Raw genomic sequence first — 288,358 nt, forward strand, 5'->3', positions numbered from 1 at the left:
GGCCTCTAGGTTACGCTCATTAGGACAGGATGGTCTGACTTTACTTAAACAAAAGTCTTGTCATTTAACAGAAATAATGTCCAGCATAGAATATAAAGTCATGCTGCAGTGGAGAAAGAATGAATATCGTGTATAACTCCTATGAGCTTTGAGGACTGCATCCATACATCTCTGAATTTACTCAAATCACCTAATAAAGTCATCTGGAATATCAAATAAAGTGTCTTGCAGGACTCAAAATTCTTTGGATTCATCTTCAATGCCTCCTCCATCTTATCCCAGACATGCTCAATAATGTTCATGTCTGGTGACTGGGCTGGCCAATCCTGGAGCACCTTGATTTTCTTTGCTTTCTTGAACTTTGATGTGGAGGCTGAAGTAAGAGAAGGAGCGCTATCCTGTGGTTGGTAATGTAATGGGCAGCACAAATGTCTTGATACCTCAGGATGTTGATGTTGCCATCCACTCTGCAGATCTCTCACTGAATGTAAACCCCAAACCATGATTTTTCCTTCAGCAAACTTGACTGATTTCTCTGAGAATCTTGGCTCCATGCAGGTTCCAGTAGGTCTTCTTCTATTTGTGATGATTGGGATGCAGATCAACAGATGATTCATCAGGAAAATTGACCTTCTCCCGCTTCTCCAACTAGAAGTCAAGTTATTTTTTGTTGTTCTTAAAACTAGGAGACAACAAGACTTTTGTCAGGTAGTGTATGTGTTTATAATTCGCAACGGTGAGGTAAAAAGTAAAATAAAACTACTACATAACACAGATACTGTCAAGCTCCAAACAAGGCAATGAAAAGGCAAAATAATTTCAGCTGTTTCTTTTCTTTTGTACTTCTTGGAGCTTGACAACCACCATTTACTTCTATGTAAGAGCACTTACGATTGTGTCACAAAACATAATGGATTCGAAACAGCATAAGGGTGACTAAATAGACGTAATATGTATTTTAGGACAAATTTTAAACTTGAGTATGGAGATGTCGTGAAATTAAAACCCTTACAGTATTACAAAATAACCTCAGAAATGTCCAATTTTGTTTTGCGAATGCGAAGCATCACATGAATTTCTGGACAAAATTCACAGAATAAACTGCAGGAAATGCGGCACAACATTGCATACAGTACGCTACAATTGGATCATTAAACATTTAGACACCCCCATTTTCATTTACGGTAACAATTTCTGCTTCCATTCTATTATTAGTGGAGTTTTAATCAAAAACCCAGCAATTTCGATCCAGTCTAAGAGTCGTGATCGAGCCCTGTCTTATGATTGGACGACAGCAGGCCTTGCTTCTTACTGATTGGTCGTAATCAGTCCTGTGCGGTCTCTGATTGGCTACGAGTGGGCCCTGCTGCTCACTGATTGGCTGAGAGCAGGCCCTGTCTCTGAGCGTGCTCGAGGATGGCGGCGTGGCAGAAGTAGTACTGCTCGGGTGTTTGTATGCTGAAGGCACGCTGTGATCTCATTCGCCGGACCGTCTGGCAAATGTTAAGCGTCCCGACGTCCTGCAGCTGCGACAGGCAGATGTCCAGCGCACAGAATGTACCTGAAAATACGGACAGATATTGAAATTGCGTTACTGTTTACTTCAGTTGGAACATTAGATATTTTGAAGAAATGGTTCACATTGACCTCCATTATATATTGTTATTTTTCAATACAATAGAAGGGAATGTTATCAGCAATATTCACATTTCATTTTATGTCTCAAATGAACTAAGAATTTACTGTATTTCTAAAATGATTGCATATAGATATTCTGGTAAATGTTGGTAACATTTTGGTTCCAGTTGACATGTTTTTTATTTTAAAATATTTTATGTAAAAAGAGATACTTTGAAGAATGTTAAATTCAAACAGTTTTGGTTTTATCTATTTTTTTCAATGATATTTTTTATTTATATAGTGCAATTCAATGGGAACCAAAACAAATATTTTGAAGAATGCTGATTACCAGAGTTTTAGTTCTCATTGAAAGAAAAAGATGTAATATTTCTTTTGATATAAAAAGGTTTTAGTTCCTATTGAGCTCCATTTTATTGCAAAATATCTTGATGCAAATATTTCGAAGAATATCAATAACAAAGCAGTTCTGGTTCACAACAAATTTCAAAAGATCTTAATATAAATAATAAAAAATGTTGGTAATCAAACAATTTTAGTTCCTACTAAATTTTAAATTATTACGTATTTTCAGTTATTATTATGTGTGTTTTCATACACGCATTGCAATTTATTGGGAACTAAACATTTTGGTCCTTATTTTTCTAGAAATTATTTTAAAGAGTTCTAAACAATGTAACCAAACAATTTTAGTTTCTACTGAATTTAAAATTTTTAATGTATAAATATATATATTTTTAATTTTTTATGGGTTTTCACCTTCATTGTGATAGGACAGTGGAGATTTACAGACAGGAAAGTGAGGGGAGCAGAGATAGGGGAAGGATTGGCAAAAGACGTCAAACCCTGAATCCAACTTGGGTCGCCGTGATCACCTCCGTGCTGTGTCGATGCACTAACCACTTGGCTTTTGGCGCCAAAAAGTTGAAATATTTTTGAGAATGTTGGTAATCAAATGTTTTGGTTTCAATTGACTTTTTTTGTAAAAAAAAAAAAAAATTTAATTAAATTAAAAATCAAAACGGAAATATTTTATTTAAAAAAAATGTGTTGTATTTTTATATCCAAAAATTGACATTTATTGGGAAACCAACAGTTTTGTTCTCATTTTTCTTGTAAATATTTTAAAGAATGCTCATTACCATTGTTTTGGTTCTAAACAAAGTAAACCAAACAATTTTAAATTACGTATATATTTTTGGAATATATTATATTTTTTTAGTTCCCATTGAGTTCCACTTTATTGCAAAATATTTTAATGCAAATATTTAAAATAATATCAATAACAAAGTAGATCTGGTTTACAACAAATTTCAAACAATCCTATTTAATAGAATTTATCATTTAAAAATGTCGGCAATCAAACAATTTTAGTTCCTACTGAGTTTTAAATGATTTTTTATAAATATTTTTAAATATGTTTGTAATTCAAACATTTTGGTTCCAATTGACTTTTTGTATTTCAAAATAATTTATTGTTACAAAAATTATTTTTCCATCCACACATTTCAAGTCTGGGAATTAAACTGTTTGGTTCTTATTTTTCTTGTAAATATTTCGAAAAATGCTAATGCTAACCAGAGTTTTGGTTCTCATTCAAAGAATGTTGGTAACCAAACTATTTTAGTTCCTACTGAGTAAATTTTTATTAACAAATATTTTGATAATCATGGTTAATCAAACATTTTGGTTTCATGTGACTTGCATTTAAAAAATAATTTGTTTAAAAAAAGTTTCATAGTATTTTTTATTTACACATTGCAATTAATAGGGAACAGTTAGTTTAAACAGTTTAGTTCTTAATTTTCTTGTAAATGTTTTGAAGAATGCGCATTACCAGAGTTTTACTTCCAATGTGTTGCCAAATATCTTAATGCAAATATTTAGAAGAATATCTATAACAAAGCATTTCTGATTCACAACAAAAATTTGAAAAAGATCTTATTTAATATAGACAATTTTAAACTGTTGGTAACCAAACAATTTTTTGCACCTGCTAAATTTCAAATCATGTATACATATTTGGGAAAATGTTGGTATTGAAACATGTTGGTTCCATTTGACTTTGTTTTGTATTTCACAATAATTAATGTATCTTCCCTATTCGCACATTGCAATTTATTGAGAACCAAACTGTTTGGCTCTGATTTTTCTTGTAAATAATGCTGATTAGCAGAGTTTAAACAAGGTAAACTAAAAATTTTAGTTCCTACTGAATTTCAAGTTTTGTAGAAATATTTGGAAGAATGTTGGAATCCAACGGTTTTAGTTTATACTGAGTTTCACTGTATTGAAAAATACGTTACTGCAGTGTTTTGTAAAAATATCAGTAACAAGACAGTTCTGGTTTACAACAAATTTCTAAATATCCGATTTAATATAAATAATTGAACGTTTATAACCTCAAACTAATTTAATTCTTAAGACTTTTTCATACATACAATGGAAATCAATGGCAGTGAAAACTGTTTGGTTACCAAAAGCCTTAAAAATGCCTTATTTAATATAAATCAAACAAGACATTTTGCTGAATTTAAAAAGCAAACAGTTTTGATTTACAACATTCTTTGAAACATCACCAGTCATACAGCTTAAGTAAATGATGGCAGCTTTCATGTCCAGCGAGACTGTTCTTTTAAAATGCCTCTTTAATATGGAGTTTTACTACTGACCGGTCCTGCCGATGCCAGCGCTGCAGTGGACCACCATTGGTGGGCCGAGTGGATGCCCTCTCCACTGTGTGCCAAATGCCTGGACGGCCCACTGCTGCTGGTGCTTCACGGCCCCCAGGAAGTCGATCAGAGACACTGCGGAGGACGGGACCCCATAATCAGGCCAGCTGAGGAACTGGAAATGAGTCACCTGTCTCTGCTCAAACGTCTGAGAGATAAAAAACAACAAGAGAATCAGCTCTATATGTATGAACACTATAATCAGTTTAATGTTTTCAATGTTTGAAGCGTGCCCGCCATTATTTTATAAGTAATTATGGGCCACATAAAAAATAACCTGGTTCATATTAAATGATAATTTCTGACTGGCTGTTCAATAAACAGCTACATGCATAGAAATAATAATAAACGTGGTCCAAAACGATACTGAAATTAGAAATGTACCTCAGTGTTGTGCAGCTCCAGTGTGGTCTGGTTGTAATGTGCGTGGTTGTCCACTCTGTGATTGACCACAGCGATGTATCCGTACACCTCCTGACCGCCCTCCTCTTGAGGCCAGTACTGTCCACACTTCCTGCGGCCCCCTTCATCCGTCCTGCACACACACACAAACACTTCGATATTAAGACCCATTAATCTTCATCATGCATCACCATTTACATCCCTGTGGAGTTTGCATGTTCTCCCTGTGTTGGTGTGGGTTTCCTCCGGGTGGTCCGGTTTCCCCCACAGTCCAAAGACATGCGCTATAAATGAATTAGATGATGTGTCTGAATGCGGCTGGAAGGGCCTCCGCTGCGTACAACATATGCTGGAATAGTTGGCGGTTCATTCTGCGGTGGCGACCCCTGATAAAAAAGGGACCCTCCAAACTTGGTCCTGGAGGGCCGGTGTCCTGCATATTTTAGTTCCAATCCAATTAAAGGTTCAGGACACCCTGGAGAACTTTTTTTTTAATATATTAACAGATTTGTGTGTGTTGAGCATCAGTTAAGACAATGTTAGCACCTGTCAGCTTTAATTGTGGGGAAAACTGGATAATTTTGAGCTTTTGTCAGCTCATTTCAGCTTCCGGGTTTAAAATGATTTTTGGGGCGGATCAAAATCGGCGACGTAGCGAAGTACCGCAAGTGCAATGATGACGCGTCGATTTCTCAAATTATTCAAAGCGGAGTTTCCTTATCCTATGAGAAGAGCCGGCTGCTTAATTATTCATAAGAGCATGACAGCACACGCTTTCCGAAGGCTAGGCAGACGCTGACCTGCCAGACCAGTGCCAAACTCAAGCTGTGAGACACGGACCCACGGCACGCAGTAGCCGTTTATGAAGGCTCGTATGTGTTTGTTTCCATGATCCACGGGGTTTGTTGCATTTTTTCCCCCGTGATCCTGTCAGGGCCCATCGTACAGCAAAGCTGTGTGTGATGCAATTATTTTTGTCGGGAGAGCAGCACGAGAATTGGAAAATGGCGGATGTAGTCTTGTATCAGGAGTTCATTCACATTCAGACACATCGCCGTGCTGCTGTGTTTGCCGAAATCCTCCAGATTACCAGCAGGACTAATGGTTAAAATAGACAGGTCAGGAGACCTGCTGCACTGAGTCTGCATTTAGATCTATGATTCAGACCCGGGAATTGAGGGAGAAGTCCTCATTTATAGTGTTTATATGAACACGATTATCTTTATAATGATATAAATTGTGGTTGTCTGTATATGAAATTACGAATAACAAATGTAGCAGGTCATTAAATCACTGCTCATTTCTTTGCATTTTAACTTTGTAAACTATAAACTCATGCGTCTCCTCACGGTTTGTCTCAGTTTGTGAGCTAACTGACATCAACAGTTGTTCGCTCCCCTTCTCCCCTGCTGGCCACGCCCACTCCTGCCCTATGCTCGCGGAGCTCCACGCCCATTAATCATGCATCTTTTGAAAAAATTCTGAAGTACACTTTAACCGAAAGTGGGGGGTGCCATGGCCCTTTTAACACACCTGAACCAGCTAATTAAGCTCTTTCTAGGTATACAAAAACTTCCAGGCAGGTGTGCTGAAGGAAGTTAGAGCTAAACTATGCAGGACAACGGCCCTCCAGGACAGACTTTGGGCACCCCTTGACTAAGCTGAAGGCAAATGAATGAATGAATGAATAAAGGATCACAAGTGGACTACATTAATACAGGGGTAAATTGGGTTCAATATGTTTTGAGGTGGTCCACATTAACCTTTATTTATAAAAAATTGTAAAAAGTAAGGACAAAAGAAGCGGCGGCACGGTGGCGCAGTGGGTAGCACAATCGTCTCACAGCAAGAAGGTCGCTGGTTTAAGCTGGGTCAGTCGGCGTTTCTGTGTGAAGTTTGCATGTTCTCCCCATGTCCGTGCGGGTTTCCTCCGGGTGCTCCGGTTCCCCCCACAATCCAAACACATGTGCTATAGGTGAATTGAATAAGCTAAATTGGCAGTAGTGTATGTGTGTGAATGAGTGTGTATGGATGTTTCCCAGTGATGGGTTGCAGCTGGAAGGGCATCCACTGCAAAAAACATGTGCTGGATAAGCTGGCGGTTCATTCGGTTCTGTGGCGACCCCTGATTAATAAAGGGACTAAGCTGAAAAGAAAATGAACGAATGACAAAAGAAGCTTCTCAAATCGTCAGAGAGCAAACAAACAGCCACAAAAAAACAGCTGCTCTCCTCCTCCTGACCCAACAAGTGCTCATTATGGGATGTGTTGTGAGCAAGCGGAAGAGGTCAAACATGGATTCGCTCAAAATATTTTAGACAAAGTGTATTTTTCATAGTAAAAAACTCATTTTAATGACATTTTTGAACAGGATCCAGAAAAAAAAAACTCCCCACAAGGATACAAAGTTGCATTAAATGTTCCCAAAATGCTACAATGAGAACTTCTGATGAAGAATTTCTTGAGTCTGTGGCACTGAAACGTTTAGTATAAAGCAGATGTGTATTCGGGATTATAGTTGTGTGTTATATTTTGCATTCTGGCTGCATGGGATTCATGGGAACCATTGCATTAGACTACTGAATAGCGGTTGGCCAGTAAACCTCGTTCTGTATAAGTGGGCATTTTTTGGCCAGAATAAGTGGCAATTTGGACTAAACTTAGACGCGGTAATAAAAAGTCATGCAGGCTACAAATCATTTCCTCTATGATGTCGTACCTTGTTGTCATGACAATGACGAGCACATTTTGTTCCCAAACCATTCTCCAGAAATCTCCATAGGTTTTCTCCAAAGGACCTGTTGAGAAACGACATTAGCCTGTTAGTTTTTAGTGCAAGTAAACAATTTAAACTGTAAAACTGTGGATTATTTTTTACCCTGAGTCCCAATATATGCGTTTTTCTGCTTGTATCCATCCATGAAGCTGGCGTTTATGTAGTCTGATCTCTACAGGACAAAAAAAACATCAGTGTTCAATTGGGTTATGCATTACCACTGATAAGTCTGAGGACAGTGAGGGGTTTTATTTAAAAGAAATTAATATTTGCATTTAGTATGGATGCATTTATTTACTAATACTGTCAGTAAATCTACTTAATCTAAATCATTAAAACAAAACGTTTTTCACTACCGTTTTGAACACCAATAATGATAGGAAATCTTAATTGATTTCTAAAGGATCGCATGACACTGATATCAGGAGTAATGATGTTGACGGGAATAAATGACATTTCATAATTGAATATTGTTAATTTAATTGAAATATTGTTGTCCACAAAGTTTTCGTTTTTGCTGGATTCATTGATAAATACCTCTAAAAAAAACCTTACTGACCCAAACATTTGCACAGCAGTGTGAATGACAAGCACTAACCTCATTTCTCCTGGCTTTAAGTCGCACCCGAGTCTGATCCAGACACAGAACGTCACCATAGCGATTGCGCTCCTGGTTGTGAGCAGCCCTGTAAAATGTCAACAACAGCGTGAAATCAAAATCGACCATCTAGTGATAATAAAAAAGCGACATGGCTAAATAGATGAAGGTAGGGCTGGGGTAGATGATTACTACTAATTAATAAAGTTATAGCAAATAATAACCTTAATTATACCTATTTATGGCCTTTTGTAAAGCTGCTTTGAAACAATAATAATTGTGAAAAGCGCTATACAAATAAACTTGAAGTGAATACTTACAGTGCGCAGGTGAACGTTCCCGGCGGCTGCTCTCGCCGGAGCTCCTCGTACTCCAGGTAGATCCCGCTGCGCTGAGCCCGGTTCAGGTGTGCCATGAGTTCAGCCAGACTCATGGCTTCAGCTCCTGGAGTGTGTATGGACGTGTTCTCCAGCGGGATCCCAACAAGCTCATCCACAGGATCCACACGTCCGTTCTGCTCTGACAGCAGCTGCAGGTTCCAGTTGTGGACGTCAAGAGGCAAACAGCCGCCAAGGTGTTCGGGTAAACAATCTCTGGGCAGATGCTGTCGCAGATCGGCCATCTTCACCATTTGAACCTGAAAAGAAGATCATGAAGTAAAACTCACACAAATTGACACTAGAGTCAGAAAAGTGGGGCGAACAGGTGTAAAAGTAGGTCGTACCAGTCATCAATCCCCACCAGCTTAACAAGAGTGGTCTACCAGGCTAACCAAGATATAACAGGCAAACACCAGCTGGTTAAAGGGTTGTTACTATATTGTTTTTGCCTGATTTTGTTTTGGATGACACCTATTGACGTTAAGTAAGCTGCTTTTGGCGATTAGAACTACTGTTGAATATGGGGAAATGACTAGGAATAACAAACAGTAGTGAACGATCAAACTATGAGCTGTGATGATAATAGATATACAGTTGAAGACAAAACGATTAGCCCTCTAGTGATTTTTTCCCACAAATGATGTTTAACAGAGCAAGGAATGTTTCACAGTATTTCGTATAATATTTTTTCTTCTGGAGAAAGTCTCATTTGTTTTATTTCAGCTAAAATAAAAGCAGTTTCTAATTTTTAAAAATCATTTTAAGGTCAAGATTATTAGCATGTCATCATGGCAAAGATAAAATAAATTATGAGTTATTAAAACTATTATGTTTAATATGTGTTAAAAAAATCTTCTCTCTGTTGAGCAGAAATTGGGGAAAAAAATAATAAGGAGGGCTAATAATTCTGACTTCAACTTTATATGCAAATAATATAATAAGACAATACCATTTTGCAACATTTTCAAGCATAACAAGCAGTTTTTACAGCTAAAAATCAAACGAAAGGTAAACTGAATGGAAATATTGAGCCAATAATTTTCCAATGGTTGCACCCGCTCCTACAATAAAGAATAAGGTCAAAACACACTGCAAAACAATCCAATGAATCTAAACTTAAACCCTACAACTTGTTACATCTAAACACATAGGCTGTTTCTCAATATGCGATCTTCAGCTATCTTACATCCTTGTGTTCACGTGTGACGTCATCATCAGCTGCCAAAGTTCAGTTCCAATACTCAAGACCACATGAACAGAGGACGCGTGAAGGTTCCGGATGTGTTCTTGATGTAGAAGACGCACTGATGCAGACTTGAGCACCGAACTCGCTCTAGAAGCCCCAAAAGTCATTGCGACTGAAGGTGGGAAGCGCTGCGTTTTATGTAGGTTTATTATTAAAGTTCAGAGATATCACTTATTTATCTCAGGAGTTTCCCTAAATGAAACGGTGAAAGTAAACATTACCATGTACATCTTAATAAAGGTATATACACATTAAGTGTGTTTATTTTATTTGTATTGTGCAACGTATATTTATAAAGACTTTATGTATAGTATATATCGTGAAAAGGGGGAAAACAATAACTCATTGAATGAATGCTGTAATGTTTAAATCCTTTTCTATAAAAAAGCGTGTGAAGCCATCAGGAAGAACCAGGGAAGAATGCAGCATCTCATTTCTCACAGGATGCGTTCTCTGTCCTCGCAATCTCCCAAGTTCGTTCTTCTGAGGTCAGTCACGCAAGTCCATTCCGTTCTTGGAATTGAGAAACAGCCATAGTTTTTTTTATTTTTTTAACTTTATTTTTTTTTTGTTTATTACTGAAAATCTTTAAAAAATAATAAACAAATCGTTTGTGTAACAAATTCTCAATATTTTATAGTCGACATCTATCCAAGATCAAAAAAACTTAATTTTGTAAACACTTCAGAATCAGCCTTTTCTCCTCAGTGTTTGAATCAGTCGGTATAAAGATTCAGCCTTTCTTAACACCTGCTTTTCTGAAATCCTGCTCTGCTCTGATTGAGAAGATGTTCTTATTCTGCTCTGACTGGTCAGACGGTCCTACTTGGCTCTGATACTGTAGGTCAGATCATGCCTTGTAATTAACTGGTCAGCCACTTACAGTGCATTTCAGAATTTAAACAACCGTTACCATATCTAAATTAGTGATGAGAAGTTCGGATCATTTTACTGACCTTTGATTCTCGTTCAGTGAAATTAAGAAATCTCCCAAATTAACCATATTTTGGTAATACTAAGATGCATGTAGATTCTTCCATTTTAATCAATCTTCAATTTAATAAGTATAAACATGACCTGACACAATTCTTGTCGCCTATCTAAGTTTAGGAACAACAATGAAAAGAAAGGCCTCTAGATTGATTATGCCTATTTTACCAAAATAAAATATGATCATGCCTTGATTTTTAATGATTTAATTAGGACAGTAAGGTCTGACTTTGCTTAGACAAAAGTCACTTAACAGTAATAATGTCCAGTATAGAATATAAAGTCAAGAATAAATATTGTGTATGACTCCTTTGAGCTTAAAGGACTGCATCCATACAGCTCTGCAATGACTCAAATCACTGATTAATAAAGTCATCTGGAATGGCAAAGAAAGCGTTCTTGCAGGACTCCCAGAGTTCATCAAGATTCTTTGAATTCATCTTCAATGCCTCCTTTCTTCATCTTTCCCCAGACATGCTCAATAATGTTTATATCAGGTGACTGGGCTGGCCAATCATTGACCTTCTTTGCTTTCAGGAACTTTGATGTGGAGGCTGAAATATGATAAGGAACAATATCCTGCTGAAGAATTTGCCCTCTCCTGTGATTTGTAATTTAATGGGCAGCACAAATGTCTTGATACCTCAAGCTGTTGATGCTGCTGTCCACTCTCCAGATCTCTCACACAGCCCCATACTGAATGTAGCCCCATGATTTTTCCTTCACCAAACTTGACTGATTTCTGTGAGAATCTTGGGTCCATAGAGTTTACAATAGGTCTTCTGCAGTATTTGTGATGATCAGGATGCAGTTCAACAAATAATTCATCAGAAAAATCTACCCTTTGCCGCTTTTCCAAATGATCAACTAGAAGTCAAGTTATTATTTGTTGCTCTTACAATTGTGATAGACGATAAGGCTGAATTGGGAAATCCTTTAATCCATGATTAAAATCAGAGGACATGAATATTATCTATACCTTGGCACAGTAAATTATAAGTACAGATGTGTGTTTGTACAAACCCGTTCTCTGAGTTTCTCCTTCAGTAACAGACTCAGTAAGTTATACGGGACCCTGAACCACACAGGAGCTCCGACGATGAGCACTTTCTTCAGCCGCGCAGGAAACGCACCCTGAAACAAAAGCAGAAACTCCTCTGATTTATTCTGAAACACAACAAGATCACTGGAGCATCTTCAAGACACTTCGTAATAGGAGTGTGCAATACTTATCGTTTTGGAGTGCGTCACTCACTTAGCAAAAGCAAACAAACAAACAAAAACATGTCTTTAGAGCAATGACTGTACGATGAAGCCTATTAGCCTTTTAGACTATAATTCAAGAAAGCAAGAAAAAAAAAGCTTATATATTCACTAAATATGACAAGATGAGTGATATCACACTAACAAGAGTGTCGTTTTCCTGAATATTAGCATGCGATAATTTCAAGAAACAAGGCATTAGCCGGTTTTAAAATTAATCTTTAAAATAAAAAACGAATCTAAAATGCGAATTAAGAGGATATATATCTGGTTTTAGAGTGGCTGACTGTAGTATTGGTAACCTAGCAACCAGCAGTAAACAAGGCAAGCATAATGGATTCACATGGGTGTAAAGTTTAAAACATCAGTTTTTTCGTCAAATGTGTTTACATATCACATTAAACTCTCTGTTGCACAAGTCCAAGACCACCTCAAGCGGAGTCGTTGTTTGGTTGTTGTAAATTAAGGATTTTGTTTTTGAAACTTGCCGTTTCAATCACTCGTTTCTAATCCGTAGGTCCACACAGAATCTACGTGCATAAAAATATGCATATTTCCGCAGATTTTTCAGCCCATCGTTTAGCCTTGTTTATTTATTTAATGGGACTAAAGTTGTTCATTCAGTTTGTCTATGAATTTTAGTAATATTGACAAACATGCAAATGTTTATATTCTTTATTTTCACTACAGTTTGTAAAGTACTATTTTCTGTGTTTTAGTAAACATATTATGAGAATATTATATGTATCAGGGGTTCTCAACTGGCTTGGCCATGGGACCCACATTTTTACATGGTCATCAAGCCGTGACCCAAATTTTTAGGAACTATAATATAAATTTAGGATTTATAATTAATTTGCATTTATTTGTTGACATACACAAGTAGTGACAGATAAATCATAAGAAAATTACCAATACTTACAAATAAACAGTATTTTATTGCTGTCATAACAAAATGTATCAAATTATAGAAATGTTACAGAGTAAAAACGACAAATATTGTAAACAGTGGTTAGGGTAAGGAAAGGTTCAGTTACCATGAACTAAACTGAACTGTTAATTAAACATATTGTTGTCTGGTTTCTAAATGTCGTTTTAGTTTAGAAGGTTTCATGCTCTCTTGTGGGAGCACCTCACTACATATGGCACACTAAGGCTTAAAGTCTTTTTTTGTCAATATATGTAAATCCATACTTTACATTGTGCATATTTATTGCTATAATTAAATGAAATTTCACATGTCAAACGGTAGGGTTGTCGCGCTCGCATTTCAAAATAAAAGTCCGGTATAAGCAAAATAAATTAAAAATTAAACTTTTTTTTTTTTTTTGACCACACACAGTGGGTCGCGACCCACCAGTTGAGAAACACCGATATATATTATATGACAAACTTGCTTCGTTTGCCAAGTGGATCTAATTGGATTTGAATTATAAACCTTAAATAATAAATTTCTGTCTGACCCTGCTCATGCAATGGAAACCAGCTGTTTAGAAAGCATTTTAGACTAAATAAATGTAATAAATTCTAAAAACAGGACATTTGTGCAGTGTTTCGTTCCATATATAAATCTGTTATTATTAAAATCAAGAGAACTGATGATTCAATTATCTGTTCATAAGCCACTTGTTTTGTTTCAAAATGAATCAACCATTTAAAACAATTCTTTTGAATGAACGAGTCAACAAATCAATCCCTCAGACAAGACACGGTCGCCACCTACTGGTGGTTTCAGTGTTTGTTTTTGACCAACGACAGGCCTAAACCAGCACAAAAAAACACACCCAGTAAAATCTCCATTAATCAAATAATGCCCCAGAATTCTTCACATAGAAACTCACCTTGAGCAAATTAAGGATCTTTTTGCTGAGGTCCAGCTCAAAGTTAGTGTAGTTGGATCCAGCCATGTCATAGATGAAGACCAGTCCATTTCTCTGAGTCTCAAAGCTAAAGAAACAACATTTATTTTGACCAGAAATCTAATCACAAAACTCTAAACTTCTTAACAGTCACGTCTGATCAATTTTATGGGACATTTTCGAGGTATTTAACTGAATTGAACTGAAATTTAAATGCTTTACCTTTCCACAGCTCGGTCCAGCAGGTAAAAAAGGGCCTGAAGAACCACATGGTTTCCGGTTTTGCTGGGATGGTGCAGTTTAGCCGTATAGAGGGCGATGGAGGCTCCTGACGGGTCCCGGACACCCTGATATCAGAAAACATCGCAATATGTCAGTAACGAGGAGCCATTCATATTCGTAAAGTCACTCAGCTCTTTGGAATATTAGAATAATGCATATTCTTTACTGAATAAAGCTACATTTACATTCTAAATGCAACATTCTGCAAATTATAAATTAAAATTAAATTTAAAAATTTAAATATTCAATAAAATTCAAAAATATAATTACAAAAACATTATGATAAAATTGTTTATGCATGCATAAACAAATGAATAAAAATAAATGGTCTTTGAATGATCTCACAAATAAATGCAGTAGTTGTATATTTCTTAATCCAACAAATTCTGCAAATCTGAAATAAAATAAATGTAATAATAATTATAATAATGCAAGATATATTTTTATATATAAATAGTAAATACATTAAAATAAATTCTAAAACAATGTGAATATGCATACATAAATGGATATTATATATATATATATATATATATATATATATATATATATATATATATATATATATATATATATATATATATATATATATATATATATATATATATATATATATATATTATGAATAATATATTATAATTAATATTAAATAAAAACTTCACGGATAAGTTTGTTGATCAAGTACGAGTAAGGTGCAGTTCTAGAGGTGTCCACAGAGGGGCAGAAAAAGTCTTCACTGAACATCAATGAGTCACTGAACCATCAGCTCAGAAACATTATATTTACATCTGCCATCCAGGAAGACACTAAATCTGCTTTATTTGCTCTCAGCTGCCCCATTTCCGTATGTGTGAGCACACGCTTTACATCTATTAAATATTTACGCCAATAACGAACAGCAATACTCTGATGACTCATGAGATGTGCGTCTCTCTCTGGGTTATAAATACAGACGGATAGAAGAGGAGACGGGAAGATGAGGAGGATCGATGAACATATTGGATAAAACCACCGCCTTCACTTTAGCTGGCAGAACTCAAATATTTAATTTCATTTATATGAATTTAAATGAAGTAAATTGGCTAGTAAATGCATATCTATCCATCCATCCATCTATCTATCTATCTATCTATCTATCTATCTATCTATCTATCTATCTATCTATCTATCTATCTATCTATCTATCTATCTATCTATCTATCTATCTATCTATCTATCTATCTATCTATCTATCTATCTATCTATCTATCTATCTATCTATCTATCCGTCCGTCCGTCCGTCCGTCCGTCCATCCATCCATCCATCCATCCATCCATCCATCTATATGCATACCAAAAAATATTTCAATTCACCATCTAAAAAATAAGTGTCAAAACAAAGCAATTTGAAAGCAGTATTAGTCAAATGCAGCTGAAATATTCACTCTATGAATAATGCAGTGATAAGAGTTCTAATAACTGAACTGAAAGTTGAAGTGAAACCTGCATCATTGACTCCGCAGCTGAAATTAAAGTGAGCGCAACACTTTTTCCATGATTAGTGACGCTTACAATGAACTCGGCAATGTGCACAAACAGAAATGACAATCAATATTATTGGAAAACACACTCCTGTTTTTGTTTTTTTCATGCATTCTTTTGCTGTTCATGTGTTATACAGTAAACGCAACATGTGGTAAACATATGTTTTGGACTATTAATAAACAATAATAAACTCACCAACACAGTGAACTTTCCGCTCAGCAGCTCTGAGCGAAGTGGCTCTTTGTGTGGTTGCAGTTTGACGATGCCTTCCCTAAGACGAGTCTCCTGGAGAAACACACACACACACGCTGACATCAGGAGGTTTATTTTATGATCATGAGCAGCTGAACATTCATTAAGCTGCATTAAATCACTACTATTGTCTACTATTGTTATTAAATTGTTTGTTTTTCTGACCAGGGTTACTACCAAACCAATATAAAAAAAATAAATAAATAAAAAATAAAAAAATAAAAAATATATATATAAAGCTTTTAAAATAAATTAAACTATATAGATGCATTTAAATAAATAAACTAATCAATAAAAAATAAAGCTTTTAAAATAAATTAAACTATATAGATGCATTTAAATAAATAAATAAATAAGCTAATAAATAAATAGAAATACACAGCTTTTTAAATAAAGCTCAAGAAATTAGTTAAATAAATAAATGAATAATAAATAAACAAACTAATAAAAATATACAGCTTTTAAAATAAATTAAACTATATAGATTCATTTAAAATCAATTAAACTATATACATGTTTAATTAAATAAATAAACTAACTAATAAAAATATACAGCTTTTAAAATAAATTAAACCATATAGATGCACTTAAATAAATAAATAAACTAATAAACAAATAAATAAAATATACAGCTTTTAATATAAATTTAACTATATAGATGCATTTAAATAATAAATAAACTATTAAATAAATAAGCTAATAAATAAATAAAAATATACAGCTTTTCAAATAAAACTAAATGAATGAGTTAAATAAATAATTGAATAATAAATAAACTAATGAACTAATAAAAATATACATCTTTTAAAATAAATGTAACTATATAATGTATTAAATAAATAATTAAATAAAAATATACAGCTTTTAAAATAAATTTGAATGAGTTTAAATAAATAAATTAATTAATAAATGTCGGCGCCAATAGCCTAGTGATTAAGTGCACCAACATATAACACCGTGGTGCTCACAGTGACCAGAGTTCGATTCCCAGCTCGAGGTCCTTTGCCGACCCTACCCCTCTCTATGCTCCCAATACTTTCCTGTCTGCAACCTCTACTGTCCCTTCCAAATAAAGGTGAAAAAAACCATAAAAAATAATTATAAAAAAATTAATAAATGAATAAACAAAATAATAAACTAATAAAAATATACAGCTTTTAAAATAAATTAAACTATATAGATGTGTTTAAATAAATAAATAAAACCATGCAGCTGTTAAAATAAATAAACTTTACATACGTGTTTAAATAAACATACAAATAAATAAATAGTAATAACAAAACTCCAAAGCAAAATAATAAAAAAGAAAATAAATGATAAATAACAAAATAAGCATTTATTTAAAAAAAAAATTTAATTATAATAATAACTTGTAAAAATAATAATAACTTATCATGTCCTGGAAATGTATTAGCCGAAAAGATACATGCATTTAAAATAATACACTGTATTTTATTAAAATAAAATTGAAGTAAAATTAAATTAAAATAAAATAAACAAAGAAAAATTAAAGGAATAAAAACAAAAACAAAAATAAAGGAATAAAAAATAAACTTAAAAAAAATTTTATAAAATAATGAATTCAATAAAAATATTGTCTTTTCCTTTTGACCAGAACATCAATCCAGAATCTCACCCTGTAACTGTGGAAAAGCTCGATTGCTCGTAGGACATCAAACTTGCGTGCCATCAGAAACTTTACGGCCACGTCCCAGGACAGCGGAGACACACCATGCTGAGACGTCCATTTGTTGATCTCCTCCAAAAACTGCTTTGTGGCCTGAAAAACAAAAAAAAAATAACAGCTTTTAATTGAAATCTCAGATCTATTTAACTATTTAGGTCAGTCGTTTTTTTACCCTCGTCTAAACCAACAGCTGCTCCAAAAAAAAAAACCTGAAGCAGAGATGCGTGTACGTTTACATGAGATTTACAGTCAAAACTCAGTGTTCTCGGTCATTTCCTGACAAACATAAACATCACATACAAACAAAACCATAAGTGGCGAAGCAGGAGAAAACTGAAGGATGCTTGAATTTGAAAGAGAAGAAGAGTCGCTATGAGGTGTGTGATATTTATCCTCTACATAGGGCTTGGACAATGAAACTGAAACACCTGGTTTTAGGTAGGGCTTCCTTTTGCGGCCAATACAGCATCAGTTGGTCTTGAGAATGAAAGATAAGAGTCCTATACAGTGGCCAGAGGGACTTTGAGCCATTCTTCTTGCAGAACAGTGGAAAATGTCCTGACTCGCTCCTTCAACCAAAGTGGCTCACTAATATTTGGATCTGGTGACTGTGCAGGCCATGGGAGATGTTCAACTTCACTTTTTATGTGAATTGGTGCATTACCATCCTGATACAATTGGTTAGTCCTCCAGAATGGTTCGGTAGTCCTTGGCAGTGAGCCAGCACCCATCTAGCATAAGTAATGCACATTGGGAATGCCATGATATTGTGACCCAAACCAACACTGATCCACCCTCATTTTCTGTGGCCAAGCCACAGTCTGGGTGTTACACTTCATTAGGGCTTGCTGTCTTGATCACAGATATTATTCTGCTAATTCAACCTTCACACTCTGCTATTATTAGTGGAATGTACAATCAATGAATATTGGCACCAGGTTGAACAAATTTGTCCATTAAACCTATTGGCCAGTGTTTCAGTTTCATAGTCCAACCCCTGTAAATATGAAACAGTTCCGAAAAATGATGAAACTGGCAACTCAATGGCACGGGTTTATGATGCATTTTGAAAATTAATAAACTAAAATGATAAAATGAGAATTAAATAACATAAAGAAATTTTTTTTGCAATATATAAATTCGCAACAGTTCAGAAAAAATACGCAACTGCCAACTCATTTTCAAGTGTTTTTCCAAAGCATTCTGAAAAATAATGAACTAAAATACTAAATAGAAAATAAAAACAATATAAATAAATGTGCTTATATACAAATACGCAACAGTTCAGAAAAATGACGTAACTAGCCACTCAGTTACATGCGTTTACGAAGCATTTTGAAAAAAAAATTAAATAGTAAATGAAAATAAACTACAATATAAATAAATATACAATAAATAAATATGCAACAGTTTAGAAAAATGACACAACTGGCAACCCATTTTCATGTGTTTCCAAAGCATTCTGAAAAATAATGAACTGAAATAATAAAATGAGAATAAAATACCATATAAAGAAATATGCAATATATAAATTCGCAACAGTTCAGAAAAATACGCAACTGGCAACTCCATTGCATGCGTTTAAGAAGCATTTAAAAAAAAAAAAAAAAACACTAAAATAGTAAATGAAAATAAAATACAATATAAAAAAATATACAATAAATAAATATGCAACAGTTCAAAAAAATTACGCAACTGGCAACCCATTTTCAAGTGTTTTTCCAAAGCATTCTGAAAAATCAAGAACTAAAATAATAAATATAAAATAAAAACAATATAAATAAATGTGCTTATATACAAATGTGCAACAGTTCAGAAAAAATGATGCAACTGGCAACTCATTGGCATGCATTTTCGATGATTTTGAAAAATAACAAAACTAAAATAATAAAAGAAAGCAAAATACAACATAAATAAATATGCAATATTTAAATACGCAACAGCTCAGAAAAAATATGCAAATGGCAACTCATTTTTATGTTTTTCAAACCATTCTGAAAAATGAAAAATACTAAAATAATAAATCAAAATAAAAAACAATATTACAACTGTTCAGAAAAATAATGGAACTGGCAACCCATTTTCATGCGCTTTTTCAATGCATTTTGAAAATTAAATAACTAAAATATTAAATACAAATAATAAACTATATATGCAACTGAAAACTTCACTGCTATTGGTGAAACATTTCTCATCTTTTCTGAACAAGCGTTTGTCTGAAGAATGGATCGGAATATAGACTAATGCCATCAGCGATAGACTACTCTTCTTAAATGTTAACAAATGCAGCTACCACAAACATTTAACATGAAAGCCAAATACAATACAAATAAATAAGCTGTGTTTCTTTCCAGAGGCTCCAGTCCACCCACTTGCACAACACTGTATCCTTAAAAGGAGAGATAAGCAGCACATCCAGGAAGAAAACCCAGAATTCAGCTCACTTTACCCTGAGACCAACTGTAGAGTTTTATCTCCAGACTGCTCATCATAGAACTCAACATATGGAGGGTGTGGGATTCTCCTCATATTTGTGAATATGTTAATAAATAATAATCCAAATATAAACATATTATGATTTTGATACAAAACTGTGTTTATTTTGTTGGATTTTTATTCATCAAGTACTGTCTAGTACTGAATAATAATTAATATTACGATTATTATTAATATTATTACTACAACACACATTACAATTTCATGGTTAGTTTTAGTAGTTTTTTTACATAATAATTTTAAATTCAAAAATAGAATTAAAATAGAAATAAATTTAATATATTTTAAATAAGAATATTTTGTAAGCTTTATAGGAAAAAAAAATTTTTATTATGTTTTTTTAAAAGAATCTTTTAAAAAATTACACATAAAAACAAAGAAGAATTTACATCTGAACCGACAACAAACCAAACATATTACAATAAGACAATTTTAGGGCGGCACAAGATTAATATTTTTTAAAATATTTTTTTCAAATATGCCTTGCTTAAAAAATAAATAAGTAAATAAATAATAATTATAATAATAATTACAATAAATAAATACTATCATTAACTGTAATAACCTTACTGGTTTTAATGTTACTAAAATAACATTTTTCTTAAAAAAATATGTAAATAAATAACAATGATAATAATAATAATAATAAATATTATTATTATTAATTGTAATAACATAATAGTATTACTATTATTAAAACACCAATTTTTAATAAAATAAGTAAATAAATCATTATAATGATAATAATAAAACATAAATATTAATAATAAATGTAATAACATTTTGATTTTATTATTAAAATAATATTTTTTCTTAAGTAAATAAATAATACGATAATAATAAATATTAATAATAATAATAATAATTGTAATAAATTATTGTTATTTTATTATTTTAAAAAATATCTATAAAAATAAGTTAATAAATAATGACAATAATAATAATAACAATAATAAATAATTATTATTATATATTGTAAAAACATTATTTTTATTTTTTATTAAAATAACAATTTTCTATAAAAAAGTAAATAAATAATAATGACAATAATAATATTAATGATAATAACAAATATTATTATAACATCTAATCGTAACAACAATATTATTACTACTATTACATGTAATAACATTTATTATTATATTATTATTAATAAGGATGCTCTGATTGATCCGTGCTTGCCAATCTGGCACATCTCAGGTGTTTGTTTATGAGTTTACAAGCACAGGAAGATGCACATGTGCTCCCCTATACTTAGCCTACAGCAGTCACAACACATGAGGAGGTAAATGATGCATGGGTGTGCCAGCAACTGATGTGCTCCCTTCACAACAGCTAAAATATATACAGATGGAATAATAGGGTAAATGAAACTTAAAAAGTTAATATAACTTAATCTTATTGCAATAAACCAGGGGTGTCAAACTCAATTCCTGAAGGGCCGAAGCCCTGCACAGTTTAGTTCCAACCCTGCTCCAACACACTTACCTGTAGCTTTCAAACAAGCCTGAAGGACTCAATTAGTTTGATCAGGTGTGTTTAATTAGGGTTGGAACTAAACTCTGCAGAGCTGCGGCCCTTTTGGAACTGAGTTTGACAACTGTGCAATAAACGGTAGTTTATAGGCCTATCGCTTTTAGTAAAAACGTAATGGATTTACAGGTGTGCATTTGTACTTCTTATGGATCAAATCTGTACAACAAACTTTTTCTTGATTGAGACATGTTGAATTCTTTTTCTGTTTCCAAATTTCATTTTTTTTTCCTCCTCAATTTTTATATTTGTGTTATATTATTTTCTGTAAAGCTGCTTCTGAGCAAGACGTTTAAGACGTGTTTAAGGGATTACATGCAGCATCCTTCATGTACTGTCTTAGATAAGGCAAGATCTCCACTTAAGTATCATACTTTGAGGAAAAATGTGCTTAATATATTATAAATCTGTAAGCTTTAGAATCGGTACTCAATATCGGCCAATAGCCTTAAAGAAATAATACTTTGTATCGGCTGCAAAAATCCTAATTTGGAGCATTATTAACAACAACTATAATAATTTACATTAGGAGCAGCATTTTTAGAATTGATTTCTAACAAAAGTTGATAAAGAAATACATTTTCCCATTATATTGACTTTATTTATTTACTTTCAAAAATACATTCTCTCTGTTTCTACATTCCCAGTGCGTGTTTCTCCAGTGGAAATGCTTTTAGCAGCTCATCTCCCACAGGACCCACATCTATTTACTCTCTGACATTCATCCAGCAGCCCCGATAAACCCATCTGCGAGACCCCAGAGCCCCATTCACTCGCTCAGCCGTGATTCCTGTGCATTTACACAGCGATAAGACCCTCGCTGAACCAATGAATGAATGAATGAAGGAATGAACGGACGACTGGGGCTTTATTTAAATGAGTCTCCACGGCAGGATGAAGGACACAGAGAAGCCTTGTTAAAGAAACCAACAGACCAACACTTCACTACACAACAGCTTTCAGAGGCTTTACGACTCATTTGAGCACAAACAAAACTAGTCAAATGTTTGCAAAACATTGGTGCGCATCGCAGCACTTAAAGCCAAACACACATTCCTCATGCTATAAATAACATGCAAGACTTATATAACGCCATTTCCTGTGTAGTTTTTATAGCTTTATGTGTTTAGCACAAAACCGGATCTAAATATTACAGGCGTTTCGCAGCTCAAAGTGTTACGATTAAAGGTGTTTCTGAGCTTTTCATGTTCAGATTAAAGGAATATTTCAATATTTTTATTCACTCAGAAAATACTTTTGCTGCTTGTTCAAGCTACTTATTTAATATGAGTTGAACCGACATTTAATTATTAAGTTTTGTTTGGGGCAACTTAATTGTTTTATGCTCAATCCACTTAAATTTGTAAAAACAATTCAGCTAACTTAATCGATTTGTGTTGGGACATCATGAAGGAATTGTGTGGAACCAAGCATTTTTACAGCGTTGTTTACTTGGCCTCAAATGTAGACTGTAAAAAATTCTGGCTCCCACACAATTCCTTCACATTGCCTCAACACAAATCGACTAAGTTAGCGCAATCGTTTTTTAAATTTAAGTGGATTGAACATAAAACAATCATGTTGCCCCAAAAAACACTTTAAATTGTGTTGTCTCATTAATTAATTAATTTTCCTTCAGCTTAGTCCCTTTATTCGCGGCGGAATGAACCTCCAACTAAACAAGCATATGTTTTACATAGTGGATGCCCTTCCAGCTGAAACCCAGTACTGCGAAACACCTTTACACTTTCACATTCACACACACACACACACACACACACACACACACACACACACACACACACACACACACACACACACACACACACACACACACACACACACACACACACACACACACACATACACATACAGTATGGCCAATTTTGTTCATTTAATTCACCTATAGCGCATGTGTGAATTTTGTGTGTGTGTGTGTGTGTGTGTGTGTGTGTGTGTGTGTGTGTGTGTGTGTGTGTGTGTGTTTGAATCAAAAATAAAATAACATAATTTTACTTACTTACTGGCCTGTATTTATAAATACATATAAAACATTAAGCAATAAGTGGATATGATAAGTGTAAATACTACGTGCATTATATTTTAAATGACATCCAATAATTCTTAAGATGTTTTGGTATCTAAACTGCAGTTGCAGCGAATGCCATTTTGGTTTGTTGTTTTCTGCAATTCATGGTAAAAATGTGTGACAGTCTCTATTTATTGCTCAGAATTGTTGCTTTTTTTAACCAGCACTCGTTCTAATGTGAAAGGGAAACTTCCTGGAAGACGACATCATAACGAAACTGTTTTTTTCAGCAAAAGTGATCTTCTTAAAGTTTAAATAATTGGAAAGTGATGTCAAGACACTAAACGTCAATAGAATGAATACAAATTAATATGTGACAATTAAAAAAAAACATGTTTGTAAAAAAAAAAAAAAAAAAAAGTAGGTTTTTTTTCATGTTACATGCACCCATACACTGTAAAAATGCTGTTTCAACACAATAAATTTTTTGTGTTGGGAGAACTTGAAGAAATTAAATTAACTTATTCGTTTTGTATAGACTTGGAATGGTGGACTTGAACAGACTTTAGATTTGTCCTGGTCATTAATGCTGATGATTATTCTGATGTTGAATTATTGTGTTTGGGACATATGCTTGCAATCTGTAATTTCCTGCTTAAAATCTGTCACTGACGTGATTTTCGTGAATACAGAAGACTGGGTGGGTACTTATGCATTTTGGCGGGTTTTGGATACTTTTTAACCTGGAATCAGTCAGCTACATCTGGCAACTGTGCGTGCGCTTTCGGTTTCATTTTCACTGCCAAGAGCAGTTCACTTCCTGCGCGGCTTCCAAACGATCACTCTGTGCCATAAACTGAATGTTATTTACAACTTTATTAGCTGTTATTCACAGCCTATGCAGGTTCTGTTCACTAAAGTAGACTTCATTCAGAGGCGCGCGCGCCCACACTCCCTGTGGTAACAGCTGATGGTCAGCTCATGTCACGTGTATTTATGTAGCTAGGCAACGACTGAATCAGCGGAGTATTTTTCGAGAGTGCTGTTAATATTAATAAAACTTTAATATCTAATAATATTGCGATATTCAAGATTTGTGAGGTCATACAGCTACGGATAACTCAGAACAGCAACCACAAGTCTCTCCGCCATCTTCAAAAGTCTCTCTTGTTGTCTTGACAACATAACCCCTGTAAGCCCCTTAACGGAAACCCCGCCTCTGCTTTCATTTGATTGGAGAATCAAAGTTGAGTTGACTTTTTTCAACTTTGAGTGCACAGCCACAGGGGAGAAAATGTAAGGCGCAGCAGGCGGTTAAAACGCGAGGCGCGCAGGGCGCCTAAGTAGCATGTAAAACGCTTGTGGCCGTTAGCAAACCAAGTAAGCAAAACCCAGTAAATTTGAGGCCCACCACAACGTGACGTAGGAGTGTGGTTTTCCCCGCCAGCAAATTGATCAACAGACACCATGTTTCTATAATAACATGTACACACGTCCACAGAACATTTCTTTGCAAATAAACTGAAATTGAAATATCTGTTACAACTCTCTGTGAGTTTTAGAAGATCGAAACTTTTTTTAAAACAGAGCATGTTTGTAATAAATACAGTAAAATCAATATATAATTCTTAACCGCTATATTCACCACGGCAGCATGGTGTCAGTAAACACCAATATAAGTGTGTGTGTGTGTGTACTGCAAACAGCATTTGTGTGAGACTCATCATTTCACAAAGGCTTGAAGAAACAAGCTTCAATACATCAAATAAACTTGGTATTTTTGACTAATGAGCTATATTTCAGCTTCATCTGTGTCTGTCGGTATCACTGACTGATGTCTATCTCACAATGCTGTAGAAGCAGACACACACGTGGGAACGGTGGGCAGAGAGAAGCAGCTCGTTTGCATTTAAAGCCACTGAATACAGCTACAATGTATTCAGACACCAAAATGGGCAGAATCTGGAGGCTATAATAAGTTATCTGATGGGTGTTTTGAGCTGAAACTTTATAGACACATTCTGGAGACACTAAAGGATTATTTTACATCTTGTAAAAGGGGTAAAAGAGGTGCCCTTTAAATAAGTACTTTAAATAAACAGCAAAAGCCTTTTTTGAGTGTAGAAAAACGACAAAAATTAAAAGTACTATATAATACAAGTATTATATAAAAGATTACTGAAGGACAACAAAACAGAATTTTAGCCACTTAAAAAAAATATACGCATAATTATAATTGTCAATTCATAGCTGTACAGACCCTCCGCAGCATTCTACAAATGTTCTACTAAAACAAACTTTGCATACATACAGACAACATTCGCACAGATGCATTAAAAAGACTCATAATCTGAACGCAACTGCATTACTTAAATTTTATGTAAAAAAACAGGCATTCTCAGACCTCCATAACAGTGATGAGTAAATTAAAGACGATTAAGGTTGTCAGTCTTAAGTTAAAATATGTACATTGAGAGTTTATAGGCAGGGTACGAATTACAGTATTAATTAATGCTTAATGCAAGATCAGCCCTGAATGTCAACAGCCTTTCAATAGTGAGAAATTGTTTTCATATCTCTAAATATCTGTATCTTAAATAATTAAATTATTAATTAATATAATAGACAATATAAATATACATTTGACCACCCCTATAACGGTTCAAACCATTATGAATGCATAATCACACCAAATCATTTTAAGTGAGAACAAATTCGCTCAACAGTCTGAAAGTGGCAGATCTAAAGCCCTGATAGACACCATATGTGTTCACAAGACACTTTTCTTGTAAAATACGAGCTTTTATTTACATATAGCCTGAAAGTAAAGTCAAATTAGGCGCATAGTTTGACCTACAGTAACCTCTAAAATAGCTGATCAGAGGTTACTGTAGGTCAGAGTACACTAATTCCCTCAAAACACTAAAAACTTAAATATTCATTCATTCATTTTCTTTTCAGCTTAGTCCCTTTATTAATCCGGGGTCGCCACAACAAAATGAACCGCCTAAAACTTGAATAATTTATTAATAAATCTGATGTAATTTTAAAAATACAAAGATTTATTGCAATAAAATATGTATTACACAAGCTAACATTATCGAAAATGTTTCATAAAAAGTTGAAGTTAAGAATAGTTTCAATTCAGGATTGAAATAGCTATTGAAATGCAAGTTTTAGGCTCTTACTTTTGCTCTCAATGCTGACTTTATTAGTCCTGACTTAATTTATCACCATTCAGACTTTGTTTCTTGCAGTTCTGTGTGTATATGTGTCCCAATTCCAAGTTCATATCTTGCACTTCTGAGTTTGCATCTCACAACTCGAACTTGATTTCTCAGAAACCCTGGATTTATTTGTAACAATCCTGAGTCTGCATCTGGTAGACCGCAAATCAGACTTTTTATGTCGAACCTTCAAGATACACAGTTCTGAGAAAGTCACAAGCCACAGTTCTGAGAGAAATGCCAAAGTTGCAATAGATGTTTGCTCACAAATGCAAATCTACATTTATATCTTTGAATCATAAGGGCCAGACGGAATCTGCGGACATTTTTTGCTATCTCTGCGCAGAATTTTGGTAAAGATCTGCGGATTTATGATGAATGATTTTGAGAGTATAACTAAAACCTTAATATATGAATACATTTTTAACTTTTATTTAATGTTTACAATGCAGTTCCAATTAGATCCTCTTTATTTGGTGAACAAAACAATTCTTTCATATAATATCTCTACTAAAAGACAGAACATATTACTTTACACACTGTATTGTAAACAAATTATTTGAATATTTTCATTTTAGTCAATAAAATTACTGAAACTAATTTAAAAACTGAATAAATATAAGTTTACACACATTTACACAAGTGAATGAACAGAATCAATTATGGGATAAAAATCTGTGCGCGCAGATTTATTTTATTTTTCAAAGTATGCATATTTCAAAATGTATTTCAATATGCTTAAATTACTGACAACACTATTTACATTCAGGATTATTGAAATCTTTGTTGTTAAATATGTTATAATTATTAAAGAGATAGTCCACCCAAAAATGAAAATGTCCTCATCATTTACTCATACTCAAGTGATTCTGTCAAACACAAAAGAAGATATTCTGATGAATGTTGGAAGAAACTATGAAAAATTTTGGAACAAGTGGAGGATGAGTAAAGCATAACAGTTTTCCTTTTTTGGCGAACTGTCAACCAACTTTTATTTAATAGTGTAAAATAAAAAGGATAGTACACCTAAAAATTACAATTCTGTCATCATTTACTCAACCATTTTTGTTAAAATATAAAAGAAGATATTCTGAAGAAAGCTGGAAACCTGTAACCATTAACTTCCATTGTATTTGTTTTTCAGCCAAGACCGTTAATAATTAGAGGTTATCAACTTTCTTCAAAATATCTCCTTTTGAGTTCAACAGAATCAAGTATCTCAAAAAGACTTGACACCACTTGAGGGACAGTAAATAGCCACTACATTTACATTTTTAGGACAATTATATGGAATCAAATATGACCCACAGGCTAAAATTCTACCTTTTACTCTGTTTACCGTGGTAAAACCCAAACAGGGTGTCTCTAGTCAAATGGTCAGTCCCGGGTTGCTTAGCAACAGAACCGCTGGACCAGAGAATCAATGTGAACCGGATTGTGATGGTATTTGATACCTGCTCCTCCTCAGCGCTCAGGCGGTCGGCCATCATCCACTCTCCGGCGCTCTGCACCGCTGGAGGACCTTCCTGGAGCTCGGACAGCTGTTCAACCGGACTGCAGAGATCACACCGGGCTCTTTTAGGCCCGTTAGCAGTGTTCAGGCTAACAACAGAAGCAGGACTCGCGCCGTTTTTCAGCTCGACAGAGAGCGCGCGCGGCCGCCACTTCAGCACGGCACGAGCGGCGCGTTCATGATTCGCTCCGGGTTTTTACAGTCTATGATATATTGTATTTACACACATAAACACTAATGGCTTTCCAGCGGAGCTTCGGTCCGTCCGCCTGCGTGACGAAGGGAGAATTTCATCACGGTGCTCTGTTGAATCTCGTCGAAGGCTTGTTAGATTGTTTGGAGATGTGTAATAATCTTAAACGACCAGTTCCGCGTCATTCGGCCGCCGATTAAAGAAGTGATAACGTGAGAACGCGAATGAAGATCGGACGCTCCTGAAAAGAAGCAGTGAAAGATGAAAGATGACGCTCCCCCTGTTGGACAAAATGGAGAACTGCAGGCTGAACCACGCTCCTCCTCTCCATTCATAAAAACCTCTGGAGGCCGAGTCAATGCAGTGTATCGGTTCGTTTGAACGGCACTTTTAAGTAACTTGTTTACTAGTTAAAGGCGTTCCTAGTTCGCAGTTCCTATGCGGCAAGTTATGTCATTTTTATGATCACTTCTCATCCATATACTGTCGTATTAGCTGTAATGAGTGTATAAATCAAACGATTCCTTGTTATGATTCCAAGTGAGCCGAGTGATTTGTGAATCGCAGAAATATTACAGGAATGATTCATTCGAGACTCGAACGTCATTCACACAAATGAACACATTTACTTAGTTATGTAAATTACTTTAATATTTTCTAGGTTCATATCTAGTGTGTGTGATTACAGACAAACTAGCGCATAAGTTTACTTTACTATATTCAATTTAATTAATTGGAGTCTAATTACATTTCGTTCATACTTTAAATAAATAATATTGTGATTTACTTGTTTGATAATTGGTCAAAAATATCAAAAATCCTAATTTGTTGCGATTTAAAATAAAAGTACACTAGCCAAATACTGATTTATTTACTCATAAGATGTTAAACTTTGGTATTGTTTCGAGGGGTCTGGATGCAGTCCTGGTGCAGTGCAATCTGAGCTGCATCCAATGCTTTTTAATGGGCTTACCTAACCCCACCCCTAACCCTACCCATCACAGTGGAATCCCTCACTCCATTTGAGTGCATTGTGTCTGACATTGCATCGCTAAGTGATGCAATCTCAGCTTGCATCATAAAGGCTGCATCCAGATATAATTGATTGTTTCTCTAAAAATTAATCTAACATTGTCTAAAACTTTTTTATTTTATCTTATGCTAAACAAAATGTAATATTTATTTTATATTTGGAAGAAAATTAATTAGTAGTTTTACAGAACCTCTTAAGTATCTATATTTAATGTCAGTTCTGTTAAATGAAAGTTTCCATCTAGCATTTATGTTTAAGGCGAATTAAAGTCTCAGTGAGCTGACGCAAGAAAACATGCCAAGAAACCGAGCCGATAAAAACAAAGAGCTTCCTGTGGGCGTGTTTCCGGAATGACTGACAGGAGATCGTGATGACATCATGCTGGAAAAGCGCTCACAAGTGCTTTCGCTTTCACTCATAGCCTTAATCTACACATAAAAAGCATGTCGTGCGAATAGCCTCGGCTGCTGACGTTTTTTATTGGTTGACAGGCTTTACTCGGTGCTTTTAGAGCCGAGCTGCTCATGAGGGGATCCGGGAAGGCTGATCTGGGTTGACAGGTGCCGTGGGTTCCTGGAAAGCAGAGACTGACTAATAACCAAACTCTCCGATTACGCTTTGGTTTTTCTGTGAGGAAACGACCTTGTGGTTTCAGATCAACAATAGCTCCATCACTGTGACCTCTTGCACAGTTTGTCTTGCTAAAAAAAAACGTGGTGTTTTGACATTCAGGCTGAGGAGATTTTGATGAGGCCAGCATTTCATATGTAAAGCACAACTCGGTTCTAGAAACTAAACATCATTTAGATCAACACACAATCACACGTTGGGGTACATTGGTTTCATATTCGCATAATCGTTGAGTGAGAACTTCTGACACACTCTATATTGTTTACCATGGTACTTACGGTCTGAAATCTTTGAAAGCCCGTTTCCGCCACTGAATTAAAAAAAATAAATAAATACAATGTAAAAAAAAAAAATGAAATCAGAATTGCAAGTTATAAAGTCCGAATCACAAGTTATTTAGTCAGAATTCTCAGTTGTAAAAACGTAATTCTGAGTTTTAAAGTCGCAATTCTGAGTTATAAAATCACAATTCTGAGTTATAAATTCGCAATTCTGAGTTATAAAGTCACAATTCTGAGTTATAAATTCGCAATTCTGAGTTATAAATTCGCAATTCTGAGTTATAAATTCGCAATTCTGAGTTATAAATTCGCAATTCTGAGTTATAAAGTCACAATTCTAAGTGATAAAATCACAATTCTGAGTTGTAAAGTCGGAATTCTCAATTATGGTAAGATTTCTAAGTTATAAAAATCACAATTCTGAGTTATAAAGTCGCAATTCTGAGTTGTAAAGTCAGAAGTCTCAGTTATAAAGTCGCAATATTGATTTATAAAGTCGCAATATTGAGTTAAAGTCGCATTTACGAGTTAAGCCGCAACGCGAGTGATTAAGTCGCAATGCCGAGTTATACAGTCCCAATTCCGAATGATAAAGTTGCAATTCCGAGTTAAGGTGCAATTCCGAGTTTTAACGTCACAATTCCGGGTTTTAAAGTCACAATTCCGAGTTATAAAGTCGCAATTCTGAGTTATGAAGTCGCAATATTGAGTAATAAAGTCGCAATTCTGAGTTATTAAATCGTAATATTGAGTTATTAAGTCGCAATTCTAAGTTATTAAGTTGCAATATTGAGTTATAAAGTCGCAATTCTGAGTTATTAAGTTGCAATTCCAAGTTATAAAGTCGCAATTCTGAGTTATAAAGTCACAATTTTCGGTTAAAAAGCTGCAATTCCGAGATATAAAGTCACAATTTTCAGTTAAAGTCGCAAATATTGAGTTAAAGTCACATTTCCGAGTTATGAAGTCGCAATTCCAAGTTATACAGTCCCAATTCCGAGTTATAAAGTTGCAATTCCGAGTTTTAACGTTACAATTCCGAGTTTTAAAGTCACAATTCGGAGTTATGAAGTCGCAATTCCGAGTTATAAAATCGCAATTCTGAGTTATGAAGTCGCAATATTTAGTTATAAAGTCGCAATTCTGAGTTATTAAATCGTAATATTGAGTTATTAAGTCGCAATTCTGAGATATTAAGTTGCAATTCCGAGTTATAAAGTCTATAGATATAATCAAGGAAAAGCTACAATTGAAGTGTTTTATCATGTCCCGAGTCTAACAGTATTCAAGTACAGCAACTAAATGATACAAATAAACATGATTCAATAAAATTAATCATGTCAAATATCTAATACCTGAATGGGTTTTAAAATCATACAATCACAGGCATCAAAAACACATACACATGAATAATTGTGTTACAAACTCAACATTTCATATCCTGGGATGTGACTGTTGCAAATGATCACATTGAGATATCGATGCTGAAACCAAATATTGTGCAGACCTACTAGAAACATGCAAGCAGAATGCAAATTCATGCTAGAAACAACCTAATTATTGTAACTATATCAATTTATTGTAAGTATCAAAACTTTAAACATGTTTAGACATTCATTGTTTAAAAGTTTTGTATTCCTAAACTGCAAAATACTGGCTGCTCAAAGTAGTGTCACCCCTGTTCAGTTCATGGTTCACTCCAATCACCACCCACTCAACCTCTGGCCAATCAGGACTGCCTCAAAGGCTTGATTAACTGCACCTGTGCCCACAGTTCGCTCTTTCTGGCTGCACATGGCTGAACTGTGCAGAGAACTGAATCGGATTTCTTTTGTTGTTTGCCTGTGTGTGCATATTTGACCATAAACCACACACATACAAAAAAAAGACACACACACACACTCACACACCTTTCTATCCGAGTACAAACCCTTGTTGATGGCTAATAAACGCAACCAACAGCACCACTGTTCTTACCAACAGCACCACTGGCTTCAAGCTAGCTACCCAAGCTTGCCCTCCTAACTCCTTTTCATTCATAATCATATTAGACAAGGGGATAAACAAAACAGACAATAAAACTTTATTGAAGTTGACAACACAAATTAAAACAAACAATTCAAATGGTTGTTGTAATGACCTGATCGTCCAATGAGAATATCTAATTAAAAAGCTATTTATAAAATTGCAGAATGGGTTTCATTTCAGCCATTATGGGCACAGAAACCATAGAACTGAATTGCAAATAGAGCAATTAAAAACTCATCTCAACAGCTCGGGCTTGAGAAAAGTGCTTTCTAAAAACGTTCATGCAGTACTTTCAAGTCTCCATGTTTTCTTTCTGAGCGGGGTGTGAGTTCTGCGTTGGTGTCTCAGGAGTGGAGAGGTGTTCGAGTTCATATCGGCCATTTTGATCTGCCGGCCGAACTTCTGTGGATGTTTTCTTGTGCTCCAGGATCTGCTGAAGCTGATGGCTGGCATAATCGGGTTTGCTAGTGAGAGGACACTCTGGCACATCCATCCCTAATATATCGGCCACCATGTAAGGTCTGAGCCATCCGACCAATGGCGTGCTGCCCGGGGTGTAGTGCGTCTCCTTGTGGTAGAACAGAAGACCGTCCACCTATTAACACATTGAGTTCATCTGTTTGTGTCCTTCGTTTCGTAATATTACACCTTTAAAAAAACTCCTATGTGTGAAAGCATAACAGATTCCGAAGGACTGAGAGAATATTATGTTGGTTTGAGAAAGTCATTAACACATTTGGACCTTTTTGTGACTAACTTTTAAAACTACAACCACTAAACTCTGACTGTGGCTGTCATTTATTTTCTAATCAAAAGCAAAACTGGAAAATCCTAATATATATATATATATATATATATATATATATATATATATATATATATATATATATATATATATATATAAATAATGATTTATAATGTTATAATGAACCAAAACTGTTCAAGCTTTTCAACTGGCAAAAAAAATATTATAAAATAATAATTCATTTGGAATGTTAGCATTATGCTAAAATACACCTTATGCTACATTTCTATAAAATATTACTCGTCTATCACTAGAAAAGCTGAATAATTAGCCAAGGAATGTTAGCATTAAGCTAAAATATCTCAACATTATGTTAACTTCCAGTAGCAATGTATTAAAAATGTGCTAGAAAATGTTTTAAAATGATAACATATTCTAGCAAAATGTTGACTAAACATAAGAAACATGCTAAATGTGCCCAAACTCCAACTGACAAAAATCACTTAACTTATAACTTAAGCTAGAATTTTATGAAATATGTCTCGTCTATCTCTAGAAAAGTTTAATAATTAGCATAGGAATGTTAGCATTAAGCTAAAAGGTCTCTCATTTATGTTAAATCCCAGTAGCAATATATTAATATGTGGTAAATGTGCTAGCAAATGTTATAAAATGATAACACATGCTAGCAAAATGTTAGCTAAACATAAAAAAACATGCTAAATGTGCCCAAACTCCAACTGACAAAGTCAATTCCAAGACAAACTAATAACTTAAGCTACAATTCTACGAAATATTACTTGTCTATCACAAAAAAGCTGTATAATTAGCCTAGGAATGTTAGCATTAAGCTAAAAGGTCCCAAAATTTTGTTAAAACTTAGTAGCAATGTTTAAACATGCTTACAACATAACACAAGCTAGTTAAATGTTAATCAAATGTGGAAAACATGCAGTCAGTGTGGTACAACATGTTAGCAAAATGCTATTAACATGCTAGCCGTGTGTTAAAAGATAATAGCATGTTTTAAAAGCTGTAAAAAGTTACCAAAATGCTAAAACATGCTAGCAATACAACATCAGATATGATACTGTATGTTTATTTTGTAACATTTGCTCACTGTCTATAGGCAAATAGGGCTTTTGTTTTAAAATAATGAACGCATGCATTATTGGCCAGATAATTGTATTGTGTGGTAACAGTTTTATAATATCAGTTGCATGTATATGTGCTTGATTCTAATATAAACGAATAGTTCAATCATTTTGTGCATGCTAAGTAAAGGATGTTCTTACTTTATAGCTATATTCATGTGCGAGAGCCATCTGGATGGACTCTGTGGAACAGCTGATGCTACTCAAGGCCACAAATCTGAACTGCAAAGAGAAAACAGGCCATGAACAAAAGATCTGCAGCTCAAAGTTCAGCCTCGTTCACAAGTGCAGCGATTTGTTCACTTACAGGATTAATCTTGGAAATTTCAGAAAGACTTTCAACCTCGTCCACTTTAGACTGAAGCCAGTAGAAGCGGAACTCCGTCTGTAAAAAATAAAAATAATAATTATTGATTAAAATAAATACAAAATATTATAAAAAATAGTATATATTTTTTATTAAATAATATAGCATAATTATACTAATAATAAATAACATAATAAAAAAATATATATATATAATTTGGATTATGTTATTTATTTTATTATTGTATTTACATTTTCTCTAACTGAAACTAATAATTCAATTAAGCTACAATGCTATTAAATATATTGTATATCCCTTGAAAACCCTAAAAACTGGCCTAGGAATATTAGGATTAAGCTGAAATACACATTTAGCTACAATTCTATGAAATATTTCTTGTTCATAACTAAAAAAGCAGAATAATTAGCATGGAAATGTTAGCATTAAACTAAAAGGTCTCAACATTTGTGTTAAATCGGTAGCAATATATTAAAATGTGCTAGCAAATGATAACACAGGATAATACAATAATAAGCATAAATATTATTGAATAAAACAATTATTAGAATATATATACATATACACACACACACATCTATACACACACACACACACACACACACACACACACAGTTGAAGTCAGAATTATTAGCCCCCTTGAATTATTAGCGCCTTTGTTTATTTTTTTCCCCCCGTTTTCTGTTTAACAGAGATCAGACTTTTTCAACACATTTGTAAACATAATAGTTTTAATAATTTATCTCTAATAATCAGAATCAGCTTTATTGCCAAGTGTGCTTCACACACACACACAAGGAATTTGTTTTGGCTACAGGAGCTTCCAGTGTACATAAAGTGACATGTGACAACAGAAAATAAATATAAAAAGAGATGATAAACATTAAACAGAGATGCAGTTAGTCAAGAAATCTGGATTTTGAATTACAGATTTGTTATAATTATACAGGTTATACGATGCTGTGTACAAAGGCGAATGTAAAAAGTATTGCATTGTATATTGATATAAGGTGCTTTGTACACGTGCGTATAAGAAAGTATTGCAGATATTTATTGCACAGTAGGGGGAGATTTAGCTGTTCATGAGGTAGATGGCCTGAGGAAAGAAACTTTTCCTGGCTGTTTTTGTGCTTGGTGCTCTGAAGCGCTGACCAGACAGTAACATATATAATAACTGATTTATTTTATCTTTGCCATGCGCATGTCTTAACTCCATTTCTGTTTAGTTCAGTTATGACTTCAGTCGGATTAAGGTAATCAAAAATCACTGTTTCGAGCTTACTATATGTAGGCCTACAGTTTAAAATTCATGTTTAACTGAATAAACAGTTAGTAAACACAAGTACATCTTATTGAACAACATTTATTTTCATCATCAATTATCATAGTGGAACAGTTTCTCAAGCAGTTTGTGATGCATTTTGGAAACAGGAGATGAGCCCCTGGTCTAATGCACCACCTGGCTTGAGAAATTTAAAAATTTTGTTAATTTTTTTATCTGTCCCCACCTATAATATATATATATATATATATATATATATATATATATATATATATATATATATATATATATATATATATATATATATATATATATATATATATCTATATATCTATCCATCTATCTATCTATCCATCTATCCATCTATCCATCTATCTATCTATCTATCTATCCCCCTATTTTCATTATATGATCAAAAATACAACAAACAAAATTTACCAATTAAAAGAACTGTATTTTATTGTGATAAGATTTAAAATTCAATTTATTCCCATGATGCAAAGCTTAACTTTCTCTATTTCTACACTCTCCAGTTTCACATCATTGTTCAGAAACCAGTCCACATATACTGATTTGATGATCAATGTTTGAAAACATTTCTGAAATTTGTAAGAAATATTTTCAAGATTTTTTAATGAATAAAAAATTCAGTAACGATATGCACGTTTTACTGTCACTTTTAAATACAAATTAGTGACAAAATATATTAGCAACATTATATTAAGTATAAAAATATATTAGGAACAAACCATTCTGTTTATCTTATAAACTAATATCTAATAAATTATAATAAAAATGGTGATTATAAAACTAAATTATGATTGTTTTGGTGCAACAAAAATAATGATAGCACTTTAGAGAATGAATTAATTATAAAAAAAATTGTGTCCAAATGTGTAAAAGCAGTCCCTGACATGTCTGTAAATGTGATGACAGGAAGTGCTCACTCACGGAGCAGTCGTACACAGGATGTCCCCTCCAGCACATGACGTCCAGGATGTAATATGTTCTGTCCACGTCGCTGTAGATGCAGTCCAGGATGGTGTAATCTATATGAAACATATGTGTTATTATCAGTTGTGAGAAGCGCAGTACTTTAGCACACTCTAGTGGTGCTGCTGACCTTTGCCCAGAGCAGAGTTGTGTCTGTTCCCGCCGGGGATCAGAGAAGGGAAGCGATTCACACAGTAGCCGCTTTTGGTGTAAGATGTTGTAGATCCCTAAAGATGAGACAATGAGCATGAAAGTAATTAAATTCAAGATTTGTTTGATTGAGCATATTTATTTATGCTGAGCAATGTATTATATATTAAAATACAATTTGAAATGCAATGTTTGTGAAGCAAAATCTAAAAATTATCATCCTTATTCCAGTCAAAAATCATTCTAATGCTGTTTTGCTGCTCAAGACACACTTCTTATGTGTTTTAATGCTGAAAACAACAGCATATTATATATACATATAATAATATGCAGGGGTTTTCAGCATAATAATTAGGCCAGTTATTGTATAACAATGGTTTGTTCTGTAGGCTATCGAAAAAATATATAGCTTAAAGGGGCTAATAATTTTGACCTTCAAATGGGTTTTTAAAAAATAAAAAAATGCTTTTATTGTAACCAAAATATAACAAAGAAGACTTTCTCCAGAAGAAAAAAATATTATCAGACATACTGTGAAAATTTACTGAAATTGAAAAAATTCAAATGGGGGCTAATAATTCTGACTTCTGTAGCAGGGGCAGCAGTCTAAAGCTGGAATTATACTTGCGCCTGGCACCGCATTGCGCATCTCCGCTGACTGCGCGCACACCTCGCGAAACAGCCGAGGCTTTTACACTCGCGCGTTCGCCGTTGTGATATTCTTAAAAACGACAGGGGGCGGTCAAAAGAAACCCACCGTAAAGTCAGACGGATAAACAGAGAAGTAGAAAGTTTCCGGAACTACATCATACCATAATATAGTTCAATATTTTTAAACTATTGATTTTGTATTGTTTTTATACATTATTTTAATGACTATAAGTATTTTTATTATAATTTAAGATTTTTTTTTTAACAAAACACTTGCTTTTGTTCATATCTCGGCCAGTTTTACCATTTAAAGTTTATTATAATATTAATCACAAGAGAACATGAGTTGCTTTACAAATATATGTTTTATTATCACAAAAAAAGCACACTTACTAAAGTATGGATTTTTTTTTTAATTTAGCCTGCTCCACAATTCACACATTATTGTCTGGCTAGTTTCTGTCCTCTTCTTATGCTAAAAAGGCAATGATGGTCCAACATTACAGATCATTATTACCAATAAAGCCCAGAGAAACAGGCCATCAGTATATTGTAAACCGATAGATTAAATATTCCTTCCCAGTTATCAAAGAAATAGTTCTATGACTTCATTAGTTTTGTAACTATTAAACTGTTTTAAATTCAAAGTGAAACAAAATACATCAGTGTAAAACCTATAAATGGTGGAAAAACATATTCTGTGATTGTGTACCTGGTCTCCACTTTTGCCATGGCCTTTTTTGGTTTTAATAAATTTATTCTTCAGGTTTTTCCAAACCTTTTAACAAAAACTTTCTACTTTCCCACGGCTGTTGCTATTTCTAACCAAGAATTATTGATCATTAGGTTATCTCTCTGATCACGGGTCATTAGATGTGTGTACAGTCGTACTGTTTCAGATTAAATCTCTTTAAAGTTGTTCATATTCAACTCAAATCAGTTGCGGCGCTGTGCGCACTGTTCGCTCGAGTCTCAAAAAATGCCTGACGCACCGCCAGCCGAAATCATGCCGCGTGCACCCAAAGCGAACCTCCGCGATGACGTCACATTCACCACGCGCACTCAAGCGAACAAGCGGCCGCATCGAGTATAAACCAGGCTTAATGCTCCGTTCACACCAGATGCAAAAGAAGCGCCTAAAGTCAATGCAAAGACGCAAATAGACATCATTCATGCGAATTGCGCAGTTTTGCACGATTGACACGATTAGCAAACATTTCTTGCGAATCGCTAAAGTTCGAAAATCTGAACTTCAGCGTACATTCGCGCCACGTTAACCAATCAGGAGCTTACTCTCGTAGGGGCATGCTTATGATGTAGCACCTGTTGTTGGTGTCCCAGGGGAAAATCCTCCTGCCGACCCCGGACAACAGTTGATCAAACTGGGCTGGGCTCAGTCGAAAGCACCACTGAAAGCCTCCATCATCCAGGTGTAGTTTCTGGAGTTGATGAACTCACAGAGCTGGGTGCACCTCTAAAAGGATCTAGTGCACTTAGACACGGCTCCAAATGAATTGACGCTGTTTTTCAGCCTTCATAAAGCACATAAACACAGCTATTCTCTCAATAAAATCCATGTTAGCCATTTAGCAACAAAGCTACAGTCACTGGGCAGACAGAAACCCTGTCTATGATGCGAATCCGCATCCGTTGCTCAGTGAATCTGACGCCTGAATGAAGTGGATTTGACACGCGAATGAAGCGAGTAAACTCAAAATGTTCAGGACCATAGGTGAGAGTAGGAACGTAGATTGGCCGGTAAATCGAGAGCTTTGCCTTTCGGCTCAGCTCCTTCTTTACAACAATGGACCAATACATCAACCGCATCCACTGCACCAATCCACCTGTCAATCTCACGTTCCACCCTTCCCTCACTCATAAACAAAACCCCAAGAAATCTTTCATATCAATATAAATGCTTATTTTACTGTCATTCACAGTATTAATTTTCAATTTTTTTTAAAGTACTGGAGTATGGCAAAGTATAGTACTGTAGGGATGTAAAATGATCCAAACCTTGGATGCGACAACAAGTGACCGTTTCCCAACTGGACAAACCACCATCAGCCAATCAGAGCTCAGATCTGCAGGAACATCCACCAACCACTCTGACAACATCAGCTGGAGAACAGAGATGGCATTAACAAACAATTGTATAAACATGGAATTAAATAAAACATCTAAATATAATATTAAATGACATAATTATACAAATTTAATGAAATAAAAGGTATATTTGAAGTCATGGTTTCCACTACATTTATTCTTCCATGGCTGGGCGCCACGCCAAAACTGATCCCACCACGGCTGCATTACAGCTTTGCATTTAAAACATTCAGTCGTGTTTTTTATTTTTTTAAAGAGCGGGAGATAATCTCAATCAAACTTATTAAAGGGTAAGTGAATTATAACAGCGCAAACTTTTCTGTAACCGTAGTAGTGCTGTGCGTCATTTGTTTGACCCTTTTAGGTTACGTGCTGACTGACTGACAGGTGCGTGAGGCCAGCAATCACGACATAGTCATTTCACTTTACTTCAGGATGCATTAATCCCGCTCTCTAGGTCTATTGGAGACATTTATAAAATATTCCTAGCAAATCTAATAAACGTTGGGAGACATACTTGTTACATAAACGCACTAAATCGCACTTCTGCAGCTTTTATTTGAGAGCGCACTAGAAGATCTGCGCTTGAGCACATTTGAGGGCGTGCAAGAAGTTTTGTGCACGAGCAGAGGAAATCGGCGCACAAGCAAAGAGATTAGCATGCTCGTAGGCTATTACATAAATGCGATCTCGACTTGTAATACTGCACTCACGACATTTGTCATTGAAATAACGGCACAGGTAGTTGGTAGATCTGTGTAAAAAAAAAAAAAAAAGGTCTGCCGCCACAACTGGAAAAATTCCTAGAGGAAACACTGGAAGTGAATAAATCGACTAGACACCAGACAGGGACTTTTGATATAAATAATTTTACATTAATTTAACAAAGTATATAATAAATAAAAATATAAACTAAGAATATATACATAAACGCTTTATATATTCATGCAAGTACCCACTTTTAATTTAAAAAGAGAAAAATATATTATACTTATAATGGAGTCGGAAAACTATAGTATAAAACACGTATTTTTATTGCAATGTATTTGCTACAAAACGCAAGAATGATTTTTTAATGTAATGCAATCTAAAAGCTCTATTCACATTGGTAATCTTTTGTAATATCATACTATTATATATAAGGTTTTTAAAATATTATATATAATTAAAAATATGATAACCGTTTCAGACATAATCATCCACTTTTATAGCATTTGATGCATTTTAAAGTTAAAATATTTAGTATAAAATGTATATATAAAATTTGTAAATACTTATCCGAGTCTAATTTCTATTAAGCTATAGACGAATTAGCGGTTTGTAAACATTCAGGAATGCACGCGCAGCAAGGGTGCAGAAAAGTGCTAGCATTTACAGCGAAGGAATGACATCCGATGCGGTACAGAGTTTGTTGTTGTCTTAGAAATAAGTTATATTGATTATGTATTATATATATTATTTACATAATGCTTTCAGCGTATTATAACAGTTGGTCACCTAGTAATTAGCACAGTTATTCGGCAAAATTAACGTTAAAGTGAGCAGCGTTCGTCTGACAGGTCCATTTGCGATAGACGAAATGGCCAAGCATCCAGCCCGAAATATACACCTATCTCATTGAAGCTCCAAGTGGTTTTACAAGAGAGAAGTTAAAGGCCTACAAGTATTTAGATGCCAACAATGTTGTTGTGTGTGGTCATGTTCAAGAAGTAATGCTCCATGATTACCAGATTCAAAACTATGTAGTGTTAAAGACCGAGGTTCTGCCTAGCCAAAGACAAGGAAAGAAGACGGAGCAGTACAAGGCCTGGGTAATCATCAACAAGCAAAACCACTGCATTCTGACAGCGAACTGCACTTGTACAGCAGGGTATGTGAACGTACATGTTTACATTTCATTCTTAGCATTCAGTGTCCGCAGTTTAATGAACTATATTTAAAGAGCCCATATTATGGGTTTTTGAAAATTCCCCTCCATGTAGTGTGTAACACAGCTCTAAGTGAAGTGAAGTATCCAGCTAAGGCTTTAATCTGTTAGTGTACAGTGTTTAAAACTGTTGATTCATCTATAAAAGAGTGGACTCATAGTGCTTCAAACGAGTCGCCTTGATACCGATTCATTAGATGTTTCACCATAACGTACGAACGAAACCAAGTTATTCACGTGCACACGCAAACCCGGGAGATTTCAAACCTGAGGCCCCGCCCTCTGACGCAGAAACCCAGACACACAGACACACACACCCACCCACAAACACACACACACACAAACATGGCGGTCGATTGAAGTCACACTGCAGATGGATATATTGAGTCTCTACCCAAAGATGAAACCTCAGCATTATAGCCAAGCAGTTGGAAACTACTGGAAACTTCTGTAAACTACATGCTACAAAGAATACTTCATCAGCGTTTGTTAAAGGAAGGATCAGTAAAGAGTAACTTACTGATGGATGTCAGGATGGATTTTTCTTCCTCCATTTCTCAAGTGTAAGTACGTGCGATTAAAGTTGTTGCCTCGTTGACTCTAGCTTGCAAATGTGTTTAGTTGTGATTTGTTAATTGTAACCGCGTGTACTGTATCAGGTTAACTGGCTATATTCTCTTATCGCGTGCAAAGTCAGGTTAAAAACGCGGCGCGTGCTGCTTTGTTAACGGAGCTCCTTGGACGAGGAGTAGTGTGTGTGTCTGTGTGTGCGCGCGCTGTCGTCCGGAGGTGTGTGTGTTTGTGTGTGTGTGTGTGTGTGTGTGTGCGCGCACGCGCTGTCGTCCGGAGCAGGGTTAAATGCGTGTGCGTGTGCAATATGTGTGTGTGTGTCTGTTAAAAGAGCAGAGTGAGAAGCTAGGAGATCTCCTCAACTGTTTTTGGAGTTTTTGCTCAATAAAATAGTCGTCTGAATTTTCAAGTCCATAGTCTGCATTTACATTCACCCACAGGCAGCTAAAATCCACGCCTACACTATCGAGCGTGTATGAACTGTGATTACTTTTATATTGCTGATTAGCTGTTTGGCATTTCACTCTCTGACTGAAGGCAGTCGACCAATCGCAACAGACTGTCATTGGTCCAATCAGCGCAGATTAGCTTCACGCTAAGGAGGGGTTTGGGAACAAATGAATCACTGGACGATTCATACAGGAGTCGCTGGGATAATTAGGTAAAAATAAATGCAGATTATAAGACCATGAAAGTGTTTTTTGACCTTGCATGCATATTAGACTGTTGTTGGAGACCCTTACAACCAAGATATGACCCTATTTCATGTATAATATGGGCTCTTTAACAGTTTTTCCTGAAATCATACATTGCTGCAATCAAAACTAATGTGTTTGATTTAGCATAGCGTGAGCTTACCTGATATAAACTGAGAACTGCAGAGTCAAGCATGTTTAATTAAGTCCTCAATCCATTTATTTTGAATTTGGCATCCTACCGCACAACAGGACATGTTTGCTGTTGCAACTGGTCTTTTTTTGCAACTGGGAACCCGTGTGACCTCATGTGTCGTAGGTTAGTAATTCCTATATTACAAATATTTTATAGGAAACCTATTTGTTGGTTTGCTTTAGTATTGCCACATCAGAAACTTACGATTATTTAATGGCAAGATCATTATAAATAAAACCATATGACATAATAATAACTTCAATTACAACTTCATATTTCAAGAAGAGATGATACCAATTAAATAAACAAAAATAACAAATAAAGAAGAGTTGATACCTATTTAATATTTAAATATTAATAATTACAATTTTAAAAAATAAAAAAAATGTATTTAAAAAACTTTAGAATCCTTCCGTTTTGTTCTGTTTACGCATCAGTGATTTGTGAGCACCTGGTTGGCGTAATGTTTGGGCAGTTTTTTCCTCGGCTCGACCTCCATGCCCTCTTCATCTGCGCCGTTCTCCGTCTGCAGACTCTTCTTCTCTGCCTCCTCCTCATCCTCACTGTCGGCTGTGCTCCAGTCTCCATCCGCCAGACGACGAGCGTGATTCACGTAGTTCAGCCTCTTCCTAAAAACACAATCATCCAGATATTCATTAGATACCAGTACTTGTGCGAAACTATCCCATTCACTGTTCTCCAAGGCTCCAAGGAATATGGAAGAACAATATCTACTGAATAAGTACTGGTGTATTATAAAAAAATATGTTGTTAGAAAAGAAACAGCACTACAATAGTAATCACTAGTAGATGCTGAATAAGCACTGGTACTTAATGGAAAATATACTGTTATCTAAATACGCAAGTACTACTAGCAAGAAACTACACTCACTCTTTCTGCAGCTCCAGGAACCTCCTGCGCCGTTCTCCCTGCTCCAGCACGCTGTATTTGCTCTTGTATTGCGCCAGGCGGGGATGAGGAGCAGATGTGCTGTTTATTTCCCTGGACACCGAGAAACTGCCGGACAGAGCCTCGGTCAGAGCCTCCATGGCGGACCTGTGACAACATACAGACCACAGATTGTACAAAGATAAGAGACGAGCTTAGAACATCGCGACACACGCCAAAATGTGCGTCTGATGCGTGTTAACAGATACTTCAGAAACCCCTTACATTACATACATTTATAAATGCAAATGACTAACACTTCACATAAATAGATAAACACACATAAACTCTGGCAGGTCACGTAACTTACGGATAAACAGACTGCAGGCAGAGAGAGAAAGTAAACACGTGATCACAATCCCATGCGAGCTGCTCTAAAGTGATCTACTCATGATTTATGGGAGTAAAAATGAATCGGACGAATGAAATGCACAAACTCCTGTGCGGAAAGAAAAACACGTTTCAAACGCGATGGCGCACTGACGTCATCACGCCTCAACGCGGCCGACCGAAATTTGTCGCGGAGTTTGATACAGCGTCAGTTATACTCTTAGTTATAGAATCTGTTTGCCTGAGCTGCTAAAACAACTGAACTGCTGAAAAAAATAATATTATCATTATAATCATTACCTCTAAGCAGGTCCAGACGGAATCTGCGCGCGCGGAATTTCGCAGATTTTTAGTCAATCATTAATTCTGTTTATTTACTAGAGTAAATCTAAGTTTATTCAGTTTTTAAATTAATTACAGTAATATTATTGATTGATATAAAAATGTTCATCTGATTTATGTACAATGCAGTTTGTAAAGTAATATTTTCTGTCTTTTAGTAGATATATTATATGAGAGACTTGCTTTGTTTACCAAATCAAGTGAATCTAATTGGATTTGCATTTTAAACATTAAATAAAAGTTTAAAAGATATATTTTTTAATTTCACATATTAATGTTTTAGTTATTATACTCCCAAAACAATTCCACAGAAATCCACCGATTTTTTTTTAACCAAAATTCTCAGCAGAAATAGCAAAAAATGTCAGCAGATTTCATCTGGCCCTTCCTTTAAGTTATCGAATGCCTTTTTGGTACGCCTATGTGTCATTCCTAATAATCTAAGTATAGTTTGAGATATTTATGTTTTATTTCTTTGGATATATATTCATATTTTCTTCTTTTGTGTTTCTTTAAATGTTTTTCTTTTTTAATGTATTGTTTTTTTCCCTCATCCCTTGTATCATTTTAGTTACAAGATGTACAATAAATATGTATAATATGTATTTGTATTCAGGTCACACAATATTAGCACAAATTAATGTTTTATGTATTTCCTGTTACTTATGTCAATAAAAAAAATAAATAAATACAGCTTTGAGTTATAGTTACTGTTATAGTTTTCTCAGGCCTGACCAGAACTGACCAATGAATTATTTTATTTTATCTTTATCCCACTCCAATAATATTTTACTAAAATAAATTTTAAAGATCTAAATATATATACATTAGAACAATCAATATCATAATATAAAAATATGTTACTTTGCAAGTTCCAAAGCAAATAAAAAAATTATACATTAAAAGAATAAGCTATACAGTTGAAGTCAGAATTATTAGCCCCCCTTTGAATGTTTTTCTTTTTTAAATATTTCCCAAATTATGCTTAACAGAGCAAGGAATTTTCCACAGTATGTCTGATAATATTTTTTCTTCTGGAGAAAGTCTTATTTGTTTTATTTTGGCTAGAATAAAAGCAGTTTAAATTGTTTTCACACTAATTTTAAGGTCAAAATTATTAGCCCCTTCAAGATAATTTTTTTCGATAGTCTACAAAACAAACCATTGTTATCAATAACTTGCCCAATTACCCTAACCTGCCTAGTTAACCTAATTAACCAAGTTAAGCCTTTAAATGTCACTTTAAGGTGTATAGAAGTGTCATGAAAAATATCTAATCAAATATTATTTACTGTCATTATGGCAAAGATAAAATAAATCAGTTATTAGAAATTAATTATTAAAACTATTATGTTTAGAAATGTGTTGAAAAAATCTTTACTCCGATAAACAGAAATTGGGGAAAAAAATAAACAGAGGGGCGAATAATTCTGACTTCAACTGTGTATATATAGAGCCAGCCTGGTGAAAGGGATGGTTCTTTTTTCTCAAAAAGTAGACCTTTTTGCAGTTATTTGCGTCATTTTCTTTTTAATTATGAGGTTTAAATACTGCATTTTAATGACATTTTAAGCACTTTTTAGTGTCAAGCTTGTCAGCTGGTCATCAAAGCCAAACTTTTTGATTTCCTTAATGATTTTGAAAAAAAAACAAAAAACTTCAAAATGCTAATTTATTAGATGATTTATCATAACTAAATAAATAAATAAATAAATAAATAAATAAATAAATAAATATATATATATATATATATATATATATATATATATATATATATATATATATATATATATATATATATATATATATATATATATATATATATATGATTCGTTAATTCTTTTTTTTTTATAAAAACTGTAGCTTATTTTTATTTCAACAATAGCCTGAAAAGTATAAGAATGAAATTTAATAGGGCCCACTTATGGTGCTTCACACCTTTTTATTGATAATTTTTTTGTTTCATGAATAAAGTCAAAGATTTAAAATAAAGTTACTTGTAAAATGTTTTCTCCATTTAACAACAATACAGTAGTAAAAGATCACTTAACTTTCGTCAGATTGTATGTTTTTTTTGCACAGATGTTGGACTCATGAAAAATAAATGGGTTTTTTTCACAATTTATGATGGAATAGCAGTCAAAACAAGACAAATAAGCTCATGTATGGGACAAATATATATAGCTGTGCACTTAAGTGTAAACTTCATTTGAGAAATGAAAATGAAATTATTAAATTCCATGAATTATTAGCCCTCCTGTATATATTTTTTCCCCAATTTCTGTTTAACGGAAAGAAGATGTTTTCAACACTTTTCTAAACATAATAGTTTTAATAATTCATCTCTAATAACTGATTTATTTTATCTTTGCCATGATGACAGTAAATATTTTACTAAATATTTTTCAACACACTTCTATACAGCTTAAAGTGACAATTAAAGGCTTAACTGGGTTAATTAGGTTAACTAGGCAGGTTAGGGTAATTAGGCAAGTTATTGTATAACGATGGTTTGTTCTGTAGACTATCGATTAAAAAATAGCTTAAAGGGGCTAATAATTTTGTCCTTAAAAGGTTTTTTAAAAAATTTAAAACTGCTTTTATTATAGCCAAAATAAAACAAATAAGATTTTCTCCAGAAGAAAAAATATTATCAGACATACTGTGAAAATTTCCTTGCTCTGTTAAACATAATTTAAAAAATATTTTAAAAAGAAAAAAAATCAAAGGGGGGCTAATAATTCTGACTTCAACTGTATATTGTCAGATTTTTCATCAAAAAAGACACTTAACCAAAAAAAAGTGTAGGCATAAATGTTTTCCTCTCATCAAGGGAAAGAAATGTTTTAAATAAATGCACATAACTTGGTGACAAACTCTTTATAACACAATTGAAGGATTCTCAATTTTCTGGGGAAAATTGTGCACGTAAGCCCCAGCCCAAATTTGTACACTAGCTAGTGGAGTGTTTTGAGTTCACTAGCAACCGACAAGTGTTTAAATCCGCAGGTCAGTTGTGTTGTTGACCGCCGAGTGGCGCCACAAACGCGATTGTTTTTACCTCAGAGCCAAACTGCGCTGCTGCTCTCATTGTTCGATCGTCACGTCATGGAAAGAGTTACTGCGTTTCTGCTTAAAGTAAAGAAATACTTCACCAAAATCTCTCCACTGGCCTGTTGAATCACATCTCGAAGGAAATACTACGACTACACCGCGATCTGAAGCGGATCTGTGGATTATGAAGATGCTTTAGATGAACTTTTCTTCTTCTTTTGTTGGCGGAATGCACTGGACGCGTTTATTTCCCATCCGAAATGTTTTCATCTGGAATTTAGGTTAACCGGAATTGCAAAACAGCTGTTTGTGTTTGTTTTTACCATACTTTACACCATGCAAGATGGCTAAAACCATCAGATGGTTCTGAGGAAGCCCTGAACTGAATGCGTTTGCCGGTGTCTCACATCTGCTGGACGGGATTTGTGGATTTATGGGTTTATTTGTTTTTTTGCGGTTGAAGATTCTGGTTTTGCGGAATAATGAAACGGCATAAATTAAGGCAAGTTTGGAGAATAACAACAACCTGACAAGGGGAGTCCAACATGTAACACTTTACTTACAAATGTAGAATATTGGCTATTATATTTTCATAATATCTCATTTGTAAAAGCATCTCTAAAAACTCTACTATAAGATCACATGTTAACAAACTACTAATTTAGTTTAAAAGTGCTATGAATACATTATCAACCAGTGCTGTACTGTACCTCAAGTTTACTTTTAAGTCATTTTTTCTTTGCTTTGATCTAATATGAGGTAAAGGGGACTTATTTTTGTGCACATTTTTGCGGGCAAACGTTACAAAAATGTCCCTGAGAGCCAAAGCCCTCTACACTTTCCAAAGCGAGAACAAGGAGGAGATCAACATCCAGGAGAATGAGGAGCTGGTGATTTTTGATGAAAACTCAGTGGACGGCTGGCTGCAAGGTGAAAACAGCAGAGGAGAGCGAGGTCTGTTCCCGGCCTCATATGTCCACATTATCCGAAGCAGATCTGGGTCCAACCTGACAGATCAATCCTTTAGCTCACCTGGAAGTTCTCCTGGAAAAGATTTATCATATATCCACACACCCTCCACAACCCTGCCTAGCGACGATGATGATGATTGGGACGACTGGGATGAAACTTCAACAGTCGTTGAAGATGACGACCATCGAAGAGGCGCCAATGGACATTCCCAAAACCAATATTCCAACCCAAACGTCCACTATCGCAGCAAGCCTTACATGGACCGCCAGGACAGCATGTCCAGCAACAGAAAGGGTAGTATGGTCGGCAGGAACTTGAATCGATTCTCCAGCTTCGTGCGTTCAGGTGTGGAAGCCTTCATACTTGGCGACGTTCCCATGATGGCTAAAATCGCAGAGTCTTACTCTATTGAAATGGGCCCGAGGGGCCCACAATGGATGGATAACCCTCGTCCGTTCTCCTGTTCCATTGAAGACCCAACAAAACAAACCAAATTCAAAGGCATTAAGACGTACATCTCATACCGTGTGACCCCTAGTCACACCGGACGGCCTGTATACCGACGTTACAAGCACTTTGACTGGCTCTACAACAGACTACTACACAAATTCACAGTCATCTCCGTACCGCACCTTCCAGAAAAACAAGCCACAGGACGATTCGAAGAAGACTTCATCGAGAAGCGAAAGAGGAGGCTTATTTTATGGATGGACCACATGACTAGCCATCCCGTGCTGTCTCAGTATGAAGGTTTCGAACACTTTCTGATGTGCGGAGATGATAAACAGTGGAAGCTCGGGAAGAGGAGAGCAGAGAAGGATGAGATGGTCGGCGCTCATTTCATGCTAACCTTCCAGATCCCCAATGAGCATCAGGACCTTCAGGATGTTGAGGAGCGCATCGACTCCTTTAAATCGTTCGCTAAAAAGATGGATGACAGCGTGATGCAGCTTACAAATGTCGCATCGGAATTAGTTCGCAAACACCTTGGAGGATTCAGGAAGGAGTTTCAGAGGCTGGGAAATGGGTTTCAGTCCATTAGCCAATCGTTCCTGTTGGATCCCCCTTATAGTTCGGACGCTCTGAGCAATGCCATCTCACACACAGGACGCACCTACGAGAACATCGGGGAGATGTTTGCAGATCAACCCAAAAATGACCTGTTTCAGATGCTGGACAAACTGTCGCTGTACCAGGGCCTGCTGTCTAACTTTCCAGACATCATCCACCTGCAGAAAGGTAAAGTGAGCTTGGTTGAACTTAAGTTAAAGAGATAGTTCACCCAAAATTACAAGTTCTGTCATCATTTACTCACCCTTCACTTCACTGTTTGAGTTTTTTTCTTCTGTTTGACACAAAATAATATATTTTGAAGGAAGTTGAAAACCTGTAACCATTGACTTTCACTGTGTTTGTTTTGGAAGTTAGTGGTTACATGTTTACAGCTTTCTTCAAAATATCTCAATAAGAAACTCAAAAAGGTTTATAATTAATTAAGGTATAATTAATTAAGGGTGAGTGAATAGTGAGTAGATTTTCAGTTTTGGGTGAACTATCCAATTAGCTTGGATCGAAAGTTAATCAAAAATTGATGTTATTTTATCTGTGAAAAACAAGAACATATTTAGAAAAATGTCTTGACTTCTGAAAGTAATAACTTTTTTTTTGGGAATCTGATATAAAGTAAACCTCAAATAAAAATAAATAAATAAATCAGCTAAATAAATATTATACCTGCCAGTTAAAGTTAAAAAGTTAGTGGGTATAACTTATTTGGTTGAACCTGAAGCAAAGTATAAATCAAAATGAAACTAAAAGTAACAAACAGAATAAAAATCGAACAAAATAAAATGACATCTTTAACTAAAATTAACATCAAAACAGATATTAAAATTAATTGCAATTCAAATCATCAATAAAAATGAAAATATAACAATAATAAAACTGTAATAATAATATATATGTGATATTAAAAAATGCTATTCAGCTGACACGTTCTTTAAAATATCTTACAATGTAAGGGAGAGTAAATGATGGCTGGATTTTTTATGTTGGCTCTGGGAATAATTCTATCATTCGCGCATGTGCACATTTGTGCAGGTGGGGGAAAATATTTGCCACATCCTAATTCGCATACTTATACTACACCCTAAAAGTATGTACTTATTTTGTGAAAGAAAAATATATACTTTAAGTGTGTAACAGAAGAGTATGCAAGCTTTGGGACTTCCTCGTTAATACATTGTGTTGCTTAGTTATGAGTCGGGCCAGACAGAATCGGCATTTTTTGAGATTTCTGCGCAGAATATTGGTAAAACTGGGTGCATTTATGCTGAATGATTTTAGGAGTATCATAACTAAAACCTTAATATATGAAATAAAAAGTAATACTTTTTTAACTTTTATTTAATGTTTACAATGCAAATTCAATCATATCCACTTTATTTGGTAAACAAAGCAAGTCTCTCATATAATATATCTCCTAAAAGACAGAACATATTACTTTACAAACTATATTGTAAATAAATCATATAAATATTTTCATATGAGTCAATAATGTTACTGAAATTAATTAAAAAACTGAATGAATATGACTTTACACACATTTACAGAAGTAAATAACAGGATCAGTGATGGGCTGAAAATCTGCGGAATTCTGTGCGCGCAGATTCCGTGTGGGCCTCGTCATGAGCCCTGTCAATCATACAAACATCATCCACATTTCTGTTTTACATTCCACATTTCAATTTCCTACTTTATTGGAGAAGCAGCATCAGATTAATTTCCCATTCACGAGTCTTTCATGCAGAGAAATCTTCTCGGGTCTTTGAATAATTATGGATTCAGACGTTAATGTCCAAACAAGTCTTTAAATAAGTTCAGTATTGTTGTTGCAGATAAAATATAACACAGAAAATGCAATTAAATTTTGTTTCCAGTTAGCTAGAATTGATTAGCATACAAACATCTTTACCGAAGCCTCTCTACATGACGTTGGTAGTTTATTTACACTTTTCACCCGCATTTGTAGTTCTAATCGAATTCATGTCCAACGCGCAGTGTACTGAGTATAAACAGTTCTACACTTCGAATTTTTACTGGATCTGGGAACCTTTGGCATACTCTTTTTAACATACTACGATTTTGGACTCAGCGATTAGTTCCTTTTATGAATCTTCTATCGGGTTTGAGTTGTTTGTTCATCATGTGAAAGACACAAGCCAATCATATGACGTGAGAGCCAGAAAAATATTTGATCCGTTTATTTAATTATCCTCGGTTTTGAGCCGTCTCTTTACATGCTGTCATGTGAAGAATGAACAACTCAAAAACATGAAGACTCGAAAGGTGAACTAATCATGGGTCCTTCCAACGCACTCTCATGGCAATTCATAACTTTTTAATTTAGTGGCTAATTCGTATGGATTTGTACGATTTAATTTGTACAATTTAGTACGATTTGCTCATTACCCAATGACGGTTGGGGTTGGGTGCCACGCCTCCTTTTTAAAATCGTACACTTTTGTACGTCTGAACTCGTGCGAATTAGCCACTAAACTGGTAAAACGTAAAATACTTGCGTTTCTTCGTGAGATTAGGCTGGTCCTTCAGGTTCAGACTGTGTTCATTGGTTAAGCTTATATGGGACTGATTGTGTCACGTGAACGAACGACTCAAATTTGAAGACATGTCAGAAGACGTGAGCTGAGTTAATCATTGACAAAAGACCCAGGGGAAAACAATAAATGATAATTTTCTCTTATAGCATTCTAGATATGACTTGTTTGTAGTGTGATCAATATTTGAGCTAGTTGTAGATGTGTTTTGAAGCAACACATTTAAAAATATTTAAAAAATATTTTAGCAAATTTAAAGAAATGACTCGGAAAAAGGATTCGTTTATCACAAAGGTCAGTCAGTAAAATGATCCGAACTTCCTATTACTAATTTGAGCGCTGTTGAGCACCTTCTTAAACACTGCTGATTGGCCATTGATGACCTTCATTGATGACGACAGTCACTTCTGTTGAGCATGTGAACACAATGGCCAATCAGCTGTGTTTAAGAATTCGCTGAAAAGTTATCGGGAAATAGACTTTTTATTTTTTAAAATCAGTACTAATTGGTATTCGAGGGTGACAAGGGGGCTCAGTGGTTTGCACTGTCGACTTACAACAAGAAGGTTGTGGTTCGAGTCCCGGCTTGACCAATTGGCATTTCTGTCTGGAGTTTGCATGTTCTCCCCGTGTTGGCGTAGGTTTCTTTCCGGTGCTCCGGTTACCCCCACTGTCCAAAGACATGCGCTAAATTGAATAAACTAAATTGACTGTACTGTATGTGTTTGCATATGAGAGTATATGGGTGTTTCCCAGTACTGGGTTGCAGCTGGAAAGGCATCCGCTTTGTAAAACATATGCTGGATAAGTTGGCGGTTCATTCCGCTGTGGCGTCCTCTGAAAAATAAAGGAAAATGAATGAGTGAATTGGTACTCGATACTTTTGACAACCCTACCTCTTGTCTAGCCAGCTTGTTTCTAACCTACTGACTATCTGAAATGTGGGACACACAGCTGGACTGACCCAGTGACATCATGCCTGCGGGCAGCCAATCACACGTGTTGTTATTTACGAGCTGGGATTGGTGGGCCTCTTTTTTGGTGGACTCAATTTTGCTGTAGATGATGTCAGATAATTCCCAAAGCTTGCAGAGCCGTTTGAAAGCTGAAAAGCGACGCGTTTGACATTTACAGACGGTTCAGAAAGAGAAATTTCCTTGGCCCTCCTCCTGACAGGAAGCGGCTCTTCATTCTCAGTCTAAATCACAGGAAGTGAAGGAAATAGTGGGATTAATCAGTACCCTTAAGCTCACGCCAACTTCTACTTTCATTATGATGCTTTTGTGAAATGTCAGAAGGATGTTAGGAATGTGTTGCTCAGACTTTACATATGCTGACATCCTGTGGCAGAACAAATGCCAGTGTTTACACTACCAGATGAGTTCTGATATTTTTTATAGGCTTTTTAAATGTAAATATTTATTAATAATTATTAAAATACAAACATAATCATTATTAATTTATAAATGCAGGGTTTCTATGGGTCATGGCATTTCTGGAATATTCTGGAATTTTGTCTATTTCAGGTCTAATATATATATATATCAAGGTTCAACACTAAAGATTTATATTTTTACCTGCCCTAACAAAATTTTCACAAGCTCTACCAAAAAACAAAAGTTAATAGCTATTTCTTAATCACATTTTTTAAATCATGTGTCAAAGATAATGTCTGTGAATCTAGAATGTAAATATTACAAAAATGTTAATAAATGTATGATGAGCAAAATTCAAAGTGTTATGCAATTTAAAAGAGCAGTATGGAAAATGTGCAAGTATTTTATTGCAGTTCTAAATTATGTAACAAAATGTGTCTGACTTGCCAAATGACGGCAAACTGTGCAAAACATCACTTTATTTTTTTGTCATATTGTACCCATGGAAAGTCTTCTTTTCTAAAAGATGCTCGAAGCGTTTTCTTTTAGCCTCATAATTTGATGTTGCCACCATCCACCATATTGTTGTATCTTTACTGTACTGGTTGTTACCAGGTTACAAAAAAATTTTAAAAAGGTGCTCACAACATCCAATTTGATAAGAGGAACCGAAAAGCAATAGGGTGTTTATGACATCACAGAGAGGGTAGCTTTAATAGGCTTAAAAGCACAAACTCTTGATTCTAAGACCGAATTTGCACACAATTGACAAATAGTCGCAGGCACAGATCGGGCCAGTAATGATCCTGTCTACTCTCCCCAGAGTTTCTCATGCTGGCCCCGGGCCATCGGGCATTCCTTATTGTTGAGCCCTGTGTGTGTGTGTGTGTGTGTGTGTATATATTAGGATGCAACAATACAGTTAGCCCACGGTTCAATACATACCTTAGTTTTTTAACACGGTTTTCGGTTCGGTTCTCATGGCTTGACACGTGCTTTTTGTTGTTGTTGTTGTTATTCTATAGACAATAGGAACAGTATGAGGTTAAGGAAAAAAATAAAAATGATTTATTGCTATACTCATTTTGTTTTACTTAAAAGCCAAGAAAAGTCCACTAGTTCCTAGTGTATTGTACAAAAAAAAAATTATCACTGAAATCTCACAGCTGCTGGTAGCCCATGTACAAACTGGGGAACACATACATACCTACATTTTGAAAATAAACATACATGTGAAGTTATTAAGATAAATTGGCCATTTCAAATACACATATTTGTACTTAAGTAAACATAAACAAACCATCTTAATTATCTCGGTGTGAATGCCAGACTGTAGTCTGTAACTCGGATCGAGTGCTTTTATGAGATGACAAAAGCCCGCATCTCCAATCACCGAAAACGCAAGCAAATCTTTAGCAATGAACACCCCCACTGCCTTTGTTATTTTATGTGTCTCTCGGAACCAGTTGGGTAGTTTGCTGGAAGGATTAAGAGAGGGATTGTTTGCTATTTATTTGTTTATTACTTTCTCTGCTATCCTGCCTTCAGACAGTGATACTGCTGGGTGATGGCGCTGCAGATGTGCAGTCATGTTTATACGTGTAAAACACATTTATTTTTCACTGTTTTTTTTATTTTCATTATACTTACCGGCAAAACCGAAATGTCCTCACACCGCAGATTTGAAAGATGCCGGCGCTTCCTTGTACTGTTGCCTCAGCCTCACTTTACCGCCGCTCGCCATCTTAAAGTGTGGAGTGATGGTTAAGCACCCCCTAACTTTAGAGCATAGTGATTGGATATTTACTCGCAGGGAGGAGTTTCCTCATCTCAGCTCATAGACTTACAGGCGCACACAAACAGTCAATGCAGGGAGATATAAAACACACATACATTATTTAAACGTAAAACCGAGAAAACTACAATTCACAAGAGCGTATTGAACCGTGGATGTCGTACCGAACGGTTCAATATTAAATTGAGAATCGTGGCATCCCTAATATAGAAATATATTTCAGGGATTTTTGTTTCAGGAATTTTTGTTTGTCACTTTATTATTGTACTGTTTCTGCCTATTTTTATGCTTAATTTTTTTTCTTTTCTCACTCACCAACTGACAATCCTTTATGAACAGGCTAAGATAATGTCAATTTGAAGAGCTTTGGCTTAGCAATTATTACTTTTGCATATTAAAATGTAATTAGATAAATTTATAGTAGTAAATTCACAAAATTAAAAAAAAAAAGTTAACTTTTCTAGTCATCTCAACATACATCAAACTAATTCAAACATATTAAATCAAATGATAACACTTTGGTTTGAAGGTTTTAAGGGTGGATACGGAGGGACAAATAGATAGACATTAAAGCCTGCATGTTTATTTCTCTATCTTACATTGTTATTCTTAAGGTTAACAATTAATTCATGCAAGTTAATCCACTAGAAATATATATATATATATATATATATATATATCTTCAATCAAATTCTATATATATATATATATATATATATATATATAAAATGGTAACCATTTACAATAAGTTTGCATTTGTTAATGTATTTACTAACATTATTAGTTAATGAAAATTAAGTTGTTCATTCTAAGTTCATGTTATTGCTCAGGGCATTAACTAATGTTAACAAGCTTAAATTTAGATACTAATAATTCATTAGTAAATGTTGAAATATGAATAATAAATGCTGTAAAACTATTGTTCATACTTAGTCCGTGTTAGTAAATACATTATCGAATGAAACCTGATTGTAAAGTGTGACCAATCAAACTTGAAATGTCATATTATAGATCCATAATGAAATTTTATGTTGCTGTTTTGAACTTATTTCAACAAATAATAAGCTACAAAATCATAGAATGACAAAACAATACCACCTTATTGAATATTGAATCAATATCATAATGATTTAGCCAATTCAATATTGAACTGACAAGGGCTCTTCAATGATACTGATGCTAAATCTGCCTGCGGATAACATGAGAGCCACAATATAGTAAACCCTATAGAATGTCTACTGTAGGAGGCATGTGTTATGTGAATTAGTCGCTGTTAGCAACTCGATTATTCAAAAAGGCCATTATCCATTGTGTCTGAGCATGAACCGGTAATCATGTTACGACCGTTATAGGGTGTGGAGGTGAAACTGGAGCAATCCTTCAGGCCTCTTTTCATTGCACTCTCAGACGTCAGCTATTTGCTCAGGGTGGGTTTTTATCAATATGAACCAATTCTGCTGAATATCGTGAGGCAAACTAAAAATTTAAAGACGGTGAAATAACTTCCACTTTATGAGAATACATTTATATTGATGGCAAATCATTAATTCTACATCAGGGGTCTGGATTGTGAACAAATTTCTGTTCTCCTAAACAATCTACTGACCTCACCGGGGCGCTAACCTGTTTGGCAACATTAAATCGTCATGCTGATTACAGCTCTCAAATGTCAGGGTCTCATTAAAGGTGCTGGAAGCATTTTAAACATACCTCACATTACATGGATCCACATACTGAACCTGACAGGTCATACTGAAACAAGCGTTGTGAAAATTCACTCAACTATTACTCCTTTTTAGCTTCTCGTAAAGGCATAGGCAGAACTTACAAAAGTTAAATATGTTCATTCCTTATCATCTTTAAAGTCCGGGTGAACTCAAAATGTATGGTGTTTATCTTGCTAGCTCATAGTGACTACATTTACATGTGATAATTGACTGCAGGTGCTGTGTAGAGCTGTTTGACTATTTCTGGAGTACTTCCATTTGCAATGCTTTACCTGATGAAGACCATGTCGGTCGAAACGTTGTGATATTGACATTAAAAATTTTTTTTGAGAGCTAAAGTGGCAGTGTGCCGATTTACTTTGAATCTTTCGCTAAATTTACATGAACATCAGTAATCGAATTATTTGGCTGAATAAGACAATAATATGATGAAAGGTTGATTTATACTTTTGCCTGGCGCAGCATCGCTCGCGCACCTTCCAAAACGGACGAGCATTTATACTTGATGCATTCGCCGTTGAGATATTCTTTTAAACCAAAGTGGGCGGTCAAAAAAGACTGACCATAAAATCAGACGGGTAAACAGAGAAGTAGGAAGTTTACGGAACTATGTCACATCATTACTATCATTTAAGATTGTTTTAACTATTTTTTAAAATAAATTATTTTAATGATTATAAAGACTTTTATAACCATTCAAGATTTTTTTTAAAGAGCCCATATTATACATGAAATAGGGTCATATCTTGGTTGTAAAGGGTCTCCAACAACAGTCTAATATGCATGCAAAGTCAAAAAACACTTTCATGGTCTTATAATCTGCATTTATTTTTACCTAATTATCCCAGCGACTCCTGTATGAATCGTCCAGTGATTCATTTGTTCCCAAACCCCTCCTTAGCGCGAAGCTAATCTGCGCTGATTGGACCGATGACAGTCTGTCACGATTGGTCGACTGCCTTCAGTCAGAGAATGAAATGGCCAATAGCTAATCAGCAATATAAAAGTAATCACAGTTCATACGCGCTCCATAGTGTAGGCGTGGATTTTAGCTGCCACACACACACACACACACACACACACACACACAAACACCTCTGGACGACAACGCTCCCGCTTCCGCCCGCACCCGCCAGGTTTTAGCCTGAACCCGACCGCTCCCGCTTATTTTTAGAATTTCTTGTCCCGGTGCCCGAACCGCCCCGTTTTCTGCCCGCCGCGCCCGATCCCGCTAAAGAGCGGGGGAGAACATAACCTAAAATCACCCAGCAAAACAGTCGAGACAGCCAGACAGAGCTCTCTCTCTCTCTCTCTCTCTCTCTCTCTCTCATACGCGCGCACTAACACATACACACAAGCGCTAAGCAGACACACAGGCAGGCAAAGCTCTGTCTCATTCGCATAGCAATATCCACGATATTGCTAGACAGCCCGCTCCCGTCCCAAATTAAACCTGTTACTGACCGCTCCCGCGATTGATTTGGAAATTTATTCCCGCGCCGCAGAAATCTGGCGCGGGGACAGCCGCGGGAATGCAGACCTCTACCACGGAGCTCCGTAAACAAACAGCACGCATCGCGTTTTTAACGTGACTTTGCACGCGATAAGAGAATATAGCCAGTTAACCTGATACAGCACACGCGGTTACAAGTAACAAATCACAACTAAATACATTTGCAAGCAATAGTCAACGAGGCAACTTTAATCGCACGTACTTACACTTGAGAAATGGAGGAAGAAACTCATCCTGACGTCCATCAGTAAGTTACTCTTTACTGATCCTTACTTTAACAAACGCAGATGAAGTATTCTTTGTAGCCTGTAGTTTCCAGAAGTTTCCAACTGCTTGGTTATAATGCTGAGGTTTCATCTCTGGGTAGAGAATCGATAATGTCCATCTGCAGTGTGACTTCAATCGACCGGCATGTTTGTGTGTGTGTGTGTTTGTGGGTGGGTGTGTGTGTCTGTGTGTCTGGGTTTCTGCGTCAGAGGGCGGGGCCTCAGGTTTGAAATCTCCCGGGTTTGCGCGTGCACGTGAATAACTTGGTTTCGTTCGTACGTCATGGCGAAACACCTAATGAATCGGTATCAAGGCGACTTGTTTGAAGCACTATGAGTCGACTCTTTTATAGATGAATCAACCGTTTTAAACACTGTACTCTTACAGATTTAAGCCTTAGCTGGATACTTCACTTCACTTAGAGCTGTGTTACACACTACATGGAGGGGAATTTTCAAAAACCCATAATATGGGCTCTTTAAATCAAACTGTGATGCATCACATGCTTTTGTTCATATCACGGACAGTTTTACCTATTAAAGTTTATTAGAATATTAATGACAACAGAACATGGGTTGCTCTACAAATATATTTTTAATGGGGATAGAATAAAAAAAAAAGTTAAAAATACTGACATTTTTTTCTTAATAAAAAATATTTGTCTTTTTGTCATTACATTTTTCACAATGTGACCTTTTTATATTTCACCAGTAAGATTTGCTTCTTTAAGAATTCAAATAGTGTGTTTTCTGATAACATTTACATTTTTACTGACAAACATTTGCTGGAAGTTCTTTTAGTAAAAGTGCTAATGCTAAATTACCTGTTGAATGCTAAGCTGTGGCATTTAAAGGTCCTATGGAGTGCTTTGAAATGTACATTTTAGGTCGATGTTTGACGTAATCTCAACTGACTCATAAAGACAGGGCAGGACATAGAGTAGCTCCTCCCTATGAAAAAAATCCACAGCCAATAGCGTTTTGTTTTCCCAGTGAGAGTGCAGTTGAGTTCGGTTTGACGCATCTGTTGAAAAGCAAATGAGAAGGTCTTTGGGGCGGGGCATGTCAGATGCTAGTGATCATAGAAGATTTGATGAGAAGCTGAAGTATGGGGTGACGTGAAAAAAGCGTTGATTCATTTAGACGGAAGTGACAAACTGCTCTGGATGTTTATATCTGGTTTATATTTGCTAAACACAAATTCTGTCTGTATTTTGGAGCATACAATAGATAACTTTAAATCTGACATACTGATATTTTAATGTTTGGGATTTGCTGTCAAATGCATATTAAATGGTATTTTTATTTGCTTTTTTGTTGACAGATCAGTTTTTACACTTTACATTTACATTTAGTCATTTAGCAGATGCTTTTATCCAAAGGGGATGAGGACAAGGAAGCAATTTACACGACTATAAGAGCAAGAGTGAATAAATACTGAAGGCAAGTTTTAGGTATGTAAAGTGTAAGAAGCTAAAAATTTGTCTTTTTTTTTTTTTGTAGTACAGTTAGCGGTGGAACCAGAGAGGCAATTGCAGATTAGGAAGGAAAGTTGAGACTAAATAGTTGAGTTTTTAGTCGTTTCTTGAAGACAGCGAGTGACTCTGCCGTTCTGATGCAGTTAGGGAGTTCATTCCACCAACTCGGCAGATTGAATGCAAGAGTTCGGGAAAGTGATTTCTTCCCTCTTTGGGATGGAACCACGAAGCGATGTTTATTCACAGAATGCATGTTTCTGGAGGGCACATAGATCTGCAGAAGTGAGAGCAGATAAGAAGGAGCAAAGCCAGAGGTCGCTTTGTAGGCAAACATCAGAGCTTTGAATTTGATGCGAGCAGCAACTGGCAGCCAGTGCAAACGGATGAGCAGCGGAGTGACATGTGCTCTTTTAGGTTCATTAAAGACCACTCGTGCTGCTGCGTTCTGAAGCAGCTGAAGAGGCTTGATAGAGTTAGCTGGAAGCCCGGCTAGTAGAGAGTTGCAATAGTCCAGTCTGGAGAGAACAAGAGCTTGAACAAGGAGTTGAGCTGCATGTTCAGATAAGAAGGGTCGGACCTTTCTGATGTTGTAGAGTGTGAATCTGCAAGATCGAGCAGTTCTAGAAATGTGGTCAGAGAAGTTTAGTTGGTCATCAATCGTTACTCCAAGGCTTTTCACTGTTTTGGGTGCAGTAATGGTTGCCCCATCCATCTGTATTGAAAGTTTTTGATCAGGAAAACCTAATGAATTGATCAAGTTAATCTATGGAGGTTGTTCAGAATCTTTTTGGCACTTTTTACTTATTTCTGGCCCAACAATATGGTTAAGGAAGTAAGTTGTGGTACTATTTGAGTTTACCATTATTGATTTCATCCTTTGATTTACCTTCTATTGGTAAAAAAACAAAGGAGACAGATACTAAAACATCTGCATTGTCTTGTTTGTAAGTGTTATACATAATAATTTAGCATTATTTTGCATATTTCTGGCCCGACATTATGGTTGAGGAAGTAAATAATGTCTATTTTCATATTATTTAAATTGGATTTACCTTACATAGGTAACGGAAAAAAAAAATTATAAAAACTCGAAAAGAGAGACATTAACACATCTGCATTATCTTGTTTGTAAGTGTTATATGTGGAAAAATGAGCATGTTTTTGCATACTTCTGGCCCAGCATTATGGTTAAAGAAGTAAATAATGTCTATTGTGATACTATTTGGGCGACGCGGTGGTGCTGTAGGTAGTGCTGTCGCCTTACAGCAAGAAGGTCGCTGGTTTGAGCCTCAGCTGGGTCAATTGGCGTTTCTGTGTGGAGTTTGCATCTTCTCCCCACGTTCGTGCGGGTTTCCTCAGGGTGCTCCGGTTTCCCCCACAGTAAAAACACATGTAGTACAGCTGAATTGGGTAAGCTAAATTGTCCATAGTGTATGTGTGTGAATAAGTGTGTATGGATGTTTCCCGGAGATGGGTTGCAGCTGGAAGGTCATCCGCTGCGTAAAACATATGCTGGATAAGTTGGCGGTTCATTCCGCTGTGGAGACCCCAGATTAATAAAGGGACTAAGCCGACAAGAAAATGAATGAATGATACTGTTTCAGTTGAATATTACTGGTTTCACACTCTGATTTACTTTCCATAGGTAAAAACACTTACAAAGACTCTAAAAGAAAAAGCAAATCATCTGCATTGTCTTGATTTTAATTTACATCTGTTTCTCTTGTGATCCACACGACAGCACAGGGAGAGATCAAAGAGAACCAATGAACTGAGGAAAAACAACACATGACCCGGTGAAATAATAACAGCCCTTTCTGAGCGCGCTCCATACGCCGTTTACACGTCCCGGGCCAGAAAGCTGTAACCAGATCTGCTGCGGGATGCAGGAGACATGACCTGAAGTCCTGAAGGCAGTCGACTCCCCGAATTAAAGGCTACAGAAATATTAAGTCCTCCAAAAAGCAGTGGGATATGAATTTGGCTTTTAACGCGTAAGATCCTCGAAAATAGGGAGAGAATGAAAAATATGAGTAAAAACAACAGGCGTTCCAGGCCTCGGGCTCTGCGAGTACGGTAGTCATGAACTCATCGGCTCGTGTGGGTGTTGGTCTGATTTTATTGCCAGTAATACACACATACGCACACACACATATCAGAGTTGTGCATTTTTTGGAGCGGTTCTTGTTGCTTTTAGTTTTGAAATAAAGAGGAAGAACGTGTCAGGGCAAGAACTTGAATTCCTCTCCATATCTGAAATGCTTGTTGGTAGAGAGAAAGGAACTGAGGCGGTCTTGTACTTCACGCATGTGTCTTAAATAATCAGGAAAGCATGTGTGGATGAGCAGGGGACACTCACAGGAGGGCGGATGATTGTTTCACACCTGTCCTGTCATTGGAGAACAGCTGAGCAAAGGCCAGATTCTTAATCACAACGTTTACTTTTTGATGCTTTAATGCCATTGCATTAGATATGTGAACCTGGACAACAATACTAGTCAAGTGTTAGTTTTATTAATTGAGGAATAAGCTTTCCGATCATACAGGACAGGACAATGTTTTACCAAGATACAAATATTTATAAATCTGGAATCTGATGGTTGAAAAAATCCAAACACTGTGAAATCGCCCTTTCAGTTGTCTAAATGAAGTGCATACACCATCAAAGATAAAGCTACGGGTGCTCTCACTGGGGCAGTACCTTTTCAAAAGATACATATTTGTACCTGAAGTATCCATAATGCTACCTCATTTTTGTAGATTTGGGTACTAATTTGTACCTTTAAGATACCACTGTGAACTCTATTGGTAATACACTCACCGGCCACTTTATTATGTAAACCTTACTAGTACTGGGTTGGATCCCCTTTTGCTGTGAGAACTGCCTTATTCTTTAGATTTAACAAGGTACTGGAAATATTCCTCAGAGACTTAGGTCTATATTGACATGATAGCATCACGCAATTGCTGAAGATTTGTCGACCGCAGAAATCGAGACTCATGAGACCAGGCAACGTTTTTCCAATCTTCCTTCTTAGCTGACAGGAGTGGCACCCGGTATGGTCTTCTGCTGCTGTAGCCCATCCGCCTCAAGGTTTGACGTGTTGTGCGTTTAGAAATGCTCTTCTGTATACCTCGGTTGTAACGAGTGGTCATTTATGTTACTGTTGCCTTTCTATCATCTCGAACCAGTCTGGCCATTCTCCTCTAACCTCAACAAAGCATTTGAACCCCCAGAACTGCTGCTCACTGGATGTTTTCTCTTTTTCGGACAATTCCCTTTAGACCCTAGAGATGGTTGTACATGAAAATCCCAGTTAGATCAGCAATTTCTAAAATATTCAGACAAGCCCGTCTGGCACCAACAACCATGCCAAGTCACTTAAATCACCTTTCCTCCCCATTCTGATGCTCGGTTTGAACTGCAGCAGATCGTCTTGAGCATGTCTACATGCCTAAAAGCATTGAGTTGCGGCCATGTGATTGGCTGATTAGAAATTTGCTTTAATGAGCAGTTGGACTGGTGTACCTAATAAAGTGGCTGGTGAGTGTATTGCTGTTTTTCAATATGCGTTCTTCAGAGGTCTTGTGTCCTCGTGTAACGTCATTATCAGCTGCTAAAGTTCCAGTACTCAAGACCGCAAGAACAGAGGACGCGTGAAACTTCCCGGATGTGATCTTGATATCGGGATGCACTGATGCAGACTTGAACACCGAACTTGCTCTAGAAGTCATTGCAACTGGAGGTGGGAAGTGCTGCGTTTTATTTAGGTTTATTATTAAAGTTCAGAGATGTAACTTATTTACCACAGGAGTTTCCCTAAAAGAAACGGTGAATATAAACATGGACACCTTAATAAAGGAATAAACACATTAAGGGTGTTTGTTTGCTGAAATTCGTATGAAAATCTATTTTGTTTTGTGCAATGTATATTTATAATGTTTTGATGCACAGTATATATTTTGAAAGGGGAAAAACAGTAAATCGTCGTACGAATGCTTTAATGTTTAAATAATATTCCATTAAAAACATGTGAAGGTCATGTGACCATCAGAAAGAACGCAGCATCTAATTTCTCACAGGACGCGTTCTCTGTTCTCGTGGTCCCCTGAGTTCGTTCTTCCGGGGACACGGGGGAACCGTACATTTATTTCTGAGTGTAGCAATGCACAATACTGCTTAAACTTACTAACTAAAAATGTATCTTTTTTATATTTATAGCAGAAAATATACAGAATTTTTTTTTTTTTTTGATGGAAAAAATTTATAATTTTAACTCTATTTCCATAAATATACCCATGCAACATAATAGTTTTGTGGTTTTGTAGTCTATGGTCACATTACATAAAAGCACTGACTTTAGTACTAATCGGCAGTGGAATAATAAAAAAAAGGGTGATAACATTTCCTGTTTAAATTTGGAGTGCTGTTAAGTTTATTCTCGATTACTATTGGCCATGGTGTTCACACGCTCAATTGTTAGTGGGAAATAAAATGTTTAAATTTCTGTACCGTTTGGTACCGAAGTCGGTACTTTTGACAACCCTACGGTAATATCAAATTTGAAACTAAACCCAAAACAAATTTTGAAACTAAAGTAACTAAAGTACAAATTATGAGCTAAGTTCATAATTTAAACAAAGTTTAAATTAGTTAAAAGTTAAAGTTAAAAAGTAAAAATTGACAAACTAAGTCATAGAATCTGAGAAAAATTAGATTTATTTTTTAGGAAACTTTTTTCCTTTTCAAACACAAAAACATAGACGTTACCTCTTTTATTCAACGTTGCTGAGACCTTTTAGTGTCTATTAAAAGCAAAAATGTATGCAAACATGAATTTCTTAGTATTTTAAATTTATTTTACAGCAGTTTAATTTCTACACAGTCATTTGTCTTGATTTAAGAATATTTAGATTAGACAAAAATACATAGAAATTTAAGCCCTCACTTTTGTGCTAATGCTAACTCAGATATTGAATTCTCTTTTTGGCACTGAAAGTTTGTTTACAGTCAAATTTTAGATAACATTTTCATTTTAGATCAAATTTATACTTTTTTTTAAAATGATCAAATCAGTTTTTGACCAATAAAAATTAACCACTAACATTCCAATCCACCGAATTCGCTCTATCACTCTTTACAATCCACCTATTTCTGGTGTGTGGTGAGCGCACTGGCACTGTTGTCCTGTGGCTGCCGCCGGATCATCCAAGTGAATGCTGCACACTGGTGGTGATGTGTAGAGACACCCTGCATGATTGTGAAGCGCTTTGGGTGTATGGCCAGACACGATAAATGCGCTATATAAATATGCACATTACATTTAACCAGTAAAGAGCTCAAATGCACTAAATGTATGAAGCTCACTCAGGTGTCCTAGCAAAATGTGCAGTATTTAATGTGGAAAGAGTCTAAGAGTAAAGAGTAAAAACCACTAACCTGATTTTACCAAGTAGGACATGTTCCTGGATGGACATCTATGTTGATCCTGGAACAACATTCCAGTCAGCCAATCAGAATTAAGTAATACATTTAATGTTTCTGTTAGCTTCAGGCTTACGGTTAGGTTTATCAACTATTATTCCTCTCTAATTTTGGGAATCATTTACAGTTATGGTTGGGTTTAGGGGTAGTAGGGCTGTAACGATACACCAAACCCACGATTCGATTCGTATCACGATTTTTGACCCACGATTCGATTCGTATCACGATTTTTTTTTTTCGTGTGGGGTGGGGAAAAAAAGATTTTTAAAACTATTTTTTATTTAATAGAATTATATCATTTTTGTTTTCTTTGTAACAAAATACTTTTGAAAAACCAAACCAAACAATCCATTTTGTAGATGGTTCAAGCATGTTAAAAATTCTTTTTCAATCAAGTTCTCTTACATAGAAAAAGTAAATTAAATGGCTACTAGGGATGCTCATTTCGGTTAATTTTGCTAACAGACAACCGCCGCTCATTAATCGGTTATTATAATAACGGTTAACTGGTCAGATTACTATTAATTTTATATTAAACAAATTGACGTGTCTATTTTGTGTCTGACACATTAAATATTGCATTTTAAAATAGGCTACTGATTTATTTTTAAATGCTAGCATATTAATAACAGAACAGAACAACAGAGCATCTTCACGCATCTGCAGTGTTTAGCACAGAAGAGCAGAATAATTTAAATAAAATGAATAAAATAAATAGGACTGCCCTAAATTATTTTCATTTAAATAATTAATTTATATTACAAAACGAAAATACTGACTGATTCTTTTTAACAACCGGCATAGGCTGTTTTTTCCAATCATGTTTTTTCTTCCGTCAAATAAAAATCGCAGACTTCCTCAAATTGCCCGCTTCACGGAAAAAATACGCATTTATTTAATGCCCCACTGTTATTATTATTATAACAAAACCTTTTACATTTTAATAGAAATCATTATTTTAAAGAATAAGTCCTGATGGTTTCCTCTCTCTCCCTCGCGGTTCAAGTGCGCGTGCTGCATGATGAAAAGACAACAACAACGCGCGCATATGTAGACTTTTTGTAAACAGTTTTGTTGTTTAAATATGATATTGCATTAATGTGCATACATGCTTTATAAGCCGAAAACAAGGCACATCTCACTGCCTTTATGTTGACAAGGAAAAAAGAAGAGAAGAAGCGCGGTCCTCTTATGAAACAACTGAATCAGCTGGGTATCGATTGTGCATAAGTGTTGCTGTCTGTGTTGTTACAATTGTAATATTTAGTGCTATTGTTATATTCGAGATTTGTACATTCATACAGCTCTGGATAACTTAAAACAGCGATTAGACCTTCAGAGTGGCATGCGTCCTGAAGTAAAGCGAAACGGCTATAAACTCCAGCAAGATATAGAGTGATTATAACCAGAGTCATATACCTTTATCTATAAATAAAGTATAACTATATAAACTGTGTTCATCTTAACTGAAAGCTTCGTCCTGTTTCCTGGCCTCAAGCATCGCGCTGTCAGTCAGCACGTAACGTTAACTCTCAAAGGTTCAAACAGAAAGCGCACAGCACGGTTACAGAAAAGTTTCCTCTGCAGAGGAGTCGGGGCATCTGGTGAACGCCCATCCCTCTCTGCGCAGCCACATTAACAACAATGCTTTGACAGCACTGGCAATGTTTCTGCCGTTGTCTGTTGTCAAGAGGGGTTAAGTTGGTTTTGTTTTTGATATTCCTGACACAGTCCCTTACTAAGAGCTCCGTGCGAGCTCTCCCGGTTGAACGCTAATTGCGAGGGCTTAAACGAAGCAGTGCTCGTAATGTCGAGCGGAAAAAAGTGTTTCCTCACGTTCTTCTTCAACTAGCTCAACTTTTGCAGGCACGCGTGACGTTATTGGAAAGGTAGTCACGGGGTGTGTCGCGATTCTCCCTTATCACACCGCGACACAGGATCGTAGATCTGAGTGTCGCGATTTCGATTTTATATCGTGTATCGTTACAGCCCTAAGGGGTAGGGAATAGGAATGGATTACATTTTTCAACAAAAATATAGGTGTTAATCCAGGATTACATCGTATGATCATGACATGCTTGATAAACAAGCATCTTTTTATAGGTAACATACTTCTTTTAGCTTGAAGAGTATGCTTGTGCGGATATGTTGGCCTCCATTACAGTTTGTTTCTTCCCTTATGGTGTCTGAGAATTTGCTCTGGGATAAATTGAGCAGTGACTGTTTTTCCAGTCTGAAATTCCTCTGTGTTTCCATGCCAGTGCTGTTAGACACATTAAACACAGCTCTGCGGCTGCAGGTCAGTTATTCTTTGTGCTATTAACATTCACTTCACCTCAAAGACTGAGAGAAAGCTCTGATCCTGTTTCTGACTGCAGTTAGCATCATGCTACGCTACATTGCAGACTTATATTTCGTTTGTGTGTGGTATTAACTTGAAGTTTGTCATAATGTTTTTAATTTAAGAAAATATAACAAGTGTGTTGCTGTTTATCCAAGAGCTACAACAATTTGTTGCGTTAACATGGAGTATTTTGTTAGAAACGTTAGCTCTGAATGCTAATTGGTTAGCTTACTAACTGGAAACACTACAGAATGTTTACTGTTCACATTTCACTTCATTTTAAATAGCCTGAAATGTGATTTTGTAATTCAGAAGACACTATTTCACCACACAAATCTACAAGTGGTATGATTTTCTTCTCAGAAAGTCATTTAGCACACCAAGGGAGTTAGCTTTCCATTAGAAAGCCTCTAAACTTCCCCTCAGAGTAAACAGAAGCCATATTTACTTGTGCTTATTTAGGGAAACAAATAAACAGCCGGTCACTGACCACACAAATTATAAGAGGACAGTTTATGGATGTTCAGCTTCCTCTTCTTGTTTTGCATGTTTCAAAAATACAAAACAAGAGGAATTCATTTTCTTCCCGTCATTCATGGCGTGTGTTAATGTTTAGCATGTCTATGGTACATTAGAGATGACAAATCTAATTAAACTTCACTTATAAGGTTTTGCCCTCAGAGAACAAACTGAGGGAAACCAGATGAGCTGATATGCAAGCACATTTTCAGCTTATAAGGATGATTTCTGAAGGATAACGTGACTCTGAACAGAAGGAAAGTGTGATAGATGTGGGTGCTGGACTGTGCCTGGTACTGCTGGACACTTGGTTTGTCCCTCCATTGTGGAAAACTTGCCCACTGTTCCTCTCGTTGTTGATGAAGATCACTGTTTGTACATTGCCAGTTCAGTACTGAACAATAATGATGAACTACACTGTAAAAGTGATTATTTACAGTACGTTTTCTAAAGTTAGTAAACCCTTTGCGTTAAAAGCAACATGCTGACTTTCCTTAAAAAAGTGGGTAAACCCATTGTATCTTGGAACTATTAAGTTAATTTAACTTTATTTAAAACATTGGGCAAAAATTATGTCAACTAATCGCTTTAAAAGCATCAGGTTTACTCCATTACTTTTAGTCAACCAATCACTTTAAAATCAACAGGTTTACTCACTTATTTTGAGTCAAATAATGGTTTTAAAATCAACAAGCTTACTTATTCCAAGTCAACTAATGGCTTTATAAGTAACAGGCTTGCTCACTTATTTTAAGTAACGTCAAGTAATGGCTTTAAAAGCAACAGGTTTACTCACTTATTTTAAGTCAACTAATCGCTTTAAAATCAACAGGTTTACTCACTTATTTTAAGTCAACTAATCGCTTTAAAATCAACAGGTTTACTCACTTATTTTAAGTCAACTAATCGCTTTAAAATCAACAGGTTTACTCACTTATTTTAAGTCAACTAATCGCTTTAAAATCAACAGGTTTACTCACTTATTTTAAGTCAACTAATCGCTTTAAAAGCAATAGGTTTACTCACTTATTTTAAGTCAACTAATCTCTTTAAAATCAACAGGTTTACTCACTTATTTTAAGTCAACTAATCGCTAAAAAAGCAACAGGTTTACGCACTTATTTTAAGTCAACTAATCGCTTTAAAATCAACAGGTTTACTCACTTATTTTAAGTCAACTAATCGCTTTAAAAGCACCAGGGGTACTCACTTATTTTAAATCAACTAATTGCTTTAAAAGCAACAGGTTTACTCACTTATTTTAAGTCAACTAATCGCTTTAAAATCAACAGGTTTATTAACTTATTTTAAGTCAACTAATCGTTTTAAAAGCAACAGGTTTACTCACTTATTTTAAGTCAACTAATCGCTTTAAAAGCAACAGGTTTACTCACTTATTTTAAGTCAACTAATCGCTTTAAAAGCAACAGGTTTACTCACTTATTTTAAGTCAACTAATCGCTTTAAAAGCAATAGGTTTACTCACTTATTTTAAGTCAACTAATCGCTTTAAAAGCAATAGGTTTACTTACTTATTTTAAGTCAACTAATCGCTTTAAAAGCAACAGGTTTACTCACTTATTTTAAGTCAACTAATCTCTTTAAAATCAACAGGTTTACTCACTTATTTTAAGTCAACTAATCTCTTTAAAATCAACAGGTTTACTCACTTATTTTAAGTCAACTAATCGCTAAAAAAGCAACAGGTTTACGCACTTATTTTAAGTCAACTAATCGCTTTAAAATCAACAGGTTTACTCACTTATTTTAAGTCAACTAATCGCTTTAAAAGCACCAGGGGTACTCACTTATTTTAAATCAACTAATTGCTTTAAAAGCAACAGGTTTACTCACTTATTTTAAGTCAACTAATCGCTTTAAAATCAACAGGTTTATTAACTTATTTTAAGTCAACTAATCGTTTTAAAAGCAACAGGTTTACTCACTTATTTTAAGTCAACTAATCGCTTTAAAAGCAACAGGTTTACTCACTTATTTTAAGTCAACTAATCGCTTTAAAAGCAACAGGTTTACTCACTTATTTTAAGTCAACTAATCGCTTTAAAAGCAATAGGTTTACTCACTTATTTTAAGTCAACTAATCGCTTTAAAAGCAATAGGTTTACTTACTTATTTTAAGTCAACTAATCGCTTTAAAAGCAACAGGTTTACTCACTTATTTTAAGTCAACTAATCTCTTTAAAATCAACAGGTTTACTCACTTATTTTAAGTCAACTAATCTCTTTAAAATCAACAGGTTTACTCACTTATTTTAAGTCAACTAATCGCTAAAAAAGCAACAGGTTTACGCACTTATTTTAAGTCAACTAATCGCTTTAAAATCAACAGGTTTACTCACTTATTTTAAGTCAACTAATCGCTTTAAAAGCACCAGGGGTACTCACTTATTTTAAATCAACTAATTGCTTTAAAAGCAACAGGTTTACTCACTTATTTTAAGTCAACTAATCGCTTTAAAATCAACAGGTTTATTAACTTATTTTAAGTCAACTAATCGTTTTAAAAGCAACAGGTTTACTCACTTATTTTAAGTCAACTAATCGCTTTAAAAGCAACAGGTTTACTCACTTATTTTAAGTCAACTAATCGCTTTAAAAGCAACAGGTTTACTCACTTATTTTAAGTCAACTAATCGCTTTAAAAGCAATAGGTTTACTCACTTATTTTAAGTCAACTAATCGCTTTAAAAGCAATAGGTTTACTTACTTATTTTAAGTCAACTAATCGCTTTAAAAGCAACAGGTTTACTCACTTATTTTAAGTCAACTAATCTCTTTAAAATCAACAGGTTTACTCACTTATTTTAAGTCAACTAATCGCTAAAAAAAGCAACAGGTTTACTCACTTATTTTAAGTCAACTAATCGCTTTAAAATCAACAGGTTTACTCACTTATTTTAAGTCAACTAATCGCTTTAAAAGCAATAGGTTTACTCACTTATTTTAAGTCAACTAATCGCTTTAAAAGCAACAGGTTTACTCACTTATTTTAAGTCAACTAATCGCTTTAAAATCAACAGGTTTACTCACTTATTTTAAGTCAACTAATCGCTTTAAAAGCAACAGGTTTACTCACTTATTTTAAGTCAACTAATCGCTTTAAAATCAACAGGTTTACTCACTTATTTTAAGTCAACTAATCGCTTTAAAAGCAATAGGTTTACTCACTTATTTTAAGTCAACTAATCGCTTAAAAAGCAACAGGTTTACTCACTTATTTTAAGTCAACTAATCGCTTTAAAATCAACAGGTTTACTCACTTATTTTAAGTCAACTAATCGCTTTAAAAGCAATAGGTTTACTCACTTATTTTAAGTCAACTAATCGCTTAAAAAGCAACAGGTTTACTCACTTATTTTAAGTCAACTAATTGCTTTAAAAGCAACAAGCTTACTCACTTATTTTAAGTCAAGTAATCGCTTTAAAATCAACAGGTTTACTCACTTATTTTAAGTCAAGTCAACTAATCATTTTTACAGTATACATCTTTAGTTTAGCCAATCATAATGTCCATTTGCTTGTGTAATTTGCATAATTACTAATAAAGACTCCATTTACATTAGTTTTTTTTTTACCAGGTCATAATTTATTATGCACCATACATCAAATTTATTTATGTTTATTGTTGTATTTTCACCTTTTATTTAATCATTAGGATTAGATAGGAAAATGTATATAAAAAAATAATAATTTAAATGTAAAAAACGGCCCATTCTAATATAAGGGCAGCGTTATACACACTAAGAGATCTGTGTTTTGACTTTAATCTTAAAATGATAAAACATTTACAGCAAAACACGTCATTTAGTCATTTAGGGTAAAAGTCTAAATTTTGATATTATTAGAGTTAAAATGTGTTAAAAGTAATAATTTGAAGAAAATTTGTAATCATTGGAAATTATTTGTAAATTATGACCTCATTAAAAGGCCATAATTCGATTAGATGTCAAAATCAAATAACAAATGGTGCTGATATATGTAAAAAGTTATGATCACTTATGATTAATGTTGAAATGTCAGACATTATTTAATTATTGATCATGTATTTAACCCAAATGTGTTAAATATAGAATGTAGACTCTATAGTGAAAATTATGATTTTCTAAAGTATTTACTTTAATGTGTGATATGACTATTAAAACGCAAGTTCTCTCAATTCAAATGAGTAGAGATATTTTTTCCATATGACGTAGCATAATAGGCAAATATTGTCTTATTTTAGACGCACGAAGAACTTTTCACTGGCCTGTACTCTTGTTTTGTGCTTTGCATTGTTTGCACAGTGGGCTTGTAATGCTTCAGTCTGTGAGCTGAAAGAAAATAAAGTAATAAAGTGCAGTGTCTCCACAAAAGAGCACAGGGCTGGAGTTCCTGTGTCAGATTACAGGTGTGTTCAGCGCTGTCAAACACTGACCTCTGATCAGCCTACGGTATCTAATCCGTCATGCTTTTCTCTGATAATCTGTGTCTTTCGCCTGCGCTACAGCTGGAATCAGTGTGTGAGGATTTTAGTGTGTGTTTAAATTCACTCCCTCCTTGTGTGTGTGCGTCTTTGTGAGTTTGTTCTGTCACAACAGGATCTGAACCGGTTACACTGGAACAGGGAAACTAATCTGGGACAAAAGGCACTTTTTTATCTGACATCTCACCGAGATCTGAGATTCACTTAACCATGAATGGCTTTAAAAGAATTTCTGACATTTTTTGTTTGTTTATGTCTGTTATTGAAAACTGTATAGAACATATTATGCAATATATTAGATGAAGGTTGAAAATCGAAATTGCTTTATATTTCCTTTGTTTTTAAATAATTACGTAAAAATATTTATCTGTATTTATGCTATGTATTGTATATCTTCTATATGTTATTTGAAAATATATACATATAATTGATATTTTGTGATTATATATGCACTACAAAAGCGATTCGTTATTTTAAAAAGTGACTACACCTGTTACCATAAAAGAGACAAGTTGGCTTTACTTTTACAAAAAAATGAATAAACCCATTTTAACTCGGAATTTTTAAGTTGAGGTAACTCAATTTTTACAACTATGCACAGTTCATTTACAGAGTAAAAAATGCTGAGTTCCACACAATTCCTTCATGTTGTCCTCATGTTGTTTTTACAAATTTAATTGGATTGAACATAGAGTTGAAGTCAGAATTATTAGCCCCCTTTGATTTTTTTCTTTTTAATATATTTCCCAAATTATGTTTAACAGAGCAAGGAAATTTTCACAGTATGTTTGATAATATTTTTTCTTCTGGAGAAAGTCTTATTTGTTTTATTTTGACTCGTATAAAAGCAGTTTTTATTTATTTTTTAATCATTTTAAGATCAATATTATTAACCTATTTAAGTTATTTTTTTGATAGTCTACAGAACAAACCATCATTATACAATAACTTGCCTAATTACCCTCACCTGCCTAGTTAACCTAATTAAGCCATTAAATGTCACTTTAAGCTGTATAGAAGTGTGTTGAAAAATATCTACTGTCATCATGGCAAAGATAAAAGAAATCAGTTTTTAGAAAATGAGTTATTAAAGCTATTATGTTTAGAAATGTGTTGAAAAAATCTTCAGATTTCCATTAAAGATTTTAATTTGAACAAGCTGCAAAAATCTTTTTTTTTATTTTGAGTGTATTTAATTTTAAAGCATCAGGTTTAACTCTAATTTTTTTTTAAAGTCAACTAATCAATTTTTACAGTGTGAATTTAAGAAGTAAATAACTTGTTAAGTTAAAGTCGACTTACAAAAGTGAAAATCTATTTTAACTTGGACTTGTTATGTTGACGTAACTTTGTTTTAATAATTATGCAGTTAATATACTTAATTTTAAGGCGACTCACTTTTTTAAAAGTAATATTAAATAATCATAAAATGTATTTTTAAAGAAGGAATGGAAGGAAAAAAAATTCAAGTTGACTAAAAAACTGAATAAACCCATTTTTACTTGGAATTAAGTTGACAACTAATTTTTTTATGATCATGCACAGTTCATTCACTTAAGTTTTACACAACAGGTTTACTCACTTTTAAGGAAAGCCAACTAATCCCTTTTTACACCCGATTCACACGGGGCTTCAGCATCAATGCTTGACAGAGGGCGTGTCTAAAGTTGGGGCTGACGCGTTCGTCATAGCAGCGTCAGCCAATGAAATTAGTCTTTAATCGGCTACTGTCTAAGTGGGTGTATTTGCATAAAGCACTCTGATTATCTGACGTTTAAGTTGCTGCTTGAAAAGTTCCCAACTTCTGCAGTGAGCAACACCACTGAAGCGGCGCTGACAGATCCACAGTGCAGTTCGGCAATGCCTGACATCACCCATTTAAAGTGAATAGGAAGTGTTGATGCTGACGCCCTGTGTGAAGTTTTTAAATTGGCGATGCTGTGTGGAGTTTGCATGTTCTCTTCGTGTTCGCGTGGGTTTCCTCCGAGTGCTCCGGTTTCCCCCACAGTTCAAAGACATGCGGTACAGGTGAATTGGGTAAGCTAAATTGTCCGTAGTGTGAGTGTGTATGGATGTCTTCCAGAGATGGGTTGCAGCGGGAAGGGCATTCGCTGCGTAAAACATATGCTGGATAAGGTGGCGGTTCATTCCTCTGTGGCAAACTCGATTTAATAAAGGGACTAAGCCGAAAAGGAAATGAATGAATGAATGAATGAATTAAAGTTTTTAAATTCCTAAATTGAACTGACGTTGTTTACAATATATCAAATTCTCCTAAATCGCACACACTTAACTATAAAACTTTTTTTTTTTTACTTTTTTATTTATTAATCAGTCTTAGCCATGAATATAGCTTACTTTTATCCTAAATAAAGCAAATTTAAATTTTGTTTACAGTTTTTGATGAATTAGTCAGATTTTGATAAATAGATGTGCTGAAAACACGTATAACAATTTCCTTCGCTTATACGCAACAATATTTCAAAATGTCTCTCTCTTTTGCTCCCTTGTAGGAGCTTTTGCAAAGGTGAAGGAGTCTCAACGTATGAGCGACGAGGGGAAGATGGATCAAGGAGAAGCGGACGGCATTCGCAAACGCTGCAGGACTGTGGGTTTCGCCCTGCAGGCCGAGATGAACCACTTCCACCAGCGCAGAGAGGTGGATTTTAAAGAGATGATGCAGGCGTATCTGCGCCAACAGATCGCCTTTTACCAGCGTGTAGGTCAGCAGTTAGAGAGAACCCTTCGCATGTATGATAACCTCTAGAGCCCCGAGCACTGACCTCTGACCTGTGATGGAGATACGACACTCCTGTGGACGGATTTACAGGAGCGTTTTACTGCAAAAGACAGGAGAAACTGGACATTCTCGCTTCTGCACTAAAAAAAGTCACTTTTAAACACAGAAACCAATGATACAGTTGCTTTTGATAAGCCTTTATGTATATCCTCATGTTCTGCGTTTTATTTAAACGTCTCGAAGATCAGTGACACACATTTTTTTTTTCTTTTTAATACTCAGAGTCATGTGTGCGAATGAAGTTACCTGTGTGTTTGCAGGTGCAGATGCTAAAACGACTCCAAAAACGGTCATGTGACGCAACTTGTTTGCACAATAGTTTGCCAAAAGACATGATTATCTCTTAAACAGTCACATCTTGACAGCGTGTTTTATCCAGGAGCAATGCAAAAAGGTCTCAAATGCTGTTAAATGTTCTATTTATGTGGGAAGTGGCGAGTTGGTCCGCCCACTTTGAAATCCCATTGGTCGGAAAACCTGTTTATGTGTGGTGCTGAGTTGCTCCGCCCACATTGAATTGGCATTGGTCCATAAAGTGATTTATGTGATGTGCTGAGTTGCTCCGCCCACACTAAAATCCCATTGGTTGGAAAACCTGTATATATGTGGTGCTGAGTTGCTCCGCCCACATTGATTTGGCAATGGTCCATAAAGTGGTTTACGTGATGATGAGTTGCTCCGCCCACTCTGAAATCCCATTGGTCGGAAAACCTGTTTATGTGTGGTGCTGAGTTGCTCCGCCCACACTGAATTGGCATTGGTCCATAAAGCGATTTATGTCATGTGGTGAGTGGCTCCGTCTTCACTAAAATCCCATTGGTTGGAAAACCTGTATATATGTGGTGCTGAGTTGCTCCGCCCACAATGATTTGGCAATGGTCCATAAAGTGGTTTACGTGATGATGAGTTGCTCCGCCCACTCTGAAATCCTATTGGTCGGAAAACCTGTTTATGTGTGGTGCTGAGTTGCTCCGCCCACATTGAATTGGCATTGGTCCATAAAGCGATTTATGTGATGTGCTGAGTTGCTCCGCCCACACTAAAATCCCATTGGTTGGAAAACCTGTATATATGTGGTGCTGAGTTGCTCCGCCCACATTGATTTGGCAATGGTCCATAAAGTGGTTTACGTGATGATGAGTTGCTCCGCCCACTCTGAAATCCCATTGGTCTGAAAAATTGTTTATGTGTGGTGCTGAATTGCTCCGCCCACATTGAATTAGCAATGGTCAATAAAGCAGTTCATGTGATGTTGAGTTGCTCCGCCCACACTGAAATCCCATTGGTGCTGGGCTTCCTCGCCCACACTGAAAGTCCAATTTACATGGAGTGCAGAGTTGTTTCTCCCACTCTGAAATCCTAGTGGTTTCAAAAAAACCTGTTTGTGTGATATACTGGGTTGCTCCACCCACATTGAAATCCCAAAAGTCTGTTTACTTGATGTGGTGAGTTGCTGCGCTCACAGAGAAAAGCCATTGGTTAAAAAGCCTGCCATGTGCTGAGTTGCTTCGTCCCCACACTGAAATCCTATTGGTTCAAAAGCCTGTTTACAAGTGGTGCTGAGTTGCTATGCCAACATTGATACTCAATCGGTCCAAAAGCATGGTGTAATGAAATGCTCCGCCCCCACACTGCAATCTCATTGGTTCAAAAGTGTTTATTTAATGCACTGAACTGCTCCACCCACAATGAATTTCCACTGGCCCAAAAGCCCATTTTTGCATTTTGCTGAATTACTCCTCCCACAATAAAATTTGATTGGTCCAAAAGCCTTCTGTGATGTGCTGAGTTGCTCCACCCACAACGAAACTTAATTGGCCCAAAAGCGTTTTTATGTGAAATGCTGAATTGTTCCGCCCATAATGAAATCTTATTGGCCCGAATGCCTATTTATGTCATGTGCTGAATCGCACCACCCACAATGAAATTTGATTGGTCCTAAATCCTTATGTGATGTGCCGAGTTGCTCCGCCCATAACGCAATCTTGTTTTATGTGATGTGCTAAATTGCTCTGCCCATAATGAAATCTTATTGGCCCAAATGCCCAGTTTTGTCATGTGCTGTATTGCTCCACCCACAATGAAATCTCATTGGCCCAAATGACCACCCTAGTAGCAAAGAATTCTGGCCCAGATTTGGCAAAAAGCTGGCACAGCAGACATTCATCCGGCACTGGCATACAGCATGTGGGCCAAACATGGCCCGGGTTTGGCAGAGGTGGCACCGTTTTTAAAGCGGCACACAAGATTTGGGCCAGATGTAAAACGTAGTATTTGGCCCAGATTTAAAAATTTGATAAGTGGGCCATGTGAGTTTGGCCAGTCTTGACCCACATTTAAAATACACTAAAATCATTTTTGAGTAAAGAAAAAAAATTCTACCAATCAGGTCACTTTGAGAAAAAGCGTGCCCATAGTGTGCCTAAAGCGCATCACTCCATGGGTTTATCAATTTCATTGCAATCGTGACACACCAACCTATCTGGCCCAGTTCAGGCCCAGTTATGAGTTATTAACTTGGCTGAGACTTGGCCCAGATATGGTCTGTGTTTGGCCCTTGTCTGGAAGCCAGATTTGGTCCAGTCATGTACCGTAATTCACTGCGGCATGTGGGCCAAGCAAAACCTAATTGTGTGGGCCAGAGAAATTTTGCTATGTGGGCATTTATATCATGTGTCGAATTGCTCCACCCACAATAAAATTAGGTTGGTCCAAAATTCTTATGTAATGTGCTGAGTTGCTCCACTCGTAGTGCAATCTCGTTGGCCCAAATGCCTATTTATATCATGTGCCGAGTTGCACATTTAAATCTGATTGGTCCAAAATCCTTTTAATGTGAAGTTTGGAGTTGCTCCACCCCCACAAAAAAATCCCATTGTTTTAAAAATCTCTTTTTATAGGATGTGCTTAATTGCTCCGCCCACAATGAAATCAAATTGGTCCAAAAGCCTGTTCCAATAATTCCACCAAACATTTTTATATTTGTTTCGTTTTCGTCAACCCGAATATTGACCTGACATTTAAAACATTGGAACAATTAATTAGGTTTTACTAAACGAGCAAGAAATAAACCCACAGAGCGGGATTGTGTGACTTCTGCTCACTGTCAGGCACATTTAATCAGAAGAAATGTTCATCCATCTCCCCTCAGGCAGCAGGAGATTCCTCAGCTTACGTGAAAGTAAGTTTGGTGATCGGATACAGACGGAAAGCCATATGATATTCATCAGCGACTCAAATGAATCACAGCAGGCTTGCGGAGAACATCTCTTCCTCGCTGTCCGGTACTAATTTCTCCTAGTGTTATTAAGACAAAACATGTTTTTTTTTTTTTTTTTTTTTGTTGGGCAAGAATCCCCACACCTCGAGATTCAGCATATCAGATGGAAACACTTCAGTATTAGCATTAGCTTTTAGCACACATTCAGGGTGTTTCTAAACTTGTGTCCTCCATCTGATGTGCCCTCAGGAAAAACTTGAGAGGATTTTGAGCTTGTGTTAAATGGTTTTTGTTTCAAAAGTAGGCTAATCTTTATTTTTAGTTGCCAGGTTTAGGGGTTTATGTAAGTCTGCAGTCTGTGGTTAAGAGTTGTGTGGTTTTTTTTTACAATGCCTTTGGTCAAACTGTAAAACTTGTCTCGAGTTTCAGATTGTAAATGTGGATGTTTACTGTTTGCACTCTTAGTAACTGAGGACCAAAATGTAAACCTTTTGGGTTTAGTGATGTTTTACTAGCTTTAACATGTTCAAATCGGAGCTGATTTGCAATGTATTAATAATAATAAATACAAAAAGTCAACATGAAATCAGAATTGACCCTGTTTACATTCTTAGTACTATATAAGCATGTTTGTGCCACAGGATAATTTTAAAAATTTTAGTAATTTTTCTGCCGTTCTTAAGATTATAGAACATTTTTTCATAGAACTGATTCTTTTTTGCTAATTGTTCAAACTACTTATTTAAATAAGCTGAAACAAAACAATTCTTGATGATTTTTTGGGACAACATAACTGTTTTATTTTCAATCTACTTAAATTTAGTAAAATAATTAAGTTTAACTCAATCAATTTTTGTTGAAACATATTTTTTTACAATGCAAGTTTTTAGACTTTTTCGGACATGAGTTTATTGAGCTTTTTACAATTTTGACAAATCTCGCAATTCCAAAGTTCGTAGTATTGCAATTTTATTTCTAAAAATTGTGAGTTTACGTGGTTTCTTGCCGTTTTGAGTTATAATCAAGCAATTCTAACTTTCTCTAAATTGTGGCTTTATTTTTACAATACAACGTTTATTAAAGGTGTCTCGACAATTTGCGTTAACATCTCACGATTTGGACGTTTTTTTTCACAATTACAACTTCTTCAAATTGAGTTTTCTTGCATTTTTTTCTCACAATTCTTTGTTTGTTATCTCATGAATCTGACTTTTATCTCGGAATTGCGACTTTATTTAACGAAACTGACTTAAGCATTGTATAATCTCACGGGTCTTACCTTTTTCTAAAAAATTTAAATAAAAATTTAAAAGCTTTCCTTGCATTCATCATGGCTCTAACTTTTTTAGTTTGATCTTAATTGCGACTTTGATTTTCTTGCGTTTATTTATTTCTTACTGTTCTTCATTTATAATCTCGCAATTCTGATTACTACAATTGTATATCTTTAAATTTAATTAATAGTTTTTCTTGCATTCATCGTAATTCTAACTCTTTTTTTAAATTGTGACTTTATTTCTTGAAAGTACGTTTACATTTTATTAAATTAGCGTTAATTTATTCATGCAAATTCTTCATTTATAATCTCGGAATTTCGATATTTTTTCTCTGAATTACAATAGTTATTTTTTTTAATTGACTTTATACGTTTTAATGCATCATTTATTTTTCATAGCTGTTACTTTAAAATCTCTTAAAATAGAATTGTGACTATTTAACGAAACTAACTTTAGCATTGTAAAATCTCATGATTCTGACTATTTTCTTTAAAATGTAAAAGCTTTCCTTGCGTTCATCGTAATTAACATTTAAATATAAATTGCAACTTTATTTAATGTTTGTTGATTTTTTGTGTAAATTTATTTCTTGCAATTCTTAATTTATATTCTCGCAACTCTGACAATTTTTTACGACTTTATTTCTTAAAATTGAGTTTACACGTTTTCATTGATCATTTATTTCTCGCAGTTTTAGTTCATAATCTTTTTTTTTCTTAAAATTGCAACTTTATTTAACAAAACTGACTTATGCTTTAATTCATTTTTCGCAGTTCTTAGTGTATAATCTCATGCTTCTGAAACTGAGTTTTTCTTGCATTCATCATAATTCTAACTTTTTCTCAGAATTGCGACTATTTCTCGAAATTAGGTTTAACGATTTTCTTCCATCAATTCAATGAATTCATAATTTCGCAATTCTGATTATTTTCTCTGAATTGCGACTATTCCTTGCAATTCTGACTTAGTATCCCAAAATTCGAACTTTTTTTTCCAAGTTTATGCAAAAAAAGTCGTATTTTTTATTCTGTGGCACAAACAAGCTTCCATAACACACATGAATCTTATATTTACATTTTTCAGTTGCAATAATCAAACCCAAACTTACCATGTTTAATTTTTAATCCCAAAATAGTTTGCATGACTAAAATAAAAAAAACGCTTCAAACTTCATGTTGACTTGAACATGACCACAAGACTCCCATGTCCCCCAGAGTTTTTGTTTTTTTGATGTCCAGATGTTTACATGTGCCCACAGAAGGAAATGTTCATGGTTTTTCGTATCAGTTGAAGCAGCCCTGAAAGATCCCTTGGGGCTTTTCTTTTCTGGTAAAATGGGGGGAAAAAGGCTCCCAATTCTCTGGAAAACCTTGGATGGCCAACAGAGCGTGTGTCGGGTCTATGAGACTGCTTTCTCATGCTTTAGTCATTCCAAAACACAATAAAGACGCTTTTCCATGACTGGACCAATCCAAATACTCCTCTTTTCCTAACGTTCTCTCAGATACAGATGGATTGTACACAATCTGATTGAACTAAATATTTGCTATGAGCTGAAATGCCAAACAATTAAGAATAACAACTGCAGAAATTGACTTTTTTTTGTAAGGAATGAAGTCCTCGCACGGATGATTTTTTTGGACTCTTCAAGGACGTGTGAGGCCTGTTTCCTCGCTCTAGGATTTATATTATGTGTAGATTTTTACAGAGTTCTGGTGTTAAACAGGGGATCTGAATAAAGAGATCTCGAAATATATAAAACACTGTGTTTCTGGTGTAATCTTTGGGTTATGTAAACTGTTGACTGGCACAGGAAAGGCAAAAATTCTTGAGTATTGGATGCTGTTACCATGTAAAATGACTTTACGTTTTGAGCTTCAGACTAAAATACTACACAGATTTTTTTTTTTTAAGGGAACTCATTAGGGAACTTGTGGACACATAAAAAGCCATAATAACGATTTCTTTTTGTGAAATGTATATTTGTGGGTAATGTGTGTGTGTGTGTGTATATATATATATATATATATATACACACACACACACACACACACACACACACACACACACTCACGCACACATGCACACTCACTGGCCACTTTAGATTATTAGGTACACCTGTCCAACTGCTCGTTAACAAAAATTTCTAGTCAGCCAATCACACGGCAGCAACTCAATGCATTTAGCCATGTAGACATGGTCAATATGATCTGCTGCAGTTCAAACCGAGCATCAGAATGGGGAGGTAAGGGGATTTAAGTGACTTTAAACATGCCATGGTTGTTGGTGCCAGATGCACAACCATCTCTAGGGTTTACAGAGAATAGTCGGAAAAAGAGAAAATATCCAGTGAGCGGCAGTTCTGTGGGTGCAAATGCCTTGTTGATGCCAGAGGTCAGAGGAGAATGGCCAGACTGGTTCCAGCTGATATAAAGGCAACAGTAAGTCAAATAAGCACTCGTTACAACCGAGGTCTGCAGAAGAGCATCGCTGAATGCACAACACGTCCAACCTTGTGGCAGATGGGCTACAGCAACAGAAGACCACACGGGGTGCCACTCCTGTCAGCTAATAACAGGAAACTGAGGCTACAATTGGCACAGGCTCACCAAAATTTGACAATAGAAGATTGGAAAAACTATGCCTGGTCTAATGAGTCTCGATTTCTGCTGCAAAATTCAGACGGTAGGGTCAGAATTAGGCATCAACAACATGAAGGCATGGATCCATCTTACCTTGTATCGGTCCAGGCTAGTCGTGGTGGTGTAATGGCATGGGAAATATTTTCTTGGCACACTTTGTGCCCATTAGTACCAATTGAGCATTGTGTCAGCGCCACAGCCTCCCTGAGTATTGTTGCTGACCATGTCCATCCCTTAATGACCACAGTTTACTCTATCTATCTTCTGATGGCTGCTTCCAGCAGAATAACGCACCATGTCATAAAGCGTGAATCATCTCAGACTGGTTTCTTGAACATGACAATGAGTTCACTGTACTCAAATGGCCTCAACAGTCACTAGATCTCAATCCAATAGAGCTCCTTTGGGATGTGGTGGAACAGAAGGTGGCATCAAGGATGTGCAGCCGACAAATCTGCAGCAACTGCGTGATGCTATCATGTCAATATGAAGCTAAATCTCTGAGGGATATTTCCAGTACCATGTTGAATCTACGCCACGAAGGATTAAGGCGGCTCTAAAGGCAAAAGGGGGTCCAACCCGGTACTAGTGAGGTGTACCTAATAAAGTGGCCAATGAGTGTATATCAAAACAGATAATTTACAGATACAAAATAAAAACAGATAAAAAAAATATTTTCACATTAAATCAAATACATACGCATTATATTTTTCAAAATTCTGAAACTAACTACAAAGGCATGACTTAGAAACAAAAAGGTGACCCGAATCTGTTTCCCCTAAATGTTAATGTAAAACACACACCTCTGTATGCCTTTAAAACTAAAATCAAACAAGATTCCTGTGGAGGTCAAAGCCTCATATTTCAGGCAGATCTGAAAGGGCAGGCATCTTGTGTGCAGATGAGCAGCTGATATAACAGCTGAAAAACTGGGAGAAAAGCCCAGAAAACATGACCGGACTGAGATAACAGATTTACAGATTCCCGCGTCTCTTCAGATTAAACAGCATCAGGAACACACAGGTATAATCAGCTCTTTCTGAAGCTCTGCATTATGAGACGTGTAATGCAGAGCGTTTCTCCATCTGTGACCCCTGAAGTGAACACATCCATAAATACTGCCTGGAGAGTCTCTTCATGTTTAATCCAGAAGAAAGAATCAGACTAAATACAGGCCAAAGGTCTTCTGGTGGCTTAAGGTGGAATTAGAGGCAAATTTACTCCGTTTGAAAGTAAAAGCAACTGAATGAACACAGAGCAGCTGATATTGTGATGTAGATGATACAATACTGTATGCTATTTCAGTATATTTTGAATTAATAGTATTATATTAGGATTGTATTGGCATTGGGCAGCACGGTGGCGCAGTGGGTAGCACAATCACCTCATAGCATGAAGGTCGCTGGTTCGAGCCCTTGCTGGGTCAGTTGGACGTAAATTGGCTGTAATGTGTGAATGCAAAAATATATGAGTGTTGGGTTGCAGTTGGGATGGCATCCGCTGCGTAAAACATATGCTGGATAGGTTGGCGGTTCATTCCGCTGTGGCGACCCATGTTTAATAAAGCAACTAAGCTGAAAAAAAATGAAATGAATGAATGTATTCGCATATTGTGTATGTATAGGCCTGTCACAATATTCAGTATGCCGACCTATTGTGCGATACCTGGAGATGACCTCAATAAAAATTCAATAACAAACAATTCTTGTCGTTGCAATATATATTTACAAGTTCACAAATAGCGTTAAAGCCATTTTACAATGACATTTACATTTTACCTCTCCGGTGTCAAAGTTTATAATTGAATATTTACCTAAGAAGACATTAAATAGTATATATAACAGGACATTTGCCTTTTTAACATCAAGTTACAGAATCTATACTAGATATTAAAGTTTGAGGACAAATTTTATGGTGGCTTGAAAAAGCCGAGCCTGAAAGTTTAAAGTCGTTTTAAAGTTTTAATAACTGAAGTAGTTTTTATAAAGTTTGAAACAGTTGTCATAGATAAGTACAAATATGTTAGCATGTTTCTAGTATAGATTGTCATGTTTCTTAGTAGGCGGTTGCTAGGGTGTTCTGAGTGCTTGCTAAGGTGTTTCTAGACGGTTGCTAGGTTGTTGCTAAGGAGTTGCTAGGTAGTTGCTAAGCATACATGCCAACACTCCTGTTTTTCCCGGGAGTCTCCCTTATTTAGGACCCATCTCCAGTATTGTTCTGTCTCCCGGAAAAATTAAGTTGAATCAGATCTTTAAGTACATTTACTATAATACATGTAAACATAAGATAAACTAAACCTATTTTAAATCTTACTAAATATTTATTTAAATAAAATAAATACTGTTATATAGAACTTTATATTTATGGAAGCACCCTGAAAAAATAATCTGAGATTGGAATTAATCTACATGTGTAGGTAAATGTTGTTATATTTTTATTATATAACAATTACAGGTTAGGGTTTATTTATAGAGTACATAATAAACCTTTCAACTAGTTGTAAAAAGGAGATTTCTTGGTTTTACTGTAAAAATACTTTACAAAATTAAAAATAACATAAGAATTTATTAGAGCTAGTGTTTAAAAAGTAAAATACATATCGTCACCTTAAATTTATAAGGTTCTATCTGCGTTCTGAATGATTTTGAGATATTGAGCTTCAAAGTTTTTGCATTCAATAGCAAACAGTGTGTGTAACATTAGTTTTTTTTTAAATAAAAAGTTTCAAAATGTAACAACCTATACAAAACATACCATAATGTATATAAGTATATAAGAATATGTCAATAACTCAATTTTGACAAAAATGTCGGATAGAAACCTTATAATTCTAAGCTGAAGATATGTATAAACAAACCATAATTAATTTAGTTGCCATACACACACACACACACACACACACACACACACACACACACACACACACACACACACACACACACACACACACACACACACACACATACACATACTGTACATATATACACACAATTTTTGTTATCTCAAAATTCTTACTGTTTTTATTTACATATATATATAAAAATAGAACAAATTGTCAGAATTTTGAGATTATAAACTAAGAATTACAAGTTTTAGATTACCACAAGAAAATATATAAAACTGATCAAATCAAAGGAAAAAAATTGAATTGTAAGATTATACTACTATAATAAAATAACAAAAAATTCTACTTGATTAGATCAATAATGTATTATTCCAATTGATGTATTTAAGTTGGTTTAGTAACATTAAATCAAAATTTTCCCTTTAATATTTATATACAAACACACACGCACACACACACACGCACACACACACACACACAAAGTGCTCAGCATATATTTAATGTAAAGTACATCCCTCACAAATCTATCTCTTAAATTTATATTTTTAATAGAAAGCTTTACAATATAATATTTTTTGCATATACATTAGATTAGTCAGTACTGAAGCCAAATCCGGAGCTTATCTAACAAAATATCTTATGATAAAGGTCCAAAAACTAGTACATCCAGATTTATATGTTATAGAAAAATATTAAATACAAATTTATAATATTTAGCTTGAATTTAACTATTTTGTTTTTCAATTTCTTAAAATATTTGGTGACTAAAATATTATCTTAATAAATATATCTGTTTAATAAATGTGTTTCGTTTAAATGCACCAAAATACTTTGCCTATATTCACTGAGAAATGGATAAAAACTATTTATATATACATAAATAAAATGAAAGCAGGAAATATACTTTTATTACTAATAATAAAATCTACAATGTTCTTTTCTTTACTGACTTTTCTTTTCTGCTGTATCAGCTTGCTCACTTTGTCATTCTTTCCAATCCTTGGGTTTACAACAAGATGAAGATGTTCTGACAAGCATAACTCACATATCTTCTATAATTTCTGCTGACTTTGTGCAGTTTTATAAGCAGGGAGGCGACGGGTTACCAAACTCTACAGATGTAGAAACTGGATGAGGGCCAGATCTGAAAGAAAGACAGAGAGAGGATAAAAATGTGGACATGTTCAGACCACACCCCCTCATTAAAACCCTCCATGACCCCACCTCTAACCCCTCCCACTCTCTTCAAGCCAAGCAACGTTCCCAGAAGACAACAGTCACTTCCTCAGAACATCGAGCCTACATTCCTGTCGTGCTTTCAGATCTGCTTAAACAACAGCTCAGAATGGCTCTGCTTTCTCAGACTTCTTCTCCTTTTCTAAAGTTTCGTTTGCATCTGGGAATCAAATCCATCCAAAGTTGACATTACTTGTGGAGTTCAAGAGCTTAAGATGACAACACACAAAATAAACTCAACAGGTTTTTGTGGAGTGACACTGATGCGAACACATCCACACATGCGATTCACATCCACGGTAATGCTTCGGCAATGACATCATGGTACAATAAGGTTCTAGCGCAGGCCAATTATTAAGCAGTGGGCTCATAACGCACAGTGAGATCATACGGCAGTAAAATGCTGATACATGCTGTAAAGTGAGGCAGTATCACAGAGTGAGGTTGCAGAGCAGTGGAGAATGTATGATAGATTTTAGAATAGAAATAATTGTAAAACAGTGTAAAGTGTAGCAGATCTAGAGCACTTAATAGTTAAAGTATAGTTGAGTTTATAGTTTAGATTATAGTTTATATAAATTACAGTGGTTGTAAAGTTGTATGAGTGGTATGATTTTGAACAAGTGTTTGTGTAAAGTAGAGCAGTAACTAGAGCTGTAAGTACTGAGACTATAGTTAACCTAGAGCATTTCTAGAGCAGCAAGTTTTGAGACTTGGCAAGAACAGTTTGTATAAAGTAGAGGAGTTCTAGAGCAGTAAATACTGAGACTGAAGTGGAATGTTTCTTTAAAATAGAGAATTTCTAGTGCAGCAGGTTTTGAGATTGACCAGAACAGTTTGTGTAGAGCAGTTCTAGAGCAATAAGTAGTAAGAACATACAGTAGAGCAGTGTACCTTGAGTAATGCACTTCTAGAGTAGTAAGTATTATGACTACATTTCTAAAGAAGCAAATTTTGAGATTGACAAGAACAATTTCAATAAAGTAGAGCAGTTCTAGAGCAATAAGTAGTGGTAATGTAAATGAGTGTAGCTTGGGTAACACACCTCTAGAGTAGTGAGAATCATGATTTAAGAAGAGTTTGCACAAAGTAGAGCAGTTCTAGAGCAGTATACTCAAGACTAAAGAGGAATGTTTCTTTAAAGTAGAACAGTTCTAGAGCAGTAAGTACGGAGACTAAAGAGGAATGTTTCTTTAAAATAGAGCAGATCTAGACAAGTAGGAAAAGAGACTGAAGAGGAATGTGTCTGTAAAGTAGAACAGTTATAGAGCAGTAAGTACTGAGACAAAAGAGGAATGTTTCTGTAAAGTAGAACAGTAATAGAGCTGTAAGTACTGAGACTAAAGAGGAATGTGTCTGTAAAGTAGAGCAGTTCTAGAGCAGTAAGTACTGAGACTAAAGAGGAATGTGTCTGTAAAGTAGAGCAGTTCTAGAGCAGTAAGTACTGAGACTAAAGACGAATGTTTCTGTAAAGTAGGGCAGATCTAGACAAGTAGGAAATGAGACTGAGGAGGAATGTGTCTGAAAGTAGAGCAGTTCTAGAGCAGTGAGTACTGAGACTGAAGAGGAATGTTTCTGTAAAGTAGAACAGTTCTAGAGTAGTAAGCACTGAGATTAAAGAGGAATGTTTCTATAAAGTAGAACAGTTCTAGAGCAGTAAGTACTTAGACTAAAGAGTAATGTTGCTTTAAAGTAGAGCAGATCTAGACAAGTAGGAAATGAGACTGAAGAGGAATGTGTCTGTAAAGTAGAGCAGTTCTAGAGCAGTAAGTACTGAGACTAAAGAGGAACGTTTCTGTAAAGTAGAACAGTTCTAGAGCAGTAAATACTGAGACTAAAAAAGAATGTTTCTTTAAAGTTTCTTTTAGAGTAGTTTTAGAGTAAAATGGTTTTGATCTAGTGATGATCTAGTAAAGTTGTTTATAGTATAGAGCCATTACAGAGCATCACTTTTATGAAGTAGACTTAAAAAGCAGTGTTATTGTACAGCAGTTCTAGAACAATAACATTTTAAATTGATATTACAGATGACAACTTATCTGGAATATAAAACAGTGAGGTCATACATTGAGCATGAAATCATGAAACAGTTCCATAGTTCAGGCTGTATGAAACAGAAAGCAGAGTGACCGTTGCTTTGTTTAAACCAATCTGAGTCAATAATATCACTGCCAATGAGCCTCTGTCTTATTTTCATATTTGTTGATAAATTGCTGGGCGTAGAAGAAGTCTAGATACACTAAATAGCCTGATCCTGCTGTGACAGGATGTGTGTTGACTCACTATCTTCAGCATTTTCCTACATTTTTTCCTCTGTGTATTTGCTTTACAATGTCCTGAGACAGTTAAAGTGAGACACAAACACATCTGACCTGCAAATAAACTTTACATTACAGAGAAAACATGAGCTGGTAACAGTCATGCAATGTTTGGAATATACTTAATGCTCCTTCAGTAGTTGCTTACACACATTTCTCCACAAAAATCGTTTTCATCAAAGAGGTTTCCAAAAGATATACAACCCCAAATTAGAAAAAGTTTTTTTCAGGGGCGCCCATGCATCTCTCAACAAGACAATGCAAAACCACATTCTGTACATATTACAAAGACCTGGGGCCTCATGTACGAAGACTTGCGTGGAAATCTTACTAAAACATTGCGTACGCACAAAGCTGTAAATGTGCGTACGCAGAAAAAAATTCAGATGTATGAAACACTGCGTACGCCGAATCTCACGCATATTCTTTTGTACATCTGAATGAACGTGAAACTGAGCGCAACATGCACGAGCACAAAACCCCTCCCTGCCTCCTCCCCTGTATGAATATGCTAATGACTATGCTAATGGCAAAACCCAACGAAAAAGCAACAGCAAAAGCAAGCAAAAAGAGAAACTTTGAACAGAATGTGAATTGGAGGTGCTGCTTTCGGAGGTAGACCGGAGAAAAGCGGTGTTATTTGCAAGTTTGTTCTCCGGAATTAACAACAAAAGAAAAAAATAGAGTGGGAGAGTTTAGCTGATGCGGTCAACACAGTTGGGTCTGAACATCGCACTGAATGCATTTAAAAAAAAGAAATAGTGTGGTTTATATCTGTAAAATGTGGCAGGACACTTACCAGACTCAGTGGCGCTACTCGTAAGACGCTTGTGATCATGATTTGAAATGTTCGAGCATGAACTCGGCTCGAATCCAGCGTCTGATGAACTCTTTCTTGTTTTTTCCCCCGCTACATATCAGATTTTGCCAACTATTTATCACGAGAAAGACAAGTAGGAATCATCAATAAGTTCATATCAATAAGCATCATATTTTATTTGCACATTTATTGAATGGAAATGTTTCTGATTTATGCATGCAAATTCATCTTCAGATAGTGTCTTTATAGCAATGTGCGTGCGGTAGATCGCTCAGATTACATTGGGAAAACTGGCGACTGCTGCAAATTGTGCTTTAATGTTTAGCTGGTCAAATGTATGGTATGGAAACCTTATATACCTGCTGAACCCGTCTCATACAGCTGCCATTGCAAGGCTCAGACACTTTGTAGAGAGGAATTTAACACAACTGCCTCTAGGAGTCGCCAATGGAAATAAAACAGACAGGCACAAAAAATGTGCGTACGCCTGCCAGAAAGCTGCCGTGAAGCTGCGCACATTCCCACGTTCAGTTCATTGTTAGTAAATCCAAACGTGAGCGATTCTGGGCGTGAAACCTGGCGTACGCAAAGTTTTTGTGCGTACGCAGCGTTGATACATGAGGCCCCTGGTCTCGGAGGCAGAGGATAAAGGTACTTGACTGGCCTGCTTGCAGTCCTGACCTGTCTCAAATAGAAAATGTGTGGCGCATTTTGAAGCATTACGAAGTCCTGGCTGCAGAGGAAGAGGATACAGGTATTTGACTGGCCTGCCTGCATACCTGACCTGTCTCAAATAGAAAATGTGTGGCGCATTTTGAAGATTACAAAGTCCTGGCTGCAGAGGAAGAGGATACAGGTATTTGACTGGCCTGCCTGCAGTCCTGACCTTTCTCAAATAGAAAATGTGTAGCACAATTTGAAGCATTACAAAGTCCTGGCCGCAGAGGAAGAGGATACAGGTATTTGACTGGCCTGTCTGCAGTCCTTATATATGTCCAATAGAGAATGTGTAGCACATTTTGAAGTGCAGTGAAGCCCTCATACTGTTCCCCACCCTAAAACTCGTTTACAGGAAGAATAGGACAAAATTACACCTGAAACACTTCATCACTTGGTGTCTTTAGTCCCTAAAGGTATTTAAGTGTTGTGAAAAGAAATGGCAACATTACGAAGTGGTAAATGCTTTACTGTTCCAACATTTTTAAAATGTGTTGCAAAAACCAATTGGAATACGTGTTTATATATATAAAAAAACAACAACAAAAATCACAAGGAACACATTAATTAATGTTTGTTATATTGTCTGCAATGAAATACAAGTCAAAGTAAATTTAGAAATCACCACTTTCTTTTGTTATTTGCATTTTCCTTACTGTCTCAACCTTTTCTGATTTAGAGTTGTAAATGTTCTTGACATTACATTATATTTAAGTGCATTTCCAGAGCTCATTCCTCAAACTAACTCTCTAGGCTGCATATCATCGATTATCCCAGAGCATCAGACTGTCTATAAAAGCAGAACAAAAAAACAAAACAACAACGTTCCTGCAGTTCAGAGACAATGACGACAAGCCTCAGATCACATACCCAGACATGTACTCTAACTAGGGCACTTAATATTTCCTGCTGGCTGCTTTTATGCAGAGAGCGTTTAATTTTAACTCCTCAACCCCTGTTAACGTATCAGACCAGATCATAAACACGCCGGTCCATTACAAAAGCACTTCGGCCAATAAAACGCAAGAGTGCGAGATGATTTTGCCGATTCAGAAGTGACCTCAGATGGAAACATGGGTGTTGTAATAGCAGACTGGAAAGCAGGAAAAGCTAATTTAGGGGTTGGAAATGTTAACACAGATGCAGGATGTAAAAAACAGAACTGCGAGGCACATTTCACCCAGACGGGACGAACAGAAGGAGAAGGACCACTTTCATATGATCGACATATGTTATGGGTCAAGGGAATTTATATGAGCCGCTAATTTGCGAAGGTAATTAGTAGTGCTCGCTACTACAAATACTGTTGTTGTTATTAATTTAAACAAACCCCACAGCTTAAGTATATTTTATATCCCCTAACTATAAATAAAAATTATTTTTATTCTACAATTCTTAAACAATAAAAACTGATGTTGTATGTTAGAATAAAAAGTTATTGTTCAATACACAATTTGGCTTTGAAGAAATCTTCTTCAAATGTTGACTACTATGGTAAGTGGATGACGATGCTATGATACAGAATAAAAAATAAATAAAAAAGGTATTTGGAACTTTCATTCATTTTCTTGTCGGCTTAATCCCTTTATTAATCCGGGGTCGCCACAACGGAATGAACCGCCAACTTATCCAGCAAGTTTTTTTTTACGCAGCGGATGCCCTTCCAGCCGCAACCCATTTCTGGGAAACATTCACACATACACACACACACTCATACACTACGGACAATTTAGCCTACCCAATTCACCTGTACCGCATGTCTTTGGACTGTGGGGGAAACCGGAGCACCCGGAGGAAACCCACACCAAGGCAGGGAGAACATGCAAACTCCACACAGAAACACCAACTGAGCCGAGGTTCGAACCAGCGACCTTCTTGCTGTAAGGCGACAGCACTACAAATATGGGCGCCACTGCCTCGCCTATATTTGGAACTTTTTATCTTGTAATTTGGTCTTTTTTACACGTTGTATCTGTATTTTGTAGTTACAATTGAGAGAAATTCAGTTGCAATTTCGATTTAAAAATCTGAACTGCCAAATGTAAAAGACAAAGTCAGAATTGCGAGAAAGAATTTAAACTGTGTCACTGTGGCACAATGGGTAGCACGATCAACTCACAGCAAGAAGGTCGCTGGTTCGAGCCTCGGCTGGGTCAGTTAGCATTTCTGTGTGGAGTTTGCATGTTATCCTCGTGTTGGCATGGGTTTTCTCCACAAGTCCAAAGACATGCACTCTAGGTAAATTGGGAAGGCTAAATTGTCTGTAGTGTATGAGTGTGCATTGATGTTTCCCAGTGGTAGGTTGCAGCTGGAAAACATTTGCTGGATAAGTTGGCGATTCATTCCGCTGTGGCAACTTCAAATTATTAAAGGGACTAATCCGACAAGAAAATGAATGAATGAATGAAGAATATAAACTTGAAAGAAATACTTCCAGTTCTTAAAAAAGGTATATATGCAAAGAATGGCTTTCGGTCTGCTCTGGCATATTTTTCAAAGGTGCCACAATATCAAACCATGAGCAAAATTTGACTTTTTTTGACAGAACCTATTTAACACCAGTTAGACATCTAAATAGATAGATGTCTATTTAATGGACATCTATACCTCTGATTTGTCATTGCAAATCTTTAAATAAATGTTATTCAAATTGAGGCAGATATGCACAATATAAATTCTGAAGTTTTAGAAATAAAGTCAGAACAAAGATAAAGCCTGTAAGTTTGCATATAAGAGAAATAAAGTTGCGATATTAAGGAAAAAGTCAAAATTTTGAGATACAACAAAAAATTGTAAGTAGTAAATTCAGAACTGCATCAAATCCTATTATCAGAGAAATAGTCACATTATTGATGAGAAAAACATTTTCTGAGACATAAAATTTTTAATCTTCAAAAATAAGTTTAGAACTGTAACTGTAAGAGACAATATAAACTTGACTAAATAAAGCTAAGTAATAGACCATTTCAATGTGGTGATGCCATTGGCCCATGAACATTTCCTGCTTTTTGACAAACTATTTTAATAACTGTAAAAAGGGGCAACTCAATCATATCTCAACATGACAACAGCTGTTATAGCATTATTTATTAATATGTGAAACTGTTAAGATTCTCGGAAGCTATGAAAATCAAAAATGTAAAACAAGAAATACGTAAGGACCATTGTTATTGTTAACATCCGTCAAAATAGTCTATAAAGCAGAAAAAAATATATAAATATATATATATATAATAAAAACTCTGAATTCTTAAAAAAAAGGTCTGAATATCAAGAAATCCAATATAAGTGCACAGATGCAAGATATTATATTTTACAATAATTATTTTAATCGCTTAATTTTGACTTTTTTTCTCTGAACTGTGAGAGGAAAAAGTGTAAATGTTTTCTTTGCAAGCACTAACAAATACAGACACTCACCAAGCACTGACATTTCTGACCATTGACAAGAGAGAAAGGCTGAACTCTGGTGACCCTGTTCTTTTTTTTCTTGACCCTTAACATCTGCCTTTCTTTCTTCAAGACTGAAAGACTCAGCACACCACCAAGCCCTTCTGCATTTCTATGCAAATGTTGTTTCCAGTATCTGCATTTGAATTTGTGAAAGGCAGTAAACAGCACCTGCATCCAGGGACAAATGTACTTACTTTTAAACAGAAAACATTTCGGCCATCCATTTACACCCCAGTGGCATTTTGGGGACCTGAAAATAAAATAAAAGACTTCAAAAGAGGTTTCAATGTAGTTGTTTGCATGCAATTTTGCCAAAAAAAATGCAGTTTTTGCTTGCCAGACTCCTAGGGGGCGATATCACTTTTTGAAATAAACACTACTCAACTGTGCACATCAGCTGAATCCGAAATTGCCTACTACTTAGTAGGTACTGCATTTCAATTTAAATGTACTACTTGGCGGCTAGAAAAGTACGTTCTATACAGTATGAATGTCTGTAGTATGAATGGAACTCGGACATACTACATCCGCCATTTTGTCATCATCACGTGACCTACCTGCGTCAGTTGGGTCTATTTCAGAGGTCGCCACAGCGCAACATTAAACAATTTAGTTGTCCCCAAAAAACAGTTTAAACCGTGTTGTCTTATTCATTTATTTTCCTTCGGCTTGGTCTCTTTATTCATCAGGGGTCGCCACAGTGGAATAAACCACCAACTATTCCAACATATATTTTACACAGCTGATTCCCTTTCAGCCGCAACCCAGTATAGGGAAACACCCATACACTCACATTCACATACTTATGTACTACGGAAAATATTAGTTTATTCAATTCTAATATATGTTCGTATTTGTTCATATATTATACTTCTAAAGGAGCCCAAATACCTCAGTGAACCAAATTAGACAGCATAATTGCAGTTATTTCTTTGACAATTAATCATAAGGCAATTTTTTTTATTGTAAAAGCCATATCAGTCACCAAAAACACGATTTTTGAACAAATAAATTACCAAAACACATAAAAAACTGTTTTGTTGTTAATCATAAATTAATAATTATATAAACACCTCACTGACCGTTTGTGCTGATACGTTACGCCCAAACATCCGCCATTTTGATCTGAACATAAAAGAGATTTCATTACTACACAAGTTCATAATGAATGTGCTAGTAAAGAGGGTATTCATATATTTTTGCATTTGCTGTCTATTTTTCCCATTCTTGATTCTCTCTGCCAAATACGACAATAATTATCCACTGTGACAACCTATAATCAGCCCAACATGGAAAAAATGCAACACATCATTTATATAATAAAGAACAGGTGCTTCTAACAAAACTGGTTGTTTACACGACGAGATGAATGTACAGTTTCACGCAAAACCCATTCATTTTTGTATTTTTATCGTTCAGACCATTTATTTACTACATACCTTTTTCTCTGAGGAGAAACCAACGGTTTTATGTCTTCAAGTGGGCGTGTCCACTGTCTTTGCTCCGCGCCCTGATTGGCTGGTTGACCTGAAGTGATTTACTGCGATCCATATGGTGAGACGTTTCAAAACAAAAGTCTTTCAGTGTGAAGAAGTAACTTATGAAAGTCAGTTCCCACCACTGAATAAAAAATAAAATTAAGTAATTGCCACTTATTTCTTAGAACTTCGTAATACAAACTTAAAATTCTGATTTAGTTCTTAGAATTGTTAAAAGTAATCTTAAAATTGTGAGTTATTAAGTCAGAATTGTGATATATAAACGCACTATTCTGAGAAATAGTCAGAATTCTGAGATCAAAAGTCACAATTATGAGTTATACAGTCAAAAATCTGAGAAATAAAGTCATAATGCTTGATATAAAGACAGAATCCTGACTATCCTGAAATTTCGAGAAATAAAGTCTCAATTGCGTAATATAAATTGTATTAGCAAGAAAAAAATGGTTAGGAATCTGACATAAAAAGTCAGAATTGTGAGTTATAAAATAAAAATTGTGCGTTATAAACTACATAATTTATTTTTAAAATGTAATATGGGCGTGTCTACTGTATTTGAAATGCACCCTGATTGGCTAATGAGCTGAGCTGTTTTGACTGCGATCTATATGGTGAGACGTTTCAAAACAAAAGTCTCGCAGTGTAAAAATAGGTAACTACAAACATATTTTTGTCTGCTGTATACCATCAATATCTGTAACAGAGGTAATGTGCTGAACACGGGTAATGTCTGCTTAAGAAACAGGCCTATGGAGGGTTTGACAGTGAGTCTTATTCCAAAGGAAGAGCCAAGAAAGTGTGAAGAGAGAGAAAAGGCCGCTGGTAGGAAAGAATGAGCGCAGATCATCAGAGCTCGTGAAGTACTGAAAGACACCCTTGCGCCATCTGCTGGTGATACACACAACATGCTTAGACTCGCTGGCATTTTACTGAACTGTAGCTCTCTCTGTAGAAGTATTTACTTAATAACATAATTATAATAACAATAACATTAATAAGAATAATAAGAATAATATGTTGTTGCTTTAATAATAGTTAGTTTTACAATTAAATATATATTTAAATAAATAATAATAATAATAATAATATTAATAACAACAATAATAACAATAATAATAATAATGTGTTGTTGTTGTTTTAATAATAATTAGTACTACAATTAAATATACATTTAAATAAATAAATTAAAAAGTAATAATAATAATAACAATATGTTGTTGTTGTTTTAATAACTATCACAACTAAATATATGTTTTAATTAACAATAATAATTAGTTGTAGTTTAAGAAATTTCAGGCTGGAAGGGCATCCGCTGCGTAAAAGCTTGCTGGATAAGTTGGCGGTTCATTCCGTTGTGGCGACCACGGATTTATAAAAGGACTAAGCTGACAAGAAAATGAATGAATGAATCATAATCTGCAAAATAAAGCTCAACATGCTGCACCTGACAGGATTTTCTGTTTGGATTTTAATTCTGAAACCTATTAATTTGTATCATTAACAACAACAATAATAATAATAATAATAATAATAATAATAATAATAATATTAAAATTTATAAAAATATGTTGTTGTGGTTTTAATAACTCATTCATTCATTTTCTTTTCAGCTTAGTCCCTTTGTTAATCTGGAGTCGCCACAGCAAAATGAACCACCAACTTATCCAGCATATGCTCTACGCAGTGGATGCTCGTCCAGCTGCAACCCATCACTTGGAAACACCCACACACTCTCCTTCACAGACATACACTACGGACGATTTAACTTACCCAGTTCACCTATAGCGCATGTTTTTGGACTTGTGGGGGAAACTGAAGCACCCGGAAAAAACCCACGCCAATACGGGGAGCACATGCAAATTCCACACAGAAATGCCAACTGGTCCAGCTGTGGCTCGAAATATATGTTTGAATTAATATTAATAATTAGTTTTAGAAATACTACTATTACTACTAATAAAAATAAACAAGAGACTAAATGAAGGAAAATTAATAATAATAATAATACAAATAAATAATAATAATAAAAAAAAATAATAAATAAGGGTCTAGGTGAAGGAAATGAATAAATGACTAATAATAATAATAATAATAATAATAATAATAATAAATAAGGGTCTAGGTGAAGGAAATGAATAAATGACTAATAATAATAATAATAATAATAATAATAATAATAATAAATAAGGGTCTAGGTGAAGGAAAATTAATAAATTAATATTAATTAATAATAATAATAATAATAATAATAATAATAATAATAAGGGACTAGGTGAAGGAAATGAATGAATGAATAATCATAATAATAATAAATAGTATTAATAATAAATAAGGGACTAGGTAAAGGAAAATGAATGAATGAATGAATGAATGAATAATAATTATAATAATAATAATAATAATTCATAATAATACATAATAAATTATAATAATACTTATAATAATTATTATAAATAAGAGACTAGGTAAATGAAAATGAATAATAAGAATTCATAATAATAATAATAATAATAATAATAATAATAATAATAATAATAATAATATATAATAATAATAATAATAATAATAATAAATACAAAAAACAAATAATTGATAATAATAATAATAATAATAATAAATAATAATAATAAGGGACTAGGTAAAGTAAAATGAATGAATGAATAGTATTAATAAATAGTAATAATATTAATAATAAAAAAATAAGGGAATAAGCAAAAAATGAATAAGTAATAATAATAATAATAAAAATAATAGCAAATAAGAGACTAAGTGAAGAAAAATGATTGAATAAATTAATGATAATAATAATAATAACAATAATAATAATAATAATAATAATAATAAAATTAAAAAGTCAAATATGCGCTGCAGAATAAGAATAACATATTTATATATAAATGCTAGATTTAAAAAAAAAAAAAATCTAAATGCTATTTTTTAACCTCATGATGTATTTGCATAATTCCAGAAACAAAAACCAAATACAATCAAATACATTTTTTTTAACTTTTTATTTAAAGTTGTTGGGACCATGACATTTTATTATTATTTTCTATAGGATCAAAATGAAATGCATGTTCACAAACCTTTTTATTTAAAAGAGCAAAACCTAAACCGAATATAGATGCTAAAAATAAATATTAACACTGGAAATGAATACTCTCACCCACAAATGAAACCCTCAAAGAGCTGGAGGAAAGTGCATTTTGATTCTCATGACAGGTTTATGTGATTCCACAACATATTTACAAGCAAACCGACCCAAGGACAAAAAAAAAGAAGAAGATAACTGCGGGGATTTGTACATGGTTTTCAGGTTTAAGGTTGATATATTGGTATAAATACCCGGAGAACAAACACCATTGATGTCCTGAGTTTTCATGTGATCTCAATTCTGCCCTGCAGAAACACAAACACAAACATCCTGAGAGGTTTCAGATGAGATATCGAACCGCAGGATATATGCAGTTAATATTAATAAAGGGAAAAATCAGATCTACAATGAAATAAATTCAATATGCAGTACTGTGGGAATCGATCTCTAAAACTAAACTCTGGAATGATGAGCAGGATTGGTCCATGATTATAAGGAACGTCAGTGTTGTCAAAAAGGAAACAACAACTGATTAACACATCCAATTATACGAGATTTACTGCAGTCTAGAGAGAACAAGTGGGCATTCTTTCTGTAAACATATAAAATAATGAAACCTTTCATTCCAAACCCGTATGACTTTCTATCCTCCGTGGAACACAAAAGAAGATATTTAGAAAAATGTTCAGGCTGCTTTTTTTTTTAAATGCATATTTGAAAAGTACCATAAAAGAATATCAAGTTACAGTGACGATGAAGGAAGAAAGTCATAGTGGTTTATAATGACATATAGTTGAAGTCAGAATTATTAGCACCCCCCCCCCCCCACCGTTTATTTTTTTCCCCCAATTTCTGTTTAACGGAGAGCAGATTTTTCCAACACATTTCTAAACATATTCGAACATCTATCAAAAATAATATATAGCTTAACAAGGCTAATAATTTTGACCCTAAAATTGTTATTAAAAAAAATAAAAAACTGCATTTATTCTAGCAAAAATAAAACAAATAAGACTTTCTGCAGAAGAAAAAATATTATCAGACACACTGTGAAAATTTCCTTGCTTTGTTAAACATCATTTGGAAAATATTTTAAAAATCTAAAAAATCAAAGGGGGCTAATAATTCTTTAACTGTATAGTATTTCCAACTTATTTCAGTCAGCTCAACTCGCTTTCCTTCTGCAGAAATGCTTTATTCTTCTCAAAAGGCAGAGGTTTTTGTAAACCCTAGACATAAACGTGAATGCTCAGACATGCTTTTATCCATCCATGCGACAACTTGACATGTTTTCCTAGAATTAAACCTTAAACGAAATGTTTTAAACTGCGCTCACATGGGCTCTGGAAAAATAGTCGCCGCAGCCTGAGGATTAATGACCTCACATCTTCCCTGCAGCCAATCGGAACGCGGCCTGAAAACAGCCCCCGCTGACTCACGTCCTGTCCGTGGCTGCAGTTCTAAAGGAAAAACTTTACACTTCTTCAGTGCCTGTAATCAGTGCAGTGGATGAAAGCATTTGACGGACAAAATCGAACACGACAGACGAAGTAAAAAAGATAGATTTATAAAAAAATAACTAAAAGCACCTGGTAAGGCTGCTTGGTTTACTTTAGCACACTTGTATGATGATTAGTAAACATGAATTCTCATTTACACGCAATTTCACAGCCCTTTCATATGTCAAAAGTGAGAGGTTTGACTGTGAAATGATTATATTTCCAAACAGGCACGAGGTGCTAATACCAAAAAATCTAACAAAACTAAGGCAGAGTATGCTTAAAATTTCCTCAAGCTGTCAGATCTTGCGCAAATTCACATGTGCTGGTGTCTTAAACTGTTCTCCATTCACAATGACTGTGTTGTGATACTCTGCCTTACCACTAGAGCTCAGCAAAGAGTTGTGGTTTCTGAAGTCAAAGAATAAGACTCCCAAAGCAGGGGTGTCCAAACTCGGTCCTGGAGGGCCGGTTTCCAGCAAAGTTTAGTTCCAACCCCATCAGACACACCTGGTCTAGATTATCAAGCTCCTACTGGGCTTCCTAGAAACATCTGTGCAGGTGTGTTGAGGCAATATGGAGCTATACTATGCAGGACACCGGCCCTCCAGGACCGAGTTTAAACTCCCCTGACCTAAAGAAACAACACTGATATCTTCTCACTACCCCATATATCCAATGATGTTGGTTTTAATTTCAGTGTAGTTGCCTGCATTTTCCACCTTTTTTTAATCTACCTATGATTTAAACGGAGCAGAGCCACCATTTATTGCCCCAAAACTATGTAGCTTACATCATACGCACTAATAATAATAATAATAATAAAATAAAAATCATACTTTCAGTTTATGGCTTTTATGACTATTATGCTGTCAATTACTACAGAAAATAAGTTCCTAATAAGCATAAGGGAGTCTATGGGGTAATGCATTCCAGAGGGTTTCAAATCTGAAATGTACTGCTCTGGTTGTCAGAAAACGGCCTTGGGGCCTAGTTCCTATAACTATCCTGATGAAAGCCCATATAGATGGGCCTGGTTGGTTGTTTTTTTAAGGGAAGATGGAAATACAATTGGAAAATGGCCAGTAGGAAAAACTTTGTTCTCAGGAAGTGGCCTGAAGGGTAGTTCCTATAACTTAGTTCTTATAACCACCAAGCTGAATGCAACTATAGATAGGTTTGTTTGGTTTCATGTCTAAGGAAGGTGGGAATCCAACTGGAAAATGGCTCGTGGGAAAAATTTTGTTCTGTAAAAAAGTAGCCCGGTAGGTAGTTCCTATAACTACCCAGTTAAAAGCCCCTATAGATGGGCTTGGTTGGATGTTTTTAAAGTGAAGATGTGAACACAACTGGAAAATGGCTCGTGGGAAAAATGTTGTTCCCTAAAAAAATGGCCTAGCAGGTAATTCCTATAGCTATCCAGTTGAAAGCTCCTATGGATGGGCCTGGTTTGTTGTTTTTAAATTGAAGATGTGAATAAAACTGGAAAATGCCCAGCTGGGAAAATGTTGTTTCCTAAAAAAGTAGCCTTTTGGGTAGTTCCTATAACTATCCAGTTGAAAGCTCCTACAGATGGGCCTGGTTTGTTGTTTTTAAAGTGAAGATGTGCATACAACTTTGAAATGGCCAGTGGGAAAAATGTTGTTCCCTAAAAAAAGTAGCCTGGTGGGTAGTTCATATAACTACCCGGTTGAAAGCCCCTATAGATAGGCTTGGTTGGTTGTTTTTAAAGTGAAGATGTGAATAGAACTGGAAAATGGTCAGTGAGAAAAACTTTGTTCTCAGGAAGTGGCCTGGAGGGCAGTTCCTATAACTTAGTTCCTATAACTACCAAGCTGAATGCACCTATATATAGGCTTGGTTGGTTTTGTGTTTAGAGAAGATGGGAATCCAACTGACAAATGACCAGTGGGAAAAAAATGTTAAAACGAAAAAAGGAAGTGGCCTGGTTGGTAGTTCCTAAAACTGAGTTCCTATATCTAGCCAGTTGAAAGTCCCTATAGATATGCTTGCTTGGTTTTTTTTTAAAGTGAAGATGTGAATACAAGTGGAAATGGCCAGTGGGAAAATGTTTGTTCTCAGGAAGTGGCCTGGTGACTAGTTCCTATAACCACCCAGTTGAAAGCACCTTTAGATGGGCTTAGTTGGTTGCTTGTCTAGGGAAGATAGGAATGCAACCGTAAAACGGCCAGTGGGAAAATTTTGTTCTCAGGGAAGTGGCCTGGTGTGTAGTTCCTATAACTGAGTTCAAATGACTACCCAGTGCTAAAGCCCCTATATATGGGTCTAGCTCACAGGTTTCAAACTCCTGGAGTGCCACAGCTTTGCATAGTTTAGCTTTAACTCTTAATTAAAGACACCTGATCAAACTAATTGAGTCCTTTAGGCTTGTTTTAAACCTCCAGGTGAGTGTGTTAAAGCAGGGTTGGAACTAAACTGTGCAGGGCTGCGGCACTCCAGGAACTGAGTTTGACACCCCTAGTCTAACTGATTGCTTTTTCAGTAAAGGTGGGAATGCAACCAGGACAACAGCCCCAGAGAAGAAGTTCCTATAACTACCCAGTGCAAAGGTATTTTAATATTTATCCCAGTGCAATGACTTACCCCATAGACTTAGTGCTGTTTGTTATTTCCCAGGTAATCCATACTGTCTAACAAATGCTGTCTATAGAGCTTAACTTGCTTTGTACAGAAAATCCTCCTTTAAACAAGTGATAACAAAGGCAACAAATTGTTAGCACAATTGCAAATCACACAATGTATAGCAAAAGAAAAAGCGCTGCTGGAAAAAATATACTGATTGGTGTTTAAAAGCGACACAAACACAAAACATAACCTTACAAAACACTGAAAAATAAGATCTTAAACCATTTACTACCTAAACATACATACAAGGGATTGTTCAAACATATCATGTTATGTTTTTGTCCAAAAGTACCTTAAAAGTTGCTTCCACCTCAGCTCAGAAATGACCATGTGACTACAAAGATAGATCTGGTTGTGCCATCTAAGAAACCTTACACTCAAATTTGTGCTGATCTTTAATTCATAAGCATCAATAATGGCAAAAACTATATAACACTGACTGGAATGATTCAAGGCCTTGAAACACACAAGTGTCCGGTCACCTCCCAATTTCAAACCCAGTACTGGTTCTTTTTTAGTGCTGGGTTTGTTGTCCGACAGTGCTGTATTAACTCAGGATCCGCCCCTTTGGAGTCGATGTTTGACATTGGGATGTTGTTTGCAGGATCCGTTTTCCTGAAAGTTTCCTGACTCATTTCCCCATTCTTCGGCTTTGCTGCCACTGTCTGGACATTGTGTTTACCGGTTTTGTTGCGTCGGACCAGGTAATATGCCAGCAGTCCAGCCAGGAGCACAAGTAGGAGGATGACAAGGATGGGAATAAGGATAGCCCACAGAGTATTCCTTCTAGACACCACAGGAGTTGCTGAAGTGCTGCCTGAAGTCTTGTCACCATCTCCCCTCCACCGGGGCTCAGGTTGACCTGCTTCATTGCTGTCAGAAACCGACACCGGTGGCACCTTGAGCAATGTGGCTCCATAAACTTTGGAAGGATCATAAGGAACCACGTGGAAGGGCAAGACACATTCTGCAGGAGGTACGCCATGCGCCTTTAGGAGAAACCGTGCTTCATCTTGATTTTGACCTCCACCGTTTTGGCCCCCGGTTGTGTTTAAGATCTCCAAAGCTACCCGGCCTTCATCCAGATCCTGCTGAGTGAAAGAGCTCACTGGTTGTCCGTCATCGAGCCCACCCCTTTTGACAAACCGAGCTCCTTGAGGTTGTTGAATCATGCTGAAGGTTGGAGATGTTCTGGTTTTGTTGGCCAGAGGAGTAGCGTCCAACAACTTTCTGTCTACAAGCACAGTAGCACCTCTGGGTAGCAGGGGATTTTGTGCCACCTTTGCCAGTGGTTTCACAGTAATGTTGAGGACTGAGGATACATTCGCTGCCCTGCTTCGAGCAACAAAGGCCACGCTGTCTCTTGGGGAGGTGGACTTCACAAATCGGACACTTACTCTTCCCTGCTTGATTTGCTTCTGTGTGAAAGCTGAGGTTGGCTGTCTGTCTACCATTACAGCAGCATATTTTGGGACGTTGGTTATTTTATAGAGTACCTCCTCCTCAACGGGACCTCCAGTAGAAGCGTTCAACATGTCCTCAGTGATTAGTGTCTCATCATCACCCTGTTTTACCTGGATCTCTGGAGCTTTCTTCAGTATTAGGGATTTGGCCAGGATTCCAATATGCAGCGTGTGAGGGTCTGTTTGGTGTTTCCCATCTGACACTGTAAACTCCATGAAACCATCAGACAGGCTTCCATCACTGACAAAAGCCACCCGCCCAGAGTTGATATCTTCCTGGCTGAACTTGTTGATTCTGTCTCCTGAGTCTGTGTAGATGAGATATCCATTAGCAGGACTCTTGGAGATGGTGAATTGGACTTCGTCTGGTGTGCTGTCTTGGTCGACTGTGTTGAGGTAGTTTTTGGAAATGATGGTCGTGGAGCCCTGCAGTGCTTCCAGAAGCAGGTCCAAGCTTGCGAGCTCTGGCGGGTTTGAGTCTCGTCGTCTGAGGGAGATCAAAAAGATCTCCTCTAAAACCACGGCACCAGGCTGGACTTGCGGGGTGCGACCACTGGGGTTCAGATGGACACGGAAAGCGAAGCTATCCGAAGATGCTCCGGAGTCATCGTGATGGTACTCCAGATCCCCACGTGCCACATCTTCCTGAATAAAACGGGGAGCATCGTGTGGCAGATCTGACCCTCCAAGAGACAGTCGTCCATGAACTGGGAACCGGCGTACTTCGTAGACAATGTCTTGTCCTGCCCGCTTTTGCTCAGGCAAGCTAGCAAGCAGATTGGAGGCATCCAAAACAGAGCTGTCGATCACTTTAGACTGACCCTGCACCACAGATACACCTGTAATACACCAAAGAAAACAATCAAACTACTTTTAAGAGTCAACCCGCTGGCCTAGAGAATACCATACAAGATTCCTCAATTGCAGCCCAATCGGGCCACTACCATTTACAGTTTAACTAACGATCATTTACTTGTTGTGTTTTAGCAATTCTAAACACCTTAATAAGCTTTCTCACTTGATCACTGATTACAGCTGGACTGAAATAAGGAAACTCTAACCACACTGACTCATGATACTAATGCATTTTTTAATGCTGCCTGTATTGCACCCTAATTGTATTCCCATCACATTAGCCCTTAATATCAGTCTTATGTTCACTTTTGTATCAAATGACAAAGAGCCCCATGCATCGAACCCAAACTCACGAAAACAACACTAACATGGCAGCTACCTTTGTTCTTCCAGAGCTGGGATGACACATTTCGATTGGCTGCGTAGTATGAGACAGTGACCGGCAGGCTGTGGTGCAGCTCTGTTGCTGGCGGTGATTTGAGGGCTAGCTCAACAGAATCCTTCAGGACCCAGAAGGGCTTGGATGGCATTTGATGTTCATAATACACAGCACCGGCATCCAACTGAACACACAAGAGGAAGCACATCCTTTAACACTATCCATAAAACAGACCAGAAGCTGAAGCATCTCATGCAGCTACTAATTACAGCAATTGTGGAATGTAGTGTTAAGGCTGATTGATTCTTCTGCGTCGAGTGATTGGCGTGACCCACGGCACCTGCCTTGCACGTAGTCATGCATTTATACTTCTGCGTGTTGTTTGTGTTGCTCTGCAATAACACTTCCGAAAAGCTAGCTGGCAGTAGGTTATATCGAGTTTCTTCACGAGGGTTGTTTTTAAAAAATAAAATGCTACAAGTAGTTCAAACTCACTCATTCAGAGGCAGGAACTGGCGGACATGCCACAACTTCAATCATAAGGTAAACACAAAACCAAAGTTTCCATCTGGAGCTTCTTCATGCGACTCAACACTTGTAAACAATCGCTCCATCAGGCTCACGGCTCTCAGCATCGCCCACGCTTGTAACCACTACCAAGTCGACCAATCACAAAGCTTGCTACGTGTCGTTGCGACCAGTAGTTAAATTTTTTGAGTGTCAGCCACGGCGAGGGCTATGCGACCACGTGCAGGCTGCGCCAGAGCATACGTGTGTGCTTGATGCAGAAGTATAAATCAGCCTTTAAGCTTCTAAACTCTAAATTGATTAGATTCATTTAAATCCAGCAAATAAAACCTATCTTTAATGAGAATATAGTGCTGCCCTCTGGTGGTCATTAATAAAATCTACACATCCAATAGTGTCCTCTTGCTGCAAAAAATGACATTACAATTGAAGAGGCCTTGATGGCACATTACAGTATAGGGATAGCTCAAATACAAATTCTGCCAATATTTACTCACCCTTGACTTGTACCAAACCAGATTGAGTTTTTTTTTTTTTTTTGAAAATATTTTGAAGAATGTTTGTTTTTCCTATTATGGAAGTCAATTGCTACACATTTGCAACTTCTTTTTTTTTTTTTTAGAAATGATCTTCCTTAATGTTAAACAGAAGAAAGAGTTTGAAACCACCTGAGGGTGACTAAATAGTGAGAACATTTTCTTTTTTGGGTGAACTGTCCCTTTAAGACAGTGGCGCTCAACCTTGTTCCTGGAGATCGACCTTCCAGCAAAGTTCAGCTCCAATCCTGATCAGACACACCTGAACCAATTAATTAGGACCTGAACAGCACTTGATAATTACAGGCAGGTGTGTTTGATATGGGTTGCAACTGAAATCTGCAGGAAGGTCGATCGCCAGGAACAGGGTTGGTCACGCCTGCTTTAAGACAATTTACTCCAATACTGCAACTATTTAGCATAAGAAAATTATAGCTAACTTTTCTAGAAATGCACCTGTATGTGTTACTGTTTCCCGCTGCTAGTACATTATGACATATTTAGAAATCTACAACATTTACCTCAGTTTGTGTGAATCTGGTGATCTCCTCAAACTGTCCACGCTGGTTAGGTTTGATTACACGTCCCAAGCGAGGAGGTTTCACCAGCGAGTATGTGATTACATCACCGTCTTCACTTGTTATAGCCCGCAAAATATCTCTACTGATCACCTGCCTGGTGCCTGGGAAACATTATCAAACAAATAATGTTGCTTCAAATGTATTTACACTGACATAATAGATTTGATTCAGATATTATAATGCAAATGGTGAGGAAAATAAAAAATAAATTTATTCCCTATTTGAAGTTGAATGCAATAGTTTCTCTCTTTTGCCGATAAAAATCTTTCTGTTGCTCCAGAGAAAGATAGAGATAGGGATTTGGATTTAAGCCTGGGATGTGTGGAACCCACCTGGGAAGACCATGAGTTCGCCCTTTGTTTCCATGGATATGGTGAGCTGCCGTGCTTTGACAGAGAAGCGGTAAAGAGGTGAAGTGTGTTCTCCATCAGTCACGGTGAAGCTGAAGCCACCAGATTCTGAGCCTGAGACACAAATACACCATAAACATAGATCAAATCCATATATGCACCATATCTTATCATTCTTTCACATTCATTTGATTTATCAAAGCAACACTTTCGTATAAAGAACCATTTTATTGGTGAAAAGTCTTTACACATAATTGGGAGACTGCCAGCAAGACTAGAAACCAAATCTATAACGGTTTTGTAACTGTTTAAAAATGTATGGGTTTTAACTGTATCAATACTGTAGTATCTTCTGGTATTTTTTGTCTTCTATTGCTGGCACATGAAAAACTAATAATGAGTGTCCTAAAAACACACCGGAGACTATTAAAATGTACTTTTGATTATAATGGTGAGAGTGGTATTTGTAGTGAAAGCCATTAAAATCTTCTGTGCTATTCATGTGTGTTCTTAGCATGTTGCTATGCAGTCGCTAAAATGTTATGGTATTTTCCATAGGCTTTAACATGCTATGGGTAAAAGTTGGTTATATCATGTTCCTAAGATATTCTTAGTACAATAGTAATAGTAAATACTAGAGTGTTTGCAGCATACTGTAGTAAAGTACTTAATTTAATCTGTTGTGGTAATTCTATAGTCAGTATAGTAACACAACAACTACAAATATGGTATGATCTCATACCACCTCTTTTTTTTTTTAAATGTATGCTATGCTATGCTTGTAGATACTATAATAAACAGTAGAAGCCTATTTAACTACTGTAGTTTTTTTCATGTGGGTTCTGAAAAGTTTTTTTTTTGCAAAATGCTGGTGTATGAGATTGCTGAGGTGTTCTGAAATGTTATTAGCATGATGCTGTATAGATGCTAAGTTGTTTTGATGAGGTTGTAAGGTATTTTGAGGATTTTTTGCATAATGTTGCTGTATATGATTGCTAAGGTGTTCTAAAGGGCTATTAGCATGCTTTTGTACAGTTGCTAAGTTGTTTTGAGAAGCTTGAAAGGTATATTGAAGAGTTTTTTTTGCATGAAGCTGCTGTAGATGATTGCTATGGTGTTCTGAAATCTTAATAACATGCTGCTGTATAGATGCTAAGTTGTTTTAAGGAACTTGTAAGGTATTTTTTGCATAAGGATGCTGTGTGTGTGATTACTAAAGTGTTCTGGAGGTGGATAGTAGCATGCCGCTGTTTAGTTGTTTAGCAAAGTTGTTTTGATGAGCTTGTAAGATATTTAAAGAGGTTTGTTTTTGCACAAAGTTGCTGAATATAATTGTTAAGGTGTTAAAAGTTACTATTAGCATGCTACTATACAGTTAGTAAGTTGATGCCCATACTAGGCTGGTTGGCTAGTTTTAGCTGGTCGACCAGGCTGGCTTTAAAGGGGTTTTGGCCATTTCCAGGCTGGTTTCCAGCCATTTCCAGCCTGGTCTCAGCTGGTCAGGCTGGGAGATGACCAGCTAAAACTAGCTTGACTAGCCTAGCCAGGCTGGGAGTCCAGCCAAAACCAGCTATTTCCAGCCTTAACCAGGCTGGTCAAGCTGGTTTTAGCTGGATTTAGCTGGTAATTTTCCTGTATTCTGAACAGTTTTTTTGCTTGAAACTGCTGTATATGATTGCTAACGTGTTAGCAGTTGTTTATAGCATGATGCTGAATAGTTGCTAAGTTGTTTTGAGGAGCTTGTAAGGTTTTCTGAAGCCTTTTTCTGCATGAGGTTGCTGTATATGGTTGCTAATGTGTCAGCAGTTGTTATTAGCATGCTACTGTACAGTTTCTAAGTTGTTTTGAGGTACTGTACTTGTGAGGTATTCTTTTTTTCTGCACGAGGTTGCTGTATATGATTACTAAGGTGTTAGCAGTTTTTTATTAGCATGAGGCTGCTGTATTGCTAAGGTTGTTAGCAGTTGTTTTTAGTATTTTCCCATGTATTTGCAAAGTCAATTTGAATGGGCTTGTTGCTATTTGCATAAGCTTTTCTGAAGAGTTTGTGTCATGCTGCCACTCTATACAATTTATTTCTGAGGTATTCAAAGATTTTATAACATTTCTGAATGATTTCAGCAGCATTCTGAGTCAGATTTACTCTTTTATGCAGTGGTCCAGGCCTGGCCTTGAATGTAGCTGTTAACACAATGCTATGTGTGCCTGTTAACTGGTGTTTTTTTAAGAATATTTGCTTCCTATCTGATATTTTATTCATTTATTAAACTGACTCAATTCAGAGAAACCAATGTCAACCCACCCTGATGAATGAATAAAACCTCTCCATTATTAATCTGAGCCTGCGTGAAACTGTCCACGCTGTCATCCGGAGACTCTTTAAAGGCTACGATCCCATTGCTGAGCATCTCGATGGAGTAAAACAGCTGGTCCGGTGTCGTGTCCACATCATCGCTGCTCAGCATATTGGCAGTGATTTCAGACGTCTCACCAGCTAGCAGCTGAAAGCAGAGAGAGCACAAACTGGGGTTTTATGAGATGGAAATAACTGACATTGCAGTAGTTGACCAAATGGGTTGTATTGTTGAAACAGTATGTCACTGATTGTCCTGGTGAATATGAAGTTTAAGTTTTGGGTTGTGTGCTGCCATGCAGCTTATTGTGTAAAAATTTAATAGTATTACTTTAAGGCAGGGGTGTCCAAACTTGGTCCTGATGGGCCGGTGTCCTGGAGAGTTTAGCTCCAACCAAGATCAAACACACCTGAACCAGTTAATCAAGCTTTTACTAGATATACTAGAAACTTCCTGGCAGGTGTGTTGAATCAAGTTGGAGCTAAACACAGCAGGACACCGGCCCACCAGAACCAAGTTTGCACATCCCTGCTTTAAGGTAAAAACAAGCTTTTATTGTATGTACGCCCTTCTGTAAAAATACACTTCAAGAGTTCACACTAAGCTCACAATTTATACATAGCTTGATTGGCATGCTGTCCCAGGAGAGAGCCCTGAGCTTTCGGAGGGCGAGGGGAGATTGAGCTCAGGTCGATCTCAAATTCCCCCGCTGCCAAGGTGAACTTCCTGAGAGTAAGACATTAGAAAAAAGATTTAGGCTTTATTTATTTATAAAATAGAGCACATTTGGATGGTGGGAGGAACCTGGGGGAACCTGGGGGAAACCCACGCGGACACGGGGAGAACATGCAAACTCCGCACAGAAATACCAAATGGCTCAGCAGGGACCCAACGCCATTGGTATTCTTGCTGCAAGGCAACAGTGCTAGTCACTGGGCCACCGTGCCGCCCATTCTGGATAAAGGTGGAAGAGGGGGGTTTCTTCTTGACGAAGGTAGTTGTAGAAAGGAAATGAGGATATATATAGGCTTCGTCAGACACCGCAAACTTTCGTACTATATAGTACGCTAAAAATAGTATGCGAGCTGAGTAGTATGTCCGAAAATCAGTATGCGAGAAGTACCCGGATGACATACTACTTCCGGCGAGATTCTGAAGTGCGCATCCTATGCACGGTCTGCTATGATGCCCGGCGAAAGAGTTTATGAATGGAAGTGAGGCGACGCAACTGACGCAGGTAGGTCACATGACCATGACAAAATGGCGGATGTAGTATGCCCGAATTCCATTCATACTTTTCACATTTATACTGTATAGAACGTACTTTTCTAACAGCCGAGTAGTACGTTTAAATTCAAATGCAGTACCTACTGAGTAGTAGGTGATTTCGGACACAGCCATAGTGACTTGGGATCCTTTGATTGGAGGATCATGATTAGCTAATGTGGGCCAGCTGAGTCAATCATGAGCTCGTGTTCCTCTCGAAATTAGTTTAAAACTAAACTTCATTTAAACCAGCCTAGGCTGGTTGGCTGGTTTTAGCTGGTTGACCAGGCTGGTTTTATAGGGGTTTTGGCCACTTCCAGGCTGGTTTACAGCCATTTCCAGCCTGGTCTTAGCTGGTTAGGCTGGAAGATGACCAGCTAAAACCAGCTTCACCAGCCTAGCCAGGCTGGGAGCCCAGCCAAAACCTGCTATGTCCAGCTTAAACCAGGCTGGTCAAGCTGGTTTTAGCTGGTCATTTTCCAGCCTGACCAGCTAAGACCAGGCTGGAAATGACTGGAAACCAGCCTGGAAGTGGCCAAAACCCCTCTAAAACCAGGCTAGTCGACCAGCTAAAACCAGCCAACCAGCTTAGGCTGGTTTAAGCTGTTTTTTTCAGTAGGGAGGACAGGTATTATACTTTTAATTTTAGCTTTATGTTTAATTGTGTATTTTTTGTGTACAGCACTGTGGTCAGCTTTTGTTGTATTAACATGTGCTTTATAAATAAAATGAACCTTGCGATATCGCTATGCTGAAACGACATATTATGCCAGGGCCCGGCGCAAAACAGACAAAGAGAAATAAACAAACCAATAAACAAGACAGAACAAGCAAACGGTTGTTTTCAGAGGTGTCTGGAGCTGTCGGGATTACGAAAGAGGCAGTTATGTCTCCTCTGATAGCGCTCTAATGGATGTGTAATGGACAAGTTGCTCAAAGACATTCTTAAAAACGATCAAATTCAGCCAGGAGAGTGCAGGCCTGCCACACATCAGCACACATTTATCTGCTCCTGAACGCTTTCACAGCCTCCATCTACCGCCCTCCTGAGAGACCGAGCAAGAAGAAGAAAAAAAAAAAAATTCTGGAAATTGAGTACACGCCGTAGTGCCCTGGAACAGAAAGGTCCACAAACTCATTATCAATCCGTAATCTAGTTTCCACATAATGTGACCTTCCAAATTTAAGTGCACGTAAAAAAAACATCTCCTTTTCCTGCTGCAAGTGCTATTTAATGGAGGGTAATGCAATGTCATTACTAGGGTAAATATTAGTCATGGAGGTTCTATGGCTCTTGAATGCTGTTTTATTGACGTCCACTAGATGTCAGGAGTAGATCAGAAGTTGGATGAAACAAATAACTCCAAAATTGGGCTGGAAATTGCTGTTTTTTCATATTCAATATTTATATTTAACTTATATTTATCTTATATTTTTCTTATTTATATTAATATTGATCATAATGTGACGTTTGAAATTTAAGTGCATTTAAAAACGATCTGCTTTTCTTGCTGCAAATGCTATTTAATGGAAGGTATTGCAATGTCATAACTAGGGTAAATATTAGTCATAGAAGAGCATGAATGTCTGTGCTGCCCCCTGCTGACCGGTTATATTGGTTGCAGTTTTAGTGACGTCCATCAGATGTCAAGATTAGATCAGAAGTTGGATGAAAAAAAATAATTGCCAAATTGGGCTGAAAATTGCTGTTTTTTCATAATGAATATTTATATTTATCTTATATTTTTCTTATTTTTATTAATATTGATCATAATGTGACGTTTGAAATTTAAGTGCATGTAAAAACGATCTGCTTTTCTAGCTGCAAGTGCTATTTAATGGAAGGTATTGCAATGTCATTACTAGGGTAAATATTAGTCATAGAAGAGCATGAATGTCTGTGCTGCCCCCTGTTGACCGGTTTTATTGGTTGCTGTTTTATTGACGTCTATTAGATGTCAAGATTAGATCAGAAGTTGGATAAAGCAAATAACTCCAAAATTGGCCTGGAAATCGATGGTTTTCCACACTTAATATTAATATTGTTCATATTTATCTTATATTTATCTTATATTTACCCATTACAAATATTTACTGTGATAATAAATGGTAAATATCTGTTCAACCATTACTGCCCCATCTACTCTGATGCTTTATGTTGCTATTTATATTGTTTATATTTTTTAATTATATATTATATATATATACTATCTCTATTAGATGTCAAGATTAGATCAGAAGTTGGATAAAACAAATAACTCCCAAATTGGCCTGGAAATTGCTGGCTTTCACACTTAATATTATTTATATTTGTCTTATATTTATCTTATTTATACATTTATATATATTGATCATAATGTGACCTTCGAAATGTAAGCGCATGTAAAACCCATCTCCTTTTCTTGCTGCAAGTGCTATTTAATGAAAGGTTATGCAATGTTATTACAAGGGTAAATATTAGTCATAGAGGAGCCATAGCTCTCTGTGCTGCCCTCTGTTGACAGGTTATATTGACTGCTGTTTTATTGACGTCTTTTAGATGTCAGGATTAGATCAGAAGTTGGATAAAACAAATAACTCCCAAATTGGTCTGGAGATTGTCATTTCTTCATACTCACTATTTTTATTATTACTTATTTTTAGCTTTTATTAATCTTATTTGTATTTATATTGATCATAATGTGATCCTTTAAATTTTAATGCATGTAAAAAAACATATTTTCTTTCTGCAAGTGGGAGGGAAATGCAATGCCATCATTTCTGTTTCGGCTTAGTCCCTTAAGCACCACAGAGGAATGAACCGCCAACTTATCCAGCACATGTTTTATGCAGCGGATGCCCTTCCAGCTGCAACCCATCTCTGGGAAAGCAATGCCATTACTAGGGTAAATATTAGTCATAGAGGAGCCATAGCTCTCTGTACTGCCCCCTGTTGACCAGTTATATTGATGTCCTCTAGATGTCAGGATTAGATCAGAAGTGTAATAAAACAAATAACTCCCAAATTGGCCTGGGCATTGGTGTTTCTTCATATTCAATATTTAAATTATTTATATTTACCTTATTTACATTTATATTGATCATAATGTAACGTTTGAAATTTAAGTGCATGTAAAAAACATCTCCTTGTCTTGCTGCAAGTGCTATTTAATGGAGGATAATGCAATACCATTACTAGGGTAAATATTAGTCAGAGGAGCATGTCCCCCTGTTGACCAGTTATAATGACTGCGGTTTTATTGACGTCCACTAGATGTCAGCGTTTGATCGGAATTTGGAGTTTCTGAAACAAACAACTCCCAAATTGGCCTGGAAATTGCTGTTTCTTCATACTCAATATTTAATAGATGTAACATGGATCAGAAGCTGCATGGCAAATCAAATCCCAGCATGCCGTGCCGAGGCCTGCTTTGATGGGAAACAGCAATCTCCGTCTGATTTTACTGGGGCGTCTCTACAGGGTCTCTATTTGAGCTCAGGGGGGCCAGAATTGAGATATTACAGTGTGAAATTGTAAGGATGATTATTTGAAAGGTTTCATATTTCATGCCAAAAACAAAAATTTTAAACATTTTAAGGTTTTTGGCTCTTGGTTTTTATGCGCATGATAATTATTGTCACAATATGCAAATGCAAAACGGAGATAATTGTCATTGCTGTAATGTGGAAATAATGATTGTTTTCAAAGTAATGGACTTTTAAACTTTTAAGAAAATATCCTTTTTTTCCATTAGTAATGGGATTTTGTTTTGCAAATAAATGAGAATGAGAATTCACATCATTATGAAATAATTAAATCATTAAAATTTTTATATCAATTAAATTAATTATAACAGTTTTTACATTTATTCAATTTATTTTCGGCTTAGTCCCTTAATAATTTGGGGTCTCCACAGCGGACTGAACCGCCAACTTATCCAGCACATTTCTACGCTGCGCATGCCCTTCCAGCTGCAACCCATCTCTGGGAAACATCCACACACATTCATTCACACTCATAAGCTACGGACAATTTAGCCTACCCCAATTCACCTGTACCGCATGTCTTTGGACTGAAACCGGAGCACCCGGAGGAAACCCACGCGAATGCAGGGAGAACATGTAAACTCCACACAGAAACGCCAACTGACGCAGCCGAGGCTTGAACCAACGACCTTCTTGCTTTAAGGTGACAGCACTACCTACTGCGCCACCCCAGTTTTTACAATATTTTATAATCTTAAATCATTTTTAAATAAAACGATGCAAACAAGACTTTTGCAAACAAGAATTTCTGGATTTAATTCCATTAAAGAAGATATTATATATTTTTTACATTAGTGATGGCAAATTTTGCAAATAAATGAGAATAAGAATTCATATCATTATGAAGTTATTGTTAAATTATTTTAAATAATTAAATAATTTTAATTGTATATATTTTTTATTTTATATCAATATGATTAATTATAATTATATGTTTTAAACAGTTTTCACAATAATCATAAAATCTATAGAAATATACATATTTAAATAAATAATTGACAATTTTTAAATAGGAAAATTTTCAGATTTTTATTCTATTACATAATTAAATAATAAATTAAAATAATAAAATAATATTTTTTATATTGATGATTTTTTTGCAAACATAAAACAATTTATTATTTATTTAAACAATTTAAATTTAAAAAATAATTTATATAAAATTTGAATATTTAAATAAATACATATAAAAAAATGCAAATAAGACTTTTGCAAGTGAGAATTTCTGAAATGAATTCCATTTTCCATTAAAGAAAATAATATACATATATATGATGTTTAGTTTTACATTAGTGATGGCATTTTTTTCAAATAAAAATAATGAGAATTTCTATTATTATGAAATTATTTTATCATAAAAATCTTTTTATTTTAGATTATTTTAATTTGATATACATTTTAGAATTATAATTAAACAGTTTTTAAAATAATTGTATTATATTAATATACGTATATATATTAATATATATTCAAATAAATATTTTACAATTTTTAAATAGAAAAAATACAAACGAGAATTTCTGAATTTTATTCCATCAAAGAAAATACAATTTTTTATATTAGTAATAGCATTTTTTTTGCAAATATATAAATTTGATTAATTACAATTACATATTTAAAACAGTTTTTATATTATTTTTTATATTATAAAAATGCAAACAAGTCATTTGAGAACTTCATTATATATATATATATATATATATATATATATATATATATATATATATATATATATATATATATATATATATATATATACATTAGTATATATATTACATTAGTGATGGCTTTTTTAGCAAATAAACGAGAATGAAAATTCATATCATTATGAAATTATTGATAAATAATTTTAATAATTACATAATTTTAATTTTAGATATTTATTTTACTTTATATCAATTTTATTAATGATAATTATAGATTTTTAAACAGTTTAAATATTAAAATAAATAAATATATAATAAATTCATATTACTTAAATGTAATTAATATAAATTTAATATAATTACAATTTTAATTAAACATAAAAAATATGAAATAAATATTAAATAAATAAATACTTTACAATTTAGAAATTATGCAAACTATATTTTCAGGGGATATTTACTTTGTGTAATAAAAATATGTTTATCTTCTGTAGGTAAAATAATCAATAAAAAAGTAAGATAGAAATAAATACTGCAAATAGCATGCATTTAAATAGAATTTGAACATAGTTTATTTACATTTATTACTTACTTGAATTGTCGGTTGATTCCACTGTGGTGACCCGGGATTAATAAAAGGACTAAGCGAATAGAAAATGAATGAATGACTGAATTACATATTTGAAGGTATATATCCAAGTATATATTGATAATTTTAATATAATTGTTAATAACATGATGCTTACTTTATGCTATAAAATGTATAAACATATACATATACAACATTGTGCAAATATTATGATGCAGTCATATTTTCCGATCATGTTATAAGTGTGTGCATCTGACATTGGTACAGTAAAGTAAGTGTTTTTGGAAAGAGCAAGTCTGCATTCAGATCTTCTCTGTTATTATCATCAGCAGCAGCCATCGAAAAATGAGCTGTCCTGGATTAAAGCATGTCTGATACAGAGACAGACTGAACTACAGCATGAGCATGAGAAAAAAGCATGTGGAAAAACACACACATATCATTATTTCACATTTTGCGGGAGTGAAGCGGGAGCTCTGATTGGTGGCTTTTCCCTCTCCAGGCCAGTAGCTGAATTCTTGCCACCGTCATGGTTTTTCCAAAAATATGAGTTTCCACGGCGACCAGAAACCACAGACAACATGAAGCAAAGCGCTGAATGACAGTCTGTGTTCCAGCGGAGGAGAAACTCACTCCCAGTGTTTCCAGCTACGTCTATGTTTGGTTCTAGAAGCTTCATTAGGGAGAAACACTGCAGACAAATACACTGTTCTTCATGTACCTATCAATCGGGAGATGTTCAGCTTCTAGGATTTTTGTAACTTTTGAGGCGTCTAATGTAAAGAACACATGCTAAATAGATTTTAAAGTGCTCTTATGTAGCACTTTCTCAATTTGACAAATTTAATACAAATATTTTAATTAAAATGTGTTAACATTTTTATTCTTTTTAAAATAATTTTACATTTTTTTTTTATTAAAATAATATTTATTTATTATTTTTTAAATATTTTTTAAAAACATTTTTATTCTTTTTAAAATCATTTTACATTTTTTAATAAAACTGATATTTATTTATCATTTTTTAAATTAAAAATTGTTAAAATTTTTATTCTTTTTAAAATCATACATTTTTAAAATTAAATTAATATTTTAATATATAATTTTTTATAGAAATTTGTTAAAAGTTTTATTCTTTTTAAAATCATTTGACATTTTTTTCTTAAAATGTGCTAAAATGTATAATTCATTTAAATTAAAATTAGTTTTTTATATTTGTTATTTTTTGCAAATATATCAATTTTATCAATTATAATTATATTTTGAACAGTTTTAAAATAAAAAAATAATAATTTACATAAATATTAATATTTAAATAAATATTTGTAAATTTTTTAAATAATAAAAATGGCAAATAAGTATTCTGCAAGCTAGAATTTCTGAATTTAATAACAACATTAAATATAATATATATATATTTCATATCATATCATTTCAATTCATATCATTATGAAATTACTCTTAAATAATTTAAATAACTACATCATTTTAATTTTATATATTTTTTGTATATTTTAATTTAATATTTTTTAATATTGAAATAAATAAATATAAATTTATATTGATTAAATGAAATATAATTAATATAAATTAAATATAATTTAAAATTATTAAATAAATAATCAATAAAATATTTACTTTTTAAAATCATTTACATTTTGTATTAAATAATTTTTTATTTTATAATTTTTTAATAAAATTTGTTAACATTTTTATTCTTTTAAAAATACTTTAACTTTTTATTAAATCAATATTTTCTTTAATTTTAAATATGTTTTTTGATTTAAAATTATATACATATACATATATATATACAGTATATATAATTTACATGTGATAAGATATTTGACAGCACTATCTAACTATAATAATATTGATATAACGATAGTGGTAAATATTAGTTGTTTTTTTCACCATATGTTCACCTTAAGTGCGTTTGCTCTATTGTTTACAGGTAAAGTTTTACCTCCATGCCAGTGTTGCGCTGGACTCTAGGCGGTTCATCATTGACGGGCAGGACGGTGATGCCGACGGTCAGAGATGGGCTTCTGCGGGTGATGTCAAAAGCTGAGGCCGTCAGGGTGAAACTGTCCTCTGTGGTCTCGCTGCTGTCATGGTAATAAAGCACCAGACCCTGCTGGACCTGAGGATACACACCGTATACACAACAGACATCAGAAATCCAGTCACACACACACTTAATCCTTTTTCTGACCATTAGAGCATTTCTGGGTTTACACTGGCTTTATTTTGTTGTTTTCCAAGTGAAGAGGCAATTAAACATGTTTTTACGCTTCTGTTTCTGATAGTCTGACTACATCTCTCACACTCTCACTCACTATATATATATATATATATATATATATATATATATATATATATATATATATATATATATATATATATATATATATATATATATATATATATATATATATATATATACTGCTAAAATGGTGTTTAAAAAATTAAAAACTGCTTTTTTCTAGCTGAAATAAAGCAAATAAGACTTTCTCCAGAAGAAAAAAATATTATCAGACCTACTTTGTAAATTTCCTTGCTCTGTAAAGCATCATTAGGGAAATATTTAAAATAGAAAAATATATTAAAGGAGGGCAATAATTCTGACTTCAACTGTACTTGAAGACTTCTGATGCAAAGCCCTGTAAATCCATCTGACCTCTTCTTGTAAATAAGCATTTAATTTTTATATGAGCAACATTTTTAATTAATATTTTTAATTTGATATGTAATGATAAGGTTATTAGCTTGTTAATAAAATACCTTTATTTCAAAAATGTCACTTCAAAAAATTCTTTGGTTTTTAACAAGGTACATTTTCTTTTGCACCAAAACCAGCTAAATCCACCAGTGCTTTTTATGCAAAACCCTCTAAATCCACCTATTGGAACAAGACAGTGTTAGCTGAAAAATCATTAAAGATGCAATTACACATTATTTTACCAAACCTAAAACCACCTTAAACAAACCACCTAAAATTAAAAATATATAAATCTGTCAAGTAAGTGGCGGTTCATTTCATTGTGGTAACCCCTGATAAACCAGGGAAAAAGCAAAAGAAAAATGAATGAATGAAATCTGTCAAGTGCAATAATCAATAACATTAAAATTGACATTAATTAAGTCTTAACTATTTTTTTCCGATATTTGGGATTTGGATTTAATGTAAGTAGAGCAATTTAAACAGATTCAAATAATGTGGTGTAAAAACATTGTGAAACATTCATATCTGCATTGTCCATTAAGTAACAAAAAAAAAATAAAAATAAAAATATATATATATATATATGTCAGAATTATTAGCCCCCTTTTGATTTTTTTTCTCTTTTAAATATTTCCCAAATGATTTTTAACAGAGCAAGGAAATTTTCACAGTATGTCTGATAATATTTTTTCTTCTAGAGAAAGTCTTATTTGTTTTATTTCAGCTACAATGAAGGCAGTTAATATTTTTTTTAATTATTTAAACAAAATTATTAGCCCCCTTAAGCTATTTTTTTTCAATAATCTACAGAACAAGCCATTGTTATACAATAACTTGCCTAATATCCCTAACCTGCCTAGTTAACCTAATGAACCTAGTTAAGCCTTTAAATGTCACTTTAAGCTGTAAAGAAGTGTCTTGAAAAATATCTAGTAAAATATTATTTACTGTCATCATGGCAAAGATAAAATAAATCAGTTATTAGAAATGAGTTATGCTATTAAGCATAACTATTATGATTAGAAATGTGCTAAAACAACCTTCCCTCTGTTAAACAGAAATTGGGGAAAAAATAAACAAGGGCGCTAATAATTCAGGGGGGCTAATAATTCTGACTTTAACTGTATATATATATGTAAACTCGTGAAATGAAGTTGCCGTAAATGGGACTTATTTCAAGTAGCGCCGCTGCACAAACAAACGTTATGAATGCATGTTACACTTCCGACTGCACATTGTGTTTTCTTTTTCTTATAAAGCACAGGGCTTTGAGGTTAGGGACGTTTTCGTTTGCCATTCACTGACAATTGGACAGGCTCATGCAGTTCATCAAACTCCATCTTTTAAAATAAAAATCGAAAGCAGAATAAAACATCATGCCTGCATCCGAAACCGCATACTTCCATACTATATTGTACGCTTAAATCAGTATGCAAGCCGAGTAGTATGTCAGAATTCATAGAATTCGAAAATCAGTATGCGAGAAGTACCCGGATGACTTCCGGCGAGATTCTGGAGTGCGCATCCCATGCACGCTGCGCTATCCTATGATGCCCCGCGAGCGAATACATGAATGCGAGTAAAGTGACGCAACTGACGCAATTAGGTCACGTGACCATAATAAAATGGCGGATGTAGTAGGTTCGAATTTTATTCATACTTTTCACATTCATACTGTATAGAAAGTACATTTCTGACGGCCGAGTACTACGTGTAAATTCACATGCAGTACCTACTGAGTAGTAGGCGGTTTCGGACGCAGCCCATAGCTGCGTCTTAAATCGCATAATTATGCACTATTCTGAGCCATTTTGTAGTATTAATAGTGTAAGTAGTGTGTTCACTCTGAAAACTCTAAAAATAATAAGAGCACTTTAATTACCTGAATGATGCACTTATTCAGCCGGTAAAGTGAAGTGTGTAACGATGGACACTTCACGCACTCAACGACCGCAGGTTTGCTTACGTAGCGGAAGGGGCGGAGCTATCGGATGCACATGTTGTATAAATTTATTTATTTTGGATGGAGAGAGCAAAATTCTCCTATGAGAGTGATTATAGCGCCTCCCGATGGTGAATGCGGCAATACTCACGGCAGGTATTATTTGATAATTCGGTCGTTTATTTTTCTGATTTGGCAGCCGTCAAACGTCATCAGGGAAACGGTTTGAATTTCCGCTTAGTAAAAAAACATTTGTGTGCCATTTGGAACGCCACTACATACATATACTATCCTGTTGAGTGTGTAAGTGCATAAGTACATAGTGCATGAGTGCATAGTATATAGTGTGCCATTTGGGACGCAGCTCATGTCTCCTCATTAAAGCCGGCATATCCACGTGATTCGATTCGTGTCTTCTGATTGGTTCTCTTGATATAGCGGATTTTGCGGTCAAAGGCAAGTGGCGTTTAGAGACGTTTGCAAACAAACTGTTATTTCTAAATGCGCTGACGCTGGGATTTAGATATCGAACAAAACTATTTGTTGATCATGTACTTTGTGCCTAAAGCATTCACTCAATGCCATTGTCTCATTTTTGGCAGATATGACGTTGAGCGGCTTTTGCATCTGAACTCTTTATATATTTATATATGTATGTATCACTAATTGAAAATAGCCAACTATAGTTCCTATACATATAGCCTATATATATATATATATATATATATATATATATATATATATATATATATATATATATATATATATATATATATATATATATATATATATATATATAATTATATTATTATATATATTTTTTGGATTGATTACAACTTTGCCAAGAAATATTTCCCATTTTCATTTAGTACTGAATTGGCATATTAAAAAGACAAAACTGCACAATAGAATTATAATATTAAAATAAGAAATATATAAATATAAAACAATAAATATACAATTACAACATTTAAACTATTAATAAAAATGACATTAGTTGCATTAGTTAAAAAAAATCCAACTGCTTGGCTGTTATCAAATAAATAAACAAAAATCTTCCATGACAACCGTAGTTCCTGTTTTCAGTGTTGATTCAGGTTGCTAATGATATCATACTTTGTGCCATTTATATTTATAGTATATTAAAAAATGACAGAGAAAAAGTATGGGCACAACCTGATTTTGTCACGATGTGATCCTGGATTAACATCTATGTTGATCCTTGAACATCATTTTTGTTCGAGAATGTAATCCATACCTATTCCCTACCCCTAAACCCAACCATAACTGTAAACTATTCTCAAAATCTGAGGGAAATAACAGTAAAACAATCATGTAGAAGTGCATAAAGCTAACTGTAAGCCTAAACATTGACATAAACTGTAGACATATCCCTTAATTCTGATTGGCTGATTGGAATGTTGTTCCAGGATCAACACAGATGTTAATCCAGGAACATGTCCTACTTGGTGAAATCAGGTTAGCGGAAAGTATGGCATCTGAAAAATCCAAAACATAATATATATATCAGAAATCAATCACGTGTCCAAGCATGTGCTGCAACTTTTATGTACAGCATTTAACACACTCGTGAATAGTAAAAGCTGTTCTTCCAAATACAGACCCGTAATTAAATGTACATCCGTCATGCTAAAACTGGATTTAACGTGGGTGGTCAGATGCACACTTTAAACAAAGCACAGATCTAGTCAAACAAACATAATGCAAAGCTCTAGAAAGCCTCACAGCTGCTGTTAGCATGTCCGCGGGTCAGACGTCTGCTGCCTGTCATATGCTGTACAGATTTTAACAAACTCCAGATGATCAGATGCTAACTGCTAACCTTAACAATCCCTCCCCCATGACCACAAGCACTCACATTTTCCTCAGAAAATCATACAAATCTTGTTTTTTTTTTTGGTCATATTTTCATCTATACATCGTTACAGCTCATGCAGTGTCATAGCTATGCGCTAACCGCTAAACCACAGCTTATGTTAACAGATCTTTCTTTTTTTTTTTTTTTTAGCAGAGACAAGCTTTTCTGCCATAGTTTAGTCTGCAGAGTTTCATGTTTGTCAGGAAATCAATAACTTATGGGGAGTGTTTATGGAAGATGTCATTTGTAATAGAGGTGAAAATGTCATTTCTTGCCATTTTTGTTTGTTTATAGGAAGCATTTAGAGGTGACAGAGGACAGAAACTATATGAGGAGAATATCGTTAGCTTTATTAAGGTCACTTAATCTTTTTTATGACTCTTAAAATCCTTAACATAAGCTGTGTTTATATGAGAAGTAAACTACTTAAGGTATTAAGATTTACCTATATATGCTAATCAGAGGGCAAGGCAGTGGTGCAGTGGGTAGTGCTGTCGCCTCACAGCAAGAAGGTCGCTGGGTCGCTGGTTCAGTTGGCGTTTCTGTGTGGAGTTTGCATGTTCTCCCTGCCATCGTGTGGGTTTCCTCCGGTTTCCCCCACAGTCCAAAGACATGTGGTACTGGGGAATTGGGTAGGCTAAATTGTCCGTAGTGTATGAGTGTGTGTGTGGATGTGTGTGTGTGGATGTTTCCCAGAGATGGGTTGTGGCTGGAAGGGCATCCGCTGCATAAAAGCTTGCTGGATAAGTTGGCGGTTCATTCCGCTGTGGTGACCCCAGATTAATAAAGGGACTAAGCCAACAAGAAAATGAATGAATGAATGCTAATCATACAGTGTTGCTCAATTTAACACTCAATCTAGTACACTAACTAGTATCTAAAAACTAGTTGTTTTTTTTGGTAACACTTTATTTTGCTGGTCCATTTAAGTATTAGTAGACTGTCTGCTTAATATCTGCTGATACTGCTCCTTCAATAGACATTTAACTGACTATAATAAACTTTGCAAATACATGCCAACTTACAATAACCCTAACTCTAATCACAACCCTAACCCCAACCTAATTGTCTACTTTCTAATGAGTTCTTAAATGTACCGATCTCATTTTTTAGACTGTAAAACAAGTTTTAAAAAGCTCATTAACTTATTAAGAAGACATTTGATATGGCTAAATATGTACTAAAGTATGTATGCTTACCATTAAGCCACAAGCTCTAAGAAAACAAAAGCTTTTGTGTCAAAAACCTGAGCTTGATTTGGTTTCTTCCGCCGCCTAGTCAGTAAATCGTTGAGTTTGTCAGGAAATCAATACTGTTAGCGACTGTTTACAGAAGATGTCCATTTTCTAAGGCTGGTGAAATGTTTAGGTAACACACTAATGGGTGAGGATCTTTGTTTATTTGGTGTTTGACCTTTTTTGCCATTTATCAATATTATAGCAGAGAGAGGAGAGCGAAAAGAGGCAACAGAAGAAGCAGAAAAAACACAATTTGTGTACCACTGCCTGAGTATGCTAACGCTAATCATATAGAGTGCGTATGCTAAAGCTAATCATATTTTTTTTTATGCTAACATCAAAGAGTGAATTAACATTTTGGTTGCAAATTCATCAATTCATTTTTTAGAATAGAAAATAGAAAGAAATCCCACATTCAGCCCATTGTTTCAGGATGCATATGCTAATGCTAATCATACAGACGGTGTATGCTAATGTTAATCATTCGTTTATTGCTAACATCAAAGGCCGAATTAACGTTTTGGCTGCAAATTTATCACATAATTTTTTTATGGTTTGATTTGTCATAGCATTGCATGCTAACGGCTAAGCCACTTTTAAGCCTATGTTTGTAGTGAAAACCTGAGTTAATTTACTTTCTACTGCTATTTAGTCAGTAGATTGTTGTGTTTGCCAAGAAAATCAATAATGTTAGTGACTGTTTACAGTAGATGTCAGTTTTCAGACAGATGATATTTAGCTAACATGCTAATGGCTGAAATTCTTTGTTTATTTTGCATTTGACCTTTTTTTGCCATTTATCGATAATATAAAGGAAAGCTGTAAGAGGAAAAATGGGAGGGAAAGATCAAGTTTGAAAAAATCCCCCATTTAGCCCGTGGTTTCAGGGTGTATATGTTAACGCTAATCATGTAGCGCGTGTATGCTAATGTTAATCCTATATAATGTATCCTCAAAGATCAAAATAAGGTTTTGGCTGCAAATTTATCACATCATTCATTTATTTTTCTTCGGGCTTATAGTCCCTTTATTAATCCGGGGTCGCCACAGCGGAATGAACCACCAACTTATCCAGCATATGTTTTACGCACCGCATGCCCTTCCAGCTGCAACCCATCACTGGGAAACCCTCATACACTCTTATTCACACTCATACACTACGGCCAATTTTTAGCTTACCCAATTTACCTGTATCACATGTCTCTGGACTGTGGGGGAAACCAGAGCACCCGGAGAAAACATACGCAAACACGGAACATGCAAACTCCACACAGAAACGCCAACTTCTTGCTGTGAGGCGACAGCGCTACCTTCTGCGCCACCCCTTCACATCATTTTTTGCAAAATTCCACATTCAGCCCATTGTTTCAGGGTGTATATGCTAATACTTATTATGTAGCATGTGTATGCTAATGCTAATCCTGCATAATGCAACACCAAAGACCGAATTAACGCTTTGGCTGTAAAATTCATCACATTATTTTTTGCAGCTTACGGTTTGATTTGTCACAGCATAGCATGCTAACTGCTAAGCTACCTTTAAGCCTAAATTGTAGTAAAAACCTGAGTTCATTTACTTTCCGCTGCTATTTAGTCAGTAGATTGTTGTGTTTGCCAAGAAAATCAATAATGTTAGTGACTGTTTACAGTAGATGTCAGTTTTCAGACAGGTGATATTTAGCTAACATGCTAATGGCTGAAAATCTTTGTTTATTTTGCATTTGACCTTTTTTGCCATTTATCAATAATATAAAGGAAAGGCAGTGAGAGGGAAAAGGGGAAGGAAAAAGTCCACATTCAGCTCATTGTTTCAGGGTGTATATGCTGACGCTAATCAATATCCCTTGCTTGTTGACATGAAACATGTCCTATCAATATAGGCTACACCACTAGCAAATTCATCATGCTATGGCTAAATACGTCAGGTAAATATGCTAACGGATAAGTCACAAGCTTTGAGAAAGCAGAAGCGTTTGAAGCAAAAACTTGAGCTTGATTTCTTTTCATATGTAAATCACTTTTTTTGTTGTTGTTATGAAATTGATAACTGCTGTTGACTAAGATGGTTATTTTGTGTAGCGGAGGAGGAATGTGTTTCAGACTGCTTTACCTTGAGATGCCAATACTCATTCTCATTAATTGTTTTGAGATGAAAAATACATTGGAAGTCAAATAGGTTTGGACACTAAAACATCTTCATTTATGTTCCACCAACAAATCAAACAGGATTGAAATTGCATTATGATGAATACAGAATTGCGTTTTTTTAGGTTAATATTAAAGATGTAAAATTATTAATGCTATTTTTAACAGCTTAGCTATATCTGACTGTAAATCCCCTTTTTAATGATATGAAATTGATAGTAGCTATCTAAATAAGAGAATAAGGATTTTTTTCCAGATTGCTTTAATGCCAATTCTTGTGCTTTTAAATGAAAGTCAATGTGAAACAAATGTTTGAATTTACATGATAATGAGTAAATAATGACAGCATTTTCACTTTTACGCTAATTATATTATTGATATTAGTTCAAGTTTTACTTTAATGACATTTGATGTATTGCAGTAAACAAGTTTAGCTTCCTAATGAACTGTTGTTTAGTCTGTAAATCACATTTTTGTTAAACTGATAACTTGTGATAAGGATAAGATTACAATTTTTTCATCAGATAAGGATTTTTTTCCAGATTGCTGTGTTGCGTCATGCCAATTCTTGTGCTTTTAAATGAAAGTCGATGTGAAACAAATGTTTGAATTAGTTCAAGTTTGACTTTAATGACATTTGATGTATTGCAGTAAACAGTTTAGCTTCTTATTCAACTGTTGTTTAGTCTGTAAATCACATTTTTGTTATAAAATCAATAACTTCAGATGACGATTTAAATTTTTGCATCAGATGAATTTCCAGATTGCTTTGCTGCCAATTCTCGTTCTTTTGAATGAAAGTCAATTGAAACCAAATTTGTTTGGATACAAAATATATATATTTTTGTGTTCCACCAATAATTTTTCACGTTGAGGTTAATTATATTATCAATATTAGTTCAAGTTCGATTTTAATAGCATTTGATGTATTGCTGTTAACAGTTTAGCTTCTTAAACATCTGTTGTTTAGTTTGTAAATCACATTTTTGGTATGAAACTAATAACTTCAGATGACTAAGATTAAAAATTTTGCAGCAGAGGAGGATTTTATTTCTGATTGCCTTGATGTGAGATGCCAATTCTCATTCTTTTGAATAAAGGTCAATGTGAAACCAATTAATTTGGATACCAAAACATATTCGTTTGGGCTCCACCAAAAATGAAAATCACACATGTTTGAATTTACATGATAATGAGTAAATGATGACAGCATTTCCACTTTTACGTTAATTATATTATTGATATTAGTTCAAGTTTGACTTTAATAACATTTGATGTATTGCAGTAAACAGTTTAGCTTTTTATTCAACTGTTGTTTAGTCTGTAAATCACATTTTTGTTATAAAATCAATAACTTCAGATGACGATTTAAATTTTTGCAGCAGATGTATTTCCAGATTGCTTTGCTGCCAATTCTCGTTCTTTTAAAAAAGAATGTCAATTGAAAGTAAATTTGTTTGGATACAAAATATATATATATATATATTTGTGTTTCACTAGGAATTTTTCATGTTGAGGTTAATTATATTATCAATATTAGCTCAAGTTTGATTTTACTGACATTTAATGTATTATAGTAAACAGTTTAGCTTCTTAATGAACTGTTGTTTAGTTTTTAAATCACTTTTTTGGTATGAAATTAACAGCATAAAATAGTAGTAAATTAATAAGGAGGATTTTATTTCTGATTGCTTTGCTGTGAGATGCCAATGAGTCGTTTGACTGAAAGTCAATATGAATTTACATGATAATGAGTAAATGATGACAGAATTTTTCACGCTTAGGTTAATGTTAATGTTTAGGTTTGACAATTAATGACATTTGGTCTATTTTTTTGAGATTGTTTTTCTGGCAATTCTTGTTCTTTTGTACAAACAGTCAGTGGTAACCAAATCTGTTTGTATTCCACTAATCATTTTCACGTTATTATATAATCAATATTACTTCAAGTTTAATTTTAATAACATTTAATGTATTATAGTAAACGGTTTAGCTTCTTAATGAACTGTTGTTTAGTTTTTAAATCACTTTTTTTTGGTATGAAATTAACAACATAAAATAGTAGTAAATTAATAAGGAGGATTTTATTTCTGATTGCTTTGCTGTGAAATGCCAATTCTCATTCTTTTGACTGAAAGTTAATATGAAACAAATTAGTTTGGATACCAAAACATCTTCATTTGGGCTCCACCAAGAGTGAAAATCAAGTTTGAATTTACATGATGAGTAAATGATGACAGACTTTTTCACGTTTAGATTAATGTTATTGTTTACGTTTGACGTTTACTGACATTTGGGCTATTTTAGCTTCTTCCTAAACTATTGTTTAGTCTTTAAATCACATTTTTGTTATGAACTTCAGACGATAAGAGTTTAATTTTTGCATCAGAGGAGGATTTATTTAGATTGTTTTGCTGCCAATTCTTGTTCTTTTGAATGAAAGTCAACAGTAACCAAATCTGTTTGTGTTCCACCAAAAACTTTTCACGTTGACGTTAATTATATAATCAATATTAGTTCAAGTTCGATTTTAAAGACATTTGATGCATTGGAGTAAACACTTTGGCTTCTTTATCAACTGTTGTTTAGTATATAAATCTTTTTTATGTGATATGAAATCGATAACTTTTGGCAATCGTCTATCAACATAAGACCTCAATAGAGAAGGAATTTATTCCAGATTGCTTTGCCGTGAGATGCCAGCATTTTCTTTTGAACTTTTCTGAGTTGCTTGCATTGTGAATGTTTGCTACTAGCTAGCATAAGCTATCATTACCATCTGTCCCCCGGAGTGACAGCGGTCACCGCCGGTATACAAAACCAACCGCTGACTCCACAACACACAGCATAAAGAAAGTCCACATTCATGGATGTTAATGTGCATGACGCATACGTCTTTAATTTAGGAACAATTCCGCTTTGGTTTCGTTCCTGCTCGGTAGTTCTCGCTCCACCTGGAACATATTAGCGGCGTTTCAGAAAGCCTTGCGTAATAAGGAAACGTCGAGCAACAGGACAGAGCAATTCAGACATGGAGTATTAAGTCGTAGAGCCGAGTTATTCTGACAGCTGGACTGAAGCCACCGCCAGACACTGAATCTCAGCTTCAAGTTCAATCTGTCCTCCATCTGTGTGATCTCTTTCTCTCTCTCGTCATCTGATCTGAGAGCAGAAGAAGTCTGTCAGTCCTTCAGTTTTCTGTTCTGCTACGTCTCAGTCGCTCAAAGGAATATTCAGGGTTGTTTTTAAACTTCACAAACTTCAAAATGTCAACACGGCTGATGTCAATAACAGCAAAAGCGTATGTGACCTGCTTTATCGTTGCTGTTATATGAGATAAGTATCAATTATATGAGAAGTAGCCTTACACTACTACTGATATTAACTGACTTACATAGACTACTTGACAAAAGTCTTGTCGCCTATTCTAGTTTTAGAAACAACAACTAATAACTTGATTTCTAGTTGTTATTTGGTATCTAAAGTGGCTTATTTGAAAGGCAAAAGCCTCTAGATTATGCTTATTTTACCAAAATAAAATATGATCATGCCGTAATTTTTAGGACAGTACGGTCTGACTTTGCTTAGACAGAAGTCTTGTCACAGAACAGTTAACAGAAATAATGTACAGTATAGAATATAAACATGGTGCAGTGGAAAAAGAATGAATATTGTGTCTGACTCCATCATTAGCTTGGAGGACTGCATCCATCCATCTATGCAATGACTCAAATCACTTATTAATAAAGTCATCTGGAATGACAAAGAAAGCGTCCTTGCAGGACTCCCAGAGTTCATCAAGATCCTTTGGATTCATCTTTAATGCCTCCTTCTCCATCTTACCCCAGACATGCTCAATAATGTTCATGTCTGGTGAATGGGCTGGCCAATCCTGGAGCACCTTGACCTTCTTTGCTTTCAGGAACTTTGATGTCTAAGTATGAGAAGGTGCACTATCCTGCTGAAGAATTTGCCCTCTCCTGTGGTTTGTAATGTAATGGGCAGCACAAATGTCTTGATAACTCAGGCTGTTGCCGTCCACTCTGCAGATCTCTTGCATGCCCGCATACTGAATGTAACCTCAAACCATGATTTTTCCTTCATCAAGTTTTGCTGATTTCTGTGAGAATCTTGGGTCTATGCAGGTTCCAATAGGTCTTCTGCAGTATTTGTGATGATCGGGATGCAGATCAACAGATGATTGATCAGAAAAATCGACCTTCTGCCACTTTTCCAAATGATCAACTAAAAGTCAAGTCATTATTTGTTGCTCTTGCAACTGGGATCGACGACAAGTCTTTTGTCAGCTAGCTATTATAACCTTTATTTCACCAGGAAAGACACATTAAGGTTAAAAATCTCTTTTACAAGAGCGTTTTGGCCAAGATTAGGCAGTATACATGTCACGTGAGTCTAACAGACAACAAACAAAAACAATTTACAAATAACATGAATCACACCGATAAACTATTCAAAACATCATCAAGCCTGTGTTTCAACACCTAAATCTTTTATAGTTTTTTTTTAAAGGCATTTAGTGAAATCAATTCTTTGAACTGCAACTGTGTTTGCTAGGGATGTAACGGTATCAGAATTTCACGGTACGGTAATACCTCGGTAGGAATGTCACGGTATGGTATTTATTGAATCATTTACAGGAAAAAACAAAACTTATGAAAATACTCCAAAAAAGTGCCAAAAGTGTCAATGACATACAAATTAGTCATCTATCTGTAAGCTTTGAAACAGGAACTTCAATTTTAATAACAAAAAAAATATTAAACCATGTAAAAAAATTAAGTTTCAATTTAGTATTGTTGAAAACTCATCACATTCAACATTTAATCACTCACTCACTTAGATAGAGATGGGTTTAAAGGAAAATTATCATATAACTATAATCTGGTAAAAGCTGGTATCTCTGGGTATTTACAATGTCCCCTGCAACAGAAAAAACCCTCTCATTTGGGACTGAGGTTTCTGGGACAAGAGAGATATGACTTGGCCCAGGTTGACAGCAGTGGGTAACGTTGTGCATTGTCTTTCCCCCACTTGAGAGGACAAACCATGAGTGAGATAGAGATCACATGTCTGCATCAATCTGAACAGTGTGCTGTGTTTCTGCAGTCCCCATGACTGATTATTAGTCCTATTCCCCAACTTGCAGGCACGTGCACACACAGGGCTCAACCTGTGCAGTGCACATGCCCTTTTTAGTCTTGGATAGAAAGTTCTCTTCCAAAATGATCAAAAGTGCCCCCGCGACGCGACATACCCTCCGTCCCCGCTTTACAGTACGCGCGCGACAACACAGCTGATAAGAACTCGCGCGACAACACAGCTGATAAGAACTCGCGCGACAACACAGCTGATAAGAACTCGCGCGACAACACAGCTGATAAGAACTCGCGCGACAACACCGCTATTCAGTACGCGCGCGGCGACAACACCCGCTTTAGGGTTTTCCAGCTCTTTTTGATCCCCGCTTCTAGCAGCACACTCCATTTCCGCATAACTGGATCTGTAGCGACAACAGACCGCAAGGGATTATGGCCAAGCCTGGGCTGATGGGAATTGTAGTTTCCGGTACCTCCCGTTCGCTTCATTCGCCTGAGCAAATTTTCTCAGAAGACCTATAGTTTTACCGAGTCATGCGACTACGGTAATATCGGCAAAAAATAATATTGCGGTATGACGGTATTTACAATACCGTTACATCCCTAGTGTTTGCAGATTATTCCAAGCAAAAGTTGCTGCGTACTTAAATGCCTTTTTCCCCATCTCAGTCCGCACTTTAGGAACAGACAGTAAATAAATATCCTGTGACCGAAGACCATAGTTAAGAACAGGCTTTTTACAAATGTAATTCTTTAGATACATACCTGTCAACATTGGGATGTGAAAATAAGGGATATGCGCAACATAAGCGCACTTTAAAAATGCACACATATAACGTTATAAGGAAAGCATTTGACTGCTTTCCCAAATTTTTATGCTCATTTAAGATGAAATTAGTTGTGTTTGGAAAAAAACCAGCCAAGATCAACATCCTTGGTTATGTTATTATTATTAATTATGTGCATATGTCTGTTTAAAAGCACCCAGAAGCCAGACTTTCTCTCCGCTTCAAATCGCGTGTACAGAATCCGTTTGGGAAACAGTGTCTATTTATCACTATGGAGCACGTCAGCTGACGGTCATGCACCATTATATGACTGTTTTGAGGATTGTATAGGATGGACGACGGCACATGTAATCAAAAGGATATGGAATCACGCCGTTTTTAATATTTATTTATAAGTGTTGTCATTCCTAAACAAAGCGAAAGCACAGAACAGACTCACGTTTAAGAGCAAGGGGCGACCCCTGGTGGTTTGGCGGTATGGGTTGCATATATGGAGGCTCGGCTGTTCAGAGAAAGACTGAAAATACGGGAGAAATATGGGAAAACACCTTTACAGGATGATAGCAGGATAGAACTGTAAAATACGGGAGAATACCGGGAAAAACGAGAGGGTTGACAGGTATGGTAGATATGATGGGAGTAAACCCAGTATAGATTTGTAAACAAAGATATGTCAATTCTTGAGTCTACGAAAGGACAAAGCAGACCAACCTACCCTAATATACAGCAAACAGTGATTAGTTAGGGATTTAAAATTACTTATAAATCTTAGTGCACCATGGTAAACAGTATTCAATGCATTCACGTGAAGCTAGTGTATGCTATACCTACTAGTAAGGGCAGTACTGATCTTGGTTTACTCTACATTGGGAAACTGATGGTGACATGAGAACATGTCGTTGTTTAATAGGCACCTGTGATGAAAATCATCTTTTGTAAGCTGTTTGGACAGAACTATGCGTAGGTATAGTGTTCACAGTCATATTAGGGTGATATAAACACAATGAGTATCTTTTTTTAAATTTCCTGACGTTATAGGATCTAAAACCCTCCCATTTTGAGGCCCACCACAGCTTAAGAATGCAGTTTCCCCGCCAACCGAATTGATTGACAGACGTGTATTAACATGTCTCCATAATAATGCATATAATCATATCAACAAGACAGGATGTGTCATTTAGAAAGACCTAGAAAAGGGTTTCTGGAGAGTTATTACAAACTAACAGAGACCTTCTCCTCACCATTTCCATTTGTTGTCAATCTGAGAATTTGACTGAAAACATCAGGAAGTGCATTTTCAGATTTCAAATAAAGATTACAAGGGCAAGCTATTTTCCTTTCTTAATGACACGCACAGATGAATTGTTCACCACAAAGCTTGCAATGTGAGCTAGCGAAATCAATATGGTTAGCTTTGATTTCATGTGCACTTTAAATGTTCTGTACTCTGGCGTGTTCCTATGTTTGGTTCATGCAATTCATGCTTCAGAATTTCCATTGAGAGAACATAGTGAGCCCTTAAAATCGCGGACTCCCTGATCAGAGCCTTGACTACTAGCTGATTGGGATGCACCCGAAAAACAAAAATAAACCTTGATAAATAACCTTAAAAAAAATTAAACTTCATCTGTTCTGAATGGCTCTGGAGTTACCCTCTGTTCTCCATGGTGTAAATGCTTTATTTGTGGGATATATGGGCTAGTTTATTCTGGCCGGCGGCTTCAGGGAAGAGCAAGTCAGAGTTTCCATCAGTTAGAAACGGCAGCAAAACTCAAACCGCTCTCTCAAACAACAGCACACTCTTTCATTCAGCTCATTCTTTCCACTAGAAGACCCATATCATGCGCACAGTAGTTTCGGGAGGCCCACTGGAAACTAAAAAGGGCTTCGATGAGACTTAAAACACAGCAGAGAAAGAGAAATAGCCTCTAAACATAGTAGCCTTCAAATTATTGAAATGATTGATAATTATATTATTTTGAATATACAGTCAAAATCTGAATTATTAGCCCTCCTGAATTATTAGCCCCCTGTATGTTTTTTCCCACAATTTTTGTTTAACAGAAGAGTTTTTTATAACACATTTCTAAACATAATAGTTTTAATGACTCATTCACTGATTTATTTGATCTTTGCCATGATGACACTACATAATATTTTACTAGGTTTTTTTCAAGATACTATTCAGCTTAAAGTGACATTTAAAGGCTTAACTAGGTTAATTAGGCAGGTTAGGCTATTTAGGCAAGGCATTGTATAATTATGGTTTGTACTGTAGACAATAATAATAAAAAAAATGGCTTAAGCGTATAATAATTATGACCTTAAAATGGTTTTAAAAAATTAAAACTGCTTTTATTTTAGCTGAAATAAAACAATTAAGACTTTCTCCAGAAGAAAAAAGTATTATTGGAAATACTGTAAAAATTTCCTTGCTTTCTTTCTTTTCTGTTAAACATAACTTGGCAAAAATTTGAAAAAGAAAAAAAAATTCACAGGAGGGCAAATAGTTTTGACTTGACTATATATAAATATATGAATAATTAATAAATAAATAAAAACCTTAATAACCTTTGTTTAACAAACAACAAAAATATATAGTTTTGAATAATACGTAAATAATCTGTCAAATGCATAACTATTCCAAAACATAATTAAATAAACAAAATGGATTAAACCAATCAAATTTTAATATGAATAAAAAATGTTCACCAAAAGCTCTATTTAAAAGTAAATAAATGTTTAAGCTAAAAAATAATCACAGCACTATAAAACAAAATAAATTAAACAACAATAAAATATCTAACTTTGTTATACAATATTTTAAAATATTTAGACCCTAATATTTTATCAAAATAATAAATGATACAATAAATATAATAAAAAAATAAAATAGATTACCATGTTTATTTAGAAAGTTTAAAAAACACATTTTTTATTGGTATAAAACAAGTGAAAATAATTCAAACAATTATTATTTCTTGAATAGACCTTATAAAAAAGGACTAAATAATAATTATAAAAAACAAACAAACAATAACTGTATTACAAAATAATTATTACAAATTAATTAATGCAAAATAGCATTAAATAAGTCAAACTTGTATGAAAGCAAATTAATAAATACAATGTGTTTTAAATTTTTTCATTCATTCATTTTCCTTGAATGAAGTTCCTCAAATTAACTGAACATAAGAAGATGTGAACTACAAAATATTTGTGCTGCATGTACAAACTACTTATTTACATAACTGAATCAACGCAATTCTTGAGTTTTTTTGGGGACAACTTTGGTTTGTGTTCTTTTTTTATGTACTTATGTTGTTTTTGTTATGTGTTAACAACTGTTTATGTTCAATCCACTTAACCCTTTCATACATGCAATCACACCAGTGTGATCAGCCTTGGCTTGTCCCTGAAGCATACAATCACATCAAAGTGATTATAACATTCAGAGTGCATGTCAACTGCTAAATTTGAATTTGACCGCTCGTGCTAAGTAGTGATGGGTCGTTCATGAACGATTCGTTCATTTTGAACGAATCTTCAATATGACTCGGGAACTACGAGTCCTCTCAGGGAGTGATTCGTTCATCCGCGCGTGCGCACATTTGTGCAGGTGATATCGTTCATTTCTAGTCTTCATCAAATTGGCAGAAGCCAATCATATGCGTTTAGAGCCGGAAAAATAATTGATCCGCTCACCTCTCGAGTCCTCTATCGGGTCTGAGTCCCTCGTTCATCACGAGCCAATCATACGCGTTTAGAGACGGAAAAAGAATTAATCCGTTCATCTCTCGAGTCCTCTATCGGGTCTGAGTCATTCGTTCCTCACGGGCCAATCATACGCCTTTAGAGCCGGAAAAAGAATTGAACCGTTCATCTCTCGAGTCCTCAGGTTTGAGTCATTCTGTCACGTGATGAACGAACGATCATGGCTTAGACTGTGCATTGATTAAGATTATATGTGACTGTCAGTGTAACGTGAATGAACCCCTGACATTTGAAGACATGAAGAGGTGAGCTGAGCAAAGAGACAACAATGCCTTCATAGACAAAAGAGCAGGTAAACATTGAATTAATATTTTATCCTTCTTAAAGTATTCTATTTATGACTTATTTGTCGTGTGATCGACCTTTTGGGCTAGCTGTAGATGTGTTTGGAAGCAATTCGTAACATTTTAATAATATTTTGGCAAATTGAACCAAATGAACGCAATGACTCGAAAAAAGATTCGTTCATCTTGATGAACGAGACTCAAAGATCCGAGTCAGTAAAATGATCTGAACTTCCCATCACTAGTGCTTGAGGTCCAGAAAGAGGTGAGCAGTGCTTGTCATAACAATTTATCGGTGCTTTAAACAAATAACATTTATTTTAGGATTTAGACATTCAGCTCAGATCTCTAACTAAACATCGATTTACGTGAACAACATGAAGGAATTGTGCAGAGCTCAGCATTTTTACAGTAGCTTTCTGGACCTTGAAAGTCATTGAACGTAACATGCTTTGATTATTTTCTTTAACAACTTGGAAATGAGTTTCACAGGAGGAATTAAGCAACAACACAAGAATGAAAAGAAGACGATGACAGAAATTCATTTTTTGGGCAAACCGTTCTCGTTTGTCGAGGAAACAGTGGGAAGGACTAATGATGGCGTAATTACAGGCTTGTTTGTTTTGTTTGTTTGTACTTTGTGTCTGCAACGAGAGTTAATTCTTCTCACGATAAAAGAACCAGAGGAGCTGTCATTGGCTTTAATTAAAAGGGCGAACAGCCTCGTGTAATGGTTTCTCCGAGACAACCGGGATCCCCGCGTAGCATTTTGCCGTATCGTTGAGGAACAGTCAGGCATAAAATAGCATTTTCTGCATCTTAATTACAAGCCCTTCACCAAATAACAGCCATGGAGGCAGAGCTTGATCATGCCTGTCTGATGCTCGCTGTGTTTTAGAGGCTCAAAGAAACCATTTCTCATTCTCCAGTGAGTTTTTAAGTCCTTTTTTGTTTCTAGCTGGCCTCCCGAAACTACTTTGCATATGATATACACTGTAAAACATATCTGTTAATTAACAGTTTCCATATTTTGTGATTCATTTTCTGTTTATTTACGGTTGTGAATTGCAATAAGGGTGCTTGATCTCTGCTCTGACGACTTCTGATATTGATAATTTAACTCTACAGTTTAACAAAGTATTTTTTTTTTAATTTGACAGTAGTTTAAGATTATATAATGTATAAGAAATAATATATACAAAAATAATTATACAAAAATTTTACACAGGCAGTTTATTACAAGGTTTTATAGTGTAATAAACAACACCAACCCAAATCACTTTACACTAATACAAATGTCAATAAAAGTTACTTTTTACAGCAAAATATTTGTGCTGCTTGTTCAAACTACTTATTTACAGAGCTGAATCAACCAGTTTTTTTGAGGACAACTTAATTATTTATGTTTGATCCACTTTCATGCATACGATCACACTGGTGTGATCAGCCTTGGCTGGTCCCTGAAGCCAAAGTTCAAAGCACACGTCATCAACTGCTAAGTTTAAATCTGACAGCTTGCGCTGAGGCACAGAAAGAGGTGCTCAGCGCTTGTCATACATCCCAATTTATTCATGCTTTTAAGCAAATAAGATTTATTTTAGGTTTCAGACATTCAAACACATATAACTACAAGCAGAGGTGGTGGGGGATTAAAGATTAAAAAATAAAAACTGCTTATTTAGTTTTTTTTTACCGTGTAGGATTATTTTTTTAAATAAAAATTTGAATAGGGCAACACGGAGGCTCAATGGTTAGCACTGTCGCCTCACTTCAAGAAGGTCACTGATTCGAGTTTCACATGGACTAAACATGGATGAAGCTAAAGGAAAATAAATAAATGAATAAAAATGTGTTTAAAAATCTCTGTTAAAACAGCATATATATATATATATATATATATATATATATATATATATATATATATATATATATATATATATATATATATAATTAAAATGGAATAGTGTAATACCACAATGTCTCTAAACAATTCTCTTCCCCAACAATAATGAATGGTGTGGACCGTGATAGACTTGCATCTTTAATTCCTTGAGATACTTAAGCATACCTGTCAACACTGGGATGTGAAAATAAGGGATATGCCTTTCAATCGCATCCCTCCCCAAATTAGTATTGTGTTAAATACTATACTGCAATAACTAAATATGTTCACTTTAATGATTATGATTGCATTGGTGCGGCAATGGCGCTTGTAATGGAAAGTTAGGGAATCCGTCCATTTTGATATTTATTTTAAAGTGTTTTCATGCCTAAATGAAGCAAAAGCACAGAACAGATTTACATTTAAGAGCAAGGGACGTCCCCTGGTGGTCCGGCGGGATGGGTTGCGTATAGGGAGGATCGGCTCTTTATTGCAAAGAAAGATTGAAAATGCGAGAGAAAAAAGGGACAATACCTTTACGGGATGATAGCAGGATAGAACTGTAAAATACGGGAGAATCCCAGGAAAAAAAGGAGGGTCGACACTTACATGTACTACAGATACATTTGAAGTAGGCTTTAAAACAGTTAAGACGCTCTGACACAGTTAGCTTTCAAATCAACACACATCTAAAGCGAACCATCAAAACAAAGCGCAACCATAAAAATAGTGTGTATGTGCTAATACTCACATCCTCCCAGGTGAAGCTGACAAGCGGATCGTCATCATCCTGAAACCTGATATCTCCATGCTCAGGTTCTTCCTCCATAATAAACATAATGCTGACGGAGCGGTAGTAGGGGTGTGTGATATTGAGCACGTCTTGGGTCAGCGGCACTGATCCGCCTTCCCTCACCGTCAGATTGACCACCTGAACAGGTATGATTCGGGGAACGATGTCCACCTGCACCTCCAGGTCTTCAATGGTGGTCAGGCCGTTGCTGACATCTGCGGTGAAGTGGTCGCGGCCCTGCAGGGAAGCGGAGACGTAAAGGATCCTGCCCCGGTTGATGTCCTCCTGTGTGAAGGAATGAATGTAGTCCAGGACGGGAGATGCGGTGCTGTCCGAGTCATTGATGAGTTTGACCACGTGACCAAGGCGAGGGAAGTCTTTTACCGAGTACACCATCTCTTTGGGTGGGACGTCTGTCTGCTCCACCTAAGAAGACCAAAGGATGTTCAAGCAAGTGCAGTTGGAAATGTTCTTATTTTTATGCATAGTAGTGCTTGTTATCAATTACTTATCTCTGCACTTCATTATATTGTAAAAAATAATTTGCCCTCATAATATTTTATTAAATTTGAACAACTTTTCTTCAGTTCTGGTCACATGAAATGCCTTTTGGGCGGAACTATCATTCATTTAGGGCGGGGCTATCATAGTTTTAGGGCAGGGCTGTCAGTCCTTTGGGGTGGAACTATCAGTCTTTTAGGGAGGGGTTATCAGTGCTTTTGGGCAGAGCTATCAGTCCTTTAGGGCGGGGCTAAAAGTCCTTTTAAGCGGAGCTGTTAGTCCTTTCGGGCAGGGCTATCAGTCATTTTGGGGGCGTGGCTATCAGTGTTTTTACATTCCAGTAGATTATGCTGTACCCTTGTTTCCGCACTCCCGCTGTCAGGTCTGTAGACGGACTAAAATCCAGTTTAGATGGAGCATTAGGCACACTAATTGTATTTTAGGGATCCGACTGACTCTTAATATTGATACAAGTGTACTTAGTTGTAAAGGGCGTTAACTTCCATCTAGGACAACAAGTAGTTGCATGACTAACCAAGATAGGGTACCTGAAATTTGTTTGAAAGTAATGTTATTCTAAATTGAGTGTATATGGGAAACCATGGGCTTGGCTAAATCAAAATTATTATAGAGTAACATTTATTATAATGGCCCTAACCTCTGATTGGAAATGATATTGTCTTTACTCAAGGGTGTACATCTAAGGAGAACTAATCAAAAATACTTTAGAATGAGCATGGCATTGAGCAAGACTGACAAGAGTGTGACTGTGAGGGACGCCATCGACCGGGCGATCTCCCTGAGCGATATGACCACTCGAAAGAACAAATATAATAGTTACGAGTGAAGACAAAAAAATTCAAACATTTATCTAAATTATACATTGATATAATCTTCCTAATGTTTTATGATTGGAGTCAGATAAAACGAAAGATAAATATATTAATATTCTCATATTCAAATTGGAGTCAGATATGAGGTAAATTTGAAGTAAATTAACATTGTGCAGTGGAGAGAACGAACAGGCAATGAACCTTCATCCACCAGTCGACACCTCCATTGGACCAACTGGGTGGACCTTACATCGGTATTAGAAAAGTAAGAAAAGTACATTATTGCCTGATAAATTATAAATTGTTATATAAGCTACATGTTGCAATTTGTAAATGGTTTTCGGGGGAAAATAAGACCAAAATATTGTATTGTTTCCTGCAGTTTAAAACAAAATCAGCTACCCACTGTATTTGTTTGCCTTTTTGCTTTGAAATCAGACCTAGAAAAATTAAAATGATATAAATATTAGTATTTATCAGCCTACATATCAACTATCATTCTCCGAATACAAAGATTATCAACCAAACAATTACATATCAGTATACCCTTAATGAAATCATTGATACACTAAACTAACATAAACAAAAGTACTTGCTTGATCCTTGAGAGAGAAAAAAAAACCTCATTGGTTACTGTAGAAGCTCAAGAATAGACCTCAGTGGCTTTTTCCTATCAAACATGTTTGCATGAGCTTCTGTAACCAAATGTGAAACACTGTAAACATTGTTCAGTAATCAGTGGATTAAACAGCTGGATGTATTCTGTGGTCTCCTTAAAAGTTTTGGGTGACTAGACTTTCAAAGTAGGGACAGAAATCCCTCAGATTTCATTCAAAAAACTCTTCATTTATGTTCTGAAGATGAGTGAAAGTCTTATGTGGTTGAAACAATATGCTGAATGTTCATGTTTGAGTGAACTAACCCTTAAATGTGCCGCAGCTTATCTCGACAAGCCATATTTGAATGTTTAAAATTGAAAACAACTTTTGGGAGCTTTAAATTAAACGAGAGAGAGCGAACACAATGGGAACAATACGAGGATGAGTAAAAGTACTTTCCTCTTTGGCTGAACTGTCCCTATAAGTCGTACAGCAACATTAACACTGTTTAGAAATGAATAAAAATGTTTTGATATATTAAATTGCTCTGAATGCTACATTGGACTGATATCACGAATGAGATTTATGCCAAACCCTCTATTTAGCTTGTGATGAATCTCCAAACTACTTAAAGGAAAAAGTAGCGCGAGTATAAATCATTGTCAGGCGCTCACAAATGTCCTAATGAATCTGAGCAGAGGCTGTTTCCTCGATGGCAACACTTGGGTAATTACTGAAAGTACACTCAGTGGAGCGTCAACGGTGTGTATGGCATATCTAGAGCCACTGCAGAGACTCAACGAAAACCTGAACAATTTTCTTTTGTCTAAAGAAGCTAAACTAAATGCAAAGCAGCTCCTGGATAGATTTATGAGCCCGGCATTCAGGGATTTTGGGAGCAGCGCTCTTGCGGATCCGGAGCCTTTCTGCAACTCTAATGCAGCAGATGTTGAACACAAATTATCATTAAGCACTGCTGGAAGTCTTTGAAAACTGATGTTGATATTTCTGTGATGTGAGCTGAAATGTATCTCTACTGAAAGATGTACAATATTCAGTTCTATGCAAAATTGGACAAACATTAAAAGAACTGGCTTTCAGTTTTTGGAAAACAACTTATGGCTAGACATGAAATGAGAGTCGTGGCCTCATTCCCAAAACACAAGAAGAACAAATTGTCTTTTAAAACATTTGTAAACATTTGTGTGTGCGTGCAAATAGCAAACAAGTAACATTTTTCGTGGTACAAATTGATCAAATTTAATTAATGAGCTTAAAGAAAGTATTTTTCATTGTCACAAATCACTAGAGAAAGCTAAACAAATGATTTAGCCGGTAGTTAGCTCTCTGTAACTTTAACATGGTTGCCCACTGAAGCTAAGCAGAGCTGTGCCTGGTCAGTAGCTGGATGGAAGACCACATGGGAAAGCTAGGTTGCAGCCGGAAGTGGTGTTAAGTGGTGTTATGCTACGTTGTTGACGCATAGCCCTATGCCGTGGCCGTCGGCGTAGCTGACGTGCACCTCTCAATAAATGTAACTACACGCCGCAACGACGTGATTGGCCGGCTTGGTAGCGCTGACGAGTCTGGGCGGGACCGAGAGATGCGCGAATGGCGCGACCCCGATGGAGCGATTGTTTACAAGTGTGGAGTCCTGTGAAGGAGCTCCGGATGGAAGGTTTTGTTTTGTGTTTACCTCATAGTTAAAGTTGTTGCACGTCCGCCGGTTCCTGCCTCAAAATGAGCGAGTTTGAGCCACTTGTACATTCAGGAAGTGTTCAGGAAAAGCAAAACTGCAGCGAAGAAACTCGACACAGAGGAACATTTACACCTCACTGCCAACTAGTGTTTCGGAAGTGTTAATGCAGACCAACAGAGACAGCGCGCATAAGTGTAAATGCACAGCTACGTGCGTTGCATGCGCCGTGAGTTACGCCGGTCACTTGATGCAGAAGTATAAACCAGGCTTTAGTGAGTCCAGCAGGGGACACTCAACCTGTGATCTTTGTGGGTCCTAATGCCCCAGTATAGTGACGGGGACTCTATACTGTTCAGTGAGCGCCATCTTTTGGATAAGACGTTAAACACTCAGGTCCTGACTCTCTGTGGTTATTAAAAATCTCAAAATGTCCTTCGAAAAAGTGTAGGGGTTTAACACCGGTGTCCTGGCCAAATTTGCCCACTGGCCTCTGTTCATTATGGCCTCCTAACCATCCCCATATCCTAATTGGCTCCTCTCTGCCATTCAGCTGGTGTGTGTTTTGAGGTCTGGCGCAATATGGCTGCCGTCCTGTCATCTGGGTGGATGCTGCACACTGGTGGTGGATGAGGAGATCCCCCCTGTGACGAGGGGGCGGAGCCAAGAGTTGTGGGAACGAAACGGGGCTGGCCGCAAATCCCACGGAAGGAGCTCTGGACTATAAGAGGAAGAACAATGGCAGAGGAGGACAAGAGAGGACTGGGCCCGGACGCTTTTACTATTACTTTTAGTTTGACAGCAGTCTCTGTGAGGAGCTGCTGTCTGTTTGTAGGTAACAGATGGCTTGGTGGAATGATTTAATCGCATGCTTAAATCTATGATCCAAAAATTTGTTCACAAGGATGCAAACAAATTGGGATAAATGGTTGAAGCCCTTATTATTTGCTGTGCGGCAGGTTCCTCAAGCCTCCACGGGGTTTTCCCTCTTTAACTTCTCTACGGCAGACAACCCTGGGAGGTGCTGGATGTCGCTAGGGAGGCTTGGGAGGATGAGCCTTCACAAAGTAAAAGCGTCCGGGCCTGGTCCTCTCTCATCCTCCTTCTCCATCGTTCCTACTAATATAGTCCAGTACTCCTTCTGTTGGATTCGAGGTTGGTGTGCACCACAGGTTATCATCTGTGGCAGGCCTTGTTTCTTCCCACAGCTCTCGGCCCTGCCCTCTCGCCACCCCCCCCCCCCCACTCCCCCAAAATGTGTAAAAGCACTTTGAGTGCCCAGAAAAGCACTATATATATGTAAGAAATTATTATTATTATTATAATTATTATTTAGATGTTCAGCCTCAACTTGCAATTTTACGTTTCAACCACAGGTGGCAGTAAAGAGATAACACTTCTGTAGTGCATCTTCAAGAACAAACTATTTACATGAGGTAATCAGCTATTCAAATCTGAATTGTTTTTGAAATCAGAAAACAATTGTTTGCCCACAAAATAAAATAAATAAATACAAATTTAAAGCAATTTAATGGGTGATATTATGATTTTTACAAATTATATTAGTAACTAGTGTCCCCATAATATGTCGCCTCAAAATAGCTCAAGGTTAATTTATTATGCCATGCTGCAAATGCTCTTAAAATTGATGTAAAAACCATTTTTGTATATATCTCTTTAAATGCAAATAAGTATCTGTATGTGGTACCTTTACAGCTCATGCGTCTGGTACTTAACAACAAAAAGTGCTATAAAAAACTCATATTTGATTTTTTATTGGTTTTTATGTCATATTTTGTGTTCAACAGAAGAAAGAAACTCAAACCGGTTTTGAACAAGTGAAGGGGTGAGTAAATGTTGACAGAATTTTCATTTTATGGGTGAACTATCCCTTTAAATATAGTTAGGAAAGGTGTTCTTACCTTCAGGTGGGTTTGGTCAATAACAGAGTGCTCCCCTTCATAAGCGATGATCACTTTGGTTGATGAAATCATCGATTCTGATGGGTAGCCTTTCTTGAATATCTTAATCCTGAAAGTTCCTCCTGTGGACAGGCCATTAGCTTGCACATTGAAGGTAAAGGAATCTTTCAAGCTAACGCTCTGGTCACTGTGTTCATAAGAGACCACACCCTTAGTCAGGTCTTCCTGTGTAAATGATGAAGATTCAATTCCACTGACTATGATCTGACCATCACTGGGAGGAGAAATCACATCAAAAATGATCTCATCTGCACTTCTGATGTCCATGTTGGTTTCTGCACTTAGTAGACTGGTGTTCAATGTCTTGGTGCTGCCGTGGTCCATGACCATCATGTTATTGTTGGTTATGTGTAGATAAGGATCACCTGCTTGCACTTGCAGGACAGCTGTGGTCTTGTGTAAACCATCAGATACTTGAAGTTGGAATCGCTCGCGATCTGCCCCATGGTGGACAAACAAAACCTTCTTATCCCTCAAGTCAGCCTGGCTGAAACGGTATATAGGCTGTGTTGGGTCTGCAGAAGAGACAATGTTTCCTGAAAGAATTCCCACTCTCACATAAACCAGCTGGGTATCATTAAAGTCAGAGTCATCGTCTTTGAAAAGAATGTCATCAGTGGTCAATAAGCGCTGATCATTTCTGACAACGTTAAATGGTTTTTGTATTACCCTTTGAGGCACGTGGTCATTCCTGGACTGTATTGCAATGTTAAACACTCCAGTAAGTAATGCATGACTCTCATCTTGTCCACCATTGCCACCTCTTGAATCAAATGCCAGGAAAGTAAACTGGTCATGCTTTGTTTTCGTTCCATCATGTTTGTAAATCAGCCTGTTCAAAGAAAGATCCTCATTGCTAAAGACCCGAACTGCACCTTCGAACCTTTGCACACCGGGTGGAGAATCTCTGATAAGACGACCATGCTTGGGATCTTGTTTAATTCTGTACACAAAGTCTGTTGAGGTGGAGGTTTGAAGCCAGAGATATTCCTTATTTATGATGTTTTCATTTCCTTCAAGCACAACAAGTTTTTCGTTGGTTAGGACAGGTGCATTAGAATCAGCCTTGATTTTGATTGGAAAGGTGTATTCTCTGGAGTACTGATCTTCTGCAAACACTTTGAACTGGAACTGATCCTCAAAGTCAACTGCCCTGCGCACACGAGGACTGTAGCTAATGAAACCATCCAAAATGTCTTGTTGAGTGAAGGTATCACCATCAGATAACTCTTTATCAAGCATTAACAAGACTCCCCGTACTGGACGTTTCAAAATTGCATACTGGACTGTTCTTGAATCACTACGGCCTACCTTCACAAAAGCTTGCAATTGATCGGGCTTAATGACTTGTTGCTGTCCCCCATTAACTTCCAACGGAGCCATTTTTGATATTCCTACAAGAGCAGGCATGATCTGAATTGTAAATGTGTTGTCTGAAAGAACAACCTGTCCAAGCTGTGCATTGAAGTGAATTACCTCGGACTCCATGCTGTTGTGATTGGCTGTGAAGTTGGGAATGTATTTCAATCGGTTCTGCTCTAGATCAGACTGATGAAATTGCATGACTCTTTTTGCAAGGCCACTGTCTGAGATCAACTGCAGTTCTCCAAACTGAAGTGGCTGAGTGATATCATAAACAACATCTCCTGTTTTTGGCGTAGCGGAAATGGCCAAATTCTGTATTCCAATAGGGGCACTGCTATCCTGATTGACCACAAGGCCGGTATTTGTGACCAGAGTCATCTGGGGCTGGGTGATGAGCAACTTAAATGTGCTTGATTGGCTAACCAAATCTCCATTCGAGACCTGCAGGGTAAGTCCTGTCACTTCTCCTCCCTTGTGGACATAGTAAATGTTTCCCTCTTTCAGCTGTCTACAGGTAAACTTTCGAAGACCAAATCCTGGAAGCTGAGCAGTCTCCAGATATCCGACAGGAGTAGGGTTTGACAAGACTGTGACCTCGATGTCATCACATCGATTATCTGAGTCTGTGATTTTAATAAGGTTTGGGCTCAATCGTGTGCGCCCATTGGCAGTGACTGAAATGTCACCTGCACTGAACTGAGGGATGTCATTGACAGGGATGATCTCTACAGGGAGCACAAATTGTCGAGCAACGCTCAAGCACTCAGGGAGATTTGTACCATGTGCAATCACCTCCAGCCTCATTTCATCTCCATACTTCTCATTGCCATGATGGGAATACTTGATTTTCTTATTGACAACATCTAGAAGGGTAAACTTTTTGCCATCTCTTGAGTTCGTACTAAGCACTCCATACCAGGGGTCACTTAGCAGAGTAAAGATGATCTGAGAATGACGAACACCTGCAGCATTTAGGTCAAATGTTGGGTTGAGGTTTACTATATCAACAAAAGCTTCTCCTCCTTCAGGAACCAGAAGAGGAGTGATGTCCAAGAGCTTGGACACATTGCGGAACATCTCTGGAAAGTCTTCTGTTGGGAAACAATGCCTTTCGTCAGTATTTAAATCAATGTATGAGATCCTTACTGGAGGCGTAGGTGTAGGCTCCAAATCATCATCATAAGATGAGTAATCATACTCCCCTTCACATTTCACATGAATGTCTTTAGTTATCAGAGCATCCTGGAGGCTTCTTCCTTTCTGATTCACCTTGATCTCTCCTAAACATCCGATGAAGGACTCTGTTGTGATCTCCTCCTCAACACGAATCAGATAATCATCTTGAAACACATCCTTCATCTTCTTCTGAATACCTCCTAGGTACAGATTCCCCACTAGATCCAGTTGTCCTTCAGTCTCATTAAGACGAAGTGAAACCGGTTGACTATCCACAGCTATCAGGAATTCGTTGCTTTCAATCTGAACTTTTACTCTGTGCCACTGATCATCGTCGATTTTTATTTCCACATTGTCCAGCATATACTTCCCATCTCCCAGATCAATAATGCCTTTTAGGAAACCTCCCACCATTCCTATTGCAATGAAGTCTGTTCGGTGTCCTGGATGGAAGAGCAACAGTGCATCCTCAATGGTTGTCTTGATTAACATCTCCAGGCTACGGGCTCCAACGTTAGGTCTTGTCCATGTAGGGAAAGAGATGAACGAGTCTGGGCTTATGAAGCTTACAGAGTCTCCATCTCCAGCCTCAAATTCACTGCTGCATGTCTCTTTGGTGTCATAGCAGACTGTATTGGCTAAGGACAGAATATCAAAGTCATGAGACTCAAACATAACGTCGCTCATGCAGCCGCGCAGGGAGGGAACAGCCGTGCTCAGGTACTCAACTTCCAGATCTCTCACTCCTCCAAGAAACACTCCCTGGTCAATGTTCAGGTCCTCATCTGCATTCTCCAATTGGATGAAGGTTGTGTACAGGTTGTCCACAGCCATAGTGAGTTTGCCGTCTTTCAGAAGGAGAGACACATGGTGGTCAAGAAGGTTACTGAGTTGGAGACCCATAGAGGAGGCCAGAACCTTTTCTCCAGATCCCATGTCAATCCTAGCCTGTATATAAAGACACAAATGAACACACATTAAGCAGCAGAAATGTCTGTTAAAAATAAAAGATAAAACAGACAGTTTATTGGAAAAATGTTTTGAGAAAAAGTTGGAATTATAATATTAGGGTGTTTTCAGTTGAGTTTTTCACAATTAGGTATACAGTATTACGAAATGTGAATAAACAAGTAAAATATTTGGTACTTTCGAACAATGCAATAGAATGATGACAAACATTACATTTGAATTATGTTGAGGTTTTAATTTCCTCAATTACACTGTCAAAAAAACAAAGCTGCATTAAATGTAGCATTGCAACAATAATCTTTTCACAAATTTAACTAAGATTAAACATACCATCATTTTCGCAAAAGAAAGAAACACAGAAAAAATAAAGCAACAACTGAAGTATGGCTCCATTTCATCCACCAAGAAATTTTAAGCACAGTTTTATTTTCAAGTTAATTGTCAGCTGCTATGATACTTTATGGCTTAAATTTCAGTTGTTGTTACTTGAAAAATGATAATTTATAAAATAACAGTGATAGATAATTAAATTATAAAACAATTGATAACTGTAATGCACTATTGTAGTATGTGATCTTGTAAGACGATGCTTTGCCGCTTCAGACCATTGAAGGTTGCCAGCAGGCATCTTACCACATTAATATTAGGTTAGATTTAGGTTGTGATGTTGGGTGAACAAAATTCAACTTCTAAGGATAACGGTATTTTGATGTCCAATAACGATGTCAAATGACGCTGATATTTGTTTGATTTTAGGTTGTGTTGGTAAGTGACCAAAATCCAACGTCGAATTGATGTCAAATACTGACATTTATTCATCAGGTCTGGCAACCAAAATCCAACATCTGATGGACGTCATAGTGAAGCCTCCTGACATCAACCCAATTTTAATTCACCCAAAATGCAACGTCCCCAGACGTTGGGGTACAACGTCAATCTGACGTCATGTTTACGCCCTGTGCATGCCGAGTTCTCTTTTTACTAACTTTACTGCAGCTATTTTGTAAAAAACATTTTTCAAATAACAGTAGAAATCCAAACCTTTAAGAATTCTGCAATGATCTGAATCTGTTATCAAGCTCTTTGCAAAAGTAGCTAATTATTATAATTAATATTGGAAAAGCTACATTGTTTCATAAGCACAGTAAGATGACTTACTGTCAATCTAATAAAAAAAATTAACTATGCTAATAGCTGAGCTACCAGTGTTGCCAACCTAGTGACTTTGTCTCTATATTTAGCCACTTTTCAGACCTCTTTGGCAACAAATTTTCAAAAAAGCGACAAGCGACTTTTTTGTGTGTTACTGGAGATTTTTATAGACTCTCATGTATCCATACTGTACCGTCCCTACTCTTCTCAACGAGCTGCAGGTGATGTCGTCCGCCCCTCCCCCACCTCAGAGCCCTGACAGGAGGCCCAGTCCACATACAGCAGTCTCTCCCACCTGCAGTCTGAGAGCAGATTACTCCTCTGTTTACCGACGGCAAATGAATTAGCACCCTGAGTGTGAGGTATTTTCCATTGTGCAGTCAAACTGATCTGCTTCTCCTTTTTTATAACAATTTAATTTGACCGTTTATTCTTTTCTTGCTCACAATCACAGATACTTTCGTTCAGTTTCGAAACTAGTCTATATTGATATACTGTATTCAAACAGCAATGAATTTGGTTAAACTGACAAACAGAAACGGTAGAACGCAATTACGTCAGCAATATGCAAATGACATACGATGTAATCTAGCAACATTTAGCCACTTTTCTGGCAGATCTTAGCACCTTATTATTGAAAATAGTTGGCAACACTGCCAAAATCCAACGTCGAGCAAACATCTTAAACCAGTGGTCACCAAACTTGTTCCTGGAGGTCCGGTGTCCTGCAGATTTTAGCTCCAACCCTAATCAAACACACCTGAACAAGCTAATCAAGGTCTTACTAGGTATACTTAAATTATCCAGGCATGTTGAGGCAAGTTGGAGCTAAACCCTGCAGGGACACCGGCCCTCCAGGGCCGAGATTGGTGAGCCCTGTCTTAAACCAATGTCATATTGACGTCAAAAACTGACATTTTTTCGTCAGGTATGGCAACCAAAATCCGACGTCTGATTGACATCATAGTGGTAACATCAACACAACTTATATAACGTAAATTAGACGATGATATTTGGTTGTTTTCAGGTTTCATTGGAAAGTGACGTCTGGATAATGATATCAAACTGATGATGGGTTCTGACATCAACCCGATTTTCATTTTCACCCAATATGCAACGTTTCTTGACGTTCAATCTGACGTCATGTTGACATCCTGCGCCTGCTGAGTTCACTTTTTACTATCTTTATCACTGCTAATTTGTAAATAACATTCTTCAAGTAATAACAGTTGAAATTCAAGCCTTAAACAATTCTGCAATGATTTATAATGTATCTGTTATCAAGCTACTTGCTGAAAAAAGTAGCTAACTGCAAAAGCTACATTGTTTCATGAGCACAGTAAGCTGAGCTACCGTCAACCTATTAAAAAATTTAACTACGCTAATAGCTGAGCTACTTCTAGCCACTCCCTTACATTGGTTATGCAGTTGCTAAGATGTTCTGGTTTGTTTGTGGTAAAAGCTGCACATCTTTCCCAGAGATCGGTTGCGGCTAGAAGGGCATCTGCTGCGTAAAAACTTGCTGGATAAGTTGGCAGTTCATTCCGCTGTGGCGACCTTAGATTAATAAAGGGACTAAGCCGACAAGAAAATGAATGAATGAATGAATAGCTGCACATCATAGGTTTATCCTTGCGTGGAAATTGGGGTTTGGGGTTTTGTTGCTCCGCAAGCACCCCTAGTAAATCTTTATTTCACTTCTGATCCTCTGGCACATTAATCATGTTTAGGCATTTAAGCAAAAACACAAGACAAAAGTACTGATCAGGAATATGATTTTTCACAGTCCATTATACAAGCATCCAATTGTGAAATTCTGCCGCAGACTTTGTTGGACCAGTCTATTTGAGACAACCTAAACGGAAAATATCACAGATCTCATTTCAGATCCGCAGCCTCCAAAAAATGAAAAAAGTAAATCTAAGTGAATTGGATGCGTCCGTAGAAATGCGTTTTTAATGACAAATCCTGCCACCGATGAGATAGTCTTGGTAGCGCTTCACACCGTAGTGTAATGCAGGCAGTTCGAGAGCCTGTGTTTATCTGTGCGGAGCGGGAGCCGTTTTCTGGGAAGGCTGTAGATGAAGAAGAAATATCTCAGAGCAAAACCAGTAACTCATTCTAGCCGTGGACGCTTTTTCCATGCGCTGAGCTGAAAAACTGTGACGATCCAGTCGCAGTGGAGCTGGAAGCGAATGTGAGTCATCCCTTTCACCACAAAAGCAAACGGCTGCCTCTCAAAAACTCACTAGAGATTTTCTCAGTGTGTGGCTCATTCTGGGAGCCTGAAGTCTTGAAGGGCCATGAGAAAATAATGGAGCTTGTATTTATTTGTGTAGTCAGTCTGGGGTTTAATCTACAGTACAAAGCAGATATTTTGACAAACGGCACCCTGTGCTTTCTGATTCTGCCAAATCTGATTTCAGTCTTTAGTGCATAAGTAGCAGTTTCAAAAGGCTCCTTAACCCAAAGCAATTTTACACTTAAAAGAGAGTTCAGAGGATTACAACAACTAGAAGTCATCTAATGTTAATGAGGTGATTTGAGGGGACTTTGAGAGGCTGTTTTCAACTGGTTCTTTCATATGTATTTTTTGCTGATTGTATAGCTATTTGATATGATAAGAATGGTCTGGCTGCAAATGCAAGCTGAGCTGCATGCAATGCTTTTAATGCGCACAACTAGCCCCGCCCCTAACCCTACCCCTTACAGTGACGTCCAGGGCCAGATTAACCAATGGGCATTATGGGCACAGGTCCAGAGGCCCGTGCGCACTTGGTGCCCCTGCAAGTGCCGATTTTGGAGTGTCTATTTAGGCTTTAGTGCACCTATTTGGTGCAAATAGTGCACCTTGTTGAAATAAGCTAGTTGAGTGATTCCCGCCCATCACCGTTTGATTGACAACACAACTAAAGAGAGCAACAAATAGCAGTGTGAGTGGCGTAGCTTGTAAATCGCATGACAACATGTTTTGACGCAATCGATCAGGAACCCGGTTCAATCCAGCGTCTGATGAACACGCTCTTCTTTTTCCCCACTACATATCAGATTTTGCCTACTCTTCATCACGAGAAAGACAAGTAGGAATTATTAATAAGTGTGTGCATTATGGAGGACTCAGATTTATAGAACTGGATTGTTGAGGTGTTATATCCAAATCATATGCATTATAAGCTGGTAGAAGTTATACATTAAAATACCCTTAAATATACATATTTTAGTTCTGTGTTAGTGATCTTAAACAAGTATTATAATCCATTCATTTCACTAGTTGTATTAGTATTTTTTTCAAAGTATGCTACAAATGCTTAAACAATAAGTTAAATCTTTGTAGACTAGAAATCGATGTACTATATATCATTTATTTAAAAAATGCAGGCAATATATTATAGATTAATTTAATTTAAAAATATTTTATTAATCTTATTTTTTAATTCAACTATAGGGGTGCGGCCAGGTAGGACATTACCGGGAGTGTCCCATATTTCAGACCCATCTCCCACCCTTCTCCCGTAGTGTTCTGTTTCCCGAAAACTCCCAGAATTCCATCATTTTCGTTCTAAAATTTAAACAGTAAGACGTATTAGTGTAAACTGGGCCTAAGTGTGTATTTTTCGTAAGCGGGTTTGCGATGGGGGCGGGGCGGGGCGGAGAATTGGCGTTGCTGGCTCAGCATCATGTTGTCTATATGGCCATCAGTCTATCGTCGCAACCCTAATATCAAGCAGTGTGGATCAGTACATATCAAGCTTATATATCATGCATGATGACTAGCCAACCAGCTACTCTCATGGACGCGCACGAGAAAGACGTTAATATGCACAGAAAGATATACAGCGCTTCTGTTGGATTTAAGAGACATGGCACATACTAGAAAAGGTGCCTCAGTAATGTTTTTGAAAAAATGTACACTGCGCCCTATAGTAAATTAGCCATATACAAAACTGCATGAAAACGTACATAATTCTCAGTTCTCAAAAAATGTAGTCCTGGGTACATATTCCTAATCAGCCTGGGTTGAAAAATATAGCGTTTCGTTTGTTTAGGTTTGAAAGTAGATCATATACAAATGAATGTAAACCCTTTACAGTTTTGAATGATGTCTTGCGCATATCTGTACGACAAAACTAAGCTTCCCTTAGCCTATAATGACAGTAATGACAGTGAAAGTAAAGTGATGATGTTTTACTGAAACATAAGTGAAGCACAAAGCCTCCATGCATTTAACATAAAAAAGATATATAGCTTACTTTTCTGTAAATAATAGCAAGAATTAAATAAAGTTTGGCATATTTGACACTTTAGTTGATGTAACCTTGATAAATTTGCATATATTGCTGGATCTAAAGATTTTAGAACTTATATCCATTATAGCGAAAATGCATTCATGCAGCCAAATAGAAGCGTTTTCACAAATCAGACAGCTATCAGATCAGAGAAAATGTATAAAGTGATCAAAATTTCACGATTTGAACCTCAAAAGTCTCTCACCTGTAATCTGCCATTGCTGAGCTCCAGAGAAAGGTAATCTTTGTGTCCCGCTGCCAGCAGGAGCAGGCCGCTGCGTCTGCCAGTTTTAAATTGGAGCGACACTTGAAAACTTGACAGGTCTTGAACGGCATCTATGCGACAGTAGCTGTCCCCGAAATAGGATGCTGCAAACACAGAGCAGAGAAAGTTTTCTCATTAGAAATGTTTTAACGATGACGTGCGCCATTAACGTCTGAAAGATGCACAGCAGATGGAAGTTTGAATGTAAAACTTTTTTTTTTCCAGCTGTCTTGTCAGCTGTTGTGCAGAAAAAGACACTGTTCTGGAGAGTTCCAGCTTTGGCCCCCTCGAGAATGTTTATATAACCAGGATTCCAGGAGCTTAGTGTAGTAATGGACGGCTGTATGCTAATGTATCCACCTGCCTCAGACGGCAAAATCGATTTAGTTTTTTTCTTTATTGCTTTTACTTTATTAAATCATACACACATCACTCCTGGGCCATATATCAAGGAGATCCCCAAAGTTTCCAGGACCCAAATCAACAGCGTCTCTCTGCCCTGGTAACATTATACACCCAGACTCATTGGGAAACCCCACAGTGGAATTCTGGGAAGCATCCAGAAAGGGAAGATTTTCACAGGAACTATGGTCAACATCTTGGTAGAGGGTCAGGAGTCAATTTATGACTCATGTAATTCCATTATCCCATCATCTACAGGACGAATTCTCAAATTTTGTTGAAAATCAGGGTTCTTGCAACTTTTCCAAAGTCCGTTTTTCTAAAGGCATATTCAAACTTGTTCGACCACTTCTGGAAAGATACATATTTACATACACAAATGTAACTAAATGGACTAGTTAGTTGTTTTTTAAGGAAAGTTATGTTAAAGTATGTTGTTATTTTTCTTCTTCTTTTTTTTAAAGAGTAAGATATACATTTTAATACATTACTTATATAATAATAATAATAATAATAATATATTACTTTTTTCCTAAAATGGACATCAGGCACGTGCACACATAGGGCTCAACCTGTGCAGTGCACATGCCCTTTTTAGTCTTAGATAGAAAGTGCCCTTCCAAAAGGATCTGAAGTGCCCCAGCGAAAACTAACTATCCCCCCATCCACTCTTCGCGACACTAACATCCCCCCCCAATCCCAGACCCCACCCCACGTTCTCTAGTGCTCGCGCCGTATAACTCCCACCCCCCCAACCGACCCCCCCGGTCTTCAGTTTGCGCGTTCCCTCTCCCCCCTCTCTTCAAAATTTTCATCCTGCACATGCCCCTTTGACAATCTCTGCACGGGGCTGATGGACGTCGACGGTTTCAGGTTTTCAGCTTTCTTCAAAACATCATCATTTTTGTGTTCAACATAAGAAAGAAACTTATAAAGTTCATTCAATCATTCATCAAGTACATTTACATTTATGGGGTGGCGACGCAGTAGCGCAGTAGGTAGTGCTGTCGCCTCACAGCAAGGTCGCTGGTTCGAAGCTTGGCTCAGTTGGCGTTTCTGTGTGGAGTTTGCATGCTCTCCCTGCCTTCGCGTGGGTTTCCTCCGGGTGCTCCGGTTTCCCCCACAGTCCAAAGACATGCGGTACTGGTGAATTGGGTAGGCTAAATTGCCCATAGTGTGTATGTGTGTGTGTTTCCCAGAGATGGGTTGCGACTGGAAGGGCATCAGCTGCGTAAAAAAAATGTGCTGGATAAGTTGGCGGTTCATTCCGCTGTGGCAACCCCGGATTAATAAAGGAACTAAGCCGACAAGAAAATGAATGAATGAATTTATGGGGTGAACTATCCCTTTAACAGCAGATAATCACTTTAATGTCAGAGTACTCTTCTCTTAAAGCTATCATATGACTTCTCAAAACTTGGCAAGCAGTAATCTGGACTACATTTGTGGCTCTTTTCCATCTGTTTTGAAACTTTGCATTAAAGAGTAATTGCATGGAAATATATTACTATAATATCCTAAGTTCATTGTCCCACATGAAAAGAATGCTTAATGAGTTCAGAATGACACGAGAGAGAGTAAATAATGACAGATTGTTGTGTAAAAGTCTTTTTTTTTTTGCAAACTATGTAGCATCTGAAATGATTTTGCAAAATGCACTATCATTAGCTAATGGCTAACTTTTAAAGGAGACCTATTATGCAAAAATCACTTTTATGAGGGGTTTAAACACAGTTGTGTGGTAAAATTCTGTGAATATAACCAGCGTCTAATGGTAAAAATGTATTAATTATTTATTTTTATAATCACATTTGTTAAAAGCAGTCTGCAGAAACACTTTGATTGACTTTCTCTGTTTGTACGTTTTATCAGAGGGGGGAAGCTCCACCCACTAGTGATGATCTCTCCCTAATTATCATAAGACATTAGACTTGTTTTTGAATTTGCCACTATGCGGACACATTTATATAACACAGGCTCATTCTGAAAACGTAGTCCTGTGGACGTTTCTGGAGACCGCGAATTAAGTAGCCGAAAGTACGTATGGCTGCATTTAATTTTTTAAGCAAACGCTACGGGGTGGTATGGCGCCGTTCCTTTTGGCGCTTACCGGCTGACCGCTTACTTCCGTGTGGAGGGCTTTCCCGCCGCAATCAGTTTGTCCAGCTAGCTCGTCGTGTACGTGGGCGGACTTGAGATGCAGAGAGGAGTTGACCACGATGACGATGACAACCGAGTTCGAGTCCAGGGTGGAGCGGTTCCAGAAATCAGGTAAGACAAAAACAGAATCCAAAAAATAAAACTAACGAGTGAACAACAGGGTGAGGATGTGGTAAAAATCAGACGAGGACTTTTCTTTTTCTGGACGGCTTTTGTAAACCGTCGGTTGAGTTTAGAGTAAGCAGGTGGGCGTGTCAATCTGTAAAATTGGTTGGGTTTAGCAATGGAGGAGGGTGGGTTGGTCTATTGGGCGGTCGCCCATTCATTAATTCAGTCATTCAGTCAGTCGACATTGGATTCATGCGAGAACAGCGCGGGCGCGAATGGCACTTGCAAGAGGCTTTAGAGATGCGAAATAGCGCATTTGGAGGATTCGCGAAAACAAAAACTGCAAAAATACGAACCTCCCGGGACGTATTTCGCGGTCTCCAGAAACATCCACAGGACTACGATTTCAGAATGAGCCTGGGTTGCATTTATAGCTCCGCCCTCTTCTGAAAAGAGTAGTCTCATTTGGATTTAAAGCGACAGTCAGCAACATGGCACAATTAGGATCAAAGCCTAAAAGGGTTGGATTCAAACAGTTATGAAACATTATCTGTGGTGTGTTTTGAGCTCAAACTTCACACACACACACACACACACACACACACACACACACACACACACACACACACACACACACACACACACACACACACACACACACACACACTCTTGGGACATCAGAGACTTATTTTACATCTTTTAAAAAGATCCCCTTTAAGTCAGTGGCAATGAGCCCAGTTGTGTTTTCATTTCTTCCTTTGTATTCATGCACAAAGGAAACATGACTTGAGAGAACACTTAATACTCAACATAAATAACAGTGAACTGGATGTGCAGCAAAAGCATCTATTTCATGAAGAGAAACCATATACATTCAGTCAATGCACTCCAAAAAACAAACGCATAAATCTCAGCAAAGGAGCGCAATAGGAGCCAGAGTTGGTATATGATCTCTCATAGTCATATATAATGCTGAAAAGGTTATAACATTTAGATCTGAGCCACTGTCCGCACGGACCTGAGACCCACGGATAGCATATAAAACAGAGAAAACTGCATTTTAATGAAGCGTACATTTATCTAAAGCCTGCTATTCTGATTTGGTGCTCAACGACCTTTTGAAACACACTGGAGATAGAGAAGAGCCAGAGAGAGAATATATGGAATTAGCTGGGAATATTTCCCTTCAGCTTTACGACCATCAGATCTGTTTTTGCTGGAATATTCACAGCATACTCGGGATGCAAAATGGGCAACTGGAGCACAAGGACTCTAAGGTTCAATCTGCCGTCGGTGCGCACTGAGCATGCTCAGAAACAGACACAAGGGCCACAGTGAGCACAGCCAGTCGAATAAATCTGGAAGCCATTAAAACTCTTTGAGGGGATTCTAAATGGGACACATGTGTTGAAGACCCCCAACCATTGCGGCATTCAACGTACATTTAACCAATACTCTTCTTTATAGACCAGTCACGTCTCATTGCGTGCTAAAAACACAGGCGGCAGGTTTTTGTTTGTGAACAAGGGTCATTATATTGTTGGTGGGTTGATTATGAAACTCCATCAGTTTAAAGGGAATGGCACATCTGTCTTTACACACCAGTTATTTTAAAGAGGGGAACACTGTTTGAAAAGAAAACCCTGAGTGGAAAAATTGAAATCAGACAGAAACATGGAATCTCTGTGTGCCAAAGGGGAATTACAAGACCTAACTGACATTGGTGGAAAAGATAATTAGCCTAAACATCTATCTAACATTTATTAATGCACATTCTTATCATGCTAATCATTAAAATCAATAACTTGCTTGTTCATTTTCACCCCTTGACTTCCAAATTACCTTCGTTGTTTAATTGAAGGCCCACTTTAATGATCTAAACTAGGGCTGTGCAATTAATCGAAAATCCGATTTCGATTATGGCTTCTAACGATTATGAAAAACCATCAATCGAGATAAACGAATATTGCATTATATACTAAAAGCGCGAAAGACCGCATGCTTATGTGTGTGTGCAACACGCGCACACGCATAAGCACGCGGTCAGCATTCGGTCTCATTCGCACACTGAGACGAGCAGAGGAGCGCAGACATTTAAAGTAATCTTAACGTGAGCGCTTTAATGGTCGAATATGTGTCAGAACGCGGTGATTAGTGATTATTCATATTAACCCTCATTCGCGTAATAAAAAAACGAGTTGAGAATCAAAAGACACGTGAAAGAGAAACAATTAAAGTGACAGAGCAAAATGCTGACGCCTGTTTTATCATTAATCAAACGACGAGAAAATCCCTTACTGCTCTTGACTGAAGGATTTTTGTAGCTAAAGTGTTTTTCTTAGAGTGAAGATGCTTAAAGCACAGTTTGTTTTATATTTTTATTCTATTGTATTTATTTCTCTTTCCTTTGCAGGGTGGAAAATAACTGTGTGTATATATATATATATATATATATATATATATATATATATATATATATATATATATATATATATATATATATATATATATATATATATATATATATATATATATATACAGTTGAAGTCAGAATTATTAGCCCTCCAGAATATTAGCAACCCTTTTTCTCCAATTTCTGTTTAATGGAAAGAAGTTTTTTTTTTTTACTTATTTCTGAACATACTAGTTTTGATATATCATTTCTAATTACTGATTTGTTTTATCTTTGCTATGATGACAGTACATAACATTTTACTAGATGTTTTTCAAAATACAAGCATTCAAATTAAAGTGCAATTCAAAGGCTTAATTAGAGTAATTCATAATTAGTAAGTCATTCTATAACTGTAGATTCTTCTGCAGACAATCAAAAAATATATTGCTTAAGGGGGCTAATAATATTGACCTTAAAATGGGTTTCAAAATATTTAAACCTGCTTTTATTCTAGCTAAAATAAAACAAATAAGACTTTCTCCAGAAGAAAAAAATATTAGAGGAAATACTGTTAAAATTCCTTGCTCTGTTTAACATAATTTGGGAAATAGTTATTTAAAAAAACAAAATTCTCAGGAGCGCTAATAATTTTGACTTCAACTGATAATCGTTTTGAATAATCGTGATTACAATTATGACCAAAATAATGGTAATTATGATTTTTTCCAAAATCGAGCAGCCCTAATCTAAACAACATCCAAAAGTCATTTTCTAATAAACATCCTCTTCTGTTCTGAAGTATATCAGATTATGTAAGTAATTTGTGTAGATGCATTTCAAATGGTTCATTAAAGATATGCCGTATTGCTTAGCATAAATGTACATATTATGATGGTAAATGTGACGTTCCACTTGATAACACTGTTCAGAACCACTTGTTACACATCATAAGCATTAGTATGTGGTTATGGCATTTTTAAAAAGCATTGTCACAATTTTGGCCTCATATAACAGGTAATACCACTGACAACACTTTTGAAACTTGATTTTTAGTTAGACAGAAACCTAAATATATATATAAGCTTATTTTTATGACATCATAAGCCCACATTATTTTGACTTATTTTTTTCAAATTTTAACTGTGTTTTTGATGTTTTTTTTGTGCGTCATTTAGCACAGTGATCCCTAATCCCTGGTCAGTGGATCAATTGGTACTGCACCGCACAAGAAATCATTAATTATTTTAGTTTTATTTATTATCTGAGTCTAAACAATCTTTTATTTTGAAAAATCTTTTAGTTTGAAACATAACCATAATCTTTTGGCTATATCTCGGTCACTTGAGCGTCATAACTGAAGACTTCCCCTTCGTAAAGAAACTTTCCGAAGACAAAAGGACGGCACAGTGAAAGACCTACAAACTGCCAAGGAATGGATCCCAACCCATTTGTCAACAGATCAAGTGAATCCAGCATGTCTGTGCAAGAAAAAGATCAACTGCTGGAGATCGCAAATGACGTTCCCCATTCACATATCGCGTTTGTGGAGACTTGTGCACGCGTATTATAGGCGACGCGCTTCTGTATTCCAGGCACACCCAGTTGAAAACACCTTCAGAATGCTGCGAGCACACAATCACGTGACAATCACACAATCAAGTGACAAGAACTGACTGATCAGCTTATTTTGTATGAAATACACACATTTCTCCATAAATAAAACTTGTATCAGAGTTGCAGCAATGTTTCATCCTCTGAGAAAACGATTGATGGCAATCTATGTACCCACTCCCCCTAAGCCAAGGTAAAATTGTCAAGCGTTGACCAGTCCGCAGCGACAAAAAGGTTGGGGACCACTGATTTAGCAGACAACATTATCTTTTGTCAATTTTGCTGACAAAACAGTATATTGTAACTATTAATATCTACACTAAGAATGAAAAAAAAAATACCTTCAAATTATGTGCAAGCAATAATTTGCAAGCTGCAGTTCACTGAATGGACACCAGTGTCGCTAATAACAAGCCTCTATAAATTCTATATATACGCAAGGAAATTACATTTGCTGTTTGTTCAAACTACGTATTTAAAATGAGCTGAAACAACTTAATTCTTGAGCTTTTTTATGACTACTTAATTGTTTTATGTTCAATCGAGCTACATTTGTAAAAGCTAACGAATAAGTTAACTTGATTCCTTCATGTAGCCCCAACTTAAATGGGTTGTGTGGAACCCATAATTTTTAATAAAAACCCAATGGAAACAAATGAATGTAGTATTGTCTAAAATATCTGTCTAAAGCACTGGAGATAATATGTGCATCATACTATAACTTAGTATGTATCCTATAATCCACCACTCGCACACTATATAGCACAAACGTGAACTGTATTGTAGTCCTTTCCTTTTGATGTGATTTTCTAAGTCATACTAACTTGATCACATAATGTTGCACTTGCTCTTACACCCTTCGCCCTGGGAAAGTGTGTGTTTGTGCATACGCATGTCCCTGGTCGTGTGCCAGGGCAGATGGCGCTGTCGTGAGGGCCGCTCCAGTCTGTATTTTTAGTGCTCAAAGGAAACTGAGTGGGTCTCTGTCTCCTCATCCTGTGAATGAATCAGACGCGCCCGTGGTTCCTCAAATCCCTATTAGACGTCCGGAACATTCACACGGAAGCAGAAACAACCAAAAAAAAAAAAAAACAGTGGAAGCAACCTGCTGTTTACTGCGCCAAACTAGAGATCTCTACATCACAGCTAAAATAATCTACAGTGAAGCATAAATTTTCTACTTTTATTAACTTCCTTCGGTTAAGTCCCTTAAATATCAGGGGTTGCCACAGAGGAATGAACCGCCAACTATTTTAGCATATGTTTTACACAGCGGATTCCATTTCAGCTGCAACCCAGTACTGGGAAACACTCTCATATGCACTCATACACTATGGCCAATTTTGTTTCCCCAATTCACCTATAGCGCATGTCTTTGGACTGTGGGGGAAACCGGAGCACCCGGAGGAAACCCACACGAACACGGGAGGAACAGACAAACTCTATTCAGAAATGCCAATTGGCCCAGCCAGGACTGGAACCAGCAACCTTCTTGCTGTAAGGCGATATTGCAAACCACTTTGAAAGATGATTACAATTTTAAACCTCTGTTTTCTTATTGTATGTAGTTTCACATTTAATTTATTCCCGAGACTCAAAGCTGAATTTTCATCATCCTTACTACAGCCTTTAGTGTCAAATGATCCTTGAGAAATCATTATATAATAATTTGCAGTTCTATAATGATCAGTTGTTACTGCACTGTAAATAATGCTGGGTTTTACTACTTTGTGTTGGGTCAGCATAAAGGAATTGAGTTAATTTGTTGGTTTTGACCACATTTAAGTGGATTGAACATAAAACAATTAAGTTGTCCCAACGACAAAAAAATTGTGTTGTTTCAGCTCATTTTAAATAAGTAGTTTGAGCAACAAATGTCATATTTTTACTTGTGGAACAAAATCACTAATAAGGATTCTAACAATTATCAGTGACTACGTTTACATGGACATCAGTAATCAGAATATTTGCCTTAATCTGAATAAGACAATAATATGATGAAGGTGTTTATATGAGTTGCTTTTTCAATGTTCCTTTCATGATCCGGTTTTACATGTTGTAACACATAGATTGATTAACGGCATTGCGTCACCACGCTATCCACGTTTCCTCCGTAGTTTCATATAATTTCAGGTGTTTCATTTTCAATTTGTCGACTTTAACTGCAGTTTGGGACTTTCACTTTAATTCAGGAACATTTCATGCATGCCCCCCTGATAAACGAGATATTTGATGTGAGTATGAACTCCTGGAAGAGGGTACTTTTAATCGAATTCAATACCACATGCTAAATGCTAATTCCAAAAACAGAGTCTTGTGCAACAAGCAGGATGTTTTTCTAAACATTTTGGTACTGGTTTTATTGTATAAATACATTTGGTTGAATTGTTAAATTCATTCGTATGGTTAATTTTTTTTTAATCGAGAAATTAAGCCTTGTGCAACATAAAGGGCACATTTTTATGCCTATCTGACCTATTTTTGGCTCAAACTACAACAGAAGCAAATGGAAATAGAATGTCTACTGAATGTCAAACGTCAAACTAACTTTACCGAGGTTCAACAGCATGGTATGGAAACCTTATATACCTGCTAGACAAGCAAATGATCCCATCCCATACTGCTGGCATTGCACAGCTCAAAAATACTATATAGTGTGCAATTTAACATAATTGCCTCTAGGAGTCGCCAATGGAAATAAAACAAACAAACACAAGAAATGCACGTACGCCAGACATAAAGTTGGCATTTCTACAAAAATTTAAAATTGATATTGAGTTAGAATGCTGTTTTCGCGAAAGCTTTAATGAAACTATTTCACATTTATTTTGGTCTTGCCAATATACTCGACTATTTTGGATCAATGTTGAAGCTTTTATTGCTCATAATATCTTAAAAAACTTTTCCTTATCTTAAAAACATGTGATTTTGGGTTTTTATGTTAAGGATCGCTCTTTAAAAGATGCTGGTTTTATTAATTTTATTATTATGTAAATTTCACATACATAAATCCAAGTTTTCCAAAAGCAAACCTCTCTTCATGGTGTTAGAAAAAGAGATTCAAATGTATTTAAAAGTGATTTCCAAGTCTCAAAATAGAAAAGCAATTAAAACTATTAATATATGCTCCTCCTTTAACATTTTTACATAAAATGTTTGTATATATGCATTTCCTGTAAAAAAAAAAAAGTGCATTACTAACTCTTGTAAATAACTAAAATTGGAAAATGTGCGAAACATATTTGTATGTAATTTGATAACTATGTACCCTGTCCTCTGTTTTTTTTTCTTTCTTTTCTCCTTTATTTTTTTCACTTATTTCATTCTTGTTAAGAAATGTAAAGTGATTGTACTGTATTGTATAAGAAAACTTTACATGCTGGTTCTTGTTAATAAAAATAAATAATAAAAAAAAGACATGAAGTTGGCGTGGATCAACACACATTCTCACGTTAATTTCATCGTTAGTAAATCCAAACGTGAGCGTGAAATCTGGCGTACGCAAAGTTTGTGTGCGTACGCAGCGTTGATACATGAGGCCCCTGCTGTTTTTGTGCCGCTCTCATGTCTGCTTCATTTCCCTCATGCATTTCAGCCTTACTTTGCTTCATTAATTGCTTTTCGCTTGGATTAGTCTCTTATTTATCAGGGGCCGCCACAGCGGAATGAAGCGCTAACTATTCCAGCATATGTTTTATGCAGCGGATGTCCTTCCAACCCAATAGAGTATATGCTGAGCTAGTGCTGTTCTCATGCTGATAAACTTCTGGTTACCTGTTATTGTTAGTTTTTTTCCATTTTAAACGATACCTTTTACAGCAGCGATGTTGTAATATAGTTAAAATACAACCAGTTAAATAGACTCTGGCATAAATTTAGTTGCTCAATAATGCTATTTACACGCACTCGCCCTCAGAATCGGCAGGCTAGCGCAGAAGCTCCAATAAATGGTCATATTTTAAAAACATGGCGGGTGAAAATGTAATTTAATGCAGTGCTTCTTTATATCGGATATCACTTTATATCGGATATCACTCAGCCAGTGGAGATCGCTGATTTTTAAAGAAAACAGACCTTAAACGCGCCGGTTTTGCAATGGCTTAACCCAGGTTACTGGCAAATTAAAAGTCTTATTAGCATGCTTCGGCATATACCCCATTCTGGGAAACACACAATTTAGTTACTCCAATTCACCAATAGAGCATGTCTTTGGACTGTGGGAGAAACCGAAGCACCCAGCATGCCAACACTGAGAACATGCAAACTCCATACAGAAATGCCAACTGGCCCAGCCGGGACTCGATCCACCAACCTTCTTGCTGTGAGGAGACAGTGCTAACCACTGAGCCACCATGCCACCTAGAATAAGCTTATTATAAAACATTAAAAAATACTTATTGTAAACTTTTGACTGGTAATTTATATTCTGTCTAGACCGAATGTGAAGGTGACCTTAACTGGCTCGCTCATTTGGCTCAGGAATGATTTGTTGTCCACGGCTGCAGTCATGGGGAATAAACGGATCTCTCCGCTGATGAGCTTCTGTGCCAGTAAAACAGGCCTGGCTGGACTCCACATCCAGTCTCTGCACCATATACACCTGCTCTTATAACACCACCGTCTGAACTTTCACCTGAGCTTTCATCCACAAATTACACTTACACCACCACTACAAAAAAAAAAAAAAGAAAGAAAGAAAAGAAAATGTGAGTCACTGATCCATTTCTGCCTGCGCCATTCAAACAAGCACAAATAATTAATCCCAAATATCAATTTTTAAGAGCACATCTAAACATCTTTTCATGTGTGGTCTCCATGGCAACAACTACTGACCATTATACGTTTCCTAAAACAAACCACCGCTGAGCTGCCGGTAAGATTAAACATAGTAAATGGTGGTTTTGCTGATGATTTGTTCCTCTAGTTATGTGTATGTGTGTGTGAGAGGGAGAAGGATGGTTGTAATTACATCAATCTTAAAGCTGTGTTTTACTGGAGTCTCTCTATATCGAGTCTGAGCTATTCGTGGGCATCGCTGTTGCTATGGCAGATCAAAAACAGCCTCGGCGTTGATCAAAGTCTGTCAAGATGTTTCAAGAAAATATTATTTTACAAGAAAATAAGGATGATGACACATACACGTAGGGCATGTTTTCCCCTCTGAAATAGCTATTGAAAAGAAGGGAATGAAAAACAATGCATAAACTGTTTTGAGCAACATCTTTAGAAAAAAAAAACATAGGGAAAACAGTGCTTTTGTAGGAACCCTCTCATCATTTGAAAATGGTTTATAATGGGAATTGTTTTGTACATTTTCGAGACTGCACCTTTACAAAGATTTGCATCTAAAACCTGATCGATTTCTTGTTTGGGAGGTGCAAGGGGAAAATAGGAAAATGTATTTCGTATAAATTCTCGTGTCTGAATATATATATATTTATATATATATATATATATATATATATATATATATATATATATATATATATATATATATATATATATATATATATATATATATATATATATATATATATATATATATATAAAAGAGTTTTGGGAAGGTTAAATTTTTCTGGTAAATAAGAAAATATAATAAATGTATTATCACAAAAAAGTCATTAATGCTTACAATGCCACTTCTAAACCGTAATACAAGATTGGTCTGAGATAGAGGGCAGGAAAGAAGGGTATTTGTATATGGGAAGACATTGTTTGAAAGCCAAAATGTTTTCTAAATTGTAACCAAATTCTACGACTATTAAGTACTAAAGGGTTTGAGGAGTAGTTTGATGTCTTTAATGATAATGAAGAGCATAATAACGCATGCAAAGGTATTTGGGTGCAAGAATCGCATTTCATTTTAAACCATGCTGGAACCCAGTGGCCTTAGTGTGACTCCTTAGTGTGACTAGCTCCAATATAAAATACTGTAGGTGTTAGTCGCCCAATAGACTAAAAAATAAGGAAGTGCAAAACCACCTAACCTTTTGGGTTGTTGAAGAAATGATTTCTATATTTTTATTGGGCCACCGTTTAAAATAAAATCCCAAATTACTTGATCTAAGACTTAAAAATGACTTTTGTATGAAAACCCTGCTGAAAAATCCCGCTTAAACCAGCCTAGGATGGTTGTCTGGTTTTAGCTGGTCGACAAGGCTGGAAATGGCTGGAAACCAGCCTGGAAATGGCCAAAACCTCTCTAAAACCAGGTTGGCTTCCAGCCATTGCCAGCCTGGTTTGAGCTGGTCAGGCTGGAAAATGACCAGCTAAAACCAACTAGACCAGCCTGGTTTAAGCCAGACATAGCTGGTTTTGGCTGGGCTCCTAGCTTGGCTAGGCTGGTCAAGCTGGTCATCTCACTACCAGGCTGGAAATGGCTGGAAACCAGCCTGGAAATGGCCAAAACCCCTCTAAAACCAGACTGGTCGACCAGCTAAAAACAGCCAACCATCCTAGGCTGGTTTAAGCTGGATTTTTCAGCAGGGTTATTGGAATACTTTGAAAGAGGAAAAGAAATTTAGGAAGAATATTTATTTTTATAGTGTTTATTCTGCCTACAAGAGAAAGTGGGGGAGTTTTTCATTTACCGAGATCTTGTTTTGTTTTCTCTAATATTACAATAAAACTGTGTTTAAAAAGATCAGTATATTTTCGTGTTATTGTTACTCCCAAATATCGAAAATTGTCTGAGGCTAATTTAAATGGCAATATTGACACTGGAAAGGATCTTGCAGCAGGATTGATAAGAAAAAACTCACCCTTATGCAAATTTAATTTATAACCTATAATGGGAACTGTTTTGATGGTGGTAAACACAAGAAAGCACTGGTTTTACTCCACTGATTGTAATAGTTAAATGTTGATTGAGTGCATTTTAATAATAATGGAAACCAATCTGTAATGGCTTTTAGTCTTTTCATTTTCTTTTTATTTGCTGTAATTACCTTGTGTTTACCAACCTAACGTTCAACCGTGCGTGAAGCGTCATGACGTCAATAACTAACATGAAAGTGATTGTTCCTGAGGTGAACGTACGTGTTCCAGAAATAACCGCTTTAAATTCGGTTAAATCTATTTTGTTTTCACATAAACCTATCGAAAGAGTTTAAAAAGCACAAAGGACTATGCTTATGACCTAACGTTACTTTTATGATAATATTAGGTCTACGTTTGACAGGCAATTCCAATTAAACTGAAACGACCCGGGATTCAAAATGGAGAACTGTTACTTACAAGAAGGTGAGTAAACGACTTTTAAGCTTTTAATTAGCCAGGCAGTTCAGACGGTCCTTACGATGGTTTGCTTTTATTAGCGATGGGAGAAGCGAAGAGTCAATTGAACCGATTCCTGGGCACAGTGATTCACAAGCGTTCAAAACACCGCACGCTAGAGACATCTGCTGGTCAAAACTGTGTAAATGCAACAAAAACGCAGGTCAAACATGGGTATAAAACCGCTTTAACAAACACATTGCAAAGTTTTTTTTTTTAATTATCTGTAAGTTATGATTAACATTAGGTACCTTCTAATACTATAGCATAATTCAAAATAATTATCTGTATAATATACATTCTTTTATCAGTTTTCATCGATTATTTTTTATTCTCATGTTTCATGGATGGTTTGTTGGTTCTTCTAAATGGGTCAATAAAATAATATTATCTAGAATATTTACTTTTAGTTAGTTTAGTCAAATAGCTCATTGAACATCCTATATCAAACAAAAATCTAAGAAATATTTAAAACAAAGTTTAGTGTTACTAGGGTTGAATTTATATAGTCTTACAGGAGTAATACAAATTCTTATTACCCAATTATATTGTAGCATTCTCAATCGGGTTTGCAAATCGTTATAAATTTGATAAGTAATGCAAAATAGGTGCATTTCCATCAAGTTGTGAGAGCTGCTTACTGTATTGGTTACTTTGCAACCAGCAGTAAGCAATGCAAGCATAATGTTGAAAGCTGATTGGTCACATAGCTATGACGTTCACTACATCAGAGTTTATTTAGTAAATACTTTTTAAATCCAGCATAAATTAAGGGATTTTTATTTAAAATTTGGGATTTTCATCACCCGTTCCTCATGCGATACTTTGAAAATGCGCATTTAACACGGAGTGATGGAAACCCAGCTAATTTAAACCGCAAGAAAAGTCCCTAATACTATTAATCCTAGACCTTATATTTGTTATGTACATATGTTACTGTGTGCCTACATACTATATCAAACAAATATTTAAAACAAAGATCAGGGTTACTAGAGTTGAACTTATTTAATCTTACAGGAGTAATACAAGTTCTCATTACCCAATTATATTGTAGCATTCTCAACCGAGAATGCAAATCTTTTGAAAATTCACAAATAACGCAAATTAGTTTCGTTTTCATCAAGTTCTTAGGGCTGCTCAATGTAGTATTGGTAACCTAGCAACCAGCAGTAAGCAATGCAAGCATATTGTAGACAGCTGATTGGTTACGTAGGTGTAACGTTCGCTACGTCAGAGTTTATTTAGCAAATGCGTTTCAAATCCAAAATAAATTTAGGGATTTTTATTTAAAATTTGTGATTTTAATCACCTTTTTTTCATGTGATACTTTAAAATGCGCATGTAACACAGGCTGATGGAAACCCAGCCAATTTAAAATGCAAGAAAAGCCCCTAATTAATCAACACTACTAAACCTAGACCATGTATTTGTGATGTAAATATGTTACTGTATGTCTACATACTATATCAAACAAATATTTAAAACAAAGATCAGGGTTACTAGGGTTAAATTGATTTAATCTTACAGGAGTAATACAAGTTCTCATTACCCAAATATATTGTAGCATTGTCAATCAGCACTGCAAATCGTTTTAAAATTTACAAACAACGCAAAATAAGTACATTTTCATCAAGTTCTTAGAGCTGCCAAAGAGCATAGAATCACCAAGAGGCGACACTCTAGTGCAAGTTTTTAAACAGCCACTAGATGGCGCGGTGGCCATTTTGAAATGAAAACCCCAATAGAACAACAGCATTTTAGAAGTCTGTAAAATAAACTATAAAAACTGCTGAAGATTGTGATAGTAAGTGCTGTATTGTCGACTTTCAGGTTGTATCTCAGCTTTAATGCGCTTTTTAAATAAATAAATAAATAAATAAAAAACAGCAGCTGCTTGCCATAGCAACAGCAATAAGATCCAATGGACAGCCGATTGTTTTTACTCCAAAATGGCGGAATCCGGGGCTGTTGCTGGTCGCTGCTGTTGCAATGGAACGTTCTATAGAGTGTCGCCTCTTGGTCATTCTTAGCTCTTTGAAGCTGCTCACTGTAGTATTGGTAACCTAGCAACCAGCAGTAAACAATACAGGCATAATGTACACAGCTGATTGGTCACATAGGTGTAAAGTTCGCTAGGTCAGAGTTTATTTAGCAAATACTTTTCAACTCCAAAACTAATTAAGGAATTATTATTTAAAATTTGTGATTTTTATCACCCGTTTCTCATGCGATACTTTAAAATGTGCATTTAACACAGAGTAATGGAAACCCAGCCAAATTAAACAGCAAGAATAGGCCCTAATTAATTACTACTAATCCTAGACCCTATATTTGTGGTGTACATTTGTTACTGTGTGTCTACATCTTCAAACAAGATAAGCTAACACTTTTTTCCATGACTTGACCCTTTTAGACTTGTCTTTTTTCCTCAAGTTTTTCTCAACAGAGGATTTGAAGGTTTAATACCGCTGTTAGGATGATACTTTAGTTTTATCCATGTGCTGAACCAAAGAGAGCTGCTGTTTCTCAGGGGTAACGGCAGACAAAAAGCAGCTCGTGTGTTTTATAAAACCCTGAGCACATTGAACTGAACTCAAATGTACTGCTGACCCACAGAGGCCCAGCTATATTCCCTTCTCTCACAGTTCTCTCTGATATCTCTCCTGGTTTCTCTCGAACACACGCTCGGAGGGAATTACTGCACCATTTCCACTGCTGACACTGATATTAATTAAACCATCTCAACCTTTAAATACAAACAGCGCGCGCACATTCTCACACACTCAGGCGAGCCAGAACTGCATGAGAAATCACCACTCTGTGCTCGTACAAGATGGGTAATTGCAGATGTGCCAGAAATACACTGAACACAAACAGAAAAGGAGAGACAAACGAGATTACAGGAGCCTTCTCGATTGCCTGTATTTTTTATACTGTGAAAGAAGGTACACATACAGTTAACTAGTTAGTTTATGTTTATAATAGAGGTAATTTAATAATAATAGTAATTTTAGGATGCACTTTTCCTAAAATGAAAGTGCTAAAGAATACACAAACTAATGTTGTCACGATATTGAAATTTGGTACCAATTGATACAGAAATTTTTAAAAACGACCATTTCCTGCTAACATTTGAGCGCTGTTGAAGACGTTCTTAAACAGCACTGATTTGCCATTGTGTTTACATGCTCAACAGAAATGATTGTAATTGGCCGTGAAGGTCATCAGTTCGCTAAACTCTCCACTGTTCACTGGGTGTAACTACAGATACAGGGACAAAATTGTCGTGCTGAACTAAGTCTGGTTCTCTCAAGGTTTTTTTTCTTCACTCCTATCAGGTGAAGTTTTTTTCCCCTCTCCGCTGTTGCCACTGGCTCGCATGGTTCAGGATTGGTAGAGCTACGCATCGATGAATTTGCTCTTCAGTGTTTGAACTCTCAGTAATGATTTTAAATCACACTGAACTGAGCTAAACTGAACTGAACTTAAACACTAAAAACTGAACTACACTGTTCCAGTTACTATGACCATTTATGTGAAGCTGCTTTGACAATCTACATTGTAAAAGCGCTACACAAATAAAGCTAAATTGAATTGAATTTAATTGAATTGTCTTAAAGCTGCGAAGATACAAACAAAATAAAAACGCAAAAAAGGCAAAACGCCAAACTCGCAGAGTAATTATTCACATCGCAATAATCAGTAAAGCAATAAATGTGCAAAATTACTAATTGTATAACAAAAATGGCGCTATTTAAAAAAGGTAAAGCTTAAATAGCTTTAAGGAGTTTACAGATTTACATATTCAAAAACTGAGTTTTATGCATCATCTGAGAGCTGTAAATAAATAAATAATCTGTTCATCCATGTTTGGTTTGTTATCATTGGGCAATATATATATTAGACAGGCGACGCAGTGGCGCAGTAGGTAGTGCTGTCGCTTTACAGCAAGAAGGTCACTGGTTCGAGCCTCGGCTGGGTCAGTTGGCATTTCTGTGCTGAGTTTGCATGTTCTTCCTGCGTTCGCGTGGGTTTCCTCTGGGTGCTCCGGTTTCCCCCACAGTCCAAAGACATGCGGTACAGGTGAATTGGGTAGGCTAAATTGTCCGTAGTGTATAAGTGTGAATGAGTGTGTATGGATGTTTCCCAGAGATGGCTAGCAACTGGAAGGGCATCCGCTGTGTAAAACAAATGCATTGATAAGTTGTGGTTCATTCCACTGTGGCGACCCCTGATTAGTAAAGGGACTAAACCAAAAAGAAAATGAATGAATGAATATATCAGATATATGACTATTAGAAATCTGGAATCTGAAGGTTGAAATTTTTTTTTTAAAGTGTAGAAATTTAGAAAAATTGATTTTTTCAAGTGTCTTAAAGTTGAGCTGTCTTAAAAGTTCTTAAAAGATGATTGCAAACTAAACTCTTAGCAATCCATATTACTTATTAAAAATTTTATTTTGATAGATTTACACTAGGAAATGTATGCACAAAATGTCTTCATAGATGATCTTCACTTACTATTCTAATCATTTTTGGCAAAAGAACAGTTAAGAGGTTTTGTGGTCCAGGTGGTCAAGGTAGTACTGGATTGCAGCAGGAAAGGCATCCGCTGCGTAAAACATATGCTGGACAAGTTGGAGGTTCATTCCGCTGTGGCAACCCCACATTAATAAAGGGACTAAGCTGAAAAGAAAATGTATGAATGACATCACAGCTCACTAACATATGATTCATCATATGTTATATTTACCAAATTGGTGTGAAAAGTCCTCGTCTTTATTTCTGTGGTTCTTTATACAGGGCAGTCTGCAAATTGTGTCAAAAAGCTATATAGCTTATTTATCTAATTCTAATAGTAAGCGAGAGGGGGAAAATGAGTTTATAAAATTACACTAAATCACAGCCATTTTGATGCAAGAAAGCTGTAATAAGTGAACTCATTTGGCCTTGATGATGTCACCAAAAGGAAAGTTTGATTTAAAGCATGAGAATAGGGTTTAGAGAATTGATTTTAATCTTCATATGAGTAAATAGTTTATAAATTATATCTGGTTAAAAGTTAAAATTTAAGTTATAATGAAAAGAATTGCAGTTTTCTAATGTAATACTGGATTAAAACCAGTTAATCTCTGACTCTAAACACTGGATTTTGCCTACCCAAATTTAAAAGCTTCCCAAATCCACATGCAGAGGTGTAAATGCAAAAATTTGATATCATTTTAAAGAAAACCCATTTGAATTTTCATAAAACACTATTGAAAATGTTTAAAATAACTGTATATGTTGTCTGTGTTATAATAAACACCTAAAAAATAGGTGCTTTTTGTATTTTTTTTATGAACTCAAATTTGAAAGTGTACCTTTTAGGTTCTTTGTGGTCTAGGGTGCAGTAATTAATTTTGATGGTTCCTGCACATGTCTGTAATCATAGGAAAAAAGAAAAAAGTCTCCACCATAATCTATGCAAATGTTATTGTATTCCAACTGATGAGAGGTGCTGTACAAACCACAGAGATCGATCATTGTTTTCATATTTCACTATTCTTTTGTTTGATCAAACATAATTCACTGTGTTTGGACCATGCCAGACATATAAAAGGATTACTTATGCACATCACCTCAAAAACAGAGGAGAAATAGCCCTGAAGGGCACAGCATAAAATAAGAGATGACAGCTGTCTGTGCTATCTGGGGCTGCTTAGTGATCATAAATGTATTGTTTTCACTTCTGCACCATGGAAACACTGCGATTCATTCGGCAACTGTTTGACATGTGAATATAATTCAGTAAAAAGAATACTAAAACCGTATGAGCACCGGCAAGAGCTTTCATTTGAGCTATACAGTAACTTGTACATGTGTCATATGAAAAATATGAAAATGAACCAATGTTCAATACCCAGCTCAGGTATCCAAAATACAGTGTATTTAAGTGTAAATAACGTTTGTACAGTAGAATAAAAACCAAAGTGATGCATATGTGCATAAAATATAGATTCTACACTTTCATACGAAACCACTTAAGGGGGTCTGGTGCAATGCTAGCCCTTTGAATCTTAAAGTGAAAGTCGATGACGTCACGGACCTGGAGTTTAACTGGTTTTAATAGATAAATATATTTTTATTGTACTATTTATTATTAATGGAATATATATATATATATATATATATATATATATATATATATATATATATATATATATATATATATTTATTCCAAAGTATTGACCACTGGAATATATACAACAGTTCTGTCTGGTTCTTAAATCTGATTGGCTGATAGTCGTGCGATATTCTGCAATATCAGAACTTTTACAGCCTCTTTACTGTTGTGTATTACTGCGCCTACATAGAGTGACAGCAGATTAGTAGACTCACTACAGATTGACAAATTTAGCAGCTGTTGAACAACATAATGTACTTTAAATTCTTTTTCAGTCGAGAACGTGGTTGTTGAGATTGCAATTATGCAGTTTATTTATAAGGACAGTGCTTATTTTAAATATTCATAATTTCAGAAATTCAGCGCGTCGGCGGCCATCAGCAGAGCAAAGACGGTTGACGTTCCACCACAAGATGCACATCTGATCAACTCATTATAAAACAGGTAAGTGTTTCATTCTAAGTTGATCTCTCTCTTTTGTATGTTCTAGTGCTGTATTTATACCATAGTAATCTGGTAGTGTTTGCTCTGCTTTGGCTTTTTCGGGGTTAATTATTGTGATCTCCCGATTGCAATAGAGAAATACTGGGAAATCTCTGTAGACTGATGGCATTTCATGCTGTTCAGCCCTTTAATCATCAAATGTGAGCAGAATCACCTGTTTTGTCATCACTTTAGACATTACGCTAGAGAATCAAACACTAGCTCTAAAGTGACGTGTGTGAAGTAGCAACGGTTTCTGCTGTTCTGGCGTCAGCTGCAGATGTCAATGAATGGCGGAAGAAAGTAGTTCCTCAAACAAAAGAATTTTTGAGACTCTTCTTGTTAAATTTTCATTTTTATACATGATTATATCGTCAAACTGTTGTAAAAATGCAATATCACACTCGTAGCAGTGCGATATGGCTGTATATTGTTACTGGTTGGACACTAAGGCATTCGGCCTGCGGCCTCGAGCCAACGCATGCCTCCCACCAGTGCCGATATTCAGCCATATTGCACTGCTACTCGTGTGATATTGCTCATATATATGCAGTAACATAAAATGGCAGTTTTCATTCTAATGGAGTGCGTGAGAAACTGAAAGTGTTTAAAAGAACTAAATTATTGGCACTTTAAGGTTGCAGAAATAAAAAATAGACCTTAATAAATAGCTTCGCTGATGTCATCAAAAAGACCAGCTGTTCAGAGAAAGCTGACACAAGTTTACAAAAGCATTTTCTTTCCATTAAATGCACTGATGAATCACGCATAATAAGACCTCTCGCATGTTAAAGAGGCTTTTAAAACAGAATTGCATTAGTGTGCTAGAAACAGACTATGTTTGATGCTAAGAGGTCAAAGCTCTGAATTCAAAAGGAAAGGGGGGACGGTAAAAGGTAAAGAGTGCTATTTGAGCATCTGGAAGGGAAAAACTCCTCACAACTCTATTCAATTCCCCCCTCTCTTTCTGCTCAGTGAGTAAAACGACCCAGAAAATGTCTCCTAATGCACAGACGTCATAAACTGCTGTTATTGCTCTCCACAGGAGCCCAAGCCCATGTTTGGTTTGCAGTAGCTCATGTCCAGAGAACGAGGGAACACACTGAATTATTTTCCCTAGCGTACACAGAGTACTTTCAAACACTCCCGACTGAATATTTAGAAGCTGACGTTAGATTCACCGCATCAGTGTGAAAAAAACTGCCCCGTTGGCTTTATGTCACTCACCTGCATGCTAAAGGGAGACATTGTGAAGGCAATAAGAGGGCGAAACCCATAACTTAAGATGCTAAGCCTTATTAACACACAGCTGGGGATCTCATTTATTCTCATTTTCAAAGCTCACTGGAGCTGCTCGATCAGCGGGTATGTTTGCACTAAATACATGTATTTTTAAAAGCTAATGTACAGACAGCATCAGCCTCAGATGCCATGCTAAGCACTGTCCACAGACTTTTGGCTAAACATCTGATGCATATGGCATACTTTTCTGGAAACACTTTTGCAGATTCCCAGTCATCCCTTGATTGGTTTGGTAACACTTTACAATAAGGTTCATTAGTTAATGCATTTACTAACATGAACTAATCATGAACAACACATGTATAGCATTTATTATTCATAATTAAACATTTACTAATGCATTATTAACATCCAAGTCCATGCTTGTTACCATAAGTTAATGAACCATGAGTTAACATGAACAAACAATGAACAACTGTATTTTCATTAACTAACATTTACTAACATGAACAAATACAGTTGTAATACAATGTATTATTCATTGTTTGTTCATGTTGGTAAATCCATTAATTAACATTAACTAATGAACATTATTGTAAAGTGTGACCATTGGTTTAAGTATACAAGATTGCAGTGAGTCGAGTGCGCAGTAATCTGAGTCAGCCTGCCTGGAAACAAGTCTAGGACGCATTTCTCAAGCAACGATGCAACTCGCAGCTGAACTACTATAGTAAGATGTATCATTTGGGAAATGAACGATGTAATGACGTTTGTTTCCCAAAACTGTCACAGATTTGTTATTTGAATCACGTTAGTTATAGCTAGGGCCAGACGAAAATCTGCTGACGTTTTTTGCTATTTCTGCTGAGAATTTTGGTAAAACTTATTTTGGGAGTATCATAACTAAAACCTTAATATGTGAAATAAAAAATAATATCCTTTCAGCTTTTATTTAATGTTTAAAATGCAATTCTAATTAGATTAACTTTATTTGGTAAACAATGCAAGTCTCTCACAATATATATCTCCTAAAAGACAGAAAATATTACTGTACAAACTGCATTGTACATAAATCAAATGAACATTTTCATTTTAGTTAACTATCCGCTTGTTAAGTGTAACTTCACGCAAAGCGGTTTCCGGGTCCAAGCGCTCTATTCAAATGTATGGGGAGACTCATGAAATGGTAATAATAAACACGTTTACAAAGCGATTTAATGCTTTCGAAAATCACGATCGCGATATATATGTCCATGCCTAATATCCGATCGCCAGAAAGTGACTCATTTTTTTTTATAAATTGTTACAATTTTGGCATTTGTGATGCAGCAAGCCAAGATATTGTTGAGTACACTATGACTTTATATAAAATTAACTTTAATGTGTGATATTAATTAAAAGTGATCATTCATTAATTTTCTTTTCGGCTTAGTTCCTTTATTAATCCGGGGTCGCCACAGCGGAATGAACCGCCAACTTATCCAGCAAGTTTTAGCCTACCCAATTCACCTGTACCACATGTCTTTGGACTGTGGGGGAAACCGGAGCACCCGGAGGAAACCCATGCGAAGGCAGGGAGAACATGCAAACTCCACACAGAAACGCCAACTGAGCAGAGGTTCGAACCAGCGACCCAGCAACCCAGCAACCTTCTTGCTGTGAGGCCTCGCCCCTTAAAAGTGATCATAAACAAATAATTTCTCAACTCAAATTATACTGAATTATAACAGTGTACACTTTTTTTTGAGGGCATGCTGGAGTTTGTAGCCGTTTCACTTCACTTCAGGTCGCATCAATGCCGCTCTGTAGGTCTATTGGAGACATTCATAAATATTCCTACCAAATAAATGCTGAAGACATGATTGTTACCTAAATACACTAAATCACACTTCAGCAACGTTTAATTCAGAGCGCACAAGAAAATCTGCACTTGAGCAGTGTATATTTGAGGGGGCGTGCAAGACGTTTTGTGATTCGCATGCTCGTAATACATAAATGCGATCTCGACTTGTAATACTGAGCTCACGACATTTGTCACTGAAATATTGCCATAAGCAGTTGGTAGATCTATAAAAGATACTGAGATATACTACAAATTTCCTGGCAGGTATGTTGAAGCAAGTTTGAGCTAAAACCAGCAGGACACCAGCCTAATGCTGTATTCACACCAGGTGCGGAACGCACGGATAAATTGCGCTATTCGCACGTAAATAGCCACGTGAACATTTGAGGTTACTCGCTTCATTTGCGCGTCAAACCCCGCTTCATTCGCGCGTCAAATTAACTTCAAAACAGACGCGGATTCGCATGATGGGCAGGGCTTCTGTCTGCCCGGTGACTGTATCTTTATAGCTAAATGGCTAACATGGATTTTATGAAGAAAATAACAGTGCTTATGTGCTTTTTGAAGACTGAAAAACAGCGTCGATACGTTAAGGGTCGTTTCCGAGTCCACTACATCCTTTCAGAGGTGCATCCAGCTCTGTGAGCTCATAAACTCTTCAAGAAACTGAACCTGGATGACGGAGGCTTTCAGCGGTGCTTCTGACTGAGCCAAGCCCAGTTTGATGAACTGAATGATGAATTCATTGATGAATTTGCGTTATTTGCCCCGCACCATTCGCTCGTATCGCGACGCAGGATGTCTATTCGCACGTTTGCTTTGACTCAACATGTAAATCACTCGCGCTTGACGCGGGTTCCGCATCTGATGTGAACGCAGCATAACAAGACCAAGTTTGAACACCCCTGCCCTACATAAACCACCCACGCTATTTACATTTACTTACCGACTGCTTCCACCAAAACCTAAACCTGCCCCCAAAACCCCCCACCATCTCTTCGCTTACTGATCACCCACGCCAATCCACCACCACATCCACCCTCTCCTCTTCACTCAAGTGGCCTGATGTTCAATAACTTTTCCGGGCAAAAATACTATCCCAGTCCACCCCTACTATGGACTTATTTTTTAGTTTATCTTTATGAATCCACAGACACATCGATTACACCTGAAGCACTTTTTGTTTGATTTCATTTTAAAAGCATTACATTTTCAGGCCATTTTCAAGTTGTCCTATAAATGAAGTACATTAAATGCATGAAGAGTTTTCTGTTTTTATTTGAGAATGGTGTTGTGTAAGCGTCCCCTGAGATCTTACCGTGTGTGAATTGAGTTTCTGAACTCTGCATGAATGCTATTCGGCCGGATGCTTGTTTCCAACCTGAAAACGTGACCTCTGACCGCTGGCCTGCCGCAGTATCGAAACACCATCCCATGAGAACAAACAGGAAGGAAAACCACTTAAATGGAAAATTCTGTCACCGTTTACTCACCCATGACTTGTTTCAAACTAGTTTGAGTTACTGGAAACAACTGACTTTTATAGAATTAGTTTTTCCAACTAAGGAAGTCAGTGGTTACAGGTTTTCAGCTTTTTTCAAAATCATCTTTCATATTCAACAGAACAACAATCAAAACTCACACTAGTTTGGAATAAGTCATGGGTGAGAAAGTGATGACGGAATTTTCATTATTGGGTGAACCATTCCACATGAAATCAGTCCACATGAAATCAGAACTAACCATTTTGATTTTGTTTGCTCACATTGCTAGTTTTGTTTTGAACAATTCATCTGCGCATGCCATTGAGAAAAAAACATCAGTTTGCCCTTGTAATCAAAAATTTATATCTGAAAATGCACTTCCTGCTTGTTTTCAGTTCCATTCTCAGATTAGGTATGTCTGAGGCATTAGGCGTGGCTAACATACTTAACCACGCCCCTCCAAGCATAAATGGTGAGGAGGAGGTGTCTGTTAATAACTGATCTAAAACCCATTTCCCAATTTTTCTGAATGAAATGCCTGCTTTACTTCATTCATTCATTCATTCATTTTCTTGTTTTTTTCGCCACAGCGAAATGAACCGGCAATTTATCCAGCACGTTTTTACACAGCGGATGTCCTTCCAGCCATAACCCATCTCTGGGAAACATCCACACACACACACACACACACACACACACACACACACACACACACACACACACACACACACACACACACACACACACACTCATACACTACGGACAATTTAGCCTACCCAATTCACCTGTCCTGCATGTCATCATTCAATTTCTTGTCGGCTTAGTCCCTTTATTAATCTGGGGTCACCACAGCGGAATGAACCGGCAATTTATCCAGCACGTTTTTACACAGCAGATGCCCTTCCAGCCGCAACCCATCTCTGGGAAACATCCACAAACACACACACACTCATACACTACGGACAATTTAGCCTACCCAATTTACCTGTACTGCATGTCATTTGTCTTTGGACAAACCGGAGCACCCGGAGGAAACCCACGCGAATGCAGGGAGAACATGCAAACTCCACACAGAACTGGCATCTGAGCCGAGGTTTGAACCAGCGAGTCAGCGACCTTCTTGCTGTGAGGCAACAGCACTACCTACTATGCCACTGCGTCGCACTTCATCCAATCAGCCCCCAGTAAAAAGAAAAAAAACAAGCCACGCCCACTGTTTTCTCATTTAATGTTACAGAAACTGCAAAAAAATGGTCACATCTTTTGCAAAGTTTTAAGTCATAATTCATTAAACATTCAACGAGCATACTATTTCTGAAAGTAGGATTTTTCTAAGTTGTTAAAGAATGTTTTTTATCAGGTTTTCTCCTTCAAAATTTCATATTTAATGGCACAGTATGTGATTTTCACCACTAGAGGGCACACGGGAGTTGTAGTCTTCATTACAATCCTACGGGACTCCTGCTGAAGTCATGTTTATGAATGAGCTAAAATATTAGACACTTATCATGGTATAAAGCAAAGTAAGGGGGCGGCATGGCGCCTCACAGCAAGAACGTCACTGATTCGAGTCCCGGCTTGGGCAGTTGGCATTTATGTGTGGAGTTTGGATGCTCTCTCTGTGTTGGCGTGGGTTTCCTCCGTGTGCTTTGGTTTCCCTCACAGCTCAAAGACATGCGCTATAGGGTTGTCAAGATACTGGAATTCAATACCAATTAGTACTGACATTTTTTAAGTGTCCATTTCCCATGAACACTTGAGCACTGTTGAGCACGTTCTTAAACTCTGCTGATTTGCCATTGTGTTTACGTGCTCAGCAGAAATGACTGTGATTGGCCATGAAGGTCATCAGTCACCGAACTCACCGCTGTTTACTGAGTGTAAACACATATACAGGGACATTGGAGTGCTTCAAAGTCACGTCGATCAGCTGGTTTGTCTATAAGCTAACGTACGAGCGATCCGCTGATGAATTGCGGCTTTAAAATGCTCCATTGTCCCTGTATCTGTGGTTGCACTCAGTAAACAGCGGTAAGTTTATTGAACCAATGACCTTCACGGCCAATCACAGTCATTTCTGTTGAGCACAAGAACACAATGGCAAATCAGCGCTGTTTAAGAACGTGCTCAACAGCGCTCAAATGTTTACATTTTAGTACCGATTAGTACCAAATTCCAGTATTGTGACAACCCTAATGCGCTACTGGTGAATTGGGTAAACAAAATTGGCCGTAGGGTATGAGTGTGTGTGTGAATGTGAGAGTGTTTGGGTGCTTCCCAGTACTTGGTTGCGGCTGGAAGGGCATCCGTTGCTAAAAACATATGCCGGAATAGTTGGTGGTTCATTCCGCTGCGGGGACCCCTGATGAATAAGGGACCAAGCCGAAGGAAAATGAATGAATGAATGAAGCGAAGTAAGGCTGAAATGCATGAGGGCAATGAAGCAGAAACGAGCACGGCACAAAAACCAGCAGAGCTTTTATTATGCCACAGTTCGCCACTTTCAGTGTTTAATGAAAAAATCATACATATTGCTCATTTAATTTAGTGTGGTTTGTGAAATATACACACAATTTCTGAATGAAGATTTTTAGTGTGCTTAGTGTTTGCCTCTGCATGGTGAACTATAAAACTGGCGTAAAGTTAATCAATATAATTAATAATTAAAGTCAGAATTATTTGCCCTCTTTCTTTTTCAAATGTTTTCTAAATGATGTTTAACAGAGCAAGGAACTTTTCACAGTATTTCCTACAATATTTTTTCTTCAGGAGAAAGTCTTATTTATTTTATTTCGGCTGGAATAAAATATTTATATTAAATTAAGTTTTTAAAAAACAATTTTAAGGTCATTATTATTAGCCCCCTTAAGCAATATATTTTTTCAATCGTCTTCGGAACAGACCATTGTTATACAATGATTTGTCTAATTACCCTAACTTGCCTAATTAACCTGGTTAAGCTTTTAAATGTCACTTTAAGCTGTATAGAAGTGTCTTGAAAAAGATCAAGTCATATTATTTACATAATATGTTTAAAAAATAATAATAAATCTTCTTTCCTTTTTTTTTTTACTCATTTTTATTATTTGTTTTTATTTTTATTATACTTGTTTCTTTTATTCTTGTTTATGTAAAGCACTTTGAAATGCCACTGTGTATGAAATGTGCTATATAAATAAACTTGCCTTGCCTTGCCTTCCCTTACCTTGCCTTTCCATTAAACAGAAATGAGGGAAAAATATACAGGAGGGCTAATAATTCTGAAGGGCTAATAATTCTGACTTTAGCTGTAAGTCTTATTGTGTGTGTGTGTGTGTGTGTGTGTGTGTGTGTGTATGTAAAGTAATATCCGAAGTGGAGAAAATTCTTATTTGATGAAAGATTATATGTTTTCCTTTCAGAATGTCATGCACTGTTGATTTGAACACAATGAGCCCAGAAACCTTGATTAAGAAAGCAAATAGAGCTGATTTGGATTTTCACGAAGCCTTTAAAGGAGCTTCTCTCTCACACAGATGTGTTACATAATGATTGTGTAAATATTGACTCTCGTTGTGTCTCGTCGTGGGGGAACACCGCGGATACAACGCAGGCCTTGTGCTGTTAGCATGAGGTCAATTCCTGATTTCTATCTGCTCGTCTCCGCATGAAGCACTTCATTGAGCTACCGATCACTCACATAAATCACCTCATTAAAGAGCCATTTAAACACTTACAACTGAACCTTTATACTTGTGAATATGTACATGAATTCCTCCAGGCTGTTAGAAGAAGTGCTGGTGTGATCAGAGAGGCTCGATCTGACAGTCAGAATACACACAAACACACACAGATTTATTTTTCTGCAAGAGTAAGTACTTTCCATGTTTGGTGTTAAGCTAATGATTTGTCAATGCCTGACTTTGACAATAGCAAAGCCTCAAACTAACAGTTTTTACTTATTGTAATAAAATCAGGGAAAAAGTTAAGATGATTCTTAGGGCCTACGCAGTTTTGGGGCCACCAGAGATATTATTAGGGGCCCAAATGAAACCCCCCCTGCTCTTTATTTCCATCCTCGACAACAACATCCCCCATCTCCCTAACACCCCTATTCCGCATTATTCCTTCCCACCACCCGCTCTTCACTTTGGTCCATGACAGCACCCATTAAACCCCCCTGCTCTTCACTTTTGTCCACGACAACAACCATTACAGCACTCAAGCAACCACCCACCCCCCAGCTCTTCACTTTCATCGCCGACAACACCCATTAGCCATCCCCCCCAACACTCCAAATTCCCATCTATTACACACCCCTCCTCAAATCGAAAGAGTTATTGGTTATCGGTAGGGCTGGGTGTTTTTTTTTTTCGATTAATTCGAATTTTTTTATTAAATCGAAGTGTCGCGATTTTTTAAAAATAAAGATGTTAGATACATTATAATTGCACCATTGCGCTTTGGTTCACTCTCTGTATTACTCTGCCTGACTGCCTGTCTGTGTTTCAGTCATGGTAGTGACGGACTGAACACAGAGACTGGACAGCCTAATTTTACCCAATACAAAAGTTGTGGAAGAGCAACGCAGAGCTGGTGAAAATACAACAAATACAATAATTTTAGTGTATTAAGTTGGGAATTTGTCTTTTGTTGATACCTTTGCATCAAACGCGCTTTGGTCCACTCTCTCACGCTACTCCAGCACTTCCTGACGAAGGGATTTACATTCAGACTAATGCAACAAGTAAAATCCTACATGACTTCTCGCTTTACTAAGTCACGTCTGTGTGGATTGTCAAGACATATTCCCTTATCAAGTCAATAAACTCGATCTCTCAACATGTATGAAGGACTTTAAAACCTGTCATGTGAAAAACTGCGCTGATTTCAGTTTGATTTGAACACGAGCAGAGGTGAGCAACTGTAGCAGTGAAAAGGGAAAGTACCCGCCCCGTAACGCCAGTAGCGGACCTAGTTGAAACCCAGTCAGGCAGCGTAATACAGAGAGTGGTGCAAAGCGCATCAATTGATCTGTACTTAAAGGGGGGGAAAAAGAAAAATAGAATAAATAGATTTATTTTATATTAGATACACATCTTGTGCTTGTGTTTGCTCCTTTTATACGTCCACAACTTCACGCATTGGGTTAAATTAGGGTTTACAGTTTCCATGTTCAGTCCTTTACTTCCTCTGTATCTTTTGAAGAAAACGGCAGCAGCATTACAACCGGTCATTCAATCAGAAGAAGACAAAGTCAAAGCCGAGCTGACAGACAATCTTTCCCAGGCTCAGCAAAACTTATACCTCTGTATTCCTGCAACTAGTGCCCCTTCTCAGAGGATGTCTCAGAGCATCTCTAAAGCCTGAAACAGTAGACACGCTGGTCTTCTTCTCAAGAAACCTGTAAAGAACAGCTACATGTGACTTATCAACGACATGCTATATGTTTGCACGATGCAAACAGTTTTTTTTTTTTTTACTGTTTACTGTTTTTTTTTTAAATTTACTGTTGTAAATTTGCTTAACTTTTTGAGTTGACTAATGTAATGTTTACATTGGTTAAAATGGTTATTTCCTTACTATATATTCAGAACAGAAGTATTTATTGTTTGATTCTAATTGCTCAATATTTACTTTGATATTTTATTCAAATCTTCTGCGACTATATTTAATTCGTGAATTTGTTTTGCATTTATTTACACCTTGTTGACCAACTTATGTATGGCATGGCCATTAAAAATACAACGTTGCATAACCAGATGGTTTTTGAAGTTACTTATAAATGAATGTTACTTCAGTCATGTTGTTGTAATGTTTTAAGTTGACTAGTTACACAATAAAAAAAAAAATAATAATAATAATTAAATAAACCGTGAATCGGTTAAACTTTATGAAAAAAACTAGATTTTATTATTTTTTTGCCATATCTCCCAGCCCTAGTTATCGGTATTGTTCAAATTCCAAATCGGTGCATCTCTAGTTTTCATTTATATACAGAAGTAAAGTCAAACCATATTTGAAGTTTGCTGAGATCTCCACACCAAAGTCTGAGTAGTAGAAAGAAGCTGACTTACACCACTTAAAACCTTTCCAGGAGTGCTCATACTCACAGACACTTTCAGCTATCCAATGTGTATGCGCAAGAAAACCACAGGGGTTTAATTATAATCAGAGACCGTTTCTAGTCCGTAAGGTTTACGTGTCTGATTTTAAGGCAATAGAAATGAGATGGTTCTGCAAGTTTGGGGCTCACCGAGTATTAAGCTCTCACTGACAGCAGGGGTAATGGTTTAAACATGTGGCTCGGCTGGAGATCACCACAAAAGTGTGTGTGTGTGTACAGTATGTGTGGATATAAGTGTGTGTGTGAGTTTAAATTAACCCTGCAGAATGTCAGCATCTCCTCAAGGTGCCCTTTAAACACTCTCTAAAGCAGAAAAAAACATGCATCCTTTCATCATACAGCGCTTTCAACGTATATTGGCCTCTGAGATCTGCTGTGTGGGTGAATGATCTAGAAGACAGATGCACGAATGGCGTAAAACAGAGACGTACATCTATAACACGCTGTAAAAGTCAAAGCAGACAGGGAGTGGGTTTTTATGAACATGCATTTCTGAGCGCCGATGAAATTTTGGTCCTGGACAGATGGATGAATATCTGCCGGGAGATGGCGAACATGAAGAGAGTCAGAAATGGGAAGCCAAAGAGCAAAGGATGAGAATAATATGTATATGTGAAAGCAGGGCCGGAGTGGGACACCTTTTCAGCCCTGGAGTTTCAAGCCTCAGACCGGCCCACCTCAGTTCACGACTGACTATATTAAAATAAGGTCATTTCCAAATCAGTTTCTAATGACACTATCACGTCTTTTTTTGAGAAAACAGCTGCTTTAGAACTTCAAATGTTCAAAAACCCTAACAGTATTATATGTCTTAACAATAAAAATGAAAACAATAAGTTACTCTAACGAGGATCGAACCCAGGTCTGCGGCGTCTTAATATAACGTGCTGACCTAATCTAACGTGTAAAATAATGAATAAAAAGGCTGTGGTCAAGTAAATAAATAAATTTAAAAAGTGTGACTGCTGAGAGCAACAGATTCTGCAGCTAGGGACACCGGCCCTCGCGGCCAAAAAACGGACCGGCCCACCGGGAATTCTCCCGGTCCTCCCGATTAGCCAATCCGGGCCTGTGTGAAAGTGATAAAACGATGAGTCTTGATCTGCTTCCAAATGAAGTCTGGTGCAGTTTGGCTGAAATATAAATGCAACATAGACCAAAGACATCTAAGGTATGGTACATCTGAATTAACCTGAAAACCCCCTAAAGGCAAAAACACTTCAAGCAATTGCTGTTTGTTCAAACTGCTTACCTAAAATGGGCTGAAATAAATTGTTTTTTTTTCCAAAAAAGGGGGGACAACTTAATTGTTTTATGTTCAATCCACTTTCATTTGTAAAAGCTAATAAGTTATCTTAAAGGGCATCTTTTGTAAGCTGTTTGGACAGAACTCTGTGTCTGTATAGTGTCATATTGGAGTGATGTAAACACATAAGGCCCAATCTCTATTCTATTTTTGTACCCCTTCCCCTTAGCCCCTGAAACAGAGTGTGAAGGGGAAGGTCTTCAAAATTTACCCCTAAGAAATGGGACAACGCTACAACACCTGCACGCGTCATCATATGTCACTGCGATCTCTTACTTCATATGAGATCAGACGATCGCTAAATCTGAAATCACTCAAGGCAATGATATCATGTTATCATAGCGATTTATGATAATGTCAGGATATTAATCAATTTTAAAAGTTGTATAAATGTATATTAAGGAATATAATGATTAATGTAGGTGATTGATAAAGAATAAAATGAGAAAGGTGTGATGAAATTTCAATTAATGGCTGTTTGAGTTACTATGTTTTTTTTTGGGTCTATGTTATGAAATGTAAATGTACAAATGGAATCAAACATATAATATGTCAAAGATGTCAAAAGGATTAAATATGTCTCATGTAAAAAGAAGAGATGGGTAAAAGAAGAAATACATTTAAGTAATAGACAAATGATGTGTGTGGTAATGGGCTGGGAAAATAATAAGCTTGTGCTTCATCCAACTCTATTTCGACCATGTTGAAATGCATTTTTCGTTAAAGAATTTTTATGTATGATATTTCTGTTCAAGTCAAATCAAATATAATGTGGCAATAAGCTTGTAACTGTACTGTGCATTTACACTGTGGCCATATTAATCTATCCAAACACACAAAAACAACATCAACATTACCAGCTTATTCCCAGTCACTAGACTTTTCTGACAGGGTATTCGAGTGTCATCGAGTCGACTATACAGGAGTTATTATTAGGATTATAGATAGCAAAATTTATTGTTTTTTATTTTATTGTTTTTTATTTTTTTTTAAGGATGACAGTAATGGTGTTATGAATGTATTAAAACATGCTTGTTTGTTGTAAAAATTCGTAATGATGACAAAAAATGCTAATTTGTGCATCTCTTTACTTCTGTGTGTAGCTATGCTGCTGTTGTAGCTGGTGAAATCTGGGAAATTTTTATACCCCTTGACTTCGAGTGTGGTCCTGAAAAATCTCAGTTTCAAGGGCTTTCTAGCCCTTCCCCTCAGCCTTACGCCTTCAAGTTATAAAGAATTGTGAAACCCCTACCCCTTCATGTGGACGTGCAAAATGAGGGGTAGGGCTAACGGGTATTGGGATTGGGCCTAAATAGTATTATTATTGTTATTATTGTTTTTTAAATTTCCTTCCTAAAATAGGGTCCAAATCCCTCCCATTTTGAGGCCCCCTGCAACATGACGTAGGAGTGTGGTTTCCACGCCCACTGAATTGATTGACAGCCACGTATTAACATGTCCCTGTTATGAAATATAATCATATCAACAGGACAAGATGTGCACAAAGCAACTGGGGTTAAAAGATCTGTTCAACTCTCTATGATCATCTGCACATCTGTTTTACAAGTTTAAAACTTCTTTAGACAGTGCATGTTTGTAATAAAGGCAATATAATTGATCATAATTAATCACCACAGCCACATAGTGTCAACACATTTATAAAAGAAGATTCTACAGTCCCGGTTTGTAGATTTAAATCAGGTTTATTTTGTACATTTCACAGTATGTCTAATAATGTTTTTTCTTCTGGAGAAAGTCTTATTTGTTTTATTTCAGCTAGAATAAATTTCTAATTTTTTTTAAACACCATTTTAAGGACAAAATTATTAGCCCCTTTAAGCTATTTTTTTTCGACTTTAGAACAAACCATCATTATACAATAACTTGCCTAATTACCCTATCCTGCCTAGTTAACCTTGTTAAGCCTTTAAATGTCACTTTAAGCTTTAAGATAAAGTAAAATAATGTGTAGAAAAAAAACTTCTCTCGGTTAAACAAAAAAATAAACAGGGGGGCTAATAATTCTGACTTCAACATATAGAATTTATTTATTTTTCATCTGTTAATTGAAATTAATGATGCATTACACAAAAGCAATGCTAAGACACTTGTTTGTTGTAATATGTTATGCAGCATTGCTTTAAGCAGATGAATGAATCTTGTTTCAAGGCATTTCAGATATTTGGATTGGAAATCAGACAGAAAAATTGATTAAGAAAAGTTTTTTTTGCAGGCAGCTGTCCACATAAGAAGGGAGGCTACTGTACATTTTAAAGCGCTGTCTTCTGTGGGGCTCAGTCCTGTTTCTGGTGTAGATTAGTATGAAGGATGTTTCCTGCTGACGGGAGGGACTATAAATCAGCTTAATTCTGAAGAGACATTCAGCGCTCCCGCAGGTCCCGTTGCCTTTTACTGATCTCTACTCTGCCTTTAGTATAGATTTAACACACACACACATATGGGTGACCCTGGTGTTCGCCGACCTCTAGGGGTCAAATGTCATGTTATAGGCCTAACTGTAGCCACTGCCGCTGACACGCTCGTATGTTTTAAATTATGAGGATGGATTACAACTGCAGAGAAGCCTTCAGGAATGAAGCTGGAACCACACAAAAACAAACAGGAACTGCAGCAATCAGTAATTACTGTGACAAAAGAGCTTTCCGGACTCTCCTGGCTCTGGCTTTTTGTTTACAAAATGTGTGATCAATCCATCCATCCATCCATCTCTATCTATCTATCTATCTATCTATCTATCTATCTATCTATCTATCTATCTATCTATCTATCTATCTATCTATCTATCTATCTATCTATCTATCTATCTATTTATCTACCTATCTATCATTGTCTGTCCATCCATCCATCCATCCATCCATCCATCCATCCATCTATTGTTCTATCTATCATTCCATCTGTCCGTCTGTCTGTCTGTCTGTCTGTCCATCCAGAAGCCTTTTAGCAACACCCTAGCAACTTTATAGCAACCATTATGAACACCCTAGCAACAACATCTATTCCCAAATATTTAGATAATATAGTGTTTAGATTAGTTAGAGTTATTGCAAAATGTTAATTTGGTACAAATTTGATAGTATAACTGGTATCTTTTGCAGATAAAAAAAGGATGATAAAGATGATAATGTAGGGTGCCAATAACAAATGCTTTCAGTTGCAGTTTTCCATGGGTGCATTGGTATATTTTCAAATATTTTTGGCAGAAAATCTTGTATATTTATTATATATACAGTCAAGCCTAAACTTATTCATATACCCCTGGCAAATTCTGACTCAGTGTTACTTATATTCAACCAGCAGGTTTTCCCCAAAAAGATAATAAGAAAATGTACAGAGGGAATTGTGGAAAAATATATATTTCTAAGCTTTTATTTACATTTAAACAAAAAACTTTTAGTATATATATATATATATATATATATATATATATATATATATATATATATATATATATATATATATATATATATATATTACCAATTAAGCCTTCCTTTGTTATTGTAATGGATCAGTGACAACAGAAGTAAGTATCCACATGCAGCTTTATTAAACAGAATAGTCCGGGAGGCAATTGTCAAAACAGGAGCAAAGTGGAGCATGCAGATAATTCAAAAGCGTTGTCAGAATACAGCTGAATGGTCGGGACAGGCGGCAAAAACATAAACAACATAACAAAGCAAAGGTCTAAAGCATGGCAAGGAAAATGCTTCAAGGCTCACTTACAAATCACTAGACTCAAAGTGTGTGTGCTGTTTTTATGATCCATCTAATTAGTCCTTCATGAGCTTCCAGCTGTGTGTGTGTGTGTAATCAAGGGGAATCAGGAACTGGTGTGTGTGAGGTGCATGATGGGGGTTGTAGTTCATTAAATTGGCAGATTTTAGTTCTCCAGCGATCTGCAAAGGCTAGATAGCTGTTGATCATGTATGTTGTTTTCCAGTTTAAACCATTCGATGAATATCTGTTACTTTATTTACACACATAAATTGTATTAAAATTGGCAAGGTTTATGTGTGTATTGTCCTCTAGTCCACCATTGTTGTTTTTGGTTGTCAAGTGCTCATGAATGCAATAAGCATAATACAAGTAGCATTTTTGTAGTTTGCACATAGATGACAACAGGTATCATTTTACGAAGCTTGCCTATTAAAAGCTGTATTCAAAAATGATCACGTTTAGGCTCACAAATTGCATTTGTCAATGAGTAAATCAAGTTTTCCATCTAAGTTAAAAAAATGTGTTATGTAAATGCCCCCTACTACTTTTTTTTTTTGTCACCGGTTATGTCACATCTCCCCGTTTCATCAAAGTCGCGTCCCATTAAGCAGCGAGTTAAAAGTAGCTCAGCTTTGCTCCCTGTGACAGTGTCCTCAATGTTCTCGAATCAGAAGATCTAAGCCTGCAGGACAGATCATTCTTATCAAACGTGGATCTCCTCTGATGGACCACATCAAACCTCAGCGCACACCCTCACCTCACACTGCGCCTCTTCAATCTGATAGCTGAAATATCACACAGATTGGGGATTATTGTTAGGCTCGACGACAGAAATTGACTCGGAGGCAACTGGGATCTGTTAGAGACACTCCAAACACGCTTTGGCTTCAACTGTAGAGCCTTTGTTCAACACACTATGCGCCTTTCTTTCTTTCATCTGTTCATTGTTGTTCCTTGGTGGCTTGTGACCAAAAAGACAGATTTCTTAACACCACGATGGCGCTTCATTTTTAACATACCGTCCGCTGGGCGTTCCTGGACAAAGTCAAAAAAGCATTTCTTGCTCAGTAAACAATTTGCAAGCAAACAACACAAGGAACCAATTTGCAGGCCTCATTTTAACGCTGTTAAAGCTTCGCATTCCGAAACACTCTGCGACAGAAACAGCTTTCACATCTGATTAGTGTTTTCTAATTTCACAGACTCCTAATGAGAGCTGCAGGGTGTGTACAGACCAGTGCTTTCTGTCAGACGGATACTGTCTCTATCAAAATTTGCTGCGCTGTTATGGGAATACGCACATCATGATTTTCCCCAAGTAAGATGCGCTTCTGGATTAGCATCCTGGTACATCATTTTTGTTTGAGAATGTTATCCATACCTATTCCCTATAAGGGTGTCACAATTTCGATTTTTAATCGAAATCAATCGAAATTTATGCTCAACTTCGATTATGGAATCAAAAAATAGAATCGTTGATGCTGCCACGCCCCCATGTCACGTTAGCTTGGCTTGCCAAGCGGGGAAAAAACATGCTTGTTGAAGTGCTTGTTGAACTGCAGACGCAGGAGAGCTTAAATCCTCTACTCTTTCAATGAAGTCGCCGGTGTGGAAGTATTTTGGATTTCCAGTTAGTTATGTTGACAACGTTCGTGTTGTCGACAAAAAAAAAAACACAGTTTGCAAGCTCTGCAATGTACGTATTACGATTGGGATGATAGACGATGGGCGCATCGTGAACCTCCGCCACGCACCCGTTGCAAATCCGCTCGCGAAAAATACACACTCAGGCCCTGTTTACACTAATATGTCTTTGTTTTTAAATGGCATTTTAGAACGACAACGATCCACATCCACACTGGCGTGTAGCATTTCTGAGCAGCCCTCCTTCCTCACTACCGCTGAAAACGCACATCACGTGACCACACACACTCATTCACACACAGACACAGACGCACACACATTGTCATGCGCTCGAGACAGCGGTTCAAGGCAGTCAGCGGGTCAGTAGACTGCTTCCATCTTTTACTTTCACACAAGTACTTAATCATTTTAGCAAACACCTCCAATACTGTTGGCTGGTTCCTGTTGGTTGTGCACCTTTTTTACCGACGCCATTATAACAACACAGATCACTGCATATTCACGAGTTTGTTCACGATTATGTGTGTAACTTGCCTTTATTCATTTACTGTATGATTTGTTTATGGGTAAAACAAAGACCATGCAAGTCAGGTAGTTTAAACGGTAGGCTAAAAATAATTAGTTCGTTATTAATTAATTAATTAATTATTCATAATCGAAAATCGAATCGCATCGTTACTTTAGAATCGAAAATGTAATTGAATCGAGGATTTGGAGGATCGTGACACCCTTAATTCCCTACCCCTAAACCCAACCATAACTTTAAATTATTCCCAATATTAGAGGGGAATAATAATAAAACAATCATGTAGAAGTGCATAAAACTAACCATAAGCCAAAATTTAACATAAATTGTAAACATATGCCTTAATTCTGATTGGCTGATTGGAACGTTCTTCCAGGATCAACGTAGATGTTCCTCCAAGAGCATGTCCTACTTGGTGAAATCAAGTTGGCGATAGATCAACATGCAAACTAAGCAGCCATCTTGATTTCACCAAGTAGGACTTGTGCCTGGATTCCTGGATCTGTCTAATTTCTGAGGTAGTATTTCGGTCACGGACTCATGCTTTGAGAGCTTTTCTAAATAAATGAATGAAATACATGGTTTTCCACCAAGGCAAACCATGTAGAAAATATGCTGAAATATAATTGGCTAAAGTGGCATTGGGCGGGTTAAAAGAACCAAAACAAAGACAGGTAATAGACATTCTCAAATCAGAATATCTGACTTCAGCATAGTTTTTCAGATAAACAAGACTGTTTAGCATGTTTCTTTAATATCTGCAAACATATTATGGTATTTTTAATACCTTAGTAGAGTCAAAAACTTACATAAAGCAGCTTTGAGTGTCTGTTGTAACATTATTAATAGTAAATGAACAGTAATAGTGGTGCTTGCTTTCATTCAGCTTCGTTTTCATGGATATGATCCATCCTCACTAAGGTCAATTGAATCTTTTCCTCATGTGAATCCCACTAAACTAACCCCCTGTCCATTCCTCATGATTCCTTCAAGATGTTTCACAGCAAAATACTATGAATCAGGAGTGAGAACTGCAGGGTTTTTAACAGCCTCATAAATTCAATTTCATATAGTGTAAATTTGATTTATGCCGTTTTATAAACTAATGTTTCACGACTGTAAACAAATTTATATTACAATGCTTTTACGCCCTAATTCAAACCTTGTGCTGGGTTTCACAAAAGGCTCTAATGAGACATGATTAAACACACAAACACTTCTTTTATACAAATTTTGCACAATTTTCCCGTCAAATCCCTTTTAATGCTAGCGAAGACAAAAAACAAGTCATACATTATTTTCGGGACAATTTTCGCTAAACCTTAGAAGAAGAAGTTAAAATATGTAAAGAGTCTTGTTTGTGATTGGCTCACTTGGTAATATAGGTGTGGTTCATTCATCAGAGCTGGTTCAGTTCATAAATGTATACAGGCATCATATGCTATGAATATGGGATATGGTATCAAACTGCAATGTGGTTCGTATAATTAATTAAAGTAGGGTTGTCATATACTACATATGTCAGATACTGAAATTTTAAAAAAGTCCATTTCCCTTGAACATTTGAGCACTGATGTGTCATTGTGTTGACGTGCTCAACAGAAATGACTGTGATTGGACGTAAAGGTCATCAGTTTATTGAACTCACCACTGTTTACTGAGTGTAACCACAGATACAGGGACGCAGGAGCGTTTTAAAGTCGGCATTCATCAGCGGATCACTTGTATTTCAGCTTATAGACAAACCAGCTGATCAACGTGACTTTGAAACACTCAGTATCCAACACAATCTCACGACAATAAATAACTCTTTGATTTAGTGCTAATTCTTATGAATTCCTACAATCTAATTTGTACAATTTAGTACGATTTGCTCATCACCCAGTGACGGTTGGGGTTAGGGGTGGGGTTGGGTGCCATGCCTCCTTTTTAAAATCGTACATTTTTGTACGACTGAACTCGTACGAATTAGCCGCTAAACTGACAAAACGTAAAATACTTATGTTTCCACGTGAGATCAGGCTGCAGTATCTGTATCTGTGTTTACACTCAGCAAACAGCAAGGAGTTCGGTGAATTAATGACCTTCACGGCCAATCACAGTCATGTCTATTGAGCACATAAACACAATGGCAAATCAGCGCGGTTTAAGAACATGCTCCACAGCGCTCAAATGTTAGCAGGAAATGTACGCTTTTAAATTTTCAGTATCAATTGGTACCAAATTCCAGTATCATAACAACATTCTTAATATAAAAACTAAATCACGTTATTAACAAAAACTAAGTTACACAGGGGTACCAAAATAACCTAATTTCTATCAATTATTTCTATTGTTTTTTTTAAATAAAACACAACATTAAATATTTACTTTTTGCTATTTTTCAAATTGGTATTTGTGTTCATTGCTTAAATGGCTAATAAAAATATAATCTTATAAACAACAAAAGTAAATATAATAATAATATTAATAATAATAATAATAATCAACTATGCTTATGTTTTGTGTAGTAAACCTCTTAGTTACTTTAGTTAACTTTTAGTAGTGCTGGGTAAAAAATAACCACATTTAATCGCATTTAAATAAAAGTTTATTTTGACAATTAAAATGTTTGTTCTGTGTAAATTCACTATGTATGTATAAATTCACACACACATTATTATATTTGAGAAAATGTTTATTTAGATATAAAATGTATGCGTATATGATAATTTTATAAACATTTAAATATCTATTTATTCTTAAATATCTATGTAATTGTATTGTATAGTTTTGTTTTTACATGTGTTTATCACATATAGATTATAAATATATGGAACGCACAAATATATTATCTCAAAACAAACTTTTAATTTGTATGCGATTTATCATGATAAATCTTTGCCAAGCACTACTTTTTTAGTAAAAACCGAAATTATACTGGTATTTGCTAATCTATTTTAGATAACTGGGGGATTGCTTATGTTTATGTTTAGAATTATTAATCTAAAGTATTTGACCACAGAATTCCACGGCTGACCAATCAGAATCAACTATTCCAGATATCCACATAAAGATGAAGATGTCTGTGTTGTTGTCCAGCTAAAGCCTGCATCCATTGACACATCTGTAACTTTATAAAGCCGTAAATCGTATCCCATTCCCTTTAGTGTGCATTAGAAAGAACTCGAACGAATCGCTGTTCGTGTGGCCAACGTTTCCTGCTACCATCAATCAGAGTTAATGACAGATGGAGATGCGGAGTGTGTGTGTGTGTGTGTGACCGCAGGACAAGAGTGTGTGACTCCACCCGTCCCTCGAGCTACTGAACAACCCACACACATACACACACACAAACTGGTATCCCTTCTCATTCTTCACACCAAGCCGCCACTGAACACCACAGACATCAAGATGTCCTCTGAATGTCAATAACCAGCGCAGTCATCCATGCTGAACACCAAAAGTGCTGGCGTCTAAAGTGTGAAGTGGATGTTTATGAACAGCACTTCATGGACCCTGGAGTCCTATTTATTGCTTTAAAAACACATGATTTAAATATTGATTTATTATTTATTTATTACATTGTTTTTTGACGGTGGGAGGAAACCGGAGAACCCGGAGGAAACCCACGTGAGCACGGGGAGAACGTGTAAACTTCGCACAGAAACGTCGGCTGGCTTGGTAATGACTAGAACCAGTGACGTTCTTGCTTTGAGGCAACAGTGCTTACCACTGGGCCACCGTGCCACCCATCTAGGAAAAGAGGAGAAGTAGGGGTGGAAGGGGGGATTCTTCAAAACAAAGATGGATGTGATATGGAACTCGGGGTACTTATAGTGGCTTAGGAATCATCTCATTGGTGTATCATAAATTGTATAAGGCGGGGCCGGCTGCAAGCAATCATAAGTACGTGATCCACTCGAAATTAGTTTATATATAAACTTCACTTATTTACTTTCCGTCTCTATGAAACGTTGCAGCCAAATGTCACAAATGTATTCTGGTTCCTTCGCTGACCATCAGCTCCCAGTAAACATTCAGGGCTCTATCATACACCCGGCGCAGTGTGGCACAAGACGCGGCGCAGTATTCTTTTGGTAGTTTCAGCTTGGCGCAAGAGTCGTTTTGAGGCTTTGCGCTACGCTGTTTAAATAGCAAATGCATTAGCGCTCATTTGTGCGCCCATAGGCGTTCTGGTCTAAAAAGGAAGGTGTTCTGAGGCGGACCACTGGCGCGTTGCTATTTTGAGAAACTATAATAGATTCTTCATTAGACCAAAACTAAGCCGGTCTAAACTCTGGCGCAGAGTTGCGCCTCGCTTACGCACTGCTTAATACGCACAAGAGAGCAATAGGCAAATATCTTTACATATGAAAAAATTTAAATATTAAGGATATATATAGGATATAATAAGAATAGATATAGGATATAAATATAAAGGATTAAATATATTACAAAACATATTATTTTCTAGCCTATGAAAAATCACTGCTTTTATGTCTTCTTCATCTCGGGAGGCTTTTTCAGTTCATTCATAACAATTTGCTTTTGTATAATGTTATTATTATTAGCAGTATTATTTATTATATCCATATTTATATTTGTTTTATTAAAAACAAGCTTAGATTTGGCCACCTGTCAGGTTTTAGACCATAAGGTGCACAGCATGTGTTTTAGGATATAACTCAGGTTTTTGAGCACATTTTGTTATTATTATTAATTTATTTGTTTGCTGGAAATTAGAACAGAATTTAGAAATAATTTTGAAACGAATATTTGCGCTTAACAAACAAAAGTATTTATTTATAGACTAATTGATGTCTGTGCTTAAAGGTTTCCCTATCCAAGAGCGAAAGTGAAAGTAGTTCCATTATCTCGCATTCTCACGCAGTAGATGCTCTGTTTAACAGTTTTCTGTTAAAAAACTGTGAACTGTTTGCTTGTGAAATGCAAATTTTTTCCACTTACACTTATTTTGCGTCCTTTAAATAGCGAATGCGCTCTTGGCGGGACGCAGCTGACTCTTAAAGGGAATGGGAGATGAGACTCTAATTGGTTTTTTCTCAAAACACTCCTACAACTCATTAAGAAAATAAACTCAACCCTTTTAGACCATGCGCCACGGCGCAAGGCAGATTTCCCGTCCTTAAATTAGAAAAAACGCGTCCTGACACGCCCTGAAAGCGTTTGCGCCTTGCGTTTTGCGCCCTGCGTTTTGCGCTCTGCGCATGGACCGTCAAAATAGAGCCCTCAGTGTCTGTTTAGCATGTACAAACTGACATTAATCTTTAATAAATCTGTCAAAATACACAGCATTCAAAACATCTGCTTTACAATGTCGTCCACCATGTTAGCTGAGTTGGTCACATGACTGCGTCACATGACTAAAATGTGGCTTTGTTTTGTGAAAGCCGCCATTTTTACAATACACACTGCAACACGAAAACAGCGTTTCAATTTTACCCTTTTGGACAGCTTTTCAAAAAGATCTCATGGAAAGAAGGCCAAAATGGAGGGAAAAATATGTGTTTTTAAACGATAACGTATTAGTGTGAACTTGAACATTTCCACAGCACAAACACAAAACTTTATATCACACAAACATGCTCTGTCAGTGTAGTAATTCTTTCAATTTCTTATCTAACAGTGTGTGTGAATCACAGCGGAGCCGTAACACCTTGTCAGCGTTGCTCATTTCCGCTGATTAACTCAACTGAGTCATTATGGTTTTGCGAGCTGGGAAGGGCTGGGATCTTCAGCATTGCCTTGAGTGCCGCTCCGCCAGTCCTTGAAGTGGTTTTGCGCTCATAAGAGGGAGAGTTGCTTTTTTTACCCTTTACGAGGCACAGAACTCAGACAGCAGGGTCGACAGGAGGGGAGAAGGCGGATGGGGTCCGGGTGGAAAAGGAAAACTGAGCAAATAAAGTCAATAATCAGAACAAAAGCCGTTTTTTTTGCTGTAAGAAAGAGGCTTTGTGCTGAACCCAATGTGTCTTGCTGCATCATGGAAAACTGAAGAATATAGGGGGAGGAAGAAATACAGTTTTGAATGAAAAAAGCACCAAAAAAGGAGAGACGTGTTTCACAAGCTGTTTGACTAACGGCTGCTTCCAGAAGCTCACTAAACTTGGTGCCAAATGGTTTGGCTGTTGGTCGAGGGCGTTGTCCGTCTTTACCTCGCTCTGCCAATGACAACATCACAGCTCGACAAACCCTTTATTTAGAAGAAAACGCTTCCTTTCCCTGACTGACGCGTCAGGGCTGTCAATCACAAGTTAATACGTCTAATAAAACAAGATTTGGGAACAAATTGTACGTAGAGTTCATTGGAAGATGCAAAGCACAAACAACTTGACCTTTGTGAAGTGAAAAATTACAAGTCAACCTGACCAGTTTGCCTTTCTCCATTGAACACGCGTTCACAACTTATTTTTCCAGCTGGCACACTGATGTCAGAATGACATCCAAAAACACATCAAAACACAAGTCAAAAGTGAAAATCGATTTTGTTGACTAACTTGATGTCAAATCGACATCAAGTTGACATCTAACGTTGCTGTCAAAAGTTGATTACTGTCCTTTATTCGATTTTTGACGCCAATGTTAGATGTCGATTTGATGTTGTTTCATGGATTGTAAAGATACAAAATAATAATGTAATGTGGATTTGAACATTACATTATAATACTTTTAGAGTTGTTATTTTTGTGATCAAATGTGTGGACATCAAAAGGTCATTAAGGTTTTCACATCGAATTAACTTGCATTTTTGACATGTTTTGATGTCAGTGCTAATTTGATGTCGTTTTGACATCAAGGTGCGCCATGGGTGATGAATGAGTGATATTTTACCTAAAAATGTAAAAATTGCTGTAATTTACTCCACCTTAGGCCTTCCTAGATGTACAGGTTATTTCTTTATGCTTCAGTAGATTGTAGAGTTGTCACGATACTAGAATTTGGCACCAATCGATACTGAAATTTTAAAAAAATGTCTATTTCCTGCTAACATTTGAGCGCTTTTGAGCCTGTTCTTAAACAGCACTGTTTTGCCGTTGTGTTTACATGCTCAACAGAAATGACTGTGATTGGCCGTGAAGGTCATCAGTTTACCAAACTTACCGCTGTTTACTGAGTGTAACCACAGATACAAGGACACTGGAGAGTTTTAAAGTCACGTCGATCAGCTGGTTGAATGCGTTTTTGATGCGCTCCAATGTTCCTGTATCTGTGAATACACTCAAACAGCGGTGAGTTTGGTGAACTGATGACCTTCACGGCCAATCACTGTTATTTCTGTTGAGCACGTGAACACAATTGCAAATCAGCGCTGTTTTAGAACGTGCTCAACAGCGCTCAAATGTTTGCGGGAGATGGACGTTTTTTAAAATTTCAGTATCGATTGGTACAGAATTCCAGTATTGTGACAACCCTAGTAGATTGTTAAAGATTTAAATCTAAAATCATCTATGGGGATTCATAAAATGCAATTTTGCAAATGCACATTAAAAATCAAAATACATATTCACCTTATTCTTCGCAGACGAGCGGGCGCTGCCATTTGAATCTTTTTGGCAAGAGACGTCCGTTCTCATTCACTTCCATTCATTTTTAGACATTAAAAACTGCTCGTTTCGCTGTTTGATGTTGCAAAAAGATTTTTCCCTGTTATATTCTTATACTTGGTCTGTAAAGTAATGCAAACATTTGTTTGTAGAGCAAGCAGTTTGACCATTTTTTTGCCGTTTATTATTCCTAGTCATTTCTCCCAAAGGCGACTGAATCGGAAGTTCTAAGACAATCACGAAAACAGGCGCACTACCGCATTTTAGAATAAGGTCAATACCATGAAACCAGGTTCCTGATAATATACTGAGATCTTATGATGCAAAACGATCCGTCTTTGCAAGAAACTGAACATTATTTACAAAATTACACTATGTAAATTTTCTTAAGACCTTTTTTGCTTCATAAGATCTTAATGTATTAGCAGAAACTGTGGGTATTATTTTAGTGTTGCCTGTATGTTTGACCCTCAAAGTGAAAGTGGTCCTTGACTATGTTTACATGGACATAAGTATTTAAATTATTTGACTTAATCTAAATGAGAAACCAATATGAATAAGGTGTTTACATTAGTTGCTATTTGAAAGTTCTTTTCATGATGCTGTTTTTCATGTTATAGCAAATAATTTGATTAACGTCATTACATCACCATGCTATTAACATTACCTCCAGAATTGTATGTAGTTTCAGCTGTATGTGTATACAGTAGACTATCTTGTCAAAAAATGTGGCAAAATGTCCTACATGTTGGTAGCAGTTTGATTAAGGTGTTTATATGTCTGTACTGCACTTAAATAATGCCACCAAATTTGGCTGCTCCACATGTTTTAATTTGATTTCTGTTTAGTTCGAGTTTGACTTTAGTTTGATTAAGGATTTAAAAATCGATGTGTATCAGTGTTTCTGCTAAAAGTCTTATTTCTACTGAAGTAAATGAAATTAAATCTTTAAATGCGTAAGCAAACATTGTCAGTAGATTTTCAATTTAGCATGAACTATTCCTTTAAAAGGTCCCATGAAGGGCTTGTGTATTTTTGTTTGGTATGTGACGTAATTTAAACTGAAAAGCGAAGATAGGTCGGGGCATAGAGTAGCCCCTCCCCCTTTTATAAACAGCCAATAGTAGGGCTTTTAAACACAGCTCTGCCAGTGAGAGTTAAGGAGCTTAAACACATAGCAATAGTGTCTTGAAGGGGGCAGGACATGTAGAGAGCATTTGATTGGTGAGAAGATTTTGATGAGAAACTGAAGTATGAAGTCAAACAAATAATTTAGGCGCAAATAAAAAACTGCGAGCTTTGGACATTTATATCTTCTTAATGCAAATTTTGTAACTGTTTTGCTGCACACCAGCTTCTAGATATCCTTAGGACAAGCGTACTAATACTCGCATCTAAAAAACGTTATTTTGATTTCACAGGGACTTAAAATAGGGTAATAAATTGTCATTACTGTATGTTGATGTTACTTAAAACCTCAAACCATCTACAACACGGGACAAAAATCTTCACACAACCAGCCACATGCCAGCTTTTACACAACCTCTTCAATCATATCGTGATTTTCCATCACACATCTGTGGAAGGATTTCAGATATTTCCTTGGTGTTTTATAGTCCTGAAGGGTATTCACTGCATAGACCCTAAAAATCCAGATTCCGCCAGAAATCCTGAGTCTTTTACTCAGTCGCAGATGTTCAGTAAAGCCCAAATCAGCCATTCCAATTTCAAATCCGTTAAACGGAGTCAACTCTGCCTTTGTCCTTGACTTTTCATAATCGTATCCATGCAGTTGTTTTCATCAATCATTCTCCAATTTTCCACGACTTTTGAATGCACTCTACCTTGCCAAACAGACTGGCGCTGTTCAGCAGCATTCCTCCAACACTACTAGTTCTTCAGAGATGACACATGGAAAGCTACTCACAATATTCGAACCAACTCGGCTTCCAAGAGAGCGAACATTGTGTTAGCAGGCACATAACGAAAAACAGAAGTCAAACTCTCCAGCGTTTCTACAATAACAGCTGTTCATGCATCCATCAAAAATGCAATTCCCCCCGAGGGCCACTTTAGGCCCTGCTCATTGGCTTGCATGCGTGCTGGAAATATGGAATGATAATTAGATCTTTTCATTGTTTTTGAAGAATGTAGCTCTGTTTTTTTCACTTGCAGATGAAGTGTTTTGAAGCAGCTATTTGGAATTCTCCGAGCAGATTCGCCCTTCGATTCCCTGACCTTCCCCCAGAAGCTTCCGGACCTGACCAACATTTAGAGTCCCTCTGACTTCATTACTGGAGTTCATCGATTTAAACTCATGGCTGTTTACTGTCTGTTAAATGCAAACACAGCGTAGATCGGTTGTTTGATTCCTCTCTGGCGATCTGTCGTGCTTTTCGGAGACCTCCAGCTCGGTGCATTCTAATGGAGTACAGGTCATTTACTTGAGGATTTTGTTTTAACGAGTACTGACAGACAACATTCCGCTTTCTTAAATAATTGTGCAGCAGAGCGTCATTTATAATAGATAACATACCCTGTGGGGAATATTTGAGGTGTACATTCCCATGTTTAAGTTGAACACGGGGTCAAAATTCTGCGGCATTCGGAGCCTGAATGCGCAGCCGTTTAATGGCCTGGATTTAATTTACCATCGGCAGCAATTAAAATGATCCATATGGATTCTTAGCGTGCAAACACCCAGAGAACACCCAGAGCTTGTGTATACGCGAGAGCATTCGGTTAATAAATTCACATCGTTAGAGACCCCCAAACAGGAGGTTCATTTACGTCCGCAGAGCTGCTAATGGCTAATTGCCCTGCTAATGTTTCCCCAAGAGGCTAGTGAAGTATTAGAGAACTTATTACCCCCCACCCACACACACTTCAAACTATACACATAGTCCACGCATACACAATACACAGTGGCATACATTTGTGTTGCATGAAATAGTGGTTATTTGATCAACTGTGTTGCTTTATATAATTATAAGTAGTCTTATAAAGTGTGTTGCTCTACTGTAGTATTGCATTATGGAGCACAGTCTCTATTGTGTTAATACAAAGAGCATTGCATATAGTAGCTATGTAGACCTATGCTATATAGTTGCATTATAATGTATTTTAATAAAGAAAGTTGCATTATAGACAATCTTGTGCTATGTAATTGCATTATAGATTGCATTATGGTAAAGAATTGCCCTATAGAGTGTGTACTGTGCTACAGCATTGTAAACCATTCTGCTGTACAGATTTATGTTGTAGAGCATTGTGAATTGAATGTATGTTGCTCCATAGTTACATGTATATGTTGGTATAGACTAGAGTTGCATAACTGAGTGTATACCGGTAATGAGCTGATATATAGACCCAATTTTGCTGTAAGAGTGTGCAATAGACCATAGAGTTGCTTTATAGAGGGTGCTGTTGCACAGTTTGCTTTTTACACCGTTGCACTATGGAGTTGCATTAACTGCATAACTAAGTGTGTGCCGGTAATGAGTTGATATATAGACCCAGTTTTGCTGTAACTGTGCTATAGACCTTAGAGTTGCTTTATAGAGGGCATTGTTGCAGTTTTGCACTATAGAGTTGCATTAACTGCATAAATGAGTGTGTGCCGGTAATGAGTTGATATATAGACCCAGTTTTGCTGTAACTGTGCTATAGACCTTAAAGTTGCTTTATAGAGGGCATTGTTGCACTATAGAATTGCATAAATTGCATAACCGAGTGTGTGTCGGTAATGAGCTGATATATAGACCCAGTTTTGCTGTAATGTTGTGTAATAGACCATAGAGTTGCTTTTATAGAGGACGCTGTTGCATAGTTTGCTACACTGTTGCACCATAGAGTTTCTCTATAGTGTTACATTGTATGTTGGTATAGAATAGGGTTGCATAACTGAGTGTGTGTCGGTATTGAGTTTATATATATATATATATATATATATATATATATATATATATATATATATATATATATATATATATATATATATATATATATATAGATATATAGATATATACCCAGTTTTGCTGTAACGTTGTGCCAGACTTGCTTTATAGAGGGTGCTGTTGCATAGTTTACTTTATACACTGTTGCTCTATAGAGTTGCATTACCTGCATAACTGAGTTTGTGCCGGTAATGAGTTGATATATAGTCCCAGTTTTGCTGTTATGCTGTACAATAGACCATAGAGTTGCTATGTAGAGGGCGCTGTTGCATAGTTTGCTTTATACACTTTTGCGCTAAAGAGTTGCATTATAGCGCATCACACTACTGAATTATAGAGTATGTTTCTTCATAGAGTTACATTATATTTTGGTATAGACTAGAGTTGTATAATTGAGTGTGTTTTGGTAATGAGTTGATATATAGACCTAGTTTTTTTGTGACGCTGAGCTATACACCATAGTCCCAGTTTTGCTGTTATGCTGTACAATAGACCATAGAGTTGCTTTATAGAGGACACTGTTGCATAGTTTGCTTTATACACTGTTGCACTATAGAGTTGCATTATAGAGTATCACACTATTGAATTATAAAGTATGTTTCATCAAAGAGTTACATTATATCTTGGTACAGACTAGAGTTGCATATCTGAGTGTGTGTTTTGCTGTAAGGCTGTGCTATAGACCATAGAGTTGCTTTAAAGAGGGCGCAGTTGCATAGTTTGCCTTATACCTGTACATTCTTGCACTATAGAGTTGCATTATAGAGCATTGCACTATTGAATTAAAGGGTATGCTTCTAAATAGAGTTACATTACATGTTGGTATAGACTAGAGTTGCATAAGTGAGTGTGTGTCGGTAATGAGTTTATATATAGACCCAGTTTTGCTGTAGCGCTGTGCTAAATACCTTAGAGTTGCTTTATAGAGGGCGCTTTTGCATAGTTTGCTTTATACACTGTTGCACTATAGACTTGCATTATAGATCATCACACTATTGAATTATAGAGTATGTTGCTATATTTATGTTGATATATAGACTTCGTTTTGGAGTCACATTGGGTTATAGACCTTTCTTCTGAACGTAGTGTACTGTGGTAAACCATTTTGCTGTATAGATTTATGTTATAGAGTATTGTGGTATCATTCAGATTTGTGTTATAGAATTGTTTATAAAAGGTGCTATTGTATAGTTTGCTTTATACAGTGTTGCATTATAGAGCATCGCACTCTTGAATTATAGAGTATGTTGTCGGTAGCGTTGCATTATATGGTGGTGTAGACTAGAGTTGCATAACTGAGTGTGTGCCAGTAATGAGTTGATATATAGACCAAGTTTTGCTGTGCCATAGACCAGTATAGACCATAGAATTAAGTTATAGAACTCTTCATTATAGAATCATGTTATAAAGCATGTTCATTAACATCTGTGTTATGGTATATAAATGACTATTAATTGACTATTAAATTAATTATTACTTTATGTTAATGTCTTAAAAGCAAGTAGCAACAATATAATAAGTAATATGCTAATATTTATTTGGATGTATTGTATTCTAAATGATCAGTTTTGTTAATTTTTTCACTTGTTAATAAATCTGCTTCTACGATAACACAAAACATATTCCCATTAAATCTTAATATATAATGCAGTGTTGCATTTTTGCTGTTTAAAAGGACAATATTAAACTGGAAAGTAGATTAACAAGACTAGTTTAAAAAGTCATTAAGAAGTGCACAGGCTGCGTTTCTCCGTTGAAGATTGAGCCATGCTATAGAGGTCTGTGACTGACAGCTTTCTCCCTCCCGGCACTCTGCTCATTTAATTCCTGCTTATTTTAAGCTCCCAGAATTCTGCGATGACGGAATAAATGTGTCCCTGTGACTCACAGTAACGACCTGTTACCCCACCCAACGCTAACAGCAGCCTCTGAGGCAGCACATGCCCCGTTTGAGAGTGGGTTATATTTATCCCCTTCGCTGCAGAAAGGCCCGTCCCAGCGCTCCGCTCTGTCTCCAGAGAGCGCCTTTCTAAAGAGATGTTTGCAAATTACCCAGAACGCCTCTGGCTGGATGGAGGTTTAATGCAGGACAGAAGTCAGAGCTGACACGCAGGCATGCTAACGGCTACGTGAGGATCCCAGTGGAAAGTTCTAGCATCGCCCTTTGGTTTACAAGACTACAGCCAATCCAGAGAGCTCTGTAGCCACTGAAGATTGCTTAAAGTTGAGAAAAAAAGTTCACAAATACAATTGTTCACTAACAAGATTTTAATTTAATAGTGGCAAAGTCCATATTTTACCCAATTTGGCTTTAAGTAACCCAGCATTTCTTACATTGAGTGTATATTAAATGGTAATTATTCACTACAATGGTTTATACAGTATTATATTACCAGTATCACCATGCTTGTTTTATAGTATTTTGAGTGTTTACAGGAGCAAATTTAACCCAGTGTTTTGGGTTAGTCCATATTTGGCCCAATTTTGCTTTATGTAATCCAGCATTTCTTAGACCGTATGTACGCTGAGTGTATATTAAATGGTAATTATTCACTACTATGGTTTATATTAGATCGCCAGCATCACCATGCTTGTTTTATAGTATTTTGAGTGTTTATAGGAGCAAATTTAACCCAATTTTTTTGGTTAGTCCATATTTGACCCAATTTGGGTTTAAGTAACCCAGCATTTCTTAGACTTTATGTACATTGAGTGCTAATTATTTACTAGTATGGTTTATATTAGATAAGCAGCATCACCATGCTTGTTTTATGGTATTTTGAGTGTTTATAGGAGCAAATTTAACCCAATGTTTTCGGTTAGTCCATATTTGACTCAATTTGGGTTTAAGTAACCCAGCATTCCTTAGAATGTATGTACTTTTAGTGTATATTAAATGGTATTCACTAGTATTGTTTATATAAGTTTACCAGTATCACCATGCTTGTTTTATGGTATTTTGAGTGTTTATAGGAGCATATTTAACCCAATGTTTTGGATTTATACTTTTTTGACCCAGTTTGGGTTTAAGTAACCCAGCATTTCTTAGAGTGTATGTACATTAAGTTTATATTCAGTGGTATTCACTAGTTTATATTAGATAAGCAGTATCACCATGCTTGTTTTATGGTATTTTGAGTGTTTATAGGAGCAAATTTAACCCAATGTTTTCGGTTAGTCCATATTTGACTCAATTTGGGTTTAAGTAACCCAGCATTCCTTAGAGTGTATGTACATTTAGTGTATATTAAATGGTCTTCCCTAGTATTGTTTATATACGTTTACCAGTATCACCATGCTTGTTTTATGGTATTTTGAGTGTTTATAGGAGCATATTTAACCCAATGTTTTGGATTTATACATTTTTGACTCAGTTTGGGTTTAAGTAACCCAGCATTTCTTAGAATGTATGTACATTAAGTTTATATTCAGTGGTATTCACTAGTTTATATTAGATAAGCAGTATCACCATGCTTGTTTTATGGTATTTTGAGTGTTTATAGGAGCATATTTAATCCAATGTTTTGTATTTATACATTTTTGACTCAATTTGGGTTTAAGTAACTCAGCATTTCTTACACTGTATGTACATTGAGTGGTAATTATTTACTAGTATGGTTTATATTAGATAAGCAGTATCACCATGCTTGTTTTATGGTATTTTGAGTGTTTATAGGAGCAAATTTAACCCAATGTTTTCGGTTAGTCCATATTTGACTCAATTTGGGTTTAAGTAACCCAGCATTCCTTAGAGTGAATGTACATTTAGTGTATATTAAATATTATTCCCTAGTATTGTTTATATACGTTTACCAGTGTCGCCATGCTTGTTTTATGGTATTTTGAGTGTTTATAGGAGCATATTTAACCCAATGTTTTGGATTTATACATTTTTGACCCAGTTTGGGTTTAAGTAACCCAGCATTTCTTAGAGTGTATGTACATTAAGTTTATATTCAGTGGTATTCACTAGTTTATATTAGATAAGCAGCATCACCATGCTTGTTTTATGGTATTTTGAGTGTTTATAGGAGCAAATTTAACCCAATGTTTTCGGTTAGTCCATATTTGACCCAATTTGGGTTTAAGTAACCCAGCATTCCTTAGAGTGTATGTACATTTAGTGTATATTAAATGTTATTCCCTAGTATTGTTTATATAAGTTTACCAGTATCACCATGCTTGTTTTATGGTATTTTGAGTGTTTATAGGAGCATATTAACCCAATGTTTTGGATTTATACATTTTTGACTCAGTTTGGGTTTAAGTAACCCAGCATTTCTTAGAATGTATGTACATTAAGTTTATATTAAGTGGTATTCACTAGTTTATATTAGATAAGCAGTATCACCATGCTTGTTTTATGGTATTTTGAGTGTTTATAGGAGCAAATTTAACCCAATGTTTTCGGTTAGTCCATATTTGACCCAATTTGGGTTTAAGTAACTCAGCATTTCTTAGACTGTATGTACATTGAGTGGTAATTATTTACTAGTATGGTTTATATTAGATAAGCAGTATCCCCATCCTTGTTTTATGGTATTTTGAGTGTTTATAGGAGCAAATTTAACCCAATGTTTTCGGTTAGTCCATATTTGACTCAATTTGGGTTTAAGTAACCCAGCATTCCTTAGAGTGTATGTACATTTAGTGTATATTAAATATTATTCCCTAGTATTGTTTATATACGTTTACCAGTGTCGCCATGCTTGTTTTATGGTATTTTGAGTGTTTATAGGAGCATATTTAACCCAATGTTTTGGATTTATACATTTTTGACCCAGTTTGGGTTTAAGTAACCCAGCATTTCTTAGAGTGTATGTACATTAAGTTTATATTCAGTGGTATTCACTAGTTTATATTAGATAAGCAGTATCACCATGCTTGTTTTATGGTATTTTGAGTGTTTATAGGAGCAAATTTAACCCAATGTTTTCGGTTAGTCCATATTTGACTCAATTTGGGTTTAAGTAACCCAGCATTCCTTAGAGTGTATGTACATTTAGTGTATATTAAATGGTATTCCCTAGTATTGTTTATATACGTTTACCAGTATCACCATGCTTGTTTTATGGTATTTTGAGTGTTTATAGGAGCATATTTAACCCAATGTTTTGGATTTATACATTTTTGACTCAGTTTGGGTTTAAGTAACCCAGCATTTCTTAGAGTGTATGTACATTAAGTGTATATTCAGTGGTATTCACTAGTTTTTATTAGATTACCAGTATTCCCATGCTTGTATTATGGTATTTTGAGAGTTTATAGGAGCAAATTTGACCCAATGTTTTGGGTTAGTCCATATTTGACCTAATTTGGGTTTAGGTAACCCAGCATTTCTGAGAGTGTATGTGCATTGAGTGTATATTAAATGGTAATTATTCACTACTATGGTTTATATTAGATTACCAGTATGACCATGCTTGTTTTATGGTATTTTGAGTGTTTATAGGAGCAAATTTAACCCAGTGCTTTGAATTAGTTCATATTTGACCCAATTCGGGTTTAAGCTATCCAGCATTTCTTAGAGTGTATGTACATTGAGTGTATATTAAAGGGTAATTAATCACTATTATGGTTTATATTAGATTACCAGTGTTACCATGCTTGTTTTATCAGCATTATGAGTGTCAAGGCGTTTTTGGTTTTGTAGAGCAAAATAGAAATGTATTGCTACTTTTTCAATAGATTTATTAACATTTTTGTGTGCGATTTAGGTTTTGCGAATCAAAATATAAATATAATGCTATGCATTCTACACTGAGAAAAATTATTCAGAGATGATTCCTTGGATTTACTACATTTTTTACGTTAAGTGGCAGTAAACAATTTATTTGGGCTGAATTTAAACAAACGCATTAAGTTGAATTTTATTACATTTCATTTGTTTGTTTAAATTCAACACAAACAAATTGTTTGCAACAGTTTTGCAGACATCATTTTTTTCAGTGTATAGATTTATTAACATTTGTGACTCTTATTGCACTTTTGTTTTTCTAGTACAAAATATACATATAATGCTGCATTGCTTGTATATTTATAGAAATTGTTTAGATAGAGGTTTACATATAGATTATTTGCATTTTTCCTAAGCATGTTCTTTATCTCAACCTTGTATATTTTAAGTGTTATATTAATTAAGAAAGCATCAACGTATAGTTAAAGACCTAGAAGACACTGTTAAAGACTTGTTAATAAGTTCTCCTGTTGCATAAATCTTTTTTAGAGCTATTATTTTTAGTGCAGTCATGGGATTTCTAAGATTAAGAAGCAAATGTATTTTTATATTGCACCATATGTCATAAACGCCATCCTGTGTAGATCACCGCTGTAAATACTTTATATTTTATGCCTTCTGTGAACTCATTACAAGGACTCGAGTCCCAGCGGTTGGACAGTTGTGCCCATCTCTAACACGAGTGATACCGCACTGTAAATGATCTTGTCAAGCCAAAATGGTGGCTGCTGGCCTAGTTTCCTGATCAGCAGACTGGAAAGCGTTTGTCTCCGAGGAAGCTGTATGATGTTGTGGTGTTCCTTGTGCTGTCTCATGAAGATGACTCATGCAAAAACATCCCCCGAGGGACTCCGGCGGGCCCACTCTATCTAATTGCCAAATATTCAGTCAACACGCTTTAAACTTTCACTACGGACCTGTAAAGCTCTTATTTGTTTGTGCAGTGCAAAACGTTCCAGATGTTCTTTCGTAAGCAGCTCAATTAGAGCAGAATTCCACCATTTTCTCGAAATTAAAAGCGTAGATTGCTTTGAACATCTGCGAAGTTTGTAGTGGGACACATTGGCAAAGAATGGACAAACTCTTCAAGATAATGCTAGACACCAATGGGAATGTCTGCTGTGGTGTTTCTGAGATCTGCACTCTGAGAAAATTAATTTAATAATTTCATGTATAAAATACATATCCAGGGCTCGAAATTGCGACCATTTTGGTCGCATATGCGCCCCAAAATTTTATCTATGCGACCTTAAAATATATTTGGGAGCATTTCTGCGAGTGCTTAAAATTGTTGTGTGCGACCAGTTTTTACTGCAAAATGTTCACCACATGCGCGGATTCGGCAGACATTCACGCAGAATGCATCTCTAAGCTCTTTGTCTGCACTTGAAACGCGAAACGCAGTGCTCAGGAATGGTTTAAAACAGTTGTCATGTCGACTTGCTGCAGTAAAAGCCAAGTCCGTGATGCTTGCCCCGCCTTCGCGCTCTTCTCATTGGCCCACCACTGCTCTAGCACTGAACGCGAATGATTGGTTAATATCAGCTGTCAATCACTCAGCGCCTTCTGGCTTGGGATGACAGAGAGAGCTACTACCGCGAAAAATTGTAAAGCGCTGAAGATGAGAATGAAGATCACATAACACTGACAGATTTAGTTTTAGAAACCATCTAGTTACAAATAATGACACATACTGATCATGTGCTGAATGTTAATCCACAATCTGCACTTTACCAAGAGTAGAAGACTTCCATTGGCTTCAAGTCCGCTATAAAAAGTCTGTGGTATGGGATTTTCAGGTAACTGTTTGCAACATTTAGCACGAGAGCTTCAGTTTAATCCTTCATATAATCGCCAGATGCTGTTCGCCATGCAAGGGGCAGCTATATGTCAAATTTAACACCACGTACACCATCACAAACGGAGTAAACTAACATCGCTACTCCTAAAAAGACCGGTATTGCTATTAACATGTATGCATATAATAAGGTACAGTATGTGTCAAAAGCATCAGTACAATTTCAGACAGCACTTGTGAGAACAGCACAGTTATATCGTTAACAGATTCATTCAAGCAGTGTGTGCAGGGCCGGTGAGCGCTCCGTGGTCACTCAGTTCTGTTATAAAAATGTATTTTCTTATGATAACGGGATTTCGTTGAGACATATTTTCCTCACGCTTGCATATATATTAAATTTTCTTTTGCTTGTTAGTTTGATTGCTGTTGATTTCAAATACTATAAATCTGTTTATATAAAACTTGTAGTAACGGTGCTCTTAATTGGTGGGTGCGACTAAATTTTGTCTGATGCGCCTACATTTTTAAAGTTAGGAGCACCGGTGCTACCAAGCAAAAAGGTTAATTTCGAGCCCTGCATATCTGTGAATATAGTCATATGTTTCTTTAGCAGTGCCTAACAGTTGCATTTACATGACAAAAACATACTTTTTTTATTGTGTATCAGTGGTACACTGTTAGACTTTGCCACAATTTTACAGTTATTTTACAGCTATAAACGCCCAGTAAATTACCACATACATTCTACAGTTCACTACTGTAATATATACTGCGTTGTTAGTGATTTTAAAACTTTTACAGTAACTTAATGCATTTTAGGTCTTATGGTATTGTACTTTAATCAAAGTAATTATGTACTACTACTGTAGTTGAAGACAAAAATTATACAGTTAATGAATGAAAAAACAATGTATCACAAAATGTATTTAAAAAAGATTGATGAATGAAAATTATTTTTGTGTCGGCGCAATAGCCTAGTGGTTAGCGCGCCGACATATGGTGCAATAGCCTGTCAGGGCATCGCGAGTTCGAATCCCGGCTCGAGGACATTTCTCTACCCTAACCCCTCTCTCTCTCTCCCACTTCACTTCCTGTCTCAATACTGTCCTACCTAAAAAAGGCCAAAAATAAATCTTTAAAAAAAAAAGAAAATTACTTTTGTAAACCATTTAAAATGGAAAAGATGACACTAAATAATAAAAATACAGTTGTACATGAACTCATCACATAAATAAAGACTTTTACGTAACTTTTACATCACGTATATAAAGGTTTTGTACTTCCAGTGTAAAATGTAAATAAATGACAGTAAAAGTACTGTAAAAATTGTCATACTGTAAAATTAAAATGTGGTAAAGAGCATTTTACCGTATAAAGAAGTTCCGGTAAGACTATTTTACAATAAAATTAAATTGTGGTAGGGCTCTGCTACTGTAAAACAAATTTACTGGTAAGTTACTTGTCACAGAACCCGAACTCTTATCACACGAACTCTCAGGACTGCACTTCCGCATTCCCCAGGACTACACATTCCTACATGCACTTCTCCCAGACACGCACGCCTGCTCATTCATCTACTTGATTGCACTCACCAGCTGAACCCTGTCAGAGACTGATATCACACCTCTTATAAGCCACTCATGAACCCATCCAGTTTGCAGAGTCTTGTTTGCTACATAGTGACATTACAACGCGTTTCTCCCTGTCTTGTTTATCCGTGTTTAGACCCTAGCCTTGCATTTCTTGTTATCCTGTTTAGCCGCCTGCCTTTAGAACCATTGCCTGTTATATTGACGACGATTCTGGATTTGCCTGTATATACCCGTTTGCATCTGTATGACCACTGCTTGCCTGACGCTGAATAAACCTGCATATTGGATCTTACCTCCAGTTGTCTCTGTCACTCCACCCCAGTCGTTACATTACTAGAAAATGGCAGTTGTGTTAAATTGCTGGCAACAGTGCTGCCAGTAAGCTACCGTACAAATATGATAAAATGTCTAACAGTGCAATTGTGTCAACGAAAATGGCTTGACAAACTGAAACTTGACAGTTCTGCTGCTTCAGTATCTGATAGCTCTGATCAGCTCATTTAATAAATCATCAGTGCAACGCAGGGGCTATTACAAAGGCTGCATTTAAAAAGCAGATCTTCATGGTCAATTTCGATTTTGTGACTGTATCCGTTTTTTTTGATGACCTGCTTACATCATCTTTTAAAAGTGACTCGTATCCGATCGTCTGCATTTACACAGCACATAGCAAAGGCGCAATGACCAGGAAAAAGAGCGGGCGCTGACTAACAGCTGATAATTAAAGAGTGCTCTTTTCTCTATTCCTGTGTAATCTGTTTGCAGCTTTTGACAAGCTGTTTTACTATAGTTTATGACAGAAAAGTTCTCATTTGTCCATCTTCTTTTGATATATAGGCTTTTTTAAACCTTTAGGCATCTTAATGTAATGTCCATGGCGTGATTTATGCATGTGATGTAGCTATGCACTAGTTTTATATTAGTTTATATTGGTTACGTGGCGGACATTGCGCTCTCTCGCTCTCGTTAACATGCTTAATACCTGTGCTATATGACAATATAAAAGCTGTTTAGGTCCTCGTCACCTCGTGTAGGAGTTTTTAGGTTTGGGACTCTGCTGAAATCTGTTCTGAAATGAAAGTGTCAGACTTGACATAATTCGCTATGGTTTTTGATGACGCGCAACTCGCATTTACAGGTGGAAATCCGATCTACCTGCTTACACTGCAGACACGAGAACACAGATCCGATTCATTTCGGATAAATTTGCACATATAAACAAGGCCTGAATCTGATTTGAGTAAATCAGAATCCATGTGATTTGTTCCTGCTTACACGTACATGGGCCATATCTGATCTGTGCCACATGGGAGAAAAAAAATTGTAATCGAGTCACTTGAACAGTGCATAGTAAACGCGGCCAAAGTGACAGTCAGTCTGATCTCATGAAGAAACTATTTTGTGTTTTGTCAGTTTAATGGCGAGTTCAGTCGTACGAAAATATACGATTTGAAAAAGGAGGTGTGGCACCCAACCCTGCCCCTAAATCCAAATGTCACTGGCGATGTACTAAATGGTATGAATGAAATCGTAAAAATTCATAAGAATTAGCCTCTAAAAAAGTTACTAATTGCCGTGAGATTGTGATGAGGTTTTTTAAACAAACTAATTTTGAGAGGAGCTTGGTCTGAAGATTTAACAATTCATCATTGACAACCATTCTATTATCCAATCAGTATAAGACCAAACCCTTATAATTAACCAAACAAGTCCTGCCTCCATTATCTCTCGATTTCAGCATCCATCCACCCTCCATTTTCACACCTTTAAACCTTTATTTAAATAGTTTTGAGTCTGGGCTTGACACTACGCTTGGACCCTTATCTCTCATTATCTCCCTCACAACAAGGCGAATAACACAAGTTAGAGTGCCTTTCCAAACTCAGAGCCATCTTCCCAGACAGGGGATTGAGTTTTACTAGCACATCTCCTAAGGTTATCTATGTTACACTCAACCCTTTAAACCATACTACCATCTGGGTCACGGCACCAATTTAGGATCACAGCACCAATATAAAGCCTCTGGTTCTGCTCAACCCACTCTAACCAGGATTCAACCAAGTGATTCTGGCATGGGGGATCTCTAAAAACTGCAACCCTTAGTGTGTTGCTAATGCACCTCCTTAAAAACCGGAGGACTTGTATACTTGCACACTATCTTCTACCTGACCTGTGACAAAGCCTTAGTCCTGTCTTAACCAACTCTTTGCCAGAATTGCTGGTCTGATTCCTGCTCAGAGTCAGGCACACTAACAAGGGTGCTAATGCTCCTCCTGAGGCTGAAGGAATAAGGCTTCTGCACAGCTTCTACCAGCAGGTCCCCATTACACTCATCCTCAAACCCAAGGTTACTCTGAGCAGGATTCAGACCAGCAATTCCTGCATGCAGGGCAGGCGCACTAACAAGGAGACTAAAGATCGCAGCATCTTTAGTTAGTGGATAGTGCTTCTTTTGATCCTTGGGGGTTTAGGCACCGCTTAATATTTTTTTCAGATGCTAATATTCTAGCCTGATTCAATGATCTATGCTATGCTAAGCTAAAAGTGCTCTTGTTTGACCCAGAGATTGACTAAATAGTCAATTAAAAATGAAAAAAAATGTTAAAACACAACTCTTTCACTCTAGGAAATTGTAAAACTAGCCTACTTTCAAAAGAAAACCGAAGTGTTCCTTTAAGTGTTGGGGGTTGTTTAATACAGTATATGAGCAATAAACATAAGAATGCCTGACTTCCCATTCACAGTCAATTTCAATCCAAAAGAGTTTATTCAGGGTTAATGCAGAATTTCTGGCGCACAAAAGAGGATGAAATGCTAACATACAGCACTGTGATGTCCCTGTAGGGTGTGCGTGTGTTTATGGACCGATAGTTGAGTGATGATTTCGAAGGTAAATTTAGCCTGATCTATTGTGACAGTGATTTGCCCGAGAGCCACAGTGGGAACGACTGCCCAGACCCTGCCGTATATAAAACCCAGAAACCCTCAGTCTCCACAGTGCCACATGAGATTCTATTGGATGAATATGAAATGACAGGAATATGGAATGTGGAGTTTAAGTCTTCCCCACGGTCTGGTATTGTCGAGGTTGTGTGTGTGTGTGTGTGCATGGTGTTTCATACTGACAGATCATTTATTGAGGAGGACAGTGAGGAGGGAAAGTCTCAAGCAAACTTTCCGCATTGATTCCTGTGTGGGTGGCAGGTTTCCATGGGGACTGCAGATGGGAACAGTGTAGACCCAACCTTAACCACTGGAGTAGAGTTAGTCTCGCATAGCCAGACGTTTGACTATCAGCATACAGTCTGGCTGAACGGCTGCTTATTCTGGCCAAGAGCCGTCTAGCGAGACAGGAATGATATAAACATACGATTTTTTAGATTAATTTCAATCTAGCCACTGTGAAAACAGCAGAACAGCACAGAAGTCATATTTTACTTGTGCTGCGAATGACATATTATTTAAAAAAGTGTATATTGGAAAGAAATATCTTTTGATTTAAAGTATTCCTGGCCGCACACAAAAACACTACAAGCAAATGACTCCTACTGGCTTTTTTATTATATATTTTGTAATAGAATCAAACACATACTGCATGGACATGCAGTGTAGTGAAAATAATGAACATCAGGGGTGGCAAGATGGTGCCTATGTAAGACGTGGTTTTAGTAGCTCTAAAACTTTATCCGCAATTCTTGACTTACCTTGCCCTCATGACTGTATAATAATATATAGCGTAACGAATTTGGTACTTATAAACCCTACTTTTTAAGAGTGGTTGTTTTTGTGTGCAACAAGTGGCTTTATGAACATTGACTGAGCTCGCCTGTTACCCATCTGATATAGGTCTAGTAACAAGAAAAAGCCCTTTCACAGTTTGCTATGGAAGACGCTTTAGCAGTAAAGAGACAACATAACTATACCAAAACAACAGGGGAAAAGGACGATTTTGATTCATCATCATCAACACTACCTGAAACTCCGACGAAGAGTCCACATGCAAAGATGCAACGTCACACAGCCGAGCCATCTAATGCAGTTCTCTTGGAAGCAATTGAAAATTTGGGGGAAAAAACAAGACAATCTTTTGGAGAAATTGGTGGCAATTGAACAATCTGTTTCAAACAACTCGAGCCGCATCACTGAACTCGTCTGAAATAGACACGATTGCTAACAAAGCTGACTTAGCCGTTGCCAAATCAAGTGCGATAAATGATCAAGTTACATCCTTAAAAACAGAAAATAAACAACTCTGGGAAAAGTTGGACGAGCTTGAGACGTACAAAAGGCAGTGGAATCTTCGCATTGCTGGTATCCCTGAAGTAGGAGAAAACGTGAAAATGGAGGTAATGGAAATACTGCGGCTTGTTTCACCGTGTTTGACTGATGTTTTGCAATCCTCAATTGACATTGCTCACAGATTCGGGAAGAAAAATGTGACACATCCTTCATCGCATTATTGTGCAGTTCATGTCTCGTACGCACAGTGACCTCATCTGGACCGATGCGAAGCGCTCCGAAATCCTCAAACAAAAAAATATCAGAATAATGATCTGCAATCTCATGGCAAATCATAACTTTTTGATTTAGTGGCTAATTCGTATTTATCTGTACAATCTAATTCGTACAATTTAGTACGATTTGCTCATCACCCAATGACGGTTGGGGTTAGGGGTGGGGTTGGGTGCCACGCCTCCTTTTTAAAATCGTACATTTTCATACGACTGAACTAGGACGAATTCGTACGAATTAGCCACTAAACTAACAAAACGTAAAATACTTACGTTTCCTTGTGAGATCAGGCTGAAATAACGGAGGACTTGGCGCAACGCACAAGAGATACTCGGAACAAACTGTGGCCGCTTGTCAATCAAGCTAGACTGGAAGGTAAGCGTGCAGGGTTTCAGGGCTCTACGGCTGTCATTGACAGAAAAAAGTCACTGTGGACGATATTTAAATGACACACTTCAACATTCTAATGTCAAAAACTTACACTCTCTTTGATTTTGCTCAATGCTAAGTTAACTAAAAAAACGAAAATACGTTTATAATGATGAGTAGGTCTGGACAAGTGTTACACTCATCTTTTTTCCTTTACTCTAAATTGTAAAAGACGTTCTTCTAAGTACAGTAGTTCTACTACTTGAATCGTTTCAGAACTGGTTTAAATTGTTATTTCATGCCATTTAGTTTGTCTTGTCTTGTCGTCGATCGCTATATACTGATGATACTCCAGGGGAGGGGCTCAAACCAGAAGTGAGTTTCTGCAGATTTTGTGTGATTTGGACGTTTGGAAATGAAACTAAATAGACAGCTGTTGTTTAATTGTATTATTGATTCCTAATATGAAATTCATTCGTAAGCTTGGCAAGCAGTTTTGGAGAATTTTATGTTTCTCCATTCAGACAGAATGGCCTAGCATACTGCCCGAGAGGTGTTTCAAAGATGGACGCCGACTTGGTTAACCGTACTTTGCTTAGTTAATAGTGTACCTACAGAGAGAGACCTTCTTTATCCAAAGTTTGAACAAATGACTCTTATGAATCAGTTCTGTTTAGTTAACCATATACATTCAGAGGGACCAGCATAATCCAGTATATGAACAAGTGACTCTTATGAATCAGTTGTTTAGTTAACCACATACACTTAGAGTGACCAGTATAATCCAATATATGAACAAATGATTCTTCTGAATCAGTTTTGCTTAGTTAATCGTACACATACAGAGAGTGACCATCATAAACCAATATATTAACAAATGACTCTTATGAATCAGTTTTGTTTAGTTAACCATACACATCAGAGAGAGACCATCATAATCCAATATATCTGAACAAATGACTTTCATGAATCAATTGTTTAGTTGACCATATACATTTAGAGTGACCAGAGTAATTCAATACATGAACAAATGACTCTTATGAATCAGTTCTGCTTAGTTAATTGTACACATACAGTGACCATCATAAACCAATATATTAACACATGACTCTTTTAAATCAGTTTTGTTTAGTTAACCATACACAGCAGAGAGAGACCCTCGTAATCCAATACATGAGAACAAATGACTCTCATGAGTCAGTTGTTTAGTTAACCACATACATTTAGAGTGACCAGAGTAATTCAATGTATGAACAAATGACTCTTATGAATCAGTTCTGTTTAGTTAACCATATACATTTAGAGTGACCAGAGTAGTTCAATTCATGAACAAATGACTCTTATGAGTCAGTTCTGTTCAGTTAACCATACTTTCAGTGTGACCAGTGCAATTCAAATCATGAACAAATCAGTTCTGCTTTGTTAATCATACACTTACAGAGACCATTGTTATCCAATTCATGAACAAATGACTCTTATGAATCAGTGCTGTTCAGTTAACCATACTTTCAGTTTGACCAGTGCAATTCAAATCATGAACAAATCAGTTCTGCTTTGTTAATCATACACTTACAGAGAGACCGTTGTTATCCAATTCATGAACAAATGATTCTTATGAATCAGTCCTGTTAAGTTAACCATATACATTTAGAATGACCAGAGTTATTCAATATGTGAACAAACGATCAGACTGTTTCAGTGAATCAAACATATACACAGTGAACAATTTAATCGCAGCCTAAAAATCACTCTTATGATACTTACAGCATTTGAAAAGCAACCCAAATGATCATTATAACAGAACTACAAGCAGATGAATCAGAAACGAATCAATCTCAAGCAAAATTGGAACCGAATCAGCAATTCTGTGTGGTTTTGAGAATGAGTCTTTCCCTAAAAGTAGTAGCATAAACGAACAAACAGATTTATGACTTCCAGAATGTGGGTGTTACATCAACTCAAAGTCCGCATCCAAAAAACCTTGAAACATTCGTCCCATTATCTGATCACACACAGCAGACCGCTGAGAGATCAGCAAAGATAAATGTTTGCCTTCTGTTTTTGAGACGCCCCTTGTCGCGTGGGAAGCGGCAGCTCTGTGAGACCGGCGATCTAATCTCATCAATTTACAAATGCAAATATTATGTTTATTAATCTAATGTGCAGAGCTGTACAAACATTTATTACCCTGCCAACTACCCGGACTCAAACATATGCGCTTCTGCAATCACAACATGCATTCACACACACACTCCTTGTATCGCCTAAAATGCTTAGCAGCTCACAGACCTGTTTGTGTTGTGTGTTGCCATGGCTACAGACCTTAGATTCATAGCAATGATACTGATCAGTAATACCAAAAAACCTGACTCACACTGGCAATCACGGCCTCTGATGCTTTATGATTCATTCTCAAGTGACCATGAAATTAAAATTTAGCTTCTCTATTATTTAAATGCACACTGCGAGTGATTTATTCATGCATATATGCACGTTTGCATCCTTTTATAGTCGAATACAATCAACAGTCAATGGGGAGAATCAACATTATAGTCTGTCCACAATACATGGGAAAAGATTTGACGCTTCTTCCATTTCATCTTGATTTTAAAGGTGCATTATGTGTTTTTTGTCCTATTATCTGGACTGTAACAAAATAATGATTGTGTGATGCATAAAGTAGTTTTTAAAAAGCAATTGTTTTCAAATTTTAAAGAAAATACTATGCAGTTTTGAGTATGTTGATATCATGTAAGCAAATCAAGTCCACACCCAAGATTATTTTCTTTATTTAATACACCCCGCCCCAAATAAAAAAACAAAACAAAAACAAAATCTTTTTTGTCAAAAAACTTCAGCATTCGATAATTAGTACATTTTTGTAAATAAAAATAGATTTCAGTAGATTCAAAAGTCAATTGAATTTTTTTCACTGTGATCTTTACGTCATAGTACGGTGAAGGGAAAAAGGGGCGAGGACCCAAGTGCAGGGTGAATAAAGTATTTATTTACAATAAAACAAATAAAAAGGCAAAATCAGCAAAACAAACTACCCCAAGGGGGAAAACATTAACAAAACAAATAAACAAACCAAACTGGACTGAACTGGACAGGCTGGCAGGGATCAAGACTGGAACAGACACACGACAAGGTAACATGCAATGAGATACAATGACGAACTGGCCCAGGACAGCAGACATGAGGAGATTATATGCAGAACTAAATTAACACACAAACAGATAAACATAATTAACTAATAATGAGTTAACAAGGAGGGTGGGACTAGACAATAGACGGGAGAGCAATGACACAGAGACAACACAAGCCATGTACTTACATAAAACAGGACAAGAACACGTAGCCAATGAGAGAACTCATCAACCACGCATTCCCAATAACAGGACAGGACGGAAGCACGTGGCCACAGTGTAAACATATAGCTATGTGCTTGGACAACACAAATATACGCAAGACCCGAGTACACAATATATGAACCCCTTACCTTGCGCTCACACATATGCAACGCGCATGTTTCATCTCAACGTCAACCAAAACCGAAACCAACTAGACGAAGACGCTAAGAATGAAACAGCGCAATGCCCACAGTACAAAACAAAAACACGAGTACAAGAGCGCACGCAGACCCCCCACAGAGACACACACAATGACAGAAACAGGACAAGACAGAGCTAGTGTCCAGACTCTGCCACCAAAACAAGAATTTACAGGACCAGAGTGGCAGAACCCTGACAGAGCCTGGACCACAAAACCATTATTATAATGTGTTAACAGCAGACGCCGATGAAGCGTCAAGTGTGAGTGATTTACATGTCAATGCAAAGATGCGAATAGACATCCTGCGACATGATTTGCGCGAATGACTCGGTGTGAATTGAGTGTTTTGCACGTTTCGCGCTTACGCCCCATTCACACAGAGTGTCAGCGTCAACACTTCCCATTCACTTTAAATGGGTGATGTCAGCTATTGCCAAACTGCATTGTGAATCCGTCTGTGCTGTTCAGTGGTGTTGCTCGCTGCAGAACTTGAAAACTTCTCAACTTTTCAAGCACCAACGGAAGCGTCAGCCAATCAGATCACTTTATGCAAATACACCAGCTCAGACAGTAATTGATTGGATACTAATTTCATTGGCTGACGCTGCTATGGCGATCTCGTCAGCCCCAACTTCAGACTTGCCCTCTGTCAAACGTTGACACTGAATCCCGTATGAATCAAGCGTTAGGGTGCGATACGCTCGAGTTGGAAAATCTGAACTTTAGGACATTCGTGCCACATTAACCAATCAGGAGCTTGCTCTCATAGGGGTGTGATTATGATGTAGCTCCTGCAGTTGTTGTCCCGAGGGGAAATACTCCGGGTGACACCACACTTCTGGAGGAGTTTAAGAACTCTGAGTGCCCCTCTGAAAGGATCTAGTGCACTCAAACATGGCACTGAACGAATCTATGCTGTTTTTCAGCATTCCTAAATCACATAAATCACAGCTAATCTTTCAATAAAATCCATGTTAGCCATTTAGCAACAAAACTAGAGTCACCGGGCGGGCCGAAACCCTGCCCGTGAAGCGAATCCATGTCTATTGTGAAGTGAATTTCTTACTCAAATGAAGCTAGTAAATTCAAAATCTTCACAGGTTTATTTATGTGAGAATATCACAATTCATTTGCGCATGCCACATCTGGTGTGAACCCAGCCAGGAGCGGACTGGCCATAAGAAGCACCGGGATGTCCCTGTGGCCTGATGGTCAATTTGGCCTGCCATGTAAATCTGGCATGACATAGAAACTTTACCACTTTTATAATTTTGCACATAGTTTGTCTACTTAACATTTATAAGACAAAGAGTTTTTTTTTTTTAATTAAGTCAAATAACCGATTTTTACAATGTATAACACATACATGCGTAATGTACTGTACATGTGAGGGGACTATAATTTTTCTTAAAAACCTATTTTTAAAAGATAGTCTTTTAGACAAAAATATGTTTTTGCTGTGGTTACTAACTCACAAGTGTGCTCTATCAATGTTGGTGCTATTTTGAACAAATATAGAACAACTTTAATGTAATTTCACTTTCAAGAGTTCACACGTACATATTGCTTGACGCTATTAGCAGGTTTGGGATGCTGTCCCTGGAGGGAAACCTGAAGATAGAGATAATTGAGCCTGGTCAATAAGCCTATAAGGGGGCTCGAGATCAGGTAGGTTTCGAGAGCTCCCCCTGGTAAAGGGAGGAAAAGGAGGGGATGGGGTGGAATGGGGGATTCTTTCAAAACTAAGTTAAAGTAGCGGGGGCGAAATTGGTCTGTTATTGTAAACTTGAATCAGTCTGATTGGATTATTACCGATTACGGACGAGAGGCCAGCTGCGATCTAGCATATCACGGGCTCCTCTTAAAATTAGTTTTTAAAACTTCACTTAAATATAACCGGCACATTGTTACGTTGTTACTAGTAGGAACACAATAATATTTGCTAGATTTACTGGCTTAATCTTGTTTATTTTAAATATATCTGACTATGTTCACTGCAAACATATTTTGTCCTTTATTTTTGCAAAAATAAATAAATAAATAAAACAGCATTTTCATTTTACATTTCAGCTCCATCAAATGTTTCAAAAGCAATAACAATGCAACATGTTAAACTTTTCTATAGTTTTTGAATATTTTTTTATTATTACTGGCAATATGCATTAATGTTTTAAAACATATGAATTAAAACACTGAACACTCTAATGTGGAAGTAAAAAATAAGGTTTGTCTGTTAGCAGCGGGACAGAAATAACAGTGCTACTTTCATCCTCACAGGAACTCTTGCCATTTAAACCTGATTTTCTTTTGAGAAACCCAGACATTGCAAACTTTAGGATGTGTTACTGCACTAAATAACATGTAGATTGATCATTAGTGTGATGCATGAAAAGAGAAACACAACTTGTAACTAAAAAAGTAAAGGTCATTGCTACGGTGTTGCTAGGGAGTTGCTAACATAAATTAGCATGGTTCTAGCATACATTAACATGTTGCTAGCATGTTTCTAGTATAAACTAGCATGCTGTTAGCATGAATTTAATAAGAAGTAGCATGTTGCTAGTATGTTAGAATGTTTGTTAGTATGTTTCTAGCATAGATTGGTAAATTGGCATGTTGTCAGTATGTCCAATGTAAAGTCAATGGCAGTTTTTTTACAATAAAAGTCTATGGGACAGTTGGTAGGGTGTTGTAAGTGGTTGCTCGGGTGTGGCTAGAAAGTTGAAAGGTCATCAGTGAGTCTGAGTTAAATGAGGCCATTCTTAAGTCTGCATGACAGTCTGGCGCAAAATTATCATATCACAAAGTTTGGTCCAATGTTAAGTCAATGGGACTTTTCTGAACTCCCTGGGTCAGTTTTCGGAAAACCGTAAATCAGATCAGTTGGAAAAGACATAGCAACTTAATTCAACATAGTTTGGAGGTTTGGAGTTAGTTTGGTGGTTGTAGTATGAACGGTCTAGGAGGAGATGCGTTCTTAAAATAGTCTAAGAAGAAGAAGATGGAAGTAAACTAAGTTTATGTAGTATAACAGTATGTTGGCTTTCTTAAGCCACCATAATAAGAAAAAAAAAGCCACAATAATTTACCTTCTGCACTTAAAAACAGAAGTTTGGACCTAAATGCGGGACACAGCCCCAAAATTAGCTGATATTTGCTACCTCCATCAAGGATTGCATGCTGAATGTACTGTTATAGCCTGGAAATCAAATGTTGTCAGGGCTTCAAGAACATCGCTTTGTTGCTTTCATCCCCGCTCTTCCTTACTTTTTCTACAAATTCTAATATGCTAATGACCATTAAACGAACCATCGCAGTCAGAAAACGGTGCCACGCCCAATCTGCCCCAGCAACGCCCACCTGGCCCCACCCTGCCACACCCATCTCACATCCCAAACCACAATTTCCCACTATTTTTTTCCAAGCACTCCATCTCCACACATGGCCCTCATACAGGATGCAGATGCCAAAACATTCTTGACCGTCTCCCAGCTCAAGCACACACTAGATCAATTCTGCTGCTCTCTCTGCTATCATGTGAGTTCGGGGCAGCTGCCGACGCAGACACGCTTTGATCCCCATACCGAACAACGCTCACTTCAGTCCCACTTTAACTGGCGCGCTAATTAGACTGCAGGTCTCACAGGCGCCGCAAAAAGAAGCGGAAAAGCAGGAACATCTGTGCGTAGGGCAGCTGATCCACACCTCTGAAAGTGACTCTTTCTTTTCGGGACCTCAGATCTGCCCAATGAGCCCTCAACGGAAGCCAGAGAAGGAGGGGTCTCCAAAAACTGTGGCTTTATTGTACACGCTCCAGCCTCAGGAGTATGAATGAGTTTTCTTGTGAGTGCACATTTTCAGATGTTGGAAGCTTCTTGGCAGAATTCAAAGCAATGCAACTTTTAGAAACTTTTGCTGATAGACTCGATGGTAAGCTAAATCAGCTGTAAAAGTTGTGAAAGGATGAGATTGAGCAGTCTTACCTCCATTGGTGGTCTGGAGCAGGTATAGGAGTGCCAGGAAGAGGGCAGACAGGAGCGGACACGGGGCTCTCATCTTGCCACTTTAGTCCGAGTCTCTGAGTCTCTGTGGCCACTTTGGGACCTGGAGAGCGTGCAGGGTGTACTCATGGAGGGGGCGGGACGGACGTGGATGAAAATGATACCCTGAACCCCCCCCTGCTCCTTAAATGCAAAGAGAAATCCAGCCACTAACACAGACACACACACAGCCACACACCCCAGCCCAGCCCTGCAACAACGCCCCTCTGGAAATAAACTACACCTCTTTTTCTTCCTTCTCGTGCTTCTCCACTCACAATTTCCATCCTCGGTGACTGTTAAATGATTCAGCTTCGGTTAAATGAATTAAAGCAGATGGAGCTTCTCTAAATCTTGATGGAAGTGCTGATGTGAAATAATCAGCTATAAAAAGTTCTATAATGTCATGAAGAAACTTGAACTGTTTTACAAAAGGTTAAAATAAGATTACTGTAGTAGGTTTTATAAGAAAGTCATTCTATAGCTTATGCATTAAATACACTGTAATACACTGCAGTTTGAGTATTTTTTTGACTAATATTTTTATTTTTCCCTGTTTATTTATGTTTTTGAATTGCATTATGAGACTTTGATCTCTCTTCTAAAAGCTTTTAACTTTGAAAAGTTCAAAAAAGTGACTTTTGTTAACATTTTTAATAGTTTAAAGTGATATATTGTCTGGGTTGGTGTTATATATTATACTACAAATACCTTGTAACCAACTTCCAGTACTTTTTCTGTTATGTTAGACTTATTTCTCAATATTTCTATTTAAATTGTTTTATTGATGCATATTAGTCAGAGCGTCACAGCAGCAAATACAAAGAATCACAAGACATCAACTGCTCCAATCTAGCAGCAGAAACAATTAGCTCACGTTCTCTTTAACTCTAAATTAAGTGATAGAAAAATATATTCTTGCATTAAGAACAATGTAAAAAATACAAAACACACAAGAAATAAAATAACAATAATAATAAGATAATATAACATTATATATAAAAGTAACACATATTAGGCCTTACAGTAATACAGAAAAATATATAAATACAAATATGCAAAAGATACAGCAGTAGAATACAAATTATTAAAAAATAATAAAAAGGAAGGAAAAACACTTTCCATTCGTAACTAAGCCAGGTGCAGGTAAAATAGGGCAAAAATAAAATAAAATAATAGATAATGTATGAACAGTTGAAGCCCCGCTGAATTATTCGCCCCCCCTGTTTATTTTTTTTCCCCAATTTCTGTTTAACGGAGAGAAGATTTTTTCAGCACATAATTCATCTCTATTAACTGATTTATTGACAGTAAATAATATTTGACTATATATTTTTCAAGACACTTTTATACAGCTTAAAGTGACATTTAAAGGCTTAACTAGGTTAATTAGGTTAACTAGGCAGGTTAGGGTAATTAGGCAAGTTATTGTATAAAGATGGTTTGTTCTGTAGACTATTGCAAAAAAAAATAGATCATAGGGGTTTATAATTTTGACCCTAAAATGGTGTTTAAAAATTAAAAACTGCTCTTATTCTAGCCGAGAAAAAAAAAAAAATCAAAGGGGGGCTAATAAGTCTGATATATATATATATATATATACATATATATATATATATATATATATATATATATATATATATATATATATATATATATATACATACACACACACACACACACACACACACACACACATATATATATATATAGCTGATGTGATAGTTGCGAGTGCTTAAACGCTCCCGTTTCCTTGTGCAAAACTTTGCTGTTTTTTAGGAACATTTTTGCTTATTTATTTAGCTTGTTTTACACATTTTTTAAAAGTTTGTGGCAAGGAAATAATTAGTTTGGTGGGGCCAAAGTTGTTTGGTAGTTTTGAGCCCCTAAAAAGTCATGTCAAATAAAAAAGTAAATAAATAAATAAATAAACAGTTAAGGAGGCATGTGGACACAACGCATAATTTAAATCAAGTGGTTTTACCATGCCAACGTCAAATTTATGCAAATATATTTTTCCATCAACAAAATTGTGGCTAATGAAAATGTTTTTTTATTTTTTTATTTTTTTATTATTTTAATTGAATTTTTTTTAAATGTGAGAGTAAGGGTTGCAAAATAGTGTCAAATTTTTCAGTATTACTGAAAATTGTATACCTAATCTTTTCTATTTGAAAAGACTGCATCAGATCATGCATCCAGTGTACATAACTGGGTGGAGAAGGATTTTTCCAGTTCAGTGTTATAAGCCAATTATTAAACAGAAGGCGAGTGCATTTGACTGTGAAGATGACAAGGAAACAAATGTAGGTCCGAGTAATGCTCTCTATATTATTTCTTATACATTATAGTATTTCAAACATTTTAGATGTGAATAAAAGTCACTTGGTTAAACTGTAGAGTTGAATTTTTAACATAAAAAGTCAACAAAGCAGATATCAAGGTCCCATAATGCAATTCATAACCGTAAATAAACAGAAAACACTTGTGAAATAAAAAAAAAACATATGGAAACTGTTAATTAACAGATATCTTTTACAGTGTGGAAAGAGTGGTTAAAAGTGCAATACTGTCTTAAATTAAGTACATTTTTTATTCAATTTTATGTTTACGAAGTAAAATAATGACATTTATAAATGCCATTTTAAGTCATTATGTGTAACAATAGTTTGTGTGCAGTAAAATAAAAAATCATGCCAGGCATATTTAGAACATAAATCATTTGATGGGATATTAAAAGGCTTTATCTGCCCCCAAAATATAAATCGTCAATTTACATATGTACACTTTCTCCTTCAAACCCATAGGTTTTACATGTTACACTAAATGAAGATTATTTCACACACACCCAGACCCAAAAGTATCTTCAGCAAATCCTTATATGTTTTTTTTTAGTGTGTCATAGTGGTGTCAGTCTCTATGGCATCACTGCAAAACCTTTTTGTCTGCAGAGATATTTTTAACACCCAAAACACCCTGGTAACCAGCATAGCGACACACAAAACAAAACAGAAGTTGCAGAAGTGTATTCAGTGACTATTTTTGACATCCGCATACAGTATGCACTCAAGAAACCTCAAAACCAAAATGCTGAGGAGGGTTTTAAAAATCTCCAGAGTACATTAAAGCCATTTTTAAGAACACAGTCAAGGGAAATACTTGAATTCAGTAAATAATATTTTATCTATAATGAAATAGCTTTTTTTTCCAAGAGCAGAATGCTTAGTTGTCTATATGAATAATGATTTACATTTTCATTTGTCTAAAGCAGGGGTCTCAAACTCGCGGTCCGCGGGCCATTTGCGGCCCTCAGTGCAATATTTTGTGGCCCGCGCCGACCGCTGTACACTGACAGAATCAGCGGAGCGGGGAGAGAGAGCGCTCCCCGCTCCGCTGATTTTATCCGTACACAGCGGTCACTGGCATTCCTCGCCCGCTTAGTAAACAAAGGGGCGAGGATGCCGGTGACGTCACCACACACCCCGCCCCTTTGTTAGACGCTGTGACGGGCGGGAAGTGTGGAGTGGCGTTGTCGCGCGCGTTCTGATCAGCTGTGTTGTCGCGCGCGTACTCAAGAGCGCTGTTATCGCGCGCCTACTGAAGGGCGGGACCGAGGGTGTGTCGCGTCGCGGGGGCACTTTTGATCATTTTGGAAGGGCACTTTCTATGCAAAACTAAAAAGGGCATGTGCTCTGCACAGGTTGAGCCCTATGTGTGCACGTGCCTGCCCTGCATCTTATATATATTATAGATAGATACAGAATGGTACAGACTGGAGTGGGGTGGGGGTGTTTTATTTATACATATATACGCCTTTTTTTAGGTGAGGGAATGGAAGTTTTGAGTGAGTTCCCCCACTTTTTTCCCTAGGACTTCAATAAGTCAAAGTACAGGTCTAGACTTAATGATGATCATCTTCAAGCCATACTGAGGGTCTCAACTGCTTCCGCTCTAAAACCAAATGTGGTTCAGATTTGTGAGAAGAAGCGCTGTCAAGTCTGGCAGCAAGAAGTAGGCAAAAGATGGCATGTTCAGAAGAACTGTTCATAATCTTCACTCAATGTTCTATTAATGTTCAGGACACTTCATGTTCAGAAGAAATAATTAAAACTGTTAATAATGACATTTGAGGCCTTTTTTTTGTGAAATCCCTTATGCGGCCCAGCCTCACCCAGACTTTGCCTCCTGCGGCCCCCAGGTAAATTGAGTTTGAGACCCCTGGTCTAAAGAGACTTACAATCGAGGATGCATTTGGTGAAAAAGAAAAGGCAATACACACAATAAGAGCCAATTATTCAAAAGAACTGTCAATGCAGCGTCTGCTCGAAACTCAGTCCATATTATAGTTACTAACCCGGTTCCCAACTGTGTTATTCAGACAAAAACACACCGCCAATTATCCTCCACTCTGGTTTCCCTGAACTTCGGAGACAAATGTTGGCAGGTATGATGTAGATCGTATTATAATTGTATTAGTGGTAGTATTTTTATTTCAGAATTTTAATTTTGACAACTGTATAATACCTCTACACTGTGAAAAAGTATTGTTGCCTCCATTTTGTTTTTAGTTTAAAATCAAATACATTTTTTTAATTGAACGTTCAAGGTGACACGGTGGCGCAGTGAATTGAATTAAATTTTGTATTTTCAACATTACAAGTGTCCCATACATTTTGAAATACAAACTGTCAAGGATAAAAAACACAATAAAGTGTTTATATAAAATGGCTTATAAAATGGCTTGTTTCCATTGTGTTTCTCGCTGTTAAATAAAAAAAAGTATGGCTTCAAAATACAGATGATGCATAAAACAAACAGAACCTCCAAATTTTAAAAAGAGAACTATAAGTAATTCACAAATACATTTCTTCATTCATTCATTTTTATTGGCTTAATCAATCAATCAATCAATCAATCAATCAATCAATCAATCAATCAATCAATCAATCAATCAGGGGTCGCCACAGCAGAATGAACCGCCAACTTATCCAGCAAATGTTTTACACAGCGAATGGCCTCCCATCTGCAACCCTATTCACAACCAAGTAACATATAAAATAAAACATTCTCGTCCACAAACTAATTATACCATCAAACAACCATCTTTTGATCGCTTTTTTCAACCTCCTTGTCTTTTATTTCCTTGATCAATTTTGGAAATTTGTTTCACATGATTGCACTTGTATATAAAAACATATTTTTCCCCTCTAGAATTAGACTAAATTGAAATAAAATTATTAAAATCCCAACCCCTAGTACTGATGCTGTTGCCTCACCATTTGAAAATAGTTCACCAAATAACTAGGAACCACATTATTAAACATTTTACGTACCATTCCCAGTTTTAAAAAACATACTCTATTACTATCAGTTAACATAACAAATTCTTAAAAAAACTCTTTGTGCAAATGTGCTCTGGGATGGATTTTTTAAATTGTTAAAATTTTTTTAAATGTGCCTTTTGCAATTTCTCCTTCATATTCTGTGAGCAGTTACTGTACCAAAAAGAGGTAGCATAATCAAAATGGGGTTGAATTAAAGTAATTTTAAAGAATGAACACCCAGATCAGCTTGCCTTGCTAAGAACCTAAATTTTCCACATATCTTTGTAAAAACCTTTCTTGCCATAGCACCTCCTGATAATTTACATTTACATTTAGTCATTTAGCAGACGCTTTTCTCCAAAGCGACTTACAAATGAGGACAAGGAAGCAATTTACACAACTATAAGAGCAACAATGAATAAGTGCTATAGGCTATTTTTTCATCTAAACATCCCAAATAATTTTCAAAATTTTTTTGACTCAATTTTTTCAATCATTAATCCTAACTACACAACTACCATCTTTCTTTCATTTCACGCTTGAAGCAAATAAAACAGCCGCTGTTTTACTGTTTAAGTGTGTTTTACTGGTTTCTGTTTAAAAACCAGTTATACACACTTTTTAACTGGGAACTCATGATTTCTTACAGGGCCCTTTTGTCTTGATGAGATACTAAAATTGCGGAATCATCAGCAAAAAGATAGAGCTCCTCTGTACATGCTATTTTTAAATCATTAATATATAAAAGAAAAAATAATGGACCTGAAATACTTCCTTGAGGAACTCCACAACTGATTGATATGGGAGCAGAGAATATACCCTTTATGTCAACTCTCAAGTTGCTCTGGCTTCTATCATGCAGATAAGACTGAATCCATTTTAGGGACGCTTTATCAAACCCAATTGCCTTTAATTTATGTAATAAAATGTTATTGTCTACAGCAGGGGTCACCAATCTCGGTCCTGGAGGGCCGGTGTCCCTGCAGGGTTTAGCTCCAACTTGCGTCAACACACCTGCCTGAATGCTTCAAGTATACCTAGTAAGACCTTGATTAGCTTATTCAGGTGTGTTTGATTAGGGTTGGAGCTAAAATCTGCAGGACACCGGACCTCCAGGAACAAGTTTGGACAGTGTCAAAAGCCTTCTGAAGGTCAAGCAGCACCATTCCACTATATTTGCCACCATCTACAGCTCTCCGTATTTTATCAGTCATGTAATATGCATGTCTCGGTGGAACGTAATGCTCTAAAACCTGACTGTAACTCATACAAAATATGTTTTCTACTAAAATAGCCGACTATCAGTGGGTAGCGCTGTCGGCTCACAGCAAGAAGGTCACTGGTTTGAGCCCCTGCTGGGTCAATTGGCATTTCTGTGTGTTTGTTCTCCACGTGTTCGTCTGGGTTTCCTCCAGATGCTCCAGTTTCCCCCACAAGTCCGAAGACATGCGCCATAGGTCAATTGGGTAAGCTAAATTGTCTGTAGTGTGTGTGTGTATGTCCTGGTCCTCCAGGTTGAGGCTTGAGCGTTGGTCTAATGACCCACCTTGTAAAAATTAGATGTTACTAAACACCAAATATGGTGCGGCTAAATATCAACTTCTATATAAACGGCCCTAGAAGTAAGTAAAAGCGAGTAAACTTAGTATAATTTAGCTGAAGCCTGATTGACTTATTAAAATAAGTTAAAGCAACATAAAATATATTTGTTGTCTTGATTTTGTTTGTCATTACATTTTTATAGTGTACAGGGTTGCACAATCGATGTTGTACTAGCTTATAAAATATAGACTGATGAAATTAATCATGAAATTTATATTCATCATCTCTTCTGCTCCTTCTTCAATACCTTCTATTCGGAAATTATTTCGTCGTGATCGGCCCTCGAGATAGGTGACCTTATTCTGCATAATTTTTGCTCTTTCAAGGCATCCTTTAGTTCAAGGTTTGCCGACTCAAGTTCAGTTATTCACTCCTCTTCCTCATTCAGTCTTGTGCCATGTGACTGAATATCTTCGGCGATGCCTTCTAGCTTCTGGTTTATGTTGCTTTACAGCTTGTCCACTTCTGTTTTCATTCATTCATTCTCTTGTCAGCTTAGTCCCTTTATCAATCCGGGGTCGCCACAGCGGAATGAACCGCCAACTTATCCAGCAAGTTTTTATGCAGCGGATGTCCTTCCAGCCGCAACCCATCTCTGGGAAACATCCACACACACATTCACAAAGACACTCATACACAACGGACAATTTAGCCTACCCAATTCACCTGTACCTGTCTTTGGACTGTGGTGGAAACCGGAGCACCCGGAGGAAACCCACGCGAAGGCAGGGAGAACATGCAAACTCCACACAAAAACGCCAACTGAGCCGAGGTTCGAACCAGCGACCCAGCGATCTTCTTGCTGTGAGGCGACAGCACTACCTACTGCGCCACTGCCTCGCCTTCTATTTTCATATCATTTTTAAACTCTTCTTTGAATTGGCTGAATTTTTTTCTTAAATCCGTCTTTAGTTCGGAGATATCTCTGCTGAGTGCTCTCACTGCTCGAAAAGTTTCGACGCCATCTTTCTCAGGTAACTTATCAATATTATTCGTCACCTCCTTCTCCTCCTCCTCGCTTATTTTTGGCTTTACATTTCCCTTTTTAGGTTTTGCCCAATGACTGTAAAAAATATGGACGACGCAACAGCCCCTTTTCCCATTGAACGCCTTGAGGGCAAAACGCCTGCTTGACGGGCACAAACTGTCGCAAAAGACTGCTGAAATTGGAGCCTTGACATGCGCAGAAGGACTGTCTGATGGAGCCAGAGGAGGAGCCGCGAAAATGAGCGGAGTCGAGCTTCCAACCAAACGCTTTATGTAAAATCAACCACGCCCCCCGAACTTCTCAGCATGCGTTTGCTGTCATATCCGCACAGATGGATGTAATAAAGTTAACAAATATGAGGGTTTTTTATATTCAATCGCGCCAGCTGTCAATCACGATGACACGCCCAGCATTAAATTACTGCTCAAAACAAACTGTTTACTAGCGCAAAGCTCACTTGAATTGGTAAAAGTATAAGGGCTTTTTGAACATATTGACTGAGAGAGTACATTCTATGCTGCCATCCTACGGCTCACCTAACCGGAAGTCCTATAAAATATAGGCTGAAGTCGGCGCCAGTGGTGTAGTGCGTCAACACATGCACTCCGGTGCTCGTGGCGACCCGGGTTTGATTCCGCCTCGTGGTCCTGTGCCGATCCTTCTCCTCTCACTGCTCCCCGTGCTTTCCTGTCAATTCTCTCTACTGTCCTGTCTAAAATAAAGGTAAAAACGCAGATAAATTAATTCTAAAAAAAAAAAATAATAATAATAAAAAAAGATTATATATATATATATATATATATATATATATATATATATATATATATATATATATATATATATATATATAGACTAAATATGCGACGCGCATAAAGTTAGCATTTAACTGTCCTCAAAACTTGATCAACATGTAAGTGCATCGCCAAAACCAATAAAAACTTTATTTTCAGATAGTGTTATGTAAACCTCCCCTCGGTCTATGACTTTTTACAGCCTATTTTATCATCCGCCAGGTGAAAATCAAATGTTTACAGACCAAGCAGGGTTTTTTTTTTAGCAAACACCCTTAATTATTATACAGAATAATGCTTAACAGCTGCGCAGCTCAAAGTGTTTAGTCTTATCTTGGACTTGAGCTAAAAACGAACTCTCACGCACACACATAACCCCTAACAAACATAAACTGTTTGAGAAAACCCACTCCCTCCCGTCGCGTCTCCGATTACACAAGAAAACGTCTGTGTGTGTGTGTGTGTGTGTGTGTGTTACCGTAATCCTTCACCCTTCAAAAAAAATCACCCCAAAAACAGTTTCCAGACCTTCACAAAGACTCACTGTCACAATGCCATTAACAAGTTAAAAATAAACCATGGCTAGTGCGTGTGTGTGTGTGTGTGTTAGATATTTCAGTCATGACATCATCTGGAACCACACACTCACACACACACACACACTCATGTTTATATTATTCTGTCTGCAGACGCATATTCACAGGAGTCGCTGGTATCATATTACAGGAGAGCTTAAAGCTGCTGTAAGCTATTTTTTAATCCCTCACTGAAAATATTCCTACCTGATAGATAGCGGCGTCGCTGTATATGTGGATGGTAAGAGACAGTTTAAAAGTGTGTAAATGTCACTTCTCTAGATAAAAATGTCAAACCGAGTGTATTTGAAACAAAATAAAGTTTGTTAGGGTGGCACAGTGGCTGCACAGCAAGAAGGTCACTGGTTCGAGTCCCGGCTGGGTCAGTTGGCATTTCTGTGTTGAGCTTGCATGTTCTGTCAGTGTTGGTGTGGGTTTCCTCCGGGTGTTCCAGTTTCCCCAACAGTCCAAACACATGAGCTATAGATGAATTAGATAAACTAAATTAGCCGTAGTGTATGAGTGTGTGAATGAGAGTGTATTGGTGTTTTCCAGTACTGGGTTGAGGCTGGAAGGGCATCCGCTTTGTAAAACACATGCTGATATAATTGGCGGTTCATTCCGCTGTGGCCACCCCTGCTAAATAAAGGACTACGCCAAAGGAAAATGAATGGATGAATACAATAGAACAATTATAAAAATTAAATAAACTGCACGTTTTGGTTTTTGGTGGAGTTTTTCAGTATTGATGTTCAGAAAATCGATGGTCAAATGTAAAACTAACTCTGCACGAGTCCTTATTGTATAAATAAACATTTATTCTCTGTTAAAGTGGCAAACTTTATCATTTATTGTGCCTAAATAGTTTAAATTTACTTGAAATCTTAGTTTAAATTCACTTGAATCTTAAATTCACTAGAAATCCAAGCACATCAAAAATCTTTCACACTAGAGGTTAAACTTAGCAATCATATCATGTGCTCTGAACTGTAGTTCCTGCCTATTTATAATCCCAACTTGACATTACAGATCCTACGATGTAGCTATTGTGGATTCGCACATTGCGATGTCGATACTGAAGCGTTGCATTGTGCAGCCCTAGTGTAAATGTATGTTCAGTCTATGTTGGTCATTCTAAAAGTTATTTGTATTTTTCCCCATTTATGCTTTCAAGAGTTCACACTTAGCTGATGATTAATTATAATGCTTGTTTGGCATGCTGTCTCGGTAAAGAGCCCTAAGCTAATAAGATCCTCGAGCCCGGGGCTCCCTCCCATTTGCAAGGCGAGAGGGGAGTTTGAGCTCTTTGAGAATGTGTAAACTCCGCACAGAAATGTCAGCTGGCTTGGTAAGGACTAGAACCAGTGACGTTCTTGCTCTGAGGCAACAGTGTTAACCACTGGGCCACGGTGCCACCCATATATAGAAAAGGAGGAGAAGGGGTGGAAGGGGGGATTCTTCAAAACCAAGATGGCTTTCATATGGAACTTAGGGTAATTATAGTGGCTCAGGAATTGTCTGATTGGTGAATCATAGATTGAATAATGCAGGACCAGCCGCAAGCAATCATAAGCATGTGATCCACTCGAAATTAGTTCATAAATAAACTTCGCTTTTGAAAACAACAACAGCAAAAACATTGACATAGAGAAGTTTGAAAAACTGGAGTACAAACAATCTAAACAAAGCATAAAGTAAAAGGTGAATAAAATAAATTCATTAGTTTTTCTTCGGCTTAGTCTCTTATTTATCTGGGGCTGCCACAGCTGAATGAACCACCAACTATTTTGGCATATGTTTTACACAGCGGGTGCCCTTCCAGCCGCAACCCAGTACTGGGAAACACTCTCATATTTACACACACTCACACACTATGGCCAATTTAGTTTACCCAATTCACCTATAGCGTATGTCTTTGGACTGTGGGGGAAACCGGAGCACCCGGAGGAAACCCATGCCAACATGGCAAGAACAAGCAAACTCCACACAGAAATGCCAACTGGTTCAGCTGGGACTCGAATCAGCAACCTTCTTGCTGTGAGGCGACAGTGCTAACCACTGGGCCACCGTGCCGCCCATAAAATAAATCGTAACGGCAATAAATTGGAAAGGTAAATATAACTTTGGGAGTTCGCATCTCTTTTGTTCTTCTTCTAAGAATTGCGCATTTACATATCAATCAATTCCAACATATAACTGGACTCCAACATCTGAACTGTGAGAAATTCCAACACAATCTCACGGCAATTCGTAACTCGATCTAACGATCTAATTCGTACAATTTAGTACGATTCGCTCATCCCCCAATGACGGTAGGGGTTAGTTAAGGGGTTAGGTGCCACGCCTCCTTTTTTGAATCGTACAATTTCATACGACTGAACGTACGACTGAACAAATTAGCCACTAACCTGGCAAAACGTAAAACACTTATGTATCCTCATGAGATCAGGTTGGAAATTCAAATTAAAAGTCAAAATTTTGACTATAAAATCAACATTTTTATTTACAAACAGATTTGTTTTTTAATTCTATAGATGACAGCGCTGGAACTTCATTAAACGTCACCCAAATACCATCTGATCAAAATAAAGCCAGCAAAAATGATTAAGACACAATTGTTCCTCACACTGAAAATATAAAATAGTTTTTTGTTGCTTGCTCAAACTACGTAATTAAAATGAGCTGAAACAACACAATTCTTCAGATTTCTTTGGGACAACTTAATTGGTTTATGTTCAATCCACTTATATTTGTAAAAACTACTAAGCTAACTTAATGCCTTCGTGTTATCTCAACACAAATCAATTGTGTGGAACCCAGCTTTTTTTTTTATAGTGAATTTTCATGTGATCATCTAATTAAATGACACTCCTGCAATTTTAAGTGTCCGAATAGATTCTGAGGCCGCCTGAAGTGTTCTTGGAAATCACACGCGTCTCTTTGACAGCAGTCATGAGTGTTAACCAATCATAAGGCTCGAAAACGTCTCTCTGCCTGTCAATCATTCTGCGAGTTTGCTGACAGGATTTGGACATATAGTTGCAGGAAATAAAATGGCTGTTTGATTCAGCTCAGTGGGAGTTAGCAACAAGGCTAATATCACTTACTGAACAGCAGCTTAAATGAGCCATTAAATTGGGAGCATTTTTTTTTTGTCTCACTGAATTCATGAATCTTTATTCGCATTATGCTTTGGAATAAGAGCCAGAGACCTTAGAAGAAATTATGCAGAACCAAAATATCACTGTCACAAAGCTCTGCTAAGCGCTAAAAACACAAACAAGAAAGCCCAGAGGGGATGGTTCACCCCAAAATGAACATTTACTCCCAATTTAATCTCTCTAAAGCGGTTCTAAACTTTAATGAGATTCTTTTTTTTTCTGTTGAACACAAAAGAAGATATTTTGAAGAATGCTGGACATTGACATCCATAGTTTAAATATTATCTTTGGAGTTAGAAAAGGTTGAGATCATCCAGAATATCTCCAGCTATTTATGTATTTATTCATTCATTCGCTTTCTTTTCGGCTTAGTCCCTTTATTAATCTGAGGTCGCCACAGCTGAATGAACCACCAACTTAGCCAGCATATGTTTTACACAGCAGATGCCCTTCCAGCCAAAACCCATGGCCGGGAGTATTTACTTATTATGATTATTTATTTATTTATTTATTTATTTATTTATTTATTTATATACCTGTAGGATCTACTATCAATTTGACTTGAACTGAAGTTAACTGAAGTCAGAATTGACTTTTAATTGTAAAGATGCATTAAATATCAATTCCACATCCATAAATATTTAACATTGCATGTTCATTTCCCTATTTTTTAAGTTTATATGTCTAAACATGTTAGAAAATATAAAAATATTAAAAACCTGTAACCATTGACTTCCATTATATTTGTTTTTCACACTAGGGAAGTCGATGGTTACCAGGTTTCTAACATTTTTGGTGTTTGACAGAAAAGGTTGAGGCCATCCAGAATATCTCATTGCTATTCATGTATTTATTTATTACGTAAATGGAATCTACTATGGATTATATTTCAATTTAATTTCAACTTGAAAAAGAATTGACTTTTATTTTTAAGGATGGATTAAATATCAATACCATATCTTTTCAAATAGATTGTTGTAAATATTACTTATATTTAACATTGCATGTTCATTTCCCTATATTTTTTAAGTTTATTTGTCTAAACATTCTAGAAAATATTAGAAACCTGTAACCATTGACTTCCATAATATTTGTTTTTCACTCTATGGAGGTCAATGGTCACCAGGTTTCTAACATTTTTCAAAATATCTTCTTTGGCGTTCAACAATAAACAAAAAAGGTTGAGGTTGAAGGTTGAGACCATCCAGACTATCTTCTTAATCTTTGTGTCTAAACATTTTAGAAAATATTAGAAACATGTAACCATTCATTCATTAATTTTCCCTTTATTATTCCGGGGTCGCCACAGCGGAATGAACCACCAACTTATCCAGCAAGTTTTTACACAGCGGATGCCCTTCCAGCCAGAACCCATCTCTGGGAAAAAAACTGTAACATTGACTTTCATAATAATTGTTTTTACCACTATGGAGGTCAATGGTTACCAGTTTTTTAACATTTTTCAAAATATCTTCTTTGGTGTTCAACAGAATAAAAAAGGTTTAGGTTGAAGGTTGAGACCATCCAGGATATCATCTTGTTACTCATTTATTTATTTATTATGTATTTATATTTATCTACTATTTCAGTTTAACTTCAACTCGAAAGAGAACTGACTTTTATTTTTAAAGATGGATAAAATATCAATACCATATCTTTTGAAATGGTCAGTAAATATTACCAATATTTAACATTGCATGTTCATTTCCCTTTATTTTTAAAGTTTATGTGTCTAAACATGTTAAAAAATATTAAAAACCTGTAACCATTGACTTCCATTATCCTTTTTTTCACACTATGGAGGTCAATGGTCACCAGGTTTCTAACATTTTTTAAAATATCTTCTTTGGTATTCGACAAAATAAAAAAGGTTGAGGTTGAAGGTTGAGACTATCCAGAAAATCTCTTTATTATTTAGGTATTTATTTATTATGTAATCAGAATCTACTATGGATTATATTTCAGTTTAACTTCAACTTGAAAGAGAACTGACTTTTATTTGTAAGGATAAATATTACATGTATTTAATGTCACTTGTTCATTTCCCTATATTTTTTTGCAAATACATAGTGTCTAAACATATTGGAAAATATTAAAATGTTTCAAAACTGTACCAATTTACTTCCATTACCTTTTTTTTCCACACTGTGGAGGTTTCTAACATTTTTCAAAATATCTTCTTTGGCGTTCAACAATAAACAAAAAAGGTTGAGGTTGAAGGTTGAGACCATCCAGATTATCTTCTTATTCTTTGTGTCTAAACATTTTAGAAAATATTAGAAACATGTAACCATTCATTCATTCATTTTCTTGTCAGCTTAGTCCCTTTATTAATCCGGGGTCGCCACAGCGGAATGAACCGCCAACTTATTCAGCAAGTTTTTACACAGCGGATGCCCTTCCAGCCAGAACCCATCTCTGGGAAAAAAAACTGTAACATTGACTTCCATAATAATTGTTTTTACCACTATGGAGGTCAATGGTTACCAGTTTTTTAACATTTTTCAAAATATCTTCTTTGGTGTTCAACAGAATAAAAAAGGTTTAGGTTGAAGGTTGAGACCATCCAGGATATCATCTTGTTACTCATTTATTTATTTATTATGTATTTATATTTATCTACTATTTCAGTTTAACTTCAGCTTGAAGTACCATATCTTTTGAAATGGTCAGTAAATATTTCCAATATTTAACATTGCATGTTCATTTCCCTATATTTTCAAAGTTTATGTGTCTAAACATGTTAAAAAATATTAAAAACCTGTAACCATTGACTTCCATTATCGTTTTTTTTTTCACACTATGGAGGTCAATGGTTACCAGGTTTCTAACATTTTTCTAAATATCTTCTTTGGTGTTCAACAACAAAAAAAGGTTGAGGTTGAAGGTTGAGACCATCCAGATTATCTCATTATTTATGTGTCTAAACATTTTAGAAAATATTAGAAACCTGTAACCATTGACTTCCATAATATTTGTTTTTCATACTATGGAAGTTAATAGTTACCATCCAGAATGTCCTTGATATTTATGTATTGTAGCATTTTTTAAAGTATCTTCTTTGGAGTTTGACAGAAAAAATAGTAACTCAAAAATTTGAAACCACTTCAGCAAACACTGAAAAAACACACGAGAGCAGATGATTTTCTTCAGAGGGCAGCAGGGGTCGTTTTGAGAATATTGCCCTCTGCTGGACAGATCTCCCAGAGGTGGTTTGAAGCCTGTGTGTTTTATGTCTGAAATTGAAGTTCTGTTCAAAATATGGTATTTACAGTACTGTTAAATTAAGACATTTATTTTCAATTCCTTCTTTATTTTTAATGATTAAATTCTTGTACCCACAGTCGATGTCAGTTGCAGTTTTTTATTGTAAATTCTAGATTTTTTTATACGGTGCAGATTATCTCTCAATCTTTGAGTCTGTGTTTATTATATTTTTATTATATTTTAAAGAGATATGAATCAAACGCACACCACTATGTTTGGCCAGCGTTCTGTTCTGCATGTGTGTGGGCTCTTTGCCATAGTGATCAGTGGATGTGCTGATGGTTTCTCATTACTGGAGTCAGATTTCACTGATGTGCTTTCCAAATAGAGACAGACAGAAAGAAGAATGTCTACAGTTACTCAAGATGCTGTTTTTCTTTTTTTAGTGTATAATGTTGCTCATTCATTGCATGGCTTTCTTTACATTTGTAGTGTGGACTTTACTATTATAAAATAATTATAGCGATTATTAACAACTTAACATAAAGATAAAATAGAAATACTGTTCAGAATTGCCTATAAGAGACACATTTCTATGTTAACAAAACGTTCCCCTAACAATCCTGTAAGGTTCCCGTTTGGTTATTTATTTGTTTATCAATTTTCTGAAAAACAAAGTTACTCTAATTCAAAGGGGTTGTTCACCCAAAACAGAAAATTCTGTCTTCATTATTACTCTCCCTTCATCGTGTTCCAACCTTGTTTGAGTTTCTTTCATTCGTTAAACACAAGGGAAGATATTTTGAAGAATGCCGGAAACCTGTAACCATTGACTTCCATAAGCATTTGTTTTATCTACTATTGATGAAACCATCTGGGATGCCTAAATGGACCCATTGTACCTACTTTTTGCTAATGGAAAGATTCCTTCGACAGTACTGTGTTGTGACTGTAAGGGCATCCGATGTGTAAAACATATGTCAGAATAGTTGGCAGTTCATTACACTGTGGCGACCCCTGGTAAATAAGAGTGTAAGCTGAAGGAAAATGAATGAATGAAGATTCATTTGTGGTTCAGGTTGTGGCTGGAAGGGCATCGGCTGCGTAAAACCTATACCGGAAATGTTGGCGGTTCACCCCGCTGTGTCGACCCCTGATGAATAAAGTGGTAAAGCGAAAGAAAATGAATGATTGAAGATTCCTTCATGCTATAAGTACACCAATCATTGAACACAAAAGAAGATATTTTGAAGAATGTTAGAAACCTGTAACCATCGACTTCCATAGTATTTGTTTTGCTACTATAGATGTAACCACCTGGGATGCCTAAATGGACCTACTTTGTCTACTTTTTGCTAATATTATTGATTCCTTCCCCGGTACTGAGTTGCGGCTGGAAGGGAATTCGCTGCATAAAACATATGCCGGAATGGTTGGCAGTTCATTCCACTGTGGCGACCCCTGATAAATAAGGGTGTAAGCTAAAAGAAAACAATTGAATGAAGATTCTTTCATGTTATAAGTAGACCCTTCGTTAAACACAAAAGAAGATATTTCGAAAAATGTTGGAAACCTGTAACCATCAACTTTCATAGTATTTGTTTTCCGACTTTGAATGTAACCACCTGGGATGCATAAATGAACCCATTGGACTAACTTTGACTACTTTTGGCTAATGTAAAGATTGCTTCCCCTGTAATGGGTTGTGGCTGGATGGGCATCCGCTGCGTAAAACATATACCGGAAAAGTTGGCGGTTCACCCCGCTGTGTCGACCCCTGATAAATAAAGATGTAAAGCGAAGGAAAATGAATGAATAAACATTCCTTCATGCTATAAGTACACCAATCATTGAACACAAAAGAAGATATTTTGAAGAATGCTGGAAACCTGTAACCATCAACTTCCATAGTATTTGTTTTGCTACTATAGATGTAACCACCTGGGATGCCTAAATGGACCTACTTTGTCTACTTTTTGGTAATGTAAAGATTCCTTCCCCACTACTGCGTCGTGGCTAGTAGGGCATCCGTTGTGTAAACATTTCCCGGAATAGTTGGCAGCTCATTTCGCTGTGGCATCCCCTGATAAATAAGGGTGTAAGCTAAAAGAAAATAATTTCATGAAGATTCCTTCATGCGATAGGTAGACCCTTAGTTGAACACAAAAAAAAGATATTTCGAAGAATGTTGGAAACCTGTAACCATTAACTTCCATTGTATTTGTTTTCCGACTATGAATGTAACCACCTGGAATGCATAAATGGACTCGTTGGACCTACTTTTTGCTAATGTAAATATTCCTTCCCTGGTACTGGGTTATGGCTGGAAGGGAATTTGCTGCGTAAAACATATGCCGGCATGGTTGGTGGTTCATTCCGCTGTGGCGCAACCCCTAATAAATAAGGGTGTAAGCTGATGGAAAATGAATGAAGATTCCTTCATGCTACAAGTAGACCTGTCGTCCTTTGTTTTAAATAATCTGGTTTTCATCAGCGTTCGAACAGAACAGCACATTGATGTTGGGAACCAAGCCAACATTTTATGCATGCATGGGTATGCAAATGGCCCTTTTTCCAAGATATGACCCTTTAAAACAGATGCACACACACACACATTTGCCGTTGGTCTTAACTACAACACACCGCAGCCAGTCTGTGATTTTTGGCATTTTAACCTGAGTGAGAGTCACTGGGGAACAGATGACAGGCTTCCACTCCTCCCTCACTCTTAGAGGATGAAAAAGAGCCAGACAAAGAAAAGTCAATAATTACAGCATGATGCCCCTCTAGACACACACACACAACCGCATTCACAAGAACAGGAGACCTTTCAATTCTCTCTCGGTATTTGTATTCATGGTGATTTCTCTTTCCTGCTCCATCACCGAGCTCGTCCTGGGTCTGAGTAAAATCTCCTGTTCTCCCATGCTGAGAGCAGAAAAAGATAGAAAGAGAGATAGAGAGAGGGAAGGCAGTGTTTTAGGGATGTTTTTCCAAAAGGAACTCATCAAAAATCTCCGGGAGTAAACTGAACCCCTGCAGGAAGGAGAACAGGAAACCCTCAGAGACTCGGGCCTCGCTTTAAAACACACTCTGACTGGTTAAAGAAGACACCAGGTTTCTGTTTTAAAGGACAGTCTGGCGGCCTGTAAGACGATATCCAGCTGACGTGCATGTGAACTACTGTCGGGGAGACCGAGGAAGGAGAGTTTATTCACAACTGACGTCTGTCGCATCATTTAGCGCTGATTGGCACACCTGGAGAGGGCAGTTACTTAAAGTACTAATGCAGGGGTCATCAAACTTGTTCCTGGAGGGCCGGTGTCCTGCAGATTTTAGCTCCAACCCTAATCAAACACACCTGAACCAGCTAATCAAGGTCTTACTAGGTATACTTGAAACACCCAGGCAGGTGTGTTGAGGCAAGTTGGAGCTAAACACTGAAGGGTCACCGGCCCTCCAGGACCAGGATTGGTGACCCCTGTACTAATGTAATCAAAACTAACCATATTGATTTTGTTAGCGCACATGTTTTGTAATAAACAATTCACCTGTGCATCTCATTAAGAAAAAACCAATAGTTTGAAATTTGGATTATGCACTTCCTGTTTGTTTTCAGGTAAATTCTCAAATTTGGTTATGTCTTAGGTATTGGGCATGGCTAACATACTTAGTCGTTCGACAGAATTTTGCATGCTCAAACTATACTGTGATTGCAGCTTTACTGTTAGTTTGCTATGAAGGAATGATGCCCAAAAAAGCCCCATACCTAACTCAATATTATGTTTTGAGTTGGAAGAACATCAAAATACTGAAATAAAAGTCTCAGCAACTTCAAATTCACTCAGACTTTAATATTTATCCATTAGCCATACTCATAAGAGCCAATTTTAGCCATGAATGGACCCGTTTTGTGACTGTTATGAGGCATTTGATGGTCAAAAGGATCCTAAATCCTTTAAAATTTTTTATATTTAGATTTTTTTTAAACTTTAAATTTTTTATGTATGTATTACATCATCTTTGTATCAAATTACAAAAAAAAAAAAAGAATTACAGATTACGTAAGGTATATCTAATGAAGCGTCTGATTGCAGGACGGTAAATTTGACGTTGTTCTCTCTTCTGGCTGCCGTTATCAGTAGTTATTTTTCTTTTTCTGAAAGTTTTAATAATACTATCGTTGAGTTTTTCTTTTATTATTTCAGAAAATATGATTGTAAACATATTATTTGTTGTACTTCCATGACGACTTCCACTTCTAAGAAACCTGGAAATGTGGAATGGGTTCATTACTTGAGCTGCAAATGTCACGTGACTAAGCATTCTTGAACCTAAATGACATGGCAATGCTAATTGGCTAATGGCACTATATATGGTCTATATCACTATATCAAAGTCGACTGTGTGTATGTAATTCGAGACTTCTCATAAATCCACAAGCAATTTCAGTTGGAGCAATATTTACTACTTGGTTGTAGTTCACTTACAAGCAAAGTATGGCGTTCATTATCGCAGTTGATTTATTTGACCAGTGAATCATTCTGGGATAATGACAACTGTTAGCCTCTCACTGATCTTATGACTCTGGGTTGCTGCTACATCTGAAAGCATGTGAAAATATTACGTTTATTAACTACATACTCACTTTATAACTTCAGCCAAAAGTTTGAAATTAATCCTTTTGTGATTATCAGTCGTGTTAAAACAATGAAAACAGTCAAATTATTTGTTAATACAGCATATGATGTGGGGATTTCCTGGGTTTCTTCTTCTGCATATTTGGAGTTTTTACATTGGGCGCCCTCTGGCCCTCGGATGAGGTTTACTACCATGCTTCCTTGACAAGATGTGCATAAAAATAGCAGCTTTTGCAAAATTCACGATTTTGATTTCATGTTGATTTATTGCTACACCCTAGTTCTGGAGCTAAACATGCCTGGTTCAGGGTAGAGGTCAAGGAAAATGATTGATGGTTAGTTGAAACTGATAGAAAGACAATATTAACTCAAACAGCGGCAGAAGAGTGCCCCAGTGATAGTCCTGTCAGCTTAAAACAATAAATCAAGGCTACAATCTACCCAGGCTCAGCTCAACCTGAGGAATAAAAGTTGCTTTGTCTGATTAATCTTGATTTATGTTACAAGATTTGGATGGTAGGTTCAGAGTTTGGGGTAAACAACATGAAATCGTGGATCCATCCTGCCTTGTATCAACTGTTCAGGCTGCTGGTGGTTTAATGGCGTGGAAAATATTTTCTTGGCACACTTTGAGCCCCTTAGTACCAATTGAGCCTCGGTCTGAAGCACAATCTACCTGGAGCAGAGTATTGTTGCTGACAGTTCATCCCTTTATGACCACAGTCAACCCATCTTACGATGGCTAATTTCAAGAGGATAATGCACCATGTCACTAAGCTCAAATCATCGCAGACCGCTTCCTTGAGCATGACAGTGGGCTATCTATACTCAAATGGCCTCCACATGGGCCACCTATACTGTGGATAGGGCTGTGTCAATATTGCTGAAAATCTACATTTGGATTTCTTTCTTAAAGCGATAGTTCACCTAAAATTCGGTCATTATTTACACACCCTTTACTTGTTCCAATCCTGACTGAATTTCTTTATTTTGTTAATCACAAACCAAATTGGCATGGTTTACCAAATGATGTGAAGTATTGAATATAATCAAAAAAGGTGAGGTTATCCAATTGACGATAGTACTGGCAAAATTAAAGAAGGTGAAGTTAGCTAACTGACGATACTACTGGCAAAATTGAAGAAGGTGAAGTTAGCTAATTGACGATACTACTGGCAAAATTGAAGAAGGTAAAGTTAGCTACAGTAATTGACGAGAGAGCTGGCAAAAACATTAAAGAAGGTGAAGTTCGACAATTAACGCTAGCGTTGGCTAAATTAAAGAATGTAATGTCAGCTACGTAATTGATGATAGCGCTGACAAAATTAAAAAAGGTAAAGTTAGCCAACTAATCAAATCGCTGGCAAAATTAAGGAAGGTAAAGTTAGCCAATTAACGTTAGTGTTAGCTAAATTAAAGAACGTAAAGTTAGCTATGCAATTAACGATAGCGCTGGCAAAATTAAGGAAGGTAAAGTTAGCCAATTAACGTTAGTGTTAGCTAAATTAAAGAACGTAAAGTTAGCTATGCAATTAACGATAGCGCTGGCAAAATTAAAGAAGGTATAGTTAGCCAATTAATCAAATCGCTGGCAAAATTAAGGAAGGTATAGTTGGCCAATTAATGATAGGGTTAGCTAAATTAAAGAACGTAAAGTTAGCTACACAATTAGCGATAGCGCTGACAAAATTAAAGAAGGTAAAGTTAGCCAATTAACGTTAGTGTTAGCTAAATTAAAGAACGTAAAGTTAGCTATGCAATTAACTATAGCGCTGGCAAAATTAAAGAAGGTAAAGTTAGTCAATTAACAATAGCGCTGGCAAAATTAAAGAAGGTAAAGTTAGTCAATTAATGATAGCACTGGCAAAATTAAAGAAGGTAAAGTTAGCTACTGTAGTTGACAATAGCTCTGGCAAAAAAATTTAAGAAGATGACGTTAGCTACTTTAATTGACAATAGCACTGGGGAAGAACAAAAAATATTGTTAGCAAAATTAAAGAAGCTGAACTTAATTGACATTTGCGGTGGCAAAATAAAAAAAGCTAAAGTTAGCCAATTAACGATAGCGCTGACAAAATTAAAGAAGGTAAAGTTGGCTACAGTATTTAACGATAGCACTGGCAAAACATTAAAGAAGGTGAGGTTGGACAATTAACGATAGCGTTGGCACAATTAAAGAAGGTAATATTAGCTACAGTAATTAACCATAGCGTTGGCAAAATTAAAGAAGGTAAAAAAAGCTACGTAATTAATGGTAGCGCTGACAAAATTAAGGAATGTAAAGTTATCCAATAAACGATAGTGATGGCACAATTAAAGATGATGAAGTTAGCCAATTGAAGATAGGGCTGGCAAAATAAAAAAAAGCCAAAGTTAGCCAAATTGAATCTGTGAATAAATTCTAAATGCTCTTCAAAAAGAACTGACAATAGCACAGACAAAAAAAAAGTTGGCCTGTTGACGATACTGCTGGCAAAATTAAAGATGAAGTTAGCCAACTGAAGATAGCACTGGCAAAATTAAATTTAATCATAATCAAAATTAAGGAAGGTGAAGTTAGCCAATTGAAGATAATGTTTGGAAAATTAAAGTCTGATATGTGGAAGGATTTCATGTTCAAAACCAATGATGGAAAAGACCACTCGACATTTGCATATCATACTAGCTAATACCGCATCCACACCAGATTACAGCGACATTTATGTGGATGTTTGTAATTTATTTGAGTGTGTTCCTCAAAATAAAAGACTGTATGGGCTCTATTGTTAATGTTAATGTGTAATCCATTGGTATAGCTTTTGTGCAGTAATATACCAGAGCACAATAAGCAAGCTCTGAACAACAGTTAATTAAATTTCAAAGAAAGACTAGACTTGTTGTCAAAATTCTGGCTATGCACGACTACACAAATACACCCAGTAGACCGAGTTATTTTTTTATGTCAAGCAGTGCACGTGGCTATTAAATTAGTGTGTCAGACGAATCTTCTCTTTCTAAGATTAAAGACAATACAATAGGGTATCTGAACACCAAAACAATTTCCGGTTCCTCAATGACAGACACATTCTGCAGGCACTAGAGCAGAGCACTATCGTTTTTATCTTCATGCTGTTTTTTATCTTCATCCACACTGTGCTGAATAACTTGAGCGAGGGTTGCAGAGCAGTTGATTATTATTCAGTTCAATAGGCCGCAGCGGCGATCGCCCACTTTTTCGGTGGCCCGGGGAAGTGTTTCACTGTTAATTTTCTCTGTGGGAATTTCAGAACATTTTCAGTCGAGGGTTCTAACCAAAGTGACCAATAATAATTCATGTACAATTCAGAGAACAAAATTAAATGGTAATCTTTGTTTCATTTATTATTTTAATGTATGCTAATAACAACATATTAATTAGCTATTAGCTACGACTATTCAATCAACTACTTTTTAGCTGCTTATTAATATTTAGTAGTTGGGTTTAGGCATTGAGTATCATCAGGCATATAAAATAACTTCATACTTTATACAGTAATGGCTAATAAACAGTTAATACCTTAATAATAGGCAGGTAATAAGCCAGCAGTTAAAAGAATTGTTACTTTTTCCACAAATCTAAATCTTATGTTTTAATTTAATCTGTATTTGTTAGATTCATAGTTACTTAAATAATGAATTTATATAATAACAATGAAAAATATATAAACATACATAAATATATTAAATAAATATATAATAAATAAAAATTAAAATCGTATTTAAATAAAAGGTACAGGTAAATATATATTTAAATGATCGTTTAAACTTTTTTTTATAAACAAGAAAAATAACATCTGTAATAAATTTATTGGAAAACTTTAGAATAAAAGTCCATTAGTTAATGTATTCACTTGCATGACCTACAGTAAGTATGAATAATATTGTAAAGCATTTATTAATCATAGGTAGGGCCACTTGGAATCCGCGAGCGCAGAATTACGCAGATTTCTGCAGATTTTTAGCCCATAATTGAGTCTATGTATTGACTTGTTTAAATGTGTGTAAATTCATATTTATTCAATTTTCAAATTAACTTCACTGATATTATTGTGATGTAATACATTGCACTGTAAAACCCATTAAGTTAAGGTAACTCAAACCATTTGAGGAAACCAATTGCAGCAAACTATTTAAGTTCAAAAGTTGATCCTAATGAGTACTGTGAACTTAATCCATGAAGCAATTTGAGCACAGTAAAATCCGATAAACAAAGAGAACTCAAACCAACTGAGTACTATAAAACTCACTAAGTTAATGCAACTCAAGCCGTTTAAGGAAACTGATTGCTACAAACTATTTGAGTTAAACTAATCTATATGAGTACTATGTACTTACTCCATTTAAGTTGAAGTAGTGAGGTATTTCATTAACTCATGACCTTCAACACTGAGTTCAAAACTCTTTTCAAATGAGTAGAATTAACTTCCAGTACATTTTACGTACACTCATTTAATTTGATTAAATTGACTGTTGGGTTTTACTGTGTAATATTAATAAAATTAATTTGAAAACTAAATATATATGAAAATTTATACACATTTACACAAGTAAATACTATATTATGAGAAAGACTTGCTTTATTTACCAAATAAGTGGATTTACATTGTAAACATTAAATAAAGTTAAAAATGTAGTAGTTTTTAATTTTATAAATAAAGTTTTTAATGATACTCCTAAAATCATTCGGCATAAATTCGCAGATTTTTTACAGAATTCTCAGGAGAAATAGCAAATTTGTCTACATATTCTGTCTGGCCCTAATCAAAGGGTAGTTTAACATTAATTAATGCATTAATAAAATCCAGAGTTGTGTTAATGCACAGTGAGGTAACATTAACTAGAGTTATTTAACTTTAAATAAGTTGAATAAATACCGTAATAAATGTATTACTAATTATTTGTTCATGTTTGTAAATATATTAACAATAACTAATGGGCCATTAAAATGCTGCCAATAACATTTTTTTATTTATATTAATATATAGCAAATATAATAGCAATCAAATATATATGTAATCATAACAATCATAACAATGTAAATAGTAGTATTGTTAGTCCTCCTGTGATTATTTTCAATCTCTTTCAAATATTTTCCAAATGATGTTTAACAGAGCAAATATCCAGAACCACCATTATACACCCAACAAACACACAACGTTGCCTCAACGTAGCGACCTTCCTACAACGTTGTACCAACATTGTAAAAAGGTTGAGGATTCTACGTTGTTGCTAAACGTTGTCACAACGATGTCATAAGGTTGCCATTTAAACATCATGAGGGTCACATGCTTTAGGTTGTGCTTAGGTGGCGTGGACGACCACTGTACAACATTTACTGGTCACAGCTGAATCAGTTTAAATTTCAACAAGCCGTCGTCTCATTCATCAACGACCGAGGAGACGTGAGTATTGTTTTATTTCTTCTTGCTAAATAAGATACGTAAATCGTGAATATTCAAACAAACCTACGATTTCGACAACAATCTGTTCCAACATTACACACACACAAAAGCCGTAATTATTACGAGCGAGTAACATTTGGCAATCTGTTCACGGACGGCAACAACATTAAAATCATTATGTTAAATCTGTCGATAAAACATTTCCTGATTATTTACCTACGCCTTGTCTTTAGTCAAATGGACAATAATGTTTTTGAAGTTCAGTTTTCTCCATATCCATCGTGATCAGTCAGTCTGATACTTTATCACACGAGCCGACCCACTTTTTACAAAACACACAAAATAACTTTTAAAAACAAAACACCTCTGTGCAGATTGCGTCCCGTTAAAGTAACAGTTCACTCAAAAATGATATGTACTCACGAATTATTTGCCCTGTAAATAGTAAGTGATTCCAAACCTTTAAGTTTCTTTATTCTGTTGAACACTTAAAGACTAAGCATTTGCTTTCATAGTAGGAAAACACTATGGAATTAAATAGTTACAGTTTTCCAGCTTTATTTAATATATCTTCTTTATTGTTTAGCAGAAAAAAGCTATATAAGTTTGCAACAAATAAAGGATGAGGCTAAAATGGCAGAATTGTCAGTTTTGGGTGAGCTATCCCTATAAGTTAAAGTATATAAATTAATGTTCATATGCCTAATTAATATAGATAGTAATTAAAAGGTCTGCTATAGTCTAAATTTCTATTTTGATTGGTCTTTTGATGTTTTATTTAAAACCCACTCTTTTCTTTGCTCAACAGGCTATTTTTACATGGAGGTAATCTTCTATTGATAATTTCTGTATTTTAATTATGCGTAAGTTGCATAAAACTCTATTGTTTAATCACTCACTGTTGTTTTCAAATTACTCATGTAACTTGTCTTTCAAAATGTTTTCAGCTGTTGAATTCACCTCAGATCAGTGTTGCTGTAATTCCTGATCTATGGAAAGAAGAATTGGATGAGGTAAGAAGTATACTATTTTATTTACTATTAAATGTAGTTATGTTACCTAAAACATCATGTCCATAATGTGGAAAATAGATCATGCTTATGAAAAATTACTTTATTATTTTGTACAGCTGTTATTGAAATGACACTAAGTTTAACATTCCATTTACAGCGAGCAACGCCACAACTACAGGGCCTGTTCTTTCTCTTCTCATAATTTAAGTAAGTATTCGGAGACTAACTCTGACTTCTGTTAACTCAAACCTGTTTTCCCTGTATCTCTAAATTTATTTAATTGTATGTAATTTTGGTATATGATATATTATTAAAACATTAAAATAAAGTAGGCTACATAATTACTCTGGAGATTTTATATGTAATGAAATTACAATAAATGTCTGAAACTTCAATAACTTGCTAGTCATAGTCATTTCCTGTGTAGTGCTGTTGTGTCAAGCTCTGATCTGTCCTCTCTTGTTCACTGCCTATTTTGACTTGTGTCTGCTGTGGATCTCTGAAGCTGGATTATCCGTTGAATTTGTTTCTTCCTCTGACTGCTTTCTCCATACCAACAACTACGACTGGTCTTCAGCTGCGCTCCCCGGTCTGCTGTATTCTCCAGTCCAGAGCTTCACTGCCCAGTGTTTGAATTTTAATTTATATATTTATTTACATTTTAATGATTTCTTGTTTACTTTTCTTGTTTGTTTACCCTTTAGTTTAATTTATATATATATATATATATATATATATATATATATATATATATATATATATATATATATATATATATATATAAAATCTAAACTTTATTTTATACTGTTTGCTTATAATTAGATACTGTATGTGTACTGTATGTATTAAATGTTGTGAAATATATAATAAAAAGTTTGATTATTAATTTTTGTGGCATTTTTACACTTTAAAGTTTACACATGCAGTTATTAAATTAAATGCGAAAAATAAATGAATAATATTTTATATTAAGCAATACTGGAAAATAATTGCTGCTTATCCTGTATTCTAGGCAGTATTGATAAACTGCCACAAAAAATATTAATACAAGTAGTAAGAACGCCGCCTTGCGGTTGCTGAATGTCGCACGACAACGTTGCTACAGCCTTCTCACGTCTTACATTTCTACGTTGTGACAATGTAGCGAGCACGTAAGCGGCAACGTTGCCTTTAAAAAAATACAACGTTGTGCAGACATCGCTACAACGTAAATGTGTTTGTTGGGCAATGATTAGCCTAATTATCCTAACTTAACTAACCCATTTAAGCCTTTAAATGTCACTTTGAGCTGAATACTAGTATGTTGAACAATATCTAGTAACATATTATTGTCATCATGGCAAAGATAAAATAAATCAGTTATTAGAAATTAGTAATAAAAACTATTATGTTTAGATATTGGGGAAAAATATACAGAGGGAGTAATAATTCAGGAGGGCTAATAATTCTGACTTCAACTGTACAGGCTATATATCTCTTCATATACAGTTGAAGTCAGAATTATTAGCCGCCCTTTGAATTTTTTTTCTTTTTAAATATTTCCCAAATGAAGTTTGTCTGATAATATTTTTTTCTTCTGGAGAAAGTCTTATTTGTTTGATTTCGGCTAGAATTAAAGCAGTTTTTAATTAAAAATAAAACATTTTAGGGTCAAAATTATTAGCCCCTTTAAGCTATATGTTTTTCCAATAGTCTACAGAACAAACCATCGTTATACAATAACTTTCCTAATTACCGTAACCTGTCTATTTAATCTAATTAACCTAGTTAAGCCTTTAAATGTCACTTTAAGCTGTATAGAAGTGTCTTGAAAAATATTTCGTAAAATATTATTTTCTGCCATCATGACAAAGATAAAATAAATCAGTTATTAGAGATGAATTATTAAAACTATTATGTTTAGAAATGTGTTGAAAAAAAATCTGCTCTCTGTTAAACAGAAATTGGGGGGGAAATAAACAGGGGGGCGAATAATTCTGACTTTAACTGTACAGTAGCCTATATGATCTTCATATCATATATATTTATATTATTTTCATGTTAGATGTGGTAAGAAGATGTACATGTGGTTTCCTAGAAACAGCGAAAGGTTGATGAAGCTGATGAAGAGCGCTGTCTTTATGAGGTGTGCATCCGACCTGAACACTATCAATGACGGGCATCAATCCAACAAGCCCGCGGGGACGCGCGGGAGTCCCACACTATCAGCTCTGGGTCAATAAACGCCTCACGGTCGCCCAAACAACATAAACAAACAGATAAACAAAAGTAATAGCGCTGCGTTTGCGGGAAACTGCTTTCACTTACGACGCCTTTTTTTGATGATCAACACCTGCTGAGTTTCCTCAGGGAATCTGGCGGATCCGGACAATAACAAAACACTGAGGTAAAATCAGCTGGAATCTGAACAAAGATGCTCAGCACAGATGCTAAAGACGCCACAACCTGAGCTTTTAGCAGTAAAACGTGTTGTTGATGTTTTTTTCTGAAATTTGTCAGTCACGTCTATTAAAAAAGAGGGGGAAATAAACTTTACACGGACTGTAGGGGGAGCTGTTGATCAATAGTCTGTAGGAAAAGAGAGGAAAAGACAGAGAAAAGAGAGTGTTGTTTGGCAGTGGTTTTTGTGTTTGTGAGCAGATGGAGACACTGAATCCCATTTATAATTAGACAAACCTGATGAAGACAAACAGATACTAGTGCCTTCAGAGCCTCACACAGGATTGTGTTGCTAAATGAGGAGACTCCTATTGTTTTTAAAGGATGTTAATCATACATTATATATTCTAAATGCGAAATAACATTTGTAGATTAATAGAATACAAAATTATAAACATAGGACCTATATTTGTTTTGTATTTAAAGTACAAATGAAATAAAAACTAATGATTTCGATCCTGTTAGCTCACATTGCTAGTTTTGTGGCGAACAATTCATCTGTGCATGTCATTTAAGGGCACCTATGGTGTAAAACCTACTTTTCAAGCTGTTTAGACAGACCTATGTGTAGGTATAGTGTGTAGACTGTCAAGTTGGGGTGATATAAACACACCCAGTCCTTTTTTCTTTACAATTTAACAACATGAAAATGGTGGACCGATTTGAGTTTTTAGATCGACTGCAACTTAATGTAGGAGTGCGGTCCCCCCGCCCACCAAAATTGATTGACAGGCATGCGTTACCACATCCTCAGTTTGTTGTGTAATGTCCGCCGTTTTCAGCATGTGAGTCAAAGCCATGTCACCAGAGTATCCCCCTTGCTCTATTTTTATATTTAACGCTCAACACAAGATCAACATACACCACATGATCGCTCTCATCGGCACCATTGTTTGTAACTTTAGGTGGGTTTGCAAACGTGTACTTTTCATTGCGTCTTCCTTAAACTGCAGCCATTTGCATTTCTCAAGGTCACAGAAGCTCCCTGTGGATCTTATCTAGGTGCAGCTGGAAAGTGCGAGCGCATTGCCTCACGTGCGCGTCCCTCCAATGGAAATAGCGAACTTGCCTAAAACAGGTCACTCACCAGAAGCTCCGCTCGACGATGCTCAGCGCCATGCCTTTCAGTTTTTTAAACATAGGTTTCTATCAGGGTACACACATCGGCGCCTCAAGTCGGCCGCTGTCCGCAGCGCCCAGCCACGACTCAGGACAATGTTCATATTTCTACAGAGTGCCATCTGAATAGTTTAATTTTAAATAGCATGCAAATGTGCATGTCTGGTGTGCCGTGTAATAATATTTAATCATACCTCTGTCTGAGTTATTGGGCGTGGCTAACATACTTAACTACAGCCATTCAACTGTCAGTTTTGACAGCAAACAGAAATGGTGAGGAGGAGTTTGTTAGGTTGTAACTTTTCTAAAACCCATTCCCTGACCTTTTTGATTGAAATGATTGCTACATCTAATCAGCTCGCAGTAGAAAAAAACAAGCCACATCCACTGTTTTCTCGTTTTTTCAATATTCGGATTCTTTGGGAGCTGCATCACAGTACGAAAAAACAAAAACAGTTGCATCTTCCGGTTCATGCAAAATTTAAATACAAATGTAATAACTTTTACCCTATTTTTTCAATGAAATCTCATGGCAATTCTAAACTTTTTTTTTTTTACTGACTATTTTGTATTAATTTATACTATCTCTTTAGTGTGATTCACCCCAATGAGGGGTAGGTTTAAGTTGGGTATTAAAGACACCTCCTTTTTAAAATTGTATGTATTTATACAAATTAAATCTTATGAATTTGTACAAAATAGACATACATTACATTTTAAATGTATGAAAAATCTATGAATCTGTATCACACTATTTTTTATTTTAACCTCTTAGTATTGCCAACTTGCCTCTTTAAATCTCACGTTCAACAGGAGGTGCCATCATCTAATGTTTAAGTTCTATTCTTGGTTTTAAAATTTTATTATGTTTTTAAATGCTTAGCACGGTTTACTAAGGTTGTCATGACCTGCTGCGTTTTCTACACTATTTATTTATAAAAACCTTTCAGAGTATGGAGCCATATCAGTCTCAAAAATGATAAATGTACAAATTATAATTCATACATCCACAACACAGTTAAAAAATTGAAAAACTCGTACAGTCAAAACACGATACCTAAATACACAAATCCAATACAAAATTTTCAGAACATAATTTAAAAAATACATAAATCCAGTTCGTAAATTCAAAACACATTTTAGAAAGACACAAATCCGGTTCCTAAATTGAAAACACATTTCAGAAATACACAAATCCAATTTGTAAATTTTAAAACACATTTCAGAAATACGCAAATCCAATTCATAAATTTAAAACATGTTTCAAAAATACACAAATCTAATTCGCAAATTCAAAATACGATTCAAAATACACAAATCCAATTTGTAAATTCAAAACACGTTTTGGAAATACATATCCAATTTGTACATTCAAAACATAATTCAAAAATATATGAATACAATGTATAAATTCAAAACACGATTCAAAAACACACAAATCTAATTCATATATTGAAAGCACAATTCAAGAACATACAAATCCAATTAGCAAATTCCAAACAGAACTCAAAAGTACACAAATCCAAATAATTTGGCGAAAATATTTAGGATTTTTACTTGCAAATTCACAAATCGTTTTGAATTAACAAATTGGATTTTGTAAATGTGAATCATGCTGTACGTGTATGAATTTAATTTTGTAAATGTTTTATTTTTGAGACTGATCTGGCTCCATAGTAAAGTGCTTAAAATAGTTGAGAGCCGTGATCTCCATAGCAGGAAGAGATTCTGGATTTGCTGTGAAATGGTCCATTATGTCACAAATTGAGTTGCTGTATTGACAATAGTGTGGTATTTCACTTTTGAAAGGCGTAAACAGTATCTAGTAACAATATTTGATGGTTCATGCTCTCAGAGACCCGTAATTCCCTGAGTAAAGCAGTTTGTGTTTGCAGTAAACACATTTTTCACACCTTTATGTATTTATTTTTATGATTTTTGAGGTCAAATGCATGTCTGTAAATCCTTGTACAGTTAAATGTAAAACAACAAATACAGGTTTAAGTTGAGTTTTTTTTTGTCGATAGGTTGTTAGGACAGCATCCTTGGTTGCATGTAACTAGTGTTTTTTTTTTTTTAGAACAATTAGCATATTGTTATTGAAGTTAGCACTTTTTAATTTAGTTTATTCACATGTTTTATCGCATTATTAACAGATTGCTAGCCTTTGTTAGCTTCTCTAGCATTTTGCTTAGCACATTATATTGCTGTTAGTGTGTTGCTGGCATGACATAACAGATTTCTTTAATGTTTTAGAACTTTGATAACATGTTGTAGCACGTTAGCTTGAAGTTGGCATGTTTATTACGATCTTAAAAAGTTTGATCACATTAATAACACGTTTTAGCATTTTAACCCTTACACTAGCTAGTGTTAATTATATTGCTACTGTGTTTCCACATCATCATATTGTTAGCATATAAAACCTTGCTAGCATTAATTCACATTACAAGTATGTTTTGAAGCATTGATATCGCGATGGTATTGTTTCATCACAATGTTAACAGATTACTAACATGTTATTTTAATTTTGACAATGTTATATGCATTTTAATAATATATTGCTAGCATGTTTCATAAGTATAACACATTGCTAACATATTTAACACGTTGACGTAATTTAGCACATTGCTTTGCTACTATAATTAAACCCATCGCCAGCATGTTTTAAACCTCTGATACCATGTTTTTGCATGTTTTAGCGAAGCATGTTGCTAGCATGTTTTAGCTCATACCTAACACATTTAGCTCATTGTGGCCATGTTTAGGCATATTGCTAGCATGCTGTTAAAATTAAAACACACTGCTATCATATTTTAAAGAAGTGGTGCCATGTTTTTGCATGTTGTAGCAGATCATGTATGTTTTAATGTGTTTTAGCACATACCTAGCACATTTTAGCTCATTGCAGCCATGTTAAAGCATGTTGCCAGTATGTTGTTGAAATGTAAACACATTTCTAGCATGTTGTCAAGTGCTAATGCCATGTTATTGCATGTTTTAACAAAGCTTGTTGCTAGCATGTTTTAGCACAAACCTAGCATAATGTAGCTCATTGTCACCCCATTTAAGCATAATGTTAGAATACTGTTAAAATTAAAACACATTGCTAGCATGATTTAAAGCACTGATACTATGTTTTTGCATGTTTTAGCAAACCACGTGGCTTACATATTTAACCCATTGTGACCATATCTAAATATTTTGCTAGTACGTTGAAATGTGACCACATTGCTAGCATGTTTTATAGCACTGATGCCATATTTTTGCATGTTTTAACAAAGCTTGTTGCTAGCATGTTTTAGCACAAACCTAGCACATTGTAGCTCATTGTCACCGGATTTAATCATATTCTTAGAATGCTGTTGACATTAAAACACATTGCTTTTGGCATATGTGCAAAGAATTTTGGCATATCATGTGGCTCAAGTATTGTAACACATACTTAGCACATTTAGCCCAGTGTTACCATGTTTAAGCACATTGCTACCATGTTGAAATGGAAACACATTGCTAGCATGTTATAAACAACTGATATCATGTTTTTTTGCATGTTTTAGCATATCATGTGGCTTTAGAATTTAAGCACATACATAGCACATTTAGCCCACTGTGACTATGTTTAAGCATATTGTTAGCATGTTGAAATGGAAACACATTGCTAGCATGTTATAAAGAACTGATTTCATGTTTTTTTGCATGTTTTAGCAAATCATGTGGCTTAAGTATTTTAGCACATACATAGCACATTTAGCCCACTGTTACCATGTTTAAGCACATTGCTACCATGTTGAAACGGAAACATTGCTAGCATGTTATAAAGCACTGATACCATGTTTTTGTGCATGTTTTAGCATATCATGTGGCTAAAGTTTTTTAGCACATACATAGCACATTTAGCCCACTGTGACCATGTTTAAGCATATCGTTAGCATGTTGAAATGGAAACACATTGCTAGCATGTTATAAAGAACTGATTTCATGTTTTTCCATGTTTTAGCATATCATGTGGCTAAAGTATTTTAACACATGCTTAGCACATTTAGCCCACTGTGACCATGTTTAAGCATATAGTTAGCATGTTGAAATGGAAACACATTGCTAGCATGTTATAAAGCACGGATACCATTTTTTTGGCATGTTTTTATATATCATGTGGCTAAAGTATTTTAAAACATACTTAGCACATTTAGCACACTCTGACCATGTTTAAGCATATTGTTAGCATGTTATAAAGCACTGATTCCATGTTTTTGCATGTTTTAACAAACCATGTTATCAGCATATTTTAGCACATACCTTGCATGTTTTAGCTCATTAAGTTCATGTTTTAGCATATTGCTAGCATGTTGAAACCAAGCACATTCTTAACACATTTAAGCACAATAATAACAAATTGCTATTATATTTTAGCATGGCATTAGATGTTCCTTGCGCGTTTTAGAAAGCTAATAGCATGTTGTTAGCCTGCTTTAGCACTTTCTATATGTCTTAATATGATTAAAGATTTGTTTTGCATGTTTTGATTGTAATAAAACCATAAGCTCGATCAGTCAGGGAATAAAAGAATTTAAGATTGATGTGATATTCCCCCAAAGAGCCCGTGGCTGTGTACCTGCTATCAATCTGAGAAGTGTTTTCTCTCCACCTGCCTTCTGCCATCAAACACAGATGTTTTCTAATGTAACGAGATGAGATTTCTAAGAATATCGGACTGTAAATCTGCTGTGAAATGTGGAGGAAATGCATTTACGCTCTGTGCATTATTAAATAAACGTGTGCTACAGGCAGCCGATGGTCACGGGGGGAAAAGCTGCTGCCGCTCACGTCTAATGAGAAACACGAACAGCATTTCTACCTGCTACGATCTTCTCCTTCACAATAACAGTGGAGGACAATCGTTCAAACTGTCTGGCTTCGCATCCGGAGATGATTTCTCAAAGTAATGCATTTAAATGTCATGTGCCGCTGCGGTGACAGGAAGAGCTCTAATGATCGAATCGCATGAGATTTAACTCGTCTAATGCATCCCGAGAAAGCCATTTCATGCCTTAAAGTCAATGTGAAATTAAAATTGACCCTATTTACTTTCTTAACGAACGCCCCTGGCCTTATTGTGCATGATTCATTAGTGCACATTATTTTGGTAAATCTTCATAATTTTCTACGGCTGATGTAACCAAGGCTGCCGTGCGGATGGGGGAAAATAAATTTAACAAACAATAACATAGCCTACTTTTCTCAGTCCAATTAAATCCTAATGGATCAAGCCCCATTGTGCCTTGTTTCCTGGAAAAGGCACTCATAGCCTGTTTTATTTATGTATTACAACACATTCTAGAGTGATACTGATTTAAAAATGGGGTTTCATCCGCATTCGCTGTGTATGCTTAAATAGTTGGCGGTTTATTCCGCTGTGGCGACCCCTGATAAATAAGCTGAAGGAAAAAGAATGAATTAATATATTATCCTGTGACCTTTGATTTCCATAAGTCAAGTCAATGGTTACCGGTTTCTAACATTTGTCAAAGTATCCTCTTTAGTGTTCAACACAATACGGAATTTCATACAGGTTTGCACACAAGGGTGAGTAAATATTGAGTAAATAAAATGTTTTGGTTTTACTTAAAAAAAAAAAAACATATATATATATATATATATATATATATATATATATATATATATATATATATATATATATATATATATATATATATATATATATATATATATAACATATATATTCAATTATTTTCTTGTCAGCTTAGTCCCTTTATTAATCCGGGGTCACCACAGCAGAATGAACTGCCAACTTATCCAGCAAGTTTTTACGGAGCGAATGCCCTTCCAGCCGCAACCCATCTCTGGGAAACATCCACACACACAATCACACACTACGGACAATTTAGCCTACCTTATTCACCTGTACCACATGTTTTTGGACTGTGGGGGAAACTGGAGCACCCGGAGGAAACCCACGCGAAGGCAGGGAGAGCCACACAGAAATGTCAACTGACCCGGCCGAGGCTCGAACCAGCGACCTTCTTGCTGTGAGGCAACAGCAGTACATACTGCGCCACTGCATCGCCCTCATTGCGACCTTGTTTAAGCATACTGCAAGCATGCTAAAATGAAATGACTTTGCTAGCATGCTTTAAAGCCCAAATATCATATCTTTGCATGTTTTAACAAACCTAGTATGTTTTAGCACATAACTAGCACTTTTTAGCTCATTGCAACTATATTTGAGCATATTGTTTACATGCTAAAATGAAAACTCATCGCAAGCATGTGCACTGATATCATGTTTTTGCATGTTTTAGCAAAGCATGTTGCTAGCATGTTTTAACATATAGCTAGCACATTTTAGCTCATTGTGACCATGTTTAAACAAATTGCTATTATCATGTTGAAACTTAAACTTTGCTAGCATGTTTTAAAGCACTGATACCATGTTTTCGAATGTTTTAGCAAAACATCTTGCTAGCATGTTTTAATATATAGCTAGCACATTTTAGCTAACTGTGACCATGTTTAAGCAAATTTATATCTTGTTGCTGAAACTTAAACTTTACTAGCATGTTTAAAGCACTGATACCATGTTTTTGCATGTTTTAGCAAAGTATGTTGCTAGCATGTTTTAATATATAGCTAGCACATTTTGGCTCATTGTGACCATGTTTAAGCAAATTGCTATTATGTTACCAAAACTAAAACATTCCTAGCTTGTTTTAAATCACTGAAACCTTATTTTTGCATGTTTTAGCAAACCATGTGTCTAGAATGTTTTTAGCACATGGTTAGCATGTTTTAGCTCATTAAGACTACGTTTAAGCATATTGTTTGCATATTGTAATGAAAACACATTGCTTGCATGTTTTAAAGCAGTGATACCATGTTTCTGAATGTTTTAGCAAACCATGTTTCTAGCATGTTTGGCACATAGCTAGCACATTTTAGCTCATTGTGACCATGTTTAAGAATATTGCTAGCATGCTAAAACAAAAACACATTGCTAGAATGTTTTAAAGCACTGATACCATGTTTTTGCATGTTTTGACAAACCATGCTGCTAGTACATTTTTTAGCACACAACTAGCACTTTTTAGCTCATTGCAACCATGTTTTAGCATATTGTTAACATGCTAGAAAAAGTAAAACTCATCGCTACCATGTTTAAAGCACTGATACCAGGCTTTTGCATGTTCTAGCAAAGCTTGTTGCTATTATGTTTTAACATATAGCTAGCACATTTTAGCTCATTGTGAACATGTTTAAGCAAATTGCTATCATGTTGTTAAAACTAAAACATTGCTAGCTTATTTTAAATTATTAATACCATATTTTTGCATGTTTTAGCTAACCAAGCAGGTTTTAGCACATAGCCAGAACATTTAAGCTTTTTGCATCCGTGATTAAGCATATTGTTAGCATGTTGAAATGAAAACATATTGCTAGCATGTTATATAGCACCAATACCATGTTTTTGCATGTTTTAGCAAACCATGTTGCTTGTATGTGTTAGCAGCTAGCATGTTTTAGCTCATTATGACCATGTTTAGCATGTTGCTATCATGTTGTTGAAATTAAAACATTGCTAGCATTATTTAAACCACTAATACCAGATTTTCGCTTATAAGCACGCTTAATAACATGTTGCTATCATCTTTTACTATTCTGTGAGTCTGTTTTTTTAAGTGAAACTTTACAGTCTCGTTTTGGGCGCACAAGAGATTTATAATATATCTTGTAAACAGGGCCTATTAATTCTATGGGATTCTGCATCTCATTCTGTGATGTTGCCATTCTTTGCTTTCTTGAGTGCAACTCAAACAGATTTTCGCCGTTGGGTTTTCTGGATCCAAACCATCATCAGCAGCACACACACACACACACACACACACACACACACACATACACACACACACACACACACAAACACACACAATCACACACACAAAAGACAACAGGAGACAGATTGCGCTCAGTAAATCGCCTCTTCCTCAAACGAGCTTCGCAGTTATGAATTCACACCTCCGTGCGTGAGAAGTGTTTCAGTGTCAAAGAAGAAGTGGAAACAGAAAGTGCCTGTGATTAGCAGAAAACAGCAGCCAAAACCCTCGAACAGGATGATTTCTGTCAGGGAAAACAGAGATGAGAATGCAGCGTTTAACTGTCAGTGTTTAAAATCGCTCGCGAGGCCTGATGTTTGCTGAAAGGTTGCGACGCTTCTTTGCTGTGTCGCTGACAGGCTTGTGATTCAGACAGCTGGTGAATAATGTCAGCAGGAACATTTAAACCATCTGACCCTTCCCGCCGGCTACTGGGATAGAAGTGTAAACCGAAAACAAACAGGCCAGGAGCAGATTTTCTGTGCTTGTGCAGTTTTCATTTTACATCCTGACATAAAGGATGGCATCATCAGGTGGCATTGCATAAAGTACAGCAGAAGCACAAACGCCAGCAATGCGATGGACTTGGCGCCCGCTCTGTGTTGTGGGAGCAGATGGAGGGATTTTGGACCGGTGGAGTTGCCGTCATGTGACTGCATTACAGAACCGGTGGCCATTTTTAGAGACGCCACATGTCGGAGATGGGATTAGTTTACGGTCAGATGAAAAAATCATGAGTCAAATACTGTAATTAGCATTACAACAGGCTGAAATGACGTTCAATAGTGTGTGACAGGAGAAATGAATCAGCGGGCTTAGATTTTGGAGAACCCTTATATTTTGTAAGCAATTGTTAGAACTGTGTATTTAATAACAAATAAATTATATAAAATATATTTTAGCTACTGGTTTATATAGTATTATTTTAGTATTATTATTATTACTATTTTTTATTTAAATTTATGTTTATTACTTTTAATTTATTACTATTATTATTATAAAATTACTATTATTACAATTTTGATTTGTAACTCTTGGCTTTTGTTAATTTTTAAATATATAAAATGTATATATATATATATATATATATATATATATATATATATATATATATATATATATATATATATATATATATATTGAAATATGAAATAAATTAGAAAATTACCCATGGCAACTTTAATGTAATGTAGTTTGTTATATTTACCTTTGGCCCATGACTCTAATATTTGGTTTTTGGCCTTTCGTATTTAAAAGTTTGGGCACCCCTGATTTAGTTGTACTAAGACACATTGCCAGGCCAGGGATGTATCCTGGGGTCACTGAGTGTTCCTCCGCCCCTGTCACAGCAGCAACCCGCTCGCGAAACATACACACAGGCCCTTTTACACGTCTTAAAAACGATCCACGTTCACACTGGCATTTCATCAAGCATTTCTGAACAGTTCTCCATCCACATTATACTGCTGAAAACGCATATCACGTGACCACACAAACACACATACACTCTCTGTCATGCGCTGCAGCGTCTGAGCTCCAGTGCACTTCGGACTGTTTATCTAGGATGTACAACTTTAACGCGTATCACTAAAGTTGTTAAACGTGATATTTAATCAATCTTGTTTTTATCTAGCGACTCTTCGGCTTTTTGAATCTATCAGGTAACGTGTCACAGCGTCAGTACATTGCTTCAATCTTTCGCTTTCAAGCTTGTACTTAGTACATGTACTTTTTTACCAACCAAGTTTGTCGACGCCATTATAATGACACAGATCACTCTGCCTTTCCTGTGGTAAAAGTGATTGACAGGTGGTGATTTGTGTGTAACTTATCTTTGTTTATTTATGATTTGGTTATGGGTAATACAAAGACCATGTGGGTTAGGTAGTTGAAACGGTAGGCAGCAAATATTTGGTTCGTTATGAATTGACTAAATATTCATAAATAATTAACTCACCACCACCTATGATGCCATCATCCATCGCAATGTTCCAAATTAGACATTGTACGATGCCAAATTGGTCAACAACGCCCAACCCTAATATACACTTATAAAAAGGCACACATGGAATCTGCGCGGCATTACCTTATTCTAAGGTTTCAATGCAGACCTATATAGGATTACATAATTAACAGAAGCCATTTTTTAAAAATCTAATTTAATTTGCTTCAAAATGTTAATGCTGCAACATTATATTTTGTTCATATCACACATCACCTTTTTAAAAGGGGATAAAGAGCACGATCCAGTCAAACGGAAGGACAGATAAGCATCCACATGTTGAAATGTGTCAAAAGTTCTGCTGTCGTAACATTTAGCTCCAGTGTAGCCTGTGCTCACGCATTAAACTTCCAGACACATCCACATCATGAAAGGCTGTCTCTTTCTCTTGCGTTTTATCCTGGTAAACCAGCGAGTGAATCTTTGATGATCAAAAAAAAAAAAAAAAGAGCAACAAAACATTGGAATGACAAGAGCGGGTATCTCAGAGCAGCAGAGGAGAGTCACGCTCAGGTGAAGGACAATTACGTTTATTCCTCTGCTCCTCAAAGAGAAAACACGGTGCTCGTATAACATTGACATACAGTGATACTAATAGCTTACCTACATTTTACAGTTGTCTAAACTAGACTGCATCCACACCAAAGAAGATCTGTTTATTACAACACAATTGCAATTTGTAAATTTTTGGTTTAGTGGCTACTTCGTGTGAATTTCATTTGCACAATTTGATCAATCCCCAATAACTTAAGTGTTTAGGGGTGGAGTTTGAGGCCACGCCTCCTTTTGAAATTTGTAAATATTCATAGGATTGAAACCATATTCATACTAAATAGCAAATTGTCTTACAAAACGTAAAATAGTTACGTTTCCTTGTGAAATGAGGCTGTTTATTATAGGTTGCAGTTTATTGTTTGCCACTTTAAATATTTGCGCTTTTCAAAATCCAAATTTGTGAAAATTTGTGAAATCAAAATTTACAATGTTCATTTTGCTAGCGCACATTGTTAATCTTTAAGCAAACATATTATCTCGACAAGTTAATCTAGTAGAAATAAATGTTTGTTTTGGTAATTTTCAATAAAAGATGCAATATTTGATTACTGCGTTTGGAGTTGCGGTCCTTTCAATAATCGTAACCACGCCCCTCTTACCGTTAATTTGCTATGATGAAATGATGTGTAAAAAAAAGCCCCACCCCCTACTCAATATTCTGTTGCGGTTAGAAGTACATCGACATACTGACATAAAAGTCTCAGCAATTTACGGTTTACGCAGATTTTATTCTCACCTGTATTCTGATTGACTGACAATGTTACTTTTATCATTCGCCTGGAAATTGTTCGTAGTGCCAACTATAATGCTGTTGTTTCAATTACAAGATGATTCATTTACATAAAAAAAAAAAATATATATATATATATATATATATATATATATATATATATATATATATATATATATAGTTATTTATATTTATATTATTATTTGTATTTGTTGTTATTTGTAATGTTTATTTATTGTTATTAACGCGTAACTTCTTTTAGTAAAACAAAAGTATTAACTAAAAATACATGTAGATGTTTTGTTTTTTGTTGCCGGAGTGTCTGAGGCACATGTGTAAAAGCTCCGCCCTCTTCAGGAAAAGGGGCGGGGAGTAGCAGCTGCTCATTTGCATGTAAAGAGACACATACAAAAAAGCTGTGTTTTTGATAAAAGGCAGCATTTACAGCACATGAAATAATTGACCTGTGAGGTATTTTTAGGCAAAAGTTTCACACTCACATTCTGGGAACACCTGAGATTTATAATAAATTTTGCATTAAATCAGAAATAACTAATAATTTGTCACTTAGATAGAGAGAGTTACAGTATATTTGTTATATTTATATAGCGTGAACTTAACAGTAGCCCAGTTTTTAAGTTGGTACACATTTTTGGAGTTTATACTGACAAAATAGTGCATTCGCCAACTTAAATGCTCTGTTTTGCTGAATTGACAGCTAATTTACAACTATTTGTCTTTTGTTTTATTTTATGTTTTTGCAATTTCTTACTCTCAGCTGATGCTTCAGTTTCGGGGTCATGCTTAATTAGGCCTAGAATCTTACATCTCAGTGCTTTCACATTAAATTAGGTTTGATTTATTGTATTTTTTTAGCCTGAGGGAGTAAATAAAATGTATTTTCGGTCATATTCAGATATGAAATCATTCATATTAGTTTCAGTCAAGTGTTTTAAAGAGGTCAGTAGAAAATCCAATAGTGAAAGCTGTTGGTTAGAAGCGATATAGTCCAAAAAAAACAAACAAAAAAAAAAACAGCATCAGCTCTAACATAATGCTGTTTATTAGATTAAGAGCTGAAGTGTCACAGCAATCTGTTGAGATCATTTACAGATTTACTTTCACAGCTTGAGAAAACAGCCCATTATAATATACACGCGTCCCTTGTCTCTGTCAGTAATATTCAGGGTTGTTCCAGTTCACATTTTCATCTCCATGTGTTCGTTTTGGCTGTTTTGTTTGTTGTTTTTGCATTAATGTTGACAATACACCAAAAATAATATATGTATTCAGAGTTTTATTTATTTATTTTTTCAAAAAGTCCTGATTTGTCTTGTGAAAGTTGCACCAAACATGAAAGAAACAAGATCCTGCAATAAAAGTTTTTATTTTATTTTATTATTTTTAATTCTATTTTATTTCTATTTTATTTAATATACATTTTTTAAATATAGGATTCAATTTCATTAGGCTTATTATTCTTTTTAATTCCCAGTCTTGCATTTGCATATTTGGTTATAAATATGCCAAGAATAAATATGCCATTTGATAAAGGAGTAGAAAATAAAACTAGCAACAGTTATTTATTAATTTGCAACAAAAATCCTCATCAGTCGCGTTACTTTGCTACAGCAATCCATATGTAAACATATTTGAGATGTTTTTTTTGTTTTTTTTAATCAAATACTACCAAACGTCACATACAATAGAATTACTTAGGAATTTTGTCAAAAATATGAAAAAAAAAAAAAACACGATTCAAATTCCTCAAAATATAGGGAGCGTTCTTGTATGATACCAAGTGGAATCTGTATGCATCTGGTGGTCACGTTTGGTACTGCAGCCACATAAAATAATACTGAGAGCTCAGGAATATCTGCAACAAATTTGGAATATAATTAGTTAGGATATTTAACTTTGATTTTCTATCGATTGTAGGCTAAAACTGTTCTTGTGAGATACATATTTTATGTAATATATTAAAGTATACATTTATCATTGTATTATTTTCGTAGACATAAATGTGCATAATCATTGTTTTATTTAAGTTTTTGGAACTTTTTTGATTTGATCTCATTATGTTTATTATCCCTTTTGATTCCCAGTCCTGCATTTGCATATTTGGTGATAGGCATAAATATGCCATTTGATAAAGGAGTTGAAAATTAATTCATAAATGTCCATATTTTATTTATTTTCAAACTCACAGATCCATTTCTACAGAGAAATGAGCATCAAAGTCATTAAATGTTGACTTGCTTATCTCTAAAGCTCACTTGAAGTTGTTCTAGATCATTAGACGTGACATAAAGATGTCTTTATACATAAAACGCTGTCATTCTTGTGTATTTCTCAGTTTATCTTCAGTGTGCAGACAGTTTTGTGTGTTCTGGAGTGTGTGGCCTTTGATCACTGCACTATCTGAGGATGCCACTGGACTTTAGTGTATATTGACAAAATTTAGGTATCAAGTAAATTAGTTGGAAGTGTATTAGATTAAAGCACATTTACTGTCACCCTACAATATGGGACTATTATGGTTACACTCTTAAACCATAATAATGTATTCTAAACAAAGGAATCATGACTAACTATATATCATTTGAACGCTTAACATTTCTAGTTTCCAAATATGGTAACAGATTTTTGATAGATATTACTGAGCAACATTTATTTATTAATTTGCAGGAAACTCATCAGTGTCACATTACTTTGCTACAGCAATCCACATGTAAACATATTTGAGATGTTTTTTTTCAAATCAAATACCACCAAACTTTACATAAAACTTTAGAATTTGATGTGTACTCCACAAATATTGTCAAAAGTATGAAAAAAATACGAGTCATATTCCTTAAAATATAGGGGGCACTCTTGTATGGTCATCAGTGGAAACTTTATGCTGTCTAGTGGTCGTGTTTGGTACTGCTGTCAAATAAAATCTTACTGAAAGCCCTTTATTTTGAGAAATCAAGCATTTTGAGCATCAAAATCATTGAATGTTAACTTGCTTATCTCTAGGGCTCACTTGAAGTTGTTCTAGATCATTAGACGTGACATAAAGATGTCTTCATACACAAAGCGCTGTCATTCTTGTGTATTTCTTGGGTTATCTTCAGTTTGCAGACAGTTTTGTGTGTTCTGGAGTGTGTGGCCTGTGATCACTGCACTATCCCAGGTCGCCACCGGAGTTTTGTGTAGATTTGAATATTTAGGTATCAAGAAATTTATTGTTTGTGGTGTTAATCACCATCCCGGCACTAAGACACTTAAGTTGGTCACTTTTTATTTATTGTTTTGCAATTAAGTTCTAATCTAATTATGACATTATCTATAGGAAAGGTTTAAGACTTCTGAATACATATTTTACTGTTGTTTTTATTTATTTATTTTTGCACATTTACTGTCTTCTCACAACTTGTAGGACCACTTACGGTTACATTTCTTAAACCATAGTCTAAACATAAAGCAATCACAACAAACTATATATCATTTGAAAGCTTAATAATTCAAGTTCCCATATATGGTCACTGATTTTTGATATATATATTACTGTGCACAGTTATTTTTAATTTGCAGGATACCTATCAGTGTTGTAAATCATTACTTTGCTACAGCAATCTACATGCAAACATATTTTATATGCTTTTAGAGGCTAAATAAAATTAAATACCACCAAACTGCATGTACTACTTTAGAATTTGATGTCTATTCTACAAATATCGTCCAAAGTATGAAAAAATATGATCCTCAAAATATAGGGGGCTTTCTTGTATGGTCACCAATGGAAGCTGTATGTCATCCGGTGGTCGTGTTTAGTACTGCGGCCACATAAAATAATACTGAAAGCTCTTTTTTTTTTTTTTTTTAAACTACCTTCACATTTGTAATATAATTAGTTCAGATATTTAGATTTGATTTTCTGTCGTTTGTAGGCTAAGACCGATTTGGTAAGATACATATTTTGTGTAATATATTAAAGTATACATTTATCGTTTTATTATTTTCATAAACATAAAGGCGCATAACATTTGTTTTATTTAAGTGTTTGGAACTTTTTTGACTTCAGCTACAATCTGCCATCTTGTCTTCACTGTCAGAAAAAATGTGCAAAATTTGTACCTTTAGGGGTACAATGGCTTGTCACTGGGGCAGTACCCTCAAGGGTACACCTGTTGTACCCTTTCACATGGGTACATATTTGTACCCTAGCAGTATGTACCTTAATGGGTCAAATATGTACCTCTGCTGAGTAATTTGTACCTTACTTGGGCTATGGTACAATAATGTACCTTTAAAAAAGGTACAATTTCTCCTCCATATGGATTAATTTTGTACCCTTTCATTTCAGAATTGTACTCCATACACATTAAATTTCATTTATCATTTATTAAACATTAAATATCAAAATTTTTACAGGATGAATGTTTAAACATTACATAATTTTAAAATAATAAAAAGCAATATTTTTCCATGAGTACAAACTGCACGATAATTGTACTTATACTTGTAACATTTTTACACAAACACTCATTGAAAGATTCAAAAAAATTACATTGTCACCTTTTTGGAGGATGAAAGTTTTAATCACAATGTCCTACCAGATGCATAAACTTAAAAAAATAGCTGCTTAAACATTAAAACATTTTATGAAACACCAAAAAAGCTTAATATTATTTTTTAACATCAGTGCATCCCATTTCACTGAGCATTTTTACCAATGTAACAAAGTAATATTTCTAAAACAGCACTAGACCTCATGAAGTATATTTTTGTTAGTGCACTGCATTCTACATTTTTCTAAAAGCATCAAGAATCTCAAAGCAGTCTTTTTCCATACAGTAAATTGAAACATGTCACTTACTGTATACCCTTAATCATTTTAGATCTCAAAAACACATTTGATCAAACAGTATTACACATTTGATTTAAAATTTCTAAACATTCTTAAACAGTTTATCAGCAGAGTATGTTTCAAGAGCCTGAAAGTCCGTCTGTCTTGGTTTATACCACCCCATTCAAAGTCAACTCCTAGTGTATTTGCATGGAAATATGAATCATACAACAGCAGTATTATAAACTTGCCACACAGAAACCAGTGCAGTATTGACATTTAAAATGTATTTCATTAGGAAAGAGTCATTTCTTCTCCATTAGCAGTCTCACATGCTCACAAAAACAGTTCAATTTGAACACCTGAATGTGTCAATCTCATCAAGGATGTTGGGCGGAAAAAATTCTTAGCATTGTGTCATCTTGTGCTTCTCAGTTGATTTGGGCAATGTTATTAAAATGTCTATAGCTGCTAGTCTTAAAATACTGATGCAGACTCGAAACGCATGCAAAAAAGTAAATGCAAAGATCCAAGCATTGCTGTTTGATGCAGACCCAGCAATACCAGTTCTCTCGGACAGCTGCACTGAGTTGTTTTTCTTGTAATTTTGGATCTCCATCTTCACACCGTTGCTGATGTTCAAATTTAAATTGTTGCTCCATCTCGGGGAGTTGCTGATGTTCATCCTTTGCATTCTTTATGTAGCGTGGATAAGCCAAGTTGAAAACACAGTAAACAGCGAAGGATGTAATAATGCCTTTAAACTCCTATTCTCCAACACTTTGCAAAGGACTTTCAACCATCTGTAGAGGTGGGTAGGGAGCATCATCATCATCCCACTGTGAAAAGAAAAAGAAAAAAAAGACATCAATAAACAATGTAAAATCTGTCAGAACTGCATAACATATATCAGAGTATTACAAAGTGTTTAACCAACAGAAACCAAACCTCTCCCAGTGTAATTACTGTAAGCAATCAACTTTCTCTTTAAAGATATGGGGGAGCAGAATTAGAGCAGCACGAAAGTCTGAATCTATTGTAAAATAAAATCATCCATTTATTTATTTTATTTTCGGCTTAGTCCCTTTATTAATCAGGGGTCGCCACAGCGGAATGAACCGCCAACCTATCTAGCACGCGTTTTACGCAGCAGATGCCCTTCTAGCTGCAACCCATCACTGGAAAACACCCATACACACTTATTCACACACATACATATGGCCAATTTAGCTTACCCAATTCACCTGTAGCACGTCTTTGGACTTGTTGGACTTGGACTTGTGGAGGAAACTGGAGCACCTGGAGGAAACCCACGTAAACATGGGGAGAACATGCAAACTCCACACAGAAATGCCAACTGACCCAGCCGAGTCACGAACCAGCAACCTTCTTGATGTGAGGCGATCGTGCAACCCACTGCACCACCTTAAAATAAAATAAAGACAAAAAATTAACAAAGTACTCTTAAATAATTTAATAATATAAAAGGACCCATTTTTAAAATAAAGAAAAAAAATATTGGAACGTTTAGCAAATGCTGAATAAAAGATATTTAATGAATTTTTATGAATTACATTTTTTAAAGAAAAACATTGAGAAATGTTCTCTATATAAAGGGTTTGTATATAAGGCCTATGAGTTTGAACTTGCTAAATGCAGCTTGAAAAGGCACTTAATGATCCTATCCAAGAAATAAAGGTTTGATCTGCAAAATTATTATTATGTAAGTTTTATGTTAATACCTGTTAGATCATCTGCAAACTTCTATTCTCCTGCTTTTTTGTAGACTTTGGCCAGTGGAGATGCTTTTTTTCTTAATCAAGCTCAGGCACCTTTAGCACAAGCTGCCCTTGAAGCTCTGACTTGGTTGGAGATGGTTGATGAATGCATTCAGTCAGGTTCACCATGACTATAATAAACAAAAAGGAAATTAGTCATTCACTTTAAATAAAAACTATATCTAATATTCTTTGTTGCCATTTCTCTTTAGTTATCACTGTACAAATAGTTGTAAGCTTGAATGCACATATGTGTTCACCACAAAGCTTGAAAATTAAAATATTTTTACAATAGTCATAACATTTATAATAGTCATTTGATCCTACACTTTGGCTTATACTGACATTAAACATTTATTTTAAACTGAGAACTGATTTAAAATGTGGGATCTCACTGACAAGGGTGTTTTTAATAAAGGGTCACACACCTTATTTCACTGGATACGCAGGACATTCGCATTACCCTCAAAAGATGATGCATCCTCACCAATTGCAGGAATCACCTATTGGATCAAATATAAGTCAAAAATAATGACAATCAAATAATGACAATCAAAAATAATGACTGCACAATGAATTCCTAGGGAAAAAGTATACACACACACACACACACACACACACACACACACACACACACACACACACACACTATATATATATATATATATATATATATATATATATATATATATATATATATATATATATATATATAATTATTAACAAACAGATGAAAGACAAAATACCAAATACTTACGTTATTACACTACTACTTCCTCGTCCACTTCATTTTCTGAAATAAAAAAAAAATCATGATCGGTGTGAACTTGAGGTTAACAGCAAACAAAAAAAAAAAAGCTTTAAATTATCAACTCAAAGGTTTGATAAAGACCTGCACCTCGATCTGACACGACAGATGATTAGGACTCTCTTGAACATCCGTTTATAACGTTATTTAAATATGTAACGTTACAAAATACAACTGCTATAAATGAACGTGGGTCGAGATATGCATAAACTAAAGTTATATTGTTTCAGACATAAAGGGGACAGGCATTCACTTCACTCCTGTCCTGAGTAAACATGAACGTTAGCATGAACGTTAACGTTAGCTTCCCAACACTGAGAAAATTCTGAATTTATAAATAACGTATGCAATAAAGGCTTAACAACATTATCCAAACAAAACGAAATGTGTTTGAACTGTTTCTCTGGACGTTTCACCGCTGTTTTTTTTCAGCGTCTCGAGCTCTGTCTCATGGCCAGGTTATGTGAAAAATCATATTTTCATTTCTGGTCAACCTTAAATTACAAAAGGGTCCCCTCACGCGGCAGGTAACTCGACGGTAATCATAACGAAGTTACATACACAAGGCAAAGTAACGTCAATTATGAATTGAATATGACCCAACGGATATTTACAATAAGTTATTTAACATTAAACGTACCTGCAAATGTCTGTGCTTCGTCTTCACGAGCGTATTCCAGCTTCTTTGAGTCCTTCAGGTCCATCCTCCATCGGCGGCGAGAAGAGCGTCAAAACAGTGCAACAGCTGGAGATTAACCGTCGCACGTAATCAGCTCGCATTATGAATGCACGGCGCGGGCAAAATCCTATTGGACAACACGAATTCAAATCTGCTGGCTGCCTGCTAATGCTAAGCGAAAGTCAATGGACAATCCCCGCTTTGAAGACCCGCAAATTTAAAAAAATATCATCTAATGTGTCACAAAATGTAGTTTTAAGAGTATTTCAGGCGAGAATGTAGTTGTTTTAAACTCGAATCGGCAGTTTATTTAAAAAGACAGCGCTTCTTTGACAATGTGCTTCAGTGAAAGCGGACTCTGTCAGCGGGAGCTTTATGATTCTCTCCCCCGCCGACAGCAGCATTTACTTCGGCCAGTCAATCTCGGATCTGCCGCTGGATTCAATATCCCCCTTGTAGTAAAAACATTATATTTAATACATTTTGTGTATATCTAACGGCCAGCTTTTGGTCTTTTAAATCTATTATTTGTTCTCAGCTGTATTATTTTGGCAGTATTATTCTGTTACGTTTTATAATTGTTTTATTAATTATTTAATTTATTAATGCTACAATGTTGTACTCTGTCTTTGTTTACCAAGCTGGTTACCTTTAATTCCTATTGTATATATCTACTTTATACTTGTATGTCCATTCTAGTAGTTTATTAAATCTGATAATCAAAGAAAGGTCTGTGTATAATAAGCCATTTCACTTTACATTTAGGGGGATTTATGTTAACATTTTCTTAAATCAAAAATATTAATTTATAATATTTATAAGGCCATGTTTATATTATTAAATAATTTATTTTTATAATGTACAGTTTTTTTGTGTATTTCTTACAAATAACCAATAACTCATGACATAAATGAAGGACCATTTCATACACGTTGACTTGCTCCTTTTTCACACAAGTGATTGTACCTTTCTTTGGGCCTTAAATGGCCCAAACATGGACCCTTTGACAGTTGGGAACATATTTGTACCATTTTTACCCTTAAATGGTACATAAGAGTATCTTAGGGTGCTACTTTGAACCATTGAGGGTACAACTTCACCATTTGTACCCCAAGTGTTCACAAATGTACCCCAACCGTACCCTTTTTTCTGACAGTGTTGTTTAAAATGAAGCTTAAATATATGCACCAAAGCATTGGAGACTGGCATTTATTTAAGTAGAACATGTCATTTTCATACGTTCAAAAATGATCGTGATAGTTAAGGAGTAAAAACGAAAACAAAACAGAGTCTGTATTTTGCAGGTTCACAAATCAGACCACTAAAATGATGTTTCATTATCGCCATATCTTCATATATATCTCAGCCATATCAATAGAGCATAGTTCTCATTTCTCTGTGAGCTTCAAGCATTGTTATCCTCATCTTTCCAGCAACAATGGCCAACAAACTCTTCGCCAAACCGTCGTCTGACAGCGATATTATTCGCTAGCTGTGTTTGCTCTTTTTTCAGATCCCGCTTTCCGCTGGGAAGTAGAAATTTGGAAGAAAATGTGTTTTGAAAGCCCGGTCTGGCTATTGTTCAGCGTCCTTGGCGGATGTGGGTTTTAAAACGCGGCAGGGGGAAAACGTGCGATTCTGCCTGCTGATATTTCCAGCGTCCCGAGACTCCGGGAACACTCATTTTAATTTCTTTTTAATGGTGGTTATTGTCATTGTGAAGGTCACTGACATTTGCCTCTCGGCCGGAGGTTGTAATCGGCGTGACAACAGGGACCTGCTGGAAATAAAATACATCATGGGGAAATGAAGACTGTGTGTTTTTCCGTCCTCGGGGAAAAGGTCAGGCTTTAGGATCCTTCCAGAAGATGATGATAAGAGAGTCCTACTTTCTGCAAACATTAGCATGACTGTTTACTTATTCATATGTTTTTTGGGTTTGGAGGTTTATCCATTGGTTGGACGCTGATAAAATGGGTTTAAATGGGAAGCAGGTGCTGGATGTTTTTTGAGGAACGCCTTACAGGACATCTCTGTTTGACTGCTAATGGAAAGTAAAAGTCCTGAAGGTCCTAAAGTTGTAATAAAAAGGCTCTTTTTTTTTCGCAAATCCCCAATTTAAAAACATTACTGATTAAATCCTAGCCAAGAAACTTGTGTCATTTGCTATTTTCTTAGGTTTCCCTTTTAAACTAGCAGTTCTGAGAAAAAATGTTATAATTTAGATCGCAATTGTAAGGAGTTTTTTTTAAAATATATATATTAGGGATGCAACAATACAGTTAGCCTACGGTTCAATACATACCTCGGTTTTTTAACATGGTTTTCGGTACGGTTCTCATGGCTTGACACATGTTTTTTTATGTTATTTTATAGTCATTAGGAACAGTAAGAGGTTAAGGAGAAATAACTAAAAATGATTTATTGCAATACTCCTTTTGTTTTACTTAAAAGCCAAGAAAAGTACACTAGTTCCTAGTGTATTGTATAAAAACATTGAAATCTCACAGCTGCTGGTAGCCCATGTACAAACTGGGGAACACATACATTCCTACATTTTGAAAATAAACATACATGTGAAGTTAATAAAGATAAATTGACCATTTCAAATAAACATAATTGTACTTAAGTAAACATAAATAAACCATCTTAATTATCTTGGTGCTAAAAAAAGTGGGAGATGGTAGTCTGTAACTCGGATCGAGTGCTTTTATAAGATGACAAAAGCCGCATCTCCAATCACCAAAAATGCAAGCAAATGTTTAACTGAAACTCTAACTGAAATGTCCTCACACCGCAGATTTGAAAGACGCAGACGCTTCCTTGTACTGTTGCCTCACTTCACCACCGCTCGCCGTGTTAAAGTGTGGAATATTGGTTAAGCACCCCCTAACTTTAGAGCATAGTGAATGGATATTTACTCGCGGGGAAGAGTTTCCTCATCTCAGCTCATAGCCTTACAGGCACACACAAACAGTCGAGTCGGGGAGATGTAAAACGCCCATACAGTATTTAAACGCAAAAAATTCACAGGCGCGTTTTGAACCGTGGATGTCGTACCGAATGGTTCAATATTATATTGAGAATCGTGGAATCTCTAAAATATATATATATATATATATATATATATATATATATATATATATATATATATATATATATATATATATATATATATATACAGTGCTTTTCACAGGTCTGAAATATACTTGAGGTGGTTGCCGGATTTAAACACACCTTTTACCCAGCACATAAATAGTAATATGCGACACAACAAAACACAATTCGATTTGTAACCCTATTTTTATTATTATTATCTCTTTTGAACTTTTTCTTTTCAATAGCTTAAAGTAAAGAAAGACTGTTGAAATAAATTTTTAACAATCCATTATTTTTCTTTTATGCAAATCAGGAGCCATATGCACCCGCTGTCAGGTGAAATCTGCTTCTCTTTATATCTCATTCAAGTTCAGGTTGCTTTATTGGTATGTCATTTTCTACAGTATTGCCAAATCATTTTAAATGTATGAAGTATGTAATATATTGACATCATCAAATTAATAAAAATATACAGCCAATGAGAAATAAATTACAGAAAAAAAGGCAAGGCAAAAGGCAATATCTCTAAAAATGATGATAAATACATGAATAAAACGTGTAGATTATTTAAATAAGACGAATGAGTTAATTAACCATTTTTAACGATGTACAAATATTCTGCAGCCAATTTAGATGTAATTTCGTAATTTCGAGTATTTAGTAAAGTTTTCTGAGTCGTTTAGATTCAAGATTTAATTATGTTAAATCTCTCTCGCTCTCGTGGCTGTGTGCATAAAATTAACGACAGCTTAGAAAACGAAAGCAAAAGCAAATCCCGGAGTCCCGGACATTTTAGCGGGTCTCTGTTGGTCTGCAGAGCACACGAAATTGTCTGTGCGTTGACAGTGCATGCACAGAATGAGCATTACGGTTTTCTACTAATTAATCGCTTGCGGATGTTTGTTTATGTTGGGTGGATACAAAAAAATTGTAAAAGTATGATAATAATAGTTTAAAAAAAAGTAAAAAATTGGTAACAAAAGTATACAGGGGGCTAAACATTCTTACTTCAACAGGATATACTATGGACATTATCCCCCATCAAGTATAAACCTCAAAATCTGAAAACATAGTTGTTTAACCTTCCATAAAAATAAAAAAAGTCATCCTATAAACAACACAAGAGTAGCACAATCCAAAAATGTCTGTTTGAATGAATGAACACCCTCTAGTTAACAAGACCCAACCAGTCCTCTCGCCGGCAGATGGAGGAGTTTTTCAAAATCAACCTCGTGTTCAAACTCATCAATGGAGCTCATCTGAAGTTTCCGGATGAACCAGAGCTCAGTCCATCAGGGAGCTTCATCTTTTGATGCTCGGACATTAAACAGGACGCCTGTCAGGAGGAGTTGGGCCTGTTCTCTGGTTAGCTGAGTTAACCGCGTGCGTCCCAACAGGTAGGCAGACGGTGGACGGAGACACACGTGTCCGTTTTTCAGGGCCCGGGCTGAAATGAAAGCGAGTTTCGGGAGGCTTTGATGTCCTTCTGTGCGCTGTGATCTCGTCTGCTTAATTAAGACGCAGTGTTTGGTGAACCTGTGCCGCCAGCTCTTCATAATCTGATCTGAAGCCGCTTCACACGCACAAACGCTTCACTTTAAAGTCTGGTTACAGTCAGGTGGTTGCTAGTAGGAAATGAAAGATGACAGCACGGCTGGGCCATGGCGGGGTTATTTACACAACAAAGATTTAAAAGTTGTTGTACGTAACAGAAGTTGGACATGACGGTTGTTGGTGAAATTGGCCGAAAATTGTCAAATAAAAAAAACTAATAAATACAATAAAATTGATCACAAAAATGTACATTTTAAGTTTGTCAGTAGAGAATGAAATGAATAAAAAATTTACTCAACATCTGTTTACATTTATTTAAAAAACTTTACATTTGGTTTGTCATAAATATGTTCACACACTTACTTAATTGGCTTTTAAAAGTCACCATTTGTTCTAAAACAATTGCCATTATAATAGATGGAGATTTTTCTCTGAATTGTGGAAACGTCAGTATGTTTTTATTTTTTAAAAGCCATTAAATCCAAAACACACTCTACTGTAAACACAGCTTCAGAATCTGAATGACTGAAGCACAGTTTATGTGTGTGTCTGTGTGCACATCAGAGCGGCTCATCTGTCTGCTCTCTTTCAGGTAAAGGCTATGAGAGGTCAGACTGGCGCAGTGGTCAGCCGGCAGCATCAGTGTGTGTCTCCATCCATCTATCAGTCTGTCAGTCAGTCAGAGGCTCGCAGGTCAGCAGGTCATGGCCGTTCGTTCAGCTTCATTACACCCGCATTCACAAGCCCACATCCATACACGGCCACTTACTGCCTGACCTCCAGAACGGCAGAGGGTGCACCACACACACACACACACAAACACACACTACTTTAAAATTAGCATTGTCACTATATTATCATTATCGCGAAAACAGCATATGCGATATACGTTTTGCAGACATATGTGATATTTTATTTTATGCACTGATTGTTTATCTAAATTTGACCAATCAGATGTGGCCTTACTTTCTTTAACCCCGCCTTCCCAGTAGTTGCTGTACTGCTATTGGTTGGAGTGACTTTAAGGTGAACCCAGAGCTGAGAATAAACACTAATGGGAGGAGTTGAGACAAGAGAGGAAACAGACAACAGCCAATCAGAGGTTTGTGCTCATTATTGGTGTTTTAAAGACTAAAGCCTCCTTTCCACTGCTTACAACAAACAACAAGCAACAGACCGGAAGTCATTCATTTCCAATAGAAAGTAGTCTGGGAGCTGCGTGGAGTTTTGATCATCTCCGTATGCAGAAAATTCAGATCCGAATTGAGATGCGGATCCGTTAAAATATTTGAACTCCTGCTACTAGACCGTATGCGACCAGCCGACAAAGTAAAGCCAGAAAAAGTCTATACTAAAATAACATTTATATTCATAAATGTAAGTAATAAAGTAATAAAAATATAATGTTTAATGTTGTCTCCACATTCCCTTCAATATTTTTAGCGGTCTGAGTTTATAGTATTCATTCATTCATTCATTCATTCATTCATTCATTCAACCACAGAGAATTGCTTTTGCACTCCTTTAATCCGGACACTGCGAGAACAGCTTCTCTCCCATGGTGCACGTCAGAACTGAAAATTCTGAGCGACTGCCACTAGAGGGCGTATTCCGACAGTCGTGTCCAAATGTCGTGTGCACTGGATGTCACGTTAGCAAGATCAAACGGGAACAAAAAGGTGCGGATCCAAGTGCAGTTTATTTACAATGTGCATCAAACAAAAAAACAAGGTGTCCAGAGTGCAAAGTACAAATAAACAACAAAACAAGAAACACAAAACAGAGACAGGGCTCAGGACTCAAAAACTCGAAATACTAAACTTACTGGAATACGGAGACAAGATAGACAAACGACGCAGATACAAACAGCGTGAAATGGTTGTATAAATAGTCCAGGAAATTAACAGGAAACAGGAACAGCTGTGAGCCAATCAGTGTACGTGGACCGGGTGTATTGCGCGTGGTATGTATGGACTTGTAGTCTTTTGGGCGCTGTAGTTAAATCTCAGAGTCCGTGAACTACATCGCCCTCCGGTGGTCACTGACCGTCATGACACTGGAAAGGCGGCTTAGGGCTGCATCTGAAATCGCCTACCACTCAGGAGGTACTGCATTTGAGTTTAAATGTACTACTCGACCATTAGAAAAGTACGTTCTATACAGTATGAATGTCAGTAGTATGAATGGAACCCGAATGTATTACATCTGCCATTTTGTCATCATCATGTAAACTACCCACATCAGTTGCATTGCTTCACTCCCATTCATGAATTTTCTCACGGTGCATCTTGGGACATCGTAATGTCCATCCCATGCACACTTCAGATTTTCACCAGAAGTAGTAGGTCTCCTGGGTCCTTCTCACATACTGTTTTTTAAATTCTATAAATTCAGACACACTACTCGGCTCGCATACTGTTTTAGTGTACTATATAATATGGAAGTATGCGATTTTGGATGCAGATTTAATGTTTGCACATTGACTCAGTCTGAATTTGATGAAAAATGTCTTATCGGTAGGGCCAGACGGAATCTGCGGACGTTTTTTTGCTATTTCTGCAGAGAAATTTGGTAACAATCTGCGGATTTTTGCAGAAATATTTTGGTAGTATTATGACTCATTCATTCATTTTCTTGTCCAGCAGATGCCCTTCCAGTGGCAACCTATCACTGGGAAACACCCATACACTCTCATTCACACAAACTGCAGTGCTTGGTGATGTCATGAAATTCCTTGAAAGTTCTTAACGTAAAAAGAAATGAAAGTTTTGAATGATTATATCTTCTAAAAGCTCAGTTTGAGCACAAAGGAAGATATTTTGAAGAATGTTGAAAACCAATGACTTTCTATTGCAGGAAAAACACACTATGGAGGTCAATGGTTGCCGTTTTTCAACATTCTTCAAAATATCTTCCTTTGTGTTCAACTAAAGAAACTGAAAATGAAAGCTGAGTAAATGATGATAGAATATATTTTAAGAAAAAAAAAACATGAACATTAACTAGAATATTCTTAATAAATAAATGTTAAGTAAATGTTGATTTTCTGATGAACTATCCCTAATACGACACCCCAAAAACGTCCATTTTGATTTCAGGGGGACTTTAATCATTCACAGACACCCTGCTGTCGGCAGAAAAGTCCATCACATTTTAATGAATAGCGAGGAGCAGTGTTTTGATGAAATGATAAGATTGAGATTTTTGGATTTTGGCGTCACCGAGCGGGCTTGGTTTGCACACAGGGAATGCGAGATGAAATGATGAATAATGCGAGAGGGAAGGAGCGAGAGAGCGTTCCCTCAGGACTCTCCTCTCGGGCGGTTTTAACCCACTGAGGCGGAACTGAACGGACAGCTCCGCTTAAACAAGAACAAATTTACTTTTCCTTTACCACTCCAGGGACGAATCCGCACACTATAGCAGATATCTGTGTTTGCTCGCTGCAGCCGGACTGACAGAACACGCGCACACACACATACACAGTCAATGCAACAACACTGTCAGAAATTAATATATCATTATTTTTGCATCAAATAAATGCAGTTTTTACTGTATGTTTTGTCAAATAAATGTATGAGTTTAAGAGACTTAGGTATAATGTTAAGATCGATTACATAATTCAATGTAATGTAATATGATATATAATATAATAATATAATATAATACAATATAACACAACATAACATAACATAATGATATAATATAATATAACACAATAATAAAATATAACAATATAATATAACATAACGATATAATATGATGTAATATAATATAACACAATATAATATAATGTAACACAATATAATATAATATAACACAATATAATATAATATAACACAATATAATATAATATAATATAATATAATATAATATAATATAACACAATATAATATAATATAACACAATATAATATAATATAATATATTATAATATAATATAATATAACACAATATAATAATATAATATAATATAATATAATATAATATAATATAATATAATATAACACAATATAATATAATATAACACAATATAATATAATATAACAAAACACAATATAATATAATATAATATAATATATTATAATATAATATAATATAACACAATATAATATAATATAATAATATAATATAATATAATATAGCACAATATAATTTAATATAATATAATATAATACAATATAATATAACACAATACAATGTAATATAATACAATATAATATAATATAACACAATATATTATAATATAATATAATATATTATAATATAATGTAATATAACACAATATAATAATATAATATAATATAATATAATATAATATAATATAACACAATATAATATAATATAACACAATATAATATAATATAACATAACACAATATAATATAATATAATATAATATAATATATTATAATATAATATAATATAACACAATATAATATAATATAATAATATAATATAATATAATATAGCACAATATAATTTAATATAATATAATATAATACAATATAATATAACACAATACAATGTAATATAACACAATATAATATAATATAACACAATATATTATAATATAATATAACACAATATAATATAACACAATACAATGTAATATAATATAATATATTATAATATAATATAATATAATATAATATAATATAATATAACACAGTTTAACACAATATAATTAAATATAATATAACACAATATAAAATAACACAGTACAATAATATAATTTAATTTAATAAAACATAATATCATATAATTATGTTTTAAGATTATATATATAATAAAATATTTCATTTTCAAAGATTTATCCTATATTATTTTATTATATATATATTTATATATATATATATATATATATATATATATATATATATATATATATATATATATATATATATATATATATATATATATATATATATACATTTTGAAATCTCAGTTTCTTTGTTTTGTTATTTCGCAATATTTATTCATTTTTGTTTTATTTATATGGGCTATTGGTTAAACCAAATATTTATTATTATTGAAATTATAATCCCATTAGACTAAAACGATTACATTAAAGATATTACAAGATCTACGATGATTTAATACAATAAAAATAGTAACAAAACACAGTCTAATTTAACATGACATCTATGTGATAAACGTTTAGGTTATAACAGATTGGATTTCGAATTATCAATTCATAAAGGAATTATTTATGAGTTATTATGATGTATTGTTCTTTTAAATAATAATTTACTACTTTACTGACAGTTTTCAACATAGAAAATATAAAATATAACAATAATAATACTAATACTAATAATAATAATCATAATAATAATAATAAGACAATAATATAATACATGTAAGACAGTAATAAGAAGAAATTTGAATATTTTGTGATGATGGAAATATTATGCTAAAAATTTTGGAATAAAGAACATTATTAAACTATTATTAAGCTATTATAAAGAATAAAGTAGCCATATAATTATAATATTACGAATATTTAATGCATTTTTCTGTTTTGACATGATGAAATAAAAATAAATAAAGTTTGAACTATATATATATATATATATATATATATATATATATATATATATATATATATATATATATATATATATTCCATTTCTATATTTATTTATAAATTTAATATAGATAATATTATAGATATATTTATTTATAAATTAAATAATTTCCAGATTTTGTCAACATCCACAAAGCAGTGAAACTCCAAGTGAATTTTAACTCAATGTTCATTTGATTTTCATCTATGTCTAATCTCTGTTAAAAAATGTATATTAGTATTAATTTTTAAATAGCCGGGATAACCCAAACCTGAGCGCTGCTGCACAGTTGAGCTAATACTGGTGTCTTTGCTTTATCTCCACTAAATGAACAGGACTTGAAATATAATAAATAAATAAGAAGGATTTAAAATTCTTGGTAATTTCAGGACACCCTCGGGAACAATTAACCAGAACAGACCCGTCTCATTTACATTTCCTCATTAATACTGATTAATAGCGCTTTGTTCAGGTCAGTTTCACTCCACAGATATATTTCATTCTCTTTTTTTCACTCTGTTTAACATAATCACTATTATATTCCAGATTTTAAGGGATGCTTCAAAAAGCTGTTTTAGAAAGTAGTGTTGGATTAAGTATAATATGAAGCATTTTTATGGAACATGAAATCTCATAAAGACATGATAGAAATAAATGAAATGCCATTTTTTGAGTTCAATCTGAAATTCAAAAATATTTCGTTTTTGGTGTTGTTAAGATTTAGATGTCAATTGAATTAAATTCAGATGTATTCTTGCTGTTTCAAACATCTATGACACCAAGTATGATTTTAAAATAAATATGCACAGTACATATATAATATGTAAATACAAGCTTTTACAAGCTTTTTTTTTCGGTGGATTGACTAATATATCAAACAAACATATTTTTTCTATTTTATTCTCAGTGTATATATGCAATGTGTTTTTGGTGCATTTAAACAAAACAGTTTTATTAAACCGATATATTATTATAAATAATATTTTAGCCAACCAACATATTCAGAATGTCAAAAATAATACAATTAAATTCAAGCACATCATTGCAAAAATTTGCAAAAAATACTCTTTCAAAATTTCAGCTAAAATTTTCAATTTTTTTGCTTCTCTTGATTTTTTTCTCTTTTTTTTCTCTTTTAAAATTTGTATTTATTATTTTTCTATAACATATACATTTGGGTGTACTAGTTTTTGGACTTTTATCGCATAGTATATGCGAGTATATATATGCACAAATATTATATAAAATATATATTATTGTATAGATTTCTATTAAGCTATTCTATTTCTATTATTCAAATTTTTTTTCGATTTTTTAAAAAATATTTCCCAAATGATGTTTAACAGAGCAAGTGAAATGTCACAGTATGTCTGATAATATTTTTTCTTCTGGAGAAAGTCTTATTTGTTTTATTTCGGCTAGAATAAAAGCAGTTTTACATTTTTTGAAATACATTTTTCGGACAAAATTATTAGCCCCTTTAAGCAATATTTTTTTAAAGAACAAACAATCGTTATAAAATAACTTGCCTAATTACCCTAACTTGCCTAGTTAACCTAATTAGTTAAGTCTTTAAACGTCACTTTAAGCTGTATAGAAGTATCTTGAAAAATATCTAGTACATTTACATTTACATTTAGTCATTTAGCAGACGCTTTTATCCAAAGCGACTTACAAATGAGGACAAGGAAGCAATTTACACAACTGTTGAGAGCAACAATGAATAAATGCTGAAGGCAAGTTTCAGGTATGTAAAGTGTAAGAAAAAAAGTATTAGTAATTTTTTTTTTTTTTTTTGAGTACAGTTAGTGGTATATCCAGAGA

The 288,358-nt window shown here is 35.9% G+C and overlaps 4 protein-coding genes and 2 long non-coding RNA genes across 21 annotated transcripts; 2 read left to right on the forward strand and 4 right to left on the reverse strand.

The window, feature by feature from the left end:
- Positions 1–371: 371 nt before the first annotated feature.
- On the reverse strand, positions 372–28,902 carry ptpn9a (protein tyrosine phosphatase non-receptor type 9a). The gene is made up of 13 exons (XM_005162973.6): positions 28,369–28,902; positions 17,579–17,722; positions 15,886–15,975; positions 14,107–14,231; positions 13,867–13,972; positions 11,786–11,896; positions 8,467–8,783; positions 8,147–8,234; positions 7,651–7,720; positions 7,492–7,570; positions 4,755–4,905; positions 4,311–4,518; positions 372–1,561 (listed from the first exon to the last, which is right to left on the reverse strand). Exons 1-13 carry the CDS (start codon positions 28,402–28,404, stop codon positions 1,371–1,373), a joined length of 1,716 nt encoding a protein of 571 aa, XP_005163030.1. The 5' UTR covers positions 28,405–28,902; the 3' UTR covers positions 372–1,370.
- A 3,722-nt stretch (positions 28,903–32,624) lies between these two features.
- snupn (snurportin 1) lies at positions 32,625–96,464 on the reverse strand. 12 transcript variants are annotated; one of them, XM_073941787.1, is made up of 16 exons: positions 96,404–96,464; positions 95,159–95,214; positions 87,466–87,564; positions 55,677–55,805; positions 54,972–55,045; positions 53,615–53,848; positions 53,410–53,487; positions 53,208–53,320; positions 44,279–44,443; positions 43,838–44,015; positions 39,909–40,013; positions 37,222–37,318; positions 37,050–37,147; positions 34,799–34,876; positions 34,633–34,713; positions 32,625–33,187 (listed from the first exon to the last, which is right to left on the reverse strand). In XM_073941787.1, the coding sequence occupies exons 8-16, from the start codon at positions 53,249–53,251 to the stop codon at positions 32,885–32,887; spliced, it is 1,149 nt and encodes a 382-aa protein (XP_073797888.1). In that variant the 5' UTR covers positions 53,252–53,320; positions 53,410–53,487; positions 53,615–53,848; positions 54,972–55,045; positions 55,677–55,805; positions 87,466–87,564; positions 95,159–95,214; positions 96,404–96,464; the 3' UTR covers positions 32,625–32,884. The 12 variants fall into 12 exon arrangements, with proteins under 12 accessions (XP_073797888.1, XP_073797889.1, XP_073797885.1 ...); XM_073941788.1 differs by having other exon boundaries at positions 53,208–53,337; XM_073941784.1 differs by having other exon boundaries at positions 87,401–87,564.
- Positions 48,050–78,205, forward strand: snx33 (sorting nexin 33). The gene is made up of 2 exons (NM_001122855.2): positions 48,050–50,272; positions 76,150–78,205. The coding sequence occupies exons 1-2, from the start codon at positions 48,871–48,873 to the stop codon at positions 76,401–76,403; spliced, it is 1,656 nt and encodes a 551-aa protein (NP_001116327.1). The 5' UTR covers positions 48,050–48,870; the 3' UTR covers positions 76,404–78,205.
- On the forward strand, positions 70,830–72,974 carry LOC141380876 (uncharacterized). Its single transcript, XR_012400207.1, has 4 exons — positions 70,830–71,227; positions 71,458–71,687; positions 71,734–72,286; positions 72,609–72,974. It is a non-coding gene; the product is annotated as an uncharacterized lncRNA (long non-coding RNA).
- A 2,993-nt stretch (positions 96,465–99,457) lies between the features above and the next one.
- Positions 99,458–226,815, reverse strand: cspg4 (chondroitin sulfate proteoglycan 4). Of its 4 annotated transcripts, none has more exons than XM_073942690.1 (11): positions 226,700–226,815; positions 155,106–155,269; positions 145,893–149,441; positions 140,300–140,767; positions 119,741–119,917; positions 110,697–110,895; positions 108,377–108,508; positions 107,985–108,145; positions 106,400–106,583; positions 102,850–106,004; positions 99,458–101,516 (listed from the first exon to the last, which is right to left on the reverse strand). In XM_073942690.1, the coding sequence occupies exons 1-10, from the start codon at positions 226,770–226,772 to the stop codon at positions 104,194–104,196; spliced, it is 6,918 nt and encodes a 2,305-aa protein (XP_073798791.1). In that variant the 5' UTR covers positions 226,773–226,815; the 3' UTR covers positions 99,458–101,516; positions 102,850–104,193. The 4 variants fall into 4 exon arrangements, with proteins under 4 accessions (XP_073798791.1, XP_073798790.1, XP_073798793.1 ...); XM_073942689.1 differs by having other exon boundaries at positions 102,172–106,004; XM_073942692.1 differs by lacking the exon at positions 226,700–226,815 and adding an exon at positions 169,078–169,236.
- A 45,773-nt stretch (positions 226,816–272,588) lies between these two features.
- Positions 272,589–276,392, reverse strand: LOC101884431 (uncharacterized). 2 transcript variants are annotated; one of them, XR_223117.6, is made up of 6 exons: positions 276,275–276,392; positions 275,584–275,619; positions 275,255–275,329; positions 274,791–274,957; positions 274,284–274,473; positions 272,589–273,887 (listed from the first exon to the last, which is right to left on the reverse strand). It is a non-coding gene; the product is annotated as an uncharacterized lncRNA (long non-coding RNA). The 2 variants fall into 2 exon arrangements; XR_002456674.3 differs by lacking the exon at positions 275,584–275,619.
- Positions 276,393–288,358: the final 11,966 nt, after the last annotated feature.

This window comes from Danio rerio, chromosome 25 (assembly GCF_049306965.1).
Source record: "Danio rerio strain Tuebingen ecotype United States chromosome 25, GRCz12tu, whole genome shotgun sequence".
NCBI classification, from domain to species: domain Eukaryota; kingdom Metazoa; phylum Chordata; class Actinopteri; order Cypriniformes; family Danionidae; genus Danio; species Danio rerio.

Excerpts from the sequence above, each read along its gene's own strand:
- ptpn9a (XM_005162973.6), bottom strand. The coding sequence starts at position 28,404 with ATGATGGCCGACCGCCTGAGCGCTGAGGAGGAGCAG. Across the intron at positions 14,232-15,885 it reads GCGGAAAGTTCACTGTGTTG|GGTGTCCGGGACCCGTCAGG; the intron begins GTGAGTTTATTA and ends TTCTGATATCAG. Across the intron at positions 13,973-14,106 it reads CTGGACCGAGCTGTGGAAAG|CTTTGAGACTCAGAGAAATG; the intron begins GTAAAGCATTTA and ends TTGTTTCTTTAG.
- snx33 (NM_001122855.2), top strand. The coding sequence starts at position 48,871 with ATGTCCCTGAGAGCCAAAGCCCTCTACACTTTCCAAAGCGAGAACAAG. Across the intron at positions 50,273-76,149 it reads CATCATCCACCTGCAGAAAG|GAGCTTTTGCAAAGGTGAAG; the intron begins GTAAAGTGAGCT and ends GCTCCCTTGTAG.
- snupn (XM_073941785.1), bottom strand. The coding sequence starts at position 53,251 with ATGCCAATTGGTCAAGCCGGGACTCGAACCACAACCTTCTTGTT. Across the intron at positions 44,444-53,207 it reads CGAACCACAACCTTCTTGTT|GTCCGCCATGGAGGCTCTGA; the intron begins GTAAGTCGACAG and ends ATGTTGTCACAG. Across the intron at positions 37,319-39,908 it reads CACTTGTTGTCGCATCCAAG|GGATCTACAACATCTTACAC; the intron begins GTTTGGATCATT and ends TCTCATCTTTAG.
- cspg4 (XM_073942690.1), bottom strand. The coding sequence starts at position 226,772 with ATGAGAGCCCCGTGTCCGCTCCTGTCTGCCCTCTTCCTGGCACTCCTA. Across the intron at positions 155,270-226,699 it reads GCTCCAGACCACCAATGGAG|CATCCTATTTCGGGGACAGC; the intron begins GTAAGACTGCTC and ends CTGTGTTTGCAG. Across the intron at positions 106,005-106,399 it reads CCAGCTCTGGAAGAACAAAG|GTGTATCTGTGGTGCAGGGT; the intron begins GTAGCTGCCATG and ends GGTGTATTACAG.